Source organism: Strix aluco, chromosome 10, assembly GCF_031877795.1.
Source record: "Strix aluco isolate bStrAlu1 chromosome 10, bStrAlu1.hap1, whole genome shotgun sequence".
NCBI classification, from domain to species: Eukaryota; Metazoa; Chordata; class Aves; order Strigiformes; family Strigidae; genus Strix; species Strix aluco.
The window spans coordinates 20190606-20418691 of record NC_133940.1 but is presented as its reverse complement, the minus strand read 5'-3'; the positions used below and the strand labels follow the sequence as shown (position 1 = coordinate 20418691).

General features: G+C 46.5%; 1 protein-coding gene and 1 long non-coding RNA gene across 2 annotated transcripts; both read left to right on the top strand.

Annotated features, from left to right (window-relative positions):
• Positions 1-57984: 57984 nt before the first annotated feature.
• GPC3 (glypican 3) lies at positions 57985-211481 on the top strand. The gene is made up of 8 exons (XM_074834700.1): positions 57985-58250; positions 67217-67378; positions 127999-128693; positions 149284-149417; positions 152260-152385; positions 164458-164578; positions 183012-183165; positions 210327-211481. Exons 1-8 carry the CDS (start codon positions 58085-58087, stop codon positions 210497-210499), a joined length of 1731 nt encoding a protein of 576 aa, XP_074690801.1. The 5' UTR covers positions 57985-58084; the 3' UTR covers positions 210500-211481.
• Positions 166281-174234, top strand: LOC141927751 (uncharacterized). The gene is made up of 3 exons (XR_012624569.1): positions 166281-166385; positions 167198-167293; positions 174133-174234. It is a non-coding gene; the product is annotated as an uncharacterized LOC141927751 (long non-coding RNA).
• Positions 211482-228086: the final 16605 nt, after the last annotated feature.

Sequence of the window (228086 nt, the reverse complement as noted above, 5' to 3'; positions counted from 1 at the left end):
AGAGCGCTGCGGCAGCGGGCGGGGGGGGGGACTGGCGCATGCGCGGGCCGCGCGGGTCGGAGGCGCTGCCCCGAGGGCGCTTCCTCACAGCGCCTTAGGCCTGGCCCGGCCCTGGGTTTCGCAAGCCCCCATCCAGCCCGAGGGGTGACATCAGCGGGCCACCCCTGCCCCTGCCCTGCTGGCTAAGCGAGCAGACACATAGTTGGTGTTAGTGCAGCGGCTGAAGGTGGTGAGGAACTGTGTGATGGGAGGTTGGTTTACCTCGCCCAGGCACCAAAAGCGTGATATAGTCCAAGACCCTGCGCTGTAGCAGTGTGGAGATGGCCAAGGAGGGCAGTGCTATCTGGCAGTGGCTCGGGGCAGTGTGTCAAGCCGTCTGAGGAGGAAGCTAGAGGTTCCCTGAGCCAGCTGGGAGCCCACACTGTCCTAAGACTTACACCGAGGGAAAAGAAACCAGGGCTCTAGCCACAGCTCCTTGGTCACAGATGTAAGACCAGGATTTTGGACCACCAAAATAAGGCCCAGTTGTGCTAGATGATGTGCTGACGTAGCAGAGCAAGGCCTCAGCCAGAGGGATTACAGACGAGCAAGGAGCGAAAGGGTATAAGCCACAGAAGACAGCTGCAGCCAGGCAGGCTTCCCAGGTATTTGTGTTTGGGAAGGAGTGGGGGAATGGCAGCTAAGTTAGAGGTAGGACTGAACTGAAGGGAAATGAACTGAGCAAGACAAGAGGTGATAAGACATACAAGTGTGGAAAAAAGCTAAGGTAAAGAGACGGTAACTACAAGAAACTACTGGAGCCAACAGTGAGCAGTAGAAATCCCTGCTGGATAGCATATGCTGCAAACAGCCTCAGCTGAAAGGCATAGTTGTCTTTGAATGGCAAATTGTCACTGCACTGGTTGTTTCCATAGTGGATCTAATCTTACGCTTTCTTCCTACCTTCTACTAATACCATGTGGCAGAGGTACATAGAGGTATCATTTCTACAGAGAGGTAGACATTTCTCCGCTTGGGTTCATGTCTACAAAGATCCTGCTCCCAGAGGATCCTTGGGCAGGGTGGACTGGAAGAGTTTTGTGGGTATGTCTATCCATTCACAGTCTGAGGAACTTTCAACAATTGGTTTTTTTTGATAGCCACTGGAGCAAAATAACTCAAAATGCTTGCAGAAGATGGGTTGTCACTTTGAACGAGGTGAAAAAAAGGTCCACAATAATTAGAAGTGATCCGAGCTGCAAGCATATACGGGAGCACAACAGATACACAGAGTATACACATAGACACACACAGCCTGCTTCAGCAATGTGCTCCAGCACGGAGAAGCACTATTCATGTCAGGGGTAACTGTTCTGTGTTGAGAAAAACTATATTGCAGATGACTGTATCAGCAAAACTGCTTTCTCTGGTATGATTTGTTCTATTTGCAGAGTAGTGATGATTTTAAAACACTGATACTGTGCTCAGTGTTAGGAGAAAAGTTCTTGTGGGGTATCCTACTGGTGCAACAAATCAAATGGATAAAGTACATTTCCTGTGGCTATAACATTCTAAAACATTTAGTTTTGGTTTGAAAAAAAAGCTATTAGCTATAACTGCCATAATAACTAAATAGAAAAATGTGAGGCAAGAATCAAATTCCAGGAGATTGCCTATTTTTCTGAAACACAGTAAGTAACAAAAATTTTACTTTTTCCACAAAGTTATCATCATACTGAATGTGTTGACCAAATCTGCGTTACACTATAGTGAGAAACTCAAATGCTGATACACATTTAAATATTCAAGATGCTGCCATTTTACATCATAATGCATAAACGATTTACACTTCTATCCCTACAGAAATTATTCTGCCATCTTGTTATTTTGTTCTTTTTATTTGGCACTTTATTAATAAAAAGTTGTCTCTTCATTTAGTTCCAGAACACACTGCAGGTCTTGAGGAAAACCTCTCCTTTTGCTTTAGTGTTCTTTGATTTTTACTTTTCAGTGAATGTTTATTGAATATCAGCTATTGGGGAAAGAAGGAAAAAAAAAACCCAAACAAGACAATTGCTTTGGTTTTTGCCTGAAAAAACTTCTCCAGTGATTGTGCTTCCTTCCCAAGACAATTATTTTTGTTTCCCTCTGGCAATATTTTTGCCCTTCTTTGGCACAAAGAGCTTTAGAGGGTAACATTTAAAAATATACACAACAGTAAAGATAATTGTGAGCGTTGTTTGGTTTGGCTCCTGTTGAAATATATGCTATGCAGCGTGTTGCTGTATAGCCCTGGCACCTGCAGAGCTCGGCAGAAAAAGCCTGTGGAGGACCCTACTGATTTCATGCTCTGGTAAAAGGCTGAGAACCAAAGGTGTGGAGTGCGTGAGGGAGGCGGAGGCGACATTTTGTACGCATTATCAGATAGTGATGGTTAGTCCTATGTTATTGCTGGTTTTCCAAGCATGAGTGTATTTTCCTTTCTTTCTAAAGGAACTTAAAATTAACATAGCTGGTTGCTTTATACTCTTATAGCACAGCATTTAAGAGCACTCTGGGGATGCTGTACCTCACATGAATACCGAATTCCTACATACTTAGTTTCACCGAGAAGCTCAGCAAGGCAAAAGAATTAATGAGTTTTAGAAACAGCATATCCAGCTGACTTCATGTTTTATCATCCCATGAAAAATGGTCACATGCAGCAGTATCACAGATTTGGTTTTAATTCCTAGTGCCAGGTTATGGCTAGCCAATTGACTGCAGTGGGCAAATGACAACACAAGTTGATTCTAACTTTATGCTAAAATATGTTGACCATGTTGGCAAGGAGCCCAGCAGGCATTCACCACTACAGGAGCTTACAGAGCTTCTCAGTGCCTTGTGTTTGGCAAGCTCATCACCCACAAACTCAATTACTTACTTTCTTCCATTTCAAGAGAACAAGAAATATCATAATCAAGAATCTAAAAAGACTGAAATTACAAAATAGCGCTTGTCATTTGTTCACAGACAGAGCATTAATCCAGTTGCTTTATAGACCTCAGACTTATATAGAAACCATTCATCTTTCATCAAAGACATGATCAGTTTTTTCGATTTTCTATAGCCCAGCTGTAGTGGAGTACATTTTACAGTGACTTCAGTGTGTGCAGCTAATTTTTTTAGTTAAAATGACGGGAAATAAAACCTCATTTCCCACGAAGCAGTGCCTGATTAAAACAAAACCCAAACATTATATAAGGTCTGTAAGAATACTGGGGGGAACTATTTCAGAACAGTCATTTTAGAAACAGGTTGAATCCTCTAAAAAAAAATCTCTTCAGCTGCTGTATTTCTGCTACATGATTTAAGTACAATCCAAAGAAGTGCAGTCAGTCAGATCTTACCCCTTTCTGCAGTCTGGTTGTAGGTGCAAGATGTAACTGAAGTATACCAAAGTGAGACCCACACCATCTCTTCTGTGCTGGCAGCTGCCAAGAGCACAGCCAAACAGCTCAACCAAAAGCCCAGCTACTTGCTCAAGCAGCCCTCATATTCTTTCTATTTGGGCAGTGCTTTAAACCTTATGAACAAAGGCAACGTGTTTACAGGATAAGATTTCAAGACAAGAACTGCCAAGTTTGCTTTAAGGAGATCCATAAAAAACTGATTGCAAGGGTTCAGGAGAGAAATCAAAATAAAACAGGAAAAGTGGTAATGAATGGGAAATGGCCTGGGAAAAAGAGAACACTGAATTGCTTAGCCATCCTGCAGGTAGCCCCGTTTTTAGAGGGGAAAAAAAAAAGAAAAAATTCCTATAATTTTATTAATAGCCATTCAAATGTATCTTGAAAATAATAATGAATAATGTTGACCTTGTGTCCTAGTTGGTAGTCAAATATGGACATCAAAGGCCTGTGCTAAGGGAACTTGTGTCCCACAAGCTTTGAGCTCTACCCCAGAACACCACAGGCAAACAAGCCTCTTCTCTGCTTTTACTGTACAACGCCAGCTCAATTTTCAGCTCTGGAATAATTCTCAGCCAATATGTATTAGATACTTAATTGCATTTGCTTGGTTTTGTACAAGATTGTTAATCTCACATTCTTTCATTCTCAAAGCAGCTACAAAAGGTCCAGGCTTTAAACCTAAAGTGAAACAAAACAAGCCCCCATAAATCCCCTTCAAAAACCAAATGTTGCCAATGGTGACTGAAACCTTAATTATTTTACCACTAATTATTTTAGCATAAAGATATGTATAAGGTACAGTGTTCACAATCCTGAACTAGCTCTTTCATCTTCCAGGATTACAAAATACAGAGGTTCCTTACTCACTTAATTCATATTAATTGAGTTAAAAGCCCGCTGCTTTAGTTAATGCACGTACAGCAGCATGTTAGCTCTACAGGTATTACAGTGTGCACTATGGTATGTATCCATAAGGACACTATTTTAGTGTTCAGTTACCTCAATATATGTATTTTCTATGTGCCACATTCATGCTGCTCTCCTGTTATTCTGTGACCAAACAATGGCAAATGCTCTGTTAATACATAAGCGGGTGCTTTCCCCTGACCTAAGTCCAGGCTTGTCTTTCTGTGGCAACTAAAAAAAGATTATATATCTTGAGGTTTCACATGATATGTGTTGTACCCATAATTAGGATCTTATGCTACCAGTCACTTCTCTTCAAGAAGAATGTCACTCATCTCACTGCTTTTTTTTTCCGCTGTCTTGTCCATATAGATGGCAAAGGCTTATGAGCAGGAGCTGTTGCTTTCTATGGGCTTATACAGCAGTAGCATAATAGCATCCTGATATTTTCTAGGGCCTCTAGCTGCCATGTTATACAAGTATTTAAGATACAACATTTTCAGATGTATGGACAGAAATCTACGTCTCAGTTACCAGATTTCTTACCTGTATTATGGTGTTTTGTGGAGTTAAGGATTATACAAACAACTAAGTTGGTCCTGCTCCTGTAGTATTCACAAACTGGTTCTTAAAAGATGAGTGTTACAAATCAGTGATGTTACAATTACAAAGATAAAATGCCAACAAGAAGTGAGAGTTTTACACCATTTATGAGGTGTGATGGTCATTGTTCAGGTTCTTTTTGAGGAGAGAAGTGCATTAAACGTAAATGCTCTACATATGGCTTAACTGCTAATATCAAGAACATTGGATTTTGTATGACTTTATTTCCAAAAGTAATAGAACAATTTCAAACAAATCTGGTGAGCATTAATACAAATCATACTTGTTTTGATTTATGATGTAGTTAATTCAGACTGTACTCTTGTTTTAAATACACAACAGATGTTTGTGGTTACAATCAGTAACTGGAACATGCAAGCAGTTGAGGCTAGAGGTAAGATAAATTTAAAGATCAGTGAAGGACATTAGAACCATTTGGGTTCTAGTATTTTAACAAGATTTTCTTCTGCTAAAAACATACTAACATAGAAATAGCTAATGCTACTGTAATTTAAATAACCATCTTTAAGTTTCTGAATTAAACCAGTCAAAAGCACTGGATGGATCTTGGAGCTATTGTCAGAGCTATTGTTTCAAGCCATCTGTGGCTTACGGAAAACATCTCCTCATTTGTATTCAATATATTGTTAAAACCATCAGCACTTCCTTAAAAATAAACAAACAAGTCTCATATTGTAAACCTCAGTTTTCCATCTAGAAAAGGATTTCACAGCTATGGATTTACTACACCCTTGTGTCTTCTGAAGTGCTAGAACTATACAGAGTATGTTCTTTACAGTAGACAATAAAGATATGTTAGACCAGCAGTTCCTAAACTTTCTGGATGAGCAAAAACTGTTCACCTCTTAATACGTTAGGAATCACTGCCAAACATAACTCAAAACACGGGCTTGTGAGTACTGGCAGTGGCTTTGAAGGCTGTCCTCTGGAAATACCTGCACTAGGCAAGTAAAACTGCAAATGTAAAACATCTTGTTGGGCGTTAGAGTGACATTTGGAGTTCAGACATCCAGAGAACAGACCACAGTTTTAGTCAAGCTCCCTCAAAAGAGGTAGATACGCTGTGTGTATGATTTGGGACTTGATTCTTGCGTATGTGTGGTTTATGTCCTTTACCACAAAGAATTTAGATCCTTCAGACTCCCAGAGGAGGTGCAGTTGCGTGATCATCTGTATCTCTGTTAACTGGGAGAGTGGTGGTGAGGGGGGAGTTTTTAGTTTTCAACCAGATCAGTAACCTGCTCTGCCCGATTTCAGGCCAGCACTGCTGCCTGAGCCAGGAAATGACAAACGTGGGGTGAGGGAGGGAGCTCTTTTCCACTGGCAACACAGTCCTAGCTGCGATTGACACAACTGCGGGAAGGCATTTTTTCAGGCAATTTTTTAGAGTACAATAGGACAATTTTGGTTTACGACCCAGGACAGTCTGTTGCTTGTTAACCCACCTGGCCACACAAGGTAGCTTTCAGAGAGCCCCCAGCTCTCCCCGTGAGAAAGGTGAGATGCCTGATTATTCAGAAAATACCAGTGATCAATGTGCCACTATCTCTCATACAACATTGGGACATGACTGATTTGTTGCCAGGTCTTGTCCCAGACGTTGCTGGCTTCAAGCTTAGCTGATATAAATCACCCTGCGTAGCTCTCAATTACTTCACACTCCAGCAACATTGTCTGTTTGAATGGTGTGGAACAGCCAGGCAGAAAGGCTGTAAACAAAACGCATGCTCTGCCATTGTGTTTTATTGCAACATCTATGGTTTTCTGAGCCAGAATTGTGGACTTTCCAGCGAATTACATTTGCACTACTGCATAGTCTTTGTGGACTGCCGTTAAACACCTGGCCAGCAGCACAGAAGCATCTGAGTGTTGTCCAAAGTGCTTTTCTGTTTTCAGTACTTAGGTGGAGTTGTCAAACAGTAATGTGTGTGTTGCCTTCATACTCTTGTATTATCTTGGAGAGGATAAAATTTAGTTATCACATGAACTACTGCCTGGCAGGAAACCAGCCCTCTGACAGAGGTATAGCAAAGGCTGATAACAATAAGAGTATCTGTGTGTGGGCTAAAACTCAACAGGATTTTACAGTTGGCATCAAACAGTTCTTGCCAGTTTTTAGCTCATCACTTCATAGGAACGCTACACCGTGGTTATCAGCAACCTATTAAATTCAGGTTTAAAAAAATGAAAAGCAATTCTCAGTGCAACTAAACTGTGAAGTATATTTGAAAAGCAATGTAACGATTGCAAATTATATTTTACGAGCTTTCTTCTAGCAGTAACTATCACACGATACGACGTTTGGGACACTGGGAATATTTAAGCTTGATAGTCTAGTCTAAGCATTGCAGTACACTTTAGTAAGACTATAAAGTCATTATTGTGAGTACCATTTAACATGGTTTCACTTGACACAAGCCAGAAATGGACGGTATTTTAAAGACCCACGGATCAGATTCTCTGCTGGTGCACACTGCCATGCCTCCCTGGATGGAACCTGAGCATGAATTCTCGTAAATACCCTGGGAGTATGAAAAAAAAAGTGTTAATCAGATTAAGTGCAGCATTCAACATTTCACTTTAAAATAGTAAGCCTTACCTTAAACACTGTAAAAATCTAGTGCCAAATTTGTGTTTACCTCACCTTCTTTCTGTCAGCTAATTTGGTGACATCCTCTACACAATGAAAAAGCCCCAAAAGCGTTTAAACAACCCAGGAAAGCCCCCCCAACTGATCACTCCAAGGAGGATTTAAATGAAATTAGGTTATAAACTTTCAGGTTTCTCCTTCCAGAACAGGCGTGATGGAAGAAGGTATAACACTGGGAAGCTTTCTGGATGTGATAGCAAGGATCCCAAGGACTGAAATCAGCAAATGGCAAGTGAGAGAATTTTACTGCAGGGGAGGGGAGGATCAGGCTGTGTTCTCCGCAGAAGTCAGTCAGGAGATTAGTTTTCATTTGTTCTAGCTTCGAGTCAAACATGCTTCTAAATCATCATCAGAGACATGGGTTTGGGAGGCAGAGGGGGAAGACTGGCAGCAAGGATGCCCTTGGCCACAAACACAGTTTTGCTTCACAAAAGAAGAGATGAATGCTGAACTGTGCAGAGCTCAGCCCTGTGCGGAGCAGCCGGGAGAAGACAAGCCTCAAACACAGGACAGGACAAAGGCCAAAGAAAGCTGCTTCGGCCTCTGAACTGGATGTTTCCGCTTAAAATAGCCCAAATAATTCAGCAGTTTCTGCTCCTGCCTCCACTTACCCAGCTCCAGACTGTAGTGCAGCTGTTAAAAAAAAAGAGAAACAAACCCTAAAAAAAAAAGGTTTGAATCTCTGCAATTCATTTTACTTTCTCGCACCCATTTTTGGTTCTCTCAATTTGTCTCTTCCCAGTTGCTTTACCAGTTTGAACATCCCATCCCCCTGGCCCCCTTCCCTAAAATACAGCCTCTACTTATAGGGTAGTTTGGTCCTATAGCTTCTTATAACTTATTTTTTTTTTAAAGCTAGCTATTGTTTAATTACTACTTTGAAGTCAATTTAGCAGAAAAAAAAATCCCTAGTTTAAGGTGGCTTTTTGCATCCCCACTAAGCTATTCATCAGGGCATTCATCCAGGATACAAAACTGGGCTGAAGCTTTAGGAGTTGAATGGATCACTCCAGTAGAGATTTAATTTCCATGAAATTCCTCCATGAAAATCCACTCACTCCTCTTAGCTCTGACGGACAGGCAAAGACCAGCCACTACCTTTGAACTGAGTAATTTTTAAATGCATCCCACCCCTCTTTGCCCCCCATGTAAATATGAATTGCTGAGGCTCGGCGTGCCCTGGTAGGCTTTAAGCCACTCAGCTCTTCACGGAGTGCGAGTGGGGGGGGAAGTAAAGTCAAGCACACAACTCCTTGATGACTAAACTTAGGGTGGTTAGATGAACTAGCCCAAAAGCGATCTGCTGCCAGAGCTGTGCTCGCAGGGACAGCGGCTTCAGCGGCGGGGGGCACCCATCTCCCCACACCCCCACACGCCTTCAGGGACGCAGTTGGCAGAAACCTGCTGCCTCGCTCAGAGAAGGTCCCAGAGGCTCTGGACACCCCGTTTTGGGGCTTTAGGATGGCTCCGGACACCCCGCTTTGGGGCTTTAGGACGGGTCCAGACACCCCGTTTGGGGGCTTTAGGACAGCACCGGACACCCCGCTTTGGGGCTGTAGGACGGCTTCGGACACTCCGCTTTGGGGCTGTAGGACAGCGCCTGGAGCCGCCCCACCGGCCAGACGGGGCCTTTCATTTCCCGGGGTGGTCGCAGTTACAAATTAAACTTTCGCCCCCAGCGCGGCCGAGCCCCGCGCGACAGCCCGCGGTGTTTTTTCGTTGCCATTTTACTGCAGGAAAAGCCCGCGCTCACGCGTGTGCAGCCCGAGCCCTCCGACAAGCACAAATCTCTCCCCACACAAGTCCTTTTTTTCCTTTTTTTTATAGTTTTCCTAGGTCCCCTTCCCCACGACCGACGGCCGCTGACGGAGGCGTGTCCCCAGCCCCCGCCCCGCCCCCGGAGCGCGCGCCCGCCGTGGCCACAGCGCCCCCTGCCGGCCGGCCGCGCCCCTCCCGCACCTGCCTCCCCGTGTTTTAGGGAATATTGACCCCAAAGTCGCCAACGGCATCACTTAATGGTTGGGCCAAAACGCGCTTGTAAGTATCTCTAAAGCTTTAATATTCCAGGCATGCAAGACCTTTGCAACATTTAGTTTGCTTTTAACAACTTCCACTTCGCTCCTTGTTTCCCCCAGTATTGATGCATTTTCTTCTCCTATTGATGCATTTGCACCTTTCAGTGCAAATCTTATTTCCAAGCCCAGGCTGCTGTTTGAACTTTATTCAGACTCTCCTTGTAAATCTTTGCTGTTTAAGTTAAGAGCTGCTTCTCTTGCCTGGAGCAACTCTTTATTTAATCTCCTTAAATTTGCTGGTTTTTCACCTAAGCCTTGTTTTAAACCACCAAGTTCGAGATCTTTCCCAAGTCTTGCCCTTCGACTCTGCTGTAAGTGGGGAGTTTCACGGTGAACCTCATTTTTCTTTTTATTCCCTCTGCAGTTGGCCATCCCTGCTCAGCACTCACAGGTCCCTTTCTGGGTTTCCACACGTGGCCCCGAGCTCCCGGCAGCTCCCACATATTTCTTGCTGTGAAGCGGGATTGCGTTTGTGTTCCAGGCACAGTGGCCCTCTGCCCCCCGGAAGCTTCTGCAGCTCCAACATCTGCATCACTGCCCCACAGCAGGCAGAGTCCCCTTCTGCTTCCTCCTTTGAAATGTTTATCTTTGCATGTACAAATTCTTGAGCAGTGAGTTTGGGAACACATTCTTTCCTTTTGAACCCTTTTTCCTCTAGCATTTTTGTAATTGCTGTATTGTGGAGTTTTTTTCATGCTCTTTACTCTCTCAAAAGCCATTTTTTCATAATCAGTGATTGAGATTGATTGGCTTGACTAAAAATGTCCTGTGCACTGAAATTAGGAGAAAATAACTCCTCCCAGTGTTTTCTGTCCATTCCTAAAGTTTGTTTCCTATCACACGGAAAAAAAAGTTAGAACAATATGATTTCACTTTGATGTGAATGCAGATTATTTTTATATAGGTTTATAGAAGGATTCAAAACATTGAATACCTTCCTTTAGCAGTTCTCATGCAAGGCTGCTGTGGGAAACTCACACACCAAGGTGGTTTTATTCAGTGTAAGGGTCTTAGCAATGTTACAACACACTAACTAAACTATATAGGAGCTCAGCTGTATTTTAGCTGTTGGTGTGATATTAAAGCTGTTGGTATAATATTAGTTTGTTGGAGGAAATGGGACTATAATTTTTAAAACCAAATAAATGTGTATAGTTCGTGCATTAAGCAAAACCTATTTTTAAAATAAAGCAAGTTTTATAGTACCTGTGTTTGAAATGTTTACATTTATTGACTGAGGATTACACACTATATTTGTTGTAAACTCCCTTCTTCATTTAATCACATCACGACTCAAACTCTTCAAAGGTACTTTAACATTTGCATTGAGATTTGAATATATGAAACATTGCTGCCATTTAGGTGCTAAATATTATTTAAGAACTGTGGAAGTGTCAGACCTTATTATGCTGAATTACTAGAAAGCTATACATAGTATAGACAGGCAGTATATACTGCCTCTGGTAACCCTGACAATTGCCCTTTAATCCTGACCTCCTCATATTCCAGTCATAGTCCATTCTTTGTGCACAAACTGAGAAGAGACACAATTATACAGAGTTGTGAAGGTTTTGCTAGGGAAACAAACTTCTGTAGGAACTTCAAGGGTATCTCCAAATCCATGTAACTTAAAACTAAATCAGGACATGAATCAAAATGTCCAGGAGTAAAAAATTTGTGGTACATTATTATCCTGTTTACTCAGAGTTATTAGTTCAGGTGTGTTTCATTGCACCATAACTGCTGAACTGAGGAGATGAAACCCAGTTTACTTGCTGTTAAAAATAGAAAAGTAACGAATTTTATCTGGATTTACATTAAAATCCCATAAGAACAACTGCATGAGGTGAAATATATTGACAAAGGATTATGGTAAATGTTTGTCTGTTCCCAGAATTGGATAATCTAAGTATAATTTAAAATTTTATAAGAAGTATAAACTAGATGTGAACAAGGCTTTTGACACAGGCTTTATATTTGTGGATGAGGAAAGGTAATAACTAAATAACAGCAGTAATATTTCACTTAACCAAAAATCAAACAATGGGACAGTAATGAGTTCAGAGATGCTTTATTATATGTCGAGGTACTCCTGTATGGTATCAGTATGAATAAATTGAAATACAAATGCTGCAGAAGGGATGTCTTCTACTTTATTTTCCATATAAACTTCTCACTGATGTTAGAGGACGATCAGTGTAAATTGAAGGCAGTTTGAAGTCCTCAATTTCTGTCTCAGTTGACTGAGCATTAATAATCATGGAATCTGTCTTCCTCCTCTGTGGGATTTTGATCTTCCTGATCTAGCAGTTATTAGACAGTAGTCCAGTTGTTTCCGTCCAGATTCTAACAAGCAGGTACCTCCATCTTAGAGGTCAGCACTATGCTGGGGTCAGTGAATTAATCTGGAAAGGAGCCTGAAGTCATATAGGCAAGGAACTTATTAATCATAAGAAAATGGCAAGTTCATCTAAAATTGTCCTAGAACAAGACTGATGTGCACTAAGAGTGCATGTAACAGAAATTTGCAGCCTGTTCTGTAGTGAGGAGCCATTCAGGGCTATTATAAGACAATTTGCAAGAGTGGTACATTCATATAACAGGTTAGAAACAAAAATGCAGTTGCATAAAGAAAAAAGTGAAAAAGAAGAAAAGAAGCAAGACAGGATGAAAGAGAAAAAAAGACAGGAAGAGGAAGGGAAGGAAGGGAAGGAAGGGAAGGAAGGGAAGGAAGGGAGGGAGGAAGGAAGGAAGGAAGGAAGGAAGGAAGGAAGGAAGGAAGGAAGGAAGGAAGGAAGGAAGGAAGGAAGGAAGGAAGGAAGGAAGGAAGGAAGGAAGGAAGGAAGGAAGGAAGGAAGGAAGGAAGGAAGGAAGGAAGGAAAAAGAAAATGTGAATACTATTATTTATCCATTATAATGCTAAGCTTTGTATCATCCCAAAACTCAGCTCCAAACTTTGGTAACGTAGGGTTTCTGATCATATTACCAACAAATACAATTAGCCATGACCCAGTACAGTTGCATAATAGAAGTATGCTGAGTTCCAATGCGGCAAAAAAACAGACTAAAACCAAACAACAAATTTGCATTTACTTAAACACCGAAAGGCTGAATTTTCAAACGCACTGAGGATGCAGTATAGTGTAAGCAAAGGAAGCACTTCTAATTTCCTCCCACCACCCTCAGCTGAGCTTTTCTGCATCCTCCCTTGTTCAGACTCCAGCCATTGCTTTATGGTAAAGTCAACCAGTTCAGCACACTGATCCACTGAAAAATTACATTTTGGAGGTGTGTTGTTTTTTAACAGGTCAGCATGATGAACCAACTCCCCCTGTACCTGTGTGAGCACTAGGGGAAGGAATAAGCAGCTGCAAGAGAGGCCGAAGGAGAGCACCCGTTGTACTGGTGCCCCACTTGAACATGGCCCTGGGCATACAGGGCACTGCCTGAAGCACCCACCTAACTCTGCCAAGCTGGTACACCACGGAGACCTCAACAGCACAGTAACTGTGGATCTCAAAATTTTAGACACCTGTCACATAAATCACTCTCGTACATGTATGTGAGACAGAGCATACAGCATGATCTACAAAAATGTTTTGTGTCAATATAATTGCCTGATAAATCAGTTAAAAATTAAATAGTTAGAGAAGGTACTATCAAAACACTACTTCTAGAGGGCTACAGGTACTCTGTGCAGCTTAGTCCTCTTCTACTACAGGGGTAAATTATACGAGTTAAAAGCAATCAACGTGAGTTTTAACTACCTTTGGAACTGCCCGCATTCAAAGAGGCAATTTTCCAGCAACGTGCTGATGTCCCTAGCTCTGTAATTGCAACAATTTTGGTCACAATCTTAGTCTCTGGCAGCCTGTCCTCTCGGGCTTGCCCTAAAAATGGGCTTTCTTACATGATATGTATTATACATCTGAGCTAAAGTGGTAGCTAAGGGGCACAGGAGAGAAGGGAGGGAGAAATTCATCAAGTTTCCTGCTGCAGCCTGATCTCAGAGGAAGTTGTCATTTCCTGCAGCTTGGGTAAGGGAGCCCTACAAGCCAGCTGGATATTTGCTTCAAGAGAGATCTATTTAGATAAGTCAAAATCTGGGTAGGAGAAAGCAAAGAGCCAAAAAGGCTGGAAAGAACACCACCAGTTCTGCCAAAAAAATCAGAAGCTACCAGATCTGCCACTGCTCTGTAGTGTTATTTACACATATGCTCTCAGGATGGACAATCCCATCATCACCTTACAGGAACATGGTGCAATCACAGTCAAGCCCTGCATTTGTGGAGTCTCCTCTTCCAGTCTAATGACAAGCATATTGCAGAGGGAATGGAGACGGTCTAGACCTCTCTGACAACCAGTGACTCTTTGTGACGTAGGTAAATTTGCCCTAGGTACCTTCTAAGAAAGAACCTAATGAAAGAAGAGAGGAGCACTCTGGTAGGTTTATTTTTATTTTTCTTAATTTTAATTTCTTCTTCCCACCCCACCTTTACTTTTTCTACCTCAGCGCTTTCCCCTCTGTATTTCCTCCTTTCCTAAAAGAGCTTGTCAAATGTCTCCAGGCATGGAAAAAAGAGATTGATTGCTTTTTGAAGTGACTGTTATATTTTAGGAGCATGCACTGGCGGAAAAAGAAAAAAAAAAAGAAAAAAAAAGAAAAAAGGGAATACTTCGAGCAACATAATTCCAAACTGCATGCTTTCTTGGTTAGACAGCTTTTCTAGCAACAGAACAAAGATACCGACAATAACAAATTCCAGTGACAGACTAGGAACTGATAATTTTAAGGTAACACCCATAAAATTGAAATGAGACCACAGTTCCCCATGAGCAGATGAGGAGCAGCCCACAGCACACAATACGCTGCAGCAGCTCTTTGTAGGACGACGTCCCGGGTGGGCAGTGACAGCCATGTCCCACCTGGCCAGGAGGGCTGAATGCTGGCCCGTGTAACAGCAAAAACACTTCTGCTGAATCTGTGTTAGCTACAGTGAGTGTAAGGGAGCATTGCTGTCGTCAGAGTCACTCCAGTGTGACAGCACTGAACTGAGCAAAACTTTGTACAAAGAGGAACACAAATATTTAGAAGAAGCAATCAAACCGCAGACAGAACTTGGTGGCAAACCATGAATTTTAACATCTTATTACATTGTGTTTAATGATCTGCTTTCATAAGTGGTATCACTGTTTTCAAGCTCTAACAACCAAGACAAGAGAAAGAAAGAGACATTTTAGTGTTGCTTTTCTGGGACACACATCTTTCTCCCTCAGAAATGCTCTCCTTTGGAAACATAGGTCAGCCAGAATCCATTTGAAACAAAAACCACTAAAATAAAAATAAATCCAGTATACAGATACAAGTGTATATGCTGGCAGTGTGCCTCTCCCACCAGGCACTGTCACCATCCCTGCTGGCAGAACAGTTTAAAATAAGCCCCTTTGTCTCCCCAGCTTTCACCTGAACCAGATTAACTGAACACATCTATGTACATTACTTAAATGATTTTTCTTAATGAGGACTAGTGAGTGTGCAATACGAGTTACTCTGTCCTTAGATCTACAGGGTCGGTAATCTTTGGCAGAGGACTGAGATAACAGGTTGGAGGCAGCAATATCTTCAGATGCCCTTGCTGGATCTGGAAGAGAGTATTTGTAAATGGCACAAGATTTCTAAACACACAGTAAAAATAAATCTCTTACATTACAATTTAAGGAGGGTAACAGCTCTGTTTCCAAGTAACCGGGTAAAAGATGGCAATGAGGTCAGCAAGCAAAAGTGACCTCGGGAGTCAAGCCACCGGGTCCCACAGGAGGAGCTTGGTTGTCATTCCTCCGGTCAGAAAGAATCAGTCAATACCCAGACTGATGGCCATACGGTCTGAAAATGTAGAGCAGATCGGCAGCTTGTGCTTCTGGAGAGAAATGTGCACATTAAACAAACTACTTCTCAGAATAATGAGAGTAACCTCTGTAATCAACCTTCCCCCCTTCCATTCTTCGCAGCCTTAGCTGCAATGGGTGCAGTACTGCTTTCCAAGGACAAGGAAAGCTGCCAGGTAGACAATGTTTAGGAGAAATTGGCAGTTTGCTTTTAAAGTATTAGAAAAAAGATGTTCATAATTTCACTTTCTGGATTTCATGAAGTGTGAGACTGTCTTATGCACTTACACCTGCAAAAAAACCCCAACAAACCCACAGAACAACAAAATCGTATCACAGGAGAAGGAGGAACAGGTAGCACTGCCTGAAGACACAAAGAAAATTTCCAATTGTTTTCATTTTCCTTTTATTAACTCTTCCCTAATGCACAGTTTCTCTCTGCACCATGAACCACATACGAGATACACTAGTCATTTTGCTTAATGTACTACTGGAAGGTGCTCAGACATTACAAATAATGCCTATACAAAACAGAAGATTGTCTGCTGCTAAATTTCCTGAGAAAATTTCCTAGAGAGACATTATACCCACTCACTAGTTCTGCTGAGGGACTTGTTAGCTTCTCCTCCAAACGTTCAGCAAGAATCTTCTCAGGTCTGTGGCTTGAAAAATGATACCTCGAGAGTTACTGCCAAGAAAATAAGGGAAAATTAAAGCTTTCAGTATAATTAATAAAAGTTACTTGAATCACAACCAATTTCTCCTGCAGCTTTAGGTAGCACATGGCACGAGCTCATCCCAGATAAAATGCAAGAGGTTATGAATTATCAGGTCACAGTCTTTTGAGACATAGTTAGGAAGCTTTTTAAACATTACCACATAACTACTTCTACTGAAGTTTGAGACCAAATATATTTGACTATTAAAGAACACAAATTATGGTGAATTTCACTGTAGATATTAGACACCAACAGAAAAAAAAACCCACGTTGTTCTGGATAATGTAACAAAAAAAAAAAGGCAAATCAAAACTATTGTCTCAAACACCTTTTATTCTAATTTACATGTCTACATCACCTTACCATGACTACCTTAAGAATCAAAGCTGCACTTACCTGAGCTAGGATATCTTAATTACATCTGAAAAAGTATTTAGGAAAGCAGAATGGTGGATAGGAAGATAAGATACAGAAAATAAAGACTTTTTCTACTGCATACTGTTGCTGTTCTTAATCTGATTGCTGGAGATGTTTGGAAAAAAATGCTCTGAAGGTCTGGGAGCTACCAGCTCGTCCAGCTACGTATGGATGGATGCTATCTTCAGGTCTAGGACAAGCACATTTTCTATAGCTAGGGGGGCCCTGGAGATATTCTGTGACCAAAACATGGTTCAGCCCCTTTCTGAAAACCAGCTGTTCACTTGACAATTCCCACTGCTAATCAATATTTCATTAGTTACAAGGGTTTCCTCTTTTTTCTGGACTCAGTTTATCCCTTTTGAGTCCTACTACAAGTTATGTTAAAATTCAGATATACTTTTGTCCATGAAGTCACCCTTTTTTTTAACTGGAGGTGGGTTGGAGAAGCAGTTTTGGTTTGGAAAGCATCCCTCCTCTGACCCTCTCACATCTGACTTGTCAAGAGGTGGACTGTTGTGTAGGTTCCCAGATTTTCCAGTACAACAGCAGATTCAGCACTGTATATTAAGAAGAAATCTTTGACTCCTTTTAATTTAGCCTTCTGTGGGTAGGTCTGTATTCCTTGAGAGAAGCAGAGGGGTTTGGGGATGTCGCCCTTGCTTTGCTACATGCCAACTACAGTTTCTGTAGGTTGTACTAGTTGTCTGACACAGGTGTCCAATGAGTTGGAGATAGCTGTACTCCATCCTGTACCCCATCCTCCCAGATAACAGTCGGCGTGAATTTCTGACAGGGGGAATGGAGGAGGGGGAGTCTGCTGTTTCTTTTTCACAGCTGAAAGGGCATAGGAGAGCAATTATAGCTCTTGATAGTAGCTTAAGTGTGTTTTGCTTTTCATCAGACCAATGAACATAAAATACATATCTGAGATATGTAATAAAGGATGCTATTTTTTGTAATATGAAATGTTAAATATGAAATTACAGAAATAATATTTAAAATTTGATTATATGGTTTGAAATGTATTTTATATGTGCCTTTCTTGTACATGGTGCTGGTTAATCCTGTGCATATATATTATGTCATGGAAATGTGTGCCATATATTATTATGTGTTTCAGCCTCAACATTTACTTAGCCAAGGCTATAATTAACATCTTGATAGAATGAAGCACCTCCAATTTGTATCAAGTAGTGAGTGATTGGTCTGTGTTGAGCATGGGTCAAACCTACAAACATCTATCGGAATAAGCCTTCTCTCAACAGAAATCAGCCATTCTCAGTCCCCAAATCTATTTTTTGTTCTGGTATTAGCTTCTGTTTGTTTTATGAGATTGTACTTTAAATTATCCTTCAAGCTGCTGGAGATTCTGGGCTGAGGTGGGCACATGGAAATGGCAAGTCGAGGTTAGGGAAACCATGTGGTCAAACAGGACAAGGAAGCTTGGTAGCAGCCATTAACTACTCCTTCATTTGAAGTTAAATCTTCGCTACTAAATGTCATAGTCATCCAACTGCAAAGAAAATTATCTTGTCTTAGTGAGTGTGATCCATACATTGAATCAGAGAAAATACATCTAGTATTAAATATCAGTGAATCTGATCTACTCATCTAGTAGTGACTCGCCAGTCTGTCATTAGATATAGCCAATATCTGAGTATTCCAGTGGATGACAGGTAAATTGGTTTAATTTAATTCTGGTAAATTAGAAATACCTTCCATTTCCAAGGTAACAAGATATCTGAACAATGAGAATGAAAATGTCTTCTGGACATGGAATACTTCACAGTGTCTATTCTTTCCAGGTGCCCTCCTCTGCTCTTAGAAAAATCAGCATTGCACCTTGAGAATACAGGGTTGAATTCTTTGAAAGGGGAGGGAGTATAGGGGATCCATAACATATCTTTAATAATACTCCCTTATCTTGTGTTTCAGGGAAGATTTAGGTGGCTTTGGTATACATTTCAGTACAAAACCCACTAATTTACAAACTGCAGTGTTTACGTTGGGAAATGCATCCTGCTCTTTCTGTAAGCAAAATGTCTTTATCTTGACGGACCCTTTTCCGAAAGAAAAGAAACAAGAGAACGGATCACAGAAGCTTCTGCCTGCCTCGTGGGAATTTGGCTAAAAAAGGAAGATGAGAACATGTGGCAATCCACTGACAAGTGCCATGAAGATCTTCCAAATTAGAGTATTTCAGGTTTCGCACACATAATTTTTTTTTCATTGGGAAACTAAACAGAACAACACTCGCTCAGAGATAATACACTTTCCATGGAACATTTTACTTTGGGAAATAACTAATTTTTTATCTTTAAAGGATGTGATCAGCCTTACTCCTCAGAGGAGTCTGACACAGCACTGCAGACTCCAGTGCTTAGCATCAATAAATAAATCAGGTGTCTTATCTCAGCCTCCAGGTATTAGGGAATGACTCTCTTCTCTCCCAGCCCATCTCCCTCCAGGATGCATCCTTGTGTTTGATCACCTCCCCATCCCTTACAGCCCTGCTCCAGCACTTCTTCAGCTTCTTCCACTGTTCTCCACCCAGTAGCTGCTATTGCTCTTGCTAGGATGTTGTAAACTGCTTTAGACTACTTAAATGTGCATGTAGGAGGGGAGAGCGACTGCCAGCTTTCTTCTTTTACAGTATTGACTTTATCCAGGGCATCATGATACCATCCAGCCACAATTCCAACAATTAGGTGCTGGGCTGTATCTCCTCTTAAAGAGCTGTCTCATAATAGAAACATATACAAAAACTGAAATGATGATGGGAGCGTGCTCTGGGAATGTTGGAGAGATATACTATTGCAAATAACAAAATTTATTTAGTATAAGTAATTTTAAGAATGAAGTACACGTATTTAAGAAATGTGAATTTCAAGAATTTCAAAGATGTCCTATTAAATTTCCTGTCAGAAATCCAGTTTTCATTAGTCTTTTTGAAAGAGTAAAGGGTCCTTAAGAACCATGATTTAACTGAAAGATTAGATAATAATTTGTTAGTGTTTCTCAACAAAATTATTAATATCTAGTAAATCCCTTTAAAAAAGACACTAGAAAATTAATTAAACCAATTCTAATTATAGCTAGATATTAAAATAAGGTTGGATTTTTCTTGTTTGGTGATCATTGTTTGAATGCTAAGAGATATTTCAGGATTAATTCTGTGATTTTATGAATAGATATTTATTAGTGTTTGGATATTCTAACAATGTGTTTAATGAAAACTTCTCTCTTGAATTGCAATCTTAATTGTAATTTAACAAAGCATGCAACTTAAGTTCTGCTACAAAAAATATCCTCCATGCCTTAACCAACTTTAGGGTCCTTTAACTGCCTTTTTATACAGAATTTTAGGCTAGGAGGAACAAAAGGATGCACTTTTCACGACCCTGGAACCCTGTGACCACTGGGAAATCAAAAGGGTGGTGACACGAAGGAAAACTATTGTCCACAAAAATAAGCTCTTCAAGGGGCACCAGGAATGCACAATAAAATCCCAGTTTCCTTTGTGTAGCTGTTTATGCCTATGGCTTGCATCATCCAAAGCTCAAGAAAGGATCTAAACTAAAAAGGAATCCTGGTTTCTAAGAAAATTCCATATCCTTTTTTAAAAAAAACCCTTATGTGAAATTGAATCTTTTAAGAATTTATCATCTCTTTACAAATTAAATATGTAACTCTGAGGTAATGAAAATCCTTCAGCCTGCTCTGTGGGAATCAGAGAGGTAGATTTAAACAGTGATTCTAGCAAACAGGAGCAGATGGGAAAATAACCTGATTTGTCAGGACTGGAAGATTTAGTGAATTTGTTGCCTTCTAACTCTGTCGTTATTAGAACGTAGCAGCATGTAAAAGCTTAATTAGAGAATCAGCTCTACTTTGACCTGAAAACATTTCAAGTAAAAAGACAAAAAAAAAAAAAGAGGACTGGTCCTAAATTCTTAATTAAGCAAAGCTGCTATTGAAGCTAGTAGCCTTTTTTCCACTGACGACTGCAAAACATGGAAAAATAGCAAATAAAAAATATAAATAAAATTGTGTGTGAGCCTCATGTTATAGTCTTTGAAAATAATCTATTGTGTCACATATTGTTATGCAAAATTTTAAAAAGTTATTGTTCAAGTCTTTTTCAAAGACTTTTTCTAATTCAACTTGAAATCAGTGAAGAGAAAAAATTCCATTGACTTTAATAAGCTTTGTATCAGGGCATTGCTTGGTAATTTATGCAAAACATTATAATTAAATATTCTTACAAAATTGGTTAATAAAAATCTATACAGGTAAAATATGCAGCTACTATACTTTTGTTTGTGTATAAATGTTACTCAGAGATTTGCAGAGCAAAGCTAAAGTGCTGTGATAGTGGAACAAGTTTAGACAAAGAAAATGGTCAGATGCTACTTGTAAGCAAAAGTGAAATCAACTGATTTGTCTCATTTCTTCTTAGAGACTTTCAAAAAAGTAAGCAAAAGCATATCTGAAGAAAAAAATACAGTTCAAAAGGCTGTTGCTTTAACAGTCTACATTTATATCAGGAAAGTGGAGAATTTTTTTTTAAGATTATTTTAAATTGTATAAGTTAACAATTAAACTGTGAGAATTTGTTTGTGGGGAACAATGCTAAGAGTACTGATACATTTTATGTTGCAACTATTGGTCATCTCTGCAGAAATATGTAAAATAATCACTTTTGAAAAAGACAATTAAACTGTCCTGAAAGCAATAATTTTTAAGTTGCTAATGCATGTGATCTTTTTAATTATTATTTTAAATTATTTTATAGTGAGAATATATGATACGATACTTCTAAAACTGATTATGCAAAAGCTGGAAGAAGCAGCACAACAAAAGCTGGCAGCCTAACAGGCATGCTAAAAACTTCGTAAAAAGCCCAAACCTACAAGTGACCTCTTGAGCCCTGAGGCACCTCATGCAGCCTACATTTTGAAGACAAACTGTACTTATTCCTAGTCATGTTTTCAAATCGTTTGTGAAGTGATTTAATATATTTCCTACAAAGCAGAGCATAAATTTATATGGAATTCTGTGTAATCTTGTAACAAAAAGTAAAGAAAAGTGAAATAATTGAAACACTCTAAAGGTCGATATATTTTTTCACATTTAATCAAAACTTGATGTTACAGAGGTTGAAAGGAGATTGCAAACACAGACAAATCTTAAGGGGAAAATTCATGTTAGAATTTATATTATTCTCACTGAATCTTCAGTCTTCATAAAGTTTTGTGCTTTCTGGTTAGTACAGAGAGGAACTATTTACCTTCTGGGCAAGCAAAGCACCATCACAAAATGCAGTGATGCCACAAGCCATAGCAGCCATTGACATTTTTTAATGCAGCACTCATCAGGAGGGATGTAAGAGAACAGGATCTATCTAAATGAGTATTGTAGAAAGGAAAGGAAAAGTCAAGCTAAATCAAAATAAACAAAATAGAAAGGCAAATTGTTTTAATGCTTTACATTACAATATGTGTAAGGTACAATATCTCTGATACATGAATGTTTAAATTATATCCAGGTTCGTGTGAAAAATCCTACTTCAGAATCTGCATTTCAGTTTTACATGGGAATGTGTGGTAAATTTAAAAAAAAAATATATACTGAGCGTACTCTTGTAATTTGTCTTTAAACTTTTATCCTACAAATTACACAGTTTTTTAAAGCAGAACAGCCAAAATCTAATGCAGAGGTACATGGCAGAAAATATACTTTAAATCACTAAACAGAGATCTTTTTGCTGCCTTTTTATACAAAATTCTGGGTCCATTATAACAAAAGGATGCACTTTGCACGACCTTGAGAGCCTGTGACCATTGGGAAATCAAAAGGGTAGTGACACTAAGGAAAACTATTGTCCAGAAAAATAAGCCTCTCCAAGGGGCACCAAGAATCCACAATAAAATCCCTGTTTCCAAGAAAATTCAGGCATTTCCATCAAAAAAGACTGGTAAGATAAATAGAATGTCCTCATAAGCCACAGATTCTTAATAATACAAAATGTCTAAGTCCATGGTAAACAAAGCCCCAACGAAAACTAACATCTACTAACTCAGGCTTCTCAAGACCTAGGTCATGACCCAGCGCCTTGTCACAAGGTACCTCAAAAAGCATTTCTGAGCTGAAATGGCATGGAGTTTGTTTTGCATAATATATATTTCAGTTAGAGTTTCACTCCTGTGCAGAGCTCACAAAACTCCTACAACTGTCTTCTTGCTGATAGATATGATTTCAGTGTCAATAATTATTGCTGCTGTTATCTTTTAAGCATTTCAGTTTACATGAGAACACATGCCGATTTGAAAGGAACCCCAGCAGGCTAGTTGCTTTCATGCTGTCTGCCCTTAAATTTTGTTTTTCAACTAATCCATTTTGAAACTTTAAAAAAACCAATTGTAAATGTATTTTGCTATACATTTGCATTTTGCTTTATAATTCTGTATTAAGACCCTGAATTCTTCAATTACTTTTTTTGGACTTGATTCTCTTCAGTTTCTTCTAATGATTGTATGGGAGAAAAAATATCTGTGATAGATTCAAGTATCAGAATGCAGCATTTTGTGAAAAAGAAGTGTGGCTATGATGACAAAGTCGTTTGCAGGATGTCTGGTTTTAGCTTGAGTCCTGCCTGTAGTAGTAAACTCACCTTTTTCTATCTCAGTCCTGTAGGAGGCAGAAGTCAACAAATCTTTCACCATTTCACGTGGCACGAAGGCATTTTTGTTATCGAATGCCACTTTTTTTGCTAGTCAGTACTGGCAAGAATTAACCGAACAGGGAAAGCTATACATATCAGTACTTTTAGTTGAGATACACTTGTTAAAGGTGTATCCTGCAAATATTTACATGGATGAGTAACTTTACTCACATAAATAAAGCTACTGGCATGTTTAGGCGTTTGCAGAACTGGCCTATAATTTCCATGAAAATCTAAAGAAAATAATGTATGATTTTTTCTCTAAGAGTTAACAAAAGGGCACATGTAATAGGAGGATTTAGGAACTAGATGACTTATTTATTATCTCAGTTTAGTATAAGTTCTTAAGAGTTACTGCCTCCAAGAATTTCTACACACTGGCTGTAATTTTATCTTTTATCCTTGCAAAAAATGGTAGAGAACGTTATTAAAGGTACAATATAATGAGTTTCAAGGGCTGAATCACAATAATCTGAATGTTTTCACTCATTTTTGCAAAGCTGACAACTCTGCGATGTAAACTGCAAGTTTGCCTCAGCTGGTTGCATATGGCTCATGTTTAACCAGAAAATAATTTAATGTAATGAGCTGCACAGAAAACCATTCTTAAACATTAACAGAACTTGTGTCCTGAGATACATGATTTACATGAGAAAATACCTCTCATCCACATCAATTCCGTGTTCTGTTCTGTTTGGGTTAATGAAATTACACTGCAGAAGCACAGCTTTTAAAATAGACTCAATAGGTTCGTTGATACAGTAAGAGTAAATTTATGCAAACATGGGGAAGGGGGTGTCTTCCCAGAACTAACAGCTTTGAGTTCTAGAAAAGGACTATGCCAAGAGAGGTGGTTTTTTGCAAACCTGATGGGGCAGGAGCTGGTCTCATACCCTCTTTGCTAGAAGGCAAAGGGGAGGAAGCCCCCGCAGGACGGAGGACACTGCCTCTGCTCGCGTATCGCCGTGGCTGGAAGCCAACCTTATGAGCTGTGCAGAGCAGCTTTTGCTGCGGTGCCAGATCCTGGACGGCCATCGGATCCTGGACCAACGGCCATCGGATCCTGGACCAACGGCCATCGGATCCTGGACCGACGGCCACCGCCGCTGCAGAGATGCTGCTGTGCATCCTGCTGCCGGGGGCAGCCCCAGCCGCTGGGCTCCGGGCTGGGGGGGTCTTTTCAGCCTCTGGCTTCACCCCAAATGTCCCTCTCTCTCCCTCTGTTATTAAAGCGGGTGGTTTATTCAGGGTTCGGGGATACTTTTCTTTCTTAGTGCTGTACTTCAACCTGTTTGCAGCTTGGGGGCAGAGCCACACTGCCTGGTACTGGCAGCGCGGAAAAGCCGCTTTCTGGAGGTTTTCGCAGCTGGGGCAGGTTCCGGAGGGGGAATTCCACCCCCTTTCCTCGGTTAGACATCGACTTACTGCACTCTGATGCAGAAAGGAGCTTCCCTCCTAAAAAGGAAAGTATTTCTGAAAAAAAATCCCCATCTTTGTATGTGAAGTCCAGCCTGTATCCATCGTTATTTCCAGGCTGGGCTGGATCTGTGAACTCTATTAAAAGCAAGCACATTTTCCCATTACGCTGAGATAAATTACACGTTCTTCCTCGTGCTAAGGTTTGTTTACCTCCCGTTGTGTTTTTCTGTTCCAGCAGAACCTTTTTGAGCTTGGGATAACAGGACCATCCTTTAAGTATGCACATCCAAAAATGTGTTAAACTACTGTTAATATATTTTATCTTCATAGTAGGGACCTGAAGCATGGGCAACACATGCACTGGAAAAAAGCGTTGCCTCGGGATGAGAGGTGAGATTCTGTGTTATGCCTCTAGCCATAGCTCTGGGAACATATAGCAGGTTTAAGCTGGTTTTATGCCCTTCTAATCCTGAGCTGCTCTGCAGGCTGGAGTAGACATCCTAGTGTTTAGTCAGCCTGAGGTCTCAATGTGTTTTAACCACCCTGTGAACTCAGGTCTTCCCCGAATTTCTGAAATACTACTGCGAGAGGCAACAGCCTCGCAGAGATACACCTTGTAGTGCTGCCCAGCTCCTGCGGAAGTGTTAGGGAGGGAAATCACTTCAGGGAAACTTTGACAAGCTGCATAATGAAATGCCTCTCCCAAATGATGTAAAAACCACTTCACACTGTCCTGCTCTGAGTAGCTCATCCTAAATGACAGGATTTTGAACATAATGGCTACGTACACTGATTTCCATCTAGGAAATCTGCTTTCATGCAGTCGATGCTCTTGAAGACATGCTGATCATCAGTGCTCTAGAAGAACAGTCTGATGTTGCACAGAAGAAGAAGGCCTCAAGGATGCTCTGGGTGCTGGCGGGACCTCATGAAGTACGAGCATCCTGCCACTTGCAGGTGGTTCATAAAGCCCCCCCTGCATCTGCTCAAGTTTTGTGCATTTAACAGGCAACCTGAGAGCTTCTGTCTGCAACGTGCTCATGTTTCTTCTGCTAAAAAAGAGAAGAATCCTAGGATTTCCTACTGCATGCAACTGTAGGAATTCAATGTCGGGGAAAAAACTGCCAGCTGTTTTTCTGGCTGTGCGTGATGATGGTGTGTGTGTGTATGCTGCCAGTTTTCTTACATGTATAAGGAGCCATACTTCTGCCTCTTTTTAGAGGCTACCTGTCAGAAACAATTCTCAGAATCTACTATCTGCTTGTCCCCCTAGAGTGCATACAAGCTGATCAGCAGGGGAAAGGTAAATGTGCTCCTTTTACCTGAAAAGGAACATTTGGACAGAGAGCAACATACAGACCACGTGACACAATGGAAACGCGAGGACAAGCTCTGGATCTCTGGATCTTCTCATCAGGTCCTTACATCAAACATCGATAATACCTGTAGATTGCAGAGAAAAATGTAGGCAATACTGTACTGCATCCTACAGTAACAGAGTGACAGAGCTCAACAAAATATGAATTTTATGTGTAGCCTGTAGTCAAACAGTAATTTACTGACTCATTTCTAAAATGTCACATGGTGTAAGGGAAGTATATTTTGGAAGGAGATGTCTCATCTAGAAATGACTTGAGCATATTCTTAAGTTTGTGCAGAATGAAGAAGTTTAAACAAGTCCTGTTTTGTTCCACTGACTCGAAGGAGCAGTAAGCATGCACACAGAGGTCTGCGCAGGACTGGGACCGAAGGTTTCCCTGCCCCCAGGGACTGGGCTGGATAATCAGCGGGGCCGCTCATGCCCCAGTTACCCAGCATGTGTATAAAACATTTGTAGGATCAGATTCACGGTGTAGCCTGCCTTTGTAACTTGTGTTGATGGAAAGATTACTGCTCCTTAAGACAGAGCTTTCATGGTTTGCAAACTTATACGCCCCTCATTTAAGCTATTTACACAGTTTTAAGGGCCTAAGCACATATTTAGATATGTGGCTCATTCGAAAATTAAGATTTACACAAGACCGAGACCGCTCACAACATATTCTGATTGCCAGCTGCAGAGAAATAAAATCTATTAAGCAATTTTACAAAAGGGGAAGTCGTGTACTGTTACAGAATAGAAAACTGTACTTCATGTTTAATATGCAGGGATGCATGCATGAATTAAAATGTCATGTTATGTATACAAATAAGAAAACTCATTGAAATACCAGTAATATTTAGCAAAACTGGAAACCTGTCTGTGGGAAGGATATGTACATTTGGACTGAAATGAAGCAGAGAAATTGTAATACAACAAAAACCTTCTGAGGAGAAAGGCAAATCTCAAACCACAGAGACTTTAATGAAGTCATTTGGGCAAGTATAATCCATGATCTTACAAAAATGGCAGAAGGATGCATATGTCTCTGAAGATGTGTTTCACAAGACATACCTGGAGAATCTGAAAGAGAAAAATACATGGCCAGCTTTGGCTACACATTCAAAACTCTGTCTTCAAATAATTGATTTTGATGTGAGAAAAACGCAAACCCTGTTACTGAGCAAGTAAATAGGGGACGCATTTCTAATATAGCAGTTCAGCATTATATAGGGCTCTATCCTATGAACACGGGTAATTTTGTCATGCAAGTAGATGCCTTTTCAATTAGACAATTTATATTCAGATTTCAGGATTTAACCCACCTGAAACAAGAAGGAAATAGATGAATAACTCAGTGCTGTGAACTTCCCACAGAAACTTAATTTCAGCCTGCTAGAAAATAATATAAATACAAAATAAATGGAAAGGATTAGAAAGCTAAATGCAGAATTTAGCATATTTACATAGCTACCAAATCATGAAAATAAATAGAAGACAGACCTTTCGTTCTTTACATTTACATTTTGTTTTAATAAACATGTTTATAATAAATTGTCAAAGAGCTCTTAAAAAGACAGGTTTGAGACATTAGTATGTGGCAGTCCTTTACAGCATATCAGATACAGCAAATGTTACATTATTTATCACAGCAATCAATATTATACTAAAAAAAAATAAAATTAGACATGAAGTCCATGCCATTAGTGTGCATTTGTTTCTCATTTTACAGGTAGATTAGTCTTATTTAGGAGAGGGTTTAGTGTTTTTATAAGCATATTTCACATAACAAAAATGCAGAGTAACATAGCTCACCTGTATCTTATTTTTCTATATGAAATAGCTTTACAAATAAAGTAAATAGAAATGGTTAATGGCAGTTTTAAATCTGTTTTACTAATACAGTGACAGAAGTGTGAAATCTTTTGTAATAAACTCTATTATCAGTCATTTTTCACAGAGAAGTGCAAATATGTGCAGACTATTCAGAAAACTAATCTTGAGGTAAATTTTTCACCGACATTGAGGAAAAATTTGAATTGTAATCTCAAAGTATTTATTTTTATTCTGTCCTCACAAGAGGAAAATAATTTTCATTCTACATACTTTTCAGCTGAAAGCTTTAGAACAAAGACAGTTTAGCAGCAAATGACAGGTAATTCACAATTATATGAAAAATCCAAAGTGTGCAGAAGAAAAATGAAGACAGACCTTTAAGGAACTCCACTCCTGCAAAGATATACCAAAGTTGTGACTTTGTGAGCATTCACAGAAAAAGTTAGCAGCCTCTGTAGGATCAGGAGAATAATTCTGTAGCTAACGATTAAAGTATTTTCTCTCAAATATTCCTTTACATTTTTTGTTTCTTTTTAAGATGACCTGATCTCTCTGAACATTTCCTTCCAAAAGTATAAAATATAATGTCTGAAAGACTCTAGACCTGGCTGGCTAGAAAATAGGTTTTTGGACACTGATTTCATGCTGCTATTCTGCAAGTTTAGTAGAAGACCTTCTTAAGACTTTCAACTATTTCCAGGGTTTTGAGAAATAAGCTAGATTTTATTAATCTGACAGAAATCTCCCCATACAGCAACCGATATGCATCGTTGGATAGTTTGTTTTGAAAAATAATTTTCTGTTTCACAAAGATACATCCCTCTTGTTTCTGATTTTCATTTCTTTTATGCATCTGGATAGCTCAGTACAATTCACTGCACTTTCTTCAGCGTGAAGAAGGTCAGACAATAGTTCTGCTTCTTGAAGGAAATAGAAGTGGAGGAGACAGTCCAAGGCAATCCTTGAGCATAGTTATTAAGAGTATGAATGAATTAGTAACCAAGAAGAGACAGAACAGAATTATCTGCAGCACTGAGAAGTGCCATGAAAGAAACACAAATATCTCTCAGCATGTATGCATGCACGATTCTATTACAGAAAAAAATTTTCCAAATTTCTGCATATCTGGTATAAGAAAAGAGTGAGCTATAAAATTTCACAATAAATTCTGAAAGTGATTTTCAGGAATTTTGTTTTTGTTTCTCGGTATAGGGATTGCACCTCGCTTAGTCTTCATACTGGTCCTCCTAACCTGGAATAAAATACTTACCAGAGTAAGTAATGTGTTTTACAAGTACCACCTCACAATCTATAAATCACGTGCGTTTGAAAAGGCCGTCAAAACTCTGCCTAGCTAACATGGCAGACGAATGCTTTAGCCAGACAATACGCTTTAAAATATTAAGAAACGTTCTGGCACTTTTTTCTCTGACCATTACTTTTTTTAGCAACTGATGTATTTGCAGACCCCAAGACTCCCTTCCAAGATACACAAAAATACAAGTCAAAGGTCAGCAGGAGGATGTAAAAATACCATTTAATCTTATCTCTGCAACACTTCATGTAGACTTATTTCACCATCTTCAGGCTCTCTTTGTTGAAAGACTAATTTATTTCTGAACTGACAGAAAAGAGATAATCAATTTGCAGCATGCATTGAGTAAAAGCTGCTACACTTACACATAACTTTTTTCATATATAAGATTTGAATAACACTAGTCATACCACTTTTCATATTAAATAATAAAAAAACGATGCAAAGCATATGCTTATTTTCTTACATAAAGAAGAAAGTTTTCTAGTGTCATGTTTAGTGCTTATTTGCTACAAGTTTTAAAAAGTTTTGTTTTACAGAGTTAGACATGAAGTATCTTTTATTTGGGAATGTTTTCTGTCCTGTTGTGCATATATGAGTTGCTGGGACACTTTTGTATTCTTCATTACGGTGCCAATTTACTATTCCATTTCTGCAGGGGCATTGATAACAAATTTACACACCCATGCTAAATTATTGACTTTAATGTTGAGCATTTTGCTTTCTTTTAGCATTCACGGCTTGGGACCTCGGAAAGGTACTTTGCCTAATCAGGAGAAAATTTAAATTTCGGATTTTACTGCATCTTCCATTACACAAAATCCCCCTGCAGCTCCAAATCAGGATCGTTATCTGTCCCAGGCACTACAACATAAAAGTTTGCAAAGAATGACCCGGCTGAGCATTTCCACTGATAATGAAGAAACAAATTACAATTTCTGGAACAAATAATAAAGCGGCCTCCGCAATAGGTCTGCCTGCGGAGAGCCCTCCCGTCTTGCTCCGGGAGCGCTTTGATATGGTCGCTTTGTTTTAGGCCTCACACACGCACGCACACGCACGCACGCGGGGAGGAAAGTAGGGGAGCTCGGCACAACTCGCCCTCCAAACCTGGAAGAACTTGGCTGCAGAATTTTAAAAAAGAAATTAAACAGTAGTAAATACAGGCGGGACAAAAGCCCTTTTCTCGTCGTGTAACGAACGTAATACTGATAGATTACTCCCCGGTTTCCATGGGGACCTTTTTGTTCTAACTTCAGATACCGATGATTAGGGTTAAATGAGGCACCTCATATTTTTTCGCCGAACGGAACGGAGCGGCTGGGGGGCAAGTGGGGCAAAACTGTTCATTATCGATCGATTTTATTTTTTTTTTCTTAAAAAAAAAGATGATTACTTCTAATCCCTGAGGAACGGCGGCTGCTGGCAGGGCACAATTAGCACATTTTTAGCATTCCTGCAAGGGCCGCCCGCCAAGGCAGGCCGACCGCGCTCCCCCGGCCCGGCCGCCTCGCCGGGCCGCGCCTCAGGGCCGGGGGTCCCCAACGCCGCCCAGTCTCCGGCCAGACCCCTCGGGGTGCACCTCGGGGTGGGGGTCAGCTGTAGCGAGACCCCTCGGGGTGCACCTCGGCGGGGCTCAGGTGCAGGAAGGCCATGGAGAGCAGAAGGGGGGAGCCGCCAGCGGCGGGCTGGCACCGCGGGCCGGGCCTGCCGCCGCATAGGCTAAGCTAGGCCGGGCCAGGCCCACTGAAACATCATTTCGGGGCTTTTCACCCCAAAGCGGCCACGAGTTTCCACCCAGCGCCACGCTGGGGGGCCCTGAGTGACTGCGGCCACGCGTGGCCGTGGGAGGCCGCATGGCTGCCGCGGTGGTTTGTGTCTCCACGAGGGGAAGGGCGCGGAGTGCCGGCACGGCCCCCGCCGCCCCAGAGCCCCCTCAGGGCGCACGGCGGGCCGCCTCCGGCCGCGGCCCCCACGCCAGCGGTGCCAGGCGCGGGGCGGCCGCGACGCCCCCCCCAAAAGTCCCCACTCTTCTTCCCCTCCGCCCCAAAACCTCGCCGGCCGGGCAGCCAGCCCGTTCCCCGCCGTCCCCCGGCCGTGCCGCGGGGCGCTGCCCGTCCCAGCCCTTCCCCGAGGTCTCCGGCCATCGCCATCCTCCCCAAGCGGGAGGAAGAGGAGGCCGGGGCGGCGGTGGCTGCCATTGGCCGGGGAGCTGCGGCTGCAGCTGCAGGACACAATTAATTATGCTAATGGCGTGGGGAGCGGATGTACTTTTTTCCCCCCTTTATTCCTCTCTCTTTTTTTGGCTGGTCGGTGCGGGAAGGAGACGCCCTGGGCTGGGATCACATGATACTGTCTTCGCGCCACTTTCGTAAAACCCTTTTTATTCCAGGGCTTTGCTCGGGCTCAAAGGTAACGTGTTTATCATTCCATTTTCTTGCCCTTTCCTTCGCGCTTCTTTTTTGTTTCCTTTCCTAATAGCCGGCGCGGGCCCGAGGGTGCTCCCCGCGTTTGCACGCTTTTTATTCTTTTACTGCTTTTATTTTTTTTATTTATTTTTTTTTTTCCACTTCCCCCCTCCCTTTTCTTGCGCGGCTCCCGCGACCCGCCGGGGCTGCGCCGCAATCTCTGCCGGGCGGCACGGATTGCGCGGGGCTGGGGACGCGCAGCGAACGGGCAGCCCCGACCCCTGGGCCCGGGGCGGGAGGGGGCGGCGGGCAAGTGGCGCCGTGCCGGGGCGCGGGCGGCCGCCGCCACCCACCTGTAGGAGTGCGCGGGGCTCGCCCTGCCTCCCGCGTGGGCCCGCGGCTCCCACGCTACGGCCGCCCCCCGCGCCGCTCCGCCGCCGGCCCCCCGCACCCCGGGGGCGCCCGCAGCGGCCGGTGCCCCCCACTCCCCCCCGCGCCCACAGCCGGCGGCTCCCGCGGCACCAACAATGGACGGGGCCGCGGCAGGAGGCCGAAACTCGGGGCTCCCGGGCCGGCGGCTGTGGTGCGGGGAGGGTCGGAGGAGGAAGAGGGGGGGGAACCCCGCGTATTGCACCCCCCCCCCCCCCCGTTACACCTTTCCCGCGCCCGGCGCGTGTGTGTGCGGGGGGGTCGCGCGCCGCCCCCGCGTGGCCGGTGCGTGGGGGGAGGGGGCGCGCGCGGCGAGCACATGGCGGCGGGCGCGGCGGGGCGCATGCGCGGCGCGCGGGGTGCGCTGGGGCTTGTAGTGCGGGGCCGGCCGGGAGGCGGCGCGCGGCGGCGCGCGCGCGCTCGCGCGCGGAGGGGGCGGGCGGGAGCCGGACCACGCGCTCGGCAGAGCCGCCGTCGGGGCGCCGCGCTCCGCGCCCGCCCGGGCCGCCCCCGCCGGCCTCAGGCAAGACCGGGGAAGGAGGGGGGTGGTTCGGCGGGGAGGAGAGGGGCTGGGGCGGCGCGGGAGGCGGGGGGGAGGCGGCGGGAGGCAGCCGGGCTGCCCCCGTCGGGCCGGGACAAAGGGGCCGCCCGCGGCCGTGCGGAGCCGCCCTGGGCTCAACTTAACGCCGGGCTCGCTGCTCCCCCTCCCCGGGAGCGCGGGGGGAGGCCGGGCCCCTCCTGGCGGCGGGGCGGCGGGGCGGGGGGGGGCGGGCGGGCGGCTTGGCGCGTTTTTGGGGCTTTGAATGGAGGACTGCATTTCCCACCGTGCTTTGTTCCTGCGCTTTAATCGCCGCCGCGGCGGCAGCGCGCGCCCCCCGGACGGGGCGGGCAGCACGTGGCGGGGCGCCCCCACACCCCCTTCACCGGGCGGGGTGGGCGGGGGGAGCGCGCCGTGCCCGGCCCGGGCGAGCCCGCACTGAAAGCGTCGGTGCTCAGCGGCGGCCGGTGCCCCCGGGGATGCTCCGGTTGCACCTCCCGGGGTGTGTGTGTGGGGGGAGGTGCCGTGCACGTGGCGAGCGCGGCCGAATAATCCCCCTGCCTCCCCCCCCCACCAGATGGTCAGTGCCGGAGAGATAACGGCGGGCTGCGCCGCCCCGGGGGGAGATAATGCCCCGCCGGGGGTGGGGGCCCTCCCCTAGCAGAGCCCCCACGCTAGAAACTTCTGTAAGAGCCCCTTGGGGGGTGCGGGAAGGGGGGGCGGTTCCGCTGCCCCCGGCCATCGCCGGCAAAAATCCTTCCCACCTCCGCAGGTTTGTAACGCCGGGTCTTGACAGCGTGGTTCCGGAGGGAAATTTAAATTTGTTTATATATATAGATAATTTTTTTTTCCCCCCCTCCTACGAGGAGGGTCTGTCGCTTTTGTGCTGCTCTGCAGTTAACGGCATCATCTGGAGTACAGATACTCCATTATCTGGTGTGGAGGGTGCGGGATCATGTGTCAGAACTTTTCTTACGCTACTGGGGCTGGGGGGGGGGGGGGGGGGGAATGTTTAGTGGTTGGGTGATGCAAGATACTCCGTAAAGCTCCGGGAGAAAGGTCAAGTAAAATGTCTTGCGTGCTGTAGTAATGCACCAAACGCACGAAAGCAGGAAAACGGGATGTTTTGATACCTATTACGGTGCTTTTTAACTGCCATTAAAAACTGGAGGAGGCCATTTTCACCTTAATTTAAGTGAAAATTAGCTGCGCTCATCCTTGCTTGGTGGGCTCTTGGTTAAACTGCTTCCTCAAAACTCTGAACTCATTTCTGCCTCTGTACTTCAATAAGAAAACCTCTGCTAGATCGAGTAGCAAATCCATATCTGTCGTATGCAACATTAATATTAGTCTTATCTCTTGGCAGGTACTGTTGGCTCCTGTGCTTCAGTCAAGATGCTTCTGCGATGCTTTAGCTGCCCTGAAACAAGAAGACCTTTTAAGTAGAAGAGTTTCTATCTGGTGACGGGCCTTGAGTTGTGCAAAAGTGCTTACAGTGCAGGTAGAGTTTAGGATCTACTGCAGTATAAGCACTTCTGGCATTACTGTGGCGATTCAGTGACGGTGGCAGGGCACAGACGTAACCAGGATTGTTGTTTTGCCGCGTTAGAGCTACATTCCAAATGGTTCTTGTGTTAAGGTGCATCTAGTGCAGTTAGTGAAGTAGCGTAGAATCTACTGCCCTAAATGCTCCTTCTGGCACAAGCTGCTGCCTGCACGTCCAAAAAAACCGCATCCATCTGGCTTTAGCTCAGCAATTACAATTTTAGTTAAAGCGTTTTTTCATTCAAGGCAATTGCTCAGGAAGTAGTTTTGTCCTAGCAGTATCAAAGTGCTCATAGTGCAGGTAGCTTTGAATTGGACCTACTGTAATGTGGGCACTTACAGTACTGCTAGATAAAGTGCATCCTAGCTAGTGGCAGTTTCTGGAGAAGATGGTGCTGATTACAGTCAGTTTTGCAGGTTTGCATCCCAGCTTACTAAAATTGCTGTGCAAATCCATGCAAAACTGACTGTGGTGGTGGTGAATCTGTGGTGAATAATGGGTTTTGAAAGCTCCCCCCCCCTTTTTCCATGGAAGATCTGAAGATGCCTTGCGCTGGTTTCTCCATGGGTGGGGATTTGTTGCATTACTTGTAGCTATATGTAGAGTATTGCACTTGTCCCGGCCTGTGGAGGAAAGGAGGACTTGTCTTCAGGCTGTGCTGCCCCAAATTTGCCAGTACGGTAAGCTTTGTTTTGCTGTTGTCGGGTGGATCACGATGCAATTTTGATTAGTTTAGTAGGAGAAAAATTGCACGGTATCCATCTGTAAACCGCAAGACCTTCATCGCTGACAACATAGCTTTTGTCAGTAATCAATTCTCATAGCAGAGTCTGTAGTAACGTGCATCGTGGTTTGCTGGTGACTCCGCAGCTTGAAGGGATGGGAAAAAAGAAAACTTCTCCAGACGCTAAGGTTTGTCTACCATTCAAAAAGACAAAAAAACCCCCAAACCTCTGAACAGTTGCATTTTGGGAGCTTGTTTCTGTAATAACATGTAAATGACTGTTGGTGGACTTAACCAATAAAAAGATTTTAAAATAAAACTTGTGTTTAATAATGTATCTCACCTAAAGTGTGGTTGCAGTAGACAAGTAAGAAAAATACGGGAGACCCTTTTTTGCTGGCTTGTGGGTTACAGCCTTGTCCTGCCTCCAGCAACCTCTTCCCCCCTCAATTTTGAAGAAGGTGGATCTGCTACAAACCTCCTTTTGCTGCTCCTGCTTCAAGGAGACTCTTTGCTGGGAAGGGGGATGTTTCTCCCCAGGCCAGGAGAAGGACGTCCTCAAGTGATAATAATGCTCGACACTCGCCTTTAAGCAATAGTCACGCTCCCACTTTTTTTTTGTTTTGTTCTTTGACTTGCTGAGCCTTGAAGCTGGGAGTGGAGCTGCAGCTTGTCTTGAACTGCTGCCCCTGGGAGTGAGGAGACCTTGGTTTGTCCCAGCTTCAGAAGCTGGCAAAATTGTGTGACCTGCCCTGCTGTGGGAGCAGGGGCTGGAGCTGAGGCTCTGCTGCACAAGCTGAGCTTAGCAGCCTGAAATTTTGTGCTCCAGTGCTGGGAGTTGCTGCTAGGAGAGTGTGCTGATAGAGCCAGCAGTGGGTCTAGAAGCTTGTTGGGCAAAGGAGGGAGCTGAGCATGAGCCGCATGTTGTGGATGTGCAAGCAACGATGTGCTTGAGGGGAGCTGTGTTGGGGAGGCTGCTGCTGCATTGCCATAGTGTGTTTAAAAGAAAAAAAAAATTTTTTTGGGGTGGCCTACCTGCTAAGGGAAACTTCTTGAGTATTGCTTGGGTGCTCAGGCAACACCGTTCTCCCCCCAGCTAAAATATTTTGAGATCTAAAAGGATTATTTTGCTGATTTGGCTTCTGGTGGCTAATGTAGCTGGGCTGATGCCATGGTGGGTCCCTGATGCAGTCCTGTTCCCAGGGTCCTGTGCCCAGACCTGGTCCAGGGGCTGGTCGTGCCCAGCAGGGAAGAAAATATGCCAAGCAGAGCAGTCCTTGGTGCCAGGGGAACCGCAGAGCTGTGAGGGCTTCCCTGCAGCGCGTGGCTCAGGATGATTTTCTAGCCCAGAATCTAATCTGAGGCTGAGTTGTAATCTTCCTTGTGCTTTGGAGAGCTGTAATCTGGACTGCAAATCGCTGCACAAACAAAAGGCAAAGATGTTCCCTAAGTGTAGAGTCTTTCTGGCTGTACCACTTGTTGACAGTGAGGAAAAATGGGCTGGAGTATGTGCTAATTGTGATTTACTGTAGGGCACCATACCGCAGCCGAGTGGAAAGCATCAGGCTCTGTTCACGCCGGGAACAAAACCCAAGTTTGCTACCGTGTTAACACACTCTTGGGAGATGCTCCAAGCCTGGCTTTGTGTTGTTAATACTGGAGCTGTACCCAGCTTTTGTGTGGGGTCTTACTGGTGTATTTTGGGTGAACCAGGCTTGTGTTGATGGGGCGGGTGCTGAAGGGGATTTGGTGCCACTGGTGGGTGCGTTCAGCTCAGCCGGTGTTTGGTGCAAGGTGCTGGTAGGGTCATCCCAGGATGTCTTGCTAGTGAGGGCTTCTGAGCACCATGGTAGGGCCAGAGCTTGAAACGGGCACCCCAAAACCACCTCACCCAGGCTGAGCTGTTAGCAGGTGACCGATCGCTCCGGCAGTAAATGGGGTGTGTGTTCGAGTTACCTGGGTGAGGGGGATTGTTGTTGTTTTCTGATCCCGTGAGTGAAAACGATCTATTAACAGCGTAGGTGTTTGCTGTTCTGGTGAGTATCTACACAATCTGTTCCAAGCAACAAGCCTGTGGTTTGCAGTTTGGGTGGTTTGCGTGGAATTTACTGATTTTGCTCAAAGGGCTGGAATTTGGAAGCCAGCTGAATGTTCCTGCAGTTGTAAACTGGCTCAGGCATCAGGAGGAAGCAGGATCCTCCGCTCTCTTGAGAGCAGCTTCAGCAAGCCGGTGCCCTGTGTGTGCTTCCTACGCCTATAATAAGTTGTTTTTTTCTGTCAGGCTCCGGTATTCAAGCACAGTGGGGCGGGTGGTGCATCTCCAGGACTTGCATGCTGTTTTTCTCCAGCGTGCTGGTGGAATGGTGAGGAAGGGCTAACTCGCAGGGTATCGGCATTGCAGGATTTGGAAGTCAAACGTGCTCTTGTCGCCACCGTAGCGCGTCTCTAAGGCTGAGGAGGAGTATGGTGTGATTAGAGGCTGCAGAGGCTTCATGTGATGGCAGAGCGTGCTGGCTCTGAACTCATTCACTGTGCATCTCCCACCAAGGCATCTGTCTTGTCTGTTGGCTCTACTCTCTTACACCTGAGGATAAACTACAGGCTTGCACGGGTTGCAGAAACCCCTTTCTGAGCAGGTCACCCCTGGCCCACCCAGCCTTGCTTGCAGCTGTGTCAAACCTACAGCCTGTTTTACACTGCCTGTGTTCCTGTGTCATGACTTATGTTTTCAAAGGTTTAAAAATGCTGAACCTGACTTTTGAAGTAACAAATGACCCGTCTTTATACTAGCAGCGCTGTGCAGAATTGCCTTGTCTTAAGCCCAGAACATCACTTTGGGACATTTTTCAGGAGATGCCCTTGCTTTCTGAGGTTTTGGGTGCCCCATGTGATCAGGTGGAGCCCCAGAAGGACAAAAAAAGCTCAAACAAACCCAACCCCAAAGCAAACCAGCCCAAGAATGGTGGTTTTGGGTATTTTGGATGTCTGAACTCTGTGAAGGTGGATGCAGAGATGGGGTGTGCAGAGCTCTGCGGTGGGGTGTCTGCCTGCGGAGCGGGGCTGTGTTTTGGGAGCTGTGGGATCTTGGGCTTTTCCAATGCACCTTTTGACTTGCCCTGACCCTGCCTTCGGAGGAGCTGAAGCCGGGGGGTTCCCCTATCTGTCTCGGGATCCTCTCTGCAGCCCTGTCTCCCATGGGAAGCACTGGGGGTGCAGGGATGGGCGTTCACGCACCACATTAATGCGTTGCTACAGCAAAGGAAAAAAGGTGAAATCTCCCTGGCACAGCACATGTGCTGCTGCTATCGCTGTGCTGGTGCAGGGGTTGCTGTGTTGCTTTTTAAACAAGGAGGGTTTTTTTAATCCATGGGAAGTGTTGCAGCCGTGTGGCCGTTGGACATTGGTGCTGAGGGGCTGAGGCTGTTCCAGGAGCTGTCACAGCAGCTATTTCTGGGAGTGGGACGTCAGAAAGGGGATGGCACCAGTAATTTTTTACTGGAAGTATATAAATAGGTACGAGCACACGCAGACGTGAGGGCTTCTCGTGAAAAGAGACAACTCTTGTTCTGGAAACTTCAGAGGGCTTGTAACATCGGAGTGCCTAGGCTATTTTTACAGAGTGGGAATATTTCATATTATTTCAGTCTCCTTCCTGCCACACAACACTTTCTGTTATTTAATATGTGTGTGGTTATTTCCAGCTGTAATCAGTGTTTATCTCGCAGAGCATCCAGTGGGCACTTTCCTTTTCTCTTAAAGGAAACTTGTTGAAATCATTCTTAATACTTCTGAGCTATCATTTCTTTTTAAAGTGTCTTCTGCTGTTGATGGTCTTGAGGGTGTTTTTTAATAGCACATTCATGTCTAAATCAGTGCACTAAGCCCAAGTAAGCATTTCTGACTAACTGGCGTGTCTTTCACAGCACACAGCCTGTGTGCTCACTGCCCTTCATCTCCGGTTGCTCCCAAGTTACTTTGTCCAAAGTAATTGCACTGCGTGTCCACAAAATCTGGGTGTTGTTTCTATATGTTGTTAGGTTTAAATCATAGCTGACAGAAAGGTGTAAGTATTTCTTGTTTGCTTACATTGGTCACTGAACCAAGTGTTGTCCAGAACCAAACCAGCTCTCAACCTGGACCCGCTGGCTGAGAAAGCGATTACATGTTGCATCCGTCCTCAGTTCCTCCCCAACTGCACTTCTCTCCTGTATCAGATCCCCTGCAATGATACACCAGAATAACATGCCTCATTCTCTTTGACTTTTTACATCTACCTATTGATCTAATTTACTGTACTTCTGCAGTCAGTATGCCAGCTGCTGCAGCCGGATCAGAAGTCACCAGTTATTTGACTAATTACCTTTCCCGTTGAAAGTGGTGCTTGTAAATGTTACATTTCATTTGCCAAAGGATTTTATAAAATGTAGGGTGTTGCAGCACTGAACCAAAGGGGAAATCACCAATGATCTTTTTACATATTTTTTATATATATATAAAATCATATAGAAGAGGAAATTACCATTTTGTTACTCTGGTAATACAAAGCTGAAATAAGGTTTTTTTGTTTGGTTTGGTTTTTTTTAAATGGAAATGGGCTCTTTGGTGCAAAGTGCCACTCTTGTGCTGTTCTCTGCTGGTGGAGGCACTGAACCTGGTTCCCCAGTAGGTACCCCGCAGCAGTAGCAAATGGCTAGCAGGACAGATTGAAAGCTTGAAAGAAGTAACAAATCTCTTGGGACTTCAAACGCTACACTTTGTCAGCCAGCCTGCCTGCCTGCTTAGAGCTCCACTGCAGCAATGAAAAGAAAATGAAGATATTCCGGCCCTAAAAACACAGGCTCTTTCCCTCTTCCAAAACTGGACCACTCCTGGTTCGTTAGCAGCAAAGCCCAAAGTGCTCGTGGTGCAGGTGCTCGTTAGTGCTTTAACAAACACACTTTTTTGAAGTAGCACAGGGTCCCAGAATATCCACTTGTATTAATTTTTAGTGGTCTGAGATGGGCGCTTAAGTCCCTGAAAGTGGCTTGAAAATCCCAGCCCGTACCCCTGTGCTGAGGTTAGCTATCGGTGGTGGTGATGGGCCTTCAGCTGCAAACTGATGCTGCTTGTAGCTGAGTTTTCAGTTTTCCGGCTGGGATGTGGGAGGAATCGGGACTGGCAGGGAAGCTCCATCCAGGAGATGGGAGGTTTGTCCTGCCACTGCTCCCCAGACATCGCTGTTCCTTCGGGGAGGCTGCAGGACTGGCCGACGTAGCTTCTATCTTTTTTCTTTTTATCTTCTTTTTTCTTATTAAAAAGGGTCTTTTGTATTGACAGAAATTTTCTGGTTTGACTGATGACAAATCTGGATTTGTACTGATATGGAGTAAAAAGGATACAGAAAGATGGAAAAGAATTTAGTCTTAACTCTCTCTTTCAACCCAAAAGCCTTGTTTGGCTCAAAGAAGGAGCAATTTCTACTAAAACAAAAAAAAATTATAATGATGAAAACCTTATAAATTGGTCCTATAGATGAAGAATGCTGTGTCTGAGCCTTATCCTTCAATGCAAGAGCAGCATGACAGAGCTTGATTGAATGATTAAAAATGTTTTAGTTCTCTTTATCATGATACAGTACAGAATGGAGTACAAGATGGCTACTCACTCCCTGTTTTGGGGAGACTTCAGGGTTAAGTGCTTTATCTGCAGCAAAAGCCCTGGTTGGTTTTGAAGTAAATAAATTTAAAACTAACAGAGTTAGGACTGTATCAGCAGAGTGTGGTTCTTCCAACAACAAGCTGGTGTGTGAGCAGCAGGGATGGGAAGGAGCATTGGTCCCATTGCCACCTACCTGTGCAATTTTATTAGTACAGTAAATGTAGCAAAATAAAATTGCATTAACTCCGATCGTTGCACTGCCACAGCTCTGCTGATGGGTCATTCCCAAGGCAGCAGTGTGGTAAACAGACCTGCTCAGAATTATTTTTATATACCAAAAATCTCTTTTACCCAGTTACGCCTCACTCTCCAACTAAAACATGGGCCTGGCTTGTTTTAGGAGGTGATGACAAGTAGATAAAATGGAATTAGAGCCTCCACTCGAGTGCGGGCAGGGCTGCAGTGCTGCCTTTAATAGTTTCTCACTCGGGCAGTTTGCGTTGCAATGCTGACGCTCCAGCTGCTGGAAGGCTGTCGGCAGGACATGGGGATTAGCAGGTCTCTGAACTCCTCGGATGTGGATTTAGACCTGTGCGAGCATCCTGCTCTGTGGTCTTAAACCTGCTCATGCAGCTGCTCTGCTCAAGGTGCCCACAGAAAGCATTGCCTGTCGGATGCGCTTCTGTGAGAAACCGGGGTAGGAAGTGGGTGTTACGGTGAAACTCTGCTGCTGCTGCTGCTTTTTCAGGCTGTAAAAAATACATGAGCGCCATCTAGACTAATGCCATTTATTGCATTTCCTCCCTCATTTTCTAATGGGCTGTTGCAAGTCAGTGTCCCAGTGGAGGCTTTAAAGCGGCACGAGTGAGATTGGGATGAGTTGGTGCTCAGTTGTGCCGACTGCAATCGAGGAGCTTTGCAAACAGGAGCATTAAATGAAGGGGTTTGGAAAAGAGGGAAGGAAGATGCCTTCCCTGCGTCTCCGCGTCAGCCTGTGGTGCTCAGCTGGGCACCAGCCTATCCCCTATCATGGCTTGGAGTGACGGCACAAGACCTCGGGGACCCTTCTAACTTCGTGGGACCTGGTTCCAGGGTTAGAAACTTTGCACCTGTGTTGGGCAGGATTTGCCTCGCGTCAGCTTCCTGCTGTGGGATCCCGTTCTCCTTTCCCCATGCTGTAAAGAAGCTATTGGTGATCAGATCCACTTTCTTGTGTCCCGTCAGAAGCCGGGGGTGCTGGTGTCGCTGACACACAGGCTGTCGGTGTGACGTTCAGGTATGTTATCTTGCTGGGTTTTGGGTTCCTGCAAGCCCCAGGCAGGAGCCACTGTGACGTGTCCTGTTTGTATGTTGAGGGGTCGTGTTTGAGCCGCGAGCTGCGGCCACGTACCTGTGCTCGTGTCGAGCCGGGCTATGGGCCATCTTGCTCCTGGCCCTGCAGCATCGCCCGCTGTCAAAATGCAGTCGGTGCGCTCTGCTCCTTGATGCAGCCTGGTCTTGCATCACAGATGGTTTTTCAGTGCTGATTCGGAAGATTCATGCACATCGCTGGTTTAAAAAATGTGGGTGGGGAAGATACGGCTTTCTTGGATCTGTTACTCGGCCTGGTTTTACTTACTCTGGATCATGTTGATTCTGGATAAAGCTTTTATCCCCTGCCATAAGCTGAGGCTGCTCCAAGAGCTGCCCAGAAACCCCCGTACGCGACGTGAGTGCAATTGCCTTTCTGAGCCAAGCCTGCCCCCTCACAGAAAATGTTATCAGAGCTGTTGAAGAAAACCTACTTACTGTTCTGCTGATAAAATGAATGCAAATGGGGTTTTTGATAATTTCAGATGCTGGAGCCGCAGTGCTCTGCCTCTGCCGAGGGCTTGCCCCGATTTTGTGCAGCCTTCTCCCATGCCGGTGCTGTGGGGACCAGGTCAGTGTTGGGAGCGGGTGCTGCAGCCCTGGTGCTGTGCTGGGCACCCATGGGCTCTGTCAGGGCACTTGCCTGTGGCTATCTGGGAATTACCAGGCCAGCATACACAGGTGAGAAGGGAAATAGGCACAAAAATGCGTGAGGAAAAGCTGTGTGAGACAGGTGAGGGGGTGAGCTGTGAGAGATTTTCTCCAAAGGGCTCCTGGTCTTGGCTCCTGGTCCCTGCCCCGGCACATTCACCGGACAGTTTTAGTCCAAAATCTTCAGCCTCCTGGTTTTCCATTCGCCACATGAGGGCAGGCTGTTTCTAAATAAAATAATAGCAAGAAATCTCCAGCTCACACAGCTGATAAAATCTCCAGCCCAAGCCTCCCTCTTGCTCTGGGAGGGCTGGGCACCGCAGCCCCATCCAGGTTTCATCCCCTGCAGTCCAAGGGGGCTGTGGTGGACGAGGATGAATGTGCCTGTAACCTGTGTCTGCAAAGTGCACCTGAACATAATCACCCCTGCCCAAGGGAACCATTCCAGCGTTTGCTGTAACTATCTCACTGCTTCGTTATTCCTCTGGGCAAACTCCATTTACTCTAATGGCATTAGCTCTGCGTAATAAATGGCCTTTCTCATCACGCTGCTGCCATGCCAGCCGCAGGTTAGTGGCGTTTGCTCACCCTGGCACCACGTCCCCCCATGTGCAGGGATGCTCTCGGCAGCATCATGGTGCTGTCACCCAGCCCCACAGGGATTTACCACTGTGGTATCATCTGACTTCACGGCTTCTGGCTGCTGCGTAAGTTAACACAGCTTCCACTGATTGTAAAGAGGACAGTTAACTGGAGTTTGTCTGATCGTTGTTAATGCTGCCTCTGACTCAAGTTTATTCCTCTCCTTAACTCTTTTTTTTTTTTTTTTTTTTTTTTTTATGGAAATGCAATAGCAAATGCCCAGTGGGAATATATGGTTTTAAGAAAAAAGCAATATGGATTTGTCACTGTAGCAAATAATACTCATGGTTTTATGACTTGTCGACTTAAAACCAAAGCACGGACAGTTGGGGTGTCAAAGGAGGATGCTGAAGGCTTTGTGATGGGTGCCCTGGGCAGGAGCACAGGGAGTGAGGGTGGGGCAGGGGCTGAGCCATGAGTGGCTCCAAGAAAAGTTCTCTGAGATGTTCCTCTCCAAAACCCTTTTCAGTTGCAGTAACAAAATGCTTTGCTCTCTCAGACAGCGTGAGCAGACAGGCTGCAGTTTATGGGTCTGAGGAAAAACTCCTGCTCGCAATCCAGTGTTAGAGTAGCAAATGTCTGTTAACATGTTATTAGAAGTGACAGGACAACAAGAAATGAGGATAAAGCCCAAGTCCTACAGTGGTGCTATGTGATTGCTGGTGGGGAAAAGCCTACCAGATATTATTAATCTTAAAATGTCAGAAATGTCATGGTCACCGCAATAAAACACAAGTCTCTATTAGTTGTCTTGAGAACGGTTCAGTCAGGAGATATGATGGGAAACCCCCTTAGTGTAGCTATATCCTGCTCACCAATGGCTCCAATAAATCTGTTGCCTTTTACAGGTTTTTCAAAACTTCACTTGAAAAAAAAATTACAAAAAACCCCAGAGGTGGCTGCTGGGGGAAGAGTCCACGAAGATATTGGTGTTTGGAGCCCTGGCTATCCTTCGCTACGAGTGAGTTTGTGCCATTCTGCTCCTGCTGCTTGAAACCCAGTTTCTGCCCAAACCCAGCCTACCCTCGGGGCTGTGCCCGCAGAGCTGCAGGCACTGTTGGTTTTAAATCAATGTAGATTGTCCCAGTCAACTCCTCCTAATATGCTTCTTATTCACTTGCTCTCTCAAATCGTTTTTCATGTCCTCCTGTGTGAAGGATTTGGGAGAACACCTTAGCTCCATTTAAAGGTTTTATTAGTGTCTTTAATCTGGTCAAGCTATTGCAGCTCTGGGGGAGAAACGTGTCCCCGGCCACAGTCATATCATGGGCAGAGGATGGGGCAAGCAAACACAACCTGCACTCGTAGCATCCCCCTGCTCTTGCTCATCCTCACTTATCTGACTTCCTGGAGCCGGGGTCTCTCCGCGGTTATGCCAGCGTGACTGCTGATGTGAGCCAAGAAATCCCAGGATTGAGGCCGCTGGAGCCAGAGGGGATGCTGGTGCCAATGGGGAGAGTGGCACTGGTGCTGTGCCCTGACCACTGACAACTTTCTTCTGTCCTGCATTTTTTAAAAAAAGGCTTTTTTTGTCCACCCAGAGTGACATAAATAATTGCTGCTGAATTGCTGGGCTTTTACCAGGATGGAAAGAGGTGGTTTCTTTGGCTGCTTTGTTCTCACTGTTGTGCATGATGAGTCGAAGTGCAGAACAGCAGCCGGGGAGGGAGATGGCCAGGCAGGCGATTTCATGCCTCTTGCCAGACCTGGATGTGGCCACTCAGCCCTGGTGAGGACAGAGAAGTTATTTATCCTTGAAAATGATTGTTTTCCTCTGCTATCACTCTCCCATGGATTTACAGGAGTAAACAGATGACAGGTCATGATGGAGTTTAAGGATTGAATTTGGAAAAAACAAGCCCTCCATGAGGGTCGTTATCCTACTAATAATGAGGGAGAAAGAAAAGGAGATGTTCTGCAACATAACATAAAGCCTCGAATCCATTTCGGCTCACCTCCCAGCATGCCCCTTGTGGTGCCGGTGCCTGGGCTAGGACCTGCCAAGTGGTGTGTTATCCTGCGGCCTGTTTGCCACCAGTGACTGCTGGCAGGACTGGAGCTGGCCAAGGAAATTCCTCACCCTTTTTGGCTGCTAATGAAATCGGTAGCTCTTCAAAGGAAGGCTCCCTCTGTCCCCAAATCCTGGCCACCCCATCACCTAGAAAACATGGAGCACTAATTTGAAAAACTATTACCATAGTGAATAAACTCCTCTGCTAAATATGTAATCATGTACCAGCAGGCACAGAAATGAGCTAGTCGGATGAAAAAGCCCCAGAATTGGTGGGTATTAGCACCTGGCTCGCAGTTGGTATTGTACTGGTCCCAAAGTTTATGTTATAACAGCAACATTTCCACTGTTTCTTGTACTGGTCCTGCGGGCTGCTTTCCTGCAGTTCTTTGATGCCACTGTGTCAGGGTCTATGACACAATGCCAAGCTCAAATCCAAGGAAATCCAGAGCAAATCTCTTTGCAGAGTTATGTTAGGTTGGTAGAAGTGGAGGAAAGATTTCCAGGCACTCTGTGGGAAAATCTGGCCCTCTGGCAAAATGCAGGGGCTGAATGTCAGTGAGAAAATTCCCACCAACTTCAGTTGGGCCAGGATTTGGGTCAGGTGGAGGTGGGTTAGAGACTCAAAGTGCTGATGCTGAGCCCAGCTCCACTGCCCCTATTTCTGGCACTGGAGCCCTGAGGACTAACCTCTATTTTAGTAGGGTTTAGCCACATTGAATCAAACAATTTTGTTGTGTGTCAGGTCTGCTGCCGTGGTTGCTGCAGGAGCTGAAGTGCCATCAGATGCTCTGCAGGGTGTTTGAGCTGCTCTCTGGCACAGGTTGTCCCCGCTCACAGCTGCTTCCCCCTTCCTGTGGGTTGTAGGCTAACAGGTAACACGCTGGGTTTTCCCCCTCAGCTCCCAGCACAATCAAGAACTTAGGTATGGAAACAAACCTGTGTTTCTTTTTGGTAGTTTGGGAACATTGGTGACCTCTCTGGGTCCCTCTCTGTGGCTCCTTGTGCCTGGCGCCAGCCTGGCTGTGGGCTGAACTTAGGATGCTCAGCCTGATGCCAAGCACCAGGATCTGCTGTGCCTCATGCAATGCTCTACTGCAATTCAGTTAACCTTTAAAATACTCGCAATTAAATGTTAAGACTCAGCGCTTTTCCGGATCCGACCCTGTGAACACAAAGGCTCCTCCAGAATGGCGTAAAATGTCCAAGGAGACGGACCAGCTGACCTAAGCATTTTTTTTTTTTAAATCTATAGATGCATGACCATGGGGAGGAGAAAACCAGGGCAATTTCTGTATGTATTGTTTTCCAAATAGGCCAGTATTGCTAACATTCCTTTGATGACTGGCTTTAGTGACCATTTTTTAACATCACCCCATAATGGTTAAATACAGTAACTTCCCTTCAGATCAAAAAATCTATGGCACCGATGTCCTTGAGTACTTTGGGATTTGGCCTGCGTTCAGACCAATTCATAAAACGCAGCTCAAAAACTCACTCAGTGCCAAGTCCGTGATGCTTCGGCTTGTTTTAGCCAAGATGGGTAGAAGCGATTTCACAAATTCTGTCAGTGTCACACTGCTCGGGTCAGGTGCTGCCGGGCCAGTGCCTCTCAGGGTTGTGGGGGCATGGGGGAGCCCCGGGTGCCTCTCGGACACAGTCCTGCAAACAGGGTGAGCTGCTCAGCCCTGCTCCTGGCTGGGACTGTGGTGCAGAGGGCTTTGGGTGTCTCGCCCAAAATGCACCGTTATTTCCTTTTTTTCCAGGCTGTTTTTGGCTGCTGCAGTTGCTGTCTGCCTGTGGCTGTTGGCTGCTTGTTGGTGGCATAGAGAAGCCATGAGTGGCGAAGCTCCTGCTGGGATCCCCCTCTACATGCGGAGCCTTGGGAGACTCTCACTTTCCAGCTGCTCTATCAGCTTCTGTGGGGTCTCACCTTGTCTCCACCATCATACCCTTGTGGCATAGGGAGATATTTCACTTAGAAGACATCAGATCAAGATCACAACAGGTTTTAGGCTAGGACATCCAGCCTGCTTTGTAATCAGAGGAAGCAAAAGGTGAAATCCTTGAATAAACCTTCAGATTTAAATTAAATACTGAGCTAGCCTTGGTTTGCTCTGCTATATCACACTGAAGCTCTTACAAGTCATAAGGAATGGTCTGAGGTCTCCATGGTAGTTACAGACTCTTCTCTGTAAAGGCGGTGAGCGATGCATTTAGAGACTGTAGCAATCCAGTTGATACAGATATGGCAATCCCTGAGCTGGCAGGCTGCAGCTATGGGCTCTCCATCCTTGAAATAGAGCTGCCCAGAGCAGGGCCTGATCCTGTTGCACTCCAGCCCAGGCAGTTACTCTCTTTAACTCAAACCACGAAGCTCACGCCAGTTTTGTCCAAGGGTGTCCCGGTGTGGTGTTACGCTACCACATGCTTAAAAGCTGCAAGTGGTGTTAATTTAATCATTATTCTGTGTTTCCAAAACAGATGTTGACATTTCACTATTGTCCCAGAATTAAATGTCAAGTTATTCCCATTCAAAACTATCATTGAAATGTTTGGGGATTCCATCTGCAGCTGTATTTATAGCTGACTGCCTGCCTGCTAAGCCAGCATTTCTAAGCAGGTTTGTAAATGGGCTGCGGTGAGTTCATCTGTGTGCTAGAGAGCTGCCCAGGTTAATTAATTCCCTTTCCAGACATTATAACCTATACAAGCAGGGCAGCTGGAGGAGTAGGTTTTCTCTGAAATCAGTAATTATGCACATTGTGGGACCAACTTTTCGATTTCTGCTGTTGCAACCCGGAAAACAGAAACAGCATTCAAGAAAAGAGCTGATGGGGGATGCGAACGATCCAAACAGGACAGATATATGATTAATCTGCAGCAAATCATAATCCAAAATCCAGTGCAGAAACACGGGTGCAGCTTTTTAATTTTGTACTTCTTCTCACTGCTCGTGTTGTTTTAATCTCTAGCTATGTCTCTGAAACCACTTTCCGTGCTCTCAGCGGCTATTGAAGCACTTTGCTTTCAGTTGAGGGGTCAGGTAAATATCTCCATGCATCACCGAGCCAATATGTGTGCCGCGTGCTCAGCATTCGCCCTCCGATACCGAGTGCCGCAAACCATCTCATCAGATGCCAGCTCTTCTTTGCTCAGCTGTGGAATATTTTTTTATATCTTGCCCTGCTGCCTGGCCAAGGAGTAAATGCTAGTGACTGATCTGGGGGAGAGACAGCAGGGAGGTGGGATGGAGGGGGTTTCTTCTCATATACAGCCCCTGACCTGGTCTGACCGCTCAGCCCCTGGCATCACCGTGCTGGTGACAGAGAAGCTATGCTGGGTGGCTTCAGGTGGCCCCAGTGATGGCAAAGCTGCCACACTTCAGGATTTAAGGGGAACAAAGATCCAGGTGATGTTAACGCCGTGCTTGATGGCTTTAGCTGCTGTGGGGTGTACATAGCCTGTCATTAGGCAGCCTAGAAGGCAACGTTTGCTGCCAGGTGATCTGCTCTTTGCATCCTCTGCCTTTCTGGAGAGAAACCCTGAGCGCAGAGGGGCAGGAGAAGTGCGGCTGGAGCCACTGGTTTGCAGGACATGTGCAGCGGAGGAAGAAGGGCTGCGTTTTGCAGCAGGGGACACTGATGGAAGGAATCAGGCAGGCAAACCCTGGATTCTCCTTCTCATAACATCTTCAGATTGAATCCAGATGCCTTCAGGCCAGTATAGATGGGTGAGGGGCAGATGCAACGGGAGGCAATTTGAAGCTATGCTGTACAGGAGAGTGATAATCCACCCAATGCTTCTGATCTTGGAGATTATGAATTAATGTCTCCCCCCAAAAGGCTTCAGATGATGACAAATACTTCCAGGAAAGAGACAAACCTCCTCAGCTGGTCTCAGTCCAACAGTGCCATGAAATGCCAGCTTAGCCAGTTCACACCTGGCATGATCTGGGCCCTGGGGCTGCCTTTTAAGTGTTAAAGCAGAAAATGTCCCTTTTTGGGGGGCGTGGCATCTTGCAGGGCATGTGCTGCTTTCAGCTGTATAAGGAATTGTTGAGATTATCAGTCAGAAGCATAGAGTCCCTATTTCTGGAGAATCAGAAAATGAACAAAGATGGGTAATAAGAAATAATTTGAGGAGGTTTTATTATTATTACATTTAGTGGTAGGGTTGTCTCTTTAATGCTTTATATGTTTTTTCCACACTAGATAGGTGAGCTTATATTACACAGTAAAAAGCTATTAGTTTTCTCAAAAGATTGTCGATTTTCTTTCCAAATTGCTAAATTACATTTTCAATTTTATGAGAATGCTCTTTCATTTGTGCAAAATCCTGCGCTCAGATGGTTAGGCCAATCTCATCACGCAAGACTATTAGGTGAGCTAATTGGATCTGTCTTACTTATACATTTCTATCAGGAATATCTAAGAAATGTGGAAATCCATTTGGAAATGAAGGCAGCATCTTCATGTTCTCAGAACCTCAGAAATTTCTGGTGTTGCAGCTGCAGCCAGGGGGAATTAGCTGCTTTCTTGTTGGCAGATTTGTCAAAACCTTTTTCCAAGGTATGAACCTGACCATCTTCATAATTGTCAGAAGCTGCTAAATGATGCAGTTTCTCTGTGGTATTTAACTGATGCTAGTCCTGGGAAGATGCAGGGACATCTCTCGCACGGTTCATTTGGGCTGTCATCGACGTAGGTGTGAGGGTGACCTCAGCACTGTAACTGCTGATCCTCTTCAGCGTACTTATGAATTTATCTCCTCGCTAACCCAGCAAAGCAGAGAAAAACCATTATCCCCATGTTGCAGATGGAGAGGTGTGGGATCAAGGCAATGAAGGAGCTGCCAAGGTCGGCCGGTCTGAAGGTATTTGAGATGGAGTTCCCGTGCTCTAAATCCCCACACTTAAACGTTCACCTCTGCTTGCACGATTTCCCTCCCGTAACACCGCATGGCCAGCGCTTAACATACTTACTCAAGACTATCTGTGACTCCTTTTGTAGTGATTTTTTTCACTTGTAAGACTCCTGCCTGGATCCAGCCAAGGGTTTGCAAACAGGCCTGCTTTTACTGGGGTCGCTTTGTGGTTTGGAGTTAAGTCATTTTGTTGAATGGGTCCCAAGAGGTCAGATGCTGCTGGCCAATTTGCAGTGCATTAGTGCTGTGCTCGTGGTGTGGCCCAGGACCTCTATGTGGCAGGATTTCTGTTTAGCACTGTGTCCTGCGAGTGAGAAATGGTCTGTGTTCCCTCGGCACTCGGTAATGCCTTGTCTGGCAGAAAGTCTGCAGAACAAAGTGAACCTTTTATGCATTTGCAAGATGCTTGCACTGGCAGAGAGCATTGGTATTGGTTCAGTGCTTTGTATCGTGCAACGATGAGGTATTTTGCTCTTAAACTGAATGGACTGTCTTGTTGAATCGGGGTCTTGCTTTCCAGGGGAAGCTAAACTAAAGCCACCCACACTTGCCCTGTGACTACTAAATACTGGCCACTGACAGCACTGGGATAATTCAATATAACTCTCAGCAATTCTCATTTGTGAGAGCAGTTTCTAGTAGAGCCAAACCTCTTTCTCCCTAAGATCTTCCTTCTTACTTTTGCCCAGGTCACAAATGGGGACAAATCCCTGGAAGGCTGTGGGTAAGACCTGAATGCTGCTTGCTCCACTCTGCCGAAATCAGCAGGACACTTACTGCTGGCCTCAGAAAAGGTGCAACGAGAGAAAGGGGGGCACAGGGAGGAAAAGTCACTTGGCTTTAAGCATGTATTGTTTAAATTATTCAGTTTCTCCTAAAACAGCCCATTGAATAATACATTGTGGTCACTTTTATTTCTAAATTGCTTGCACTTAGACTGAGGTTAAAATTAAGTCCTAAAATGCCACTTGCACTCGGGTTCCTCTGGAGATGCCCACTGAGCAGTGCATTGGTCCCAGCGCCTCTCTCCCCCATGTTTTAAGGCTCTGGGTCCTGTGTCTGGGCAGTGCCAGCTCCAAACACTGCCCAGTCTGGTCCCCCACGTCTCCTGTACCACGAGACTGAGTTTAACAACCTCAAAGCACTAAAAATAACAAGCTTGGGCTTGTTTCTATTTGCTTTCTCCATTGCTGGCCAAGCCCTCTGGAGCTGTTTGTCAACAGCTTTATTCCTTCTTCATTAAAGAAGAGTTTTGACCTAATTGCACTAATCCCTGAGTTTATGGAAAACCTTTGAAGTGCCCTACACCAGAGTCACAAAATGGAGCAGTGACGGAGCACAGTGCCTTATTCTCCCTTTCTTTCCCATCTTGTCCCTGAAACATGTGCACGCAGAGAGATTTTTGCGTTGGAGGAGAATTTCTGCTTGAGACACCCATAGCTCAGGTGTGGGTTTTTTGGTCTTATTTAAAGGACAGGGGGAGTCAGGAGAAACTAGCTCTGCTTCACACTTACCTGCTTCTCAATTTCTGCTTAATGTTTAATAGTAATAATATAAACAAAACCGCAAACCCCCAGAGAGCTGTTTGAGAGGCCTGACATTTATGCATTGTGTGGAGGAATAATTTAGCATTTAAAAACAAAACAAATCTCTCTATGTAAGGTGGTTCATTATTCTGACTGATTGGAAATGAGACAAATGTGGATGTTTAGTGAGGCTCCTTTTAAAAGAAAACTTCCCTTCTGTTGATATGCTGTCCTCCTCCACAGAGGGGTGAAACCTGGCTGAGCATCCAGAGGGATAATTAGTTGCTGTTTGGGAAATGCCTTCAAATGCGCAAGTGTTAAATCTTACTGGTTTTTTTATTCAATTATTTGGCTTGTGCAAGAAGGATGCAATCTTAATAGCCGAGTCCTCTGAGATGTAGTAATGTCCTCACAGATGCAAGCAAGGATGCTAATAATGAGAAGCCCAATGTGTGGTGAGCTCTGAGTTGGGCCAGCCAGGAGGAGCACTCGGTTGGCTTCTTGGTGGCTGCTGCTGGCATCACCTCTGGAAGCGTCAGGCCATGAATGCCACTGGAAAAACCTAATCAGTGCAAGGTCATGGTCTCCCAGTGTGATGGGCTGGAGCAGGGACAAAGGATGAGGGAGCTGCTGATGGCAAGGGACAGCTCTGCACAGCCTGTGGGACCCTTGCCTCCCAGACAGAGAAGGGCTCTGGGACACAGCCAGCCACGCTTAGCACAGACATGATGTCTGTGCTGGGAGACCTGGAGCAGTAAAAGCCCAAAGAGGCCAAGAGAGCTTCTGGGGAACAGGAGGCATTTGCAGCAGAGGGGCAGGTCGGTGTTGTGCCCCGCTGTGAGCTGAACGTGCAGCTGGTGAACGTCATGGCACTTCCCGGCTGCAGGATGAGGCTCACAGCAACCCCACGGATCTGGTGGGAACTTGGAGAAAGCAGCTGTAAAAACAGAAGCTCCTTTGGTTTGCAATTTTTTTCTTCTTGCCGTTGTGCGCAGTGACCTTTCCTTAATGAGAAAGAAGAGTGAGAAGCCTGAAAAGGAGGGAGGGGGAAGGAAGAAGGCGCTGGGAGGGATGCAGCGAGTAACAGAGATGTTGTCCATGCTGCTACGCAGTGTCTGAACACAGTGGTAGCCCATTGTTGGCCCCAGAGCCACCCTGTCATTGATGGAGGCTCTTCATGCTGCTTCACATAGCTTTGTTCCAAGGTCTCCTCTTTTGCTGGGGCTCGGTGCTCGCTGGCTCCAGCAATGACTCCTGATCTGTGGCAGTGAGGGAGAGGAACACTGTGTGCCTACAATTTCTGGAATTACTGGGTATAAAAGTTGCCACTAAGTCACCCATACACTCTTCTAGCTGCAAAGCAGCGTTTCAGGAGCAGACTAACGCTTCTGATACCTTTGGAAGCGCCTCATTACCATGCGATTGGAGACAGCTTCTGCATGAGCCTAGCAGAAATATTCCTCTATTATATCTCTTCACAGAGTTTTTGCATATAATATTAAGCATTAAAATAACTTAATAAGGCATAAATCAAGTTTTACTGTGGTGCCACTGCACAGGAAAAAAGCACTCCTGGAAAGGCATCGTGGCCTGCTTTGGAGTGGGAGCAATTTATATATTCAATATATAACTTTTGTTGGCTCTGCTGTAAATCCCATCTCAAAGCTTGTGTGCTCTCCGCATTGTACAACAGGACTTCATCAGCATGTGCAACCACACAACGCTTACTCGGGCCACCTGCTCTGCAAAGATCCAGTCTTTGCACTTTGACTGTGCACTGTGCACCACATCACCTGTTGCTTGCAGAGCTCGCTCTGTGCTGTTGAGTCTGTGGTGGTGCGGGGAATGGGGAGTGCAGCATCTCTCTGGAGTTAATCCAGAGTGCCTCGCATGCCTGCACCAGAGCTGTCAGTCTGCTCACTCTGTGCAGGGCTAGTTCACGGCACTGCCCTGTAATTTTACATCGCAGCTCCCCCTGCGAGTGGGATGCCCATGGCGTGACAGCCCTGGGTTGGTAATTGTCGGCAGCGCTTTATTTTCATAGGTGAATGCTCTGGGTTGATCCCTTCTGGGCTGTCTCCTGGCAGCGTCTCTTCAGTCGATTAATCACTGGGAGATGATAAATGAAAATATCAGCTTGAGAAATGTCTGCCCTGTGCTCCCAGCAGAGGCAGCAGTGCACGGTGAATAGTTTTCTCCCATCTCTTCTGCTTTGATTCCCTCTGTAGAGCTGTGTCTCAAGCAATTCTCTTGCACGCAGGAGCTCTGCTAGCGTTCAGCCCCACTCGCTGCGAGCTGGAGAAGAGATGGGAATTGCAACTTGGGCAGTGGTGAGGAGTGCTATGAGCATCTTTCCTCCCTGATGGCTGTGTCCCATGACCAGCATGATCCAAACTTCAGCACACTGCGTGTTTCATCCTTTCATGCTGTGCTTTGGGTCCTCCAGAGATGGGATGTGCGTGGAAGAGCTTTTGAGCCACATCTGCTGTGTCTATGCATTTTCAGTTTTACAAAGGATGCAAAACTCTTTAGATAACCAGAGAGTTAGCTGTAAATCTAGCTGCTCCCTGCAAAATCTGCATCTTATCACAGTTAAGAGCTGGTTTGGAAAGGTTTAGGTCCTGTGAAATATTCTGCAATTTCAGAAAGTTTTCTGTCCTGTAGTGGGAGAGAAAACTTTTCAAACTCTCCTCCCCCGCTCCCGCTTCAGACTGAAGTGCAGAGATTTTCCGTGGCTCTGGGAGGCATTTCTGACGTGAATGTGACCAAAACTAATACATAATTACGAAAAAAGTTCCTGTTCTGAAGCATCTCATTTTTGGATAGGTAAAGTGATTTGTCTGGGTATTCTTGATGTACAGCTCTACTGGCATCTGCAGTGTCTCTAAGTGATGCATCTCTCTGAAGGCTTCACTGCTTCTGCTGTGTGATCTGCTCCCAACAAATTCCAGAGAGCTAGTGATTTATCGGCCACTGCTTTTTGGGGTGAGGAAAAGGCTAATGCTTTATGGATGTATCAGCGTCCCTGTATGGCACATGGAATACAATATCCTGCCAAAGAGGGAAGGGTTGTCTGCTACCTGGCAATCCATCATTTCTCCCAGTGCCCCATGGCAAATGCACTTTTCTTTTTTCCATCAGACAACATGCGAGTACTGTTATACAGTGAAGAGCTTCTCCCTTCTCCTCCTCCACAAATGGTTATGAAACCCTGAAAATGCAGCTTCTGCAAGATGAAGAATAAGATGGAAAGGGTCATTTTGACAGGGAGAAGCCATCATTGCCTGCAGCTCTTGGTTTCAGCAGGACACGTGAGATCTCAAGCGATGCAGCTGGGCCATGGTCGGCACAACGGGATCACAGCAGAGATGAGAAAGCCTGGCCAAACATGCCCATGTAGGCTGCTAGGTATGTGCTGAAAACATGCAGATGTGTCAACAGATGCTGCGGTTTTTTTTTCTTTTCTCCCTGCCCCACAGTGATTTCCTCCACTACAGGCATGGCTCAGCTGACCTTGTCCCCGTGGAGCTCATCCATCCCTTCAATAGTGGAAGAGTAAGGGAAATGTGTTGATAACCTGGTGAGTGTCTACTGGGGAGTATGAATCCCTCTCTTACATCTCTCCTTGGCGTTTTAATTGATTCAGGGTTTTCCCAGTGGAGAACTTCATAAGAGCATTTGATAAAATCAGCTACACATGATCCTGTCTCTCATTACTTACAGGCTTGAGGCAGGTAGATGATTAAGTGAAATTTTTACGGTGTGAGCAGTTGTAACAAGGGAAATTATCATCCTGGATGTGAGACAACGACTTGGCTCTTACTACATCTGCTGGCAGACAACTAACCCAGTGACTTTGCCTCTGATCTTGGAACAAGTCGTTTGCTTTCTCCTCCAGGACAAACCTGAGCTTGCTCCCCTCATACATTAAAAGGACAAGTCGTGTGGATGTGCAGTGCTCAGGAAAACTGCTTCAGACTTTCTTTGGGCTGTTGCAGTTCTGATGGAGGTGAGAGCGTCTGCAGTTGTCACCCAGGGAATGCCTCTGCAGGCACGGGGTGGAGAGTGTCCTTGGGGCTCAGAGACTCGCTTCTGACATAACTCCTTGTTGATAAATAAACTTTTAATTTTGCAGGGAGTCATTGTCAAGATCATTGACAGATCCCACTGTGAAGCTAGATCCAGTAAAGACCAGTAACGCTGTTTCCTAATTTGGTTTGAAATCTTAAAGCACTCCCTCATCTTAGCAGAAATACCTAAATGCCACCAATTTGGTGCTGTATGTAATTCTTTGTTATAATGGCATACTTGACAGTATCTGTGTACTTACCTGGAACAGTAAAAGCCTCCTGTATTTAAATGAAATACACACAGCAGGTTTGAAGATGAACACAGGAGATGCTTGAATGCCTTTTAGACAACAGTAATTCAGACCATAAACATAATATAGATTGCAATAGTGTATATAAAGGAGTGCTTCAAATACCAACCTTTGTATTCTGCAATTGAGTACAATTGATTCCTAACCTAAAGCAATACTGTACCCAAAACCCAAACTGTTGCATAAACATAACAAATCCATCACTGAATCAATAAAGGCGATGCAGAAAAGATACATTAACTATCCAGCACGACACGGCTCATGTGAGCTGAACCACGTGTGATGGTATTTCATGCAAGGAACTGGGAGAAATGAAAACACGTAAAGGATGAATCCTCATCTGTGTCACTGAGTGCATGCCCGCTCTTCGCTCTGCTGAAATCAGGTGCAATTTGCACCGTGGAGCACCTGCTCCTCTGAGCAAAATGAAATTTCTGGATTCCTCCAAATTCCTGCAAAGCGGGACTTTTTGCTGCCCGGTTAATGGGAGTTTTGTCAGCTGTGCTTAGTAGACACGATAAATGGATAATAAATAGTGCAGTCTGTGGACAGCAAACGGCTCCGACAATCCATTAACCAACGAGACATATTGCACATTCCAGCTTATTAGTCTCATATCCATAATATATTTTAACAATCTCTCCCTGGCAGGCATTTTCTTAGAACAAACACACAGGTTGGACTTTAATTTTTCATCCCTCTTCAAAAATTCAGAGTGAAAAAGAGCTGGTAGTGAGCCATTAGTGGTAATTTGATCCTGTATTTGCTCTGGAAATTTTAGATTTTTTTTTTTTTTTCCTGTTCTTCTGCTTCTGCTTGCTCCCTCATTGTTTTTCTCCGCAGAAGCAGCATTGTGAAGGCTGGGGGCAAGCAGCGAGGAGACAGCCTGGGCAAACAGAGTTTTGGCAGTTTTTCATAGGTGGCCCTTGATTTTTTAAATAAAGCCTTTTCTGCTTTTAAATAAAGCCCACACAGGTGCTGGCTGAGCAATGAGCAGCACAGGCCCCTTCCAGATGAGTGCGCATTGCTGGTATTTAGGGGTTTTTTGCTGTCAGGACAGAGCTGGGCTGTCCTGGCCCTGGCCAGCACTGCAGGGGGGGGGGGGGGGGGTGTCCCCAACTCTCCGTGTCTGGGGGACGCAGAGTCCCACAGGTCTGGTGGGACCCTGTGGGGGCTTCAGCTCCGTGAGCGAGGGGTTCGCAGCAGCTCTGGCTGGAAGCTGGTGAGGGAGCAGCCTCTGCAGAGCCACTCAGCGCAGCCCCCCCCGCCCGGTGATCCGACTAGTGCTCCCCCCGCGGCCCCGGTCTCTGACGGGTTATCCAGGGGGTCAGCCCCGCGCTGCTCTCCCTGCAGACCCCCGAGGGGCGGGGAGGTGCCGCTCTGACCCTCAGCCCGAAGGGGAAGGGGCTGGCTGCGGGGTGCGTGGCCGCTCTCCCTTGAGGCAAAAGCCGGGGGGGTGCGGGGCGCGTGTTTGAGAGACTGTTTATTCCCGGTGCGATACAGAGAACTCGCGGTACGCGCCGCCGAGAGGCTGCGCACCCCTCACGCCCCCCGCCGGGACGGGTTACGCGGGTGCCTCGCAGCACGGACAGCAAACGCGGGAGGGCCGGAGCAACGCCCGCCCTGGCGGAAACCCCCGCGCGGAGCCCGCCCGCGCGGCAGGTGAGGGGACGGGGCGGGGCCGCGGGGCCAATGAGCGGCGGGGCGGCGCCGCGCGCGGGGCGAGTTTGCCGGTAGCGGGGCGGGCACCAATCAGCTTGCGGGGCCGGCCGAGCGCGGGCCAATGGGCGCGCGCAGGGGCGGGGCGGGGCGCGCGGAGCCGGTCCCGGCGCTCCGGGAGCGGGGCTGAGCTCCGCTCCGCTCCGCTCCTCAGCAGCCCGGTCGCGGCTCCGGTCCCGGCGGGGATGTCAGCCGGTGGGGTGTAGAGGAGCGCTCCGGTGCCCCGAGAGGATGTCGGGGAGCAGCGGAGCGCTGCTGCTGGCGCTGCTGGCGGCCGTGCTGCTCGGTGCCCCGGGGGTCGCGCAGCCAGTGGGGGAAGCCGCCTGCCGCCCGGTCCGCGCCGCCTTCCAAGCGCTGCAGCCCGGAGCTAAGTGGGTGCCCGAGAGCCCCGTGCCAGGTGAGACCGTCCGGCCTCGGGACTCGCGGGCGCTCTGGGGGCGGGGGTGCGCCGGTACCGGGGGCCGCTCAGGTGTGGGGCGAAGCGGCTTGCGGAGCCGGGTGCGGGCTGCCCGCCCTCCCGCCGCCTGCGGGCAGCGGCTCTTCCCCGGCAACGCGGTGGCGGCGACCGCCGGGCTCCGCGCCTCGGGGGCGGCGGGTGCTCCCGGTTGCATCCTGCTGGGCTAAAACGGAGCTTGCGGTGACGTCTGTGGCGTGGAACTCCCCTGGGTGAGCGGGCCTTCCGCTGCTCTCGTTTGGTTTGGGGGGGTCTTTTACCTCGAGGTGACTCGTATGCGAACTTCTGCTGTCGGGCAGAGACGGGGTGCTGCCTGCAGAACCAGCCGCCCTCGCTTGCCGCTGTCGGGGGGTCCTGTCCGGTGCCAGGGGCCCGGGAGGGTGCGGGGTCCCTGCCAGCGACCGGCTCTGCTGGCCCTGGGTCTGCCCCGGCTGCTCTCCCAAACTGCGCCAGGCAGCGAGGGGGGAGGGAGGGAGGGAAATCCCGCTCTGCAAAGCCGCTCTGAGAGCACCCAGACCCTCCTCATCCCCCAGCTGGAGCTCCAGCGCTGCCCCAGAAAATGGGGCTGGAAGGAGGCGGCAGAAGCGTTCTCCGAGCTGTGTCTGTACCGGGCGGGAGGCTGGCAGGGATCTGGGCGAGGTGTTGCTCTGCTGTGCAATTAATTAACATTACAGGTGGCTGCCTGGGAGGTACCAAACCTCACCGCCTACATCCTACAAGGCTGCTTTCGGTGTGTATGCTTCGGTCCTATTTTAAGATGTAAGCGAAATAACCGAATTCCATGTCTTTTAAAGGTCTTTTTTCAGCTTTTTTAGTAACTAGGGAGTGTGAGCCCCTCGAGGTGGGTGGCTGTGCACTCCCGAGTGTGTGTACACAAACAGATAGGTTTTGATAGCTGCGTTGGAGCTGCCTGGAGAACTCGGGTGCTGTTGTGTTAGGTTAAATACGCAGCAGCGAACGCCTGCCCTGAAAAGCTTATGATCAAAGTATGAAAAGGAAGAGATAACAGGCAAACGTGACAGGCAGGGGAGGTGCAATGAGATCATCGCCAGCAGTAGCTGCTTTTAATAATGATGTGTTGAGTTACGTTTCTCGCGTGTCGCACGATCCAGAAATACAAGAGTTGCTTCAACAACAATCTGCTGCAGTGCAGGAAAGGAGGGGGACAAGTGGGGTGCCAAGGGCTGGGACTGCAAGGTGTTGTGTCTGCTGGTGCAAATCCCGAATCCTTTGGTCTGTAAGACTGTAGCAGTGCCTCAGCTTACCAACAGCTGTGAAATCTACAGGGAGCATTTAGATGCAAGTCCTGGTGACAGAGTACCTGCCCGATCCCTTCCTAATTTTACACCCCTTTCCCATATAATTTTGGACTCTTAATGCTTCCTTCAAACTAGCTGCAGGAGCAGCATCTCCTCTCTCTCCATCCTGCGAGGCCTCGGTCTCCTGGTCAGTATGGAGGTAGTGCTGGAAATACTTTGCGATGAAATGCTTGCATTGAGAGTTGCAGGGAGGGGAAAGAGCTGGTCTTCTCGCCACTAAAATGACAAATTCTGTTGTTTGTTTGTAATCAAAGAAGTGTCTTCCCTCATTTCTGTGAGAGTCAGTTAAATGTTTTGATCCCTAGGTAACTTTGTTGGAGCGTATTTTTACAGGGAGAGGTGACGGAGGGGCGGGCAGCTGGGGTGCTCCTGACAGCTCCCTGCAGGCTGTGCTGTGAGTGGTGAGGGGCTGCTGGGGCATCCATGCTGTGATGTGGTCAGTCCTTCCCCAGAAACTGGTGGCTGTTCTGGACTGGGCTGTGATTGCAGCAGGTGCCTTTGCCCAGGCATCTTCCTCTCCCAGTAGGGTTCAGGTTGCTGGAGTTGCTCAGCTGAGTTTTTGCTCCCCTGGGAGCCCCAGCTGCACCCCTGATATTCAGGAGGAGTAAGGAGCCCTTTGCCTCTCTGCAGAGCCTGTGGGTAGCTGGATCAATATCTTGTAACAGGACTGGTGTTTCAAGTGAATGCTTCCAGCTTGTTATGATGATAAAGTTCCCACATATCAAATCGAAAGTGGATTTTACATTTGCCTAAGTACATAAACTTGATCATAATTAAAGCAATGACTGCTTGCTTATACCTTGGATCTGGCCCATCTTGCATGACTCTGTGTAGTAATTACACTTCAGAGCACTCGCTTCTCCTAGTAGCAGCTGCATAAATCTCTGTAATAGAGGAACATCACTCAAGGACTATTTTCCAGGCTTCTGTTTATTGCTTTTCTTCCTTTCATACATCTGTCAATTAAAAAAAGTTTTGGATTTCCCAGCCGCAAATCACCATGGAATCGATTCTGAGAACCTTTGCCTATAGATCATATCACCCTGGAGAAACAGAGGGTTTAAACAGCTTATTTAAAACATGGGGGTTTTTTGACACAAACAGAAAATGAAGACTTCCAAAAGCCACAGTTTGCATTATGAGCAGTTGTGGCTCAGGGTGTAAGTAGAGGAAATGCTCCTGAGTTGCAACAGATGCAGGAGAGATGTCCCATGGCTCTGTTTCGCTGGATCGGGGGTGCATGGGCTGAGGGGACATCAGCACAGTGCTCCCCACACCAGGCTGATACTTTTAATTAAAAAAAAAAAAAAAGGCAATTCTGATAAATGTGAGGGAAGTGTCGTGCTGTTTCGTGAGCAGAATTAATGTTCTGGGAGTACTGCTAGCTGAAGGCGTGCATCAGGCAGCGAGCAGAAATTTGGTCTCCTCTTGTCCTGCAACCCAGGGACCAGGTTTTTGTAGCTCTGGAGCATGTTTTGGCACGCTTGGAGGTGGGGAGCAGCGTGACCTAACTACTGTCAGCTGCAGCTGACTGTTTGGAGTGGTGGGAGGACGTAATTCATGGCAACAGCTTGACTCGAGCTAGATTAGAGGCCTTGTGCTGGAGAGGAGCGAAGGCAGGGTGATGGGAGAGTGCTTTTCGTAGGGTTTTCAGAAGTTGAGACTTATGCCAGCTCATGAGCCAGCCTGCCGTTCTGTGCTGGGGTAACTTCCTCAGCCGTTCACATTCATTAATAACTATCTTTTTGTTACACTGCCTGTCTTGGTTTTCTTCTTCCTTTTGTCTTTTCCCTGCATAATTTCTCATGTATAAACAGTAACTTGAATTTCCATTTTTTTCCTGGTCTGTTTTTCTCTCCTCTTTGCCATTTGAATTTCTTTGTGTTCATGGTGAGGCTCTGGTTAATTGGGCTGAGTGTGGGTAGAGGGGAAGGGACGAGTTGTTGCGAGTTGCCAAGACAGGGAGAGGGGATGGCTGTGTCTGCCCTTGATCGTGTGGAAGCTGAGGAATACTTTTCTCTGTAGAAATATCTGCCAGCGGGTCTGTTTCCTCCTCCCACAGCAGAGTGCAGTTTCCAGCGTTTTGTTCATTCTCTTTGACAGAAGCAAATATGGATTCCCTCTAAGAAAATAGAGGATATTAACCTTTTGCTTTTGGAGTTGAGGTCTAAAGTTTTATAATTGGCTGGCAGACTGTGTCAAGCTTTTTTCTCTCTTCTTTTTGGCAACTGGTGTGTGCCAACGTACAATTTAGAAACTGAAAATCCCAACTCTTCCCACTGGACTCGATGTACCTTTGTTCATGAGCTGGTTCCCTTTGTACTCCTGCTCTTTTATTCTGTTTTTCCTGAGTGGGGCTAATGATACTTCTCCCTGTGCAGCCTTTCCGTTTAGCTTAGCATGGTGGTTTAAGATCTTAGTTTACTAGATAATTGAGTTTTCTGTTCTTAATTATTTCAGGCCTGCAAGTTGCTCTCTTGATAGTTAAGAGAGCAGGAGCAGAACCCTAAAATTTAGTAACCTCCCCAGGCAGTGGTTTTATAGTGAGATCATTAATTTTATTTTTTTTTTCCCAGGGGTTAATTTTAACAACATCCTGAAGAGTGTTCTTCCCAGTCTTTCGAATGGCTGTAGGGTGTGTGAGACTGTAACAATCGTGTATGGTGAGTGGGTGCCCACAAATTAGCTCCATATTTTTGATGACAGTATTGTTGATACATTTGTACATTTGTTAGGAGGAAACTCTTACTCTGTAAAAACTCTCTATTCTCTCCATAACTACATCTTTTAAAAGATGCGGTGTTATGGAGCATTATATTTGTGTGGCAATCATCTGGCCAACATTGCAAGACCTGGGGAGGAATCCAGAGTCAGATGGCCTTGTGAAACACAAGATGGAATAGAAAATAAAGGATAAAGTAATAAATATCCCATGTAGTACCCATACTGTTCCAACTTTAATCACCCATTGAATGATGTTGGTTTATAATTTATATCTCTTTAATTAGGTTTTAAAAAGATCAGCACTTAACCTGGGTTCTGAACAGTTGCATTTCCTTTTCCCCCCCCAAATGCTGAGCATTAAAAGCCAGTGACAGATGCATGACTCCCAGTCACATAATTTAAAAGAACGTTTTTAATGAAAAAAAAGTATTGAAATAGCTGGGGGAAAATCCACTATATTTAAAGGTTGAATCACTGCTTTTATCTGTTTAAAGCATGATGCTGACTGCAAAACAATTAGAGAAGGAAAATTAACCCAAAGCAGCAGCTTTCTTATGGGTAATATTAACAAACTGGTGAGCTAAGAGAGTGGGGCGAAGCCCTCTGACATTTCCAGACAGCAGAAAGCAAAGGGTGCTGCTGTACGGGGTAGCAGAGCCCCCCTGTCGCATGGGCAGGAGGCTGCAGTAATGTAACATTAAGCAGGGACAGGTTCTTATTTTGGCAATGCCTGGAGTAAATTTTGAGGGAATGTTAATCTGATTTAAGGTGCTGCTGGGTCTGGGTGGGCAGGCTTGTGTGCCCCAGTGGAAGGCACGGCTTGTCTGCCTGTATCTGATGACAGGGTTGGAGCTATCCTGGGATGCTTAAAATCAAAGTACAATCCTTCAGCCTCATGAAGGAGTTTGCAGCTGCCTGCAGATGTTCTCAAGGGGGCTTTTTTGACATTTAATCCACTGAAATTATTTTCACTTCTGCTGTACTACCACCTATCTGTGGGAATAATTGTACATCAAAGTCAAATTTAGTGCTTTAAATTCACCGCTACCAGGTCTTCAGTAAAATTTCCCTGTGTCAGAAGAAGAAAGAAGAGGCAGGGTGCTGCTGAAATCACTGCAGCTGTAGAGATTAGTTCTGTCAGCTAGGAGTGTATGCAAAATTACTGGAGCATTTACACTGCTGTTCCCCAAGATGGCATAAATGGCACAGTGCTCTGACAGTGCCCGGCGTCCGCGTGCCTGTGGAAGGGGCCACATCCAGCTCCTCACCCATGGGAGTTGGGTGTCGGAGGGTCAGGCTCCTGTCCTTAGCATTGCATCAGTATCACTAGTCTTGCAAGGCTTGGTATGTGAGCATCCAAATGCAGTTTATTAAAACCGTTGGAGTAATTCGTGGGACACTTTCGTTCCAAAAATGAATTTGTAATGATTTATAGCAGAAGGAGGAGGTTGTTTGCAAGGGCCAAGGCTGGCATTACGAGGTGTAATGGCTTGAAACTTTAAGAAAAAGGGTGGTGGTGTAGGTTGGGAGATAAAAACAGTCTTAACAGTAAGGGCCGTTAGGCAGTGGAATGGGCTTTGCTATCTAGTCCGAGCTATCACTGGAGGTGTTTGTGTGAAATAAAATGCTTAGAGGGGGTGGATTGGGGGGCGGGGGGGTAGGATTTGATGACTCACAGGACCTTTTCCATTGCATTTTTGGAGCCAGAAATGTGTGGCAGTTTAATTCATGCTAGTGTCTGGTCTGTAGGCTCGTGGTGTGTTTCCAGGCGTTTGTGTCTCAGCATCCACTGTGCTTCTGGAGCACGCGCGGTTTACACGGCTCCTAGCACTTGGGGTGCAGGATTTGGGTCTCTTGGGTGGTGGTGCAGCATGAGTGCAGAAGAGGGTCCTCCAAGCAACAGCATGAGTAAACCCCAGACATATTCTCAGGTCAAAAAGTGCCGTCCCAGTTTCATTGGTGTCTGCTGGGGCTGGGGTCAGTGGGGTGGGTTAGTGGCTCCTGGGGGACTGGGGTCCTGGGCATCAAAACCTCTTTTCCTTACTGTGGGGACTTACAGATGGGACTGTTTGGGTCTGCTCACCATCTGGGAAAGCCATTTACAGAAAATAGCTGGCAGATGGGAGTCAGACCCCCATTCCCTGGCCCTCTGGAGCAACGCTCTGTGCCACGAAGGACCTTGTCCCTGGGAGCTGATAAGAGCCTGTCCTGCCTGTATTGACCTGTTGCGTTTACCGTGACGTTTCTGGTCACTGGTGTTAGTTGGCTATCTCTGTAAAATGTTTTAAGCTGTCAGAGTTAATTCCCAGGCTTTTTCCTCCTCCTCCGTGATTGCTCTGCTACAGCATGTGTCTTTTTACTTCACAAAAATAACAATCCATTTAAGGGGACAAATTGACTTAATTGCTAAAAAGAAGGATGGGATGTGAGTAGATGACCTCGCTGCTTCCTATCCCTGGCTTTAACTTGCACAGATCTCTTAATTGCCAACTCTTAGATTTTCTATATTGGTATTTCCATTAATCATGGAAGTTTTTTTTTAATAATTTGAAATGTGTCCTAATATAATAAATGTAGGAGGAAATAAGCTTTGTATTAACAAGAAATTTATGTCTGTATTATAGTGTTAAAGGGACCATGCTAAGCCTTTTTGTGGTGTAAATTGACTTGGATTTGACTTTAAAAAACCTCTTTAACTTGCTGTTATATAACCACTTCTCATTAATGCAGTGTCTTGCTGTTATGTGGTTTTATGGTCCCTGTTATTTTTTTGATGCATGAAATACCTGTCGCTGTGCTCCTCTGGAGTGGGTTGGTTCATGAACCATTGAGCCTCAATCTTTAGATGTCAGTGGTGCTGGCTCTTTGTTGGAGGGCTTGATGAAGGAATTAGTGTTGCACATTCTGCTTTGCAGAAGGGGAAACTGAGGCAGCAGATAGAGGTGGAGCTGGGATAGTGTTGTGGGTCCAGCCTTGGGCTGGGCCTCTTTCTCCCCCTTTGCCATGCGTTGTTTTGCAGTGACGGCAGAACTTGAAGTACTTAAACTCCTTTCTCCACGTGAAATGCACTTTGAAGTGTTTCATGGTGTTTTTCTCAGGCTGTGCCAGGGGAAGGGATGGGGCTGGAGGGAGGAGGGTTTCTGCTGTCGCTGCTCCCGAGCCCTGACAGGTGGTTTTCCCTCGGTGGTGTGCATGACTCTTCTTCAGGAGGTGCACGATTGAACTGACATTAATATTAATCCTGTTCTTCTAGAGTACACTTACAAGAGTGACTTTTGACACTTTCTAGTAATTAGTGAGAGAGTGGATGTGGTAAAAGACTCTTAAGGAGAGGAGAGGGGAACCTGGAAGGATGTGTAATCCTTCCAGAGCAAAGGTGACCAGACTTGCTTTTATTGAGGAAAAAAACCTCTACAGCAAACAGTAAGGCAGAGTGAGGGCTGAGGGGTTTGTGGAGCCTTCACCCTGTCTGGGCTATCAGTCACTGGCTTGGGGACTGCTTCCTAATCCTGGCTCTGGGAGTGCTGAGCCTAACAGGGAGGTGCTCCTGCTCTGGGCACAATGCAGTTTGGGTGGCAGACACTGAAATGGGAGGTTCTTGCTGCTGTCTGGCCCTGGATAGCTGTTTTTAATGGAGTTGCTGCTTACTGTTTGCGTTTCTAGCAGCATCATCTGATCAGATGTGTTTTGCATGATGAGGACTATTTGCTTTGATATGAGCTTATTGTTCTGCTTGTGTTTGTGGGGCCACAGTTTGCTACTGGAAGTTGATTGAGAATGAAACTCTTTGTTGCTTCTACTTCCAGCTCTTCTGTTCGATCTTCTCCTGTTGTCTGAACCCAAAAGATGAATATTTTTTTTCTAGATTTTATTTATCACTTTTAGCTAACAGCACTTCCTAAAGTTGTCTGCTACCTTCAGGAGTAAGAGCTTTGAGAATGCTTTGGGAATGAAAAAACTAAAAGTTTAGCATCGCTGACCTGTGCTTTGAGTTACAGCTTGATGCCAGAGCAAGTAATGTTCCTCTTGCCTTTGTCCCCTGTCTTTCATACCGTTCTGGTGAATGGGTGGAGGTGCTGCCCATGCAGTGGCACTTCTGTTGCTGAAAAGGCACTTGCCTTTGGCTGTGCTCAGTGCATGCCTCAGGACCCGTCCCTCTGCGTCTCTTCACATGTGAAGGGATGGACCTTGGGCTTCGCCTGTTGCAATGGAGTAAGGATGGGATGGTGAAATTGGTGGGAGGACTCGGGAGATAGGTACAGTTAGAAGTCTGCACTAAAAAAAAAAAAGTCGTTGTGTTCTCCTGTTACTATTATTTCTGTGGATGCAAAAAGATGGAGATCACAGGCAAATAACACAGCTGTTACTTGTTTTAAGCTAGTTTTAAGTCTTTATGCAAATTACAAGCATATCCTGCGTGCTGAGCTACGTGCATTACTCTGTTCATTGTAAATCCACAGCTTCAAATCCTGGCTCCTTTTTCCATCTCCCACTCCATCTCTTCTGGCTGCCTGCAGCTCGTCACCGACGTGCTGGTAGGCATGCAGGAGATAGCAGGGCAGTGCTCTGTATCGCTCTGCTCGGCACCAGCGCATCAGTGGATGGAGTGTGTGGGAGCTTAAGCAAGCAGCGTGCTGGCAGGCATACACAGCAAGCTCTCGGGGGCTATTGCTCAGCAATCCTGGCTCTGCCTTATCAGTCTTCTCCTTTGGCCAAGCTGCTTGCTCAGGACAAATTCCAGAAATGTCATCAATTTGCCCAAACAGTAATTGTGGCAATATCAGTGTATGGAGTTGGTTTCCTCTCCGCTTCCAGCAATTCCACCTCCTAATGCAAATTTTCTGCCCTTCTTGTGTCTCTCTCCAGGGTCGGATTTGCAAGTATGTGTCCCGAAGGGCTCCACGTGCTGTTCGAGGAAGATGGAGGAGAAGTACCAGGCAACAGCTCGCCTGAACATGGAGCAGCTTCTGCAGTCAGCCAGCATGGAGCTGAAGTTCCTCGTCATCCAGAATGCTGCAGTCTTCCAAGGTGAGCGCTGGGGTGCTCTAGGCATGTGGAAGGAGGAGGAGGTGCTTCTGCTCCTCTTCCTCAGCACCTGGCAATCAAAAGTGCAGGTGGCTGGAAGCTTTCTGTTCACTCGTTTTCATAGGTTTGTATATATTATATATGCTTATTTATGATAAATAATACACCTGGTTTGGTATATGGCTGCTCTGCAGGGCTTGTCCTAAATATTCCTGTAGCTGAAACAGCAAGTGTGAATTTAAGGACTAAACCTCTTCAAGTGCAAATCTAAAACTAAATGAAAAACCCACTTCTCCAGGAATTAAAATATCTGTGCAAGTACCATCTTGTCTGATTCTGCCAGTCCTGAAAACCAGGCTGCAGTAATATGATCTGGTTGTCACCCCAGTGTAATGCTTGGTAAGCATCTGACTAAAATGTGTATATTGATTATTGTTATCCACTGGAAAACAAGGTTGGTTATTCCATGTGAAGGTGGGTAGAGGTTGCCTTGTTCAAGAGTGCAGTTGCTGGTGCTTGTTGCTGTGGGGTATTTGAGTGCTTGGTAACCTGATGCCACGCTATATGGTGGCAGCCTCTCTTCGTTTTCTAAAGATAATGTGATGTATTGTCTTTTTAGCAAAACTGATCTTTGACAAATATTTTCTACTGTGGATACACACTAGTTTGTGTCACTTAAATATGTGATTATTTTTTTTAGGGCTTTTACACAAGCAGAACTTATTCCATCCATGGTTAATGTGTGGTGAAATGATTGCTTGTTTGAGTGCTCTCTTATCGAGGTTCCATCGTTCTATATTAATGGCATTTTTGCCTATATTTAAAAAAGAAGGCATGAGCAGTCAAGCGTTTTTTCCTTCGTGCTGATATTTTTGCAGAATAATTGATTTATTTTTGTTCATGCCTCACTAACAGCAAGACCCAAAGCCTGCTGAAGCCTGTGGCAAAGCTCTGTTCTGGTCTACAACTGACTGATGAAGTCTAATGTATTGTTTTTCTCAGTGTAAGATCAAATAAATTGCTGAGGAGGCAACAGTGTATTTTTTTTCACAATACTACTTAATTCAGTGACCATTAAGCTCCAATTCAGCTAAACAGAATGGAGTAAAACTAAGAAGAGATTGGTTTCCTAGGCATTGGAAATGTGGACTAGCTTCAGAAATGGTGAATAACCTAACTGGAATACAAAGCGTCTGCCTCCTCCCCTATCATTTGACAAAAACAGCGCAACATTAGAGTTTTTATTGTGTGTGGGAATGATGCCCTGTGTTACTATAGGTTTTGCATAGCAGAGTTGGGTGCTCTAGCTGTGAATTTTCTCCTCTTCTGGAGAGAGTTGAATCACTTACTCTGATTTTTGTCTTTCCTCTCTTTCTTAAAATTGTGATTTCCATCCTGGCCATGAGAGCGCCCTTTCCCCGTGCAGGGTTTTTGGAGCTGATGCTACTCTGAAAAGCCTTGGTATGCAGAATTGCTGTTCTTGGTGGTGGGGAAGAAAAGCATTTAATTGAAGAATTCCTGACCACTTTTGCTTATAAAAAAGCTCATGACTAATTTTAAAGATCTTTTGCTCTCCCATTGTAGAAGAGGAATTTGTAGCTGGAACCACTGAGGAGCTCACTTTAATTACCTTGTATAAAGTGTTTTGAACTTAGAAGGGTAATTCATTAGTCTTTGAAAATCGTGTAGTTTTATTATCTTTACATTTAGTCTCAAAGTCTGTAGAAGAACACTTTTAATAGGTGGATCTTTTGATTGCTGCTTGTTTAAGAGTATTTTGATGGCTGCAGTGCCAGAGGCTGTTCCAGCTATAGAAATTGTGCTTGGACCCAACATACGACAGTCTGATTTCTTGCTTCTTGGCACTGCTTATGGTAGGGGACAGGCTTCTATCTCAAGACATCACTAAGGGAGCTGGTGCTGGGGGGTAGTGTCTTGAATCAAGCCCCACCAGTGTGCTGTTTGCTTCCTCCCACATTGCCAAGGTATGTGCTGCAACAGCTGTCTGCAGGTCAGAAAACTTGCTGCTGCCCTGGCACAGCTGGGGAGCGTAGGATGCCCGTCTCGGGGGTGTGCCTGGGGCTGTGCAGGCTGCATTCAGCTATAGGGGTAATGCTGAAGCTGTCAGGGAAGAGCCACCTGTGACTGCTGTTGGAGCCCCTGGGTTCCCGAGCATCTCCTGCAGGTCCTGCTCCCACATGGTGTCTCCTACTCGAAGCTGGGGACAGATGCCTTGTGGCTTCAGTTGGGACTGCAGGAGTGGGCTAGCTCAGCAGTGCCAGCTCTCGCAGGCATGCTCTGGCAGGGGAGAAGGCTCTCCGTGTGTGTCTTGCGTTGTGTTGGACCCCATCCTGCACAGAGGATGGGTAATTGTACCGCTCTCTAGAGTGGGGTAATATGTTGGTATGGAAACATGTCCTAACCACTCATGTTAAAAACACAAACGTAAAATCCTTCAGAGTTAATTTCAATATCTTTAGCCTGGGATCTAAAGGGACTGCTAGTCTGACAAACAAAATCTCACCCAGATGTTATTATTTTGCACCAAATTTAATTTCTTCCTGCCGAAGCTGGAGTGGCGTCTCTGCTGATAAAGATCAAGGGAAATTGTCTGGCATTTACAGAAAATCTCATCCAGGCCTATCTGTTACAATGTTCACTTAGCAAAGTTTATTAGATTATTAGTTTTAGACCCTTGGGCTTTTTCTTTATTGCAGTTAAGAAGGAAAAATCCCAACCAAAAAAATCCTCTCTTAGCTAAATTTAAATGGTACAATTAGCTCCTGGTCTTATCTTACAGGCATTTCTTTAAATTATGAAGATGATTTAAGTAGTGATTTAATTCTTTGGAAACTTGCTGCGTTTGACAATGTTAAAATGGATTGTAGCTGCCTTGACTGCAGTTAAATCTTACTCTAGGATTTTGAGGGCAGGTTTTTTCACTTTCACGCGGTGTATCTCTGCTGGTATCTGCCCGTGTGTGCACCTTCCGGCTCAGGTTCTCCGCTGACGGCAGCTCTGTTGTGTACCATGAAGCTAGGCTGAACCACATCACTTCAAAACTTGCTTATGTGTCTTTTTGACAAGTGGCATTTAGTGTTGCTCTGGGGTTCTCATCCAAACTAAATGGTGAGTTAGTGCGACTAACCTGCTGTGGCAAACGGCGAGAGCCCTGCCTACAGTTTGCTTTCTCTCCTCTCTTTCTCCTACCATAGATCTTGGCTTTTTTGTGGGGAGTTTCTGGCCCTGCCACTACCTAAGCTTTTTGTATTAAAAAAAACAAAAAAACCAAAACAAAACCAAAAAAGCCCTCAACAAATCCTACTGATTTCCTAAATATTAAATCTGAATCTGAATAGCTCAGTTTTGTGGAAGGTAAACTTGAACAGGAAAATACCATGGGGGGTTCTTGTTTTTTCCTCCTTCCCTCACTAAAGAGCTCTGTTCCCTGGGGTTGGGTTGTGTGCATGTTCATCAGTCTGATGCCTCCTGCTTCCTAGGTTTGGGAATTTGGTTTGATCACTTAATTTCTTGTCCTGCATATTGTCTGTGTTGCACTGTGGATAACAGAAAATTAAAGCTTTAGCAGCTGCTCAGATGCAGCTTTCATGGTATACTCCTCCTAGTTCTTTGTCCAAGGGAAAAGGTACTTTTTTTTAAAAAGTGGAAAGACTGCAACACAATTAAGCACAGAAGGACCCTCCAAGGGAAGAGGAACATCTGCACCCACTGCTTTGTGTAGGACTTGCTGGTAATCTTCCCCCTCCAGCAAATGTGAAGCACAGGAATAGGAGAGCTGACTACTCGGGGCTGCTTCTCCAGGAGTAATGCAGTGTGCTCCTAGAGAAAGTTGTTTTCATTATTCTAAGTGATTGCTCAAATAAGCTATCAGCTGGATCTCACGTTACCCTTCTCCAGCCTCTTCTGTGGATGCTAGTCAAATCCTGGAGCGGCCTCTTTGCATGGTGCAAGCGCCAGGCTGTCGGGGCATGTTGGTGGCTGCTCTGCGATCTCCTGGCAGTGATGGTGAGGTCGTTGGAGCCAGCCCGGTAGCAGTGGTGTAAATCCTGAGATGCACCATATGCCTATTTCTGACCCTGCTTGTGTGGGCGCAGGGCTTGCCCACATATTGGGGAGTTATTCCCAAATAACTCCTGTGGGGCTGCAGAGCTTCTGGGACTTTGGGAATGCAGCGGACAGTGGGAAGGCAGGAGTGCAATTACCTGAACTGGAAAATTGGCTGGCGTGCCGCAGTTGAATCCCCCTTTGTGAAAGCCAGTAGGCCTAAAGTAAGACCTCATCTGTTCCCTCTCAAAGGCAACGGCATTTAATCTTCTGCAAATGGCAGCAGGAAGACAAAAGGAGCTTTGCTGGGTACCTAAGGGGAGCTTGCAGGGGCTACAGAGATTTGAGGGGCTTTTGGGATGTGTGTTTCAGAGTAGTTTCTAGGAAGACAGTGATAAATCAATATGGTTAAACCTGCCTGTACGTGTATGGTATTCTCTTATTCGCGGGAGAATCCTCTTTCCTCTCCCCTCTGGAGCGGAGCCCTCTGTGGTTCTGGCAGAGCAGGTGGCGTGGGGAGGATGTCTATTCATCTCCCCTTGTGTGCTGCGGTAGGATAAAGGCAGAGCTGTAACTCTTAGTCCTACCAGGCAGCTCTGAAGGCTGTAAATCCTCCATTAGGCATAAATGCAGCCACTTTGGTTATTTACACTATCCATTCATATCTGTCAGGAATGAAGGCGGTTTTGACATTGCAAGCTTCTATCAGGTTATCTTTAATCAGTTTAGAGGCACCTAAGCCACAAATATATCAAATAGCCAATCCTAATGTTGGAGTCCTCTAAAGTATGACTGAATTATTTATTTTGTTATGATGAAAATGTCTGGGCTTTATTGGGTTTTCTTTGAAGAACTTGATTCTGCTTGAAGTCTGAAAGATAAAAGATCAGCGATTGTCTCTCCAAGTTTTTTATTCTGAATCCTTCAAGGCTTTTCATTTTTCACAAGCCGCTGTTACTACTTTAGAGTCAAGGTGAGGGAGTTGAGATTTCTTTTATTCTATTAAAGAGGTTTAAGTATATAAAAACTTACCTTTGTTAATTATGCCTTGCATGGGTAAATCCAAGATGCACGTGACATCCATTAAGTGAGAAGAGATAGGCTGTGTGGTGGGAGCTGTTGGATGTTAATCACCAAGACGGGTCCACTGATACCAGTGCTGCCCAGCAGAACTTGTGTCTTATCGTTTGGAATAGTTTAATGCTCCAGCATCTTTAAGCCAATTAAGTCTGACAACACAGGAGGATCTTTCAGGTGTTGGCATGGGAAGAGCCTTGGATGGGCTTTAGCACCATGCTGTTCTGCAGACCACTGACACTGTGGGGAGGGAGGGAGGCAGCGATACGGGGCAAGTGGAAGAAGTTTCTAGCTGGAAAAGTTAATAACTATTTCTGAATGTGTAAAGCAGTGGAGGTGAGAGGTGCTGAGAGTCGGGAGGTCTTGGAGTTGTACAAGCCCTGCGGAGGGGAGATGTGCCCTGGGGACCAGTGGGCCACAGTTGTGGTGTGTGCGTGGGTTCAGATATCGAACCAGAGTGCAGGTTTGGATCATTGGCCAGGATTGCACAGCTTTTCTATGCTGGAGAGAAGTGATTATGGTTACCTGAGTAAATGTAAAAAAAAAAAAAATTCTTAGTAGTAGTCAAATGTGATCAGTGAGGTGGTCAGCTTAATAGCTGCAGGTGTGTTGTAAAAAGTGCATGTGAAAATGTGAGCTCTTGCTTGTGGGCTTGTAAAATATTAAGCTGACATTTTAGAGTGGACACAAAGAATGAATTAACTTTTGAAAGAGAATATTAAAACTCTAATTAGACTTTACAAGTAAATAAGCACCACATAGTATCATTCCTGTTCCTAATGAATCCTCTGTTAACTAAAGGCTTGCTGCATCCTTCTCCGATGCACCTATCTCCACAGCGGCAGTTCTCCTCTCTGAAAGCTGCTTGTTTTGTTGTTGTTGTTTTAATTTTTTACATTAACGTGTATTATTTAAAATAGGAATTGTCTCTCTGGGTCAGTTCAGGCCAGTATTCTGCCTTTGGCAGTGGTTCCTGCCAGATGCTTTGGATGCACAAAGTTTGTACTGGAAAACTATGGTGATACATTTCCCAGGTTGATAAAGATGTTCTAAACTGATGATTACAGGTAGGTGGAAAGAGCTGTCTGCATAATGAGAGATCTCCAGTTGTCAGAATTGGTCTAGGGAGGTAATGTTTCCTTTCAAATAACCAGAACTTATTGTTCATAAATCACAGTTAATCTGTTTATTACACTAGCATATGAAGCTGGAAGTCTGAAGTGTGCTATAATGCTTAGCTTTAGGAGCAGAGCTGTAATAGTAGCAGCAGTTTCAAATGATTTGAAATGGGGGATCAGCAAAATGCAGGAGTTTGTGGAGGCTCTGGGCATTAAAAATGACTGCTGAGGATTGATGAGTTTCTTTAACAAATTGTAAAATCCATCATGCAAGAGTTAGGGCATGAAACTGCCCTCCTGAGCCACATAAACCATGGGTTTGGAAGTGTTGCATGACAGTGCACACTACTGGGAAGGGAGATTTTGAAAGATGTTTGGTTTTGCTTTTGTTTCTTCCTTTTGCTGCCTGGAGTTTCCATGCCAGCACAGTGTTGGCATGCAGCTCGCTAGGCTCTGGGTGTGCTGGATGGGACTGCTTCCCCGGAGGAGCCCCTCGGTTGCTCCTCGCGATGCTGAGCCTGAGATATGGGGCTTCCCTCTTGCTTGAGCTCCCTCTCCCCTGCTTCAGTCACTACCATAGTGGTCACATTTCCCTTGATCTTCCAAACTCCCGGTGCATCTTGGACAGCTTTGCACAGCCCTTGCTCACAGCTGATGGAGAGCTGGACGTGCATCTCTGGGGCACTTCCTTACAGAAGGGAGCTTGTTGGCTCTTGCTGCTGTTTGCCTGCATCCCCGTTAGAGCTCTGCAATGCACACCCACACCGACGGCCTCTCGTGCTTCCATCTGCATTTCCATGCAGCGAGGGCCCCTGTGGGGTCCCCGTGTTGGGTATTATCCATAGGTTGGCTGCTGTAGGAAGAAGCTGAATTGTGCCTTTGTAGAGGGCAAGCAGCGACTCCCTGGCATGTCCATGGAAGAGTGAAGTGTGTGGTCGGAGGTAGCCCCAGCCCCTGCTTTTGGGATCTCTGTGGCTTGAGGGGTGCAGCCGTGGGGAATTGCATGTGGTTGAGATCCCTTCCCTGTGTCCTGCCTCTCTTTATTTTTCCCCTGCAATTAAATACTGCTGATGCTCTTCCCCTCACCGGTGAAATGAGGCTTGGAGGTTAATAGGGGTCTTTTTGCAACTGCCTACATGCTGCTTCAGCAGTTTTTAAACACTGTGCTTGGTGTCTGGGCTTTAGGGGTGCCCAGTTCAAAGTGTGCAGAGGAATTCCTGGATAGTTGTGGACCTGCATTCTGTCCCGTGCCAGCTCTGTTGCTGGTCTTCTGCTGTGAAAGGGGATGGTCCTCCCCTGCTTACGAGGGACATAGGGAGGCATTGGCCATGGGCACCCTGGGGCTGCTCCCTAGGCAGGGCCATGGCTGATGCTGCACCCACATCCTCTTGTGTCCATGGTGCTCTGCCTCCATGGGAGATGTGGACCTCTTGGATGGGGAGGTGTCTGGGCTGGGTCTCTGCAGGAGCATCATGGCCTTGCCAAGAAGCCTGCAGTGTCTCCTGCAAGTCCTCCCCATCCATGTCCCTGCACTGTGCAGTGTGGTGCTGCTGCCTCCGTCCCATCTGCTCTGAATCCGTGCTGGCAAAGCACGATCCTGCGTTCCCTGTCGGAGTGTGAATTGTGAGATAACCAGGGAGTGAGGGCTTCTGTGTTCCTTCGAGTCTTCCGCTTCTACAAGTGGGCTGTTTTCTGTAATTACCTTTTGAGCTGCAAGTTATCATCTTTTGATAGTTCAAGTACTAACATTCTTAAAATGCCTCCTAATGCTATAAAGCAGTCAAATGACATCTTTCTAGCTTGCAGTAGGATGATATAAATGTTGTGATACCCTTGAATGTGGTATTTATAGAACTGCTTGGTGTCGTTGAATTTTTTGTTTTATTTTTTCCTTTGTAATTCCAGTACAGAAATGGGCATGGTGGCATCTTCCATCTTTTGGCCTGAAAGACTGAATAGAGGTGTTCTCATTGTGCAAAGTGTTTAAAAAGCAAACAAGAGCTGGTTTGCATTTCCTCAAGAGGAAACAGGGGAAGAAGCCAGCACCCAGCAATAAAGGCAGACACTGTCTCTGTAAAGAAAACATTTGCTAGATTGTCATCTACTTTACTTTTAAAGCAGCAATAAGATATAGCGATAAAATGGCCAATGGTGCCTTTCATCTGAAGAAAATGAACTCTTGCTGAGCCAATTAAACTGTCAATACGCTAAGGTTTCACGTTCCCTTGAACAGACTGGATCACCTCAGGTGTGTTACTCACTCTGACTTCACCACTGATGTGAAATCAATTTTAGCAATTTATAATCTTTCATTTTACTGTGAAAGTATATTAATCTGTGAAAAACACCACTCAAATACTGAGGACAGATGAGAGCTTTCTACGTGAGTGTGTATAGCTGGCAGTGCCTCTTGGATTGTCTGGTATGTAGAAGCCTGTGTAACTTTTGGACACACTAGAGGCACCTACAATCCAGTTCTCAAGCTTTGGGCCTTATCCTTAAAATATACAGTTCTCAAATCATGGGAGTATTTTGGTCTAATTTTTCACTACTCAACTGCAGTAGTTTGAAATAAACTTTATTCCTTCAGCCCAGAAGAGGCATGCCTTTCCACATTCTTTCTGATATCACGAGCAGCAGAGAAGCGAGCATGGCAGACTCATAGTATGCGCACTGCTTGTTGGAAAATAAAGCAGATGCGTCTAGCATGGATGGTGGAGAGATGCTGAGGGATGTGGGATCTTCCTTGTATTTTGTTTCTGTGGCAACAGTATCTAAATGGGTTTAGGTTTTCCTCCTTCTGCTGTGAAGAGGATGCAGGCTGGACTGTGTCCAGTTCAGACCGATGTGCCCAAGGGAGATGTTACCTGGAAAGCCCCTTTCACCCAGTTACACTGGGATTGCTGTACCTGGTGCTGTGTCTACTTGCAGCCCTCAGAGTGGAGGTGTCTGTACTGTGAGACACAGCACCATTGCTCTGGGGTGATCTCATTGCTTGCTGTGTTGGACATTGCTTCAGGGTGACCTCATTGCTTGCTGCGTGGACAGTGTTCCTCTGAAGTAGGCTTTGTTTTGGCATCATCTTGGGTTGTGTGGGTGTATGAGAAGCTTTGCTTTTGAAATTAAAGCTCTTGCACGTTGGCTGCAGAGAAATGTGATTGAAGTGCATCTCGGAGACAGATCCCATCAAGTGGTTGGAAAGAGCCCCAACTCTTATTAAGCTTTGGGAAGGGATGGCATTTGTCTCAATAGTGCCCAGTGATTTGTCTTGCTAGTGTCACTAGCAGTGCTCTCCCCAGCTGAAAACAGCAATGCAATAGTTACTGACTAGTTCTGTTGCTGCCTTTGGGCTTCTTTTTAAAGCCAATAAGAACATTAAACCCTTCTGCCTTTCTGATGGGCCGAACAGGTTTTTTTTTTCTCACAAAGGGAAAATATTTTTGATCTTAATTCTCATCCAAAAGGCTTAATGATGCTGCAGTTGATTTGCTGGTCCTATGCAACCTGAGTGCTGCTGCTGGTGGTGTGTGGGTGGAGGGCTGGAGTCAAAGTCAATTCCTGTTGGCCCATGATGACTTAAGGAGTTGGTTGCAGCATGCCTGAGAATGTTTTCAGCTCTGCTTTGTATTGTAGATTAGTTAAAAACTGCTACAAAATAGAAATTGGTGACCAGTGTGATGAAATGACTTATTTTTTCCACCCTTCCCTCTGCCGTAGTGCCTGGAAGTGACACTGGTGGGATGGTGATACCTTGGCATACTCGGATCTTATGCTAAAAAGACACAGGAAAATACTTCAGGATGTATTTATGCAATGAGCTACGTAACTTTTGATACTGGATTTAGCAGTGGTTAGATTGAAACTGTAGCTGCTGCAGTGTGCACGACGGCTGGCTTTCTTTTCATGGTTTTGATGTGATGCTGGATTGGGTCTGTTTGTCCCATGTAACACTGGTGGGTCAGAGTCAGACAATTGGGTTTGCATGTGGCATTTGGTGCTGCACCGGAGAAGAGTGAAAACTCTCATGGGTGAAGGAAAATGCACTTCAATGAAGTAATGCATCTAGGAATCAATGCATCTTCTATGGCAGATGAAATGCAGGAAGCACTGCGTATTTAATGAGATAATATTTAAAAATAATTTTAATTGAAAAAAAAAATCATCTGAATGTGTGCTTGGGCGGAAAAAAAAATCACATAACCCTGTTAGTTAGAAAGTGAAGATTAAAAACACCAACCCTCTGAGACAAGGCAAAACAAAGTGTAGATCAATTGTAAACAAATTCTATTGCTGATTAGCTCTTCCCAAATTTGTCATCTTCAAGTCAGAAAATCTATGATTGAGTGTCATAAAGAAGTAATTTTAAAAGCAGTAGAGAACAGTAAGGCTGCCTCTAGGATTACAGCTCACAGCTTTGGAATTCACTCTTTTTGAAGGAAATTGAGTAACAGATTGCAGTAATACAGCATATTTGTATTGGTCAAATTCCTATTGTGACAGCAGTGAAAAATGATGTTCCTTTTTTTAGGGAAAGGAAATTAAATAGGCCTAGTAATCCATGTAAGGAGATTGGCTTACACTAAAAGGGGAGGAAAGAATGTGAAGGCTAATCAGATCAATGCATTCGCTTGAATCTATCTCATTAAAAAAATAAAATCGAATTGCTACTGAATTTTCATGGAATTATATTGAGATGACACAGATGCTTTTACTGCCTTTTTAATTACAAAATTATTTCAATCTGCTTGAGTCTCCCATGTAAGTGGGCTATCAACTGTTCTTAAATATTGGCTCATAAATTCCAAATAGTTCCTCAAATGGAAGAAATAGTATTCCTGGTCCTTCAGCTGAGTATGCCAGCCCAGATCATGGCAGGATGAGACTTACCATTTGTATTGGCAAAATCTTCACTGGCTAATTTAGGTGCACAGCTTCCCTTTGGAAGAGGCTTTTAAGATTGTTATTTATGCTGTCATTTGTCAGGGGAGCACTCAGTCTCTGATGTCCGGCTGCACAGCTGTGATTGACCTTCTTATGAAACCTTTGGGAATTATTGTGTACTTAGAGGTTTTTGAGATGGCCTGAGAGGGATTTTCACATGTGGTGTAATGCATTGCCCCCCTTGGCTGGGTAGAAGTGGGGCTAGGATGCACAGCTGGTGAATGGTTCTGCAGCTAAGCCTCCTCTTGTGTAGAAAAGAGATTTAAAAAGTTAAATATAAAGTCTTGTCTAAAGAAAAAAATGACCAGCAGAATGCTGAATCTCTTGCGCAGCATTTCTTATGACTGAAATGTTTGCTGTAAGGAGGAGTTGGCTCCTGCTGTTAGTGCATCAGTAAGAAATATTGAAAACACATACTATCTTTTTTTATGGCTGAGGGAATAGCAAGGGCCCAGTGCTGAGTGGTGGTCCTCTGCTCAGCCTCTTGTGGAGGACAGGGTGATAAATGGTGGTTCTCCCTCTCTTTGCAGAAGAGCTGTATATGCTGGTTGGAGGAGGGTAGTGTTGGACTGTCAGGCTGCGTGTGGCGCGGTTCTGGTGAGCAGGGCGCTGCAGCCAGCTCTGCACAAGCACTGCTGTGGACACACGCGAGCAGTATGTGTGAGACTGACCTGTGGCTGTCCCAGGATTAGGCAGTGAGCTGGTTTTGGGTGAGATTAGGGGAAGGGATGGTTACTCTTGTCTGTGGTTCTGCAGGAGGATGGCGTGGGTGCTTGGTGAGCTGTGTGCGGGGCTTTACCCTCTGTAGAAACCAGGGGGACAACAGGAGGAGGATGACTGGCCTCTGGACTGGTAGGGTGTTGCTGTGGGATGTGCTGGGGGCTGAACACTGGGAGGCTTTTCAGGTGTTTGGTGCATATATGAACAGCCCAGCACCACTCCTGGTTTGCTGTAGGTTCACACCTGCCCAGCTGTGCTGGGTTCCTTTGGCAGCTCCCTGCTGAGGGTGGGCCCTAAGATGGGGCTGAGATGCATCCATCGTCTGTTGGCTGGCACGGAGGGGAAAGCACGTGTTGCAGTGACCAGGAGGGCACATGCTTACTGCAAGTCGTGTGATGCAGCGTTGTAATAAATGAAGAAAGTGCCTGCATTGAAATGGGTAGTCTTGAAAAGGGGAGAAATGTCTGCTTTGAAGAGCACTTGCGCTGATGTAGCCTTCGTTGTCCTTGAGAATGTGCTTTGTGATTTCTGAAGAATAAAGGTATGTTTCCATACAGAGTAGCTCTTCTCATCTGTGTTTGCTGGGAGATGGCACTCGCGTGGTGGAATTTGCAGCAGCTTTAAAGCTGGAGGTGATAAGCTGCTTTTTCCCATCTCTTACTTTGTTCATAGGCTGTTTGTTTAGATAACGGCCTGGAAATGATATTAGTAACCCTGTACATCACATTTTGCTACCAGTGAAGAATAAGCAGTGCATTTGACATTTGGGGAAATGGTTCATTTTCTAAGGGATGTGGTTCAGAATCTACTTCTTGAACTAATGGACAGTATAATGCTATTTTTTGTACTAGGTTGCACAGATTTTTACCTTGAAGATGCTCTGTAAAGTGCACTGCATTGCTAGTATTAAATAAAAGCAAATGCTTCACATCAAATGAGAAGGCAGTCTTTGAACTGGTGAGAGGTTGAAAACCATTTATCTATCTAGCTTGTGATGCTTCACTGTGACATAAGCATGAAAAATAATTAGGTTCACTGGTAAGTAAATATTTGATCCTGAAATGTATCTTGAAGATAGAGCTGGGAGAAAGTAACCTCCTCAGATGCACATTGATTCTTCTGGATTTGTCTCACACCAACAGCTAGCTCATAAAAATGCATTCAGAAAGCTATATCACAAGAACATTATTGAGGGTGAAAAGTTTATGAAGGTTACGAACCAACCAGGCAGTCTCTGCAACCTCAGTTTGGTTTCTTGTGTCCTGTGCATTATAATACAGCCTTTAATTATAACATCATGTGTATTTTTCCACAAGCTTCTTCCCTTGCGGAAGGGCACTGAATGAATGTCCCTTAATAAGTCACTTTCTTTCTCCTTGTTGTTTGATGCCTGATTTTTAATACTTTCAAATGACACTTAAGGACAGAATTCTTCAAAACTTTCAATTGCGTGTGAATATTTTCATGCTGTTTCATGATGATCAGTGCTGAGTAGTGGCATGTTTCTTCCACAGACAGAAAAACTGAAATTCAGAAGGAGCCTAATTGCAGCGTAGCAATATATGTTCAAGATACAGGTTTTGGGTTTGGGTACAGCCTCTTTAGTTGACCCTGGCTTTGTACACTCCATACCTTTTGACTTCTGGAGCTGGCAAGCCAAGTTGCTGGAGGAGCAGTGTTCACCTTCCAAGTCCTTCAACTTTGCCTTTAAGTTAATAAAAAAGAGCAATAATTCACCAAAACCTGGTCTCTCTTTTAAAGCAGGTGGTTTCAAGGTTGACAACAAAAAAAAATTTCAACTCTTACTCTCTCCCCCTCCCCTCAAAGCATGAGTGAGTGGGATCTGGGTATGTTCTTGCAGATACAGCAAAAAACCCTCAACTGCACCCCCAAACTGTGACAAAAAAGTTCATGTTTACACAGACTTTCACAAAATCTTGTCAAAAGTTGAGGTCTGTTTGAAAGCCTGGGAAATTCTTTGGCTAATTAAAGAAAAGGTCAGCAGGATTTTTACTGTAGGCAAAAAAAAAGATAAATCTTTCTCCTCTGCCTTGTTCTCAGAAGCAGTCAAACCATTTTGGCTGAAATCAAAATTTGCCTGAGGCAGAAAAAAGGCATGCAAAGTTGCAGTCCAGATGGTTAGAGCTTGGCAAAATTATAGGTAAATAGGAATAGGGTCTAAAGATCAGAAGCATTAGACAACCGTAATATGCAGGGCTACCAGCTCTGCCTATAATCAGTTATAATATTTAATCTCAATGTCTGTTGCAGAAAGCTACTCTGCTGTTCTGAAGTGTGATCATTGATTCAGAGACTTGGAAGGGACTCAAAAGCTGTTGTTAAAGTGAGTTTGCTTGCAGTATGTGAGAGAGCTTTTGATCCTCTGTATATGTTAGGAATGTGTCACCTCCTAACAGCTAAATCTGTGTAATACCTGCTGTGGGCATGCAAACCTTCTCAGGTGTCCATGTTGCTGTTTTACTCTTCCTGTAATCAGTGTGAGTAATAAATGAACATAACAAACCTTGTTAATAAATAAATCTCTCATAAGTTTCAATTTATTACTGATTTGCTGATGTGTTCATAATAAAAATTTTTGTTCTGACCCTGTAAAGGGATATGCTTTTTTATTTGTGTTTGCAATGCTGCAGGAGTCAGTGTGAGCAAATTGAAGTGTGTGGATATTCTTACATGGAAAGCATTTCAATATGATTTATTTTAATCTCTTTGGAGACTAATCTAGCAAGAGAACTTAGTTTATGGGCTGAGAAATGATCACCTGTACAAGAACTTGACTCTAAACGCTATGAATATGCCAGAAAATGTTCAGAGTTCTTTAATGTGCTCAGAGGAGAAATGGAACAAGAGAAGAAAAAAAGATGCAGTTTCATCTGTAGCAAGAGTTGAGCCTGTTTTAGGTGGCAGGAGCTGCATAGAAGATGCTGCAGTAGCCCAAGTCGAGCCTGATGTCACCCTTTTGTGGACGAAGTGCTGTTTAATTCTGTGAGTAACACTGGTCATGGTTCATGGGGCGATAAAAAGTGGAAAGGCCACCATCAGGCTGGAGCAAAGCTTCATTTTTAAACTGTATCAAAAACATGCTTTTGCGTTACTTTGGGTTGGAGCTAATCTGCCCTGGTAATACCAGGTTTTGGTACTAAAAGCAGCTGTTAGCTACACAAAATGATGAAGTCAGGTGGTGACCTGAGCCCTTAGATCTTTAGGGCTGTAAAACTCTTGTGGAAGGGGGACTGGTGTCTTCCAATGCTGATGTCCTATGTGTCCGAGCTCTTCTGCCAAGGCTCTCCTGGGGAAGCAGCAATATATCTCCTCTTGTGTTTTTGTAGAGGTCTGAAAGTGCACATAACTCACTGTGATATATTTGAAGGCTCCAGGAGGAGTGTTTTTGTAAGTATTGAAGCTAAGGTCGCAGTAAAACAGCAGCAGCTAAGCTCAAGGGTGAAAGAGGACAGAAAACAGGACCCCTGCGTGTTATTTCTGAAGATGACCTCCTGCCCTGTCTTGGGTGATGCACTGAAGGGAGGCTTCAGGGATCCCTCTGAGAGACAGAGTCAACGTAGCACTTTTCTTTCATCGTCTTTATAGAAAATTATAATTTTGGGTTGCTACTTATGCATGCAGAGATGTTGGAGAAGGAATTTAAGGCTGATTAGAGATTGACAATCAAGTCTTGCCTCCCTGCTCTCCTTCAGGCTTTGTATGCCCCCTCTCCAGATGAACATCCAGCTTTTCAGCCCACTCCCAAGGCAGAGGCACTTGGTTCCATGCTCCCTATATTTTAAATTTGTTTGCTTTCTAACCTGCCAGTGGCTAATACTTTGTTTAGCTCCCTGGCCCCCCTCCCCTCCTCGGCCGTGGTTGCTGGCTCCTCTGCTCCCCGTAGAGTGGCCTGTCTCCTTCTCCCAGAGTGAGATGGCTGAGGAGGTCATGCACTATTAATGGGAAAGCAGATCTCTGATTTTTGTTTCTGCTTATGGACTCTGACATTTCTGATGTTTTCTGAAGTGTAAAATGTTTCAGAGAAAACAACAACTTGGCTTTTACTGAAAAATTAATTATGTTGGCACTTTCCCCTTTGTGGTGGGATTTTGTCAGAGGACAAAGCCACTAATGTTAGGGGGAAAGGGTGAGATGGTGAAAGGAGAGCAGTAATGTTAAAGAGAGAAAACCTGCATTAGGGTAAAAAGATCTCATTAAGTTTTTACATCGTTTCCTGATCATCAACTCTTAAGAAGGCATTACCTTCTGTGCACTTACTGTATAGAGCTAATGTATACATCCAAGTTTATCTGCTTCATAAATTAGTCTTTCCTCTAATTACAGTTAAGGGGCTATGACTTTCTCTGCTCTTCAGTGGTATTCTCTGTTCCTCCACTCCTCTCAATGCAGAGATACACCTCGTACAGCAAAGCACGTACTGCTCCTTGCGTGCTGCTCTGGGGAGCTTGTGGAGGTACAGGTGGGGAAAAACAGTCAGTATGCACTTCTGAAGAGTTAGAGATCTAGGAAAAAGTACAAGGGGAGGCAAAATACCAAAAGGCTGTCCTGTTGATCCTTTCTGACCTTTTCAATGTTGGTTTTCTTCTTGTCCTTTGAAAGGAAGGAATCATCAGGGAACCTCAGCTTAGGAATAAAAAAATGATGATGTGGGTCCTTGCTGAAATCTAGGATTAAGGGCAACTTGTCCACCTGAATGAGTGACATAGCATTGACTTATAAATATACAACTAGTTGTTTGTACCTAGCCCCTGTAAGGGACAGTGGTGCTGCTGTGTCTGATCTTGCTTCTCTCTGGGGTTTGCAATCCAAGTGTAAAACAGGTGACAACAGTTGAGTAGAGACAAAAAGGGAAAAGAAACAGATGTAATGATGAGCATGTGAAGAGCTGTGGTCTCAGCAAAAAAAGGTGGGAAGGAATAACCTGAAGGCATAGAAATAAGTAGCTTTGCCCATGTTTATGGTAGCCCTTCAGGTGTAGTGAAACATGGGAGAAAATTAAGTAGTCAGCCAGTATATTCAAATTTCTGTTTTATTTCTTCAAATGGTCTTCAAGAAGAAATGGAGTTAGAATATGGGCTGATAATATGAATGGAAAAAAGGAATAGTTATTGTACTCAGTTTGCTTGGCCATTAGTATTCTATTAATTTTTCCCCAGCTTCTAATGATATGAAGAACACTGGATACACTTAAGAGGATGCATGTCATTAAAATGATATCTGACAACAGTTCCTTCACTGCTTATGATGCTTTTGATTGTTAATATAGATAAGATGTAAATGATCAGAATATAAAAACTCCCTTTTGTCTTTCTAATGTTTTCAGCTGCCTATTAAACAAATTATATGGGAAAGCAAGTAGTCTGTTACTTAGTACAGTGGTGTCACCCAGATACTTTGAAATGCTTAATGACATAAAATGAAGTGTCCTTTGTTTATTTTCCTACTAGTAATGACATTTTTAGGCTAAGTCATAGTTGCTCCTTCAAAATGCAGTTGCCTTGTCCTTACTACATAATTATATTTTTTTTATTACTGTCTTGCGGAGAATTATGTCAGGTTTTAAATACATTTTTAAACCCCTGTAGCATAGGGGCAGCTGTCCTATTGGGCTGTATTCTCCTTTACTGTAATGCAACATGGCATAGAAATGTCCATCTCATTTATTTTGTGTTGTGTGGTGTTCTATAGTCTAAAAGTATGCAGAGGATGCCATGCAGGAATGGTTTCCTGCCCAGGACCTTACAGCACATGCATTTGTCCAGTCTCTGTTGCCTGGCTTTAAGAGGTGCAGGGGAATAGTTGGGGACTGCATCTGTTTTCAGCCATCTGACTTTATTTTTTTCAGTGCTTGCTGCTGCATGGGGTCAGTCTGTAGGTTTTGCTTTCTCTGCCTCCTGTAATATTATCATGGTCTCTCTCAACTTGCTTAGGGGAGGAGATGACAGCTGTTCATTGACTATAGTAATGGGGACTGTAATAGTTGCTGGCCACCACCATGCATATTAATAGCACATATAGGTGCAGCTGAACACTTTTAGCAGCTTTGCTGATGACAATGGTTCTGCTGAAAGGTCCTCTGCATGAAGGAGGTTTGGACTAGTTTGACTGAGATGTCGTTAGTCACTACAGCTGCAAAAAATGGAAGTGTATGTTTATTTGTGCACCACTGGTCTTGCTCCTAACTGGGTTGCTTTTGTAGGCAGCTTGCATCCTGTTACAGGGAACGTGCTTTGTTCCTGCTTGAGTGTTTTCATAGCAAAAGGTCTGTTCCTTCAGCCACAGAGCTGAAGTGTTTGCTTCAGCTGAAGCGTCTGGCAGATGCAGGTGTACAGTGCTGTCACGTCACTGGTTTTGTAGGATGTGCCCTGACTTCTCCAGCTAAGGATGTGGTCCACAGCCTTTATGCAGCACACAGCTGGTGCCTCGCACAGCCCTGCGAGCAGTGAGGAGACACGTTCTGGCTTCTGACCTCTCTTAGAGGTGCCGCCTGCTCTGCCCTTTGGCAGTGGGCTGGAAGTGTCTTTCTGCAGTGGCACTGGCTGCTCTTCTGCCAGCTGTGTTGTACTTCTGCACAACTTCAGTCATGAGGCATCTTGTACCAACCTGTCCTCCTTCGTGCTATTTAAAAAATTTCACAAACTCGAATACATTATTATTGTTGCAGAGGCCTGCTAATTATTTAAAACCAAAGGTTAATGAACAATTATGATAAGGGTTGCATAATATGATTGCAATAGCTAAATAATTAAAATCTAAAAAGCTGTTTAGCGCGTCTGTGATGTGGTGCCTGGGGAGCAGGCAAGAGTCTTGTTTTAATCACTTAATAGCAATTTTAACAAGCGAGGTGGTGTAGCAGATTGAGGGTTGTTAGGGAGTGCAGTGTCAATGGAGAATTCAATCGGATTAAGGGACCAGCTCAGTAGACAGGAGCTGGTTAGCACTAGCTGGGGGCTGGAAACCCAGGGAGGTCAGTGCACCTGGGCTGCCCAGTGTTGCTTGTACGTGGGGCTGCAAAACTGGCTATGTGTAATGGAGAGGGGCTGGCCCAAGATGTGAAAATCATGGATTTTTCTAGCTACCTTGTGCAGCCCAGTAATAGAGAGCATCCAGCTGCATGAGGGGCTGGCTTAAGTCTCATGAAAGAGGGTTTTGCTTGAGAGCACCACATGGCCAACTGCATTTTTGGGGAGAGAAGAACAAGCAGCAGAGGTGTAGGGCTGAGCAGGGGGTTTGCCAAAAACTTCTGCCTGGCAGCAGTTGAGAAAGAAAGCATAAAATGCTGCAGCAGAGTCTGGGGTCTCCAAAATGGGCTGCTGGGGAGCCTCAGCACTGGGTGAGAGCAGCTGTGGGGCTGGTGCTTGGTCAGGGACAAGGACAGGGTTGGTGTGATGTGTCCCCTTGGGCCAGCTGGAGGGGAAGACCCCGTGCAGGTACCACCAGTGGATGTGGTAGGGGAATGAGCTGTAGCTGTAACTGGGAGCTGTTTGTTTTCCAGAGCATGTGGCAGACCTCGGTCATCCATCTGCTGCTGCTGGTGTTTCACCACATCAGGACATTCTCCGTGTTATTTGTGGCTGCCCTGGGACACCACCCAGACTTGCACCGAGATGGTTGTGTTGCAGGCTCTGGGGACAAATGCTGAATAGCATGGTACAGTGAATAGTAGGGAGGCAGATTTGCGGTTTCCTTGTACAGAAAAGTGCCAGATTCTTCAAACTTGAAAATGCTGACTTGAAAGGCAATTCCCTGTCTCTCACAAGGCTAGATTTGCCCTTCTTGATGCAGTATTTTTGCATGCAGTTCCCTGAAGCATGGATGTTTTCTTTAAGGAAAGAGAAATACCATCTGCTGTTGGGCAGATATAATTGGTAGCTGTAAGGTCAGATGCTGATGTTTTCTTTTGCTTTCATTTTGGTTTCTTCTTTCAGGAAAACTGCAGAGATGTCCTTGGGTGCACGGGACAGCTTTTTTGGTATTCTCTTTCCATTTTTGTAAGGTTTACATCCAAATGGAGTGACGCATTTGCCATCCACCCTCCACAGGCATGAACATTTCACATTTTCAAGCCAGAGTCTTCCTTTGAGAGCTGCGACTGTGTGCTGGCCTAGATAAACATTAACTGCAAGGATTATCTTTCCTTTGACGTTTAGGGTACATGGAGCCTGTGGGATCCTGCTTTGTGTTGACACAAGTAAGTGCACAGTTACAGATGCTTAGAGGAAGGGCTGGTTGTCAGCTATAGGGACATGCTGGTCGCTGCTTTGCAGTGGTGGAAACTTTGGGGTGGTCTTTGGCTACTTGCTTAGCAGCTCCCAGCTCTTGGGTGCTCATCTGAAAGCTAAACAGGCATCTTTCCTTGACAGGTCAGTGATGAACACGCGCTTCTGATTGCCATGTTGAAAAAAGCAATTTTGCGTAGTATTCTGCACTGTAAGTCTTTTTTTTTGTATACTTCTTTGCTTTCCTGTAAAATGAGGTAAGCAATTGTTCTGTATTGACAGCTGGCTTGTAAATCAGCTACTCACTTGCCAGACAAGGAGAATGTGGAAATGCCTTATAAGCACTTTCATGTTTTGTGATCATTTTAATTCCAGAATATTTAGAACCTCTTTGCATTGGTGCAAAGTAAAATAAAACATGATTTCTGACAGGTGCCAAGACAGGTGCAGGAGGAATCACTTCTCTGAGGGTCTGAGAAAGGGATTTGTAGAGAAACTGCTGCAGCCCCCTGGGAAGGGGGAGCACTGGCTTTTGGCTGTTAATTTTATTCTTTAAGGTCAGATTATGTTGATCTAAATTGTGCAACTAATTCCATCAACAAGCAAGATTATTTACGTAGCAGATGGAATTTAATTTGGGTGCTGCTTCTCCTGCATCTCTCCCTGGTTTTGTATTTAGGTTGCACCTGAAAAAATAAACTGATGTCCATGTTAGGAGTGAGTTTATTATGCTTACCTTGGTGGAGAGGTGTTGAGCTGGGTATTTCCCTTATGGCAACTTACTTTTTATTGGTGTTTTTATGGCCCTTGCTGTAGTTGCCATTCATCTTATTTGACTTCAGAGCTGGTCCTCCAGTTGCTGTTTCTTTGCTTGCAGTGAGAGGAGGCAGCTTCTTCTCCACATGTAGAATTACTTTCTTTGTCTCCCTCACCCGCTTACCAGAGTTCTACCCAGAGTTGATTTTGATGCTTTTATAAATATTTTCAGTGTATGACACAGCAACAGTATCACTGTGTAGAGAATCCAGGAAAAAATCAATTTGAGAGCTGGTCAGAAAAAAATCCTGTTAGCTAAAAACATCTGTTTCAGCAAAAACCCAAATGTCACAGTCTCCATTTTTCATAAACCCAAGCTGTTGTCTTCCAACTAACGTGACTCGAGGAGGTCTGCAGAGCTGCCCTTGCCTGGGTACCTGATTCATGAACAGAGCTGGGGTTTTTCACAGGTCATCTGACGGAGGGTTTCCATGGGAAGGGCTGAGCTTTGTACACACTTCTCACTTTCCCTTCTTCATGCTTTATTGCATGATACCCTCTGGAAGCAGGTGTGAATGACAGGATACCTCTGCAGTTCTAGGGCTGCACAGAAATGTCATCCCTCTGACTGATGTTTCCTTTGAGAGCCAAAGCAGGTGCCAGGACATTGGTGTGAGTTTTAAGGCGAGCACGTGGCTTTGTACAACAACAGCAGCGTGCTGGAGGTCTGCACGTGGCCAAAATCTGGCTGTCAAGGAGGGGACCTGAGAGGCACAGCACAGGACTGTAGTTGGTGGGGGGGTGCTGCAGCAGGGGGCCTGCTGGCTCTCACAGGGGTCAGCAAAACTGCTGCTTCCCTGGTGAGAGAAAACTGATAGGTTCACTCTAAAGTCTTAAGCAGAATGAGCAATTGTGTTTTGAGATTATTTTTTTTTCCTCCCCTCTGTGAATATCTCCATCCAGAGCTCCGCACTGATCCTGAAAGGGAGTCACTTTTCCCTTCTCTTTTACGTTGCTCTGAAATTCAGACTTAGTGTGGCTTGCACCCTTGCACTATTGTTCTACCCGTGCACAGCACAGGCATCCCTCTCTACTGCAACTGGTGTCTGTCTGTCTGTTCCTGACAAGACTCTGTCCCTTCTACAACTCTGTGAAGTATTAAGTGAAGAATCCTCTAAGTTTTAAAGTTTGTCAAAAACTCTGCTGTGGTAGGACTAGTGTGTGACCAGTTCTTCCATAGTCCTCAGATAAGCTTTCATTAGGAGATGAATGGAGATAACCAGTGTGCTGACAGGATCTGATCTTTCAGAAAAGTAATGATTACTGTGCAGTAGACTTTTTTCCATTAATAGAAATCTCCTGAATCTTTAGAACAGTTTGTTTTCTTGGTGCCTGCTCTCCTCTTCCGTCTCCTTCCCCCACATAGGAGAAGCTAAAAAAAAAAAAAATCCACGCACAAAATTTTGAAGTAGTTCAGACTGGTTTCTTGGATCAAGGCATGGCCATCCCGTTGGGTCTGCATTTCAAGACGGCCAAAGGAAAGCGTCACCCTTGGTTCAGAGACATGTGGCAGGAGAACTGGCTCCAGGGAATCGGTTCCCCCATGACAGACTTGTCACCTCCCCAAGATTGCATTGCCTGAGCCCTGTGGGATTGGAGAATCGCTGCTCTGTTCCTCCACGGGGGATGACATTTTCTTGCCTGTTTGGATTTCCAGGTAGATAAGATGTTAAATGGAACTAAACCAGCATTCTGCTCCTGAGAGCAGCACTGAGATTTTTATCTCGCTTGAGACTGTTGTCTCTGGTATTGTCTTTCTGCTGGAGCCCTATTAAGTGTTTAATAGGTGCACTGGCTTCTGAGATTACAAGCACTTTGCCGGAAACCCCATTTTGTATACTGATATCCCCTGAGGGAAAGCAATGCTCAAGTGTTAAGAGACTGGATTCTGTTTCACCCACCTCGTATTATTATTACAAATCATATTATCTTAATGAAACAGGGATCCATGTATTAGAGAATCTGTTGTGTTGGCAAAAATTAAAGATGCATAGGAATTGTGATCATGTTACAATAATTGCCTCAGTGGTAACATTAATGCTTTTTCACTTCAGTTGCTCCTTGTTGATTGAACAACCCTTTTCTGTAGGCTATAAATCTCGATGGCTCTACTAATAAAGAACTAAATAGTCTAATAAAGTTTCCAAACGTAGCATTGCTTCACGGTTTTAGGAGACGGCAATCTTTCGTCCAATCCCCAGTCCAATCTAGGAAGTGTGGCTGTATCGTAGCTATACAGTGACTTACAGCAGTGTCTTTGTTACTTAACTACTGCTATGGGAGACAGGTTCAGAATTTTAAAAATGGTGTAGTTCAGTTCTCAGTAATAGAGAACTTTTAGTCATTTACAGTGGGAGATCAAGAACCCCAGTGAAATGTATGTGGCAATGGTGCCCTTTTTGCCATGCCTCCAGTGCAAATAAAGAGATGCAATATATACAGGGCAGGTGTTTGAAACCTGCATTTTACATTATGACTGAAGTAGTTTTGTGTCCCCACCAGATCAGGGTTCATTGCTGTTTGCACGGATGATGCTACAGGCAGAGTTGCCTGGTTTGGACTCTGGAAAACCAGCCAGTGTGGGTTTGGGGCAGGAGAGCTCTGGTCAAGCAGAGAACAGCTTTTCTCAGTCCTGTGCCTTTCTTCAAGGTACAGAAAATAAAAGCTATCTCCTGAGCAGGCATGCCATCTGCCTGAGCACTTGTTGGACAGGCTGTAGAGATGGTTTTCTCCTAGAAATGTTGGTTACTCAAATTGGTGAGAAGAAATATTTAAAAAGTTCTTTGCTTCTTAGCTGCAGTTAAAGATCTTATGAACGGTTTCTCTTGCAGCTATATCCAAAGTAAAGCCCTGAAGTGATAGGTGCTGCTTTTTAGCTGTCTCTTGAAGGGATCAAAAAGTGTTTGGTCATTTGGAATTGCTGGGTTTGTCAGATTGCTAAAGGACAGCTTCTTGGGGAACTGGAGAAATAAGACACTCATACACATAGCTGCTAGTACCATTTATTTTCAAATCCAATTGACATCATAGCCTAGCAAGCACTAAATGTAGCAATATCTGTGTTTGGTTTTTTTTTTTAGGTGGTGGTGTTTAAGTCTTGAGCTTAAATGTTTACCAATCCAGCCACTTACTAGAAATGCAACAGGAGTTCAATCTTTCAGGAAATCAGCAGCAACTTGCCGTGCTGCTGTTAGAGCTTGGCATTTGTATGGTGACGGGCACGCTGATCCTGCAGCACGAGCTTTTGCAGATTCAGCAAGACATTTCTGGTGATGAAGTCACTTTGCTGTCTGTGAGTTTAGACTACCATAAATTATTGTTGCTGAATTGAGAATGCAGTGACCCTAAAGCACAAGCTTCTCATAGAAAACACCCTGATCTCTTAGCCTGACAAAAAATGTAGGCAGTTGCTGTCTCTTCTGAAGCTTCATTCCACAGCTTTTCTTGCACATCCACTGGTCCCTGGGTTGGGGGCTGCAGTCTGCACAAATCCCCTCCTACCGGAGTTGGTGCTACACCTTCTGCAGAGCAGAAATCCTGGATGGGTATGCAAAAACCTGTCTTATGCAGAGACTTTGGTAAACTGAATTATTTTCATATGTTTCTTCATGTGAAATAGTCAGTCAGGAGCCTGGTAGGAGGACGATTTTGGGACCTGCTGAAAGATGGGCTAAAAGTGGCTGATGCAGAAGAACACTGTGATAATCATAATATCTGATGACACGATATGCTTTCCTTATGGCAAACAATACTGCAGCTACTTACTGCTGCTCCCTTCTCTGTGGAGATGGGCCCCAGCTGCGCTTTCTTGAACTCTGGTTAATCTGTGAGGTTCCCAGCTTCTTAATGGACTGTGAAGCCCAGCTCTTCAAATTCTTCAAAAGTCTGGGTATGACCTTTTGTGGCTTTTTCTTTGTGCTTCTGGGATGTAGCAGCTTTCCATGCTGTGGCAGACTAGAGGAGAGCCGATGTTTTTCCAGGAAGCTTATCTGCAGGTTTGGAGGCTGCAGAACATAGGCAGTGGTGAGATTCACAACTGGACCGACATCTTTGGTGGGCTTAGTGGGATTTTACACGCTCTGAAACATGTTTGTATTGCAAAGACAAAACTCTGGCAATGGGCTTAACCCCCCAAGCACTGAGAAGCAGGAGATGGACCTACTGCTATAAAAGCCTCCCTTTGGAGTGTTTTCTTTGCAACCTACTAACTATTCTGGCAATAGATGATAAACTAAGGGGGCTTAACTTTTATGAGATAATGTTAAGCTTCCACAACTGGGCATTGTGTTGTGAGCAGCTAAGCACAGTGAGCTGTCGTGCCTGCATAATAAGGTTTTCGCTCTGACAAGTTTTACTGTTAACTTCAGTGCAGGCTGGCAGGAGCAGAGAGGTCCGGGGGATGCAGGGCTTGATGAAATCTGTCCTAAGGGATGGGTGGAGGCTGGCTGCAAGTGGCAGAAGTCCTGCAGCGGACTCATAAATGAGCATTCTGTGTCTGATGCCTTTATTTTTTTTCATAGCTAAGTAAGCTTATGCTGTAGTATCCTTGAAGGTATCTATATGCCTTTATGTGCTTACAGGTAAAGAGTGCATATATATGTTAGAGACATCAAATGCATCCCCTCGCACTCCTCCTCCCCAGACTGCCTGCAGAAAGTAAGTTAAAGCTTTGCAGGTGTACCCAACATTTTCACTCCATATCAGCAATACCCCCCTGAGCTCTGGAAGCTGAAAACCAGTACCTGGATAAAATTTAATGGAGAGACTGGGAAGAAGTTTGACTGGTCTAGCAAGGGCTGTTTACAAAGTGTTGTGACCAACTGTCATTCTGAGCAATGCAAAACTCTGAGCCAGCTTTGTTAGCTAAAATGCTTTAGGTGGCTTTAATGTTTTCACTGCTTAAAAGAGGCAGAGGATATGTGTTTTGATGTGTTAGTTTGGGGGTGGGGGAGGAGAGGTGGTAGTGGTTGATAAAGTGCATAGGGAGATAAATTTCTTGTATGTACATGAAAATCCTTATTTTGTCTGCATTCCACTTACAGCTTAGATTTCCTGTCAATTTATATGCTTTCTGATAAATGCCTTCTTTTGGTGTAAAACAACCTGAATATTTAAAACATGGCATTTTGATTAGCTAAACTATAGATTTGCTTTGACGTGTCATTTCTTTTTGTTCTAAAATGCCCTGACAATTCATATCTGTGGCAGCCAAACAAGCAAATTTATGTATGAAGCTATTGTTCATTCCAAAACTGTCACTGCTAAATGAGGCAGAGTTTAAGCATTTGATTTCCCCCCCCCCCCTTTGCATGATGGGAGGTCCATTTCTCAATAATGAAAACAGTTTTCTTGCAAAATTCAATTAAATGAAATATCAAACATAAATCAGAACTGAGCTCTCATTGAGTTCCCATATGTGCCTATTGCTCCAGTGATAACACTGGAAAAAGCATTCATTCTTCAAACTGTTCTTTTTGTCTCAATATCTTTTTTTCTGGAAGAAAAAAACCCCACATAAAACAACAGTGAAAAACAGTTAGAGAAGTTTAGTGGTCTGCAGAGCCGGTCGTGATGCTATGTTTCCCTGGCTAACAGATGCAGTGTAGTAGGATGGAGGGATCTGGAGGGGCTTTCTGATCCCCTTCCTACCTGACAGCAAGTTTAAATTTGCCTCTGTTGTTTCTGCTGGGCACTTGTCCACTTTGGCTCTCAAACTTGGAGGTGTGGCAGTCTCTCCGAGAGCACAATGGGGCTCCTATAAGCAGGAAAGATTTTTTGGAAAATGCTGTTTTCCTATCCTCAGGGCTGACTTGGACCACAGTTGTTCTCCATATGCTGGAGACTCTCATTACAATGTCACGTTCATACCTTTCTAGAATCTCTAAAACTGCACATTTTTTTTTGGACATAATTTCAAGGAAGTGTTAATGCCTTTGAGAGACTGATCCACTTGGCTGAAATGGGAAAATGTTGGGGCTGTAAAGCCCTGCCTCAGGTCCTGATTTCTGAAAAATCTTTGCTGCCAGAACCAATGTTTTTTTTAAAAAGCCATTAATTTTTAAGTTTAAAAAGCTGCTGGTGAAGCTCTTAGTGTGAAAATACTTTTCTCCTGTGTTAGAATAAGATAATATAAATGTCTAACAAGGAGAGGTAGATTAAAATAATCCAGATATATCTTGGAAAATCTATTTCAATTATGTTCTGTGTGCTTTTAGTGGAGACTATAAATTCTAAAGAATTAAGAGAGCCATAAAGATAAGTGTTATAGGAGAGTACGTCTCACATTTCACCTTCAGAAATTAAAAGATTTGCTGTGAAATCAGATGTTATAAGGGTCACTGCATTGCTTGTGGTCATTAATAGCAGGAGGTGACTGTTGAAAGAACTAAGGGAAACCACTTCCCATAACATGGAAATTAAATGTGCAATTTACTGAAAATTCCCTTCCTGTGAAACGGCTTGCTAATGCCAGACTGTGTGCTAAAGGGAACTTTGCTTTATATTTCAGATTTGCATAGGGGCAGGCCATCTAAACTTGTATCTGCCTTGCATGAAATATTGATTAAATTAGCATAACATGAGGTCATTTTTTTTGTTTGTCCAGTGTAGCTGGGCAGTAAGGAAGACAAATGAGTTGTAACTAAGATGTTAATGTTTGTAAGTGAGAGTACATGGTAGCTCAGATAGCAGGTACCACTTTACCATACCGTGTACTTGTGCGTTTGTGTATCTCCAGGGGTGTATGTCTCTGGTAAATGCTAGTCTGCTGCTGTTTAGATAAAATTTTTATGACAAGTAACAATTACTTTAGACAACTGCTGGCATTGCACTCAAAACCACCCCCAGACTTTCGTGTAACATTTTCCACCAGAAAGACAGTAAAACCAATGAGGCAGAGCATGCCTGGCCTCCTCCTTGTGGCCATGGGGGGGGATTGTTGCAATGTAATAAATTGCATATTTCTAAATGTGAGAGTTAACACTGTAGCTGACTTTGGGCTTTTGGATGCTCCCTTTGGTGTTCATCCTGCTTGCTAATGAGTTTCTCTGGGTGTCCAGTCTGTGAAACACAGCTGTGGGTGCTCCTATACTGTTGGTTTGATACTTTTTTTTTAACTCCTCCCTGTATTGCTTTTGCATAAGGCTGGTGGTACCCCGATTCACACCCCGTATCTTCATTTGTTCCCAGTCCCTGAACTGATGTGGATCAGAGTTCCTGGAGGCAGGGAGCAGCAGGGGCACTTGGTCTGGGGTCTGTGCAAGCCAGCCTGCACCATTTAGCATAAGGATCAGGACTGGTTCAGATCACCCAACAGTGTGGATGAGCCATTTGTGTTTGGAGAAGCTATATAGAATTTAACACCAAAACAATTTGTTTCTTTTTTTTCCTGTCCTATGAGGAAAAAAGAATCCTGGAAAGCAACCTTCAGTGTATAAAGACACTGCAAACATTGCGTTGTCATGGCTCAAATGACAGCTTTCTAATAACAGGCTTTTATTTCTAAGACCCCAAGGTGTCGGCTGTATTGAGGTGGATTTTTACATCTTGACATTTCTGCCTTATTTTGCAAGAGGAGCGCTATCCAGGAACACAGCCAAGGTGCTCCAGTGACTTCCTTGCACTGAATGATGTGGTCCCGGGAGGCTGCCTGGCAACAGTTGGGCTGATAGATGAGTGTCTTAGTCCTGGGAGTCACATGCTACCGCAGACCGGTCAGCAAATACAACTGTTAAGCATTGTGCTAGCACGTCCCAGGAGGTGGAAGTACGCATGCTCCAGTGTACTTCTTGCTGTGCTTTGCCAGGGAGGGGAGGAAGGAAGAGATGCAGCAGGAATCAACTTTTTCACGTAAACTGTCTTTTGCATCACGTGTCTTGTGTTAATTTAAATACCAGAATTATTTCCTGTAGGTCTCTACTCGTGGATGACTCGCTCACAGGCTGGCCTGTGAATAGATACTGAACTTTTTTTTTGGCTGGTGGGGTAGTCTGGTCTCAGAAGTGATACTCTGGAGATGTTAGTGTCTGGACTCCCCATCCCTTACATCATGAGACCCATCATGTAGCTTTTGGTTCAAGGACCCAGGCTTGAAGCGTTAATTTCTCTTTTCTGCCCCCCCAATGGCTATTAAAAACAAAGTTGCTAGAGGTGAGTTGTTTAGAGACAGAAAAAGTATGTTTGCTGATCAGGGGCAGAGGCATCTGTTTAACCTTGTTTAAAACTGCATCTTGATGGAAATGTGTACAAAGGATGGGGTGGACACTATCAGCAGACTTCAGACCAGCTTTGCTTCAGCCAAATTAGAGTCTAGTATGAACCCCACAGTTTGTTTCCTAAACCAGCCTCTATTCTTGTAGCTTTCTTCTGGATTTCTTGTAGTTCTCTTGCATCTTCCTTAACATCTGCACAACAGAGTGGACTCGGTATTCAGTTAATATTTTGCCCTTTGATGATGCAAAGCAGAACAGTTTTCTCCTGTCTTATATGGCACTTAGCATCACCACTTGTGCCTGCATGTTCTTGACCCATGAGCAGCCTCGGGTGCTTCTTCTGCTGTGCTCCTGCCCATCCTGGTGTTTGCTGGACCATGTGGCTCCTGCTGTCCTGGTGGAAGACATACCTGGGCTCTTGGCTGAGCTAATTGAATCATCCCTCCAATTTGTCAAGATGATCTTGAATTCTAGTCTTGTCTTCCAGAAATTTGAGAGGTTTTTTAACCTTCCCCCTCCCCAGCAAGGCAGTATTCTGACCTAGGAGAATTCCCTCTTCCAGCAGAGAAGGGAATGTTAAGTAGAACTGCCCCAGGACAGCTGGGGTGCTGGGCTGCACCCCAGCTCCTCGGTGCGGGTGGTGGAGTGATGCCTCCTGTAAGTAGCAGTGTCCCTTACAACCACCCTCTCTGGGAGTTTTGGCGTCTGCTATTCATTAAGCAGTAAGACCAGGGAGAAGATGATTTGCAGAAATCAGCTAATCCTGTTTTATGCCAAGGCTGCTTTCTTTCCTTCTTTAAATGCTGTTAACCAAGGATGGCAGTTTTATTGTAATGGCCTGCAGGTTTTGTGCTTCCTTGGACCCAGCCCTGTTTTCCTGCTGGGACTCTGGGATGCTGTGTGCACTGTGCTGCCTGTGAGCTGCATGCCCTTTGCCAGCAGCATCCCCAGCATTGCTCGCACCCTGCTTTGGGGTCCCTTCCCATGGGAACGTGTGAACCTTGCTACCTTTTCTTGAGGCTTCCTGTGTCCCTCAATTCATGTGGAAATAGTGATCAGTCTGCAGAAATGTTCCTGGGTTTGTTCTGTCTAGAGCTGTGGGCTTTCATCTATGGACCCTTCACTGGGTCTTGGGTCTGCTTCTGAAGGAGCTGTGACACGAAGACCACCTGATTGTCACTTGGCATAAATTTGCCATCCAGGCACCTGTGTGTGTCATCTTTTGGGGATTTTTAAAGTGCAGAAAACTGAACAATGTGAGAAAACAGTGGGATGCTGAGAAGAGTTGTGCCTGGTGCTGTGCTTGGTCTCAAGAGTGGCTGTGCCTCGGCAGACCCCTCTTCCATATTGTGCATACAAATAAAAACTGTGATTCAAACTGGGCTTTGATTCAGTGGTGGGAGAGACTGTAAAATATTCATAGGATGAATATACAATGTGAAATGTGGGAGACAGTGCAAGAAAGTCAGTGTGCTGAATTGCTGGAGGAGTATGGACTTACAGTCCTCTGATCCTCACTGGGCATTAAACAGAGGCATAAGAGGAAAAAAGAATCTGCCCCTTAGAAGCCTCCTGTCTGGTATGACCTCCCCAGTCTGTTCATTGAATAATCTAAGCTGAAAAGGATGTCTGGAGCTCATCCAGTCCAGCTGCCTTCTCGGGGCAGGGGTTGCAGCTTCCAAGTTACCTGTGCTGCTCAGTGTACTGCCCCAGCACACCTCTGTAAACCCTGGGTCTGGCTTCTCTAGTTTTACTGAGTTCTTCTGTGTGCCTCCTGCATTCCTCTCCCTCTCCCCTATCATGGTCTCTCTCTTTACTGTTGTTGCTGTTTTTCTGCCTTGGTGTGTTGCTGTCTTCTCCCTAAATTCTGATCCATGCACAGAGTTGCAGGGTTTATATGAAGAGGTGTTTTGCTGTTGATTTAACTGGTGCTGTTCATGTGCATGAATTTTTCTATTCAAGTTACTGAATTACCTTGGGTCAGTAAGTTTACAGGGGGCACCAGTTAAACCAATAGAACCAGCTTGAAATGATTACCAGATGCTATGTGCAAAATGCATGAGTTAACAAAAATGATTTAGGGCATATAGGGCTCACGGGGTATAGTAATGTCCAACTGCACATAACTGTGAAATACTAAGCTTCATGCTGACATCATTAAATGTGATGAATCTCTGCCTCTGACACCATCCTCCAGTGAGCAATGCCTTGAACATGCTTGACTCTAATGCAAAAGTCTTTGATATTTAGGGTGACGTATGAACATTTCAAATGTTGTCTGCTTTGTGGAGTGCATTTCCTACCTTGAGACTGCCCAGAGTTTCCTCAAATGCAGTCTCCAGGTGCTTGTTCTCACTACTGGGATGTTTGTGTTTTCAATTTCTCATTCTTCATTAATGATGTACACAAGTGCCAGTGGAGCCTTCCTCTTGTGTGTGTTATTTCTTGCAGTCATTGACACAGAGGCAGGTGTGATAAAGATTCATCAAAGTCGTCATTACTCTACACTTACCTGCACTGAATTGTCTAGTTTGTCTGTAAACCTCTTTTTGATCTAAGCCTGTTTCTGGCTACGTGACTCATTATTTACTTTCCTGTAGCACTCCCTTCTGAAGAGCACGCTTCTCTTCTGTTTAATTCATGATCAAAATATATTAGTGTTCATATTTGTCTCACTTCTTAGCACAGTATGCATAACAGTAACTTAAAAACCATGCGACTTCCCAGTGCTGCTACTTGTCTTGATCTCAGACTCAAATGCCTCTCAGCTCATTTCTGCTTGCAGCCCCGGGTTGGTTGTTGTGGAATGACTATGGGTCTGTCTTGGCTTTTCACTGGAGAGGGTTTGATTGCAGCCAGGAGAGAAACCTGGATTTGTGGTTGCCTCCTGGCACAGCACAGAATCCATGCAATGAATTTTACTTCATGTGTAGTTGTGTCTTGCTGGGGAAAATTGACAAAGCAGCCAAAAGCAACGTGATTTGTCTCATTTGGTTGTATTGTGAGGAATATGTTAGAAATAGGTATGTATCTTGTGGGGGAAAGAAGTGATAGGGTGCAAGTAAAGCATGTCCAATCCATCTCCTTGTTCAGGCAGATGTCCCGTGTCTGTCCTTGGGTGAGACCCTGGGTGGCCCATAGGAAGGGCCAGCAAGCTGGCAGCAGCCCTGTGTATGATCCTAGAGCATCGTGCCCAAGCAGCTCTCCCACTAGCCTCCAGTGGGCTTGAGGAGGTGACTCCCAAAATGTCTGCCCATAAAGATCACTTAAATATAATTATGTGAAACAATTGCTTGGTGCTGGATGGAGGGAGTGGTGGCCACCCAAAGGCGTGGCTCCGAGCTCCCAAAAATCTGTTGTGCTCGCTGTTGTTCAGTGCGTCTCCTCGCCCTGCTATTGTGGCTGCAATCAGCACTTTGGGGCTTCCGTGTATTTTTGTACGGAGGAAGGAGACAGCCGCAGAGAATTGCAGGGAGTCACAAGAAGATAACGTTGATTTTCATCGCGTAGAGACCTGGGCGCTACGTTTTCAGTGGCAATTTGGCACACCAGTGAGTTGGCTACACAAGATTGTGAGTTTTCATTATAACTTTCTGCAGTGAAAATAAAGGCTTTTAAGGGATGTAGATGAGTGTATGAGAGAAATTCTACTAGTGATGTAACACCTCTTTTTGGTGGTCTGAGGCTTTGGTTGCTGGTGTTCCCATCCCCTTCTCTTTTATCCTGGTTTGCAGGTAGGTGGAGGTGTGGTTGTTCTTTACCCATTTTGAAGGATTAAAAAAATTTTATGTTCCCTAACTACTGTAGGCTGCAAATAAACATGGCAACTAGTTGGGTGCTGTTGAATCCTGTGATAATTACAGAGTATTAAATTAAATGACATTGAGATAAAATCCCTTGTGAATGCACAACGGCTGTGAAGGTCAGTGTTTAGCAAAGCTTGGCGTTCCCATGGCTTAAAATGCAGATTGCATACCAAGTCCCAACCGGCCTCCTAGCAGCGCTGAAGCTTTTTCCAGCGTGCAGTGGCACAGAAGTTTGAGCATTCCTCCTGAAATTAGTGAACTGTTCATGGAGTCAGGTTCTGTTGCAAATTTAGCTGTTAAAAAGATCATTTAATTCCATTTGAACACTTGAGAGCTTATTGGTTAACAGCGGTGGTAGTTTTCTTACAACACTTGGCATGCTGTTAAAAGAAAGTCTTTGCTCCCAGTTTTATACAATTAATGAAGGAAGAGGGTGGGTTTTTTCCAAACAAAAGCTTAGCCTGGGTAACTGCAAGGGAGAGTCTTGAAAACCCAACCCAGTCTTGCCTTAGTCTAAGATGTCAGGAGGCAAATAAAATGAGTCTACCTTGTTTTTATTAAATAGTCTTGATTTTTAGCCTAATGACTCTTTTTTTTTTTTTTACTGCTTTGCATGGGCATGCCGTGAGCACAGGCTTCAGTGATCATAAACCCTCCGCTGCAGAACAATATGTCTGTTTGTCCCAAACCCAGCTCTCTTCTGAGCTGCTTTTCCCCCCTCTCCATTTGCATTGATCTTGTTACTGCTAAGCGAGGTTTCGACCTGCCTTGCTTATACCTTTGCTGCCATGGGGAGCATCTGCTGTGCGTGCTGCCAGCGAGGGGACTCGGGGCACGCTGGTGGGGGGCTCTGCTCTGAGGAGGATCCCAGGGTCTCCCCTGCCTCTCCATCACAGCTTGCTGAGCCCATTGCCAAATTCCCTTGTGTGTGGGATGTAATGGCACCTGGAGAGTGGAGGGATGGCCAGATGTGTACCACCATGTGCCCCTTCAAGTGCTCTCATCATCTTCTAGGAGCATCGCACCCCCTCCCACCCCCTGGCTCCAGCCTCCCTGTGCTGGGAGCTCTGGCTCAGCGCTTGGCCCTCGGAGCTGGCAGTGGCAGCGAGGCACATGCTTTATAACTTGGTTTATCCAGACTGAAGGGGATTATGCTGCTTTCGCTGTCACTTTGACAGATGCTTGCACTTCACATGCTGAAGGGACTCGCCATGATTACATTTTAACTGAGGTATCACATAAAAAGAATTAAAACAATAAGAAAATCCCAACAACACAGCCTGCCAGGGACCATGGGGCTTGTGGAGGTGGGGGAAGAAATCGGCAGTCCTAGGCAGCATTTTCTCTTCAGATAACCATTACTAATTTTAACAGGGACTGCAGGCACTAGCTTTGCTGCTTCTGCTAGCAAAGTCATGCTTCCTGAGAAGGCGGCTTAATTACAGCAGTTTTGCTCAAGTCTGTTTGAAATTTTTTTGTCTAGCGGGTATGAAATGGAATTGGATCTCTCTGGAGCATTGAGATTGGTCAGGGTAGAAAGAGTAAGAGGGGAAAGTTACTTTAAAGTGGAATAGTTCTTGGGAAACTTGCATCAATCTTTGCCTGGGTTTATACCCAAAATACCACTTACACTGGCTTTCATGTGTCTGGTGTAGAGAGAGCAGAATATAGGCTGTAATTTGGACTGCAGCTATTCACAGAACGAGGCAGCTGTTGCACACTGGACTGTTAGCCAGATGTCAGTTAAATCAGAGAGCATCCTCTTCTTCCTCCCCTTATTTTTTAGATCACAGAATTGTCTGTATTGGGCTTGCTTAAATAATAACTATTGAGAAGAGAGAACCTGCCCCACTAATCATGAGCTTAAACCAGAATATTTGTCTAAATGTTGTTGCTTATTCTTTGTTTCACTGCTTCTGTCCTGTGCCCTGTGCTGCTTGGTGGTTATGGGGCTGTGCTGGTCCAAAATCACAGCTCCCCTTTTAAAAAAGCTTAATTTCAGTAATAAGAGGAAGATAGCTTTTAAAACCACAGCACGTGTTGTCTGTCTTGGAATTGTTAGTAAAAATTGATGCAAGAGACCAAAATTAGAGAGGGGAAACGATAAAATATCTTTTTTTTTTTACTCCTTTTCAGAGTGAAATTAAAATACTCAGATGGCTGGCTGTGCTGGAATGCCCCATATGTGGCATCGTGTGTGTGCAATTACACATTTCATCTTGATAAGTTCGACGCATTTATGTAGCCGGCTGTTTGTCAGTCATCATCTTCAGCCCCCCTCCAAAGCACCGGGGTTGTTCATCCTTAATAACATTTTAGATCCACTTTCTTCTCGGATGAATGACAGATATTAGCATATTCCTCTGGAGGGTGGCTTTGGGTGTTTGTACACGGTGAAGAGCAGTTGATGGGGTATCGGCAAGCACAGCTAGTCTGTTCGTCATTAAGCTCAGTAAGAAAGAATGTGTCTGAATCTGATAATGGAGAACACAGAGGCAACACTGGCAGCCAAACTTCTGCTTTAGCCCTAAATCCTTTGTTTCCTAATAGGAAAACAAATCCGAAGTGTGGAAATACCTTGGGGAGGATCCATCAGTGGGAACTTGCAGGTACTGATGTAACTCGGTACATGAGGTTTATTGGACTGAATGAGCTATACTCCTGTTTTGTGCATTTTTAAGTGATGAAAACATATGTTTTCCTTCTGAATAACTCTTCCCTGTGGATGTCTGGGACAGCTATTCTGTCTTGCATTGCTCACCTGTCCAGTATCAGAGGTGGATCCTGGGGGTCTGTTGGAAGAAGTCTTATACAGGAAAAGGTGGATTTTGGGGCTGGATTACAGTTCCTGTTGCTTCTAATGTGGCAGATTCGGGTGACTAACCATCCAGCAAACCCATCTGTTTGGGATTTAGAGGAAATACAGGAAAAGCAGGAAAATGCCTGCTCTGTCAGTAATAGAGCATTAGAGCACACAGTGGGAACAGTTCTAGTCCATCAGCTGCAAAAATGGTCTCCATAAGTAAATACTGCTTTTCTGCACGCAGTATCTGTTTTGCTCTTCATGCATGTGCCTGAATTAAGAATTATGCTATTAAGCAAACTGTGAGCAGAGTGGTGTGTGCAGGCAGGAGTAAAGGATGGTTATGCCTTACTCTGCAAAGAATGCAAAGGGAGGCAAGTCGCCTCTCCCCAGGTGCAGCCAGGTAGACTCAGCAGAGTGTGTGCTCGTTGCTCTGCTAGGCTTTTTGGCTTCAGTTGACAGTTGGGAATACAAGCCAGGAATTAATAACCCCTGTATAAAAGTTCCTGGAACACTTTGTGGTCAAAGCGGAGGAAACAGTTATCCGTTGCGATTACTGGTCAGTTACCAGCACTGTAAGTAGCACAGTGCAGCAGCATGGATGAAGGTGGATGTGGGATTATGTCTTTTCCTTGAAGAGGCAGAGGATGAGCAAGAAGCACAGAGTTCCTGCTGCTGGTCTTTCCCCTTTCTCTCCTCTGCCCTGTACCCAGCCATATGCATTGCTCTCTTCCTCTCCTTTGGTCCTCCCCTCTTTGTTGAAGGCATCTTGGCCCACCTTGGTTGTTCTTGTCCCTGGTCCTTTGCTAACCTGAAGGTGTCCCAGGGCTGGGGGCAGAGTGTGGGTACTGCAGGGGGACAGATCTACTCCAGAGCACACGTCTTTTCATGACCTCTGGGCAGGAAGAACTACAGGAGCCTTAATTCAGGACTGTTAATTCAGTTTGTTCAGTATCTCCTTGGGTGTCTTCCAAGCAGTAGAGTTCAGAAATTGTTTTTAAAAAAAATAATAAAATTGCCCCAGTGAGAACAATAACTGGCTAACAATGGCTGGCTTGCTGCTCTTACTGCACTCTGCTCAGCCCCTTGTGTGCTCTTGAGCAGCCTGGGGGCTGCTCTGGTGGTGTGCCCTGTTTCTGTTGTCCTCCTCCCAGCTGCAGGATGGAGGGCTTCGGGGATAGCCCCTGCCCCTTGAACTGGGATGGCTGCCACATCCCTATGGCAGTTCTGTGCTGCATAGGGAGGTATTACCTTATCTGCTTGGAGGTCCCTTTTGCAGCCAGAAGGGTATTAAAGACCTCTTTGTATGATGCTGCTGGGGCTGCCATTTGATCCATGAGCTCTTTGTGGAGAGATGAGGAAGAGATTCCTGCTGAGGCAAGTTTCCAGCATTTCCCTTAGCAGCTTATTAACCCTGGGTTTTCTTCAGTGTGTAGGTGATAAAATAACCCTAGCATCCCTCCTGCAAGACTGCAAACATTTATTTTTAAGTGCAATAGATCTGCAGTTGCCATTGCAGTGTTCATTTCGCCATCCTGTTCAGAAAGTCCTGACAATGATGCCGTTGAAGCAAACTGGGTGAATGATGCCTCAGACCTGTGGCAACACAGGAGCCAGACTTTTCTTCCTCCTTTTTTTGCCAGAGCATAAAAGACATGCTGCCTTTTTATTCCCCATGGCAGTGTCTCCTGTGTTGCTTCTGAATTGAGCCCTGGGGAGAAGTGCAGAAACAGCAAGGGACAGGGAAGGGCTTAAAGGTGGGGTGGTCTTGGGCATGGGTCAAGTGGACATTTCCCCTACCAGTGAGGGAGAGGAAGGGTGTGGAGGGGAGAAAGATGCAACTGGGAAGCCTCAAGCAGATCTTCCTGCGTGAGGCAGGAGGGATGATTTCTGCCCTTTCCTGCGCTGAAGTTGGCAGCTGCAGATGCCCTACGATCGATGTGGTGGCTGCCTGGGTTAGGAATTGGGCTTTGAGTTTAACGGGCTGATGTCCCTCTGGAGAAGAGATCAAGGATATATCTGAGACCTGGCTTTGCCCCAGGCGACTGTCCCGACTTGCACTTTGTGGTGGTGTTTTGCAACCTTTCACACTAGGGGATTTTTATTATTATCAGGCAGCCAGGATTCTTGCAAAATGCTATTAGTTGTTTTAATGCTGTTTTATTAGTTAATAAATCGGTTTAGCTGTAATTTTTATCTGTAATACTTTGGCATGGGGATGCCTGGGGAGGAAAAGGAAGAATCCAGAAATCACGTGAAAGCTTTTAATAAACCATCAGCCCTTCCTGCAGTGCAGCCCTGTGGGAATTAACTGCTCTGTACAGCAGTGCGTGCTCCCTCAGCCTTTCGGGGGTGGCATTGCTTTGCCCTCAGTTCCAGAAGCTGGACAAATCCTTTAAAAATAATGGGCTCTAGCATGTCACTAAACCCTTGTATGGCCCTGGGCTGGGGTAAGCTCCTTCCTTGTCCAGGCAGATGGTGGCTGGAGCTCCTGAGCATGCTGGGCTGAGATGCCTCGTGTCGCTGTGGTGCACGCTGGTGCGCGCGTGCTTAGTTCCTGTGCCTCTCGGCAGAGCTTTAACAACCAGCTGCAGCAAGTTTGCAAGCAGGGGAGCCTAAGCCAGCGTGCTCTGCATGCAGGGTGCACCCCAAAACCTGAGAAAGAGCTGTCTTCCCCAGCACACGCTTTGCACCGCGCCGTTTGATGAATGGGGAGTTGGCACGGCTGTGGCACTTGCTGTATATCTCTGCTGCGTTCACGGGATACGTTTTGCCATTTTCCAGGGAAAGCTTTTATTCGAGGCTGACTTTTTTTTTTTTTCTGAAGGGGGAGAAATTAATTACCACCCTTGTTTCCGTTGCTGCCCTGCAGATCAGAAATAACCAGGAACTTCTAAATGTTCAAATGGCTTTCAAAAACAATATTTCTAAATGTCAAGTTAATGTGCTCTGGGAACAATGCGATTCAAGGACCTGGTATGAACATCAAATTGCATCTGCTGCCACAAGGCCTTGTGGGATTCTCTGAGGCAAACACAGTGGGGAGACTTAGAGTTTATTTCAATTTTTTTCAATCTTTCTTCTAAAAGCAAAGTTTTATTTTTCTCATGCTTGTCCTCGACACAAATGCAGACCAAACCTGTCTGAGATGGCAGATTAAAAATAAAACCCTCATGAATGAGAAATGTAGCTTGCATTTTTTATGATGGAGGAAAAAGTAAACCTGTTTTAAAATGTGCATATTTTTAAAATAGTAAATGACTAAGTAGGTGGGATGTAGGTATCAATAAATATTTATTCCAAAGAAGTAATCACTCAACAGAATTGGAAATTGTCTCATCCTTTTAGGCAATTAAAAATAGGTGTTTGTTTTTCAGAGTGGAAGTAACATTTTCCAGTTGCTTTTGGAACGTGGCCACTGTCAAATGAAAAGTTTCGCTGCTGAATGGTATTTTTTTCAGAGTAATTGCACTAAAAGGACACGCTGATTTATAGGATGGATTGTAATGATCTTGAAATGAAGGGGAGGAAAAAACCCCTCACATTAGCCCAAATGCTATGTATGTTATAGTGAAATTGTTCTCTGAAAAAGAAGTTGGAAATGGGGTCTCTAATCTCTAGGTGGGCTGATGGTGAGCACCAAGGCTGGGTCACAGCTGCCCAAGGTAGAGAATTCAGGAACTTGGCTGATCCCTGTGTTTCTGGGCTGTCAGTGCACTGAGTGGTCCCCCATCCCTCTCTGGGGATCCTGTCCAAGTCCCCCAGATGCCCCAGGGCTGGTCACCTCAGGGCTCCGTGGCCAGAAGTTGGTCCTGTCTTCCTGCAGTGGTCAGCGCTGTGTGCAAGCTCACAGTGCCCAAAAGACTGCACCAGTTAGAGAGGGGCAGTTAATTTTATGTGAAAAATCAGCAGGAGTCATTTGATTTCCTTCCCACTTACCTCTTTAAAAATGTGTCTTCTTGTTAACTGTGTGCATGTGCACACACCTTGGTTAAATGGTGCTTTTACAGCAGCTGCTCTAAATGCATTTTAAAGAGATCAGGAATGCATACACATCAAGGTCATATAAATTAATAATTATCTAAGTGCTTTTGCCCTTTTCCGCCTCCAGAAAAGAAGTGAGGAGGGAGAAAACTTTAAACTGTGTTTTTTTTGTTTTTAATCTCCCAAACTAGATTTCAGGGATGATCTCAGGCACTGTCGTTTCAACTTCATCCTTGGGCCAATTTGTACTTTGTCACCCGTTTCACTGTCACGTTGCCTGTACTTGAGCTAGCGCGTGAATTTTCATTTCCAGATGTGTTTGGGTTTGTAATTCATACGGTGCAGACAGATTAATCATGACCCATGCAGAACTTGTAATTATCAAAACTTGGAGTACAGAAGAGGTATAAATCATGACAGCCCTGGTTTCCAGCTGCCAATTAAGAACAGGAATTTAAGCTGCCTAAGCGTGGAGGGTTTAGGCTGGGAAGTTTCTGTTCCTGTGTCTCACAGAAGAGTTAATGAAGAAAGGGCTTGCTCATAACTTCTCGTTAAGCAATGACTGGATTTATGAAATGTTGGCACTACTGGAGTAATTAGGAGTTTTCTATTATTGATGGGCTGGACCCTCAAAGAGAGAGGCAGTATCTCAAAGAGCCCAAATCCTGAAGCCCATCCCGGCGCTTCATGCAGCGGCTGGGAGCGTGCCTGAGCCGCATGGTGCCCGTCCAGGCACCGCAGTGTGCTGGGAAGAGGAGCACGTCATCGGATGGGCTTCTCTTGCTGCCAGGCTAAACACAGGGTCCCGTAGGTGACGTGGGGTCAGGCTGGTTGGCGCAGAGTGGGGAGCAGGATCTAACCAAGTGCATACCTGCGCTCCCTCCTCCTGGGTCACCTCCGATGATGATGCCTGGGGGTAGGTGTGTTGTTTGCGGAGGGGTGAGGAGGTGACACCACACACCGTCATCTCTGCCCCCCGGGCCATCGGGGAAGAAACATTAAACCTGAAGAGAAGAGCTAGGAGAAGTACTCAAATGCTATTTGCTGCTTTTCTTGCCCCATCCTTTTATTTGCATCAGTGATGTTTCGGTGGTACCCAGCACACCAGGGACCCTGTGCCAGCACTGGGCACCGCTGAAGCTGCAGCCACGGAGAAAATATCAGTAACCACGACTGTTGCTGACTTTGTTAGTGCGAAACCAGAGTCCCTCACCTCGTAGCAGTGGAGTTGGTCTTGCATGCTCTCTGGGGAGCCTCAGCTTGCAGGCATCAAGAGCTGGCAAGGCAGCGTGGTAGTGGACGGAGCTGGGCAGCCCTGGGTTCTCCATCATGATTCCCAGGGACGGTGGGGATGTTAGGCAACCTTGTAAGCCTGTTGTAATTTTGAAGCGTTTTGATAATGTTCCCCTCAGCTTTAATGTTACATATCCCTGCGTATGTACCTCAGTAATTGAAAGGGATATCGGGCAAATTTGATCTGTCTGGCTTTGACTTATGCTGTCCTTATCTTGGCCTTCGTGTCATTAAGAAAAAAATTGGTATTGATCTGAGACTATACCACTACATTGTGCTGCAATTTTTCTTCCTTGCTAGTAGAATATAAATCGATAAAAGGCAGCTGCTTGCGACGCGGGCCAGATACGGTGCTGTCATTTATATATTGTAAATCCAATGATAGCTGATCAAATCAGTGCGTCTACTGTTCCAAACCTGACATGATTGAATTGTCAATAAAAAAGATTTTACAGTAAGGAAAGGACTGCTGGCAGTGTAAATGCCTGGAAGCCTCACTAAGTTTGATACAAAATAAAGCAATAAGCTAGGCTGTTATTATGTAATTCCAACAACCAAAATATTTGGATAGTTGTGTTCTCAAATGGAACTGTATGGGGGGAAACCTTTCATTGAAACTTGTTTGAAAAATAATTATTCTGAGACTAAGGAATATGGATGGCTTCTGAAATGAAGATAGCTTATATATTGGTAAGAACTAATAGAAATAGTGTAGGACTTGTCTGAACTAAAGATGTGCAGTTTCATGTGTTAGGAGGAAGGTTATTAGTGTTTCTGTTTGCTCGGAAACAAATGGTGCAGGAAGGAGTGTGATTGATAGGTTGCTAAGAAGAGGCTGGCTCTGCTCTTGTGTAGAGTCTCTATGAACATGAAACCAAAATATGGTGCACGTTTTTTCCTGGACTGCAAAGAAGGCTGTTTTATGACAAACCTGTTTGTGAGCCTTTTCTTGGAAATTAGGCTGGGAGGTGCTGCAGCTGGCACAAGGTGGTGCCGAGCTGTGTAAGTGCTGGTGGAGTTTGCTGCCATAACTTCCCAGAGTTGAATCACTTTCTACTACCCAAAGACCTCACTGGACCATGCCTCTGCCCGGCTGGAGGAGAAGTGCCAGCAGGCAGAGAGGCTGGTGTGTCATCTGCTGCCCTGCATCCCCTGGCAAAGCATGCTGAAGCGGAGCTGGAGGGCAAGAGGACTCTGGCAAGCATGTGGAAATACACAGTGAAAGCCAGAAAAAATGTACCTTGCCAAGCTCCAGAAAGACCCTGCACATTCAGAGCATACGAAACTCTTGGACTCAGCCTGACGTAACGTTTTGTTATGATGCATTTGGTGAAATGTAGTGAGGTCAGGTGAGGCTTTGAGATGATCCTACAAGGTCTTGACTGGATCCTGAATGTATCTGTATGATGGTCACCTATGGGAATGGGTCTGCATCCAGCAATGTACTATTTTAAATTTGTTTATTCTCTTTGAATACATTTTCTAAAACTAAATTACCAGTAATAGGAGAATGTAGTGAGTTTTCTTTCCCATACAGATGAGCTTAGACCAAATGCTTCATGGTGCCAAAGGTTTCCTATGTTAACAATGGAGACACTACTTAGCTGTTCCAGAGAGATGCTGCTGGTGGTGGTGGTACGTGCGTGGGAAACATGGTCTCTCTGCAGCTTTCACAAGGGATGCATTGGGTGGGCAGGGGCGTCAGGGGAGAGAGGGTGGGTGCCGGCTAGCCAGAGGGCGAGGGCAGCTCTGCATCCTGTGGAGCTCCTTAGAGACTTTCCCCAGATTCGGCTGAAGGAAACCGCAACCTCTGTCCTGCATTTCTGCTCCTCTTTTTCCCTGCTCAGTTGTTACTCTTGGACCTTGCTGATAGCTGGTAGCTTTTTAAGGGTGCGCTAACTCAATCACTTGTGATTGACCATGCTCTTAATCTCTTTATTGTGTTGCACCAATTTAGCTAAATCCTAAATCCATTAGGTGCTCTCAGATTGCTTTACAAGTGTCCAGAGGAGGTGTTAGCAATAAATCCAGCCTAATTCTCTCTGCAGACAGGGTTTTAAAATTTCAGGCCTGGGCTGGAAGAAGAGTGGAGTGTTGCAGGAGTGGGTTGAGAAGCAGTTTAGCATATGCTTGTTTGCTTTTTTCCTACCGTCTAGTTGATGTTACTGTTTAGTCCACTTTCTCCATGGAGAGAAAACCTTTGAGAGCAGATGCATGTGCTAAGAAACCAACTGTGGGGACTCCCAGCCCCCTTTCACGAAAAAACGTTGAGGAATGGAAGTGATGCTCTGTTTGTTTACATGGTTTAAAAAAAGCACCAGAAATTAAATAAACTTGTAAATACTTTCAGTCTTTGCCATCCACCCTCTTTTATCCAGCATAAGCACAAAGAAAAGCCTCGGATTAAGTTCTTTGGTGAAACAAGTCTTTCCCTGGCTGGTGGTGGCAATCAGAGGTGTCTGGCAGAGGACGGTGCTGTAGGAGCCACCACGGCAGGGCTTGTTCCACCGGGCTGTGAGGGGGACGCCGGTGCCGGTGGGGATGTGCTCCCCATCCAGGCTGAGACTGCTTTGTGGGTGGCTTGGGGTGGCTGCTGTAGATCACCTCCACATGCAGCTGGGGCATTGTGTGGCTGATCATTTAAGCCAAACACTTTTGGCTTTGTGTTGGCATTGAAGGAGGAGTGTGTGCAGTCAAATCCAAGCCTAAGTACCTTTAGAAATTACAGCCTTCTATGGTGAATGTCACTGACCCCTCTCTTCATGAGATCAATTATTTTGATTTTTGATATATGAAAGTTAATTGCGATGATATATATTCCGTGTGAGGCCTTGGTGCACTCTGCTTACGGCTGCAGCTACGCCTCCCTGCTCAGGGTGTTTGCACAGGAATGACAAAGTAGCGTAACAGCTTGGTGGTGTTGGAATAACTGCACGCACACATGAGGGATTTTCAGCTTTAACTTCAGATTTGACAGCAGAAAATGTGAAGTAGCAGAGCTCAGAGAGGAGCCCTTAATGTTTCCTGTAATTCCTTTTTTTTTTCCCCTCTTTTTTTTTTTTCTGCTGCGTGCAGGCTAGTGTACTGGCATTGCTAAATGCAAACCTGCCACTTGCTAACTCTCCTTTTTTCCCTGACTGGTTTGCATCACTTTCATGCTGCTTAGGCCAGCAGAAACACTTTGTTTAGGACAGGAATTGTAGGTAATAATTCATTCAGGAGCAAAGGAAATTAGCTTTTTCTCCTTAATTTTCCTTTCCTAGCTCTGGAGGCAAACACTGAAATTTAGCTGTTCTGGGGAATGCCATCCACATCCAGATTCGGGGAGGGTGGGCAGCTCCAGCCCTCATGGGGGGTGTCGGGGCTGCGCCCTCCTGACTCCGGTGCTGCTCAGCCTGCGGGGAAAACGCTTCCGAATTTCCAGTGCTGCATCTGGGAGGAATCATTTGTGGTTTGGGGCAGTTTGACATCACATCTTGTGCTTACACGCTGCTTGTTAGATCCAGGGGATAAATTGCATGTCAACTTGGGTAATGGGGAAGAGTAAGACCCCCATATTTTAAAACTGGTTGGTTTTGTTAATTTGTAAAGGTAAAGGCTGGGGCTTCCCCTTATCAGGGTACAATTACCCTGATATTCTGGAAAAAAAAGAAAAAAAAATGCTGAGGTTTTTGTGGCACTTCCCCATATCTTAAGCTAGTAAGTCTGTGGGAGACTTTGGTAAATTTTTGTTTTAGTGGGAAGGTAAAGATTAGGATGAAACATGAGTGTCTTCATAGGAAAGATGAATTTGCAAAATGTTTTGCTGTCTCATTTGAGTGGAAGCGTGTGGTTTTCAGTTCCCATAACCTTGGAGAGCATTATGAAATCGTGATTAAAGCACTAAGAACAATGTGATCGGCATTAAAATTGGTAAGTGTTTGAAAAATGATACATTGTGAGGTTTTCTTTAATTTGCTTTTCTTGTCTTCCAGCACTACAGGTCACATTTTCAAGCTTTTTCCCACAGCAGCGAGGGCTGGTTTGTTTTGGTTTCTAACTGTAAACTGAGGTCTTTATGTAATCTGCTCTGTCCAAAGCTGGGGCTTCGGGAAAACAACAGATTGTGCAAGACGTGAGAGCAATTCCAGTGGTTGGGAATACTCCAATTTGAATCCTGACTGTATTTATGTACCTGAGATGACATGGTATAAAAACATTCACTGTGCAAAGAGCAAGCTTTCTCATTAAAGAGCTGTTTAATAGGTATCTCTAGTTGAGCTTTCGGGGGAGAAAAATAGTCTATCTGCTGTATATACAGATTGGGCAGTCATTTAGACAGTACTTGACGAAATCAGAACACAGCAGTTGCTCTGGGCAGTGGAGTTGTAGATGATACTTCTTGCTTTCTGTATTGTTACCCATTTGTTTTCAGTTGCAGTCTATTTACCTGGATGGTTAATTCATTCATGTGCAATTAAAAAAAACTAATGCAGACTTCATGGAGACGGCACATAAAACACAGAGGCTTAGTAGGGTATTAGAGATTCATCTGGGTGCCTGAAATACAGAGGATCTTTGATTTGGCTTGTGTCTAAGTGGTCTTTGTTTAACTGATAGCTGCTAACTTTGTTTAACCGATAACACATGTTGTGCTGTTACTGGTCTTGACCTTTTTCCAGTTAAACTGGCTTAAAATGAAAGTGTTTATGGGGACATTCTGCAGCCCTGGCGTCCATGGGCCCTTTGTCTGGGCTAAGGGGAGGTTTGCTGTCTGGGGGGAGCCAGCAGAGCGCTGCATGTTTGCAAATTTTAATGGCTCTTGCTCCAGACGGCTTTTAACATACTCCCTGCACAGCCACCCTGGGCAGGAACTGCTTTTTCCATCGCCAGTTTTGGTTTTGTCATTGTGGTTTTATTGCACTTTAGATTTCTTGGGCATATAAAATGCCATCAAATTGGTAACAGAAAGAGGAGGGAGGTTTGCAGCGCAACCTCGGGCTTAGCAATAGCAGAGCAGGCTGCTGCGTGCAAGGGAAAAATGAAAGGAGTGCTTTGTGCTCGACTTTGTATGCTTTAGAGAAAGGCTGGGTCCGTGTCTGTGTGGAGCCGCTTTGAGCTGCTGCTTGTGGAAGTCAGGAGGAGCTTTTCCAGAGTTTGTCACAGTGAATGGACTGCATCTGAGGAGAAGTGTCAGCAACAGAGCGCGTCTGTCCCGTCTGCTCGTTGGCATCATTTTCCTTCTGCCTTCGACTCAACCTCCGTAAGCCTGCTGCAACTGCCATGCTGAGCAGCCCCTCTCTGTGCTGGTGATGCTGTTGGTTTTGCTCACTTGCTTTCCCTGTGTGCCCTGAAGATGAAGAGAGTCCAATGAAGTGTTTTTTAATGGAACAGCACATGGGGAGGGTGGCCACGGGGCTTCAATGTGGCTGTGGTTGAGTGTATTTTCCAGGAAGGCTCTTGTGGGTGCAGGGATGTCATAGAGCATCTTTGCTCTTCTGCTGGCCCCAGCTCTTCCCGGGCCTGCAAAGGTGTCTCTGTTAGCCCATGGACAGAGCATGCGGGTTTCACTAGAGAGGGCTCAGGGCATCTGTAGATGAAGGGGCACAGACTGCCCATCAGCTGGAGCAAAACTGCCCTGGTGCTTTGCCCTTTATGTCCTGGCTCAGCAGGAGGCTGTTCTGGGACACCTTCGGGAAGGCACCTTCCAAGGTCCTTGGGTCTTGTATGAAAAGCTGAAAACTTTAAGAAGAGTGAGGATGTGTAGAAGAATGCTATTTACCTCAAACAGGAAAATGTACTTTGGTATAAAAATGGGATACTGCCTGCAAAGAGGATGCTTGCCCCTCCGCATTCATGTTGAGAGCCAAATTTTTTCCTAGTGCCAGTCACAGGCATACAAGTGTCCCCTTCTCTCTTTCCAAGGCTCTTCTCCATGCCGCGGTGTTACATGCTGCTCGGCTATAACTCGGGTGAGAGAGGTCTGAACCCAGATCTGAGCCTTCTACTACCATGTAGGTCAGATCAAAATAGTGAAGTTGTGTGGGCTTCCAGAGACACAGTGGGGATGTGGGTATAACTCTGGGCTGCCAGCATTTAATTTCTTTCCTTTTTCTTTCCATCTCTTTCATGTTGCTTGTGTGGGAGGCTGTGCAGCGGCTGAGCTGTGGTGGATGCTGACAGTCCATGAGCTCTCCTTTGCCGATGCCTTCAGAGGACAAACAGCAAATGATCAATTCAGATAGCAGAAAACGGGCTGGCTCTTCTTTCCATCTCTAGAGGCTGTAAAAGCTCCCATTACTCTGTTATCAAGAAGGATCCATCTCTGACGTGCCTGAGCCAGTCAGTGAAGTGCAGACCTCACAGGAAATGAATTTTTGATTCTTGACAAGAAGTCAACAAAGAATAGCTTTTCAAGGGAAAATATTCTTTCTGGCAGGAACATTGGTGGGCTTGTGGTAGGGAAGGTGGTTGTCTTTGGACCAGAAATCTCTGTATTTGAACCTGAACTCTTTCCCCCCTGATTTTTCTTTATGGATATAAAAAAAATCAGGTGTTGATTCCCAAAGCAACCAAGTAATTGTACATACATTCTTGTAACCTCTCAAATATGTCAGTGCTTCCACTGCACGAGGAGACTGTGGAAGGGAGGAGAAGCAATGTGAAGGTTTAGAAAAAGGCGATGCCTTTTCTTATTCGGCAGAGTATCTCTGTAGAGGGAAGCATGCAAGCACTTACTAAAGACTCAGTAACACATTAAATACCTGGATTGGGGCCTTTTTAGACAGGCCATGGTGCAGTACGTCTTTGGAATGACCCTCATGGGCTATGCCCTCCCTGTCCGGCAATAAACTAATTCTCAGGACTAATGGTAAAATTCTGCAAGGCATGAATTCCCAACTTAAATAGATTTACAGTAAGTTAATAGATTTTCAAGCATATCTCTTGCAACCTATTTGTGGTAGCATCATTTTAACATGCACAGTAATTGAAAAAATTGTCAGGTGATGGGATTTATAATCCTCTCTGACCTGTGTTTTTTCATGCCTAGGAAAGGCTCCATAATAAACATAATGTTTGCAGTTAGGAAGTACCTTGTGTGGAAGTATTCAGGCAGGAGGTGTCTTTGGGTGGTAACTTTTCTTTGGAAAAAAGGATTCTGGAATTACGAGAAGCTAATACTTAGCAAATGCCACCAAGAAGGTCACATACTTACGTGCTGAGAGTTGCAAAATAGATGAGTCAGAACATTGTAATGATGAAGATGAATCTTCATCTTTGTGAGATAATATATTCTTTGTTGGTTTCCACATGCAGCCTTTGAAATACATGGTCTTTATTTTGAGAGGATCATACTGAAAGTATCCTTTGGAGAAAGTGTTTATTTTTTTCCAAGCATATTTGTCCTTGCTCTTTTTGTTATCATTATTTATAAATCAAAAGTTATATTGATCTGGAGATTATGCGTTAAACCATGTCTGAGCAGTGGTTGCTCTATTACTGAGAAAAGCAGCTGCCATAAAACTTTTGGTAAATTTATCGATCGATACTCTCAGTGTTTCTCTTTAGAAAAAGAACAAGCTGAATTTTAATTTACTGGGAATGTGGCTGAACACATGGCCCCCCTGTTCAGCAAGGGATTTAAGCCTGCAAGGAACTTTCGAGAGATGAATAGTGCCATTACTTTGCAGAGGATTATTCATGTTCTTGAAGGAAAGCCCGTCTGGAGCGGGCAGTAGAGCCTTGAATCGATTTCTGGCAGCAGTGGTTGTGAGCCTTGCTCTTGAAAGCCAAATCATCATCTTGTGTTCCTGTTACAACAGCTGCCTTGCTCTTACTGGGAGGGGGGGGGTGGGGGGTGGAGTAAGGAGACAATAAAATATCGTTCTTTTAAAATGAGTGTTAATCAAAACGGGGCTTTGAGCCAGGGCAAGCAGGATGCAGGAACCACGTGGGATGCTGGGTATGGCCCAGCCACGGGCTCAACTGGTGCCACCAAGATGTGATGTCTCGCCTTCAGCTTCTTCCCCAGACAAGGACCTGACCATGCATGAACTTAAACTAAACCAACCAACCAACCAAAGAAAACCCACAAAACCCCCCAACAACCAAACAAAAACCCCAACCAACCAAAACTCCCCACCAAACAAAAAAAAAAACCCAACAAAGCCCCCAAAAGGCCAAACAAATAACACTCCCCCAAACAAATGAAGAAAACCCACAAAAAAACCCAACCAAAAAACCGCACCAAACCAACCTCCCCCACAAACAAACTACCAACCAACCCCAATACCCCAAACCCCTCAGCAAAACAGTGGTTTTGGCAGCTCTGCTCAAGATACCACAGAGAAAGGAAGGAAGGAAAGAAGTGAGTCCAGTTTTGGGGAAGCACTGAGTCTGGAAACTGGGACCATGGGTAGGTCCTTCTTTTTTTTTTTTTTTTACGGGTGGAGACGGTGCCTGGTGTTTGTGTGTCTGGGATGTTGTGAGCCCTGTTGTAGTGGTGCTGGTGTGATGTCCTATGTGTCCCTGTTGTGTCTTGGACAGGATGGGGATTTGGGTACCCTGCTCTGTGTTCAGTAAGATGCTGCTAAAATATTCTGCGTGCGCTCAGTGAGTTGGATGCTGCCAGGGAGCACCGGAGGGGCTGGTTGCACTGTGCTACTGAGATGGTCTCATTTCCATGTTGGAAACCCCTGTCCGTCTCTGAGGTACCTTGAGACAATCAGCTTAAAAATCACTAAATTGCTTTTGAGAGCCTGGGCCCTGTTCTATGTCTTGGAAACAGCTGCTCCTTAGGGGAAGAGAGTCACACTGATGTTGGTTGCTGTATGTTACTGAGCAAATGCCTTTCCCAAGTTCTGCCAGCAAGGGTAGGCTGCTGAAATCAGAAATAAAGGGGCTGGAGTGACTTAAAAATGGTCAGCCAGGTGCCCTTAAATAAGTGCACGTCCTTCGTGTTACTATAGGGATCAAGAACTGATCTTTTGCCATTTGCTTTTCATCAGACAGTTGAGATAACTTTAAAGAGAATTTGGCCAGGGGAGATTATAAAGGAAGGAATTTGCTGCTTAAATAAATAGTCTGCTCTCCATTGTTGGAGACTTAACAGGCTGATAAAAGCCCGCTGGAATGAAAGGGAGCCTGGAAAACCTGTCTCAGATCTGCCTTGCTCTAAAGTTACTGAGACCAATGCACTTCGAAAGACTATTTTTAGAATTTTTGAATACAAACTCAACTTGACCTAGTGGCTTGCTGTATCTTCATTTGTTCTGATGAATAAAGGAATTGCTAGGCATATGCTTTTTTCAGAAATTGCTTATAACTTTTAGTTTCAAATAAATGGAGGAACTACACAAATGTGTGTCCTGGTCTTTAGAAATGCTTGGCTTGTAAATTTGGGGGGGAGTGTATGGAATCACTTGCCCTCCACTTGAAATGTGGCTCATCATTCATCTTGAGACATGCAGCTTTTTCAATATCTTTATAACCCCATTGAGAGGATGTTGGAGCCTCCAATCAGTAAAATATGACTGGGGGGGTGACCAAGTGCTGGTTTCCTTGTGTCTCCTCTCTTTTTTGGAAATGCACTTTGTGTTTAAAAATAAAAACAAAACAACCCCAGATGTGGCTTTGCAGTGGTAAAATGTCTGAGTCTGTAATATCTCTGCCCAGGGCAGAGGTGTCCCTTTCCTGGAGTTCTTGAAGCTATTCTTGCTGCGCTGGGCTGTGCTCCCTGGCTGAGCAGCTGGCTCAGAATCAGTTGTAGATGGAGACAGTCATCTCTGCAGAAAATTGGGGAGAGGTAAGAGGCACTAGAAGCAAAGAGTGTAAATATTTGGGATGAAAAAAATGGTGAAGGTGAAAGTTCCCCAGTGATGTGACATTAGTTCTGGGCATGTTATTGATATAATTATAACATAACAAAAGCCTGGTGGTGCTGTTTTCAGTGATTTATTTTCTGTTCTGTGGGATTGGTTTAATTAACTTTTTCCCTTTAGAGGGAAAGAGGAAAATATGAAATATTTACAGTGTACGTATTTCTGCGTGTGGCTGAAAGCAAACTCCTCGCTGGCTGACTCTGAGCTCTGCCAGCTCAGCACTCCCTGCTGCCTTCCCACGAGGCTGGGTTTGGTGAGACCGCTCTGACCCCAGTGGTCTCTGCCCTGTGGAGCAGCAGTTTGTTTCCTGCTCTCTCTATTGTGAACTTCCAGCCATCTCAGAGAGCTCTGCACGAGGATAAAACCACCATTTCCTTTGCAGTAAATCACTTCTACAGGAGCAGCGTTCACCCCACACAAAGGGTGGGTGCAGAATCTGATGCTCTTCAAGCCAAAGGCTTCCCTCTGTCCTCGGTCACTCCTGCATCTGGGCTCTGCCATGCCTCTTCCCAGTGGTCCTGCTGCACGATGCATCCCTAAACTGGTGCCTGGTGATGGAGAGGAGCCTGGACTCAAACTCCAACCCTTATGTGGGTTTCAGCACTGGGATGGGGCCATGGGGTGCATGGGAAAAGGTTTATCTTTCTTTGGTCTGACAGGTTACCAGCACAACAGCTACTTTTTTGCTGCAGAAGCCACTTGCATTATCTCTGTTTCTGCTCTTCCTACTTGTGCTCCCAGAACTTGGTTTGAGCCTGCTTCTCCAGGCCTTTATTCCTCCCATTCCCCTTGGTTTTGATAAAGAATCATGTTCATCCACCACTCGTGCCAGCCCTGACTGTTTGCATTTTTAACTTTGTCTTTATTAAATTTTCAGGAATCTCTTAAGTATTCACACATCTGTCATGGCACAAAGCAGAATATTTCTTGGTGCTCAGGAAAACAAATTATACTATAGATGTGCAACCCATATTGAATGAAAAACGCCACAGCCACGTGTTCAGGCATGAAGCCCCAGAAAAGATTTTACTGCAGAGTCATTCCTGAGAGGTGTTTGTGAATTTTTTTTTTTTTTTTTTTAAATTTCACTTAACAGTTTAGGTTTCCTGCATTGAAGTGGGTACTCCCGAGGGTCTCCACGGATCTCTCAAGGCATTCTGGTGCTCCTTGAAAGAAAAGCTGCTTTCCTGTGGTCTTCTCCAGCATCCCTAACCATGGCTTTTGCTGTTGTGAGACACGGATGCCTGCATGGGGTATGGAGCACTGCACTTCCAGGCGGGGGCTGGTTGGAAGTGGGGAGCTGCAGGCACCAGCATTTCTTGTCTCCTTGCTTCTGGAGTTGCAGCAGCCTGCATAGGTGGGCTCTGCTATCTGCATTAACAAAGTTTTTTGTGCGCAGGATATAAATAATAAATGGATGAACCACAGTGTGACTAATTGCCTAACAGTCGGACTGTTACCTAGAATATAATAGGAGCGTGTTTTCAGGGCGTTTTGAGTGGGTCTAATGAGATGCTAGCATACAGTATTTTTATTGGAAACTTCAGGGAGTGCATTTTAAAATGCCAGGGTGCTAAATAAGCTGAACAATTAAAAATAAATGGCTCTGGAGCTTGGCATTTTGATAGGCACAGGTAATTAGGAGAAGATGCTTTTCTGACAAGAGCCATAATGATTTGGCTTTGGCTGATGAGCAGCACTGGCTTTGGAAACTTTTAACTTGGCTCCAGCAGGAGCAAGGGTGGTGGGCATGGAGCTGAAAGGAGCCCCCTCTCATTTAAAGATTGGACTCAGACCTTTCCTCTCTTGGTCTGGTGGTGGTGGAGCAAAGGTAGAGAGTACAAACCTTGATGGCTTAAAATTTAGAAGACAGAATAACTGAATTGTTACAATTTTTATTACTAATGCTTTGAAGCTAATCTCATAATCTTGGGGAGTTTGAGGCCATAATTTTTATGGTGACAATATTGTAAAAGTAATCCAAAAGGCTGTGTCATAGTTGAAAAAGCATTTCCTAAGCTCTAAACCCAAATGTGTTCAGAGAAACAAACCCTGTAAGAGCAGCAGTGGCACCATCTGATGGGTTTTGTAATGCCACAGACAAAAGTAATTATGCTGCTTAGAAGAGCTTTTGTCTCCAGATAATGTTGTTAAAAACTTGCAGTGTAGTGTAAATCATAACGGAACAAATCTGGAGTCTGCTCTTATTGCTGCTAGGGGAAAATCTCTTGGATTTTGTTTCCTTTCTGCTCAATATATTGCAAACCTCTTCCAAGTTTGTAAATAAATATTACCTGCTGTTTGAAAAATGACTTGTGGTTCATCTCACCAGTAGTGCCTGTGGCAGCCAGGCCGTTATTGCAAACAGTTGTTTCTCTCTTGGTGAGCTCTTTTGTGTGTCTTTCAGGAATACAGGCTGTTGCAATGAGTCTGAAGTTGTCTGATTCATTGGAGATATTAAAGAAGTATTTCCTTCTTCAGAGCTCACTCACATGTGGATGCCTATGCCTTCTTTTGCTGCTTCCTAGCAGTACCGCAGCAGTTACCGTGTCAGAAAATACTGTGGTGAGCTTACAAAAACCAAAACTTTTAGCATTTCCTTGATGAATATTTGAATTCCTATATGTGAACATTGGTGGGTTTTTGAGGGGCTGAGAATTTTTGGGTTTTAGGTGTATGGGACTTTTAAAGGTTTGGAAACCTGAAGGGGATGTGTTGGAACCAGATTAATTGAGGAATTTTCCACCACCCTGCCTGGAGACCCATGCTTTTGCCTCAGGATGGAAACAATTGCTGTGAGGGACTCCAGTGCCTGGTTCTCTCCCTGATGTGATTTGTGTCCTGAGGAGTGAAGGGGGAGGGATTTGCATCAATAGATCATTTCACAGGCAGTAAATGAGGTTTTACCATCGGCAGGGAAGTGCCAGAGAGCAGGAAGAGCTGGGGCAGCTCAGCAGGTGAAATCTGGGCAGGCCAGGGGCTCTCTGGCTCCTGTGGTTATTGATGCGCCTTGCACAGAGTTTGGTGCCAGGTCCTGTGAGTAGGGATGGTGTGGGGAGCAAACACAGGGGTCTGGTGAGCAAACCCAAAGAGCCATCAGAGCCTGAAAGAGGGACTTCAGCAAATCCACAGAGCTTCAGGAACTGGTTCGCTTGCTGCCCTGGAGCACTTGCATCCATAGATGAGATTTATCAGAGGAGAAGGGGCACGTTCACACTTAAAAGGCATTTAAGGTGCATTTTGGTATATAGAGCTGGTGAGATTTGAAAATGGTCCCACGTGCAGGACTGGGAAGTGCTCCATGCAACACTGCAGCCTGCAGCCCAGAGCGCTTCCAAGCATCAGCATCCCAGGAAAGGTGCAGTGAACCACAAAATGCATCATCACCTGCAGAGAGAGAAATTCAGCTGGATGCCAGTGATCCATATTGATCTCAAGGGAGGTTTGTGCTGCACGGAAATCAGTTTCTTGTTTGTTTTACAGTTTGGGGTAGTTTGTGAGGATTCTCCACTCTGCCACAAAGTCCTGAAGCCTTTATGGGGAGGTAGCAACGTGATGGTGACACAGCGACCTTGTCTAGGATTACTTGCCTGGCTGTCTCCCAAAAAATAAAACCGAGCCTTGTCTTCGCTAGCTCTTGGTAGTGGAATAACAAACCATGTTGTAGTTCCTCCACATCTTTATGTGCCCAAGATAAGGCTTTTAATGTGGGTAGATGATTGCCCAGCTTTTCAGAAGGTGCAAATGAGAGGTGGGAACTCAGCTCCTGATGGGCAGTGGCAGCTGCTGTGGCAGGAGCTTCCCTGCTCAGAGAGTGCTTTACGGTTGTATGGTTTGTGTGCCCAGATGTCAAGAAACAGTAAAATCAAGGTTGTAGGTGCAGTTTTAACCCCTTGGTGTTCACGGGTCACACAATCCTACACCTCCACCTCACTTTGCTCCCTTACGAGGTGCACCATGGAAGATGGGCTGCTGATGCAGCAAGTTTGGGCTGTGTAGCTCCCTCGTCTTTGGTGTGCCTTTGCCAAAGAGGACTTGGTTGGTGTGCCGTGTGATGCACGGAGAAGGGCAGCTGTCCATGTGGGAAGCTTGTGTCCGCAGCAAAACAAGAGCCGGCACAGTAGTGGAGGGGCAAGCACCACCCATGGCATGTCGTGGTGGATCCTGCTTTCCCCTCTGCCCTGCTGCGTGCCAGCTCACACCTTCTCCCCGTGGCTGTGGTGGTGTGGGGAGGTGGCTGCCGTGGTGCTGTTTTTTGGTGAACTGGCATGGCGGGGCAGAGGGAGGACAGACCTCGCTGTTACTGGCAGCAGCACCTTTCCAAACCCCTTCTGTAGCTTGAGTTGAGCTCAGACTTGGGGGGGCTGGGCGCTGTCTCTGTAGCTGCCCTGGCTGTGCAGTTGCTGTCAGATTTTGGCTCTTGCCTCTCCGGGGGGATGCCGTGCGGGAATGGCTCGCTGGGGTCACTCGCACCAACTCCTTGTGGTTCAGGCGACTGCATCACATAATCTCTTAAATAAACCCATCAAGTCCCAGACTCGGTTGGAGCCTCCTGCAGCCCGGGGGAGCCGGCAGGTTAATCCGGAGCTCCTCCGGCCCCGACATCGGCCCCTTTGAAGTAGCCGCAGCTCAGGAGCGAATGCGCCTTCTCAGGAAAGCTGGCATTTTTACTAAGCAGCAGACTCTTATTATCTGAACTGAGAACACAGTGATTTCCTCCTTCTGCCACTAATCCCCACTCAGGGCACTGTTACGCTCTTTTACAATTTATTTTCTTTTCTCTAATTGCCAGTTTGCAGTGGCTGTGCTGCTCTCCCTGGGCTGTGTTCTGGGGAGCTTTTGCACTTTGAAAGCAGCTTAGTCCTTCCCTCCTGGCTGCTGGAACTGGGCAGCAATTCCTCTCCAGGTGCTTCAGCGAGAGTCCTGCTGGAAAAATAAGTAATAGCCCATGCTTTTCAACTGATGCCTGATAACTGTGGTCTAGAGTAGAGGTTCAGCTGTTTCATGCATCCCTTGGGACCCCTGGTAAACTGCCGCTGACAGAGGTAGTCAAGAGATGTACAGTACCAGTGCACCAGGTACGATGCTTTACTGGTGATGGTGCTCTGGCTCTCATCCTGCATATGGTCCCTTTGTTTCACCTGGGCACAGTATAGTTCTTCCCATCCATCCTGGGGTACAGCACCATGGTGCTGTGGGGTGTTAAATTGCTCCCAGGTTTTGTCACTGTTCTGACTGAAATGACTTTGGAGTACAATTTGTGCATGTGTTCAGCTCCTCCAGGTACCTGTGGATGAAATGTGCTTAAGAGCTGCCCAGGCAGGACTGACTTTTTGGTGTGGTGGCCCTCAGCAGCTCAGGCTGTCATCTCCCTGAGTCAGACTCATGGATCAGGGCTCTTTAAATTTTAGTGCATGCCAAAGTGGCATTTTTTTCTTTTTTTTTTTCTTCCCCTACTAATTACATAAAATATTTTAAAAGCAAGTAATAACCACGTGGCATGGTCCAGTTCTGCTGACCCTGCATAGCTACAGCTATGGGGATTGTAAAATGTGAACTCTGCTGTGTGGTACCTTTGCCTATTGGAAGTTGGGTGCAAGTCTGATGCTATGATTTATCAGTGCTGTTAAGGTATTTATCTGCAAATCGTCTGGGCCTGCAAACTGACCGCCTTAAATTGTGGCGTTTGAAAATATCCTTGAAATAATTAAAAAAAAAATAGAAGAAAGAAAAGATTCAGTTGTCCTTCAGCAATAGGAGTTTCAATAATGTCATGTTATGAGCAGGGCAGATTTTACCAACAGCAAATCCAGGCTGTGGGGTTTTATGGGGGATCAGAAGCTTGTGTCGCTTCTGTAATGCGGTGTCCCCTCTGTTTCCCTGAGAAGCTCACTTGTTGGGAGCACAGGGGACTGACCCACAAAATTTCCTCCTCTTTGAAGTGCTAAGAGTCTGGCTGTGGGTCACTTCTGCTGCTGGCAGCTGGGGCTTTAATATTCTTGCAGCCAGCCCTTTGCGAGGAATATTTCAGAATAAGCAACTGCTATGGGAGTTGGGTGTGAGAGATTTTGGATGTGTAAGACTCTTTTTTTACAAAGTTTTATTATTTCTTGCATCTATTAATAGGGCAGCAGGAGGCTCCATATGCTTTTATAGTCCCTGTTGCGCTCTCTAATGGATATATGCAAAAGCTCCAAGGCGCATAAAATAGACACTCTTAGCCAGTTATTATGATAAAAATTATGTGCATGTCATGACCTTTAAAGCAGTGGGACTGTGTGTGCATGCTCTTCTGATACGCCACTGTTCTCGGTTCCTTTCTGAAGCATTTCTCGCCATAGGAGGTTTGCATAGGAGCTTGGAATATTTTTCTAATCAGCGGAGAGTCCCTTGGCTCTGATAACTTGCAAAGCACAGAGGAGCGTGAAGAGGGAAGAGGGATGACTTTTTCTAAGGGAACTAACAGAGAAGAGGTTAAAGGCGAATGGTGAGGCACAGCATGAAAATCCTGGCACCGTCTGCACTGCTGTCAAAAAAACACTGGTCCAAAAAGTTCTTTGTGCTCTTTGAAGCAAAAGCTATTCTGGTGCTCTTGAGGATAAAGAAGGAAAAAAAGTTTCATAATCCATGTGCCCTATTTAAAGAGACTTTTTTTGTTTTAAAACTTTTAATAACAGTGCAACCAGAATTTGCTCTGCTTGCATAGCCTGCATGTTTACCCTGCTCTGTCAGACATGCTGTTTGCCTGGAGAGCTTTGGAATACTCTGTATGGGTATGAGGAGCGAGATGCCTGCTGTCGTGGCGAGGGAGGCATGAAAAGAGGGGCTCTGCATCCTTGCATTGCTGCGTCCCTCAGTCTGTGGTGTTAGGAAGGATTGCTGTCATTTGGGAACGCACATGGTTGCTCTGGGCTTGCTGGGGCAGTCCTGGTGAGGGTGTTGGGAGCTGTGGGCAAAATCATAGAATTATAGAATGGTTTGGGGTGGAAGGGACCTTAAAGATCACCTAGTTCCAACCCCCCTGCCATGGGCAGGGACACCTTCCACTAGCCCAGGTTGCCCAAAGCCCCGTCCAACCTGGCCTTGAACACTGCCAGGGAGGGGGCAGCCACAGCTTCTCTGGGCAACCTGTGCCAGTGTCTCACCACCCTCACAGGGAAGAATTTCCTCCTTACATATAATCTAAATCTACCCTCTTTCAGTTTAAAACCATTACCCTTCATCCTATCCCTATGTTCCCTGATAAAGAGTCCCTCCCCAGCTTTCCTGTAGACTCCGTTGAAGTACTGAAGGTCTTCCTGGAGCCTTCTCTTCTCCAGGCTGAACAACCCCAACTCTCTCAGCCTGTCCTCATACGGGAGGTGCTCCAGCCCCCCAGTCATCTTCATGGCCCCTTCTGGACCCACTCGAGCAGGTCCATGTCCTTATGTTGGGGGCCCCAGAGCTGGACCCAGCACTGCAGGGGGGTCTCACAAGAGCAGAGTAGAGGGGGAGAATCCCCTCCCTTGACCTGCTGGCCACACTGCTCTTGATGCAGCCCAGGATCCGGTTGGCTTTCTGGTCTGCGAGTGCACATTGCTGGCTCATAGTCAGTTTTCCATCCACTAATACCCCCAAGTCCTGCTCTGAGGGCTGCTCTCAGTCCACTCATCACCCAGCCTGTATTTGTGCTTGGGATTGCCCCGACCCATGTGCAGGACCTTGCACTTGGCTTTGTTGAACTTCATGAGGTTTTCAGGGGCCCACCTCTCCAGCCTGTCCAGGTCCCTCTGGATGGCACATCCCTTCCCTCCAGCGTGTCAACCACACACACAGCATGGTGCTGTTGGCAAACTTGCTGAGGGTGCACTTGATCCCACTGTCCATGTCGCTGATGAAGATGTTAAACAGCGCCGGTCCCAACACCGACCACTGAGGAACAGCACTCGTCACTGCTCTCCACTTGGACATCGAGCCATGACTGCAGCTCTTTGAGTGCCATCCAGCCAATTCCTTATCCACTGAGTGGTCCATCTATCAAATCTGTGTCTCTCCAATTTAGAGATAAGGGTATCATGCGGGACAGTGTCAGATGCTTTGCACGAGTGCTTCAGTGGCATGCTTGGGAAATGTGCAAGCACCAGATGGGATGGAGACACTGTTTGCAAAGGTATTTTGGTAATTTCTGCTTCGATCACTGCTTACACCATAGCTTTCTGCGTGCTGGTATGCGGGACAGCAAACGGCATTGGGTCCCTGTCCTGCCAGGCATGCCTGCGTAGGGTGTAGCTGGGAAGAAAGAGTTGGAAGTCCTGGAGATGTGATGGTCTCAGAAGCTCTTGAGTAACATGAGAGGTTATGCAGGGCGAGCAGCAAGGCCTGACATTGCTTGTGATAGCGTTGATATTGAACCCCCGTGGAGATGTGTCAGGCCATGCTCAGCTGCATCCCAGCCTTGACAAATGGGAAAAATAACACTTATGGCTTTAAAAATTAAACGCTCCCTTTAATTATTGAACATGAATAATTTTCATGCAAATTGAGCCTGGATGTGTGTTTCCAGAGTGACACAGTTGAGAGCGGTTACATCGCAGGATGTCAGTGACCTGTGAACTGAGAGGCTGTTCATTATTTTTAGCATTTTATGGATAGTACCCTGGAGGGTGGGACACAGGCTGGTAGAGAGAGTTGGCTGAAGAAGAAGACTTTAGTTTGCCCTGGTGGCCTCCCCTTCTAATGCTTTAGCTTGCAAACTGGGGTGTGTGTAACTATGTTGTCTTTACACACCTGAGTATGGATATTTTGGAAGCTTCCTGGTGAGGGAGGGCTGTAGTTAAGGGGATAACCGTGCAGTGACTGTGCTGCTGGAGGCTCTCCTGCTTGCTGCGTGGAGGAGGTGTGGGCAGAAAGTCCTCAAAGCTTTGAAAGTGGAGAGGAGAAAATGCACCCTGTTTTTTCCTAGCAAATTGATGGTCTCCATGTAAAACTTGAGCTTCATGGGACAGTTTGTCACAACTCGATGTGTGTGAGTGGTCCTGGCTGGGCACCCACAGATGGACACTGCGTTGGCAGCTCTCAGCATCGCTTTGGACCACGGAGCAGCTCATGTCCAGCACAGATGAAACGTTGGATCTGCAGCAGAATTGAACCTGATGCATTCAGTAAAGCTACAGCACTTCAGGGGCTTTTCAAAGGGCTTTGAGGACACTTAGTGCAGGGCGGGTGCTGGGGGTCAAGTCCGAATATCCTCTGTGATTAAGCTCCTATAAATATTTTCCTTTTCATAATGGAATGTCAGCATTTACTGTTTCCTGATTTTAAACACTGTACAGTTTGTCAAACATTTATCTCTGTCTTAAATTAAGTCTCGAGATAGAATTTCTGTTAATTTCAAATCAATATGAAAGGGGGAGAGAAAGAAATTGCAGTCTAGCCCTTTTCTTGAATCAATATTTTCTTTAAAAGCTGAGATGTTAACTAGATCATAGTTTTTTGCCATTTTGAAATGTAGCTTATGTTTAAAGAATATATGCATTTCCCCTGAAAATTGCTGATGCTGGTAAGTTTTGCAGCAGGCACAGCTGCCAGCAGGCATTTGACCCAAAGTGGGCAGGATGGGACCAGCCTTTGCAGCAGTAATGCGGAATAACGTTAGCCTCCCCATTTCTGAGCTCATGTCTCTTAATAACTTTTTTTGGTTCTGTTTTGCAGAAGCCTTTGAAATTGTAGTACGGCATGCAAGAAACTTCACCAACAGCATGTTTAGGACCCACTACCAGAGCATGGGGCCCAGAGCTCTTAAGTTTGTTGGAGAACTTTTTACTGATGTCTCGCTGTACATACTGGGCTCTGACATCAGTGTTAATGACATGATAAATGAATTTTTTGACAGTTTATTCCCTTTGGTTTACTCACACTTGATTAATCCCGGCTTCCCTGATCCCTCCGTGGAAATGACTGAATGCCTGCGGGCAGCCAGGAGAGACCTCAAAGTCTTTGGTAACTACCCGAAGATGATGATGACACAGGTGTCCAAGTCGCTGCAGGCCACGCGAGTCTTTCTGCAGGCGCTCAACCTGGGGATCGAGGTGATAAACACTACTGACCACTTAAAATTCAGCAAGGACTGTGGACGAGCGCTGCTAAAGATGTGGTACTGCTCGCACTGTCAGGGGCTCCTCCTGGCCAAGCCCTGTGCTGGCTACTGCGGCATGGTGATGCAAGGATGCTTGGCAGGCGTCGTAGAGATTGATAGCCACTGGCGAGAGTACCTCGGGTCTCTGGAGGGGCTGACCAAAGGCATGCACGGCATCTATGACATGGAGCATGTCCTCCTGAACCTCTTCTCCTTGGTGCGGGATGCAATCGTCTATGTGCAGAAGAACGAAGGAAAGCTCTCGACAACCGTGAGTAGTTTTCTGTGGTTCCCCGAGCTGTCTGCCACGGCAGGGCTCAGTTGTGTTCCACGAGCTCTACATGTTGAAACCAACCTACCCCTTTTCTCCAGCCAACAAACGCCAAATGCTCCAATTACTAGCTTCTCTCTCTTTTCCCCCACCCTGCCAATTCTCTGACTTTTTTAAAAAACTTGGTAGCATTTGAAACTGTTGTTTGTGGGGCCTGGACTTCAGTTAAGGCCTTTGCCTTTTTTTAGGTTGGTCAGAGCAGAAGGGTTTGGAGTCATCCTGGCATCAGACTCGTAGCTGAGGTGTGAGATTGGCAACTGTGATGTCCCAGCATCTTCACTGCTCTGTGGGTGCTGTACTTGCCTTGGGTAGCTCTGAAAGGCTGGTCCTGCTCTCCAGGTGTCTCCTGCCTCCTTAACATCACTAAAATGCACCTCCAAATAGATGTCAAGCAGAGGCACGTACTGTGCCATCCCCTGCTTCCTGATTTACTAAAGGAGATCTCGTTTTCCCTCTTGGTAACTCATTCCAGTTCTGGGCTGCATTTAATCCCAGGGATGAGGTTATTTCTTATTTATTAGGAGTGACCTGACTCTTTAAAAACATGTTGTGTGAATTTCTGAGCCTCCTGAGAAACTGAGGCTTTCTTGTTCAGAAAGTCCTGCTGCTCTATTTGAACGCCAAGGACAAATGGACTGTGGTAATATGATGCTTGTTTTGCAGAGGAGATTTTCCTTGAGATGCAACTGAGCTGCTCTGTGCAGGTAGGGCAGAGTTGAGGATGGGGGCAAAGGTGCAGGAATGTTGTTATAGTTTGCTTAAAGCAAATGATGATTAAAATCTGTCACCGTTTCCCTGTTAGCTGCTTGTTCTTGTCATTCCTGACTCCTGTTTACAAAAGAACTGTGTTTATGTAGGTCACTGTAGTACTTGCACTGTAAGTAACTCTTATCTTTTTTGGGGACCATGGAAATGTATTGGCTTATGTATGGATTTTGAGCTATGTGGCATTCAGCCAGCAGCACTCTTCTGTGCTGTTTTACGTACCATCTTTGCTCAGTGATTGCTCGAGACATGCCACTGCACATATTCAGGCTGTGAAATAACATGGTGGCACTTGGGGGTTTCACACCCCCGAGTAGTTTGGTATACATGGTGCAAACTCTCTTTGTTGCTTAAAAGGGATTTAGAGACCAAATCTCCAGTAAGTTGATTACTCCTGTGTTGTGGTGACCAGGAGGAGGCTGTGGCTGAGGGCTGGGTCTTGGTGTTGGTCACCTGGGCAGATGGATGCAGGCAGGACTTGTAGGCACTGGAGCATGTTAGGCTCCAGAATATGGTGCAGGACACTGGCTTTCAACCTGCATGCCTTAACCCCTTTCTGCAGAAACCCCCTGTTTTAAAGCAGCCTGCCAAGTGTTTCTTGTGTCCCAAGGACCGCAGGGAGGTTCCAGCTGATGGTGTTCAGGGGAAACAGCTCTGCTGGGCTCAACTTCTGCTGCCATGGAGCCAGGGCAGGTGGTTCTCCCTTTGGTCAGAACCTGTCAACCCTCTCTGGAACAGCAAAGGAGCAGAGATTTAACTGTAGGTTTAGCTTGAAGTCAGTTGAGATGGAGAATTCGTGTTACAGGTGATAATGATGTATACAAGAGAGAAAACCCAGCTCAACTCTAAGCCCAAGGCAGTAAGACACAAAACTTACTTCTACATGTAGTGTGAGCATATTTGATCTCGAAAGATCAGTCAACATTTTCAGCTGTGAGCAAAAGCATCCAACATGTTTTGCATCAGCAAACCTGCCATGCTTGTGGGTGCTAAGGCAGTATGGAAACATTGCCCTTACAGGCTGTATGCCAGGTTTTACAAGCACACACAACATGTGCATTGCTGTACAATCCTGAAAGGATAAGTGTTTGTCCTCCCATATCCTTCTTTTATTGGCACAACAATAAAAATGCACTTTTTCTTGAAGATGTCCGTGTATACAGTGAAGGAACATGACTGTCAGTTATATTATCAAGTACTGAGACCTTGATCTGTCTACAGAGAATGTGTTTGTGGGAGGACGAGTAGATGGAGTGCCACTGAAGTCAACATGAGCCATAATCTGCCCATCCTCTGCCAAACCAGAACATAAATTGACTTCCTTTAAAATAAAAAAATCACTGAGCATTGCAAAAACATTCAGTGCTTTCATACTTGGTAGAGCTGTTTGAATTCATTAGTGCCGTATATAGTTAGGTACTTATTTAAACATAACTCCTCTTGATTATTTAATACTTGAGTGATTCTTTTATTTGCTCGAGAGACATTTTTGAGTTACGGGAGTGCAGAGAAAAAAATCCAAGCCAAGCAAGCCAATTGTCTGGCAACTGCCACTAAAAGAGAATAGCCACTGGGTTTTTAAAGTTTATTTTTAAAACACCAATGTTGCTCAGCTAAGGCTCTTATGTCAAACCTGAGCCCAGAGCAACTTTTTTTACGAATGAAGGTATGAGCTGTTCAGTAGAGGAATAAGACAGTAATGGAAGTGCTGACAGTCTTAACTACAGCATTGCAGATGGCCTGACTCTGATAGCTGGTCTGCATCTGGGGTCTGGGGTAAATAGCTCTGCCTGTAAATGATAGAATGTGATTTTTTTTCTTTTAGCTGTGTTGGAATGAAAACTTAGCAGCACATATTGAGTTTCAAAGAATACCCAGAAGTAAACAGTTGTATTTACTGTTATCCTGTAAATATGATTGGTTTTAGACATGACTGTCGTATCAAAGTATAAAATGCTGTGGGAGTTGTCTTTGAAAATGTGGGGCCTTTGCTGCTGTGCTGGCTTCTCATATTTACCTCTTTTATTACTGACTTTGGCCACCACCACTTCTGTAGGCAAAGTTCAATTCACCTGTATGTTATTAAGGATAATGACAGGTTATTTAATTGTCATTAAAATCCCCTGGAATTATGGAAAACTTATCTTCCGTGCCTGTAGTAATTACAACCTGAATAACAACACTACTGCCCTTGCCTGTCCTTTGGGCAGCTTTGGTTTTTCATGGCATTGGTGGCATTCCTGTGGCAGTGGTTCTTCCCCCTGGTATTGCAGGCCCTCAGGTGCGTTACCTGACTAACCATCCTTCCTCCATGCTCTTGCTCCTCTGTCCCCCTTGCCACCCACCCCTAGGCTGGGTGCAGGCATTTGCATGGGGATCTGGACCCCTTTTGTAGCTTGTCACAGACCTGGCTGCAAAGGGCACATGAATTTGAGCTGCAGAGGTGCTGCAGACCCTCCAGGTAGGTTTCTGAGGAGCTCTGCAGTCCCCAAGATGAGGAGTTGTGCTGGTGTTAATCTGCTTTTGGAAACTCTGTGCCTCCAGGCATGCATTTAAATGTAAGCCAACGATAAGCTGGTGTTGTTCCTGATACGTAAACAGCAATGCAGAAGAGTAAATTCAGTAATATGGCAGTAGACAGTTCCCATCCCAAGCCTTGCTTTAATAGCTAATTTGTCAGTGATGGTGTGTGTTAGAGCTTTATTATTTCTAAAATTTGTCTGTTTAAAAACTTCAACCCTAAAATATGCTATTAAAATACTTTATCAAGCAGGCTGAGTCTCAGGGCAGATTGAGGGGAAAAAAAATCTTGCTAGGGCTATATCTATATTAATTTTCCGATCTGCTACTTTTTCCCTGGTTGAAAATGTGCCTAGTACATCCACCTCTTGTAGATATTTTAATCATGAATGTGTAGGAAAGAGTGATTTTAGTCAGTCTGTTCGTGCTTTCTACCACAAAGACAATCAAAGAGATGCAGTACAAATAAACTTCATAAAATATTCAACCCCAGCAGCTCTTGAAGTTAATGCTTTCTCTGCTGTTGGAAGCACAAGAGAGACAATAGGTCTGGGTGCCTTACATAGCTAATAGTTGATCTCCTCTGGGGTTCCCTACCTTAAGCCAGCACTGTAAATTTATTTTGAAATTTTTCAGAGTTGAGGTGTAAAGGCTGTTGATTTGACACAGGTATTAATTTATCTACATAAGTATTTTTTTCTTAATGCTTTTTCCCCCCCTGTAACTCGTCAGGGTTTTGAACCCATCCCAACAGAGTGGGAGACAACAGGCAGCTCACAGCATAGTGAGACACGAACCAAAAAAGGTGGGTGGCTTGGGGTGAGGCTGTAGCCATGTATTGCTTGTGAGGAGGAGTATGCACTACAGGTGTGAGTTGTCAGAGAGAGGAATGTGGATTTCGGTTGCGTTGGCTGCTTTGTCCTGCGCGCCTAGCAGGGCATGTGTGTGTCCCCCCCCCTTTGGATGCCGGTGGCAGGACTTCTCCTGCCCTTTAGCTGTTGTGTGGTCTCTCTCCGTCTGGACATGGAGCTGCAGCTGCTGATCCCCGCCTCGCACAGCAGACTCTCTGCTTGGCAGGACCCGTATGTTTTAGCGTAATTAGGGTTGGGCACAGAAGATACTGTGGAGCTGATGTGTCTGTAACATGGTTGAGTCTGGGAATGGGAGCAGGTTGCAAAGGAATACAAGATGAGTCTTACAAGTCTCACAGAAAAAGTACATTATTAAAACCACCAGCAACCCACCACCAAAAAAAACATATCAGGAAACTTCAGTTAGTCCAGGCTTGTCAGGCAGGTGTGCCCCAGCCTGGGCATCTGCATCTCTAGGGAGAAATGCAAAGACATGGGCTGATAGAGCTGCCAAGCCCCCCCGGCTCCCCTTGCAGTTGGTAAAAGTGCACAGCTCTATCTGTAGAGCGTTGCCTAGAATGGAGGGAGCTGAGAACATTTTTATTCACTCAGAACTGATGGCTGAGTTTCTAGACAGTCCTGTTAAATTGCAAAATGAAGGTAGCGAGACCTTTGTTCAACTGCTTGCCCCCATCTGTGTGGAGGAGAGGAGCAGGTTAGAGGAAGGGTACCAGTGCCCTGTGGGAACAGGTTGCAGTTTCAACGTGCTTGTATGGTGAGCAGATCCCTCCTCTTTTACTTCCCTGCAGACACCTTTAAAAGACTGTACAGGTCTGGGTTAACTAGGTCATGTAGCCATGCAGCAGAGCTGCTGAGGAGGCAAAGCCACAGTGCAGGCTGGGTTTGGTTTTATCCTGAAGCCGGAGCGCTCAGCCCAGCCAGCGCGGGCAGAGTGCTGGGTGTGAGCCCAGCTCTGGCACTGGCCATCGGAAGCTGCTGGGGGAGCCCCACAGAGGAACAGTCAGGCAAACTGGACCCTCGTTTGCCCTTGATTTTTTTGGGGAATCGTGGTAGGGTGACCATGAGCATGCTGAAAAGGTAACCTGCTACTTTGGTTGTAGCACCACAGAGAGAAGCATTGCTCTGTTGCAAATTGGTCTAGAAATTTGCAGTACCAGCAGATGCACAGGGATGAAAATCAAGAATATATAAGTAAATGGACTTTTGGCACCCAGGGATGAAAATATCACCTGTCCCATACACAGTGATTCAGTGCAGTTTTCCCTGGATGCTGCCCGGGAGCTGCTTTTGGAGCTGGTTCACCTGGCAACTTGCTGGAAGCTGCTTTGCTTGGTGGGTTGCAGCAGCAGGGAGCTCTGGTGAATTTTCCTATCTGCTAATGGATTTCTTTCTGTGCTAGAGCTGGCAAGAGACTTGTGAGGAAAGCTTTGAAATTGCAGTGCTGTTCGAGAAGTCATTCCTTTTGAGACGCCGAGATCGGTTTCTTTGTACTTTTAATGCGGGTTGCTTTCTGTTGGCATCGCTCATGGGATGGTCGCCTGCATGTATGGCCTCTGTCTTTTCAGTTTCTTTATCGCCAAAGTTTAATCCTCAGGCTGTTCTTTAATGCTTGCTGGTAGCTAGCTCCTTTTTTCACTTAAAGCTGGAAATATGAGTGAGGTTTTGGTTTTCAGTAAGCTCAGACCCACTCCTAGCTATCCCAAGGTGTGTTTACTGTGTACTTTTGTTAACCATTCTGTGATAGGTGGTGTAATGTGCCTGATAAGGTGTGTTAAAGCAAGCATCTGTTCATGCTGCAGGATGAAAATAAACCTGATCACCAAGGACAGTATCAGCAACATTCCTATACCTGTGGAAATATCTTGGGAGTATTACGATTATTGGTCTGAAGAGGTTTCAGATATTAAAGATTTTCCGATAGTTTGGGAAGCATATTGCAGGGCGCTGAACTGTAAGGCGCTGATTTTGATCTAGAAATCCCCATGTTGTTGGTGGCTTGGCTGGTGCTGAAAGAATAAGGGCAAAAATTATTCATGTCTGCAGTTTTGCAACACAGTATCAACAATTTTGATCCAGTGACTTTGGCACACTGCTGCTGGTCTTAAATCTTTGGTTTAATGTTCAAATACACAGTAGCAAATTAAAGGTCTGTATCTCATTTTTGGAAGGGACTTTGGCATGGATGATCTTGACCATCGGTTGCTCTCTAAGGGAGTGAGGCTCAGAGGGTTATTCTCAGCCTAGTGAAAGTTTTACCTCTTGTCTGGTGTGGGGAGGGAGGCCATGGGTGTTCCAGTTAATTCACTGCTAAGAAGAGCTTTGCCTCTAGAGGACATGGGTAGTAAGTTTTCATGGTCTTTGGTCAACCTTGCCCTTTTTCTGTTGGAGTCCAGCCTGGGTGAAGTGGCATGCTGGCCTCCCCTCCTGCTTGCCCTGATGACATGGTAAGACTTTGGGTCAATTTGTCACCAAGTTGGGTCCAGATGAAGCAGGGTGAGCACGCAGGGCTGCGCATAGCTGCTAGGTGGAAGCAGGGGATGTGACCAGTGATGCTCAAACCTGCCAACGCAAAGCCACAGGAGATGGCATTGAATATCAGCACAGGTTTAATATAAAATGGCATTTGATTTTGCTTCTATTTGTAAACTTTTATATTGTCCTCTCCTTTTTTGCTCTCCCTCTGTCCTTTTAACTGGACGTGTTTTAGCCTCTGGCATGTTGTGACATTTCAATCGAATTTGCAATGATGCTTTTTTTTTTTTTTTTAATTAAAAGTAGAAGGTAGCTGCTAACAGTGCCCCCTCCTCCCTGCACGCACACATGGCAGCACGGGGAGCATCCTTTGACAGTGTGTTTGATGCCCAACCCAACTTTGCATTGAGGCTCACACGAATCTTTTCATTGACTTCAGTCAGAGGCAGATCACTCAGCTGGTGGCAAGTTCAACCCCACTACTCTGTGGCTTAAAAAGAGCTTTTTAAGACTGCTGCATTTTATGGGCGGGAATATCATAGGGCGCCTGCTGAGCCTGGCTTGATCTCACTTCAAATCATGTGTTGGCTACAGCATGAGTGAGATACATGCAGGTTGCACGTGGCAGGACGTCTTGCATCTTTTCCGAGCTGAAGTCAGAACAAGCCTAAAGATCTTGTGCAGATTAATTACTGGTTTTGTGTACCTGTTTGCAAGTACCGTGACTTGGCCTGTTCCTTGTTTTAGTGGAGGAGTTGATTTCTTGTTGTGCAACTGGCTCCCGAGCATTTAAAAAGATACTTGGTTTTGAGATGCCCTGACATTAGTACAAAGAGCTAGCAGAAGTAATGGTGCAGGATATGATCTTAACAGTTGGAAATGAGGATACAGAGCTCTGCAATATTGTGCAGTTTTCTTCACTACACAGAGCATCTTCTTTTTTTTTTGTTTTCCTCATCTCTCTTCTTTTCCCTGGCTCCCATCACAGCTGTATTTGGCAGCTGGACATGGGATGCTTTGGGATGTGGGAAAGGAGAGAGCTGGTGTCATCCAAAGCAGACTGCTTATTGCAGGGGGGAATGTATGGGGTGTCTGTTCCTTGGGCACCGGGCTTTAGGCTTTGAAATTTCAAACTGTAATAAAATGTAATGGTCAAGGACATAAAGTGAGGTCTTGAAGTAGATTGGATTTAAGTGGAAAAAACCTGAGCTTCAGGCTGAACCAAAGATCACAGCATCGGAAAGTTCCCTCTGAGTGTCTTGAGGCTTCTGCCACTTCAGAGGCGGTGCGAGGGGTGCTGGCTGGGCCGAACTGCCCCTCTGAGAGGGGGGGGCTGGGGCACAGCCCATTCATTGCAGGTATATCTGCAGCTGAGCTTTACAGCTGAACCTCCTTCAGAGTTAAACCAGCCATGCTCAGGGTCCTTGCTGAGATCCAGATTTAATTTATCCAAAGGATGCAACAAGCTGGGGCACGGCAGAAATGGGAGGCTTTTAGGTCTGGGCTGACCTGACTGACTTCCCAGGAGCCCACGGAGAAGTTATATCCATGGCATGAACTGCTTTTCTTCATATTTAGCTCGGTCCAGACTGTCCCTCCAGACAAGTCGTTGCCCTCTGTGCTTACTGGGGAATCAGGGAGCTGCCTGTGGGATTCTCTCTCAAAACTGGCTGCACATCTTTGTTTTATCAGAGAGATAAAACCCCAAGTATCAGCCCTGCGGACATGGCTCCCTCACTTGCTGTCCAGATTGCTGCAGCCTTCTGCAACCTCTATTAACATAGATGCCTTATTAGTAAAATGTATTCTGGCCCATTTCCTTTCCTGAAGATTTTCATCCTTGCTAAGACCCGCAGCTTTGCAATGCCAGACTCGTGCTCACCAATATCCATCTCTTTATGCTTTTTACGCTAAACCCTCTTTTGGCCTCATTATCCGTGAATGCAGTTTCCACTAAGACCTCCATCTGGGGTCATTCGCCGGGCATCCTTCATCTTAACTGTGCTGAGTTTACTTCCAGTGACAGTAACCCCCATGAGTGTTGCTGCCTTAAAACTAGAACTAACTCTCCCATTAGCAATGCTGATGAATGAGCCAAGAACAAACCAGAAACTTAAAAGTGACCCTCTGCAAAGCAGAAATAGCGCCCAGAGCTGCCCAGGCAGAGCAGCGGCATTTTGTTTCGCGCTGGAGAGGATGAGGGGCTGTGTTGCAATGAGTGTTTTGCTTCATTTTAAATTCTCTGCCTGTATGTGGTGCTGTGAATTATATCATTTTTACATCTTATTGTAAAGTGGCTTTGAGGTACCAGGCATGAAAGACACAATCTACAAATACATTTAGCTGAAAAAAAAACTACAACAAACAATCGAGGCAAATTTTTCAGCTGTCTGCAGCAGCAGTGCACCCCTCATTGCTGGCAGAGCTCTCAAGCAGTCCTCTTGGCCTCTTTGGGTTACTGCAAATGAACTGGTGGCCTTTTCCATTCCTACCTGTGGAGTTCCCCCACTAATAAACCCCTGAGGGAATGGAGCCTGCTCTCGGAGGGTGAAGTTTGCTGCTAACCGCATTATTCTTCCAAAGACTCATTTGAGTGAGAGCAGGCTGGCTGCAGAAAGCTGTGCCGATAGCCTACAGCTACTTTGGCAGAGTTATTTCTGTTTAAAAAGGAAAAAAAAAAGGGGGGGGTGGGAAGGCAAAAGGCAAGCCAGCAGTTGGGGAATTTAACAGTTCTTTATACAGGTGTATCTTTCTAACCTAATGAATTTTCACACCTAATTCTCTTCTATGCTATCAGTGGTGGTAGAGATGATGCTCTTAGCCACTGACCTGGAGAGGGTGAGTGAGTCTGGTGGTTAGTGAGGATAATTTGGGGGTGACTGATGTGCTCTGAGTTATGTCGTTCTAAAGCTTATTATCTCTTGGATTTCACGTATTGATCTGTATCACTGTACAAATAAACTTCATGCTGCTGCTCTCCAGAGCACCAGAGAGCAGATATTTCCGTAGGTACCTGAAGTGCCTGTGCTGGTATTTAAGTCATCCATCCTCTGTCTCCTCCCCGAGGGACAGCCCACGGTACAGGGAGTGGAGTGCGCTCGAGGACAGTGGGAACCATGCGAGGTGATGCTGGGACCGCTCTGACCAGCAAAATGGCACCAGTAGCTCAGAGCAGGTGGGCACAAAAGGGTTTGCCAGGCAGATGCTGAAAAACATCCAGGTCATCTCATTGCTTCAAGCAATTCCCATCGGTCTTTAAGAGCAATAGCATTTTCTACCTGAAGATTTTGGTGCAAGATTTTTATCTTTTCAGTGAGTTGTGGAAATACCCACCTTACAACTTGCAAGGTGAGTGGAAAGTAAAGAAGATGCACAAAAATGCATTAAAAGTATTTAGCCTTTTTTTCCAATCTAATGCTTCCCCCCCCCATTTTGGAATCGTTGCATATCAATTTATTGAAATCTGCTTCTTGTAATCAAATTCTAGTCCTCAGTTTGATGACGTTAGTACAGGTGTTGTGATAAAGTTGAATTAATTTCATTTCTGTCTGCAAACAGCCTATTGTTGAATGAGTCACTCTAATATATTAATCAGACACATAATGTGGCATTGTAACAGGGTTAAAAGTGCACACCGATTTCCATTTATAAAGATATTCTCAATCAAGCAGAAGCTAATCTAACGCTGTAAGTCATTCTGTAATTCAATTGTACTAACCGCAGAACATGTAAAAACAAGATGTGTTACAACAAAGTCTCAAAAAAGCCCTGCAGATATTTATATCTTTATAGAAAAGAATGATTTACATTTTCAATAAGCCTGATTTGTTTTTGGGAAAAAGGTAATTCTTTTATCATGAAAAAAATCTAATGGGAGTCTTTTTACCTTGTCTGCTATGTTTTGTGTAAATTATCTTGGTGCTGACCTTTAATTGGATTAGTCTAGGACTGACTGTCAGGGAGAAAAACTTACTATGGAACTGGTAGCTTCAAAACTAAGAATAATCAACAGATGAAGGAAAAAAAAACAATGAAAAAAGAACACAGCATTTTCCCAAGCCCTTTGTTGGCCTTGATGGATTAATTTTACCAGCAGCTAATCTCTGCTGTGCGGAGATATTTTTACCACTTTCTGTTAATAACAATTAATTGCGCTTCTATTTTAGACTTTGATTGGGGAGGTCCATGGCATTGCCATGGGGAGAGCCTCATGCACCCTTCGCCAGAGGCTGGGTAATGTACTGTGGGGTTTCTCTGGGCTTAACTGGAAAACAAATGGTTCTAATTACTCTGCTGAAGATTTTCAGCGTCTTAAAAACTCTTGGAGTGATTTGGTGAGCTTTGGTGCCCCCATCCTTGTTGTTTCATAGAATCATAGAATTATAGAATCATTCAGGTTGGAAAAGACCCTTGGGATCATTGAGTCCAACCATCAGCCCTACTCTACAAAGTTCTCCCCTACACCATATCCCCCAGCATCTCATCCAAACGACCCTTCAGCAGAAACTGGACTTTAGAAAGAGAAAGGTGGATGGAGGGAACAGAAGGTGGCTCCCTGGGGAGTTATTTCTATGGGGAGCTTAAAATAAGTAGGGTTATGGCCCTTTGTAAGAGACAGGTGAGCACAGAGGAATGATGGGTACCAGACCCTTTGGTGTTGGAAGGGTTTTCTGTTCAGCACAGGGAGGGAGGAAGGCATTTTATAGCAAAAAATGCTATTAATGGCATAAAAACCTTTGGGATGGTTTCAGCACAAGCATTTATTAAAGTATAAATCTGAAAAGCTGCGTATACCTGTGAGTGCAGTCTGCGCAGGTTGCAGAACAGGTATTGCTTTTTGCCTGCTTGTTTTGGTATCACAGTTAAAGCAGAGTTAGTGGTAAGTCTTGTGTGCTCTATTTTATATAAATATTACACTTGCTATTGAATTGCTGATAGAGAGAGAACTAATTAAGGAGATGGGATATCATCAGTAAATTTTTCTTCCCTGAGATTTTATGAGCAGTAATTTGAGAAGAGCCATATTAAAGTCATTGAGGAACAAGTTAATGCTGTGTTTCTAAGAATATTGCCCTTCTACTCAAAGATTATATTCAAGAATAAACAGTGTACAGTAGCTAATTGCTAGCTGACACATTATAATGGCTTTATACTTCCAAAATTGAATTGGTCTGGTTTAAAAAAAAAAAAAAAAAATGCAGTAACTTTTTAATTATTTAACGATGTATTTCTCAAAGAATAATTGAATCTCTGCTCATGGCTATGGGGGGGGAAGTTGGACCTGTAGGTATTGACCACATTTGCAACCCAGCTGACACGGCTGCTGTTAAATAACCTATTATAGGCTCTGTCTCCGGCTTGCTGGCTTATGTTCCAGACTGATGGCAGGTATCTGTTTTTCCTCTCTAAATTAAGCTGCTAGGAATTTATTTCTGTCAAATTGTTCCTTTCTGTAGTGCCCTAGGCGCAAACATGATGCGATATTAAAACTCACAGAAATCTGCGAAGGAAACCAATTAACCTGGGGAAGGAAAATAACAAGCGCAAGGCACTTGCCTGGAGCTGCGGTATTGCCCGGCCTTGCCCCGCACTCTTTCGCATCGCCCCAGCCTTGGTGGTGGGGGCATCTCTGTGGGCAGCGGGGCTGCCCTGGGCTCCGCTTCCCCAGCTGCTGGTAAGACGGGGCAGTCCCAGCCTTCTCACCACCGACTCCTCCAAGAGAGCCGGAGCTTGCAGCCTGCACTGAACTTGGTGCTCTCAAAGGGGTTATTGTTCACTTATTGGCACTCTGCAACAGGTAGAGTGCAGACGGAAATTTTTTTTTTTTAAAGTTCTTTGTAGAAACTGGTAGTCCCCCCAGCCCATTCCTTGCTTTGCTTCTCAGTCTGTTGGGATGGAGTAGATTTAATTGCCTGCAACAGGAGGGTCTTCTAGGGGTCTGCAGTAGCAATTGTGCAAGTATTATAGTATGCACAAAGCACAGTTGTGTAATTGCAATGTTTTTACCATCTTTAGCAGAAATGGGCTTCGCTACCTTGAGTCCAAATTTTCTGGCAAGTTAGATGATTTGGTGCTAATGTTGAAATCAGTTGGTTGAGTTTGGAGCATCTTCAGCCTCGTCAGGGAATCAGAGTCCCGCAGGCAGAGCGGCAGCCTGGGATCAGGAGCAGCCGTGCCCCCAGCCTCTGCCATGCCCCCACATTAGCCACACAGCCCACCGGGCGCTCGGGGCTTCATCAGGAGTTGGGCTCCAGGTGCTGTCGCATTTTGCTCCTGAACCTGGCTTTGGTCAGTCTAGCAAGTTCCTACTGTTCTCTGGATTTTGCCCCCACATCTTCCCTTTTGCTGTGTTGTCACCTTTCAGGCAAGGCTGACTTCTCTTTCCAAGAATAAAGCCTTAGTTTGGTTGTCTAAGAAACATCGTATTGCGCAGATCTAACTTAAAACCATAATGGGTGCATTAGTATGCTATGGGGCCCTGTTCCAGGAAGTGTCTGCGCTTGGGAAAACTGCATAAGTGTGTTGAAAATTAAGCAAATACTTTTTTCTTGACTCGCCCAGTTGGTTGGCTGGGTTGGGTGAAGCCCTAGCTGGGGCATCTGGTTTGCTACTGAGGTCAGTCCGACCATCAGAACTGAAATACCAAATTTTGTGTTAAACATGGAATTAACAAAACACTGGAGGGAAACACTGACTTGAAAAGTTGTGCTTTAATTATATGTCATGGATTATAAAGGCAGAAGGAACAACTGTGATCATTTAGTCCAACTTCCTCTCTACCTATAAATAACAATAAACAGCCTTTTGCTTAAACACAAAGCAGCTTTCTTCGGTGGATTAAACGCTGCATGCTGGGGATGCCAGAAAAAAGAAACATCTTGTTTGCATTATTTTATGTAGGTTTGAAGGGGCTTGACTCCAGCTGAGGTCACGGTTCTTTTGAGGGAAGGGACATCCTGTGCTGGGAGAGGCTGGGTCAGCACAGGGGTCGGGATGTGGCGGGACACAGTGTGGAGGTGCCTTGGATGCTGCGGCACATATGCAGGTCACCGGGCATCAGGTCCTCCCGGGGGAAGGGTGACATGTCCAAACGGGAGCAGTGATGGAAATTCAGCAGTGGTCTCTGTCTGATTTAAGCTATTTGAACCCTAATGCAGCAGGGAGAAGTGCAGCTGGGGATCATCCAGCTTCAGCAATTAGCACCAAGGGTTGAAACACTTGAAAAGGTCCCTTGCGTTCCGCACTGCTCTTCTGAGCTGCTGCACCCACACCCTTATGCAGACTCTGGGGTAGAGCGACCGTGTAACCATGTGCTGCATCAGACCTGCCAGCTTTTATGTCACCCCTGTCACATCAATACACGTGGCTGTGTGGGGAACATCCTGCTCCTTGCCCTGAGGAACCAGCACCAGTTAGCTCTTGGGTCACACCGGGGCATGGTGAACGCCTTGGACAGCAGCTGGCGTCTTCAGGGGTGGCTGTGCCATTGGCTCTTCTTCCATCGAGTCTTGAACCCTCTCTTGTTTTTCTCTTGGTCAGTGGTCAAAGCTGTCTTTGCAGACCAGAAATGAAGCCAGGGAGGGGGCACCCATAGGTCCTCCCTGGGCCCTGTGTTCCTGCTGTAACGCTGAGCCTCTGCAAAGTGTCTTGTGATGCTCTATGCGAAGGATGGGATATAAAAATGAAGTTGTATTTCCCTCTAAAAATACCTCCTTAATGCCTCCGTGGTCTGCAGGAGTTTGAAGACCTGGTCTTCAAACAAGTGGTGATGGCCTGCAGTGTGACCTGGTCTGGTAGCTGCAGGGGTCCCTGTGCATTTGTAGCGTGTGTTTGCAGCATGTGTTGGGTGTCACCGCGGGTGCTGATGTGACAGGCACTCTGTTATTTTAAACATTAGTGTTTGTGTGCATTTTACACATTATAGTGTTGCATTATTTAAAGGTAATGCATTATTAAATGCTCTTCTCCTCAGCATGGAGAGTAGGTCACTTCCTGTGATTCCTGCTGCTCTGCACGAGTGAGTTAGGATGTTTTCTCTTACATAATCCTTGCAAGGTGATATCTGAATAATGGAAATCATAATACTATAGAGCTGATTAATAACGTTTAGTACTCCATTAATGAGGAATTTTAGTCAAATGTGTGTAGAAGACATCTGTGTTATCATATTCAGTTTGTTCCTTCTGCTCGAGTGCCTGGAACCAGAGAACAATCATTACTTAGTTAATAATAATGTGCTTCCTAAAATAAAGGCTTGTAAATTCATTTTTATGCCCATAATCATATTTTCCGCTGTGAGAAGAGTGAGGGAGTGGGGAATTGTCTCTTTCCCATCTTCCTGACAAAATGTATATAATGATTACAAGCATATAATAAGAGTGTTTGTCCTAGCTAAATGTTTCTTCACTTCTGTTAATCAGCATTCGTTTGAGAGTGTGGCGTGCAGTTTGTGGAAGGCGATGCAATCACTGGGGTAGTGTGGCAGATTTAAATCAGTAATAAAAGCCCTGGGGAAATTAACAAGACAAAACATTAACCACAGACTAAACATTAACATATATTAGCATTTTTATTACACCTGTAGAAATGGTAAATGTGCTTGGTTACTACTATTAAAAAGTTTATGTTCTATCCCACATCATCGCAATGTATATTTTTGGTTTAAGCCCTTTAGAATTTAATTAAGCGGATTTCTATAGCAGCGCTTGAGTAATAGACTTCAGGTTCACTTTTATGGTGACTTTGAAGATAAACAGGGCACAAATGTGTTCTTTATAATGCTAATAATACGCATGATGTGTAGCAGAGTAGGTTGTTAAAAAGAACTGGGGAAGAAGCACCAATGCAGGCAGCTGCATTACTGAGACTTTCAGCCTTACTGGTCAAACTGGGTTCCGTTGCTGGATGATGCTCAGGGTTTAATGGGCACCAGTTGGTTCCTCCGAAGGCAGCATGTTTTCTTGAGGTCTGTGGTTGTCTCTTCTGTGCATGCTGTAGCAAATTACTCTTTCAGAGGCTGTGTTCGAATCAATTACAATAGTTAATCGCTTTTCAGTTTAATGCGCAGCTTCTCTCAAAGGAAACTTGGGAATAGGTATGAAATGACATACATGAACTCCAGAGAGCAGAGAAGATTGCGGGAGGAAATCTTCAAAAATGAGGCCATCCCCTTGAGGGAGAAAAAATACTGTGTCTTCCTGGAGAATGAATCTATAAGCAGAAGAGTTCACAGAGAAGACAAATGGAAACTCCATGTAAAGTTTAAGCAAAGGTCAAATATAGCAAGCTCTCTTTTAGAGCAGAGTGGAGCTCATGGGCTGAATAAGAAGCGACAGCAGCAGGTATTCAACAGTGTCTAATGCACTCTCTTCTCTTCCAAGGGGAAGTTGATTAGCTTTTTTTTAAATCTTCTAGAAAATTACCCTTAAAACGCTCTTAAAAGTGATGCTCAGATTGGTGCTGAGGATCACACGTGTGCTGCTTTCCAATCTTTCCCCCCCTGGATTTGCTTGCTGATGTGCTAGGCGAGAGGTTTTTACCCCACGCAGCCGCCCTGCCTTGTGCCTGGGCTGCGGAGCGGGTTTGATCCGTGTCCCTGGCGCTGCGAGCGATGCCATCCTGCCGTAACCGGGCTGGGGGTGCCTGTGGGGGCCTTGCCCTCCCCTCCATCAGCTGCACGCAGGCTGTGATGCTTTGCATAGAACCTGGTACTGTGGTCGTTATTCTTTTTTTTTTTTTTTTTTTTGACATAATTTAACCCTAGCCCAGTGCCCCAGTTTCCTTTGGCTTGTGGGCACCCACGTGGACCAGTGTTGTGCTTTACACTCTTGCAGTGCACCCGGCTGGAAGCAGCCGTGGTGGTGGATCTGGTCCGTGGCTGCTCACGGTGCATCGTTTCCATGCAGCTGCAAGCAGGTTCCTTGCAGTCCTCTGTCACCTCTTACCTTAAATTAATGGGGAAGCATTAAATTGGGCTGATAGTGCTACTCCATTAGCTTTGTCCCTGTGCTCCGCTCAAATCAATGTTCCCTCTAAAGCAGAGCCGTTACACGGCGTGCAGCTCCCGGGGCCGTCGGGAGCCAGCCGTGTTCCCATCCAGCACGGGGACCCTGGGCAGCCGGGGGGCCCCGGGGAGCCGCAAGGTCCCCGAGGAGCTCTGCCTGACCGGCGGGCACGGTCTCTCCCTGTGACTGGAATCAAGGAATGGAGTGGTGGGTAGTGGTTGGCAGGAGGCAAAAGTGTTCCCCTCGTGGCCTGGGTCACACTCGCATGGAGGAGGCTAATGAAGTCAGGTAATTAGTGAGTCTGTTAATGAGCTGGGGCAGGGAAATTTTGCTTTGGCTGTTATAGTATCAGTGGCTTGGGGGCTTGTAAAAGTTGAGGGCTTTGGGAGGGGTTTGCTTGCCTTGTGTCCCCTCGCAGCAGTTTTTCAGTGGACTGGCAGGTTCTCTTAAAAACAAATGAAAACCCCAACTTCTGTTGCCTAAAAACCATACTGCCATTTGATTTACTCATTTTTTTGTGGCCTGATGTTTCAAACTTCAGCCTGTTCTCTGGGACTGTGTGTGACATGAAATAAGAGACTGCACGGCTCTTGCACTGAATATATTTTAGATAAGGATTCATGTGTATTTACGATCCCACTGATAGTGTGCGGAGCCTGAGGAGAAGAGCTGGTGGTTCCATTCTGTCAGTTTGCTTTGAATTTCACATTTATATTTGTGTGGTGGGAGGCAACCACATATTACCACTGTTGCTCGATTACTAGTTTAGCACATGCAATTAGATATGCCTCCTTCCTTTTGCTCTCACTCTTGCAGCATACCAGCTTGCCAGGGATCAGGCTGTCCTTGCTCTGCTGCTCCTGACAAAGCAAGTGATGCCTGGAGAGCTGAAGCATCACGCTTTTTTTCTCCTCCAGGTCTGAGGCTTGTGTTGTCCATTCTCTGACTGCCCTACAGTGGCATTTTTCTGGACTTTTAAAAATTTGGATTTCTCTTTAAAAAAGCAGTGATTAGGAAGAGACTGGGAAACTGGGTTCATGTGTTTGTCCTGAGTTTGCAGGGCACTCAAAATGGGGGAAAGATTGAAACAGGATTTCTGAGCTGTTGTCCCAGGACTGCTTGTGGCCCAGCAGACTTAAGCAGATGGTTTGTGAAATCCTTCCCTCCCCCCAAAAGCACACACGATGCCACCCCTGCAAATGAGCAGGCAATCTGTTACTTCTACATTCTCTCACTTTATTTAAAGTTCAAATCTCAGCCGGGTTTTTGTTTGACTAAAATGTGACAATTATTTCACTGTGGCTTTGGAGGATGGGCTGCAGAGGTGTTTTTTTTTTTTTTTTCCTGAAAACTTTAACCAGTACTTGAATAAATAAACAAGTAAAAACTTGGATGGAGACTTTCCACCTTCTATCCGTGAAGATTTATTCTACTGCCCCATGTCAGCGCTAACACAATCCTGTTTGTGGTTTCCTCCCTCACAGGAGCCCGTGGTACCCAGATGCCATGCAGGGCTGTGAGGATGCGGCTGAGCCGCAGCTCCCGTGCAGGAGTTGTGAGGGGCTGCGACCCGGCCGCTTTGCTGTTTGAGCACGCTCTCGGGTGGTGCCATTGTTCGTGCTGTCTCGCTGTCCCTCCCCTCCCATTCAGCACGTCTCAGCATCCTTGGGAAAAAAGCCTTGATCCTGGACTTGCTCTTCTCTGGGGGTTCAATAGGCTTCGCCAGCTGAAAGGCGGGATTTGGAAAAGGAAGGGGGGGCTTTTCACAGAGCTGGGGAGAATCAAAGGGAGTCATCACAAACGACAGCTTAAAATACCCGACCTTTTCCCACTTCTCTCCTCTGCTTTACATGGCTGTGCAGAGCTTGGGTGCAGCGATGCTGCGTTTGTGGTGTTGCTTGTTCTGTGCCCGCTGTCCCGTAGCTTTTGCATCCCTTGTGTTTCCCTGAGGTAGTTTCGTGGCAGATCTCATCTCTGACCTCTCCGCGGGCTTGGAGGGCACCTTTGTGGGGGGAGGTGTGCAGATCCCCACACTTCCTCACGCTCTCCTGCTCATCTGTCCGTTTCAGGGATGGTGGCACCAGCCAGCACAGAGAGAGCACGGGCTGTGCAGCCCCATTCTGCAGCGGTGGGGTCTCATATGCCCTTATCCAGGTCTCCTCCTGCTGCCCCGTGATTTCCTCCTAGTCCTGACAGCTTGCATCAGGGGACTACCTGTAAGTCTTGCGGGAGAGGGATGAGTGTTAAAGGAAAACCCAAAAGGCAAAGATGACAGCCCAAAATGTGGTGTTCGTTTTTCTTACTTCCTTCCTCCCTCTGTTTTTTAAGCCTGCCACGTGATTTAAGGAGGGCAGTAGGGCTGGTACATTCTTCTGCAAGACTTGGGTTTGGCAAGGCAGAGAGGAAACACAGCTAAGAAAGGGCAGTGGAATAAAAAACAGGTAAGATGCTGCAGAAACTGCTCCCCCAGCAGCTGCAGGAGGAGCTGTTTCAGCAGAGGGTGCCGCAGGTGGAGGAGGGACTGGTGGCAGCATCTCTTCCCACCGCGCTGTGAACCAGAAATGACAGTGCCTGGCTCCTGGGAGATTTCTCTTTTACTCTTCGTTGTATGGCAGCCTGAGCAAACAATCTGTGCTGTTCTTGATAATGAAAGAGGTGACAATACTAATTTATTTGCCCACCCAAATGCAGGATGTAATAGAACAGGATTAATCTCTTCTCTTTACACATCAGACGCTTGTAGCTTTGGGCAGTGGGTGTGCTTTTAGCCTCTGGAGTGTGGCTAACTAGGAGTTTAGCTGGCTGCGTTGGTTTGGTGTGGTATGAAGATAAATGAGGTGCTGCAAGGAACAGGCATTTTATGGGTATGTGGTTGGTCCCAAGCCTGGATGCAGGCGGTGAGATGAGGCTCAAGGAAAGAGGGGTTGGTGTCAGCTGCGGTGCCTTCATGGCCCTGGCGATCAGCTGAGCTCCCTTCACAACCCAGCATGGATGAGTCCTGCAGAATAGCACAGGGTGGTTCAAAAGGCAAGTTTCCCAGTGGCAGTGGTGCCTCGGGGGGACAGTTATCCCTCAGTGGTCTCTCAGAGAAGGAAATGGCTGCAAATCCATCCGCAGCAGGGACTGCAGCGGCAGCCACGGCACTGCTGGCTGAGTCTCGGGACAGTGGCCGCGCGGGAGAGCTTTAATGAGGCGTTTTGGATTTCTTCCCTTGCTGCTGCAGCCGGTTACCGAATCATCTGTATGCTAATGAACTAATTTGTGTCATTAACAGAGCCCTGTTAATCAAGACCTCCCATGGTACAACTGGGCTGTAGCCACAGTGCTTGCTGTATTTTAGGCCCTGATTTTTTTAATTAGTAACATTGTGTATGATGCTCATCCCTGGGCACCTGCAGCGCAGTCTGTGCAGATGCTGAGATGCCTTGAGATGCAGAACGGGGGTCTTAGGATTTACCTTCAGAGGGGAGGTGTTTCCTAAAAGTCCAGCTAGAGAGGTGGAGTGTGGTGTCTTGAGATGCTGTGGCTTTCAACAAGGAAGGAGCAGGGAACATCTCGAACCCCCTCCTGCCAGCATGAGTTGAACCTGGCACAGGGAGACTTGCCAGTCACACCTGCAGCTTGAGGGTTTTGATAGCCACAGGTGCACTTTGATGCCCAAAAATCTTGCCTGAAGTTTCCTGCCTTCCCTCCCGCAGGGTGGGTATTCATACAAGAGTGAGGTTGCATCCTTAGGGCAGCAGTTTGCTTTCAGGTGCTTGCATGAGCTATGGGAGAGATTGGGACGATGTGATGACAAACCAGCTCATGTGCAGGTACCAGTGTGCATCTCAGCTATTTTCCTGCAGTGTTTCTGGTCCCAACACTTCCTCACGCTGCTGTGTTTGTGTTTTCCAGATCAGCCGGTTATGTGGCCACACTCAGCAGAGGCAGTATCGATCAGCTAATTACCCTGAAGACCTTTTTGTTGACAAGAAAGTTCTGAAGATGACTCACATTGATCAAGAAGAAACTCTGTCAAGCAGGAGGAGGTGAGAATGCTGGGGCTGAGCACAGTGCCCATGACAGGGGCTGTAGGAGCGGTTGCTGTACAGGGTGGCCCCGTGGAAGCAAGTGGAAGAGCTCCGTATTTCCCTTACCCATAAACCTGCAGCTGGTTTTGACTCTGAGCATCAGAGCTGCTCCATGGCTGGCTCTGAAATGCAGCGAGGTGTCTACATGTGGTTTTTTTAACCTGTAAAACTGCCTCCTGCTTTTCATCTTTGTCTTGCTTTTTTGCAATCACCAGGCACCGAGGTTCATATACTGAACATCTTGTCTGGAAATACTCACAGGTGTAGTTATAGGTGGAAATGGTCATTCTAGCCTGAAATGTTGCATGTAGCACCGTGTGTGTAGGTAAGGGGGACTCATTTCCCTTTTTTTTTTTGTGCAGTTTTTTACGGTAGTTCAGGAATGTTAACAGCCTTTTACTGAATATTTTCAAAGCGAAGCAGGTGCCTCCGCTGCTGGCAGTGCACCCTGTGCTTCCTTCCCTCTGCAAATAGAAGCTGTAATTCAGTGGGCTCATGCTGATGTGTCATGGAGAAGCATCTCCCCTCTGGAGCTGAAAGCACGCCCAGAGATATGTGGTGCCTTTACTGCTGTCTTGAATACAAGAAAAATCCCTGTGGAAAACAGGCGAACTTGGCAGTTTTTGGATCTGGGGGTAGATGAAGTTGGATGGATTTTGCTTTAAAGAGTAACAGGGCCACATTCTTGATACAGTTCCTATGAGATATAGCACCAGGGCTTGCATTCCTCCCTTGTCTCAACATGTCGGAGGGTTACAGCCCAGGCTCTGCCAGAGATGTCCTTTGAGGGCTGTGAATTATGTGAGCTCATACCTGAAGATACAGAGGACTTTCTCCCTTCCCTTCCCCTCCCTGCCCGGCAGGGAGCTCTGCTCCCCAGGAAAGTTTTCTTCCATGCGTTCTCCTCAGCGCTGCCGGGGTCTGCGGGACAGGGAGCAAGGCAGTGCCTAGGATGTAAGGAGCTGTGTGTGATGGGCAATGTAAGGCTTGTCCTGCTCAGGGCTTGGTGTAACTGGAGACCCAGATCTTGCCTTATTTTGACTTTCAAAATGATGTTGGTTGGACCTCCTGCCCCACCGTAAGCCCAGGGCAGGAGATGGCTGTAGGAGCTGGTTCGTGCAGGAGGTGAACATCTGAAGCACCCCTCCAATTTGTGCGAGGGGGTTGTGGGCTGAACTCCCACCCTTTGGAGGGGCTTTGACTCGTCAGGCAAACCCTCGTGAACTGGCATGGACAGTGATGGACTGGTTGGTGCTTGCGATACCCTGGCAGGCTACATTTTGGTGACCCGAGGGAGGACTTTGGTGGCCCTCTGTCTCCATCCTCTGCCTCCATCGCTGCCAGCTCTGCCTGCATGGGCTGTGTGGGTCCGATTAGGGCAGAAACGGGCTCCTCTTTAGCACAAGGGCAGAGCAGAGCAGCGCAGGCTGCCTTCGCTGACGCTGGGGTGGCTTCTCCTTGTTTCGCCTGCCCCCAGCTGGCAGTTGGGGGCTTAGTCTGGAGAGGGAACCCTGCGAAATCCCCAAGCAAAGAGGGATGGAGGGAGCTGGCCACCCCCTCTGCGCCCCAGCCTGCTGAAGCTTGTTCTGACAGCCTGGCACTGTTGGGCAGCTCCCCACAGCTGGCAGGACATGGGGGTCACACCGCTGTGGGCACCAAGGGGATGCCCCCAGGAGTGCTCACAGCTCGAGGTGCTGATCCCTTGTCATCCCTCCCAGGGAGGGAAGAGGCCAAGAAATAACCCCTTGCCAAAGGCGAAAATGTGCTGAACCCAAGCCAGGAGACTGTGAGGCCAAGTCTTACTTCCTCCAGTCCCTGGTATTCATATTATCATACATTTTGTGCCATTTACCTAATTAAATCTGCCAGTGCTTCCTGGTGATGTAGCTGAGTGCCCCTGAGGGGACAGACCTGGGCTGGGGGAATGGGCACATCCTGCTCCCACATCCTCTGTCCCCTTTCTGATGGCTCTCAGAGTCCCCGGGGTCAGCCTGTGTCCTGGCACCTCTGGACCGCTGCTGAAAGCTGGGGACAAAGGTCATTGGTGCTGTGAAGGGAGGGTGCAGGGTGGAGGTGCAGCCTGATCTGCATCCCCTCTGTCTGGCACAAGCACCGCTCCTGCGGCTCCTCCTGCCTTCCTGGGGCAGACTCATTTTGCTGAGTGTAACCTGCCCCTTCAAATGCAGACTGTGACCCCATGGCCAGCCCAGCATATGCCTTTTTGACAGTGCAACATGAAACCCAGCATTATCCATCCGTACGGGTCTGTACTGAGAGTGTCTGCTCTGGTCTGCCACCAGAAATGCCACCTGCCCTCGCAGGGATTTTGGGTGGCCAATGTCAGACAGACAGTGGCAGGGCTGTCCTTTCCTGAAGGGCCTCCATTGCCTTCTGCAAAGCAGAGGGGACTGCTGACAGCCTGAGCACTTGCTGCTCAGATGTACCCCGTATATCAAGGCCTGAGCCAGCAGTACCTTTCCTTAGGGGCTGTGAGAGTGCAGAGAGTGTGTCTGGCTTTGGTGTGCTGCATGGTTGGGCTCAGGTTCTGCTGCCCCAGCATCCCTCCTGTTACAGACGGTTTTGCCCTAAGAAACACAGATTCAGCCCTTGACTGAATAACATCAGGGGATGGTGCAAAATGCTACTTGAGGTCAGAAATAAGACTGATGCTTCATGGTTTGTTTGCACTCAGCTGCTTTCTTGTTGTGTTTGTGTCACTACTTTCACTGGTTAAAATGCACCAAACTCATCTTCTTTTCCTCTTTTAACTGAGCACCATTTTCCCCCCGCTTTCTTCCAGGGAACTCATTACGAAGCTGAAGTCCCACAGCAGTTTTTACAGCAGCTTGCCAGAGTACATCTGCAACCACAGCTCTGCTGTTCAGAATGACACTCTTTGCTGGAATGGACAAGAAGTCGTGGAGAGGTGAATAACATCTCCCTTTCCCTCCTCCTCCCCAGCACCGCTTATCTTTTTTTAACTAGATGCAGGAGTGGTCTGTGACCAGGACACTGCTCATTCCTTTAAGAAACCTTTTGCAGAGCCGGTGTCAGCTCAGATGAATGTACAAAGCACAGAGAGGAGAAGCGGTTGTGTGCTGCCCTCCACTGAGTTTTCTGCACTCTGCTTTGAAAAGCCTGCAACCATGACTGGTTTTGGCCAGGGTAGGTTGGTCGTGGCGAGCCAGAGAGAGGAGAGCAGCAGCAGCTCAGCGCAGCCACGCTCCATGGGAGGGTGCACTACGGTGCCAGGGTAGCTCCTCCGGAGTAGCAATGGGGGCATTGCCACCATGCACTGCCTTGGGGTGGGGATGTCTCCAACCTGGCTCCGTGCAGTGGTAGCAGGAGAGCATGGCTGGTGTCCCCTGCCCCATCCGGGGAGTGACAAGGAAGAGCACCTTGTTAGGTTTCTCCTTGGCCATGGCTCTGTGCTGGAGGAGGTCAGGACCGCTGAGCTCTGGTGGTGCCGCTTCTGCCATCTGACCGTCCTCCCACAGCCAGGCCCTGCGTGTCCTCTCTGGATGGAGTCATTCACACCAGGGTCTAGCTCGTGCCCCACTGTCCGGTTCTGAGGATGTCCTGGTGGTAATTGTGAGATAATGAGGACAGGCAAATAGAGGATTCATAGCATAAAGGTGAAGGAATTGTTAATAGCAATGGAGATTTTTCTTGTAAAAGATACCCTTCAGGAATGTTAAAAAATGTGGAAATAGAATTTGGAAATGTTTTTTATAATTATACATAAATCTCCTCTAATCACCCTACTTTGCAAAGCATCCTTTGCTATTAAGTAGTTTGCATAAGGGAAGAAATAGAAATAAAATCAGGAAGTGGTGAAATGTTGAGATATTAATTATGACTTCTTGATCAGTAACCTCAGGTGGTAATTAGCCTGTACTTGCAATACTGACCTGAAACACTGAAGGGACCAAAATAGCATCAAACTATATTTTGAAAAAAACTGCTCAAGCATCTAATATCACACACTTAATAAAATGTACTTACTTTGCCTAAGGAAAAATGTGTCCTTTACTTATTTCTGGAAAATCTTGAGTTTCCATGTCTAAATGAGAAGTTCAATTGGAAAAAAAAAAAAGACTATTTCAGTATTGTCTCACTGATTGTTAATTAAAACTCCTTAAACAGTGCTATAAACACTGCAGCTTTGCAGGGGAGGCCCTAGGTGACACCATGGCTGGGAGAAGTGGCAGCGATGGGAAGGTGCCAAGTCCAGATCCTTCTGCAAATGTAAGAGTTATCTGCAGATCCAACATGACTTTAGATGATAGCCTTCCTCAGCTTTCTGCTGAGAATACCAGTGGACTGCCATAGGCAGAGATGTCACCCTGGGTCCTTCCTGCAATGCTGCGGTGTTGGTGGCACAGTTTGGCAGGTCACATAGGTGCCACAGCTTGCAGAGGGGGCAAGGCAGGGAGAGGATAAAGTGTGTGTGCATGAAGGGGACACCAAGATTTCAGCCCCTGGCTGCCTGGCTGTTAAATTGAGTATTAAATCCTCTCTGTTCTTGAAGAGAGCGTGCCTTTCCACTCCTCTCCTCCTTGCTCCCTCTGATCTATTGCACAGATGTCACCACCTCTGCCAGCTCCTATGAAATATTAGTAACAGCTCCCTTGCAGGCAGATATTGGAGTTTTTTGCTGAGAGCAGAGAGGAGTGCTGACTTAAATCCCCCATCCCCTTGCAGGGACATCAGTGGTGTCCAGGAGGGGGAAACTTGCTGGCTGGGTAAAGAAAGCAGTGTGGGTGATGGCTCACACAGAGGAGATTTGAACGCTCCCATGAAGGCAGAGAGTTCAGGAGGGAGAGCAAATGGATGCACAAAATGGAAATACCTGTTGCCCCTTAAATGCATCGACTGCCTTCCCACCTTGTATTTTTAGCATCTGCAGCCATAATGCTTCCCAGGGTGACCATAGTCTGAGAAAGTATCTCATACCTGGTGGTGTTTCTGCCGATGAAACTACAGGGGGTACTCAGCTAAATAAAGCTGAACTAAGATAATGGTCTGGGGTGCTCCTCTCCCAGGACCCATTTGCAGAATGTTTCAAATAGAAGCAAACATTGCTTCACGTGGAGCCAAAACTGACTGCTTCACGTGCTTGGACTTCCCAGCATGGCATCTCTTTCAGAGAGTCTGGGAGGATTCCTGAAAATCAGGAGCGTTTAAGGTAATGGTGCTTGAGTACCCCAAACCGGCAGTTTCTTTATTTCAGTGTTTTCCCCAAGAGGGAGCCAAGCAGCTGTTCACAGTGTAGGAGCTCTTTCACAAGCTGCTCTGAGAATGTGCATTATGTACTGGAGTGTTTCCGGCATGGCTACAGCAATTCTCCTGATGGACTGATGTGTACTTCTTGGTCATCAAGCCCCATCTTGCCACTTTTTGCAAGAAACTTGATGTTTTTTGGATATCTAGTGTTCATTTCAGGATGCTGACCTGGTAGTTGTCTCACATGTGTAACGGCTCCCAGAAAGAAGGGTCTGATTTTCTAGGTTTTGTGCATGTAAAATATACTTTCTAGCTTAATGTTTTCCTCTTGCTTTGTTAGATATTGGCTTTTTCAAATCAGAGCTTCCTGACTGAAAGTTCAGCAGGCTGGATGGGAGGAGACGCTCATGCCTTGCACTTAACCTGCTGTGTGTGGTTGCTGTAGCTGTATATGTTTCACCTCAGGATGGGATTGAGTTGCCTGAGCATGGGCACCACATGCAACCTGAGACCCCTTCACGTTTCTGGGACATCCACAGGGAAGACCTGTGTCCCTGTGGAGTGGCAACTGGGGCTCAAGGGAGACATCTTGACGTTCCTATAGCAATATGAAGTGCTCATGCTAAAGACAGATTAGAAAGCACCTGCCGAAGCTGCTGAAAGCTTTGCAGCATCAGGTGAAGACCAGGGGAGAGCAGTGGTTGTGTGGATGCTGTGTTTCCACGTGTTTCCATGTCTGATGGATAAAACTGCTTGGGCATTGCTGTATCAGTGAGCTCAGTGTGAGCATCCATATGGGCATGTCTGGCTTTGGTGGTGTTCCTGTAGGGTTTGTGGCTGTTTACCTCTCACATCTTTAATGCAGTATCTGAGTGCTAATTAAGTTAGAGAAGGGCCCTACTTGTTCATCCGTTTCCTGACCTCTCTGTCATGACAAAATTTGCTCGTTATTCTAAGTCCTTTTCCTATAACATGTTAAATCAAGCCTGGAATAGCAACTTCACAGCTCCTTGCCAATGCACTCAAGTACTAGATAATACCGACAATGTGTATCCTGCTATTTCACACAAACAGTCCCTTCTGAGTCCTACGCTGCTCCTCTTGCGGTTTTTCTGAGTCAGTATTTACTCTGTCCTGTTTATCCCAGTGCTTTGTTATCAGCAGAGAGTGAGCGTGTCCCTCCTCCATGCAGACTGGATGTGCTCAGTGCCTTTCCACTGGGTCTTCATTTCCCAGTTTGAGCCTTGAACCGTCCTCTGTTTCCTCCTTACTCTTAACTCCCTCTGCCCTGATTAAATGTGGCGTGTTTGTCTGGGACTCCAGTGCAACTCAGCTGGCTGGAGTACCTTATTGGGCTTTTCTCCTGACACAATGAACTGTTTCAGTGCAGTCCTCTGCAGGCTCTACTTTGCTTGTCGTGGTGGTTGAGGTCTGACTCTACTTGAGCTATGTTCTTGTTTCGTCCCTGGCTCTGAGATTTCCTGCCAATGGAGCAGGGTTATGCATGTAGCGGGTGCACTCCTTGCCTAGTGCAGCCCCTTGCAAGCCCCTGAAATTAAGAGCTCTGTGAGGACCTGTTTGAGGGCTTTTTACACCTTGGCTTGTGGTGAGGATGACATGCAATGTGCTCTGCTGATGGGTCAGCATCACTTATCCTGCTTTGTGTATTCTAGCATTTTTAATACGATTCATCCTTTGTTTTCTTTTCCTGAGTCTATATGGTCCTTTGTCCATCTCATTTGCTTCTCCAGGTTGGACCATCTAATGACAAGAATTCATCCTCCTTCCTGAGGCTTGATCTGTGGGTTAATACTTTGATCGCCATCCCTTAGGTGGGTTTAGGACATGGTGCCTTGAAATAATGGCTTGCAAACAGTGGCAACCATACAAGGAAGGTTGGTTTTTCTGTTCACGCAGAGCAGTGCCTGTGTCTCTTCCTGTGCTCTTACTGTGTGCTTGAAGAACATAAGCCAAAGTGGGAAGAAAAAATAAAAGGCAACACATTACTGCTTTTCACACTTTTCAAAGTGTGCAAAAACATACTGTGCTTTTATGGGATGCCACAGAGGTTCACAGGAAAAGCCACATGTGGCACACTCCACCACTTGCAAAGAGCTTATTGAGGGGTCATGGTGCTTGGGTGTTTGTGGTAGCTGGGGACTGGACCTGCTGGATCTCCCTCTGTGTCTGCATCTCTGTGCACCTCTTTGCAGCTTTCCTGGGCTCAATTAATTGACAGGCGTTTCCCTGAGATAGCAGAGGGCTGGACATGTAGACAGGGTGACTGTGCAACAGCTTAAACCTGCCTAAGCAAGGGTTGCTCTTCCTTGCCTCTGTCTTCATGCCCCATCTTTGTGCCTGCCCTCACGCTGGTGGTGGTGGGTGGTGAGATGTTGTCCAGCCTCTTTATCTCCATCCAATGTAGAGAAAAACCAGAGGGTGATTCTTATCACTGAAGTCCTGACTGAGTAATTAGCTCATTTAAAGACTTCATCTTAATTCAAGTGGGTGTTGAGATATTGAACTCATGTCAGTTTCTATGGGAGTTAGGCGTCTGAACCTCAAAGGTGATTTGAACCTTATATATAGTATCAGGGTTTTGCAGCATTTAATACTAAAAGCCTCTTAAAATCTAGATTCTCAGAGTTTAATAATCTGCTTACAAGAGTATATTCCTTTCAAGCTGTTCTGAGTAGAATGACAGCAGCATTTGCCCACCATAAAACTTGTAAGCATGTTAAGTGTTACTGTTAGATACTGCTATTTCCAAATTTCTTGAGACAAACTTGTACATTAATCTAAATCACCCGCATAACTCATGTTCTCTTTATACCAATTCCAAATTAATATATTTTTAGCACCTTGCCAGATTCTCTTCTTCAAGCTAGAAGTCTCAAATTTCCCTGCTGTTGCCAGTGTAGTGTGGTTTGTTTTAATCATACAAATCATAAACAATGAAAGTACAATTGGAAGCAAGAGAGAAAAATGAGATTCTGTAATTGGAACAAAGAAAATTCCATGCCAGCAATAACCCTTTAGTTCATGAAGGGTTTGGTTATTTCTGGCAGTGCTGTGAAATATCTGATACAATGGAGTCCCGAAGAGGGAGGCTGTATAACTTTTCAAGCACATAAAACACAGCTTTGTAGCAAATGTAAGCTATAATGAAAGGATAGTAGGCAAATTTGGTGGGTTATTGAGTGGCCATAATTGTTTCCAGAGTATTTCAGAAGTAAAGATCATGAATCTTCCTCTATTAAACCTGCTGCTTGGTCTCAGGTTTAGCCAATTTTTCCACAATCTACTTGTCTTGAAATTTACTCAACTGCAGTAAGAATGGAGGGAGACCTCAGGCTGTCTTTTTATGTGAGAAACTCCCATTGTTTTGCTATATTACAGTTTTTGCTGTTCCTTCTTAAAGTCTCATCTCCCAGAACCAGGCGATTACCTGAGACTTCACATTTATAACCAAACTAACACCTGTAGCATGCTTACCGGCCGTAGCGCATTGCACAGGGTGGTTGGGAAGAGATGACACTTCCCTTTGGCAGGGAACTGATACAGCAGGATCTCAGAGGGCTCTCATGGTAGTGAGACCAGGCTGCAAGGTGTTGGCATTTGGAAATCCAGCAGAAAATGGCTCCTTTTTATTTAGGTGAGAACGCTCCCCACTGAGAGTGTTGGATCCTCCTGGTTGCTTTTGAAGAAGCTTGCTTAGAGCTGCTGGTGGTGTAAATTGACTGCGGCACTGTGAGCTCTGCAGTGACTGCAAGCAAGTAATGAGTGCACGTTGCAAGCCAGGAAGGCACCTGAGAGCCATACATTCCACCTCTCCCCTGCCACTTGCACCCCCATATAACAGATGCCTGCATATGGTCAAGGGATGGTGTGACCCTGCACCCTGTGTGCAAGAGGACACCTGGGGTGGACCTGCACTTGTCTGGACTGCAACCCACACCCAGCTTGTGGCTGGGCTGGGGTAACTGGTATAATTGACCAGGTATGTCTGGACGTCTTTCTTTACAGAGGAAACTATCAGGGAAAGAAGTTATCACCTCTTCTTGGAGGCTTATTACGCCCTGTCTGCAGGGCCAGATGGGTGGGCTGGAAGCAGCTCTTCCAGCCTTTTGGCTGCTGCTGCTGATGTGACACTAAGGTTGTCCCACTAAACCAAAGGTAACAAGGGCCAGAGAGACTAAAATGTTGGCATCACCACTGTCCCCACCTTTACTGACCCACGAAAACCAGTTGGAGATAACATTTGGGTTCCTGCCAGGAGTGTGGGGGAGAAATGTTTCTTTCCTATCTCTCCTTTTTCGTATCTTCTTGCTTCCTGTGTGGTGAGGACTTGGTGTCACCAGCCCGCATGGCCTGTAGTGAGTCATGTCTTGAAATGCAGAGCAGCTTTGGGGGATTGTGGGTGCTGGAAATGCTGCTCTCTTAAGCTTGGTTATTGTCTTGTGCGATAAAACCTTCTCTTTTGTATTGTAGTCCTGTCTTCTAGCAGTCTGTGTTTCTTTGTCCCCCAAATGCTCCCTCAAACAAGTATGATTCAGTGAACAGAGATAGTAGAGAGCCTGCAAGGGGTACTGCGCTGTTTAAATTGTGGAGGTGCATTTGAATAAATACTTTTCAACTGAAAGGCAGGGATAAATTAATTGTTATTTGAACTACAAACTTACTTTCCTTTTTCTAAAAAGCGTAATTCTTTATATCTGACTTGCAGGATTACTTTCTCTAAATCACATGTCAGGCATTGCAGTAACTCATCTCTCAGCCAGCATGGCCAAGTAGGATGAACACACATTTTACATTCATTGCCATATATTTAAATTGCATTTGTCATCTTGTCTTCCTTGCTCTGAAATGAAAGCCTGGAAAGAGCTGTATTTGAACTGGAATGACCAAACATTCACAGGAGACATTTTTGGATGATGGGGAGGAAAGGAGGGGAAAACCCCTTAATCTGACTGCATGCTCTGGCATTTATGGATGAGAAGGAGCAGGAAGGGTCTGTAGTTGTGCTATCCCCACAGAAGACCTCAGATCATTAGTGTTTTCATCAGGTGGTTGTCTTTAAAGTTGTTTTTAGCAAGGGCTGCTTATCAGCACATTTTACAATGTGACATTTGTCTTTGGAAAATACCATGTGCCCAGCAAGAGCCCATACCCAGGGAGCCCAGGCAAGGAGATGCTGCTGACTGACGTTGAGACACGTCAAAGAGGAAAGTATTTTGGGCTTTGCTTATGAAGTGGAAGCCAGGCCATGCTCATGTTGCAACACTGATACCCTTCAGCACAGGGACCCCCTGGGACTATGGGGTGGGCTTGAACCACTGTACATATTTGCTGTTCGATGCCGCTATCACCATGGCAGAGGTATGTGATGGGTTTCATGGAGTGGCACAAGTGTCCTGCAGAAGGGACAGTTTTATTGGCAGCAGTTGAAAGCAGCTTGAGATGGCTCTGAGATTCTTTCTTTTCTGCATTGTGGCTGGAGAACATGGGAGGAAGGTGACTTTGCTTTGCAATGGGACCTGGCAGCCCACCAGCCCTGCGGCAGCTCAGTAGGATGCGGGGGAGCCTGAATGGGGACCATCCTGGGAGCCCCCTCTCCTCCAGATCCGTGGGGGCTGCAAAGGCATCTCTGTGCCATATTTAAGGCCTGGCTGCTTGGCCTAGGCTACGGGGAGGGGTGGCAGCTGCCTTTTCCAACTTTTCTGGCATTTCAGGAATGCCCATCCCTCACTGAAGCTACATTTCAAAGTCTTTAACCCTTCGGTTGGCTGCATCCCACATGCCTGAATACATGCCACCCAGTCCTGGTGCTCAGGCAATGAGGGGCACAGCCAAGGAGGGGGCTGGTGTCCCCTTTATACCTGAGCGCACCAGGAGGTCTTGGCTTAGCAGGCAGAGGCAGTGTGTCCTGAAGCACCCAAGCCAGGCAGGAGCACGTCTCTGGCTGTTCGGATGTAGCGTGTCCCTCTGCATCTGCTTCTTTGCAGTTCATGCTCAGATGTGCAGCTTGCAGTGCCCACTACCTTGCTGCTTCAGATGACTTGTGTGATGATGCAAATGATTCATTTTGGGCCTAATACGTACCCTTGTACCTGGCCAGGTGGGAAGCACCAGGCAATGGCACTCTGCTTCTTCAGCATCACTGTTTTAGGGAGACATCCCTCTGCAAACGCTTTCAGGTTTACTTCTTTCTCTGGTAGACTTGTCCCCCTGAGGAGGGTGATCTGAGGTCCTCACCACCCCGGTGGAGCCTTCTGGAGAACAATTTCAGTCTTCAGTCACGTAATTATGGTGTGTTACTGCCGTAGTACTGTGTTCTTCCCTCCTGTACGATATTGCGTAGGCTACAGAAATCCTCTCTGGCAGTCGTATGGATTTCAGAAGGGGTTTCGCCCACTCAAACCCAGGCTATTGAGCTTCTTTGTATAAAACTGTTTAGGAAGGAGTCTCTATTAATTTAGGTATGCACCAAATGGGCTTGGTTCTGCTCTTGCTAAAACCTGTGGGAGATTTATCCTGCTAGCTAAACCTCTTAAATCACAGGAGAATTTTCGGCAATGTACTTTAAAGTTCCATCAGTGCTTTAAATTAAATTTATGGTCACACCAAAAATGGTCGTTTCTTTGGCATCTAAAAAGTTATGTGTCTCGGGGATGTTTACGTTCAGTCGCCAGATGTGTTTGTCAGGTTGGCACGGTGGCATTAAGTGACTGTGTGACAAATAAGCAGCGGGTTTAATGGTTAGCTGCTCCCAATGCCTTATTCCCCTGCAAAAAGTTAAGCTCAAGTATTTGCAGAGCCGGGCAGGTCTGTGCTTGCGACAGCAGCATCTTCCCACGAGATGGTGCTCGGAGCATGCAGTCCCGCCGGCCCTCTGTGCCAGGAAACCAGACCTTCTCCTGGCCATGGGCTGCTGCAGGCTGGGATCCAGCCTGGCACTCTCTGACCCCACTTCTCACTTAGCTTTCAGCCTATGACAAGCCTCTTAATGCATGTGGAGTGCCTTTCTGAACTGGGAGCTGTTGTGTCTTAGGGATAGCTCTGAGGATAACGCAGCTATTAAAATAATTTTTTTTAAAAAGTGTGTGTTTTGCAAAATGTTGGGTCCTAATGGGAGGCCCCAGAGTAGGGAAAGGTGTCTGGGTGGAGAACAGCTGGAGTTGGTACGGTGCACCTGACTGTTCAGTTTGAGGAGGAGAAGGCTGAGGGGAGACCTCATCACTCTCTACAACTACCTGAAAGGACATTGTAGAGAGGTTGATGCTGGTCACTTCTCACAGGTGATTAGTGACAGAACAAGAGGGAATGGCTTTAAACTGCAACAGGGGAGGTTTAGAATGGACATTAGGAAAAAAATTTTCACAGAAAGAGTGGTCAGACAGTGGAATAGGCTGCCTAGGGAGGGGGTGGAGTCACCATCCCTGAATGTGTTTAAGGGTCGTTTAGATGAGATGTTGGGGGATAGGGTGTAGGGGAGAACTTGGTAGAGTAGGGCTGATGGTTGGACTCAATGATCCCATGGGTCTTTTCCAACCTGAATGATTCTGCGAATCTGTGAAGCACTGCGTGGGGGGTTGACTGTGCAGGCAGCTATCCCAGTGTTGAGGAGCTGGTGGGGCTTGGGAGACCCAAGTTGATGTCTCTGCTTTGCAGCGATGCTTCTCCTGTACCTGGAAAAGCTGTTTATAGCTGGAAACAGGAATATATACAGGCGTGTGCTTCTCTGTTAGAGGCACAAACACCTCCTTTCTCCCATCCTTCATCGGTCATCCCTTTCAGTGAAGCGTCTTGTGGGGTTGTCAGCCCTCAGCTGAGATGTGTATGGGAGTGCTGGGTCCTGGGTGGGTGTGCAGAGCCCTCCTGTACCTGTCACTCCTGCTCTGAAAAAGCCTTGGAGTTGAAATCAGCCTCAGTCCTGTATTTTAAATGATGTGAATATTTCAGGTCAGGGGCAGATTCCTGGAGCACCAGTGTAAATCTAGGGTTGCCTTTGCATCCCCACATGTCTGAGTCAGTCTCATTCCTAATTTAGAGTTTTAAGTGGGGCTAACCCACTATGTATCCCCAAAACCCTCAGTGTGCCCCAACAGCTGTTGTCGTTGAATGTCCCCATGCCTCTTGCTTTCTCCCCCAGCAAAGCATCCTCCCTGAGCTGGCCCCACCATCCCTCCTGTCTCCCTCTCCTCCTTTAAATCCCTGCTGAAGTCTCACTTCCTCCCCAAAGCCTCTGTGAAATGGGCTGACTGTCATCGCCCAAGCTTGCTCGGCAGCGTGGGGATGAAGGATTAGTGGGCAGGGGAGTGGGGAGCTGGCAGACAGGGAAGCAGTCACTGGAGCTGGTGCTGGGAGTTGGGTACGGACGTGATGTGTAGGAGATGAATCGCAGAAAGGAATATTCATCGTGTTTACCCACGGCACCGGAAAAACAGACGTACAGGAAGGCAGACAGATCCTTGGCGTTATCTCGGTGATCTCTCTTTCATAGGCAGTGCCAGGGTTTGGCAGCGTGTGCTCGGGCTGTCAGCTCTTGGAGACGAGGACTTGTTTTGTGCTTGTAGAGAACCGCAGCCCATCATTGGGGCTGCGATGAATACCAACAACCCACAGCTCGAGAAGGCACCAGTGTGCTCTGTGCCACTGCTGTGGCTGCCAGCAGTCAGTGGTGGCAGCTGCTTGCTCTGGTCTTGAAGCCGAGTTTGAGGTTGGTGTGGACGAGCTTGTCTCATGTCCTGAGCATCGTGAGATCAGGTACTGAGTGTCGAAATGCATCCTCCAAAGGCAAGCATGCAGTGACCCCTCTGTCACTCTTCTCATCACTTTTACCACTCTGATAAACTTCACCATTCCATAAATTTTGCAGCAGTGAATTTATTTCTTTCCTAATTGCCGATTCGGAAGCTGAGCACAGGCTTGGCCACCCTCCTCTGCAGAGCTGCCCTGGCAGCTCAGGGAGGGTCCCTGTGGAGAGCTGCATCTGGAGATCTCTCCGCAAGCTCTTAATCTGCTTTACGGGTGCTTTGCTGGCTTGCACGGTACCCATGTAAATTGAGATATAGAGTGGTGCAGAGCCCAGCACCGCACCAAAGTCAAGGTATGTTCTGTCTAAGCAGTTACTTTGATCCCCAAGGCTGGATCTCATCAAAGACTGAAATCAGGATTGTTTGACAACACCTATTTTCCATTAGCAATGTTGACAGCATTAATTATATTCTGATGCTTTAATTCTTTATTATTGAAATCACACATCAGTGATAGTCATTATTTTGCAAGGGGGTTGATGTTATGCTAATCAGCTTGCAGTTAACTGGGTCATCCCACTCATTTTTTTTGGCTGTGGGCACAACACTACTGCTCTTGTACTGGAGTCTCTGTGGTCTGCCAAGATTTATTTTAAACAAACATGAGCAAGCCAGAATTTCTGAGCCAGCTTTTTTAGGACTCTTGGGTGCAAGTTATGTGAAAATATTTATCCCTCTTGTATACTGTTTAATGTCTTCCTTGGTTACTAATGGACTGGAAAGGACTTCATTGTCCTCAAGTGATACAAGTACATAATCTTGCTGCTTTGCAAAGGCAGAGCAGAAATGTTTATGAGAATCTTCTGCCTTTCTTTGTCATTATTAACTGTCTTGTGCTCTCTGTTTTGGAAGGGACTGGTGCTTATCTTGGGATTACTTTTGTTTGTACTGAACTTTAAAGTACTCCTCTATATTAGCCCATCACATCGTGGTCTCCTCTGTTCTCACTCCCACAGGTACAGTCCCCAAATCACAAGGAATGGAGCAAAAGCTCAGCCTGGCAACCATGAGGTGAAGATGAAAGGTCCCGAGCCAGTGATCAGCCAGATTATTGACAAGCTGAAGCACATCAACCAGGTTTGTTGCAGGCGTGCCAACAGGGATGGCTCCAGAGTGGGCGGTTTCCAAATCAGTTTGGCCTCCCCCACACTTTCATTGGGCTCAGCCAGACAACCCGAGGCAACTCCATCTTCGGCAGCTGTGTGTGGAGCCAGTGCCACCTCGGCCCTGCATGGTACCAGGCTCGCAGGGCATGTGTGGCAGGTCCTGATTCATGCACGCTGGCGTGGTGCTCTGTGGGTGCTGTGGGAGCTGCAGGGCACAGTTATTGCAGCCCTCCAGGGCTCAGCCTGTGCATCCCTGCAGCACGCTTCTGCTGTTCCCTGCGCAGTGGAGGACCAGGAAAGATGGAGCTGCTCTGGTGTCCCCAAGCATGAGATGCCAGCAGGGGTTTATGTGGCACCTGTCCAATGTCCCCTCTGCTCGGAGGAGTCCCCTTTGGCATTGTTCGTGGCTGGCAGGGAGGGTCACCTGTTTCTTTGCTGTATCTCCCTGGATGCATTCCCAGTCACTACTGGGGCAAGTTACTATTGAATGGGGAAATGGCAGAGCTGGGTGAGACCCTTTCCGCTGGGGAGAGAGCTTCCTTCCCACGGTCTCAGACCTGGCATCCTTGCTGGGACAAGCAGTATCTTGTCTTTACCCATCATGCCAGGCCAGCTTAGGTCTGTGAACAATCCCCACTGCTGCCAAGGGATTAGGTGGCACCTCTGCGGCGCGTTCAGCTTGCGATTGTTAACCTCCCAGAGCTCTTCTGCAGCATTGCCTTGGGCCAGCCAGGCTGGGGTCTGGCTCGGGACTCTGCTCTCCTCTCTGTGTCATTGAGTAACTCATAGAGGGGAAGTTTTTCGGTAGGCTGATACCTTGGACCTCTCTACTTTCCAGGGGCACAGCACTGGGACCTCGCAGGGCAAATATTCGGGCGATAATGCTGTTTGTTAATACAGCTGAGCTGCCCAGTCTCTCCCGAGAGTGCTCTTATGGTTGGGGACCTTGTTCAGGGTCGCTCCAGCATGAGGCTTTGGGCAGCGACGGGTTCCCAGGGTTAAGCCCAGCTTTGCTTCCAGGCCGGGTGGGCCACGAGGGCTGCTCTGTCTGGAGTTGCTGGCTTAGCGACTTTTCTGCTAACCTCTGCTTTCCTGCTCCCGTGGCTGCCAGGGACTGTTTTCATAGCAGTTCCCAGATTAACCCCTGCACCCCCCGATGCAGGCACGCCTCGTTAAGTGCTGTCTGGGAGCGGGATGCAGCAAGGGATTTGGGGTCCCTGGTAGCACCCTGCCATGTGGGAGCCGACGTGGGCAGCAGCAGCGCAGCCCACTCTGTCTTCCCATGTGCCTCCCCGTGCCGAGCTGTGCCATCTGCCAGCAGCCCATAATTATTAAAAGGGGGGGGGTGTGTGTGTGTGAAAAAAATAGTATAGTCAGCTCCCTGTTAAATGGGGTAGAGGGCAGGCTTCAACCTGCAGGTGATAATGATATTTTGCCGTTCACAGTGAGAAAGTCGCACCAAACAAAACATGGTTATTAGTGTACTTGAAACTGCTGACATAAAGTGGTTGTGAAATGCTGGCTGCCAGATTGGGTCAAGTTAGGTCTTTGCTGAGCAGTTCAGGCTGCTGAGGAGTGGAGATCTGTGGAATGAGAGACCCTGGATAAACATTGCTGGGCTGTACTCAGCTGTTTGCAGCAGCAGAGTGTCTTTGTCAGCTGCTGCTTGGAGAAAAATAGTGGTAAGGGGGTGAATATGGTCAGCTCAGTCATGATGTCTTACAGTGCTTCCCCTCCTTGGCTTGCAGTATTGGACTGGAACGTGTTATGGGGAGCAGGTGAGTTGTTTTGGTTTAAAAGGCATAAACATAAGAGTCTGAAAAATATTGAACCCTCTTGTAAAATTGTGTTTGAGAAAGAGGGGATTGAGAATAGAATCAGGGCAAAATGGGAAGTGATTTGTGAAAATTAGTTATAAACCTAGCTATTCCTGTGGAGGGTCTGTAGTCTATGGTAAGTGGCTTATCTACTGGGAAAGTAACTGCGGAGGTTGCTTAAATTTGGGATTTGGGGTGTCAGAGCTCACCATCACACATATTTTTTTGGCCTACTGAAGTTTTGCGTTCTCCTTCACATCTGGAATGCATCTTGAACACTGAAGAGTAGGAAATGTGGAAGGAGCAGCAGCTCTGGATGAATTACAGTTGTGTTTTTCAGGTGTTGGCTTCAGATCTGGGAAGCAGTGGGGACTCCCAGGCTGGGGAGGAGTGAAAATCTCCTTATCCGCCAAGCTCGGGCCAACAGTGGCTTTTAAGGGTTTTCAAACATCCAGCATCTCTTAGAGAAAAGAACATCTTTTCGAGTGTTTGTATTGCTCAGAGCTGTAAACTGGATTTCCCATGTGACTACTAGTAAATTGTGACTCTAGTACCTTATGATGACTTCCAGTGCGTTGTGTTAGAGATGCAGCTGGGACTCTGTGGATGTGGGTAGACTCAAGAACCATGCTAGTTGGTGCATTTTTTTTTAGAGTTCCACAGCTTTTGCTTTTACTTGTAGATTTTTGCTAATGTCTGTAATTTGCCAATGACTTGGCTTCAATGTATTCCATGCTGCTCACACTGCTGAAAAATGTGTGTTCTTTTAACAGAATGCCACGTTTTCAAGCTTGCTTGAGTTTGGCGAATGTGTTGTGTGCAGAAATCATGCTCACTCATTAGTTCATGTCTTCTCAAACTGAGTCTGGGTAAGTGCGCACATATGTATGAGAAATTCTCTTCGAACTTCTGCAGTTTGAAATGAGAAAGGTGTTTGTGCGTTAGAACAAAATCCACGGGGACTGAAAGGAGTACAGAAAACCTAACCAGAGGGAAGGGGAAGTAAAAGTTTGCCAGATTGTATTACTTTGGTTCAAGCACCTTTTATCAAGCTAAAATAAATAAATGAAGCGTGGCCACCTGAGTAGCATGCTGTCTCAAGTCAGTGCTTTCTAGATGAGTCCCCCTTGGTGGTGCCTACTCATCACATCAAGACTCCAGACCATTTTTGTTTCACCCAAATCTGTGATTGTGGGTGGTGCTATTTTTCGTGCGTTGGTGGGCAAGATGGTTTATTATTGCCATATTGGAAGTAAGGATTTTTTTTTTCCTCAGTTCTGTTAGATGTCTACCAAGTTTTGATTTGAGTTATTTTTGCTGTGTGCCCAGAGGCATGAACCAGCCCATCCATAAATATGAGCATTGTTATCTCAGCTGGGAGGCCAAGGGTCACCTTCAGGAAAATGAGTTGGAATTGGTTCCTAACTTTTATTTCCCAGAGTGGATGGGGTCTGTTTCTAGCTAGAAGGGTTTTCACTCATCCCACACATGAAACTATATTGAAACTGAAAGGTTATTCAGTGTCAGCACAAGGTCTTGCTCAGTTTTTTGTGACTTGGTAGCATCCCTAGGCAAAAAGCAGTGTGCAAGGTGAGCTATTTCCTCTGGTCACTCAGTTTTCCTCCTGCCACAGGGATGTTTGGATGGCTGCCAGATAGGGACAAGCTTCAAGTTTTAACAGATATGCATGGAGGTGGGAGCCACGGTGTCCCATGTCCTGGGTGCTTTGCCACGTTGATGACCTCCTATCGATCCTTCTCTTCCAAGAAAGGGTCTGGAGAGCAGACCTGAGTGATGCTGGTGTTGAGGATGCATCAGGGGTGGAGACTGTGGGTATCACATCGGATGATGTGACACTCTTGGTCCTCCCTCCTGTCCTGAGCTGACTTGTGTGCTCTCTGCAGTGCTTACGGGGCTCTGACACCATTGCAGTGGATGCTTTACCCCATCCATCCTGCAGTTACCTGTTTAAGCTTGTGCCCAGTTCTGATCCCTTTTTATGCTTAGATAAATCCTGCTGTTTATCACAGGATGATCTCTATGAGGAAGAGTGCAATTTTGAAAGAAAAGGGGGGGAAAACCCAACCAAAAATGAATAGTAAAATCCATAAAAGGAAACTTAACTGGGGGAGATGTGTCTTTACAAGATTGAAGGGCCTGGAAACATATTGTACATTTCCAGACACTCGAGTTAAGGGCTCATTTAGAATATTTCAGATACACTGGAGTTTGACAGTTCTTTGGTTTCCACATCAAACAATCTGTAATTTATTGCCCCATATAGGGACTGTGTTTTTATCATATTGCGTATTCTCGAGCCAGAAATCTAACTACCATATAAGCTCTTGAAAAAGTAAAACCTTTGGGGATCGGAATCCAGGCAATATGCTTTCACAGACCCTGAGAAACTCGCTTTGATTTATTTCCTTGGAAATAAGGGGAACACACAATTTCTTGGAGTATTACAGCTGTTCCCCCAAGCAGGAACTCGCCGCCTTTCTTCACATGCTCAGTGTAAAGACCTGGGTCCTGCAGCGAGCCCTGTCTGAAAGAGCCTCACGTTGCTCTTCGTGGGGTTTACAGGAGGATGAGAACAAAATTTAGAAGTTTTATGAGGCAGTAAAACATGGAGCTCTAGCTGAAAGGAGAAAAAAAAAAAAAAGAGACCCAGAGGTGTGAATGACCGAAGACAAAATAGACTTGAAGTTTGCAAAAAAGTATGCCCCAGTGTCTAAATAGTCGTCTTTGAAGCTGGTTTGATCAACCAATATGTCCTGTATTTGTTTGTAGGTTTAATGGGCTGTTTCCCTGCGGCCTGGCTGCTGGGAGAGGGCATGGTGGAGGTCACCCAGAAGTTAATTTGGAAAGAGGCCAAAAGGCCACAACTTGATTGAATCAAATGTAAACAAAATAGGCCTGGGAACAGCATGATGCCCATGTGCCCAACACTCTCTCAACCCCTTTGCTCAAAATATGGAGTATGGCAGAGCATTGGGGACTGGCGAAGGGGCTGTAACCCCACTGTGGGGGGACGATGCTTGGGGTGGCAAAGAGTGAGATCCAGACCCTGCTCAGGGCACACAGGGAACCTGTGAACGGGCTGCCTGAACGGTGTGGTGAGTGCTCCCTGGGCACGGGGCAGCTGCGGGTGCTTCTGGGGCAGACATGGGGTCCTGGGGAGACGCCTTGCTGGACCTGTCCCGGGCAGGTCAAAGCAGGGAAAACTATTAAGTTTATTATGGGAGACCCTGGGGAGCTGGAGATTTTTCAGGAATATATTTCCCCTTCAGGAAAAATTCGTGACTTTGACGGATTTGGTGGAATCACATCTCTCTGTGGCCTGCTAGGCTTTGTGAGGGTTATTATTCCCACTGTATTTTAATTCCCTGGCCAGATGAAACAGCACAATAATTACAAAAATGCGAAAACTGCCAGATTGTTAAATAATGTGATGCACAACACCATTTGAAAATTCAATATTTAAATTGCATCAAAACAAGTCACTTTTGGCTAATTTTCCACTTTTAAATTTAATAAATTAACACTGCAATGTCTGAAGTCCTGTATATGTGTAATATAATTTAGCAAGTCCTCAAAAGAAGTGTTAATAAACACAATAATTACTTGGACACGCCTTTTGTTCAACATTATTAAACAGTTTGTAACAATTAAAATATTAAAACCACATGTTGTTGAAAGCAACCAGACATTGGAATTATTTCTTACTAAGGCTATTAAATAAAATGACAGCAGATTTTTATTTTAATGATAAATGCATTTTGGAATGGATCAGCTAATTCTTCTTTTACTGCACAAAATAATCTGTAGCTCCACCAAGTCTAGGCCTGGTATTTAAAGACTAACTCCATCCTCCTTTTGAGCTGTGTCTTGGCTCTCGTTAACACGTCCAGTAAATGCTCTCCGACTCCATATGCAAGTGGCAATTACAGGATTTTGCCAGGCCAGTAAATCGGGGGAAGTGTGACCCTCTGTAACGAGAACATAATTAAATTTGAACATATCTGACTGTCGGGTTGCTTTTTAAACCCTAACCCCTCCTTCCCATCTCAGTAAGAGCCGGTGTTTGCCCACGCCAGCTATCGCCTGTCAGGGCACTATCTGAAAATGTTCCAAATTTATCAGGTTTGTTGTGGGAACACTGTACCCGCAGGTCACCCGAAATAGGTTTTCTTTAACAGCTCGAGATTAATTGGACCCGGTGTGTTTGCATGTGTATTTTTAAACAAAGGCGTGTAATCTGGGCTGTGTTTGCTGAAGTTTCTCGCCTGTTTTTCCTATGGTCTTGCACAAGACAGGAGCGTAAGGGGTGTGCTGTGTTAAATCCCACACTTTTAATGCTTGAGCAGTTACCTTTGCTGTGGAATGCGAGGTATTTCCCATTTTCAGTAAGGAAAGAGCAGTAAATAGGCACATTTCTGGTACTGCTCAGTGTTGTGTTGAGGGCCTGAGCATCTCCTGTGTGCTGCGTAAACCTGGCTAACCCTGTCTGTTACTGACTGGTTGTTTTTATTGAAGGTATTGCCAACACACCCATCAATATCGAAGAAGTACTCATATTGGGCAGTTTTTGGAGAAAAATTCATTGTAGGATTTTTCTTGGAGCACTCAAATCCTTTGATCTATGGCCATGTGTCCCTTTTTTTTGGTAAATAATGAGACTGCAGAACTGTCATTTTCTGCGACAAGATTCACTGTTTCCTTGTTCTTCCCACTTTGATTTGTCCTGCCCCCAGCAATGAATTTCAGGAACGCACGGGAGAGGACTGGGAAAGGGGTTTTTCTGTGCGAAGCCATGTATCTCCTTTATTGACACGAAAAAGGAATGCCTCACCTGTGCTTCCTTTTTGCTAATCCCACTTGCCTTTCCAGGGGTTGCTTTATTCATCCGTGGTGTTTCACCACTTATCTAGTATTGGAATAGATGTTTAGCTCAGTGGAGACTATAGGAGCAGCAAAGCTTTCCCAGGTGGTGAATCTGTCTCCTTGCTTTTCTCAGCAAGACCAGGAAGCTGCTGGGGCTGAGCTTGGTTGGGGCAGTTTTGGCTGGTTTCCACACCAGTTTATTGTCTGGTGTTCATAACCTTTGGGTAACATAAATAGCATTTTATCACCCTCCTTCCCTGAAATTTCCTGGTTGCTGCAGTCTTATGCATGAGAAGGGATTCAACTTTGCCCCTGTGGCTTCAGCTCCGGAGGGGAGGCAGGTGCCTCAGGTGTGTCCTGCAGGGACCAGCCTCCAAACAATGCTGTGGAAATCAGCTGGGAAAAAAAATATACATTTAAAGGGGATTCATTTGCTTTTGTGTCCAAAACATGCAGCTGATGCACAGCGGTGCTTTAAAACAAACACCAGATATCCTGTACCAGTGCTGGAGTTTATCCTGTTGTGGAGGAAACAAACCTGGAGGAATCCTTGTGCAGCAAAACACGGTTTAAGTGGAGCCGTTGATACCAAATTAACAATTAATTACAGTTATTCTGGGCCTCGTTAATTGGATCAAATGTCACCTTATGCTGTGACTCAGGCTGGTATTTTAATCAGTAGATGTCTGAGGTAGGTGTCCTCCTCCATGGTCCCAGTAACAAAGCCCACGGCTCTCTGGTGTCAGTGGGATGATTGGTAGGTTTCTCATTTATGTGTTTTAATCCAACATTTGATTTAACGTCAAGGTTTTTAAAGTGTGGTCTAGGCTGAGAGGGGACTGGGATTCTGGGAGCTACTCTTCATTGTCCAGAGCAGGCCTGGAAGGTAACCTATGGTCGTCTTGGCCGCAGAACAAATCTGATTGCTTTTGTTCCTGAGAAGAAGCCTTTTTAACAGTAACGTTACTTTTGATTCCAGTTTGACATTATGTAACCCCTTAGCGATGATGTTCTCAGGGGAAGGGAGGAAAAAGCCACGCTGCCAGAGCTGCGGTGGGCAGGCAGGGCCAGCTCCGGCGGGAGGTCAGCTCTGCGTCCCCCGGCGGTGCCTCGCGAGCGCCGGGCCCAGCCATGGCGTAGGGTGCAGGCGACGTTGCTGGGAGCTCTCCATATGCCGGGAAGGTCGGAGCTGAGGATTTCCCTGGTGCAATTCTGCCACTTCACCAAACCACTCTGTCTGCAATGGGACCAGGGCACACTTAGGGATTTGGTTTTTTTTTTCCCAGAGGCGTTAATGTGTATCTGGTCTGCAACACCAGCCAGGGATGGGTAGCAGAGGAGTCCTTCCAGATCCTGCCTGCTCAGCCTGCTGCAGGTTTGTGTGTATCCTGTATTGAAAGCCCTGAAAGCACTCACTGCTCTGGTATCGCTTTGATGGAGAGGGCAGTGTAAGGTGCCTTACTACTGTGTGCAGAAAGACGTTAGCCTGCTGAAGCAGTTCATCTTCTGATTTCAACAGCTTCATTCTTGCAACAAATGTCACCAGAGCTTTCTAGGTCTGAAGGAGAAGAGGCATTGGACCTACACCCCACCCAGCAGTCCTGCTCTGGGAAAGGGTGGTCATTTCTTTAAAGCACTGGCTTGGTTTGGTAAGAAGCTGGGGCTGCTCCTGGGACCTCTCTTGATGCTCTATCCCACCTCCGTGGAGGCAGCGGCCGGCACAGACTGCTGCAGATTTCATCCAAGCTGTGCTGCTGTCAGAAAGTGCAAGAGGTTTTGTACGTTTTGGGTAATGAATAATTTGTAATCTCACTCCTTTTGTTATACCTGCTGACAAAGCAGATGTCTGTAATTAGGCAGGTCTCTGTGCTGGCAAACCCAGTCCCCAGTCAGCGAGACTGCTTTGACCTGTCTGCGTTGGGGCAGGTGTAAATAACCCTCATGGCTCAGGAGGACTCTCAGTTAATGCTGTTGCTCGTTAAACTTCTTAGCTTGGTTTTGACACGTAGCTGACTGCAAAGGTTGGGTTGTGTTTTAGTGCTCTTGCTGTTGGAGCACGTGCTGCGCGAGATGGCCCTTGCAGCACATAAAACTCTGAGACCAAACAGGGAAGTTTAGGTTACAGCAGTATTTATTGCCTATGGCCTCCCTCAGCTGTATTGTGAGGGAATGATATTTAAAAGAAGCAAATGTGCTTGGCTGGCCTTTCTGCGGATACATGTAAGAAGATGCTGTCTTGGGTGAAACGGTCAGCAGGGGAGGTTGGAGGCAGCTGGCAGAGGATGGGTGTTCAAGCTATCAAGAAATACTGTGATGGGCAGGAAGTTACTTTCTATTTTTGGCAGGACCCCTTGAATGCCTCCTGCCTGTGAGTGGGGAAGGAGTTTACTGACCTTTTTGTGCAGCACATAAGCCTCTAAATGCTGAGGGTGATACTCAATGTAGGTGCATTTCAGGGCTTCCTCTGTGAGTGTTGGGTCTCACGGGGGAGGGTATAAAGTCACCAGCTTTGAAGCTAATTTAGATGCTGAGTTGCTTCAGCTGCTCAATTGGTGGCTGTGCATCTGTGTGGGAGAAGCACCCCAGGCAGGGCTCCTCCTGCCTCTTGCCTGCAGCTCTGGAGGCCTGAGCCTTGCAGGGTCTGTTTCTGTTGGATACATTCAGTATTAGTGATGAGTTGCACTCCAGTGTATCAGCAGTGCCCATGCTGAAGCCTGGACGTTCCTTTATCCTGCTTTTAGACCCATCCTAGGACACAGGTGCCAATATTGACACTGAAAAAGCTATGTCCCTGAAGTTAAATTTTCTCCTGTTTGGATTTTAGCAAGCAGCAGCCACGCTCTGAATGCAGAGGAGAACTGTGACCTTGCCCAGGAGCCAGCCCAGCCATCAGCCGTTAATTAGGGACCTTGGAGGCTGTAGAGACCCTGTTCCTGGGATTACTTCTGGCCTGGTTTGTCTCAGTTGAATGCCTGTTTACTGTGAAGTGCATAAATACTTGTGGCAGCAGGGCCTGGGGCTCCCCATTCCAGCTGGGTGCCTTCTCTGGCAGCAGCAGCCTGGTCCTGCCTGTGGACCCCCTGCTCTACTCTCCACGCAGGATGATGTGGTGACTGTTGTGTGGCAGAGGTGGCCATGGGACACTGGAGGCCACTGACCCCCCCAGCTCCTAAGGAGCATGTCCATGCTCAGCTAGGCACAACCTGCCCCAGTGTGGTGGCCAGCAGGTCCTCAGGGAGGGCAAACTGACTGTGTGCTCCTCCCTAGCTATCAGGTTTGGGGGGTGTTTGCCATGGTGTCCTCCAGAGACTTAAGTCTCTGCTGAAATCAATGGCTTGGTAATTAGCCTTGCACTGGGGTTGTCTTGTCTGATAGGAGGTAACTGGCTTATGAGACAGTTGTTCAGTCTCCTGTGACAGTTCTGTGGAGCTGAGGACATTCAGCAGAACTGCTTGCAGTTGCTTTTTGGGCTTCCAGTGCCTTGGGGTGAAATTAATGCAAAAGTAAAGCTAGAAGGAGCAGCCCTTCCAGGGCAAGGTGCGTTCAGGGTGACAGGGGCTGGTGTTCTGGCAGAAACCTCTGTACAAGACAACATTGCGCACAAAAATACATGATTTGAGAAGTTCCTCTCAACTGGGAGCTTTTAGGGGAAAAGGGAAACGGCTGGGACAGAGATTTGCTTCTCATTTGTGTGGCAGAAGGAGAAGAGGGGGAAAAAAATCCTTCTGGCACAGCTCTCAGCTTGCTGTTTCCTACCTGGTGCCAAGGACGAGATGTTTGTCTCGCAGGCAGCCCCAGCAGACGTCGCTGACAGCCGGAGAGTGGCCACGTGTGCTGGAGCCTGAGCCAAGAGGAAATTTCCCAGCCGCTCCGACGTGGGCTGGGCGGCAAGGAGGCTGCAGGGACCCGCTCGCTGCTGCATGCCCTGCCTTGGGCACACCGGTCCCCCTCTACACAAACGTGGGGCTTTTTTAGCAGATGGCTCAAGGTGGTATGATACCTACGTGTCCTCCTACATGCTCTTGCATCTAGGGCACCTGCCTTCCAGGCCATCCCTGCTCAGGTGCCTGAAGGATGTGATGGCGATGAGGTGGTTGATTGCTTCACCTCTACCCATGTTGTATTCTTGTTCCTTGTGCTCCTACTTTGCTTGTTGTCTCATGTTTCATCTTCTGGTGACGTGCACTTTGGGCCCTCCTGAGTGGTGTTTGGATGGCAGAGTGGGGTTCTGCTCCAACATAACTAAACAAAATATGGAAAATATGGATAATAGCAGTGATGGGTCCTGGCCCATGTAGGTTCCCACACCTCTCCTTCACTCAGTTTCCAACTCCCCCCGAGGGGTGGCTGCTTGACAGGTGCAGAAATTGGTCCATGTTCTCCTGTCTAGTGACGCAGAGCGAGTGGAAAGGAGAGGGGAAGGCAGCTGGGGCTGCTGGTAGGAGACTGAGAAACTTTGTGGGGAGAAGGAGCAGGGAGACAATGCCAGTGAAGAAATGGTGTGGGAAAGGGTTGAGGCAGACACCCTTGCAGGTACCAAGGAAGGGAGCATCTTTGCAATGCCTTTCCACCCTCGACAGACATGAGTGGTTGTGTGCCTGGTGAGGACAGGTCTCTTGGTGACTTTCTTTCCTTGTTTAATTCTTCCAGGCAGTCTGAAAGCCCAAGTGGTCTTGAAATATCAGGTCTTTCCCTGATGCAGGTTTAAAAGTGCACCCACGATATTAATGTGGCATTCTGGTCCCCTTTATCAGTGTACAGGTTTCCTGGGTTGTGCACCAGACATCATCAGGAGATGCTCTGGCATGAATAGCACCAGATCTGAAGCGGTTATGGGCCTTGTGGCAGAGACTGGAACTGAGGAAACAGTGCAGGTCAGTCCAGGCAAAGCAAAGCAGAGCTGGAAGGGCAGTGTTTGCAGTAAATAGCTACATCTCTACATCACTTCTAGAGAAGTGGTAGATCATAGGTCTGATCCTGGCAGGAAAATGTCCAGGCAGATTCCAGCAAGGTGCTGAAGGCATCATCTACTACCTGGTTTAGCTGCTTGTTCCATTATTGGTTTAGTGATTGGGGTTTTGGAGTTTGACGGCTGTCTGTATTTGATGGAGGTGGATGGCATTGTGTGGGAAGGGATGCTGAAGGACCGGTGATAGTTTAGTCTCAGAAATGCAAAGGAGAAGGAGCTGTAGCAGCTCACAAAGGGAAGAGCAGCGTTACTCCATCATCAACATTGATGCGGGGCTCAGGGGACGAGCCAGAAGCAGACGGGGACTGCCCAGGTCCCCAGCAGGCTGGGTGGACCCTGCAGCCCTGCTCATCACCCACACCGTCCTATTCCTTCCTACTGCTGCACAAAACCAAGCCATAAATAGCTGCAGGGTGGAAGGGGAAGGAACTGGATATAAGGTGAATGAGCTGATCGTAAAGCCTGAGTAATCTCTTTTTCGCATGTGGCCTGTGATGAATGAGCATTTGTTCGGGTCGGGGGAAGTGACACCTCCCCTGCCTTGGGGAGAGCAGGCAGGAGCCCGTCCCTCTGCCTGCTGTGCTGCTAGCGAGGGCTTAACCTCCGCGTTTGCAGGAGCATCCTGTCCTGGGCATCAGCCTGCTGTCACCAAACCAGAGCAATTCATAACGGCTTGGCAGCCCCTGTCCAGTGTGGACTCATTTTAATTACTGCCAGCACTTAGGGGTCTTTATCTGTCTTTCTTTACCCGTAGGGATGTTGTCAGTTTTGATAGCTAATCTGGAATTAAGCTGATGATCCATAAAGTAGGGCCACCCTTTGGCCAATAATTCCCTGCTGTCACCAGCTTCTTTGTGCTATCAATAGAGTGACCAGGAAAACTGATTTACTGGCAGCTGAGAGCATCTCCTCTGGAGCCCGTGAAGGCAGTAAATGGGGTCCTGCTGTGCAGGTAGACCCTGGGTGATGCACGGTAGGGATTTTTCCTGTTCCAAGAGATGGTATTTTGAGTGCTAGAAGTAAAGACTAAAACATTTTTATAGCTGAAGAGCCACAATATAAACTCAGAGCTGCAGCTCACCCCTTTTGGCACCCGTTGCCACAGGCTGGTGTGAAGCCCCAAGAGCAGTGCATGGGGAGGGCGTCCCAGGGCTGTCCCTTGCCCACCCTGCCCAGAGCAGGCAGGAGGTGCTGCCTGGGGCTTGGTCTGCTGACTACAGCTTCAGCAGTACAAAACCTGCGACGTTTTGAAGTAGGCAGCACAGGGAAGTGCAGGATTTGCTTTTAGAGCAGCTGATAAAACAGCTGACATGCCCAACTTGTTGTTTTTCCAAGCGCTGAAAATGACTTTTCCAGCTCCAAAGCCTGCTTCCACTTTATTAACATTTGATTAGTGATCACTCCTTGTTGTGCTGAGCTTGAAATAGGAGTACAATTAGGAACAGGTTTCTTCTCTGCCACGTCTGTGCTGCCAAGGTGCATCCAACTGGAAGGGCCATAAGGAAACCACAATTTGGGTGTCCTGCCAAAAGGGGTAATGTTGTGGTCAGAAGGGCAGCAATGCCTGCCTGTGTGCGTAGGCACATGTGTTCGCTCTTGGAAGACAAAACTACAGATCCTGGTATTTACAGATATCTTAAAGGTTTTAGGTATCCTTATTTTTAAATGGCGTTTGGTGCTCGGTTCCAAGGAACATTGAGTTTTTCTGTAATATGCGTTGCATTTTATTGACGCCGGAGAGGGGGAAAGCTCTCTAGAGCTTGGAGAGAAGCAAGTGAAAATGATGCTGTTGATCTTGCATTGAGTTTCTGCTAGTGCACACTCCTGTGCCACCAAGGCCCCTGTCCACAGAAAAGATAAACTGAATGGAGCTGGGAAATAGGGAAGTAGAGTGGAGGGCACCAGCAAATCTCATGATGAGGGTTGTTTAAATAATAAAGAAAGTATTTGCTAATAAAAGATAATTTTTTCCATGCTATTTCCAGGGCTAATAAGCAGAGGAAGTGGAGAGAATCGATTCTCCTGTTGCATACTTGTGTATGATCAGGCCACAAAATTCAAAACACATGAGTTTTCAAAAAGTCCAACAACTTCAGCCTTTTAAAATGGGTTCCTTTCCCTGATTCTTGCTTGTGATCAGATAATGACCTTCGTAAGCAAAACAACCCCAGCTGTATTTCATAATGGGAATATACTTCTGTACATTGTAATGAGCTGTTAACAGGGAACAGTATCGTGTGAAAATCTGCACGTTTCCCATGATGCTGCCCTGACTTAAAAGCCACCCATAAATTATTCGGTATCGCAGATTTTAAGGTCAGAATTGGCCATAAGATCTAGTTTTTCTCTCCCAAAACCAATGTTTTCAGCAGGCTGGAATTTAAAATGGAAAAACCCGACCTGTTGGGAATCTCGGGAATTATGTGGGAAGTACAGCGGCATCTGTGTTGGGTACTTGAAAGTGCACGGCTGGAGCGGGCGGCTTGTGCAGTGCAAGGGGAAAAAACACCTTTGCTCCTCCAAAACTCTTTCTTACCGAGGCTCCTGAAGAAAGGCATCCCAGGTTTTGTGGGCATTCATGAGTTGGTGGGTTTGGTTGAGTTTTGAGAGGTTTCTAGCAGAGCCAGGGGCTGGTTTTTGCTGCTGGGTTGAGTTCCCAGGGTTCCCTTCATGGGCACACGGCTGGGGATCCAGAGGAGTTCTGCACTAAGACACTTTTTCTGGTGGATGTGAATACTTGATTATTAAGCGTATGTTACAATTCTGAATATTATTTTAGCTGCAAGTTCAGTCTCCATCCTCTCCAGCTTTTTAGGTTTGATCGTATTCCAGAGGCTTACTAAAAACATGCAAAGAATTTCAGCAAAACTCTATGGAACACTTTTATTAAATTCTTTCAGTCATGCAAGCTAAATTAAATGACAGCTCTGTCCGCCAAAAGATTACAAATATTAATCAGACTTCTCCCGTAAACTCATGAAGGAATTAAATGTTTTTGTAAAAGTCTTCTATTCCCCTTAATAATCTGTTCAGCTGTTCTCTTCACTTTACATATTTTTTGAAGTATGTTGAAAGGGATGATTTCTGCCCTGAAGAAGCACAGTGCTTGTAGCTCACTGCTGATATTTTATCTGAATTTGTGGGCAGAATTTTCGGTATTGCTCAAATTGATATTTGCAATACCACGGGCATAGTTTCCAAAAGGAGAAAACGGCTATTAAACTGCAGTCCAAGAAACACAATGCTGATTTCTTTTCAGAGAAGGGAGATTAATGATAAAAAGTATGTTGCAGCTCTCACTGTTTATGTTAAAATTGGAAAAACAAGACCAGGTGGCTCAGTGGGCTGGTGGGATGGTGAGCTCTGAGTAAAGTGGTTGTAAAGAATGAGGAGTTATAAAGATTTCAACATACAGTGGCCCGTCCAAATCCAGCTGAGTCATTACCCCATGTTGCTGCATCTGTTTTTGTCTGGTCACTGTACAGTTATGAATAATTGTGTAAATCACGCTGGGATGCCCTGGGGAGCTTTCCTTGCAGAAAGGCTTGGCGCACTGTTCCCATCTGCCTTATTTTTTAAGCTGTAGGGAGACCACAGGACAAGCCAAGCAACAAAGATGTATATGGAGACCAGCCGGGCTGCCCAGCATCCCTCGTGCCGATGCCCCGGCAGCCGATGCCCCTGCCCTTCCCATCCCGAGGGTCGTGGTTTAAAAGGGATGAGAGTGGAAATAAAGCTGATGCACCTCTGAGCTGATGGAGCTTGTAGTCAGAGGCAAAGGCTGTGGCCCACATGTTTCCTGCCATGGTGGTCTTTTCCAACCTAAACGATTCTATGATTCTCTGGTGGTTGTGCAGATGGGAGGTGAATGCCCTGCAGACACCTCAGAGATGCGTGCGTGCACACAGACTCCCACAATTAGTGTTCTAGTTTACATCGGGTACATTATAGTGTATTTTTGCCATTATGGTTTAGCAAAGAAGAGTAGATATGACTGTAAACTCTTACAGCTGGATGAATTGTGATTAAGTTAAAGCCATCTCACCGTTACATACTACTTTAGCAATCGCCCGACTATGTATTTTTCTGCCTCTTACCATAGGTTTTAAACCACAGGACATGAATAAACTGTAATGTTAGGGTACAGTCAGCTCCACTTGCTATTTAAGGATGGGGAATCTATGTTCAGTCCACCAAATATAATTCCATAAAGTGTGCAGACCGTGGGGGAGGTTGTGTAATGGTTGATGAGTGGGACTGTGGCTGCTGCTCCAGCCAAAGCCAAGGCGTCCGACAGCGCTCCTGGGTCTGGATGCACCAACGAAGCCGGGTGGGATTTCCACCCCACGCCAGGTCTCCTGCTAAGGGTTCCAGTAGGTTTTGTGTCATGGGCTTCATATCTCCCAGAGCCAGCTGTAAAATTTGACTCGTTGAACCTCCCTGTGGTTTTCAGCAGCTGGGGAGCACGTGGCCAAGGATGGAGCTTTTGTCCTGGAAAAGGAAGGAGCAGTGTGGCGCAGGGATGTCACGTTCACTCAAACCAAAGTCGGTGCCCGCACGGTGTTTCTCAGAAAGTTCCTGTTTTATTGTGGCTACAAAGGCAGAGAAATTAAGCTGCTAATTTATGGCCTGCCAAGAAAAAAGTAGTAATACAAGAAATGCTCAGTAATTTTAATGTTTGAAAACACACAATTGAAAAATCCTGATTTTCCCCTGCCTCCCCACTGAGCTTATTAAATCTGAAAATAACCCAAAGCTTAATTCTCTCCACCAGAAAGTTCCTGTGCTGTTTTGGGTGAGTAATGAAAGTTGTGCCGCTGAGCTGTGCGGTGGGGTCCCGGCTGGCTTGCTCCATGCTGTGGATGCAGAGGAGTGAGCATCCTGCTGCTGAGGGGTCACGGTCCCCTTCCACCACGATGGGCTCGTTTTTTTAGCAATGATGCACTGGGGCAGTGGGTTCGAACTGGTGCGTGTTGTAACTAGCTGTTTTGCGTGGGAGTCCCTCCTTCCACCTCGAGCTGATACACTCTGCGCTGAGGACTGCTGGTAGCTGTGGGCTTCGTTTTGGAGGAGAGAAAACAAGTGAGGGTGTAAAGGCTTGAGCAGTTGGTGTGTTCAGTTCCTGTGCAAGGTCTTCCCCGTGCTACACCCAGCGCTGCATTTCCCTTGTTGGTTGGTTGGGGTTTTTTTTGTGGTTACATCATATTCTGGGAAAGGCCTGTAAATGTCTAAATAAAATAAAATACCTGAAAAGAGAACTTAAAACAGTCAGAGTGAAAGCCTCTTGAAGGCCATGGGATCACATCCCCTGAGTTTTGGGAACATGAGCTGCGTTTTGCCTCCTACCGTGGATGCAGGACCCAGTACGGCTGTCACGCCAGGCAGACTTTTGCATGTGCCAGGGAGAGGTTTGCTGCGTAGTTTGATGCAGTCGGGGAACCCAAAGGGGTCTCACATTGAGCCATTTGTTTTTCATTACATTATGCTCCTCTAATATAAACACTAAGGTATGTGGACATTGCCGTGGACAGAGCAAGCCAGATGCCAAAAGTGTTCCTCCAAGGCTGTATAAACTTCAGCAGCTAAATATTTCAGAAACTGTTTTCTAAGGCGAGCTTAATAATTTAAAAATATAACCTAGATTCCAGATATTAAAAAATGCCTTGAAAGGCACGCATATTGCTGCAATAGATGGAACTAACTAAACCCCTGAAGTATGCGGAAAGCTTCCATTTTGCAATATCTTCTTTGTTACTTATCCTTTTTTTTTTTTTTTTTTTTTTTTGGTGCTGAGATTAAATTCAAGAAGGCTTTTAACAGCAGAGTGGTAGTGATAGAAATTTTCAGCATATATTAACCGGCTGACTCATACTTTTTCAAAGTGTATCTGGGTTTATGATGAAATAGCTGGCTGCTTTCAGCAACAGCAAAATTGGAAAAGTCAGCAGGAAGAGGAAGCCGATAGCTTAAAACATGTCTAATCCCTCTGTGTGCTGTGAAGGGGCAGTGTGGGGAGCTCCCACCCGTGTTTGGAAAGCAGTCCTGACCCCATGCTCAGTGAGGTATTCGAGTCACCCTCTCAGAGATGTGCAACCTGTCACTGTTAGTTAGGACTTGGCTTTAAAACATCCTTTAAAAGATCATTTTGTTGTGTTGCTTGTCTATCCCACAAACTTCCACTAGCGTCCTATGCAATTCAAGAGTAAGGGATGAGATTTTTAGGTTATTTTTGTGGGGCACCATACATACCCGAGAGATCTGCCTTTTCCTTTCACATGTTTACTCCTCAGATGGGAGATAGTCCCTGAAAGCAGTGAGAATCCCTGAACAGAGTTTCCTCTTGCTGCTGTTTTTTGCCCAATCTGGCCTTACTCTGGACACCTGTTTTGTTGCTGTCTCCTGAGCTTTGGTGGCACTGGGGTCTCGGAGGGCTGCTAGACGTGTTCCAGCTCATGCGATGTTCTCCGGGGAGAGGCTGAAGGGCAGTTACTCAGTGTGGTTTTTCCTCCTCCTTTTGTTTCTTCCATTGAGGTTTTGTGTGCAGCTTTGTCCACCAATGAAACTGAGCTCATCAGTGCTTTGGCGTGAGGAGCACAGTGGGGTCCTGTGCCACTAACCTGGCTCCGCCGAGCCCTGTTCACCTCTTTCACCTAATCCCCCTGCGAGCATGAGATGAAGAGGGAGGGAGGGTGGAGGGAAGCTGTTGAATGACTGTGGCACCTCGTGTCTTTCAGCTGCTCAAAGGGATGGCTTTGGCCCACCGAAGAGCTCCAGGCAAAACCTCAGAGGAGGAGGAGGAGAGCGGAGACTGCGATGATGAAGATGACTGTGGTGGAGGCTCTGGGGATAGAGAGCTGCGAGTGAGGAACCAGCTCCGGTTCTTAGCAGGTGATGGGGATGGTGGTCCCACAGTAGCTGATGCTCTGTGGATTGTAGGTCATGTTGATGGTGGAGGGAGCTGCTCTCTGGGGTCTGCTCAGGTCCGCTTGCTGCAGGCACCACCGATGCTCTCCACAGGCACAGCCCAGTGGCTGTTGATGCCCAGCACCGTGCCGGCTGGCCTCGGTGCTGGCTGAGGCAGCAGCTGGAGAAGAAATGCTGCTGCTTTTCCACATCGGTTTTGCAGGGCTGTGTTGAGGGCAACCCATGGGAGAGGGTTCAAGACAGGTTGCAAACCTGCTGTAGGTCCCAGAGTCACCCTCTTCTCTTCTTCCCACTTCTGCCCCTACTCGTGAGCTTAGAGATGAGCTTTTTGGGGGCCATCAGAAAGTCAGTAAGAATTGTTTGACTGCAGCAGATGATGGTTATTTCTGATCTAGGCTTTGGAAACGTGGTATTTTTTACAAATAAGTCAGGCTCATTTTGTAGAGGTGATTTAGGTACTCAGGAGCCTAAAATGGCTTTGTTTGCCAGTACAAGTCATGTCTTTTGTTGCTTTGAAAATGACCATGAGGCATTCCTAGTGCTTCGAGGCTACATTATTAATAAGGTAGTCCCTGGTTACCCATCAGGAGGAGAAAGCGAAGGATCGGTTTTGACTTGGGCAGTCACACATGCTGTTGGCGTGTGCCTTCTCCTCGACCCACTACCCACTGCTGTCCTACTTGTGGCTCCGTGGAGCTCAGCAGCATCATCTGTTTCACTCCTGTGAACAAGGCCAGGCTGTTAGAGGTTGTGTCTGCTGTGGATGAGCGGTATCTGCTGGACATGGGTCTGCAGGCTGGAGGCTTGGCCCAGTTAATGCTGGATCCAGTGCTATGTGGTGCTCTTCGAGAGACCAGACAACTGAACCTGGATAAAATCAGCTTTACAGCTTTGAAGTTTAAGAGGCAAATTTGGGCTCTTAAACGAAGCACAGATGTTTATAAATTCCCTTCTATTGGTCTGGGATAATTAAAATATCCTTAATGAAGTGAGAGCTGAAATATTAAATGCCAGTTTCATATCAAAGATTATTGACACATTATGTAAAATATATAAAATACATATATTCAAATATCAGGTAAGGGAAAGAAAAGACTTTTTAAGTCCTCCAATCCAAGTCTGAAAGACAAATACAGAATTCGGAGAAGGATAAAATGTACTTTATTTCATCCAAGATCTAAATATCAAAGTGTATGTTAAAGAAATACAGGTGATCCACATCATCCTGAGTCGAGAGCAGAGATAACGTGTTTCATTTTCCGTGATCTTTGTGTCACACCTTTATGCTATTTTTAATGTGTTTCTAATTTCCTCTTGTAGCCTTCCCCATAATATTGTCAGTGATCTCTGAAGTTGGGTGTATAATCCTTTCAGCCTTTTTCTGTCTCTCTAGGCTAGTTTAATCACTCTATTGATCTCCCCAACAACCTGCCTGTCTAGCAATTTAGATCTCTCTTGTCACTGTGGTACATGAACGTGTAATAGGAAAAGAGGACTTGTCCTCCCTCTGCTACTCTGCTGGAGGGTGTTTGCTGCTGCCTTTGGTACAGGATGGGTAAATATTAACTTTAAAGCAGCAGTGGCTTTGGGGCAGCGTGTTCCTGGCAGGTTAAGTCCTTCAGGTTGCTGAGAGTGAAGTTTCTCCAACACACCTTTTAGGCGCTGACTGGCCTTGGAGGACATGAGCTGTGCCATCAGGGTGGCCAGGGAGACTTTCTGGTGCTTCCTCGCTTGCCCATGCTGTAATGCTCTTTCTTTTGTGTTTTGCTTCAGAGCAGGAAGGCGAAGCTGATCTAAGTGACAGAATCCTATTTGGTTGGTATTGGATATAAACTGTGACTCTGTGCAAGTTTTATGTTGGAAAGAAGCCCAGGAAAAGTTGCTGATGGTGTGGAAATACTCACTTTCAACATTTTTGAGAATGATATTTCTTTTTACTTTGAAAGGGTATTTTTCAATTATTTTTTTCCCATCATATCGTATCACATGTACATAGCACAAAATAAAAGGGACCAGAAACCATTCCACATTCCTCCCCTCCTTTCCACAAATTCTAAATTTTAGGTTAGTATGCTGATTTGAAATGATGCCAGGCTTTGAAATCTGGAAATGGTTTACAAAATGAACTTTTACATTTAGTGTGGCTTTATCTTTCTTCTTCCCAAGGTGGTTACCCCATAATAGAGGCAGAAAGGACTGGGAGTGGCTGGGGTTGAGTTACTGACTCCCTGGTTTTACCCTGTGCTGGATGCTCTGCAGTGTTAAGGCAGGAACATGCTTGGATGGCTGGGGGGGGCGGGGTCTGCGTTGTAGCACAGTGGTCAAACCCCAAAACCACCTCCAAGCGTGTTTGAGTGCCTCTTCTGACCCTCGGAGGTTTGCAGTCGGGGAATGCAGTTTGGGTGCTTTGTTTTCCTTTTCTTAGAGTCTTTGTTCAGCTTAGGAGGAAATTTCCTTGGTTCTGTGATGGCAACGGACATCTCCTTTACAAAGGGTTTCCCAAGCCTTGCAGGTGGACTTGACGATGCCTTGGGGAGGAGGACAGGTGGGTGCCTCAGGCTGGCACTGAGTTTGGCCATCAGCTGAGTGAAAATGTTGGCAGTTTGTCACCTCTGTGGTCTTTGCATCTCTTGGATGCAGTGGGAGTTTCTCCTGCTCGCCAGTGTGGGTGCTGCTGGTCCTGCCAGCTAACTGCAAACAGCTGCTCGGTACTGGCCTCACCAAGATGTCCCCTCAGAAGGTCTTGAAAATGTGGAGATGAAAAAAGAGGAAAAGAAAAAAAAAAAAGTCAGTCTCAAATACAGACTAGTTTTGATTTATCGCCTGTTGTATAAAATGTAACCTTTGTTTCCTATTTATAATGAGCCTGTAATAACTGGACAGTCAACTTAAACTTTAATGATTTAAACATACTTGTAAACTGTCAAGTCAAAAGTTTGTGAGTGACTATAAACATATGTTGGTGAGCCCTATATGCTAATAAATTCATTATTAAGTTGCCCCAGTGGGAAACACGGAGATGGCAGGCTTTTTTTTATGATAGGTCTTTTATTGTTTGTCACATCTGCAACACATTAAGGATTTTGAAGGCAGATAATGTTTACAATAAGGGGGAGGACTGAAAACCTCCCAGCTTAGAGAAGAGTGCATCCTGTTTGTCAATGGAGTAACTGTGGAGCCAGCACCCTGGCCATGCAGCTCTAAAAATAGAGCTGTGTACATACACACACATATTTATGCCACACCAGTGGCAAATCATGCCTGCAAATAAATTATAGTATTTCCCCCCAAATTATGAGTCAGTGCAAATGTCTTTCAGGCTATACAACGCAAACATGTGCTTGCACCCCACTGGGATTGGTCATCCTACATCGGGCACCCAAAGCAAACAGAGCCCCAGGGTGGCTGGCGCTTCGCTGCCGCTCCAGCCAGCCACCCACTAATTAGCTCACCTCCGGCATTCTCGCTCGAGATGCCACTTATAACTGACGAGCTCATTGCCAGGAAGCCTGAAAATAAAACATGGGTGCTGGAGAGACTCCTGCGCTGGGCAGGCAGCTTTAGCAGGCACCAGGGAAGAGGGGGTGCAGGCTTCTTGGGGGGGTTTGCAAAGGTGGTATAGTCCAGCTCACCTGTGTGGGGATGCTGTGCCTCTGGGCATCTCACAAACTTTGCCAGGAGGAAAAAATCCCTTTTAGTGGCTGGAGCATCACCCGGGGAATGTTCTGAGGGATCCAGTAATCGGGGCGGGGGGGTTGTGGGAGGACGAGGGGAAGATTTACCCTTCCAAAATATCTGTGTTAGGCAGTAACAAAAGTTGTCTTGGGAACAGATGGATTTGGCAGAATTAAGTAGAAATAGTTTGTCCTGGGAAGGGAAGTTGGCCTCATCCCATGAGATATGTAAGGATAGATGTGTGCAATAAAGATATATAAAGACGGCTCTGCAAGTTTGTGTAAAACAGCTCCCCTGCCTGGTTGTTCCTGCTGCATAACCTGCAGTCAGTTTTACCTTTCTGCTCTCCCTTGGTTATCTTGAAGGGGGAAGTTGTACCTCGAGCCCCTGGGAAGCTCCACGTTTTCCCGCACCCTGCCCCTTTGCTGCCCCAGCTGCCGCCGCGTGCTGCCAGACCAGCCAGGTGGGCTGGATGTCTGCGCGGGTTTCCAGCAATCCACTCCGTACCCAGGCGTTGGATGAAAGTCAAGATCAGCACAGTCTGTCCCTTGATTAACCCAGATCTGTAACTCTTTAATAGCTTCTGGCTTGCTTTGCCACTGATTTATCCTCTTAGCAGGGGTTTTTTGAGTGCTCTCATCAAATTGCAGGCTTGAACATGGCCTCTGGGCTGCCTGAGAGTGGTCTCTTCCCAGGTGGAAAAGCCGTTTGCTGGTAACCTCTTTATACATGTTACAAAGGTGTTGTTGCTTCCAAACGGGAATATTGGCACGTTGTGGAGCGGGTGATGTCTCTGGCAGCCACCTTCCTAGAGAGAAGGGGCTGCTGTGTTCGTGTGACCGGGCCCTGCGTGGGCACAGAGCGGGACCCGCATGTTTCATGCCTTGCACCATGTTTTTGGAAGCTGCTCTGAACCCCTGTGAGTTGCAACTTTCATCCTATTCTGCTTTTAAACATATCCAAATGTTTTTGGAGGTCTTCGTGCTGAGATGTCATTCCTACGGCTCAGCCTCTGGTGACCTTCCTCTTGTCACCCCATTTCCTCCCAGGTTTATTTCTGGAGGTGCTGTCAATCTGAGCTCCTTCTACCCCCCCGCAGTGGCAGGGAACAGGAGATGCTGCTGCCACGATGACATTTGAATTGCTTTTTCATGGGGTGCAAAGGCTGCTCATTCTGGGGAGCAAAACCAGTGGGTTCCTCTGCTGAGGCGGTGGCTGTGTGTGGCAGCGTGGGAGGCCAGGCAGGGTCGCTTTGGGTGCAGCCCTCCTGGTTTCTGCAGCCCATTCCTGCGGGAAAGTTTCTTTAGAAGTATTTGTGCTGGTAAAAGGGATGCTCCCAACCTGGAAGGAGTGATCAGAGTCTGCCTGGGCTCACTCTGCATGTGCTGGGAGACAGACCAACAGCAGTTAAAATATTTACAAGATCATGTCTTCCCATCCTTTATCATGGTGGTTGCTTCTCTGCAAATGCCTTCAGGGCGCCCGTATCTGAGCAGCTACTATCTCCTGATACTGCTCTGCTCCATTTAGTGCTGGATCTTGGGATGTTTATCTGTCTGCTGAGGAAGATGTTTTCAAATACCTGATTGATTTTTAAAATACTCCTTCCACAGGTGGAAAATGTCCCCATCTGTGTGGATTTTGCTGACAGCGCGGGGCCATGTGGCTGTTGTGCCTTCCTGCTGTACAGCCTGCAGGCTTGGATTGTCCTACTGAAAAATACCATGCGTACAATATCAATATTTATTGTATGTGGCTCTGCTCAGTCTTCCAACAGAGGTGTCCTGTCCTTGGCTTACACGGCAGGGTGAGCTGTGTAGGTTTGACGCAGCATCCTTCCACTGGTTTTTCATATTCTGCTAAAAGCTTTAGGACTTTTTACTAAATTTTTGTAGCAGCAACTTTTTTTTAACTTTTTTTCCAAAGAGGGTGCTGTTGAATGCTTGACTGAAGCAAGGATAGCAGAAATGTGCTGTTGTACAAGACATTCATCCTGTCCCAGAGTGAAAAAATGACAAGGCCAAACGTCAGCTAGATTATCCTGATGAAAGAGCTGGAATTATACCAACTAAAACAGTGCAATAGCTTGATTATTGCTTTTAGATTTCAAGTGTTTGTGTTTGTTGAAATTTCTTCTTTTAATGAAGATTTGGTTGAAAGTCAAGAATTCTTTGTCACTGTCCAAATACAATCTAGAAGATGGAGAGGGAGTCACATGTAGCAGTTGGCTGAAGCTCTAATTGAGTGGCAAGTTCATTAATTCACTTTTGACGTCAGCAAAAATTATTTTTTTAATTGACAGACTGGGAAAATTATTGGTGGCTTTCAGAGATGGGCTTGTTTATAGCATCCTTCAGCTTGGGCTTGTTTATAGCATCCTTCAGCTGGCTGTTTGTGCTGCTGTGACTCACATTGTACATGATGTATACATTTTGGAGGGTTCTTGAAACTTTTGTGCTGTGAGTTCCTCCAAAGAAACAGTAAGTCCACAACTGAAGAACCAGAAATTCACCTAGCAGAATCAGTTTGCACTTTGAGAAAAGCTACATATATGCGAAAAACATCTAGTAAATCCACTGGACATATTAATCCCATGCTCCTATTTTTCTGGTTTCAATTTTTTTTCAATTTTTAAAGTTTTTAAAAACTTTTTTTCAGTGTTGTGCTTACCAGTTGCAGATCCAAGTCCATCTGAGAAATTTGTATCTGGTGTTTTTAGGAGCTGACTGCCACTGCCTTGGTCCATTCCGATTCCAAAGCAAAGAATGATGTACCGTTTTTTTAAAGCAGGATCAGTGGAAGGCATGTAAATCGCTGATATTCTCATACCCATAAATCACATGCATGACATTCCCAATGTGAGCAGATGTTGGCCTAAATCCTTCTTTTGGAAGCCCAGATCAGCACAGTTGAGTCTGGTTCTTGGGCTCAGTATAAGGTGACTGGGTGAGGTTGAAGGGTAGGAGGCACACTGAAGGTCAGATGAGATGATGCGCTCTTACACGTACAAATGCACAAAAGTCTTTGAAAATCTGATTGCTTATGAGTCCCAGATGTTTATAATGCCAGTCTGCTGGCAAAAGGTTTACCCTCTGGTTGGGTCGCGGGTTTGAATAACAGTTTGTATTATGCCAGAGCGTCTAAGGAGATACTTTTCAACAGGGTAATTTGGGAGCTAATGTATCTTTAAATTGTTACCAAGTGCAGCATTTTACATGACTGAACACATCAAAACAATTTCAAGTATGCAAAAATATGCCCAGTTGCAATAGTGATAGTCATATTTATCTTTAAAGGATGATGAATCTGTTTTTCTGTGGCTGAGAACACATGAATTCTTCTGAAGGTGGGAAACACAATTCCTGACTCGGATACAAACTTGCTTTTCTTTTTGTGCCATTTTTCGTTGTGGAGAGACAAAATAGTTCAACTGGATTTCTTTTTAAGGGACGACAATAAAGAACTATTTCAGACAGAAGCAGACCAGGTGCTACTTGCTCATGGACCGACAAGATAACCTTACGCTGATAGTCAGGGCATCGTATCTGTGCAGTTTGTTGTACAAAGAGAGGTTTGTCTGCGAGCCTGATAACAATATAACGTGTTGATTGACTTTTCACGTAGGGGAGGGTGCCCCTTTCATGAGTGGCTTGGCTTTTACTAATGCCTTACTTCAGGTAAGCTGATAAGAGCGATTATGGGGATGTAATAAATGAAGCTGTAGGGCGCAGCCCTGCTCGGTGTTGCAGGAGAGGGCTCCGGCCCTGGAGCGTGTTCCAGCCATGCTGGCCAGTACGTGTGCCCAGCACTTGTGTCGGTGTGCCAGCACTCAGCTGTAAAACATCATGGGGATGTCCTGTGGGCACGGGACTGGGCCATCCCTCTTCTGCCTTATGGCTGCTGTGCCTCCTGGTCTCAGAAAATGGGGGACGTACCCTGTGTGAGGAAGAGATGCCTTCTCTCCTGGCAGCATTTCCACTCCTTTGCGGTCCAGGACAGGCTGGTCTAGCTGAGATCCCTTCCTTGTGGACGGCTGGCTTGGAGTACCTCACTGCGTTGTCTTTAGCCCTGGTGCAGAGCAAAGACAGGTGGGTGCTGAGTGCCCATATTAGCTCATGGTTGTTGGTATCACGATGCAGTTTGTCATATCTGTTTATACTTCAGGTGTCTTGACCACCTGGGCACCACTGAAGGGTAGCAGACATGGGACAGCCCTATAGCTGAGCTACTGCTTGGTGGTACTACTCAGAAACTACAGCCACCAACTGAACACAAGGCTGGGATCAGCAAGACTGAGATCCTTTGGCTCACATTGCTGTGGTGCTGGGGATTTGGCTATGGGCGACGGCAAGGATTGAACAGGAGGAACGTCACACAGAGGGGACACCCAAAGGTCACAGGCAAAGACACAAGAAGACAAATTCACACAACTAAGGTCCATCAAGGACTATTAAACACAGCTTGGCTTGGGATGAGCTTGACATGTGTCTGCCCAGAAAGTGTCTTGGGGAAATATAACTATGTGAATAACTGGAGACACAATTACCATTGGGCCAGGTGGCCCTGTCTCATGGAAAGTGTCTGGGAGGGGGTCCTGGGCTCTCAGCTGTGGCTGCTGCATTGCTGTCCATCATCTTGCCCTGAGGGAGATGTCCAAGAGAACAGATGATGTTTCAGGTGGACCATGGAAGCCACTGCTTACTGAAAAACTTTTGGGTACAACTTTCAGATCACTCTGGAGCTCTAAAGGGAAGAAGATGGGAAATGCTGAAATTCTCCAGACTGCCTTAAAAATCCTGACCTCTCAGTTCCCCTCTTCAAATTTGAACAAATGTGTTTGTTTTTATATAGGATATTGTGGCAATGACCTAGCAGTGCGAGTTGCAGCATCACATTATGGCAGCAACTGAAGGCTCTGGGGAGCTGGTGTTTACTTAGATGTGGTTGAGTGAGAGCCTACACGGCAGCGATCTCCGTACCCGGGATCCAACAGGTTCCTACTTGCTGCAGATGGGAGCATCGCATTCTTGAAAATTAGTTTTTACATCTTTCCATAAATACAAGTGTATGTATCTATGAACTAATCAAGACTGATTAAATGAAGCTGTGAGTTAAACATCTGGAGGGTGTCTGGATCTTCCCAGACAGTGATGCTCCCTGGAAAGGCATGGAGTGTAGCATTACCTGAGATGAAGCTCTCAAAATGAAATCAGTGGAGAGACCATGCTGGACTTGTGCACAGGCCTGATACTGGAGCCTGGTGCTGGTGGTTGATAGTCTCCGGCAGAAGGAAACACAGATCTGCTGTTGTGGTTTAACCCCAGCCTGCAACTAAGCACCGCACAGCCGCTTGCTCACTCTTCCATGCAGCCCCAGTGGGATGGGGAGGAGATTAGAAAACAGATAAAACTTGTGGGTTAAGATAAGAACAGTTTAATAGTTGAAATAAAATTAAAATATAATAGTGATAATAATAATAATTGTAATGATGGGGAAGATAACAAAAAGAGAGTGAAATAAAACTCAAGACAGGCAAGTGATGCACAATGCGGTTGCTCACCATCCACTGACCAATGCCCAGCCCGTCCCTGAGCAGCGATCCTCCCCTCCTGGCCAACTCCCCTCCAGTTTACATACTGGGCATGATGTCACATGGTATGGAATATTCCTTTGGCCAGTTTGTGTTGGCTGTCCTGGCTGTGTACCCTCCCAACTTCTTGTGTGCCTCCAGCCTTCTTGCTGGCAGGGCTGTATGAGAAGCTGAAAAATCCTTGACTTAGTATAAACACTATTTAGCAACAACTAAAAACATCTGTGTGTTATCAACGTTATTCTCATGCTAAATCCAAAACACAACACTATACCAGCTACTAGGAAGAAAATTAACTCTCTCCCAACCAAAACCAGGACACCTGCCCAGAAAGCAGCCTGTCTTTTTAGTCCTTGCCAAAAAGATATCAGAAAGAGGGAGAAGGATGCTCCTTCAGAGAAATCTCTCAGGACTCGGTGTTTTTAATTCACGTTTCTTTTTCTCTTCTCCCCAACCCTTGCTTTGCAAGTGGAAATAGCGTGCAGTTGAGTCTGGCTTGCAAATCACTCATCAGTTGGTGTATTACCAGGACACCATTGGTTACTGAGTCAACACTGCTCTGTGCGCTCCAGAAACAGGGGATTTGTCATCCGTCAGGCAGAAGCTCTCTTCGGCTGTTGTGCATTAGCCCTGACCTGTGCGTGCACATCTGCTGGGTCTGAACCAGGTGTGTCTGTCCGAGCGCTGGCTCCCCCAGTCCCCAGGGGACCTCCAGCAGATCCCCAACCCCTCGTGCGGCCGGGATGGATGAGCTGTGAACTGGAGGAGGGATGTCCTCCTTCCCGCACGGCGGCTGCCGGCGGGCTGTGCTCTGCCTTCGCCATCCATCCCCAGCCCCGGGGCTTTCGCGGCTCTAAGGAGAGCCCAGAGAGCTTTCTTCTGTGTCAGCAAATTTCCGGTAGACGAGTGCTTCTGAAGTTTGCTGGCCTTGCCAGCTTTTCTGGGTCTGTGGTGCATCTCACTAGGGGCAAAAGCAGCTTGACCCTAAAATTTAACCTCCCCCTGTGTCGCTTTTAGGGCGGGTTGGAAACTTTCTGATGGGAAGACTTTGTGTTGGAAGATGCCTCTGTGCTGGAACTGGGATGCAACGAAGCATGCTGGGGTTTTGGATGGGATTTTTTTGTTTTGCAAATAAATTGAAACATTTCTTTGCTCCTGAAGCAGGGAAGCGCACCAACAGCCTGCTTGCCCATACTGCAAGGTAATGCTGTCAGCTTTCACTCCAGAGCAGCTTCTTGTCTAAAAGTCTGTTTGAGATTATGTTTTTAATTATGCCACAGAAAAAAATGAAATCCAAATGAATTGATTGGACTTTGTTGGAGTGGTATGTCAACTTGCCTTTTTTTTTTTTTTTTTTTTTAAACAACAGAAAATTTGAGCGTTTTGCCTTTGTTCTACTTTGGAGCAGAGCACGTTCCCCCTTTTTTGTAGGAATGGAAATCTGGCATTTTGACTAGCTTCTGTTGTTTCAGAAAATGTCTTCAATGGTATTTGGGGCTCTCGACAACATCTTGCTATCTGTTCTTGCTTTTCATTCGCTCTTTGCTTCGTGCAGGATCTGGGGTGATGCTCTGTCCTTCCCTCCCGCGGGAGGTTGGTTCTGTGCCCAGTGTGGATCTTAAATGCAAACCCAGCAGGGCCTTTCCTTTCCCACACCTTCCTTCCCCGAGGGCCATTTCAGTGTACCCCATCTCCGAGCAGCCGGGAGCCGGTGCCCGAAGCGCTGCCTTGGGGCTGACTCTTTGCTGGATGCTGAAGGACCCTGTGCACTGCTGTGGGCCCGGGATGCTGTTGTGCCTTTGGCTGGCTGCTCCCTTGGTGGTTATATGCCGTGACGTTGGGGACGTGTGTAATGTGGTGGCAGGTACTGCTGGCTGCTGGGGGACCTCTCTGGCTGCATCAGGCTTGGCAGCTGGACAGACTGCCAGGGCACCTGGCACCGTCTCAGTCCAACACAGGAGTCCCAGCAGGATTTCTAAGATGTAAATTACAACTGCAATGTGATACATGTCCTTTTTCTTTTTTTTTTTCTTTCCCCCCCTCCTTCCTGTTTTAATTCAGTATCTTGAGTCTCTGTAAATTTGTTGGACTCAAAGCTATTTTGGAGTTGCTTGTGTCCCATGGTTACTGGAGACGCTTCCTGCATAGGGAGGCAGACATCTGCTGCAGCCTGTTTTCGGACTTTTTTTGTCTTAGGCAGACTGCAGTTGGCAGGTGGGAGCCGTGGTAATTATCAGAGTCTGAGTAATATCCTCTGCCTCCCTGATAACTCTCTGCCGGCTGCTCTGCAGCTTTGGTACGTTTGCTCATCCTCTTCTGGTTCTGTGTAGATCATTCCAGTAAAAAGTAAATAAAAAAAAGTTGTGTGCTCCCCAAAGTCATCACAGAACACAGCCTGCAATATCTCTTCCTCTTTTCTTGTCCACATAAATCATCCACTAAGGCAACCAGAAAGAATGTAAAAGAATGCATTTATACCCAAAACACTGTCCTCTCTCTCCTTCCCTCTAAGGGCAACCTTCCCCACTTGTGCTCCAGTGTCTGTTGTCAGGGGCCATCTGATGCGCTGTTGCCTTCCATTTCCCTTCCTGGCACTTGTAGCTTTATTTCTGCCATTGTAAAGACTAAAAGAGGGTCAAAGTCCAGAGGAGGCCACGAAGATGATCAGGGGGCTGGAGCACATCCCCTATGAGGACAGGCTGAGAGAGTTGGGGGTGTTCAGCCTGGAGAAGAGAAGGCTCCGGGGAGAGCTTATAGTGGCCTTCCAGTACTTAAAGGGGGCTACAGGAAAGCTGGGGAGGGACTCTTTATCAAGGAGTGTAGTGATAGGACAAGGGATAATGGTTTTAAACTGGAAGAGGGTAGATTTAGATTAGATGTAAAGAAGAAATTCTTCACTGTGAGGGTGGTGAGGCACTGGCACGGGTTGCCCAGAGAAGCTGTGGCTGCCCCCTCCCTGGCAGTGTTCAAGGCCAGGTTGGACGGGGCTTTGAGCAACCTGGTCTAGTGGAAGGTGTCCCTGCCCATGGCAGGGGGGTTGGAACTAGATGGTCTTTAAGGTCCCTTCTGACCCAAACTATTTTATGATTCTACAAGGTCTGCCCAGCACCATGCAGCCAGCATGCAGCTGCACACAGCCACCTCCCTACAGCTGCTGCATGGTCTGTCCATGGGTGGTTTTGCCAATGGACCAATTTTTCCAAGTGTGGGGCCAGTGGCAGATAGCAGGTCTGGGGCAGCTGCTGTGACTGGGTGCAGGGAGTGAAGGCTTTGCAGGCACCACATTTCCCTCCTGGGTTCTGGTGGGATGTCCTGCCCAGCTGTGGGCTTTGGTGGCAGTCAGAAAGCATTGCCCTGGTGGGGTGGGGTGCATGTGTCCAGGACAATTTTGGTCTTGCAGCTCTTATGGCAATGGAGGTCCTGAATCTGCCCTCTCCAGGCACTTCCTTGCTGGTTTTGATTCCCCCCTCCCACCTCATGTTTGCTTTGCCCCAGAAGCATCAGGGGATGCTCTCCAGCCGCTATAGAAACCAAAGCTGAATGGTTTCTCCTGGGCCGCAGACCAGTGCCCCAGGTCTGTTGACCCTTGTATTTCAGCGAACGAATACCAGCTGGTCGGTCAGGTTTTGATCTTGGAGGTTCAGCTGATGGCCTTCCCTCTAGGTTGCTTCTCTAAATGTTCTTAATGGCAGCACTGAGCGGATGAAGGCAGCAGAGGTGGTACGGCACTGTGGTCAGAGGTAGGTCTGGTGCAGCCTTGGAGTTCCCAGCTATGAGTGTCCTCCATGCACAAATAATTTCACTGAACTCTGTCCTTGGGAACCTGTGAACTTGTTCTCCGGCTTAAGTATCTTTGCTGATACTTAAGTGTCTGCTAGGCTGGACACCTAATAATGCTATTAGCAGATGCTAAATGGGTCTTTCTTATTTAGTGGCCTTAATTTATTAAATCAGGCAGCAATACTCTTGGAAGAATAGTGCTGGAAAAGGGAGCAGAGCGAGCTGTAAGTTTCCAATTTCTGCTGGATCAGGCCCCTGGAGATCTGTGTGATTTGGTGCATTGGAGGCAGTGCTATTGCAGTGACTCATAAACAGATGTGCCCAATTTACATTGCAGCTTAATACCTTTGTTTAAAAAAAATATTTTCAAGACAAATGTGTTAAAGCAGATGTTTCCAGTAAAACAAATACTTGTGTGATTTACAAACAACTTCCTACCGCCAGAACTCATTAGAAAATGTGGAAAAAAGAAAAATGGTTCTGTGTACCAACCAAAAGATAAAAACCCAAAATAAGGACATAGCAAGGAGGTATTTCTACATGTTGAATGAAAAGAACTGCTGTGCTTGGGTTGGAAAGCAAGAGGTTTGAGAGTGATTTTGGTTGCTAGTAGCAGTAAGACTAACCCTGACCAGTTGCATACATTAAGGAGCAGAAACCTGTCTGTAAAAATACTTAACCAGCTCCTGTTATGTAGGATACAGGGTAACCGGGACCACTGTGTGGGATTGCCTGGAGGTTCCTACATCACTTCCATCCCATTGAAACCTACACTGAGAGACTGGACGGCTGCAGGATTGCACTAATCCTAAAGCAAAGCAGAGGTGCAGTCTCTATAGCAAGCCCTGCTCCAAGGGGTCCCTCCCTGGGCATCTCTCCCTTTGCATCCTGCAGCAGGATGGGATGCACAGGGCACTACTTTCTCTGCCTCTGCCTTGACCTGCAGCTCAGGCTTTCTTGGGGCCGTGGAAACCAGTGGTGTCTCTGCATTTCCTTGGGGGGCTGTGCAGGACTGTGCCTGTTCACCTGCTCCTCCCAGTTTTGGGGAGGCAAAGGCAGGCGTGTGCTGAGAAACTGTTGTGGTCTCTGGTCTCTTTGGCCCTGCTTTCCACCCAGCTCCATTGCGGGGCTGCCATCACACAGTGCCTGCAAGCCTGCAAGCCCGGCGCTCATGTTACATACAATTTGACACCCCATGTGGTCTTAATGGGTTTCCCAGGCTGCAGCTGCAGCACAGCCACCACTTTTTGTTAGCTGCAGGGGCTGGCAATCCCCCCTTGCCTTCCAGCTCTCTGCTGCACAGGTATCATATATTTTTAATGCACTTGTCACCTATTTCATCCAGGCATTTGTTGCTAAAGAAACAGTGACAGTGGATGTTTGTGGGTCGGCAGCCTGCTCACCTATATCCATCGTTGCTTGGCACCTGTGCCCTGAGCAAATGGCTCAAACAACTTCTGAGAGAACATGAAGTCATCCAGACAGATGGAAAGATGGGGAGGCACCCAGCAAGCCCAAACTGAGCAAAATGGGGGGATCAGGAGGCAGAGAGGGTTTTGCTGCTTTGCTAGAGCATCACAGGAGAGGCCTCTGGAGCAACCAAGGCTGTGCGAGTCCTGTGTGATGCATGTGGGTTTGACCCAGCGAAGGACACCGGCTCTGCAGATGCTGCAGCGAGGGCGGTTTCTGGAGCATCTCGAAGCACCCGTATGTGTTGAGGTGCCTTCCTGAGGCTCTGCTGGCAGAGCTGCTGGGGCTGCCTCTCACAGCTGGAGGATGGGCAGAAAAAGGCAGCCTGGTTGCCTTCTGCAGCCTGTCCCCCCTGGGGAGGGGTGACACAGCAGTCTGACAGCCAGAGGCACATGAGGAAACAACAAGGTTGATTTGAGGAGCTTCTGTTGCTTCTTGGCGCACGGATGCAGGATGACATCAGGGCTGTTAAATTCATCGTTAGGAAAAGTGACGTCTAATGTCAGAGACCTCTTGAGATGTCCTTAGAAGTGGGAGCTGAGTGGTTGCACTGGAAGATGGCTGTGGGACGGGACTGCTCCTTGCCCTCCCTGCTGCCTGGTGTGTCTGGTTTCCGTGCCTTGCCATAAAGAGTGTTTTCAGAGCAAAACCTCAAATGGCTACCTTCACAGAAGGACTTGCTAGGACATGTCTGGAGGAATTAAAAGCATCCCAGGAGGAGGAGGCCACCACTGCAGAGACTTGGGGCATCAGAGGTGCCTTTCCCAGCTCACCCATCAGTGCTTGTGAAGCCTTGTTGCAGCCTTGGCTCAGTTTTAGCCATTAGCGAACGGAGGCTTATGCTTGGCTCTTGGGGACCATGAGGTTTCAGTGCTTAATTAACCTCTGCAAAGCAGAAGGTGTAATTAATGCCTGTGGTGTGCTTTGAGACCCCTGGGTGAAAGGCAGTGTGCAATCACTGTGCTTTGCCTTTCCAGAGCAAAACCACACGGTTGGATCTGTGAAAATCATCACTGGCCAGTACCACATGCCGTGCACAGTCATCCCGGGATGGCCACTTGTCCTATCGCAGTGTTTTGAGGTCTTTTGGTCTCTGCTGGTGCTGTCTTGGGGAGGGCCATGGGCAGATGTAGCCCAACACATCTTCTATCCCCTCCGTGCTACAGTGCTCCCCGACCAGTGCAAATTGCCCTGGGGACATGGAGCCGAGTGGAGAGAAAACCTCCCCTCACTCCTTAAGAAGGGGGCATCTCCATCTGCTTTCCTGGTGTTTCTAGGCAGGCTTTTGTAATTTGTTCCTGAAATACCTTTGTTTTTCTGCCATCTCTTCAAACAAAGAGGGAAAATCACCTCTAGTTGCTTAGTGCTGGTTTGAGATTAAACCATCCTGCAAAGACTAAGCAAACAGGGTTAAAAAAAATGGGTGTATTTTGGTATCTTAAGGACATCCAGGCAGATTTCCCTCCTGATATCTATAAAGCTTTTTTCCTCACTGTCAGCATTGTTTTTGTAGGTGTTAAACATAAAGGAGAGGAGAACAGATTGCAGGTACGTTGAGTCCCATCACAATCAACTGTCATTATTTAAAGAAGATGCTTTTAACCAAGTCTTTAAAATTACTTCCTCATTTCTCAATTGTCAGGTGTAAAGTTGTACAGAATTGTTCCCTGTCACACGCCATCCTGACGCCGTCGCACCCGCTCACGCTCTGGGTGATCTGCAGACATTTTACACCACTTGCTACCGAGCATTAACAGAAATAAATTAACGCTTTAAAAGCGTAAATGTTGTATTTCATAGGAGTCAGGCAGGATATTTGGAAGGGAAAGAAATGTAAATAGAATGAAATTCTTAAGCAAGATTATTGATATGACAGGACTAAAGAGCTTGGGATTCTGTGAAAGTGCCTCTTTTCATCCCTCTAATAAGTCCATTACTTGCACTCGGGAATATTTTAAGGTCCTTTTCATGCTGAATCTGGAGTTGAGCATGCTTTGCATTTCAAGCTTTGTCTATGAATCAGTAGAAGCCAAAGTTATTTCTGCTTTAAAATAACAGGAGCAGGGAACAGCTAATCTCTTTTCATTCTGAGTCCTTACATTATTTTACTGGACAGAGTTTGTGTTGGCTACAAAACAGGGCATTCACAAAATCTATGAGAAGGAATTTAGTCTAAGAATGAAGCCTAGATTGCAGTATACATAAAGACTCCTTCTCCTAAGGCCATTAAGAAATTCCAAATCTGAGCTATTTTGAACAGTGACATTAAATTAGCCTTGCTAATTCCAGTAATTCAAGCCGATAGCTGAGTTTACAAATCTACTAGATGAGGCCTTCCCATAATTACAATCTCAATGTGCTTTTCAGCTAAGGTGAGTTGGCACAAAAAAAGATAAATAAATAAAAGGGGGGAAAATGCTCTTTCTGTTCTGGCCTTTGAGATGAATATCTCTAAAGAACAGTTAACTGGCTGTATTGCGCCAATAAGACGTCCCCTGTCCTGGACTGCTAAGTTCATTTTGCCACTAATGTGCAAGTGAAATGCAGAAAAGAGACTGGATTTTCCCTGCTTTGTTTTTTCTGTTGTCTCTTTTCAATGGAACATTGATGTTGCTGGTGCTTGTAGTTCAGTTTTTAGTTGTTTATTTACAGGTAGCAATTCCTACTGGGAAAAGAAAGAGTGACTGTGTTACCCTCTTCTGTGGGGGAAAAAAAACCTTAATCTTTGGTGGATAAATTCAGGTTAGAGCAGGTGGAGCAGTGCTACAAAGCAGCAACCCCCCCTTATTCCTCTGGAGAAGTTGATTTCCAGATCCAAACACAACTAGACGTTCCCAGAGTGATGGAAAGGTTTTGAGGATATGTGTTCAAAGCCATAAGGCACAAAACTATGAAACAAATAAAAATTGAGTGCATTATTTAAAATGGTGTTAATATTATTAGAACTGAGCTGAGCTAATATAAGGGCAAGTATAAGTATTCACATCAGCACTTAACTCGGGCTGCAATGTTCATAAAATGTCCTTTTGATCAAGCTGCAACTGTTTTGATCCTTATTCTATGAGCATCATTCAAAGTGACCTAACTGTAGCTCCAAACAGACATCTGCAGCTGCAGAAGTTCTTGAGCAATAACAGGTGAGGAACTTGAATGTGTGCTCTGCCGGGAATGCTAATATTGCAATCTTTTGGGTTTTTTTTTTTTTTTGTTCCAAATAAGAATGAAAGCACAAAAACTCTCGCAAAATAAAAATTCCCAACAGAAAACTGTCCTTCCACCATTGACTGTGGGTACTTGAATCAACATATTTTAAAAAATGCCAATTTTAATCTACCGGAATAATAATGGCATGGTTGTTAAATATTTTGGTGTCATTGGCACATGAGTGTTTGACATTTCTCCCGTTGATAACGTTGTCACCATTGGCACAGCCGAGTGAAACATCTTGATTTTTAGAAGACAACCCTGATTTAAGAGGACATTTTTCTGCTGGGCATCCGCAGGGTTGGGTGCAGCTCCTGCAGCTCACAAAACTGTGGCAGCACATTGCACAATCCCACAGAGCCTGTCTGGAAAAAGTGTGGACCAAAAAGCTTGCAGGAGGCTGGCAGGCAGCTCCTCCTCCCCCTGATGCAGGCACATTTCCTACCACTGATGCATGTTGCCCGTAGGCTCAGGTACATGGAGCAGATAATGCCCCAAAATAGTGCCTAGGGCAAAATCAGATGGAAACAGCTGTGATGTTTGCAGGGGCTGGAGGATCCACCTTTGGTCCTCGAGGTGGGGGTGATGGCCAAGGAGGAGCACGGTGGTGTGGGCATGAGCCTGTCTCTTTTCTGGGAGGGTGGGAGAGGAGGGAGGCTGAAATGCAATTCTTGATTTCCAGGAAACTCTTATCTCTAATCTTTGTAATCCGTTTTAGAGAGGATTTTCTATTTTTCAAGGGATTTACAAACTGGATTACGTAGCCTTTTTATTTTGATTTTCCACCGTGATTGTGACATTCCTGAGAGTGAGCTGTGAGTGCTACAGACAGGATGGAGGGGGAGGCATTCATGGACTTGGACCGCAGGGTCCTCTTGCGTTGTCACCTCCTCATTTCACTGCTCGCTGCACTGATTGATGTGTCCCCAGAGCAATTTGGATGCTCCCACGTGAGCTGTGTGTCCCTGTCCTGGTACCCTCCCATGGTTGCACATACAAGCTGACTGGGGGAGGTGCCAAGCAGGAATCCCAGGGCTGATCCCTCCCTCCCTTGCTTCCTCCTCCTGGGGTAGGGACAGCCAAGGTGGTCTCCTTGAGCTCCACCATGGTCCCAGCCGTGACCACTGGTTTGACGAGGTCCCAACCACAGTTCCCCAAGCATGATAGGGAGCCCCTTGGCCCCCAGGAAAGGACAGGCATGATGAGATGGATCCAGCACAGCCCAAGCACTGCATCCACAGTGTCCTGGTGCTCAGCTTTCCCGTAGGACCTGCTACCACCATCCAGCTCTAGCTTTCACCACCATCATTCCACCGGTGCTTTGGGACCAGGCTTTGCTCTCTGTCCGGGGGGGAGGCAGGGAGCAGGAATCAGCCCTGGGTTTCTGTCAGATGTTACAGGCACCCAGTAAGCAGCTGGGTTTAATTTGGGTCTTTGTAGCAATGCAGAAGGCAGGCAAAGCCAGGTCCTCGTTTCAGACTAGAGCGGCTGTTCCCGGGGCTCCTTCAAGCACAGGGAACATGACCTGAATCTGTTAAAAAGTTCCAGCCTATGAACCCATCCCTTCTTTTTCTGTATAAAGTGGGAAAGTCAAGTATGGTGATGTTTCCCAGGGCCTCCTGCATTACCCCATTTTTATAGGCTGAAGTGACTTTAATGTTGTTTTAATGCAGGGCCGTGGTTCTGTTTATTTATTTGTTTTAGCAGCCTAATGCAATTTAAAAAGCCAGGCGGTACTGTTGTAGTCGCTCGGCTCCCTTCCCTTGGCAGCTCTCTCCCCTCAACCCATGCTCTGGGCAAATGTTCCCCTGGCATGGGCAGGGGGAGCTTGCTCTCCATCCTTGCTGCTGATCCCAGGCAATGTCAGAGCACAAAACCTCAGAGTGTCTCCAGGAGTGGAGGCAGGCTGAGCAGATGCCTGTGTACCACCATGCCTGAGCCTACCTGCTGGCTCTACCTGTGGGCTGAGCCGGTAGGTCCATGCCCAATCCAAATTCTTGGGTTATGACCCGAAATCTCACTCCAGATACTTTCCTTGGTGTCATGAGTTGTAGCCTGGTGGAGTCTCTGTCAGTTTGATCCCTGGGCTGGGAGTGCTGCTCAGGTGCTTTCTTTATGTGTGTGCTCAAGGAGCAAAGCGTAACAAGCGTAACAAGCATAAGGCAACGATGGATGTCCAGGGATTTTTGACTGAGCATAGACATTGCACAAAGTCCTGGTCCCTTCTGACTGAAGAGGCACATTCCTGGTTGCCTACTTGGAGCATGAATGCCATGAAACCCAGTCTCCGTGGCCTGGGCCCTGTTCAAATCTGGTTTCCACATGCAATGAGTCACAAAGGAAGATGTCAGATGTTCCTGGGTGCCATAACACCACCATGAGTTTTCTAATCAAGCATTGAGAAATATCCTTCTGCCTTGAGGGCTGCTTTTAGCAGCTGGCATCTGGAATGCAGGGACCATTGCCGTTCCCCTTAGGACTGCCTCTTGGAGGGTCTTGCTAGTACATGAATGTCACTGAATGTTCTGAGCTTGGAGAGTTGAAGGACAGCAGGTAGCAAGAAAGAGCTGCCTGTCCTGGTCATATCCAAGAGCTTTTGGGAGAGCAAAGATGAAGGAGAAAATTTCGGTTTGATGTGATGATGTTGGTTTTGGTCATTAGAGGAAATATGTAGCATTTAATGCTATCACTGGGAACGTTACCTCCCAAAATCAAGACTGTCCTGAGATGTCTCAGGTGACAGCAGAGTGATCAGAAGAGATCGCTTTGTGGGTTTAGATCTTGAAGGTCTCCAGAGAGGGAGAGGGTGACTCCATGTCTGGTGGGCTGAGAGATGTGGGGTATCTGCAGAAACGTTGTTTGACCCAGTCCTGTATTGCTGTCTCATAAATCACTTCCACTCATGCTCTTCTATTTCCAGCTTTTCCTCTTTTTCTTTCTTGACTCCTGACTTTGTAGATGCTTTTGGCTGTCCATGTTTAGCTTTCTATTTTTCAGTTCCTCTCTCCAAAGTTCCTTTAGGTAGCAGCTCTTTTGCTGAACAGTACAGCTGGATATCAGACCGGGGCATGCTGCTTCGTCATCAAACTACAAGGACTCCGGTGCTTCTAATTAATAATGCTAATGAGATTTGTTAATTTTTAATAGATTACATGAGCACATTTTGCTAAACACATTTTTGTGGCTCTGCTCTGCGAGTACAGTTCAGAAACTCTTTCACTTGCTGCCAAAGGGAAAATGATTAATGCAATTGCAGACGCCAGATTCTCTTCGGGGTAAATCTAGAGCACACCAAGGAGCAAAGAGGAATTTAATGAGTACGTTTTCAAAGTAAACATAGACCCAGGTCATAAATGATAGCCCTTCCTCACCACCAGCCTCTGGCCAAGGTGGGCTGGAGGAACAGTCGCTTCGATTGGGGTCGTGGTGCAGCCCCTCTGCCCGTACCATGTGATGTGTTGGGTTTTGGGGGTGTTTTGCCCCTTTGCCCCATTGAAAGCTTGAGGACATCTGTGGGTGAGACTTTTGTGGTAGTGCTGGAGGTTGGGGAGCCAGGGTGTGTGTACTGGCTGCCTCACAGAGCTTACGGCCACTTGCCTCGTGCACCCCTGGCATGGAAGCTGGAGTTTTCTCACATCTCTGTGCTGGGTGACTTGGTCCCCCCCTGGTTGCTGCCCTATAGATTGCTTCAATCCTGGGGGAACTTCCCCCGAATCGGTTCTGGTTTTGTGGTGGTGCCTGCGGTCTTCGGGTCACTCGTGAACACACATTGCAGGCTGCAGGTCATCAGTGGCATGCCAGCAACCAGAATGTGTCGAGGAGGCGAGCGGGGGAAAAGTCTTGGTTTGCAAATCAGCAGTCCCAAACCCGATTCCCTTGGGTTTCTGCCCAGGAAGTTGTTTTTACCGCTCACTGTTAAGCCACGCCAGGCTCCCTCAGCCACGTTGCCGACGGCAGCGGGATGGTGTTGAGCTGGATTTTTTCTTCTTTTTTTTCCAAATTGGTATTGCCAAGAGCCGCACCTCCTAAATTGCTGCGGAGGAGGTGGAAAAGCAGAGGCACAAGACCATGCACATGCTGTGCATCCATCTCGGTGATCTCGCAACTGTGCCAACACAAGCATGGCAGCCAGCCCCGGCTCAGCGCTTTAATTACACACCGGCACGGCCGCACCTACGGCTGGGCTGTTGCAGCTCGTTGTGCAAGAAGACAACTGGCAAACCTGTTGGTGCTCCAGGATTTTAGTGGTAATAAGCCAGAGGGCAAAACCTCCCTGTTGAGATGAAACCATGCTTGGCTAGGTGTTTGGAAGAGTTTAAAGTGTTTTGGAGAAGCAGAGGGTTGGGGATCCCAGCTGTATCCGCACAGCTGTGGCTGTGTGTGCTGTGTAACTCCATGGATAGGTTCAGGTATTGTCTTTGTGGAGGCAGAGGTGTGTTTATAGTGTGAGCTGTTTGCATGAGAAAGCCAGATAACTGGAGGCTGAGGTGAGCAGAGCTTTTGGTGTTGCAACAGGAAGAGTTTGGGATGAAATTGGACTGTTCTAGGTTTCAGATGCAAACTGTGAGAATGAAGTGGTTGGTGCTGTAGAGTTGGAGAGAGTTGGGAGCCGGGGTCAGGCAATCTGGTCTGTGGAATCACAGGCTCTTATGCTTTGCCTTGTAATGAGTCAACAGCTTGGGCTTGACTCAAACATCTCTCCCTTTAAGAAATCCAGTCTTGCTTTGGAGGTAGCTAGAGTCTACTGTATCTATTGGCAACTTGTTCCCCACACTGAGGCTTGCTGCTTAAAAAAATTAAATAAAGCAATGCACCCTGGAGATTGTAATTCTTGTTGGCAATGATAGCATGTGCTTTCCTAGACCAGTCCTGAAGTAGATACAGAGGCAGATGTTCACAACTGACCACGACAACTGCAGGAGCTTGCCAAGCTGCCCTACTTGTCTCTGACATTTCTGCTCGATGTGTTTTGCGCTTATTGGAAACACATGGTCACGATCCATTCCCTAGTCCCTTCACACCACAGAGTTTCCATCATCTGCAAACAAGGGCCATCACCATGTCCCTGCAAGCGCTTTGGCCCACTCGGCAGCCTCGTTTGGTGAACACACTGCGTTAGGCATGATGGTTTTGCCTGGAGGAGGGATCCCCTTCACACCCGTTGCTGCTGCACAGGGCACCATCAGAGCTATCAGGTGACACAGCGAAGCGGTTTTCATGCATGGCCATCCATTATGACTCTGTTACTATATTAGGCCCATTGCTGGAGCCATCTGCCAGGGCAGGCTTGGCAGGCGGGCAGCCCAGATGCCTGCCTGTGAGATGACATTCCCTGGCTCGGGCTCTGGGCAGCAGCCGAGCCAGCCCACAGGAGTCGGGCACTGTCCTCTTGGAGGTCATTTGCCAGCGTGGCGTTTGCTAGCAGTTCTTTGCTTAAGACCATCTTGTCCTTTTAGGGGTGAAAAGGGGTGTTTCAGTAGACAGCAGTGGATTTGGCACAGGAATGCCTGCCGTAACGCTGCCTGCAAGCCAGTACTCATCCTCCCGGCTTCTTCTGCACCAGCTGCCGTGGGACTTATTATACCAACTCAAAACCAATCTCCTCCTGCTTCAGCCGTCTTTTGTAGCTGTCTCCAAAGCTAGTGTAGCTCAGCAAGAAGAGCTTTTTAATGATTCCTGCCCAATAAGGTTGTGCAGAGTCAGTACGCCTGATTCTAGTCCTAATCCATGGAAAAATGCCGCCGCTTTATTTTGTGGATGCGGAAAGTGCGTGTTGTAGAGCTGGCGGCAGGTTTTGTCACCCACGCTGCGAGACCATTGAAGCTTTTGCCGTCCTGGGAGCAAAGCACAGCAGCTTTGTGTTAGAGGGGCTTTTGTTACAAAAGATGCTTCCGGAGGGACCGGCTTGTGTTCGGCTGGAGACCTTTCACCAGCTGCGTAAGGACTCCGGGAAACGGCACGGCACGCTCGGCTTGCATGTGGGGAAAAAAAAAAAGCAGAGCTAATGATTGACTATTATTTTAAGGGGATTATCTAATCCCCAGCCCAAAGGACAAGAGGGGCCAAAATGAGTGAAGATTGAATACATAATTAGTGCAGATTGTTGGTAATACCCTCTGGATTCTGGCTGATTATAAACAGAAACAGATTTTTCTCGTTTCCTCCCCCCTCAGAAAAGCCTTTGCAGGCCAAAGGGCCACTTTGTAGGAGAAACTTGCAAATTAAGTGGGTGATCAGAGCTGGGGCAGTGGAGACATTTAATGCAGAAGATGGCTGGGAAGCAGGGAGGCAGAAGAGCAGCTTCTCTCAGGTTATTTTGCAGTGTAAAGGCAGAGTTTCAAGTGGAAGTGACCGAAATGGCGTATGTGGGAGGTTAGTTTCTGTTACCCCACCAGCCGTCCTGCAGTTCCATCCCTGTTTCCAGGGCTCCTTCTCTCCCGGGGACTGGGGGAACAGGAGGCACCAGGCTGTGGCGCTGACCTGGACTAACTGGGGTTCCTAACGAAGGCTGGAAACTGTAACGGAGCCCTCTCAAGAAGGACCTGGTTAGAAACATTTGCTAATTTGGATTCCTAGATTTGAAATATGATTATTATATATCTTTGACATTGTTATTGCCTGGACCTGTTTATCAGCTGCCTCAGGTCTGTTAGAGGCTAATACTTTTTATTTTCCTTTCCTCTGATGTATCAAAGGTCATTAGAAGTTAAGCGAAAGGGATTTGCAAGAGTTATGGATCCATTATTAATGCAAAATAAAAGATGTATGGCTAAATCCGTCAAGCCTGAAAATACAATTGGGCACAAAGAAGCCCAGAGAAGGTAACAATGGAAGGAACAGCGAAAACAAACGGCACACCCAAGCACTAAATTTCTGAAGCAGTTAAACAAGGCCTAGGAAAATAGCTCTCAAATCTCTGATGACAAGAGGGTTTCTGTTCCCTTCTCTTTAATTTGGTCAGAGAAGATGAATGAGAGAATTGCCATTCCCATTTGGGTGAAATGCCATGATTTAAAGAACTACCCTTATCAAGTTCAGGTGAAATCCCAGAATTTGAAAATTTCCTGTGTAAAAAAATATGTTTGAAATGATCATTTTGGTACGCTTTGGCTGAATGTTTCCAACACAATACAGCTGCTGCACTGCAAACCGTGGAGGAACTCATGTCTCATAAATTACAACATCGCAGAATGAGACTTTAAATGGGAACGTCAAAACCCTTTGTGCTGTTAAGGACCTTGCTGAAATGTTCTTTTGTTTCAAATTTCTTTTCTAAACTGAAGGCAAGGGTAGTTACTCGGTTCCTGTGGATTTTTTTTTGTTTTGCTGAGATGTCTAATAAGAAGATATTCTGCCCCAAAAGCTCTGCTGATTGGCTGCAGATCACTGGCCTGGAAACACTTGTGTGCCTGATGGTACTGTGACCCTGTGAGGTATCTTTTAGGTTTTAGGAGTCTTTGGAGTGTGTGGAAACACTTTCCAAAACACACCAGGGCAGGACATCGTTGCTCTGATCGGGTGTTGCACCAGCTGAGGAGTCTTGTGTAAAACAACCAACTGCAAACTAATCTGCTGTGATTTTATTAACTCAAAATCCCTTCACTTACTCTGCAGAAATGAGCTTAGGAAAATAAGATGGTGCATCCAAGCTGCTCTCAAACTGCCCTGAAGCCGAAGCATCCCTTGTGCCAGAGGGACTTTTTCGTTCTGTGCTTGGAAAGTGGCACAGGATGGGCGGAGGCGGCCTCCCAGTGCATCCCTTTCAGGGTGGCACCTTTTCCTCCTCTGCCTGTGGGTGTGCAGCTCTGGAGGACAGCAGCATATCTGTAGTCTTAAGAAAAGCAGGAGAGTTGTGGAGAAAGAGGAATCACAGTAACTGTGGGAATCTCCTGGAGAAGACTGTTTACCAGGTGGCTTTTGCTTGCACCTGGCCCTTTGTGTGCGTGGATATCTGCTCCCTTTCAGCCATTTCTGACCCTCTTTGATGGCCTGGGCTGACTCACTTGTCATGCTAACATCTTTATGCTTTTGTTTTGCAGTGTTTGGATATTTTTGATAAAGAAATACTGCCTGTTTGCCTTGGCGGTGGTGCTTATTGGATCGATGTGGCATTTTTTAGCTAGAGTGTTTATTCAGCCTCTTGGATTCTTTCTCAGGGGTGGGGTGGGATGATCCAAACCCGTCAATATGCTGGTGATCCATGAGGGCTTGTGAAGAGCTTGAGCCAGGGTCTCTTCTGATGGAAACCACCAGCTTCCTCCACTTCCAAAGGCCAGGCTCTGGGGATGAGAGAACAGACTTAACTGATTCCCATCCAGGCGAGAATCCTGGACCCTAGAAGGAGACGGCAGCAGCATGGGAAGGGGAGCGAGGGACCCATTGCCTTGAGTCAAGCATGAGTGCACCCACTCGGTCTAGATTCTCAGCAGGTACAAATGCCCCGGGTGGACCCGGCTAATGGCATCTTAACACACCTTTTGCTTTTTGTTCTTGGCCCTGAGAATTGCTGGTTTCTTGCCTTTCCACACTGTCTGTTTGGACTTTTTTATTCCTCCCTGTCCTAGGGAGACAAGGACACCTGTGACTTATGGCTCAGCAGGTCCTTTGCAGCCAGTGATGGGTTGCCACGAGCTTTTCCCCTGTTAATATCATGCTCTTCTGTCAGGACTATCAAAACTCTTATACTGGACATTTTCTTGGGTTGGATCTCCCATGTGCTTCATCTCAAAGTCCCTATGTTGCAACACCAGCATGCCTGGGGTGCATGATCCATTCACATTCCTCGCTCTCCAGCGCTTTGATGAGGTGGACAGGGCAGGGGATAGATGTGTTGTAAGTGCTGTAAGGAACATATTTTGCACGCACTTATGTAAGACTGCAGAAATGCAGAGCTTCTCAGGTCCTCCAACCAGGAGGTATTTGGTGAACAAGGCCTGGCTCTGGGTTCACGGGAACTATTTGTGCTTGCCTGGATTTCCTCACTCCTGCACGCATCCTTGTGGTGTCTGGGGAGCAGACACAATTTGCATTGCTAAACACCCGCTCTGAAGCTCAGTTGATTTTCTTTGGGAGTAGCTCTCCAGTGAGCCAGATACCCTTCTCTCTTTTGTTTTCTTACTGGGACGCCTTCTAGTTATGATTTTTTGCTCTTCCCAAGCATAAGGTTTGGTGTAGGGCACTGGGAGGTACCCTGGGACCAGGGCTGGGTGCAGGACTGCCAAGATGTTTGCTAAGATCTTCTGACCCATCCACCCCTGCCATGATGCCTTTGCACTTGGACCCAGCTGTCCACAGCTGCCGGCACGGGCTGCCCCAGGGACCCCGGTGCTGGTGGGAGCTGGACGTGCTGTGCGTTGGGATACCAGCATGCACTGCCCATTACTAACCATCTCTCTCCTGCTTTCAGAGCTGGCGTACGACCTGGATATGGATGACACCTCTGCAAACAAGCAGCTTCTGAACCAGCAAAGCAAAGACAGTGCCACAGTCCCCAGCAGCGACCCCAGGAGCGTGGCTCCCCGCCTTGGCCCTGCTGCTGCCGTTGCTGTGGTCCTGCTGCTGCTGGGCCATGGGCCGTGAGCAGTGCTGGTGGCATCACTTGGTGTCTCTCCATGCCTTTTTTTAATGAGGAAGACCTTCGGAACCTCTTCTGAAATATATGCACATTTCCAAACACAGTGCAAATGACTTGAGTCGGTTTTATAAAAGAATATGGTATCTTCACACACACAAAAAGCCCCTAAAAAAGCGTTTGTTCATGGTAAACTAGTAAATACGTAACAGTGCTTTTTAAAGATAATCCTGTTTAATATAAGAAGGTTCATATTAAATTGTGTTCCTTGCAGTTTTTGAAGACTGAGGTCTCCCTTGCCGTTAAGTTGAAGACCGTATTTCATCTTGAGTTGTTCGAACGTGCATGGGGTACAGAACACCTACGGTTTATGAAATACTCTCAGCAAATATGAGATGCCTGATCCTAGTTGACTTAATACAGATTTTGTCTGTAGTTCAAGCAGTTTTTGTACTTACTCCAAATTCAATGCTCACCCCTAGGAATCTGACCAGGCACATAACATGGAGGGTGTGTGGAGACAGAGGAGAGAGATGGTCAGACATACAACAGGAGGAAAGATGCTGCAGAAGAGGAGTTGTCGTGGAGATGTGCTCCCGTGGGCATGAAGCACACTTGCATCGTGGCAAGTTGCAGGTGATTTCGCCTTCCAGTCAGGTCATGCGAAGCCATTCAGTGCAGGTTGGCTGGTCCCCACCAGCATCCCTGTGGCCCATGCAATGCCCTGGTTTTATTCTTCAGAGGCAAAGCACCTCCTTTCCCATGGGAAATCTGCAAACACAGCTCCAGCCAAAGGACAGACGGTATGGATGTACATGCCATGCTTTACAGGGAAGAATAAGGAGCACCCAACGCATCGTGCTACGAGGAAGGAAAAGAAAAGGATTTGCAGGAGCCCGAGGCAGATGAGACTCTTACTCACGTGTTTCTTTGCATGTTACTTTACTTAAGCTATCTCTAAAATAAAGATTGGCTGCTCTATAAACAGTGCACTGGAAGTAAGCTCCCGTGTGTGCGAGGTGATGCTCTGCCTTGCTCCTGGAGTGGGTGGCCTGGAAAGGCCAACAATGCCCGGCTTGGGGGCACCATGGAAAGGCTTGGCTTAGTCTGATTAAACGGATGGGCTGGGGCCAGGGAGTGTTTGGTTTGGTTTGGTTCCTGGCCAAAATGGTTACATATTTCTATTTAAGATGCTGCCTTTACTGGAGTGATTATATATGCATATCTTAAGCTGCAGTGTATGCATATACACATGCACACACACACTCACATGCACGTGCTTGCTTTAAATATTTGTGTGCTTCAGTCCTTTTTAAAAGTAACTATGTTTGGGAGAAAGTAGATAAATCTAAACCATGCAATCAGACTGTTTGGAGAGTGGAAACTTAGCCCAGTCTAAGTGGTGGGGCTGACCTTGATCTGAAGCATGGGGAGTGCCTGAAGTGCTTCAGGAGCCGTGGCAGAGGGAGAGCTGGCTGCTCACCCCGCTCCTCTGCCTGGAGATGTTAACTCCCAATTCGCTGCTCCTGATGGAGAGGAGCAGATCTGGGCTAAGCCCCGGCGTGACCTGCTGGTTAACAGTCAGAGATCGTCTGGGTTTCAGACCCCTCGTGTCCCATCCACATCGGGGTGAGCGCTGGGGATGTTTGCGCAGTCCTGGTGCCATACAGGTATTCTTCTAAGTGCTGATTTTTCACGTCCATGCCAGTGAGACATGCATTTGTGTTTTACATGTTCACAAACCGAATTGCAATCCTCTGTTTCTCAGGATCGCTGCTTGCTGGGGAGCCCTCGGGTTGAAGGGGTCTCGGGGCACAGTGGTGACGTGGGGGAGAGGCCTCAGCATTGCTGGCAGAGGCATTTCTTCATCCTCCTGCTGCTTCGCTCTCACATTGGCCCAGCTCTCCCCATCATCCTTGCTCTCCGTGCTGCAGCTGGCTGTGCCCATGAGCCTCTGCTCCACCAAAGGGAATATTTTATTAGAGCCACTTGAATTCCCATCGCTTCTTCCCCTCTGATCGTTTCCTTTCATCCCCCTGGAGCGCCGGGGGTGGGAGCGGGCTTCTGGGTTTGTTTGGAGATGATGTGCTGCCTCTGCCTCGCCAGGTATTGCTGATACCAGTGTGGGGACATTCTTACCTCTAATACCGTGTCGGAGATAATCTGTGTGCTGCTCCTGCCTTAGGTAAGCAGCAGGACAGGATGATGGCACCGGCTCTTCGGCAGTGTGAGTCCTGTGTGCTTTCTTTCTCTCTCAGGGAGGTGGCGCGGGCTGTGCCTTGCTGTGTGTCTCACAAAGCCCGACGGGTTTTCCCGCTCTGCATCACTGCAGCGCGATGCTTCTCAGCAGAAGACCCCTCTGTAGCATGCTGAGCCTGGCTTCCCATTGCACAGGCATGCAGTTTAGCAAAGCTATGCTTGTTGGAGACTTTGTTATGACAAGAGATCACAAAAAAACAGCCTTTGAGCCTGCTACCTGCCAAGTTTATAAAATAACACATTATAACTTGGAAAAAAAGCTGTTGAATTTTCCCCTGCAGTGGGTTTGTGCGCATGTTTTAACAGGCGTTTTGCAAGGGATGCCCTGGCCACCAAGGTGGAATAAAGCTGGTGTTCAGTTTTGGGCAGTGTTTCATTCCCATGTCATGAGAAATAAGGAATAATTGATCCCTGTTTGTTTCTCCACACCACCTCTGCTTACCGTGACCTGTGTTGCTGTAGGATGGGATGTCTCCATCAGGAGATGGGCACTGTCACCTCCCCTGTGCACGTGAACCTGGAGCTTCACGCCATGTCCCAGGGCTTGCAAGTTTAACTGCTAACGCACAGTTGAGATTATTTCAATTTTTCTTTATTATTTTATATATTTATATTAGTATATCTATTAGTAATGAGTGTGCGTATCATATACACGATAATATATTTATATGAGTGGAGGAGGTGCGGAGCTTGAGTTGACGGTAGGTGCCGGGGCAGCGTCTCGGCTGCGCTCACAGCACCATGATAACGTGGCGATGTGGCTCCAGCGCCGGTGGTGGCCTTATCCGGCCAGCCAGGCGTGTGGCCAGAGTCAATATCTGTCTGGTTTTCTGCCAATGAGAAAAGCAGCTCAACAGAGGGATTTAAGTCACGGAGGTGCTTCTGGGAAAGAAGAAGAAAATTGGAAAAAAAATTTTTTTGGATGATTTCTAGCCTTGCAGTGAAACCCAGAGCTGGTCCTGAGCTGTTGCTGACTCTGATCCCTGAGTCTCCATGCGCGGAGCCACGGGCTCGTCGGTGCAGCACGGCTGCCCTCCGCCTGCCAGCGCCGTGTCCCGACGGTGCCTCGTGGGCTCGGCGCCTTGTGCTGGCGCCGGCTAAAGGCCCAGCGACCTTGGGGAAGGTTTCCAGTCTCGGGTGGTTGAGCCCTTACCCCCTGCCAGTTAACCTTGATGCTTCCTGGCTGGTTTTGCAGCTCTCTTTAAACTCCGGTGTCAGCAGCGAGGTGGCCAGGAGCTCAGCACCACACTGCATGCAAAGCCATTGCATCTGCAGGTGGGTTTGCAAGCAGCCTTGGAAAGGTGGCAAAGCCGTCACCTTTCCCTGTGTCTGAGGGTGGTGATGAGATGCAAACATGTGCTTAGCATGTGTAATGTATTTCTATACTAACCATGCATCAAATTATAATTTAAAACCAAAATATTTTTGTTGGATGGGAAGTCCCAGTTCATTAATCAATTGACTAATAGTTTAGTGCCGGAATGGTATAATCTAACGCACTTAACAGCTGCTAGAAACAGCTGGTGCTTACGGCTCGTGCTGTTTTGGGAAGTGAAATCTAGAGTGTCTCGGTTTTGCTTTTCAGGGTGTTTTTCAGAATTGCTCGTTCATCTCTATGAGCAAAGCCCTCAAGCACTCTGGAGCGGCGGCCCAGCAGGGGTGTGGGACTGGATTCACTGGGGCTTCCAACCGAAACAAAATCCCCCTTGCAAGGAGGAAGCAGAGAGCACCAGCCGTGGCTGCAAACATGGCAGATGGAGACGGGGCTGTTCCTGCAGGTTTGTGTAAGGAGGACACGCGTAATCCCATGCTGTCAGGTGTTTTGATTTGCTTTTGAGTGAAAACTGCTGCGTGCTGAGCTATGGGTGCGGCAGGGGAGATGCCACAACCGAGAGGGCAGTTCCTGGCTGCTCCCTGGCTTCGGAGGGTGCTCGGTTGGGGCACAGGCCAGGGTCCTGGCAAGGGGGCATGCTGGGGACTTCTGTGTCAGGAGGGGAGGTGGTGACAGCCTTGCACTGCCTCCTGCCTTGCTTTCTGGCAGCTGCTGGTCTTCGTAGCTCGGGGAGCAGGGGGATGAGCAGGCTGCTGGTGGGAACCAGACACGGGATGGTGCATAAATCTCTAAAGTAACATACAGGAAACCACACAAAGACCTCAAAATGCTCGAAACAGTCCCGTGCGCTGCTGAGATGCCTCCTTCCATCCTTGGAGCATGTAGCTCGGTGGTGGGACTGGACGAGTCCTGCCCTGCAGGCTCTCTAGCTCACCTAAGTTAGCATCTCAGAAACATCATTTGATTCCCAAACATTTGAGTGCCTTGGTGGGATTTTCCCTGACCTTTCCAGCAGCACGGCAGCTTAATGATTGACAAGCGCTGCTAAAGCTTTACCAGATCATGCACTACACGCCCCAGAAGCAGGTGTCTGTTCCCAGAAACCCAGGGATTTTTCAGTGTGAGCTCCACAGCTGGGGGTGACTCAGCTGGGCATCAGCAAAATCAGAAATCCTCCTTGTGTGTTATTTGTTGCTTTAGCAAGGAGCCAGGCATGGAGGTGTTGGGGGGATGAAGTCTGCAGCCAGAGGGGAATGAGGTGAAGCCATCATGCTGGGAGGATGCTCACTGGTCCTCAGCATGGGAATTTGGATTTTCTATTAGGGACACAGTGAAACTCTCCATGTAAAGACAAGGGGTGGGTTTTGTTCAGCTCCAGCATGCAGCTCGCTCATGGGAGCCATTGCTAAGAAGTAAAAGTGGGGGGGAAAAAAAGCAAACCCACAAACAACCCCCTAAATAAGCTTGTCAAAATGTTACTGAAGGACATTCCCTGGAGATGAGGTAACTAAAATTTTGATACAGGCAGATGAAGTGGCCCTGGCATGTTTATACAGTCAGTGAATTTACTGCCTTCAAAAAAAATCAACCAGAAAAGCAGTTGGTATTAATCAAATATAGTTTATTTTGTCAAACATTGTATCCTTTTGAAAATAAACATCTTGGTGTTGTTTTGCTGAGAGCGTGCTAGGATCTGAAGTACACATCCATGCCTCTCGGCTGCAAAGCGCCGTATCCCACAGCCCTTCCCGATGGCTAACAGCATTCCCATGAAAGGCATCGCACCCGGCTCCCTGCAAGGCTCCCCGCGAAACACGTGCCAGCCCTGTGGCCCAAAAGGTTTGGCAAGGAAAAAAAAAATGCTTGGTGCTGTGGGGTTTTTCCTCCTGGGCGCCGTGGGGCGAGGTGGGAGCTAGCGCCGATACCTGTGAGCACTTCATGGGAAAGGGCGGGCCCTGTTATGGACTCTTCAGGGTTATGTCAGATGTTCCTCAGTGGCCACAGGGACAGAGAAGACACCTCCCAAATGCTCCAGCACATTACCAGTGTTGAAAACCAGACTCTTCCATATCAGAAGTACAGATCTAGCCTCAACCTCCCAGTTTAGTGGCTGTCGCTTCCTTTGTAGGAGCCCAGCAGAGACCTCAACAACTCCTTGCAATGAATCAGCACATTTTGGGATCTCTGTCAGCAGTTTTTGTTTGCTTTAGTTGTCCTCTTTGCTGTTTTTATTTCAGTGCGTGAAGATGCTGCGCATCCAGAAAGGAAATCACTGCTGGATCCGAGCAGCGCAACCACACTTTGCATCCAGCTCTTTGCAGGCAAATCACTGAAAAGAAGTTGAAAGCCCACCTGTAGCAGCCTGTATCCCTCCAGTGTCCTATTATATTACTATCCACTATGTTAGCAAATAGGAAAATAAACACGGGCTGGATAGCAAAGCAAGAGGCTGTTTAATTACAGATGTTAAGAAGAATGACGTTTGTGTACATTCCACCCAGAACTGGATTAAAGCGATGACCTTTCCCGTGGTGTGAAATGGGTTTGTTGTGGAGCACAGGCATCTCGTGTCACTTCAACATCTGCCAGACATTTCGTTGCCCCTGTTGTTTATGGTTAACATTGGATGATGTCTCTTGAAGCTGAGTCTCAGCAGCTGACAGCATTTTCTGAGAACTTGTCATCTGGTCTCTATCATCTAGCAAAATTCCCGGTATTGGGTGTATTTGTTCCCATTTGAAGGAAAAACAATGTTTTCCGGAAAAAAAAAAGTAAAGGGAGGATGGTGGCATAAGTGACTCATAATACTGAGCTGAAACCTGCAGAAGGATCCAGGATTTGGCCCAGGGTGCCAGACCCGTGGCATGAGTCACCACTATTGCCTGTCAATGTGTGCGTGATAAACATCTCCCGAGCATGGTAGCTGTGGCAGTGCCACAGAGATATCAGGGCTGGCTTTGCTGTGCACAGCCTCCCCCAACCACCTCAGAGGAGAGGGATGCTATTTCCAGCCCACCAAGATGCAATGTTTCTTGCTTTCTTGCAATCCTTCTAGCAGGACCCTTGCTGCAAGTTGGTATTTACTGTGCCAAGCATGCAATCCGCCAGCTCTTCGCTGTTCTGCTCCTGGTGAGGATGATAAAGCAGGAGAGCAAGGGAAGAAAAGCTTTCACACCAGTATCACCAGCCTTGGTGGTGTGAAATCCCCAGCACAATACTTGCTCATCACCTTGCTGCACATCAGAGCAAGCCCAGGCTGGGCACTGCAACCAGAGTGGCCCATGGAAGCCCTTGCCAGTGCTTCCAGCAGATGCTGGTAGCTCGGAGGGCCAGGCCAGGCAGCAAGGAGCAGGGAGATGCTATCTGGCCAAGGAGCAAAGGCGCTAATTGGCCTGGGTAATTGCAGAGAGGGTCAGACAGAGTCTGCGGGAGGACACTGATTTGGTAACAAATGACTACTGGCAGCAAGGGGGCTGCTCTGTGCCTGTGGCCAGGAGCTCTTTCCTGAATTGCTGCCTCTTATCAACTTACAGCAATAGAAGGATCATGGGGTGGTGCTGCCCTGTGCTCACGCCAGCCAGCGTTCCTTGTTTTGGGGAGCCAGCGACTGGGAGGCACAGGTGCATGGCTCTGAGCTTGATGCATCGAGGTGCTAAGGACTGGGGTATGCAGCAATCCCTGTCTCGGTTCCCCATGGCACTGGGCTGAGGGGCAACATCTGCTGAGTGAGCCTGGGGTGTCCTGGTCCCGGTCCCTGAGGTTATTGGTAGGGACATGATTTGACTCTGGTGTCACTTAGCAGAGCAGCAAGGTATGGGGCAGGGTGCCATGGCTGCCCTCTCACCCATGAAGGTGCTGGGAGCCTCGCAGCTGGGGGGGAGCCGTGGGAGCTTTACAGAGGGTGTATGGGGGCTGTGTTGCAGGTATGCAAGCTGGAGCCTGGAAAAATAGAAATCTGTCCTAAACCTGGAAAAACAGAAACATTCCCTTTTCAGTCCCTCTTCTTGCTTATTTTCCTATCACAAAACACAGAGCCACGTGCCTTCTGGATATGTGACAAGTGCCTTTGGTTGTATCTCCATCACAGCAGAGGGAGGATTTCGGTGCCATCCCAGAGGCTCTGCTGCCCTGCCTGCGGCTGCCGGCCAGCCTGCCTGCCTGCCCAGCTCCCTGGGGCTCAGGCTAAAGGCGCTGCTCCAGCCCTCTGCAACAGAAACCCTCTCCCAGGAGGCTGGTTCACACTTTGCAGCTTGCAGTAAGAGCCACGCTGGAGCCTTTTTGGTGACCCTGTGGTTAGAGATGTGAGAAAAACCCTTGCAGGGGGTGGAGGGGTCAGTGTCTTCATCACGGTCCCACTCTCCTGCCAGTGGCATCTTGCCTGGTTGGACAAGGCAGCTGGGCTGGCCCACACCATTGCAGGCTGCACCTTTCCTTTGCCTCCAGGAGCTCAAGCCCAGCAGTTGCCTTTTGGTAGCTGGCAGCTCTGTAAATTGTCCCCGACCCACAGCTACTGCTGCTTTCTGGCCCAGGTGTAGTCGGCGTGGGAAGGTGTGGAGGGGTCATTCACATGGGGAGGAACCACTGGCTCCCGCGCAAGCTGGGGGTACTGGTGGGGGAGGATGGGACTGTCCTTGCCCTCTCACCACCTTGAGATGCTCCTGCAGAGAGCAAGGGAAACCAAGGCCTGGGGTAGGAAATGGTGACCCCCCTTTTTAAGCCGTGGCAGAGGTAACACCTAGTTGAAAGGCACGAGGCTCCAGCCTCTGCTCCAGCCCACGGTGGTGCTGCTGGGGGGCTGGACCTATCCAGGGGTCCATAATGAAAGGCTGCTTTGGGAAGGAAAATCTTCATCAACCTAGCAGGGATTGCCTTCAGACCCGTGGCGCTCAGGCAGAAAGACCGGATGGGGAAATGAGCTGAGCTGCGCGGGGTAGCTGCGTCCCACAGCTTGGAGACAAATGTTTAGCAGCCGTGTATCTGCTGGTGAAAGAATAAATAGAGACGTGGGTCTTGCACCTTTTAAACACTACATGTCTGCGGACTGTGAATGTGGGGATGGGATTTGCATGCTGCTTTATTTAGTATTATATAAGCTGTGCTGTGTTTACGGAAACCGCCCTGCAGACACCAAATGTGCGACCGCAAAAAAAAAAAAAAGTTTAAAAAAGTTTTTAAAAGAAGGAAAAAAAATAAAGAAAAAAAAGAGAAGTGGAAGTGACCTCTCATTACCAGTGCCCTAGCTCCATCTCTGCAGTGATGCTTGAGGAGAAATTATTGCTGGACCTCCTGCTTCTCCTCATGCTGTTGCTGTGTCACAAGGCTGAAGGATTTCACCACTAATAATTTATGTCCTTCCCAGAGACAAATGGAGAAGCCCACTGAATTTGGGACTAACTTGTCCCCCTGTGGGGCCACAGCTAAGGGGGGTGCAGGTGACAGACACAGGGGAGATGGCAGTGGCTGCTGCAGATGGCATAAGCCAATGTCCCCAGTTCTGGGGGGAAGAGCAGGAGAGGTTTGTGGTGCTTCATCCCACAGTAGTCACAGTCAGCCAAAGTGTTAAACAAGAGTCAAGGGAGAAGCAGGAGTGCTCTGGGAGGTCTCAGCACAGCATGCAGGTAGGGTGTGAGCACTGAGGGAAGGAGGGGACCATGAACAGCTCTGTGTGTGGCTGTTGGATGGCATCAGTGTCACCTCCCTCCGCAGAGACCGCCACAAGAGTCACTCACTCCTGGGGAGAAAGAGAGCCCTTGTATGTGACGGCATGATAATAATAACCATAATAATAATAATAATAATAATAATAAACAACTGCTCTGTAGCTCATCTTGCACACTCACTCAAACCTCTGTGTGGTTCCTCTGCTGCTCGCTTGAAACTTTTTTTTACAGCCTTTAAAGAATGATCATTTTAGGCAAGATATAGATAATTTAATTATTTTTAAGGAGACTGATCCCACTGCCTGATGAGCTGCCAGACCCCACCTCTGGCAACTGTCTGGCAGAAGCCCCAGGCCATTGTGACCTTGACCTGCTAATGCAATCTCTAAAGGAGTAACTCAAGGTCCTCATGTTCCTGTCTGTGGGATAAGTGGATTCCCCGACTGCTGTTGGGATGGCTTTTACCACTTCTTTTACACAGCCTCACATGGCATTTTGGTTAACACTATGCTGTTTGCTCTTGATCTTATTCCTGACAGCGTGGGATGGGTGTGCGGATGGTTTGCAGGGCTGCCTGGAGCGCCTGGCCGGGACTCACTCCTGAGCCCCCCCTTGTTCCCATTATCCCTGTGAAACCCAAGGGAGAGCCAGCTGCGTATGCAGGGGCAGCCACAGCTCAGGCAATAAAATCGCTGCTACCTGGGGTGCAAAGAAAGGTCAGAGCGAGCCATTGCCAGCGTGTTTTTCGGAGGGTGCCTGGTGCACGCGGGAGAGCTGAGGGGGTGCTTCCTCGACGCATCAGTCTGGCCAAACCTGCTCTGCCCCTTTCAGGGGGGGTCTCTGCCACAAGTGCTGCTTGTCCCTGGGGAGTGTTTGGCCAAGGGATTTGTGCGGTTTGTGGTGCTTCATCCCACAGTAGTCACAGTTAGCCAAAGTGTTAAACAAAAATTAATTTGCTCGGTGTTCCCGAGTGTGACGAGCACTGAGGTGCTCACCTGGTGTGGCAGGTGCTAATGCTTCACCCCCCGGTCATTTTTCAGCACTTGCTTTCCCGTCAGCCTCCTCCTTTCCATGGTGCCCTGGGCAGGTACGCACCAACACTAATTTCCAGGCTAATTAAAACCTTCATTTTTATATTTTTTCCACTTGAATGTGCTCCTCTGAGCAAGGCCAGATGCTCTTGCTTTTGAAGCATGCTTCTGTTGGGGGTGAGAACATCCCCCAGCCCCAGTGTTGCTATCATGGAGTTGCTATCATGGGGAAACAGCTCATTGCACCAAACAATGGAGGGGTGCTGAGGCAGGAGGGGTAGCTGGTAAAGCAGCCCTGCTTCACCTCACCTTCGGTGAGCCCGTTTTGGGAGCAGGCTGCCTCCGCAGCCCATCCAGCTGCAGGCTGGGCACACTGTGGAGAGGAGGGCAAGCTTGCAGGGCTGGGGATGGAGAGGAAGGGACATGGCCTGAGGGAGAGGTGGGACACAGCGGGGCACAGCGGGGCAGGGGTGATGGTGGGGTTTGGGGCGTGTGACAGCTCGCCTCCAGTGTCCAAGCTGAGCCTCCTGTGTGCACAACCCATCTCTGGCAAGACACAGGCAGTAGCTGCACTGTGTCCCTGTGGCAGAGGAGCCCATCCTGAGCCGGGTCCTGCAGTCGAGATGTGGCTTAAGTGACTCGGGAGTGTGTCTATGTCTCTGGGACATGTGTGCTGGCTTACAGGCTCTGGAAAAAACCACCCACAGGAGCCGGTGTCATTGTAAATGTCATGGTATCGTCATCCCAGCAGTGTATGAGCTGGTGAATGAGGCTCCAAGGCAGCCAGGCCTGCCTTAGAAACCAAATTAAATTTAAAAGAATTTTTAAATTAAGAAATAATTAATTTTGAGTTCCATTCCTGCCATCTGGTTTTGCATGTTTTGGGTGTGAGTTTTCAGTTTTCCCACTGCAGCCGTGGGACTTGAAAAAAAAAACCCTCTTTAAAGAGCTGAGACAACAATTTCAAGTGCTGGGCACTTAACATTAAGTGTTGTGAAACCTAAATTGTAAGAGCTCAGCACCTCTGAGGTTACTTTCAGACCTGTGTCGCTGAAGAGGAGCGAGCACACAGCTACCTGATGCTTCGCTTTCTCAACCGAAACAAAGATGTTGTAAGTCAGAATGAAATTTTCCATGGGGAACTTTTGCTCCGTCATTAATACAAAAAACTGCTGAATGGTTTTTTCCCCTCGTACAAGAGCCTGTGGTGAGCATCTGTACCACGGGCTCCGTGGGGGCTGGTTGTTTTGGGGGGAGCAGGATGGTGTTGCAAGGAGGAGAGATGACGGTTTTGCACGCAGGCACTTTCAGAACAGAGACATGGGTGCAGCTCGGAGGTGAGATCCCTGGACCTGCCATTTTGGACCGAGGTGGAGCCAAGGGGGTGCAAATCATGGCTTTAACACCCACCAGGATGCCACATCCCCCAGCAAAGGGCTGTGCGGCTGCTGTTCTGCAGACTCATCACCCCCCAAAGTTACTCCCCAGGGGAAGGGGACGTGGGGCAGTGCCCAGCCCCACACTGGTCATCCTGGGGGGGTTCTCATCCTCTGCACTGGGGATGCTGAGCACTGCTCCCACGTGGACTCTGGAAAGAGGAGGTGAGAAAAGTCCTTTCTTCTCCTCCTTCCTTTTTTTTTTTTTTCCATTTCATGCCCTTTTTTCTTTTCTTTTATTTTTTTTTTGCCTCATCCTGTCCTGGATGTGACTGGAGGCCGTTGGCTCTCCCAACCCACGGGCTGGACTTCCAGGGGATGGAAGCGTGCGGGGCAGCCGGCCTCGCCACACAGCCCTCGGTGCCTCCGCGGCGGGGACAGCCGGGGCAGCACATCAAAGGGGCAGTGGCTGCTCCCACCATCCCCATCTCGTGTGGGGCACGCTCCTGGCCCTGTGGCGCGGGACCACCCACGCCGCCCCGCACATCAATCAGCCCCGGCTGAATCTCGCCACTGGCCACCTCCCCGACCCCGCTATCTCCCTCCTTTTCCCCTGGGATTCAAGTGCAAATGCCTCGGGGCCATGGGATGTGCAGCCCCTGGCACCGGCTGGCCTCAGCCCTCGATGTTTCCCCGGGCTGGTGTGGGATCTCCCTCCAGCTGCGAGACCGCTGGGTCCCAGCTGATTTACAGCAGGAAACATTGACCTGCAGGGTAACGAATGGCTGAATTTTTTTTTTTTCTTTTTTTTCCTTTTTTCCCTCCTGATCAGCCATTGCAATAAAATGACTTTCATTTTTTTCCCCCCCCTTTCTCCCCAATCTATGCCCAAACCGCAATATCGGTTAAAAATATCATCTGTGAAAAGAAAAGGCAAATAAATGAGCACATCAAAGCCAGCTGCCTGGGGCCGTTCTGTTGGGAGCAGAAATAGGGCTAGGCCCTGGGCCCATTATCTTGCTGATATCTAATGCCACCACTTCAGAGTGTGAGAATGGAGCCTTTTTTTTCCGCAGCCGAGCGTACTGGCCCCGCTGGTGTTTGGGAGCACAAAGGCCGCCATCCACCCCAGCTCTCGAGACAGACTGTTGACATGTTGCTCTCAGATTTCATTCCTGAAAATCTGGAACTTTATGCTGAACAAATAACATGATCTTTTTCCTTCATCTGGAAAGGATAAAAACAATTGCTGGCACTTGGAGCAGATCGCTCTTTCTTTTCCTCCCTCCCAGCTTTCCTCACAAGCCCCGACTCGCTACCCGCAAGTCACAACTCGCATATTTTCATGTGAAAACTTTAAACCACGGGGGGTGAGGGGCAAGAGCAGAGTGGAATGAAAAAAGAAGATTAAAAAAGAGGATTGCAAGCAGCACTGATATAACCATGAACGTCTGGCAGCCCGCGTGCCGCCCTGGTCCCGCAGCACATCCCTGCTGTGGGATGATGGGTGGTGCTCTGCTTTGCCCATTCAAGGGCTGGGACAGTGGGGAGGGTTGTATCCTACGGGACCCACATTTTGCCCTCTGATGGGTATCACACCTGGGATGGGGACACGAGCTGTGGCCATTTTGGTCCAAGGCAAAGTCTGGCAAGTCCTTCTCAAATAGCGGGACTTGAGTTGGTACTCGTCCCGTGCCCTGTTCTCCTGGGCTGCCCCTTTGTTGGTTTTGTTTTCATCATGGCACTGTTGGGGAGAGGAGCTGCATCAGCTGGCCCAGCCAACCCGGTGAGCCCGAGGGCAGGCAGTGTGTGCACTGCCAATACCTCCTGCCTGCAGCAGTGGTCATTTTAAGCAGGTTTTGTTTCCTTTCACCTGTGTAACATTTTCCACTCGGTGTTTACGAATTCTTTTGAAATAGCCTTTAAACAGAATGAAGAGAGTGCTTGGGGGTAAAAAAAAAAAATCATTATTTTATCATTATTTATTTTTATTTATCATTATTTTATTGATACTGAAGCCCAGTACAGAATAGGACTGGGACAAGTCCTGCTCAGAACCGATGCTCCCCCTGCTCTCTTTTGACCCATTTTGCTTCCGGCAGCCCAGGTGATATTAAAGTGGTTAGTCACTTCTGCTCTCCTCTGCTAACGAAATCCTCAAAGGCGCTGATGCGCATCCCTGCTGTAACAGGGCAGATGTCTGCAAATGAAGCGCTTGCTGGACCGGTGCCCAGGTAGAAGCGCTTTGAGGGGAATGAAAGGCCCTAGATGAAGTGCTGGGTGCAGTAATTAGGATCTCTGGAGCTCCCCTTGGCAAGCTCACACTGATCTTTCCAAGTTCTAAGAAGCCAACTTTGATGTCTCTGCTGACCATCATGGTGCAGCTCCATCCCTGGACAACCACAGCTTGACGCGGAGCACAGAACCAGTGCTGCTGGTGGAAACCAGCCTCGTGCCCAGAGGGAGCAACTGCCATCAACGGTGATGCCTGGCTTCAGAGGGGACTGGGACACTCTTGCTGACAACTGCAGAGCAATGGACTCCCTCTTCCCCTGGCTCTGCTCCGTGGGTTTTTAGCTGGCACGAGGCAGTTAGGTAATACATAGGTATTACTCATTTTTAAGCAGTGCCAACTGGCTGAGTTATCTGCTGCTCTGAACATGCCTCTTCCCCTCTCTCTCCTTTCCATGATAGGAGATTATTTCCTGCTGCTCCAGACAGCGCTTGGGGTTGTTTCCCTCTGCCCCAGGTCCACAGGGACTGAGGCCACACAGCCGGCGGGGCCACTGACAGCATCCAGGGCCATCTCCAGCCATGCTGTGCTGGCCACATGGGCCAAGAGCTCTGAGCTCTGCCAAGAGCGGGGTATGTTTTCTCCATGTACAGGAGATAGGAGAAAAAAAAAAAAAAAACCCGGCTTGAATCATGGCCAGGGAGGCTTAGATTAGCCGTTAAGAAATGCTTTTGTGCAATAAGATCCCGAGTCGGTAGCTGGGACAGGCTGTGCAGTCTTGGTCAAGGAGGGATTTTGAGAACAGAGAGGGAGAGGACAGCTTGAGGTCAGACCTGCCAGGCCAGCAAAGGAGGTATCAGGTATCTGAGGCTTTTTCCAGTCCTAATCTCTGCAGCTCCGGGGTTTTGTGAACCCCACAGCTGGGTGATGTGTTTATCTGTGGACCAGGAGACTGCACATTTAACAACCCGAGCGGGCAGGCTGGAGTGTGTGTCCTGGCTGTGCCACTGCTCACAGACCTCGCTCTGACCCTGCCCCCAGCGCCCACCCTGTGCCAGCCTGGCACCGGCACCAAACCAACTCTTAGAAGGGGAAAAAAAGGAAAAAAATTAGCCCAGGTGGTGATGCCTGCCATAAATATAGGCCAGAGCACCCGGGGGAGGGCTAAGCAAGGGATTATCACTTGGAAGGGATGGAAATGTGAAAGTGACTCCTGGCCTTGTTTCCTCTGTCATCCCCAAATTATGCTTTCACCTTCCCTGCCCTCCAACTGCTGCTCCCCCTCCACCCACCCCACCCCACCCCATGCACTCCCCCTCCCCCCCCTTCATATCTATAGGAAGATTATATGAGTGTGGATGGAGAATTAAACATCATGGCTGTAATTCACACTGAGAAAGGCCTGGGTGAGGCAGACGCAGGGTCCCATCCTGCCACCCAACCTCCTCGGTGGCAGCCAGGCATGGGGAGGATGGGGACATATCCCCGGGGATGCTGGGCTGTGGGAAAGGGTGCGGGTGAGTCAGTGTGGATCCAGGATGCCAGCCCCGGTGCCAGCACTGGTCCGGTGAGCCACGTGGTGGCCATCAGGGAGACACAGCCCGGGGACTCTCTTTGCATCCCTGCGATGGGGGAGCCAGGAGGAGGAAGCCGTGGCCAGCTCTGGAGCAATGGTGACTGACGTTCGCTTGCCGGGAATCTGTTGGGGAATATTTTTATCCGCTGGGTGTGAGTGTGCTACACGTCAGAGCCATCTGCCACACAGTCATTTTTGGGAGAGCTGGGAAGTGCAGGCATGAAAATCTGTGAAAGTGAGTGCATTCCTGTGCCCTTCAAAGCTGTGTGTCCCCAAGTCTCCTCCCTGTAGTGTCTGGGGACAGAGCTGGGACGACTTCTTGTCCTGCTGGGGGAGAGACAAGCTCTTGCATTCCCTAAAATGGAGATGGTCTTGAGCTCTGCACAGCAAGCCCCATGCACTGCAGGCTGGTTGGGACACGGGAAGCTGAGTGACACCCTTGCAGCAGCCTTGCTGCACACCCAGTCCGCGCCTCCCATCCTCTTAGCATCTTTCTGTCTTGTTTCAGTGTGCACAGCACCTTGCACCTGGCCGGCATCACCCTGCAGAAGGCAATGAGAAGCTAACCCACCCCTTACCCCAGAGCTGAGCCGTTGCTGCGGAAGGTTTCTGTTTGCTGGACGGGGTGAAGGAGCCTTAGGATAAAAATAAGTGATAAAAATAAATGGAGACATCAGCCCATGCCGAAACACCGGATCTGCTTGCCCTAAAATATCAGGCCGTTGACATTCGAAACCCAGATTCAAAGCGTCATTTTGCAACTAGCAGAATCCCCCCATCCTTGTGACAGATGCCCTGGATTAAACACTCTCCGAATTTGTGGTATCTGGGGTTTTATCAAAGGAGACTGTTTCCACTCGAGCCTCCCTCGTTCCAGCCCAACCACTCTGCCGCAGGAGAGTGAACGCGCCTGGTTCGGGTTTACAATGAGCCGTCTCCTGCTGATGAGCTGGAGCTGGGAAGACATGCCTGTCCAGTTCCCTTTCAACACTTTCTAACCTCCTTGTGCCCAAGCTTTCCTGCCAGAGTGTAGGATTTAATCACCCTTAATGATAGCCAGCCCAAGGATTGCATTCAGCCAGGTTTTCCTAAAGGGCTACATCTGAAATCTTTATCCGAGTACAACCCCCCCATTAAATTCCCTGACAGACGACTGGAAACACCGCAGGGCTGTGGCAGACCTCTGGCTAGGACCAGAATTAAATCAAACCAAAAGCTTAAGCCCCCATTGGACCTCAGCAGGATTTTCAGATGCAATCGGCGCCGCTGTCGGGCTTGGGGTTCCTCTCTGCTGCCAAGATTTGTCAGTGCTAGAGGGCTGGCCTGCTCCCTCCAACCTGAAGTTAAAATCGATCCAGTGAGTCCCATGCAGGTGGGAATTACTTGTATTGATTTTTAGTGTAAGCCGGTACATCGCCAGTGTGGACTTGGTTGATACCAGTAAGATTTATACTGATTTAACTGCACTCTTATGAAGGGTTTGTGCCACTTCCTGTAGAGCAGATTGAGAGTGGTCTTAATTAAACTGACATAACTTTGTTGTGTGGATGACGGCTCGAGCAGGAGCAATGTGGTTGGAGGTCTGTGCTGGAAAGGAGAGGTGACACACCAGAGGAAGGTGAAGAGAAACTGCGGAGGAGCTGGGTCTCCTCTGGTTTCTCCTTCCCTACCCTTCCTTCTCTCCGAAAAGCTGGCAGGGCTGCAATTTTTCCACTGAATGAGATGACGGAAATTTGAAATGCCAAGTTGTGCAAGGCCCGTGGCATATGCTGGAAGAGGCTCCGTGCAGACGCAATGCGGGTGATGTCACCTTGTCTCTGTCTCCTGCGCAGGGACCAGCGATGGCTGCGCCAGCGGCTCCGCGCCACAGCCAGCTCTGCCCAGCCCAGGGGTGCCCCCAGGACATGTTGGGGGTCCCCCCAAATAACAGAGGAGACTCACAGCTGACTTTGTGAGTGGACAGAGACAAAATGGCTCCGAAAGCCCTGCAAGCACCATGGGCTTGGCTCTCTGTCAGGTACCAGAGATGGGGACACGAGCCCCAGCATCCCATGCCACTGTGGCAGGCCTCAAGGTATCTTCTAGGGCTGGAAAAGAAACACTGAGTCTGGGGGCAGAAATACTAAT

What these genes read in the sequence shown, in the direction of transcription:
- GPC3 (XM_074834700.1), top strand. Translation starts at nt 58,085, where the DNA reads ATGTCGGGGAGCAGCGGAGCGCTGCTGCTGGCGCTGCTGGCGGCCGTG. An exon ending in GGACAAGAAGTCGTGGAGAG is followed by an intron (nt 152,386 to 164,457) that starts GTGAATAACATC and finishes TCACTCCCACAG; the next exon opens with GTACAGTCCCCAAATCACAA. An exon ending in CCAGCTCCGGTTCTTAGCAG is followed by an intron (nt 183,166 to 210,326) that starts GTGATGGGGATG and finishes TCCTGCTTTCAG; the next exon opens with AGCTGGCGTACGACCTGGAT.